The sequence below is a fragment of the Camelus ferus genome, chromosome 29, assembly GCF_009834535.1.
Source record: "Camelus ferus isolate YT-003-E chromosome 29, BCGSAC_Cfer_1.0, whole genome shotgun sequence".
NCBI lineage: Eukaryota > Metazoa > Chordata > Mammalia > Artiodactyla > Camelidae > Camelus > Camelus ferus.
Window position 1 is genome coordinate 24806998 of NC_045724.1, and position 241758 is coordinate 25048755.

The 241758-nt window shown below is 46.0% G+C and overlaps 4 protein-coding genes, 2 long non-coding RNA genes and 1 other non-coding gene across 12 annotated transcripts; 4 read left to right on the forward strand and 3 right to left on the reverse strand.

Annotated features, from left to right (window-relative positions):
• The first annotated feature begins 22680 nt into the window (after positions 1-22680).
• On the forward strand, positions 22681-34453 carry PLAG1 (PLAG1 zinc finger). Its single transcript, XM_006191052.3, is given in 5 exon segments — positions 22681-23923; positions 24145-24243; positions 26743-27101; positions 27617-28028; positions 28030-34453. Coding segments are annotated over 3 exon segments (1500 nt in total). The 5' UTR covers positions 22681-23923; positions 24145-24243; positions 26743-26859; the 3' UTR covers positions 28876-34453.
• A 3371-nt stretch (positions 34454-37824) lies between these two features.
• On the reverse strand, positions 37825-78364 carry LOC116660534. Its single transcript, XR_004316123.1, has 2 exons — positions 78319-78364; positions 37825-38192 (listed from the first exon to the last, which is right to left on the reverse strand). It is a non-coding gene; the product is annotated as an uncharacterized LOC116660534 (long non-coding RNA).
• On the forward strand, positions 63677-64953 carry MOS (MOS proto-oncogene, serine/threonine kinase). The gene has a single exon (XM_006195999.2). The coding sequence runs from the start codon at positions 63910-63912 to the stop codon at positions 64951-64953; it is 1044 nt and encodes a 347-aa protein (XP_006196061.2). The 5' UTR covers positions 63677-63909.
• A 923-nt stretch (positions 78365-79287) lies between the features above and the next one.
• RPS20 (ribosomal protein S20) lies at positions 79288-80642 on the forward strand. The gene is made up of 4 exons (XM_032470290.1): positions 79288-79449; positions 79619-79718; positions 80009-80082; positions 80426-80642. Exons 1-4 carry the CDS (start codon positions 79447-79449, stop codon positions 80606-80608), a joined length of 360 nt encoding a protein of 119 aa, XP_032326181.1. The 5' UTR covers positions 79288-79446; the 3' UTR covers positions 80609-80642.
• LOC116660561 lies at positions 79877-79941 on the forward strand. Its single transcript, XR_004316155.1, has one exon. It is a non-coding gene; the product is annotated as a small nucleolar RNA U54 (small nucleolar RNA).
• A 26265-nt stretch (positions 80643-106907) lies between the features above and the next one.
• LYN (LYN proto-oncogene, Src family tyrosine kinase) lies at positions 106908-212663 on the reverse strand. 6 transcript variants are annotated; one of them, XM_032470300.1, is made up of 13 exons: positions 212332-212455; positions 162617-162690; positions 159494-159539; positions 158557-158662; positions 156966-157064; positions 156740-156843; positions 155574-155723; positions 154115-154267; positions 141425-141607; positions 140127-140203; positions 115827-115980; positions 113316-113447; positions 106908-108312 (listed from the first exon to the last, which is right to left on the reverse strand). In XM_032470300.1, exons 2-13 carry the CDS (start codon positions 162683-162685, stop codon positions 108110-108112), a joined length of 1476 nt encoding a protein of 491 aa, XP_032326191.1. In that variant the 5' UTR covers positions 162686-162690; positions 212332-212455; the 3' UTR covers positions 106908-108109. The 6 variants fall into 6 exon arrangements, with proteins under 6 accessions (XP_032326191.1, XP_032326190.1, XP_032326189.1 ...); XM_032470299.1 differs by having other exon boundaries at positions 162554-162690; XM_032470298.1 differs by lacking the exon at positions 212332-212455 and adding an exon at positions 211856-211978.
• Positions 163479-186314, reverse strand: LOC116660537. Its single transcript, XR_004316125.1, has 3 exons — positions 186304-186314; positions 177231-177235; positions 163479-163609 (listed from the first exon to the last, which is right to left on the reverse strand). It is a non-coding gene; the product is annotated as an uncharacterized LOC116660537 (long non-coding RNA).
• Positions 212664-241758: the final 29095 nt, after the last annotated feature.

Sequence of the window (241758 nt, forward strand, 5' to 3'; positions counted from 1 at the left end):
CTTTTATCAACCAGTGCAGGAAGAGGAAGAGAAAGCAATTTGTTTTGAGAGAAGTGCAACTGATCACATTCAGAGGCTGACTCATAAGGGCTTTTCTAAAATGCATGATACCTCTGCCAGAATTAAAAGGAATTTCTTAATTAAAACCATAATGCCCGTGTGTCTAAGAAGTGTTTTCTCAATCAGATTTCAGGCACACTTGTCTGCCTGCACTGGCCACTCCAGCGTTCTGCTGTTTGCATGTGTTTTGTTCTCAGTGCTGCCACCCTGTGTATGGCTGTGCCTCTGTACTGTACGCACTGACTTTCTCTGCTTTTTTATCAAGTGATAACGTCCAAAACTACTTCTGGAAAGTAAGCATACGTATTACAGTAAATTTGAGAGATACTTTAGTGTACTCTGCTACGTGTTTAATGCTGTGCTGAATCTAGGTTTTTTAAAGGTTTCATAGTTCAGAAGTATGGCATTCAACTGCCAAAGATGAGATTTGGGAATTTTTTTTAAAGACAAATACCTTTATCTGTTTCATCGGTCACTTCACTAAAATAAGTTGGAACTGGACTAGTAACTTAAATACAGCTTGACATTAATCAAATGCAAAAGCAGAGGTTTTGATCCTTTAAAGATGAGAAATAGTTTAAGATTCCATTTTAGCCAAGTTTTAGTTAAAAGTTCTTCCTAGTAAAAGCAAAACCAAAATGAGCACAAAAGAGACTGTTTCTGTTTAAAAAGAAAAAGAAACTAAACTTGATTGGTTAAATTATCTCTGGAATCATTAGCCAACATGACTTTTAAATTATATCACCCAAAGTATTTTGAGTATTAATACTAGGCATCAACCATGAGACACATTGGCTGGATAGCAGTGTTTGTTTTCACCTGTATTATCTCATTTAATGTTTACAGCAATCTTTAACATAGGAAGTGCAAGCATAATACATGTGCAGGGGGCAATAATGAGCCCAGAAACTGGAATTCTGTTCCTTTTTATGAGTAAATCTATAGACTGGACAGGCCATAGAAGCTAATTATTATGCATTAATTCGCTAGTATAAACCTAAATTACATCCATGTTGAAGTTAAAATATTTACTTTAAACATCTATTTGTTGTAAAAATAAAATTTTCAGTCCTAAGGTTGGCACTGAGTTAGAAAGTGCTGTATATCTACTTATTTTTAAAAGCTATCCATAATGTATTGGGGGAAATTTTAAAAATTTATTAAGTTAAAGGAGTTTTTTTTAAAGATATAAACCTAAACTTTGTTTTTTTAATGATCTTAAATAGGTGTACTTTTACTGATTTTTGCTTTAAAACACATTTATAGCAAAGCCATCTGATTTCAGAATAATGAGCATCTCTTTTTGAATTTTTGAATAGTTTCTGTTCAATAAGTAATGTAATTCTATATCATGATAATTAAAAATATTTTTTGGTTGGATTAATTTTGGATGTTAAGTTTCCCAAATAGAAATATCACTGATGATCTTACCTTTAGGGGAAGTGAAAGAATTTACTGCAGCGTGTGGTATCATCTCAATTACTGCAAAATTCCAGCTGCAGCTCAGAATCCCCGTTTTGTTATCATGTACTCAGGAGTCTGTGTCAGGGCTGCTCCAGCCCCCAGCCGCCCATCCTCGTGTCTCCCCTGCTCAGTGCTCCCAGGCCTCCTTCCCTGGCAGAGACAAGTGTCACAGGAGCCCTTTGCCTTCTCCTCCCTTCTTGTGCCGTCCGGCCATCCGTCGCTGTTAGACCCCCTGGAAGAGTGGTCCCCGCTCTGTTGCCTTCACCTCCTTTCCCCGTTGGGCCGTCTCGCCCACCACTTCTGTGAGGCTGTTTGAAGGACACACCCGTTAGGAGCCCCCAGGGACCAAATCCAGTGGCATCTTCTCCTTTTTGCCCCCCTCGGCGTTTCTGCAGATGTGCCGCTTTCGTGCGCCCCCCTCTCCTCCTATTCCTCCGGCAGCTTGGGTGCTGCCCCCATCCCCCTGACATTTCGGTGGCCCCCTCTCCTCCCTCAGGGTCTGCTGCTCAGCATGGGCATCCGCCCTCTCCCAGCAGCGTGGGGAGCACAGCCTGGGCCTCCCCCTTCCTGGGACGTCCAGGCGGGCATCACCACGTCTGCCGCCTGGACGCCTTTCCTCCGCCTCCTGTTCAGTCAGCACTGCCCAGAGGGCCCGCCGCAGGCCAGGTGGTGTGCCAGGCTTGGGCCAGGTGGGAGGAAGGAGACAGTACACAGCTTTGTCACCCGCGGCAGGTGGCCGGGAGGACGAGGACATGAGGAGCAGCATACGGATGAAGGGGCCTGCGGAGGGGGCCCTGACAGACAGGGATGGGAAAGGCCTTCTGGTCAAGGGAATTCTGTGTGGGGCCCTCGTGCTGGGAAGGAGCAACCTGGGGGCGAGGAGACTCTTCCAGACGGAGACCCTGTCGGAGGAGGAGCCCAGCCAGGCACGGGAGCCAGGTGAGCGTGGCAGGAACTCCTGAGCAGGCATGGTCGCCCTTCGCAGGCTGGCTGTTCCCTCCAGCCTCATCTTCCTCCAGGTTGGCCTCCTCATGTGGCTCAAGGACCTGGGTGCAGTGAAGTCATCCCTCCCCAGGCAGGCACCCCTGCCAGTGCAGCTCCTTGGGATTCAAGACACCCCTCTCCCCCAGCCTGCCGGGCTGTCCTGCTGGTTGTCACCTCTTCCCTGGGGCACTATCCTGGCTGGTGTGCATCCAGTCCTGAGCACCCCTCTCTCTCTTGAACCAGGCACAGGAGAAATGTCTGGAAGGGGTGCCTGTCCTCAGGGGCAGACTGGAGGGCAGCCTGTGGTGGAAGGAAGCTGGAGGAGGCCTGGGACAGCAGTCAGGGGCCGTGTGACACGGAGCATCCGAGAGGGTGTCCCGGGAGAGCGTCGGGGAAGAGTGGTGCGGCCCCAGCCCCGCAGTGTCGGCGGGAAGAGGCCTGAGTCTGGCCCCAGGGAGTCGCAGCCAGCCTCTGTGGATGGGAAGTACGAGACCACAAGCTCAGGGGGCAGGGAGGTGGCTTGTCCCGTCCCTGTGCCACCCCCTAGCCCGTGCCTGGGCCCTTCTGACACGTGCAGACCCCCGTCCACCACCCGCAGGCCGACCCCACCCCAGCAAGCCTCGCAGGGGCCCTCATGCTGGGAAGGAGCGTGAGACTGGTGCGGACACACCAGGCCAGGGGGACCCAGCATCCCGGGGAGACACTGTGTTCCCCTGTGTGTATGTGTACATTCACGTACTTCCAGAGAGAGAGGGCGCAGGGGAGAGAGGGAGGGCGGAGAGCACACCCAGCTCACACCCAGGGAGGGGAGAGACGCAGAGACTGCTCTGGGGACAGCCCCACGGCCATGAGATCCATGCTTCCGCAGGATGGGCTGGGGGTGGGTGGGTGGGCGGCAAACCCTGGGTGAGGGGCAGTGACACCCAGCTAGGAGGTGGAAGGTGCGGGGGACAGACTCCAGCATGAGAAGGTGGGGACACACACTCAGAAGCGGGGCAGTGGACATTCCAGGCTGGTGGGTCACTCACCGGGAGGGACAGGAGGGACACACACACGTACAAGATGGGGGAGTTACACTAACACCGGGATGTGAAGGGAGACGAGGCACACTGGGCTGAGGAGGGAGAGACACTCGCGGACCCAGAAGGCGCTGGACACCCGCACAGGTACCAGGAGTGTGGGAGACGCGCCGTGTACGCACTGCAGAGAGAGGCGGACTCCCCGAGGGGACGAGGACACACACACAACAGGAGGGGAGAGAGGTGGTCAGAAAGGAGACGGGGGCCCCCCATGCCTCCAGAGTCATGGAGACACACAGCTTGCCCACACTTCCGGTGTCTGTGCTTCAGGTTGGGGAGCGACGTGTTCCCCGGGGGCGTCTGTGGGTGGAAGTTACACTTGACCGCTGATGGTACTGTAGCCTCCAGTCCGCCCTTGGGTCACACAGCTCCCTGCAGAAGGCCAGACCTTATTCCTTCTGCCCTAATTAAAGGACTAAGCGTCACTGACATTCACAGACAGGTGGTGGTTCTCCGAGGCTCACAGATGTGTTCATCGCAGCCGCCTCCCGAGTCCCAAGAGCAGGAAGCCTGCTGCGCTGTGGGTGTTGCCTGGAGCACGACCTGGACCCGCGAGCCCGGGCCCCTGCCTGCTCCCAGCTTCTAACTCTGGGGGCACAACGCCTGGACTTGCAGTGGGGGCGTCTCGGGCTCCCTCTCGTGGAACTAGGTCTTCTAGGTCCTCGTTTTGGGGACCCACAGCATCAGGTGGCAGTGGGAAGCGCCTGCGCTGTGCCTCCGGCCGGTGCACTCACGCCCAGCGGCATGCTCGCTTGCGTTCACAGAGGAAGCAGAGGAGGCTCCACGAAGCTAAGTAACTGAGTGCTATTCGAGGTGACGCATGAAGATTACCTGCTTCATAGAAGTGCGCGAGTGGCTTTCCTTTCCTAGCAGCCCGTCCGCTCTGTTCTGTGCAAGTCCAGCTCACGGTGGCAGCAGCGACAACAGTTCTCTCCTGGAACTTGAACCTCTAAGAGTCTCACAGTCTGTTAATAGACTAATACCAGCTTATTAAGTAATCAATGTTTTTCTTTTATGTTCTACTTTAATATTTAATAGAATACGACTATCTGATATTTTACATACTAATAATTAATACTAATCTATTAATAACTAACAGTCCAATAGAGACTCTAGTTCGAATCTGTAATAGACATTAGGTAACTTGGCCCCAAGTTCACTGAGAAAATTGAGTATCAGATGTGCCTGTTGACCTCCAGTTCCCTGACCACCAACTGCCTCTGCCCCCCAGCTCCTCCTTGTCTCGCTGCTCTCCTGCCCAGGGCTCACCGACTCTGCTCCTGTCCCCTTGAATATGGGCATGTGTTCACGCCACTGGCTCTTTTGTCTCCAGCCAGTGGAGATGTTCAAGATCTCCAGGTGGAAACGTTTTGAAGCTTGACTCCACCTCCATCCATCCATCCGGCCATCCTTTCTCCTGCAGAACTGCATGTCTTCAACTCCTGTCCCAGACCTCGCCGATTTGGGCCTCCACGCGTGTGAGCATGTGTGTGCACACGCACCACACACCTCCCCCCCCCACACCCCCTTGCCAAGCCCAGCGGGGGCTGCCCCCAGTGCCGAGTCTGTCTGCTCAGTGACTCCAGGCCCCTCCCCAGTACTGAGCCCGCTGCCTCCAGGCCACCATGTTCAGCCACCTCCCCGCTGGCACAGTGCCTCCATCCTGCTACCCTGACTCGGTCTCCACCCTTATGACAGTTAAAAGTGGTGGTCATTGTCCACTGAGTGATTGTTAGAAAGCCTGATTGTTGAAAACCCTCTCCCAGAGTATTTATTTCTAGAAAATAATTTATGTAATTGAAAGGCCGTGACTAACGAAGCGATTTTACATCCGCTCAGAGCAGTACTTCCTTGGCTTCAGCAGAGTGTGCCTGCAGCTGGACTGAGCGGCCGGGGACCTGTGGCGGTGACGGTCAGGGCTTCAGACACGCTCAGGCACACTCCTTCCTTCACAGGACTTGCAGGGGTCGTAAGCGGCATGTGAACAATTTCTGACTTTGCCGTCATCAGCCAAGTTTTATTGAGCACCCACACAGCGTGTAGTTCATCACTTACTCTGGAGGTTAAGTGTGGTGCTGCATTTAGAGATTTTCTTTGAAAAACTTCTTATTATAGAATATTTCAAAAATACACACAAGTGGCAAGAACAGTTGAATGCCTTGTTACCCCCCATAACCAGTTTCAACGGTTGTCACCTCCGTGACCAGTCTCGGTCCATCAGTACCCCACCCACCCCCATCCCTTCTCCTGCCGGCTGTTTTAATAGAAAACTATTTCATATCTTTTGTATGTTTTTGGTATGTGTTTCCAAAACGTATAGACTCTTTTGAGAGGTACAACTGTCACACCCCAAAAGAACAATAATGCCTTAATATCATCAAATGTTTACTGTTCACATCTCCACTGTCACCTCTTAACTTTTTAAAATGATTTTCATGATTCAAATCCAACAAGGCCTGTGTCTACTCTGAGTCAGCCTATCTCTTAAATCCATCCAGACCTTCCATTTTTCTCCCCTTAAAACTTACTTGTTGAAGAAGCTGGTCTTTGGTTTGGTTTGGTTTGCTTTGCTTTTGGCTGCGTCCTGTAGAGTTTCCCGTAAGTCTGCGTTTTCGCTCATCGCATCCCTGTTGGATGGTCTGACGTGCTTCCGTGGCCCCTCATTTTATGTAGGAATCAGGTTCTGCTTTTTGCCTCCAAACATGTTAAAGTTGCCTAGAAAGACAAGTTGGGAAGATTGAATGTGAAGGAAGTGAATTCTGAATGAAGTCCTATAAGCAATAAGAATGACATTGAGATATGTGTGTGTGTGTGTGTGTGTGTGTGTGTGTGTGTGTGTCTAAATATAAAATAAATCAAAATGGTCATCAAAAATGACGTTTGGTACTAACAGGGATTTCCTCCTGGTATTTTTTTTCTTTAAACCTGCGTAATGCTTTTGTAAACTGAATTGGGATCCTCTTGATTTCGTGTCCTGCTTTTTGTGTGAAGGTTATTTCCCGTGTACTTTTACGTTCTTTGTACACACTCCTGGGAAGCCGGGCTGCTCTGAGCGAGCACCGCGTTTACTGAGCCTTCCCCGTGGTTGGCCAGGCAGCATGTTTCCAGTCTTCACATAACACAGTGGTGGGTGGCCTTGTGTGTAAATCTTTGTGTGCATCTCGTGTTATTTTCTTCAGATAAATTCTTGTGAGAAGTAAGTGGAGAAGATGATAAAAAGCCTTCTTTTACTTGGCAGTTGCTCGGCCAGGGTGACTTCTGGAAGTCGCCGATGGTTCGTGGGCGCATTTCCTCTACCCTCCCCAGCGTGGCCAGGACCCCATCTCTGCTTTTTGACTTCTCTTGTTATGTATTTCTCTTTCCTGTGTTTTTCCCGCGCAGCCATCGCCTCCTGCTTGTCTTTGACACTGGAGGCTGCCTGTCGCCCCTGTGCCCAGAGTCTCAGTCAGCCACCTGTTACCGTTTGCCTGAGAGACCAGCACTGAATGAGCGAGGGCAGGGCACTCACCTCCGCGATAAAGTGTCTGATGTGCGTGGATTCGTAGCATCAGCTTTGGCTGTTCCCACCCTGTGTTCTCCTATCTGTTTCTCCCCCTTTGTTTTAGGTCGTGGACGTTGCAGTGTGAGAGAAGGATCACTGTTTTATTAATACTGCAAGTTCACGTTAAGGTGAAGGCGGAGAAACTCACCAGCCAAATTGTAAATTAGTTGGAAACTGCAAAACGGATAAATTAAGGGAGTGATTATTCACACAGCCTGTTAACTCAGCACATCAGTCCAGGTTCACAGGCCTTCCTCACGGTTGCCGGTCTTTTGTGCTGTCACGAAGGGACTGGTCAGTTCCAGACTGACATACACCCCGTGGGGCTCTTTCATGGTGAAGGATTTGATGAGCGCAGAGAGATCCTTAAACCCTGAAACAGAAGCAGATAGGGAAAGTGAGGGACGAAGTATAATCTTCAGAAACAACTCTTAAAACCCGGATGGGAATGTATTAGAAAGCCATTCCTCTGCTGGCATGCCGTCACCTCTGCACGGCTGGTGCCCGCTCGCCCTTGCACCTGTCCCCAGCGTCGCCTCCTCTGTGGCTCAGCATCAGTGGCTGCCCGTCGGTCCTCCGCCTGTGGCAGTGTGCTCCCTGGTTCGGCTCTGCCGGCGCCCCGTCCTCCTGGGTTTGTTCCCCTGCTCCAGGGGCCAGCCCTACTCGTCCCTTCTTGTTTGCCTCTCAGCCTTTCCTTCTCCACCTGGTCCTCCCCGTCCGCAGGGTACCCCGCCCAGCCTCTGCTGTTGGGGAGGGAGACAACACGTGGTGATGGAACGCTCTCCCTTCTGTACTTCGCCCTCCAGCAGCTGCTCCTTCCCCGTGGGGACGTGTCCCGGAGCCGCAGAGCCTCGGGTGGTGCTGACTCTTCACCCGCTGGTTCCAGCCCGGTTTCTCCACCCGGGATTACTGAAAGCCTCTGTGTCACTAAATCCAAAGCGAGGAGGGTTTGCCACTAGTCTTGACCACAGCCCCCTGGAACGTCTCCTCCTGGCCGCGGGCGTTCCGCCTTCGCTGTCCTGCGCGTGGAAGGAAGAGATCCTCCTGTTGCATCTCCCCATGCTCCCTCCCCAGACCGTGCCTCCTGTGTCCCCCTCGGGCCGCCTGCCCGCTGTCCGCCCCTGCCCCTCAGATCTTCGGAGGTTCTCCCTGGTCTGTCAAATTAGCTGCCGTTTAGGGGCTTCCGGTTGTTGGCTGTTTCTTAACATTTATAGTGAAGCCCTTACCGAGTGCTGATCCCTGTGCTGCGTGCTTGACACGGGGCGCCATTTGTCCCTCCTAACAGCCCTGAGGGGTTGAAGCATCTCTCTTCAGCTGAGGGAACCCAAGCTGGAAAAGGCAGGCCACTCACCCAAGGCCTCACAGCCGGTGCCCTGGACCCGTAACCGCCAGACAGCACTGCTTCTGCACACCCGCTGCCCCCCCGCCTGCTCGGCCTCCCTTTCACAGCCTCCTCGTCAGCACCGGCCCTGCCTTCCTGCAGCCTCCTTGCCCGCTCCTCTGCCTGAGTCCAGGAAGCAGTGACGACCCCCACCCCCGCCATTGCCCCGCTCTCCCCAGGCTGGCCTGGCCACACTGCCCCGCCTCTGGGCTGCGTTCCCCTACTCCCCAGCCACGCCCAACAGGTCCACACCTTACTGTCTCCACTGCCAGTTGGGTTGGCTCTCCCTTCCCCAAATGCTCGTCTGCAAAGTTTGGAAGAACCTTCTCTTCCCGAGATTCCCACTGTTCTTCCTCTCTCCTTGTTTGACGGTATTTTCCACCTCCTGTTTTGTGTCATCAGTGATTATTCATCTTTGGGGGACCCCCCAGCTGCTGAGTGTACCGGCTTATCAGTGGTGGACCTCGTGCCTGATTCATCTTTGTATCTTCCGTGGAGCCTTGATAGTTAAATAATAGAGATGCATTTACCCAACAGCTTATTCACATGTCCCATCCCAGGGGCCTCTGTGCAGGTAGGGGACTGTCTCGGGTGTTGAGGAGGACGAACTTTCCAGGCATGACCACCAGATGGCACAGTGATGCAGCGTCCTGGTATCTGCTGAGGGTGGGCCAAGCCAAGAAAGAGGACAAGGTGTTCTTGATGGCTGGACACCGAGGGAAATCAAGGAGAGTTTTCCAGTGAAAGGTGTTCGGCCAGTTCCTAACCATTCACAGAGGTAACCAGGGAGGCCGGGCGGGCGTTTTTGTCCACAGATCCATTTGGCTGAGAGGAGGGAGAGCGTCCGTCCTTCCCTGCTTCTCTTCCTCCTTGTGTTCCTTCAGCGGGTATCTGAGCACCTCCTTTGCGCATCCACTGTCCTAGGTGTTAGGGGTATGGAACCGGACAACAAAGGGCAAGATCTTGGCTCTCACGGTGCTTCCTCTGCAGCCTTTGCTGGGACTCAGCTGAAGAGACAGGAGACAGACCCAGAGTGTCTTTGCTGTTTTTGTTACCCCTGAAGTCACTTCCCTCCACCCACCCCCAGTGCGGACTGACCCCTAGTTTTATTGTCGAAATAGGTTTCAGGGTAAAAAGCCAAAGGACCACCAGTCAGTGTATTGCAGTGACTAATTTGCCGTAACCGTGATGTTCTGTCTGTGACCTCACTTCCCAGTTATCCCACTTAATCAAGAATTGACTGTGTTCTCCTCAAGGTTAAAGATGCCGAGGTTCAGAAAGGCCGCGAAGCATGATAATGTTGCCCAGGCAGAGGTGTGGAGAAACGCACGCACGGGTCTCTGTCTCATCATTATGTTACGACCAAGATCCATGCCAGGAAGGTTTTTAAAAACGAAAGAAAACAAGCAAGTCCAGTACTGTAGCAGGAGCCTGTAGATAAATTCGGCAAACACCGCGTTGTTGCTGGAGGTCACTGTTTGACAGGGCGGACCTACCTAACAGAAACTCACTTAGTTACAGTCACATCTCCCCTGCAGGGGGGTGCGCAGGAGTGTGAGAATAACGCAAGTACAATCACTTGGAAACCTCAGAAGTCCCACGTGGCTTGTGGGATGTCCCTGTCGATGAGAACAGCCCCCTTCCTGGGGTAAGGCTCGGCTGAGGCGTGTTGGGCCGCTGTCTCCTCCCCGCTCCTCCCTCCACGCCTCATCCCCCCAGCAGCCTGGCTCTGCAAGACAGCATCTGGTTCCACGAAGCCCTGCCAACCCTGGTTCAGCTTCAGGAGGATGAGGGCAGGGCGTTAGTTTGAGATGCTGTGTGGCAGGGACACTCCCACGTGGTAGCGCTGAGTGTGGAGCTCTGCTTTACTGTGGACTTCGATAAAGTACGTTTTTTCCTAACATGTAGCTGTTTCCTCTGATTTTGAGTAATCTTAGTACTTTCACAGGCACATTGTAACCTGTGACCACACTTAAGCCACAAGCCGGGATCAGTCTGTCCCCAGCTTGTCAGCAGTCACGCGGTACCCACATTACCATTCATCTCAACACGCAAAGTGGCCGCTGGCTCCGCAGGGATGGGTTTTATCGTAGCTGTGATTTGGGGTCACCTGTGACCGTGACCACCACGAAGTGTCGGCTGCCGCTCACCTCTGTCGCAGAGAAGGTAGGATACTCCCTGCCCCGTGAACTGCTTTTATGTGAATCTCACTAGATGCGAGGAAATTGTCTTCTTCACGTGGAACACTGCCTTTGCCTGTCCTTCAGCGGCTCTGTTGACTGTGATTCCACTCAGGAGCCTGCGCCACAAAAGCGAAAAAAAAAAGCAAAAAAAAAAAAAAAAGAAGACTTATTTTTAAGTGCACGTCTGCCCATCTAGGGGCAGCGCGTATTTGGGTGACCCACTGACTAGAACAGTTCCGCACTGTGAGCTCTCGGAACCAGGTCGGGGCCTGGCACACATCCCCAGGCGAACTCTTGGTCTGCAGGGTGCATGTCCCCATCCTGCACAGGGAGGTGCAGGGACCACACTGCCCTGCGACGCATGGGGGCAAGGGTCGGGCAGGGCTCAGGCCTGGCTCTGGTTCCCAGCCGGCCAGCACCTCGCCCCGCGCCGCTGCTCCCCCCGCCATAGGCTCTGAGTCGCTGTAAGGATTGTGATTTGAGGCCCTCTGTCCGACTCAGCATTTTAAAGGAGCTGCGTGAAGATGATCGTCAGCCGGCTCCGGTTACAATTTTGGGACGAGCTTCTCTCTGTAACACATCTCCTTATCAAAGCAGGGTGGGGAGCAACCCCGGGGGTCGTGCCCTGCAGTGGAGAAGGGGCCGCCCAGGTCCTGGCTGAGGCCTCACGCTGATGGGTGTAAACCCTTTTTTGTTAATTTTCTGTCAGCAAATACTGCACAGACATAAGTGAATTTGTAATTGAGGAAGGTCAAGTTTCTTTAAAAAAAAAAAGAAAAGCCACCCTGAAAAAAAAAAGATTGGAAAACCACCACTAGGTTCTGTTTCAGAAAGCAGCAGAAACACACAGAGGCTGGCTGTTTGCTGAATTATCTGACAACAGATGGGAGTCGGGGGAGCAAAGTGTACAGGCCCCTCCGCTGAGGATCATTTGCAAATTATCAGAATAATTCAAACTGTTCAGCCCTTGGTAGCGTGGGTCATACAGGACCCCCACCCACCTCCAGTCTGGTACCTCCATGCTGTTTCTCACTTTTGGCTCCAGAAACAAATTGCCTGAGGTTGCCAGACCCACCGTACAGTTTCTGACTCCGTATCTGGAGTACCTGCCTGTGCTCGGCCAATACTTACCCCTTCTTTTGTCATCTTGGCTCAGCCGTTATTTGGGGGTTTGGGGGGGGGGTTGTGTGTTTGTTTTTTTTAACTAATCCAAGGCAGGCCTTCCAGTTAGCACGACACTTCCTTCTTTTTAAGGCCGCTGCTAGCTAAGGAGCATGCTGGAGAGATGTATACAGAGGCTGGATCGAAGCTCTTCAGTGAGCACGTCCTCTGGTATTTGATAGATGGAACTTGTCCCAGAACTGTTTGCTGTTGGTGGGTCTCAGCTCCAGCTCGGGTGTATTCCTGGAGCCTTTCAATCGTGCAGTCTGATGTGCCAGTGCGTGAGGCGGCAGGTGACCTGTGCCGGATTCCTCCAAGGGCAACAGCTGAGAATGTGGCTCTAAAAACTGCCTCGACCCTGTCCTGTCTAGTAAGGAGGGACTGTGACTCTTACATTTAAGCCAGTCTTCCTCTCATCTTTTTTTTCTCCCCTCCGAAAGGGAAGGAAAGACTTTAGTCATTCTGAGTCACAGCCCTTACAAAGGATTTAGTACACCAGTTTATCAGTTCCCAGAAAGTGGGTTTGGGGGCAAACTTCAGCAAATTCATGCAAAGATTCGCTTCTCATCTTCTCATCCTCATTCGTTTTAAGTTTTTCCCAGTATGAAAACGTGGCCGTTCTTACAGCTGTGTTGAAGTATACCTGATAATTAAATAAAGTGCATGCATTTCAAGTGCTCAGTTTGCCAGGTTGTGACCGACGTCTCGCTCTCGGAAACCATCACCACAACCACAGTGGACATAATCCCCATTCCCAAAAGTTTGCTCGTGTCCTTCTGTGAGTGATGACCACCAAGCTGTTTCCTGTCACTGTAGGTTAGTTTGCATTTCCTACAGTGGTGAATAAATGGACTCATGTAATATGTCCTCTTTTTTCTGCCTGACTTCCTTCATTCAGCATGATTCTTTTGAGGCTCATTCATGTTACTGTGTGTATCAGTCGGACATCCCCTTTCACTGCTGGTTAGTACTGGTTAGTAGTCCGTTATGTGAACCTACTACAGCTTGTTTATCCATTCACACACTGGTTGGGTCATATCTGGTTTTTTACTATTGCAAATAAAGCTGCTATGAATATACACGTACCAGTCTTTGTATGTTTTCACGTTTCTTGGGTAAATACATAGGTGTGAAATGGTCAGGTGCTGGGCACATAGTTAACTTTTTAAGAAACTGCCAAACTCTTTTTTTTTTCAATTGAAGTGCAGTCAGTTAATTACAGTGTGTCAGTTTCCAGTGCACAGCACAATGTCCCAGTGTTGCATACACATACATACATTTGTTTTCATATTCCAGACTTTTAAAAAGTGATTGTACCATTTTGACCTTCTTGCCAGTAGTATAAGCTCCATTTGTCTCACATCCTCACCAGCACCTGATGGTCAGATAGTCAGTTTTGGGTTGGTTTTTTTTTTTAACTTTAATCACTCTAGTGGGTGGACAGTGGTATCTGATTATGGTATTATTTGCATTTTCCTAATGATCAGGGATGGTGAGCATCTTTTAATGTGCTTACTTGTCATCAATGTATCTTTACTGGTGGAGTGTTGATTCAGATATTCTACCCTTTAATTGGGTTGTCTTACTATTGCTGCGTTCTGGAGGTTCTTATGGCAGATACATGCTTGGCAGAGGTTCTTCTTGCCTTCTTGTGGCTTGTCTTCCCATTCTCAGCATTGTCTTTGGAAGAGCAGTTTTAAAGTTGGATGAAAGCTAATTTATCAAGTTATCTTATGGGTCGCGCTTTTAGTGTTGTAGCCAAGGATTTTTGACTGAATGTCACAAGATTTTTATCTGTGTTTCCTTCTAGAATTTTTATGGTTTGGGTTTTACATTGGTGTCCATGATCCGTTTAGGGTTAAGTTTGTATATAGTGTGAGGTATGGATCCAAGTTCTTTTTTTTTTTTCTTTTTTTCCCAGAACCATTAATTTGAAAAAACTTTGTTTTTTGGTAAAAAGATTTTTTTTCTAATTATAAAAGTAAGACATTTGTAAAATACAGGAAAGTATAAAGTCGGTATCTTGCTAATTTTTTTTAACTTACCAAGGTATGTTTAAGGATACTGTGGGGAATTGGGGAGGAGAAGTTCTGAGTGTGAACTTTACAAAACTGGAATCATAGTATATTTTGTGTCCTTTTAAAATTTTTCACGTGACATCAGTGTTTAATCATGTGATGTAATGTTCTTTAAATGCATGATTTTTAATGCCTGCATGGCTATTCTATCAGATAGACATATACTTTACCCCTCTTATTAGACGTTATCAACTTTTTTCTCAAAATTTGCTTTGTGCTTATCCTTAAATCTTTGTTCCTTGTTTTTTTTCCTACATTTTTAGAAATGAATTATCAAGTCACCACACACATACAAATAAAAGGCTTTGATTACCCATTTCCGCAGAGCGTTCCAGAAAAATTTCAACACTTTACAGTCCCAACAGCAGTGACTGAGAAATTCAGTTCTTTAATTAATTTTTTTATTTTCTGAAGTATAGTTGATCTGCAGTTTTATATTGGTTTCACGTGTACAACACAGTGGTTCGGTATTTTTATAGATTATAATTGTTTCAAGTTATTATAAAATATTGGTTATATTCCCTGTGCTGTATGTTACATCTTTGTATCTTATTGAAGAAATTTAATTTTTTATGGCAAGTGTTGTTTGTCTTTGCAAAACTCTCAAGAGTGCCCCGGACACCCCTCTCTTGTCCTCGGGGGTGTCTCTAACCTTGGCCGTTGTCTCCCAGCTTCTCCCGCATCCTTAGCAGACATACCGCCCTCTGCTTGGCACCATCGGCACTGACGAAGTTAAGCAGACTCCTTGCCCCCTTTCACCAAAAACTTGCCAGGACGAGTATACCTCCCTCCCAGGTTGGTAATTGTCTAAGACAGAAACCTGCCCCTCTTCTCAGACATGGTCCCTCCTTGTCTCCCAGAGTGCTCTGTTTCTCCCCTGCTGTTTACCCTCAGCACCTCCGCTTTCTCCCCCACCAGGCGCCCCGACTCCCCCTTTCTCTTCTCTCTGGGCACAAGGTTCTTGGAAAGGAAGCCTTCCCTTGCTGGAAGCCATCTCCTCCTCACTCCTGCAGCAGTCACGTCGGTGTTTCTGCCTTCTGCTGGCTTGCCCCCGCCCCGCCCCGCCCCGCCCCACTCTCTTTCTTGCTGAAGTTTGGTGTCTTCTTCATTCCTAAGTAGTGAATCCTGTGCGCGAATTGCAGGGTGGTTCTGGGACTCTGAGCAGCCTGTCTTTTGCCCCCTTTTCCTTCCTTCTCGCAGCTCAGCCTGTTCAGCTCGGCCTGTGCCACTCCCCCTCCAGGTGGCCTGGCTTCGTCCTGCACTGGCGTCCACTGGGCTCGGTCATGAGTCGCGCAGGGGCTCGGTTTGACTCTGTCTGGGTGAGGAGCTCCTCAGCCGGCTTCGTGCCCGTCCCCGCCCCTCCCTGCTCACAGGCCAGGCCCACGTTCTTGGGGAAGCGGTTGCGCTGGCTTGCAGGTCTCGCTGCTCCTCCAGCCCTGTCTCCAGCATCCCTCTGGACGGGCGCCCCCTTCTCCCCGGTCCACCTCTCCGCTGCCCGGCGCTCCCTGTGCGTCGAGCTCGGCACCTGTCTGTCCTAGGGGTTCTCGTGGCCCGCGCGCCGGCTCCCCACACCCCTCTCCCCGTTCTTTATTGTACATTCTTCAAGGCGAAAGTCCAGTATTCTTGTCCTTTGCTGACCCTCTGTGTTACTTGTTTACGCCACAGAATATTGTTTCTACCACTGATTCGTCACTCTGATCCCTCCTCGTGGCAGCTTTTACTTTATAATCAGTCACACTGCTCACCCTGACATAAGGCGTCTTTTCTGCAGCTGCAGCTCATGGGCGCCTAGACAACGGGGTCCCCATCTGCACCCCCAGCGACTCGGTTGGCGCCACGTGACAGGTGCTGGTAGTGTCTCTCACGTTGGCATCACTGTGGATCTGAATAGAGTGGCGGGCACGTGTGCCTGCGTGCAGGCGCTCCACAAGGGACCCCGGCTCCCCCTCTCTTGGTGGGGCCCCTGGAGGTAGGTGGCCGTCACCCGCACAACATAACCACGCCGACCACCCGCCACTCCCTAGGTTCTTCCCAGTCCCTTTTGGTTTTCCTCTGTGTGTTGTTGAAGATGGACTTGCCACCTGCAAATTCACTGTAAAACCTGCAGGTTCACTGTGAAATAGCCTCCTGCTGAAGACCAGCTCAGCAGCTGGGCCTCTCCTGGTTCTGCCTCCACTTTGGGGCATGCGGTTTGCATCATCTCAGCCTGTGAACACACGGCCTGAGGGAGACACTTCTGTTGTTCAGAACAAGACACACGTCGCAAAAGGTTTTTCCGAAACCTGTGTTAGAAAGAAAATCGTGGGTGTGTTTAGAAAATAAATGAAGAAAATTAGCAGCAACTTTGAGAAATGGCAGTAAACTTGGGATGATATTTCACCTAATAAAAATACGGACAGTCTAGATGATTTCATTGTGATTCAGGGGAAGATGCATAAAGCGAGGCGTGCTGATTTGATTACTTTACATTCTTCAGTGTACTGTAAATATTTTCTTTGTTTGTTCCTAACAGAATTTGAGATGGATTTTCCAATAAAGTATAAAGAATATGAATAAGTGATAATGAATTTAAAAAAATTTGGTTCATATGCCATTAACCAAATTGAGTCTGACTTTTGGAATTCCAAACTAACTCTTCTTTTCTTTTTAGGTCGCCTCTTGGTGCTGCCTTGGCCGTATTTGGCACCCAGAATGCTTCATTCTGTGATGGTCTATTAATAAGGTTACCTTGCTAGAGTTTGGAGCAGGGCCTCAGGTAGGTGGCTTTTATCATTATATGGCATGGCTTTCAAAGTGATCGCTTATTCCTGTTTCTAAATAATATAAGATACGATGTTAAAAGCTTTGAAAAGCCTGCCACATAATAAGCATGCCACTTACTATTTTAAGTCTATCAAAATGTATTGTGTCCAGCAGGACTTCATTAGTAGTTTTGGTCTAATGGAAGGATTGGAATCCTGGCCACAAGCAATTTCTCCTCACTTTGTGCACAAAACGCGTAACAGCTGTAAAAGCTATTTGTCCCTGCTCCCCAAACAGCCCGCACGCGAGCTCTTAGGCTCTTCCCACAGTAATGGGCTCCCTCGTGTCACCACTGTATCTCTCTCTGCCTACTGGGCAGGATCTGGCTCACCTCGGGCAGTGGAGAGGGAGGCCAGCTCTGCGGGCTGGGACGGGGCAGGTGCCAGAATAAGGAAGTCAGTGGGACAGCCGCAGTTTGCACGTAGATTCCCCAACCTGTGGGCGCGGTGCAGGGGCACAGAACTGAGGTGTAGCGATCCCGGGAAACCCAGGCACCCGTGGATTTGGTACCAGGTAAGTCTGTCAACAAGACCTCAAATACAGGATTGAGGTTTAGGGGCTAGGACCCTCGGCCCTAGGATGGGAAGACTGGTGAAAACAAAGATGTGCAGGCGGGGCCACGCTCTGGGGAGGGAGGATGTGTCGGGGAGACTGAGAGCCAGGCGGGGTCTCACAGGAAACGTGAGCAGGGCCACGGTCAGATAAAAGGCCCGCAGACTGCTCTGGCTGAAATTCTGTGACCACAGCAGTCTGTGAAGAGTAAGCATGAAAGTCGGTGCAGATGAGCTTTTCATCATTTCTATGCTATAAAGGTTTTTTAAATATGTAAAAATATGTTAATGAGTTTTTAGCCTTACGGGTTACAGATTTTTTTCTGTTTCGCTGTAGTTTTTAACACTTGTCTTTGATGAAGCTTTTCGTTTTAACAGTTAGGAAAAAAAATTTTCATTACTTTCACTTAGCCAACTCCATTTATGCCAGTTTTCTCCTTTTCACTTGTCTCATGTCTGTAATCAGTCAAAAATCATCTCTGAGCCTTTCAGCATCACCCCCCCCCATTTTAGTATCATGTGAGGAACATCTTCTTTAAAGGTTTTGGTTTTTACTTTGTTCCTTTTTCTTTCCCATAAAACTTCGTTTCCAAACAATAAATCATGATGAATACTGGTTACATGTGCTTAAGGAGCTTTGGGTAGAACATTTGACAGCAGAAATGTTCTGAAAATCCAGGCCAACTGAGTACCGCCCAGGTGTGTCTCCCTGGCTTTTGACACGCACTGACAGAGACAGCACGGATCCCAGGTGACCGTGGTCCCCCTAGGTGTCCACCCCTCCGCCAGAACTAACTTCCTTCTATAGGGTGTGTCTTTTGAGCTTGCTGTTAATCTCATGTGAGATTTCAGCACCCCCCTCCAAGCATGTTTAACTACTTGTCCTGATTCCCCTGAAATTCCTTAAAGGGACTGTAGTTATGTTCAGCAAATATACATCCAGTGTCTGCTACATCCAGGGCACTGCCCAGCTGCCGGGGATGTGAGGGTCACAGATGTCTCCCTCTAGACGGGTTTACAGTCTCGGGGGAGAGACAGGTAATTTCAAGAAGAGTTTTTTACCATCCAAATTAGGGGTCAAAAGCTCAGAGAGGTAAAGTTCTGAAAAACTTTAGTCTGAAAAACTTCTCACTCAAGGAAAATCAGTCAAGGAATGTAATTGTCAAATCTCTTCTAACTGTGACAGCTGGGGGAGGGCACGGGGCCTCGGGGGAGTGGCCACCCCGACTGGACAGTTTTGTCTAGGGCCGATCCTCCTTGCCTTCAACTCTGTAGGAGTAAGTCAGAGTGGTTTTGTCCTGGACAGCCCCACCTGGGGAACCTTCCGGGTCGTGGGTCCGGGGGTCCGGGGGTCCTGATGTTGCTGGGTGCCCCGAAGGTTTCACGCACACACGCTTAGCCGTGTTCATGCTTCGCGGTGCCGCACGCACAAGCCAATGTTTAAAGTGCGCTTTACTTTGAGATGGCCTAAAACTAATTCTCTGCATGAGCTTTGGTAACTAAGTGAAACTGTCTTCCCTCATCACTTTCGTTGTCACGTGTACTATTTCTGCCTCCCATCTGAATTTACAGACAGTCTGTCTGAGTGCTCTGTGTGGGGTTCAGACTTGCAACCTGGATTACGCTGTATCTGCAACTTTAATAGCATTAGGCGGTTAACCATAAATGAATGGAGACACACCCTCCAAAATGGTCGGGGTCCTTCAGGGTGAATATTTTTATAGTTGGTGTCAAGCATTTTTCAGGGAGCCCCAGGAATTTGAGGGGCCAGGGGTAACAAAAACATAAACAAATCATGACAGTTTGGGACAAATTGGGACAGTTTTCAGATTGAGCTGAGCTGTGAGCCACCTACTTTATAATCCTAGCCTGAGCACCAGTATTTGGAAAATGCTTTATACAAAAAAAAAAAAAAAAAAAGAAAAAAGAAGAAGAAGAAAGAAAGGAAGAAAGAAAGAAACAAACAAACAAAACACAGGAAAACCTCTAAAAATAAGTTTTGATTAAGCAATCTCACATTGTATCCAGATATAATTGCCGTTCTCTGCTCTCTCTCTCTCTCAGGCATCACTGCTTCTCTTTTGCACAATTCTGCTCTCATTTCCTGTTTGCAAATACTGGTTGCCCATGTGAAGAAAACGAAAATACCCCAATATACCACCCATCTGTAGTTTTTAGGGTTTTTTTTTTTTTTTTTGATACGAATATACAACCATAGCAGGAAAAATCTCCCACATAGCAGTTAAAATGAAATGCTAACTTCTAAGTTACAGATCTTTATAAACAAGAGCTTTTAAAAGACAGGAAAAACTTTTTAACCTAACACAACATTTTTGCTCCATAAAAGAATTAACTAAGGAAAATATTTCTGAATTGAAAGATAAAATTTGTTTGAATATTCCATCTTCATCAGATTGTCTATTCATTCTCTGTGGAGACTCTAGAAAACCAAATAAACAGTCATGCCCAGATTCAAGGTGGCCCCAAAAGGAACATCCTAATTGTGCAGATAAGAGAACTGATGTTGGAATTTGTTGGTTCCTCTTTGGAATTCGATGACTTTTTCCTCTTGGTTCTTAAAAACAAACAGGTCTGCTACGTTCTTTCCCTTCTCTGTTGGCTTTTATTATCTATTAAATACAAGCCTTTCTAAATATCTGTAAGGCTAAGTTGACAGTAAACCTCAAAAGGGTTGTCCTAGGACTGCATTTTAACGAATTGCTCAAAAGTTGAAAATACCAAATACAGCCATTCAAAAAGGCATCCTTATAGTTAATTGCTATTAGTTAAGTATGACGTCTACTGTAGGAAAATGAGTTCTGTGATTCCCAGTATCAAGATATAAAATGAGTTATCTGGGTACCTACTTACAGGTCAGGCGCAGCCCTGCTCTTGGCCATGTCTCCTGATTCTGGGTGGGCACCATACTCCCCCTGCCTCCTTGCTCTCTTGCGGCATCAGCGGCCCTCCAACCCTCTGACCATCCAGTCTTCCCTCCTGCTCCATGCCAGGCACGGATGCGGGTTCCAGGCATGTTTTCACTTTAGCAATTTTTGTTAGGAATAAGGACCAAACGGGTATTATCCACTGGTACTAGTTGATCCCTTCACAGTAAGACCAATCAGAGAATGCTTGTTTTCTGAAACAAAACAAGTATGTTAGACAGCTTTGATTACAGTTACTCTTGTTTTAATCTGAGACTTTACAGACAGCTGGTAAATTTCAAACATCCCTTTCTAGTGGCTTATTTAGTCTGTTGGAGCCAGTTGTATCCACACCATATTGCTTTTTACTTGAACATAGATCTGTCTGCTCTGTCCTGTGTCTGCTGTGGCGGTCGGGCGAGTCTACACTTCACTTCCCTGCTGGAAAGCACTTGTCCTGTTTTAATTATTTTCATTCACCCAGCAAAAATTTTGCTTCCTTTATGGGAAACAACAGTGAATAAACCTAGCCCATCTCCTGCCCCAATGCTGCCTACAGTCTATTTTTAATTCTGTCTTAGATTTTTTACAAGGTATTTTTTCTCTTGTATTATTCCTAATAAGTGATTTTGCAGACCTACAAAAATTGAATGCTGTAAAAATTTCCACATTATCATACAGGGTCAAAAAAGTGTTCTAAGTGTATTGCTGCCTTTACTTCAAAATTGACTTCAATTATGTTATTTTGTTAATAATTTCCTTCACATTATTCAAAGCTCTGTTGTGTTTTATGCACATAAATTAAAGTATTAACTACTGGTAAGTTCCCTTTTGCAACCTACCTGTTTATATGAAAAACATGTTTGAAACAAATGTTGACATTTTCTGAATTGTTTTCTAATGGTGTTTTATGATCAGCATAAAGGAGGAAAAAAAAGCTTTGATTCTGATGGCTTTTGCCCTTAATTAGCAAAATATATGTTTGACTCTTAAATATGAAAGAATTATCGATGCAGGTAAGTGTTGTAAAAATTCACAGCTCTTAGAGAAATGACTGTCACAACTGTGGAATTTAAAGCATAGAAAGCTTCAACACAAGCCTGTGCTTTTGCCGGCATCCTCGTAGGAATTCGTTTTAGCAGACCCTCTGATGTATGATTCATTTTTGCTTGTTATTTTTCTGTGTGAGTCACTGTTTTAGAATGTAAAATGCAGGGAGATAATAAACCCGTGTGTGTGCATGCACACATAATATTCCCTTTAATTATTGTTTTTGTGTATGCAAAGTTGCCCTAGGAAAAAAAAGGTCTGTTCTGGTACTAGCAGAAGCCGGGCAGGTATTCTGAGGTGTTATTTCATCTGAGGGCAGTTTGAAATGGGTATATGTGCGTTTTCTACCTTGCTTCGCAATTCTTTAGATCAAGACAAAAAAGAGGTTCAGTCATTTGAAAAACACAGTAACCAATCTTTGATATGTAAAAAAGAAAAACCAGAGTACAAATGTTGCAGACTCTTCAGGAGAGTAGTCACAAGGCTTTTAAAAAGTTGTTCTTACTACTGTAAAAGAGAATATACACAGGTAATTTTAGTTAGGATAACATGAATGGAAACTGTCTCTGTGTTATGTTTATTATACCAAGCCACATAATAATGCACGCCAAACAGCTTCTGGTCTCCTTTGTTTGGGGAAGTAATTAGCAGTCCTTTGAAATTATTTGGCCACTCATAAGAACTCAAAATAAGTAGGCTGAATTTAGGGTGAAATTAACTGTGACTTTGGAATTATGTTTTGTGATAAAATGAATGAAAATGATGTCTATTTTTTATTTTATTTCAGACTGAAATATGTAACCGGGGTAACTTGTAGACTTGTAATATTTCAAATCGAGATATATGTAATTTTAAACTGTGCTGGAATACTTTGAATCTATAAAGGATTTATATCATAAATGCCATTGAACAGGAAGCATAGATTAAAATGTTATGGATGTATTTGAGATGCAATAAAATTTATATTGGTCAGGAAAAAAATATAAATTTATTGTTTACTAGTCAACTTTGGTTTTAGATTTCTTTCTACTCAAATCACTATCCACTCAGATACAGTAGTTATTATTTTAACTGCTATTTAAATTATTTAAAATTTACTTTGCATACTGTCTGTATTTAAAGTAAGTTTTTAAAATCTTAAATGTGTTTCTGTGTGGGGATCTTGTTGGCAGCTCTGATAGAGAAACAGGCACTCTCCCCATTCTTGTCTTCTAAGTGTAATGACAGGATTCGTCCTTTCGCAAGTTGGTTTGCCAACCTGCTGGTCTCCTAGAATGCAGTGGAATAAGAGTGGAATAGGAGTTTGGGGCACTCGCCCCTCCTTGACCATGTACGCACTGTCGAGATGCTCAGCTTCTCAGGGCCTCTCACCTGAAGGTGGATGTGGTGATAAATGCATCCGCTCTCAGGTTCACTGAATTTCCGGGCGGGAACAGAAATGAAAGCACTCTCCCCTTGTAAGGTATTTATATTATCAAAATGACATAACACCCAAAATAGGCCTTCCTAGTCTTAATTACCCTACCCAAAACTCAGTATGTGCCCTGAGCAAGTAAGTATTTACAAAATTAATTTTTTTATTTTGCAGTTTTGATGTGCAGAATTCAGTTCTTCCATTTTTGCATGTCCTGTGCTTTACAAAAGATTGGAGCTTTTGCTTTAACTTTTTAAACATCCTTTATTAGTCTAAATTTTTATTTTTCTTGTCTTTTAAACTATGAGAATACTGCTGCTTTCAAGTATAGCCTTTGTATTTTTGTAATGATGCTTGAATGCCCTCTATTAAATATTTTATTTATACATTGTCAAATTCTTAAAGTATATGAAAATTTGATGTCAGGGGAAATTAATTAGATTTGTGCTTAGAATTCTAAGTAAAATTATTTTCATTTAACCTGTCATTGATAGGTCTTCTTCTATTTTAACTGTTTGATTTATATTATCCCTCCCAAGTTCTTGTAATCATGATTTCTGAACGTTCATCTTTAAAGTATTAAGGGTTTACTAGTCTCTCTGTGCCCTGTACCCTCCATAATAGATAATTCTGTTCTGCTTTTTTGACCATTATTCTTTTCACACTTACTTGTACAGCCAACAATTATTAGCAGATTTTTTTCTATACGTGTTCTTAGTCTACTGAAGATCATGCTTCTATTAGGCATTTTAAAAGATATTTTAAGTTTTTTTCAACAACGACCTCTTAAAACCAAGCGATGCTTTCTTCCTGACACCCCTTCTCTTGTAGCAAACCTGTATTTAACCTCCCTTCCATGCTTTTGAAATCTAAGGAGCACGGAGTTATTGCTACATCTCAGCAGCGCTTGCAGCATTCTGAGAAATAAACTGGCAGGCATCACAGGTAACACAAGCATAGCTAGGGAAGGCCAGGTTGCACAAGCGTGTGCAGCAGCGTGGGCCTGGGAGGTGCCCTCCTTCGGAGTCAGCCGTTCCGTGGCGAGGTTCCCGGCGTACGCTCTCCGCGAGAGAACTGAGCTTGTCTCTTCCCGAATGTCCTTTAGCTTAAGGAAAATTTGATCCGTTTGGTTTACGGATAGTAACCCTAATATTCCACTTTTCTCAGTAGGCAAGTTAGACTTAACAAATTAAATTGCATTTGGGAAAGAAGTGGGGAGTCATTCAGCATCACCAAATGTCATTTATCTAGGTAATCCTGTTTTACTTTTTGTCTCTGCATTTATTTGGTCATGTAAATGTGCTGAGAACTAATAAAAATTTGCAGTTGGTGAAAGTTAATGCATGACTCTCCAGCAGAGTACGGAATGAAAGCATGTGTCATGAAACTGCCATTCTTTCAGCCTTTATTTTCCATCGCTTACGGACTGGTTCCATCTGGAGTGTAGTCCATTCTTATTTTTTGTTTCATAGATTGGCCAAAATGGGAAGGACTGGATTCCGCTCTCTTCCACGAAGAGTCAATGGGACTGGCTAAGATCAAGGTCTGAGGCTTTTTCCATCCATCATCAGGTATGCATTGAGCAAAAATCACTATGGTTCTATGCATGTATCTTTGAGGTATTTGATTGATGTGCATATTATGAATTTGGATTTTTATTTGATGTTGAGCTCACAACCTTATATTTATCCTGTAGTTTTAAATGATGCACCTATAACTAATTTGAGCTGTGTAATATATCGAGATGAAAAGATATTGTTAGCCATGAAAAAATTTCAGCTGGTCTTAGAAAAGTGTAATATTTGAAATCTGCAATTCTCCATTGCTCAGTCTGTACATCCAAAGAGAACAGAATTCATTTGTTACTCCTTGTTGAGTATTACCAAATTTAATGTGATCAGTGTTTGTTTATTGTTTCATGGTGCACTTTTTGTACTTTTTTTCCCAATAACTTAGAAGTTATTTTCCTCAACTGGAATTCTCTGCCCATTTATGGTTGGAACTCATAACACAATAATGACAAAATATGACCAGTCTTTGAAATATTTCAGATATTAGCTATAGACAGGGATTTAGATATTTTGCATTCTGTGTTGATTTTACAGTTGAAAAACTTCTCAGCTTGTTTCCCACAATGTTCTAAATAGGTGCACAAAAGCATCATGTCAGGAAATCAGATAGTCAGAATTACTCTTTTTTTCCCTGCTTTGGCAGAATGCTTTATACCATTCTTCAGTGTCATTACTGGTTACAGCAGAATAGCTATTTAGATATTTCTGAAAGAGGCAGAGAAGCTGTCTCTTGAATGAAAATATAGCAGGAAAAGAACAAATCCTTGAGATTCAGAAAATCTAAAACCAGAGGGAACATACTGTGTGAGCATTAGTAACGTCAATTGCATTAACTGTGTTCATGTCATTTTTAAACTGCAAAGGAGACTTAGAACATTTGAACAGCATGAAGGAAGGCCTTGCCTGTATCTACCTACTGAGGAAGAAAGGGTGTGTAAGCTAGACACGCATTAGCTGCCCCATGTGCTTCACGTTTAATCAAATGAGTGGGCAACTGCTGTGTGTTGCCTGTTCAGTGACGGCCTCTACATTCAAATACAGTAGGGTCTACTCTAACGTACACTTAATTTGACAAAAACGTGGATTAAATTTGGAACCCCTGCAAAAGTATAACTGGAACCTGTGAAAGTCAGTGTCATACATCTAGCTCGTGAGGGCCAGTGTCCGATGCCAAAACACACGTGATATTAAAAAAAAAAGGTCTTCATTGTTTTCCGAATATATAATAGAATGAAAAATCTGATTAGTAATTAGTAATGGCCATTTAGCCACGTTCCAGATCTTTTTTGAAAGAAATTGCCAGTATTATCATCTCTGTGTCTCCTAAAAATCCATTGCTGAACTAGCATTCACGAACCTTGACGAATCATATAACTCTTTTGTATCAATTGGATCTTTGGGGAGTTGGTTTCTTACTCTGAGAAATACAGTTGATAATATTTACTATCTCTTGTCCACGAATTTTCAGAGGTTTCAATAAATTTTAAAAGTTTTTAAGTAGACATACTCTTTATGGTACAGGATGTACATTTCATTCTTTCTCCCAGCACCAGTAATGAACTGAAACTTTAACACACCTTTTACAACCTGCCACACCTCTGTACTGATGCCTCCTTGCACAGTATGGGGCTCTGAGCCAAAAGGTGCACTGGTGTGCTCACCGCTCACACGGGTCACAGGTGTGTCAGACAGAGACTGGTCCCCCAGCCCCGGCTCATCCACTCACCCCGGTGAACAGATGATTTTGTGTGACGTGAAAAACAATGGGGAAGATTGCTTCAGCCAAATTGTGTTCCCCGCCACCAAGAGACAAGGAGCCATGATCCTCACTTAACATTGCACCAAAAGGTTTTACCATTTCAAGAATGCATATTTGTTACGAAGACAAGTCCTTTCTGCTGTTGACTCAGAAGTCTCCCTGCGTGTGATGACACTGGTATAAAGAATCCGTTTTCACTTTGGGTGGCGCGTCCAACTCTTTCAGGCCTCTGGTGCTCTTTCCATGGACCGAATGGCTCACACAAGGTGCCTGAACGAGTTCTTGGTTGCTTATCTGTATTTTCCTCTAAGGCAGAGCGTGACTAAAGCCAGCTGGCACAGATTAAAGTGATTTTTAGACATTAAAATATTTTCAGAAACATTGTTATGTTCTTAGTGAGGTTTATGCTCTCCAGTCCGTTGTAAAAAGTGACTCTCAGTGATGCCACGTTGGGGGCCGTGTCTCGATGCTCCCTGAGAGTTCCTGCAATCACTACTGCTTTTCCGAAGGACGTTTGTCAGGTGGGATTTCAGGGGCGGAGTCTGTGAACTGTCCATTCTGAGCAATGCATTAATATGTGTTTTGACAAATATAAAGAAGTCTACAGATATTACATCAGACCAGCTGAATCCATTTTATGGTTTCTTTTTTTTTTTTAATTCAAAAGCATCACATAGCAAATAAAACTTTTAAAAATTAAATCTAGTTACAAACTAGTTGTTTCTTATTTTTTTTTCCAGTCCCTTTTTGCTTTCTTTTACGACCACATGAAACTTGAGAAGCCACCTAAAGCTAAATCATTTAGTGGAGTTGGGCAGTTCCCAAGTGTCCAACAAGAAGGCCTGCTTTAGGCTGCGATGGCCACTGTCATCCCTGGTGATTTGTCAGAAGTAAGAGATACCCAGAAAGTCCCTTCAGGGAAACGTAAGCGTGGTGAAACCAAACCAAGAAAAAACTTTCCTTGCCAACTGTGTGACAAGGCCTTTAACAGTGTTGAGAAATTAAAGGTTCACTCCTACTCTCACACAGGAGAGAGGCCCTACAAGTGCATACAACAAGACTGCACGAAAGCCTTTGTTTCTAAGTACAAATTACAAAGGTATTACACTCTATTTGTCTTTCAGATTCTATTTTCTATCATGTCGGCCCTTCGAAGCCATTGTCAACGTATATATTTGTATACACCTCTTTCCGCTGAATTGCAGAGAGAATTGTTAAGTAGATTAGACGTTGGCTAGTTTTCAGTGTTCTAAGTCACAGGCTTTTTATGTGTTAGTGTTTTGCGATTTTTTTTTTTATGCAATGCTTAATGAGAGTAGAATTTCCGTCTGTACAAAGAATTTTCAAGAAAAGGGTATGGACGTTTACGTGAGTATATTCAGCCTTGCTCGTTTGCGTTTGCAATAGCTAAAACCCAGCGAAAACGAAAGCGGCACGTTAGACGCTGCGGTTGCGCGGCGCTTGGGTGCGGTAGGCGTCCTCGTGGCATGTCCGTATGACAGCGCGGCCGTGGGGCGGGGAGTGCTGTGTCCTTAGCTAGCAGTTAGCTTCCGCGAGAACAGTGAGCGCGCGCCCTCCTTGTCACGATGCTTACAGAGTATGTCTGTGTTCAAGGCACATGGCTACCCACTCTCCTGAGAAAACCCACAAGTGTAACTATTGTGAGAAAATGTTTCACCGGAAGGACCACCTGAAGAACCACCTGCACACGCACGACCCCAACAAAGAGACGTTCAAGTGCGAGGAGTGCGGCAAGAACTACAACACCAAGCTCGGGTTCAAGCGCCACCTGGCCTTGCACGCGGCCACCAGCGGCGACCTCACCTGCAAGGTGTGCCTGCAGACGTTCGAGAGCACGGGCGTGCTGCTGGAGCACCTCAAGTCGCACGCGGGCAAGTCGTCGGGCGGGGTGAAGGAGAAGAAGCACCAGTGCGAGCACTGTGACCGCCGCTTCTACACGCGCAAGGACGTGCGCAGACACATGGTGGTGCACACGGGAAGGAAGGACTTCCTCTGCCAGTACTGCTGCCCAGAGGTTCGGGCGCAAGGACCACCTGACGCGGCACATGAAGAAGAGTCACAACCAAGAGCTCCTGAAGGTCAAGACGGAGCCCGTGGACTTCCTGGATCCCTTCACCTGCAATGTCTCCGTGCCTATCAAGGACGAGCTCCTCCCGGTGATGTCCTTACCTTCCAGCGAACTGCTGTCCAAGCCATTCACAAACACACTGCAGCTAAACCTCTACAACACCCCGTTCCAGTCCATGCCCAGCTCGGGGTCCGCCCACCAGATGATCACAACTCTGCCCCTGGGCATGACGTGCCCCATCGACATGGACGCTGTGCACCCCTCCCACCACCTTTCGTTCAAGTACCCGTTCAGTTCTACCTCATACGCAATTTCTCTTCCCGAGAAGGAGCAGCCGCTAAAGGGGGAGATTGAGAGCTACCTGATGGAGCTCCAGGCTGGGGCGCCCTCCTCTTCCCAGGACTCCCAGGCGTCGTCCTCCAAACTCGGGCTGGAGCCGCAGATCGGGTCCCTGGATGACGCCGCGGGGGACCTCTCCCTGTCAAAAAGCTCCATTTCCATCAGCGACCCCCTCAACACACCGGCATTGGATTTTTCTCAGTTGTTTAATTTCATACCATTAAATGGGCCTCCCTATAACCCTCTGTCGGTGGGGAGCCTTGGGATGAGCTATTCCCAGGAAGAAGCACATTCTTCTGTGTCTCAGCTCCCGCCCCAGACCCAGGACCCCCAGGATCCTGCAAACAGCATAGGTCTCGGCTCGCTGCACTCCCTGTCAGCAGCGTTCACCAGCAGTTTAAGCACGAGCACCACCCTGCCACGTTTCCATCAGGCTTTCCAGTAGGACTCCGAGACGCGGATCTGTTACAGAAACGTATGTGTAGCCCTGCCTTAGGTGACCGTGTTTATTTTAGTGCCTACTTTAAGACAGTACGAAAGTTTCTGCTTCTGTATAGCACCAGTCTTCATTAAGCCAGCATCACGTAGACACTAGCTTTCCAAATGAGCTTGGGAACCGTTTGTGTTCAGCTTTGTTTACCTGGGTATTTTGTCCTGATTCACTGCCAATTGTTACATTTGAAGATGGTTTCTCACATAGGAAAGCCATTATGAGTAGTAAAAGTCTTACAAATCCCTTGTTCAAATTACTTTTAGATCTTAAATTTTTCTTTCTTTTTTTTTTTTTTTGTCCACTAACAGTGGCTCTAGCTTTTGACATTTGGCTCATTAAAAAATTTTGCAATAGAATGTAAATTTTCTAAAATGTATGTGAATAACCTGAGAGTTTTTAAAATTTCTACTAGCCTCTAAATGGATTAATAATCAACTGCTTCAAATAAATTAGGAATCCAGTTTGGGGATGTAACCTATGTTTCTTAGCTACACTATAATTTCAGGTCAGCATATTTTGAAGACTTGCTGTTGTCTGGCTCACGTTATTTGCCGTCTTTATTATGCATGTATGAGAGAAACGAAACCTAAACACAAAGCACCAGTATTTATAGCAAAAAAGAGACTCCTAGCAAGGTGACACGGCTTTCCGTGTTACTTCGTAGTTGGCCTTAAGTCAGTACACGGGAGATTCGCCACGTCTCATACTTCCTAGCTTGCTCTCTTCCCGTTTGATAATACTAATAGTGTGTGGCGTCAGAGTCTTCAGTCTCCAGATGGAGCTCTTTAACCTGTTCCACCTTTCGTGGCGAGGGCAGGTCAAGCACAGCCAGCAGTTTCCCTTGGGTTGTCAGTCCACAGTCGGTCCGGAGCCCAGAGCCCGCCGCTGGGGACACAGACATTAGGTGTGTCTGTCCCCGAGGGCCCGGGAGGTGGCGCTGAGAGACCCCAGGCAGGGAGATGGGTAGTTGGATGCGAGGCCCGCGGCTCCGCCTGGGAACTTGTCTGGGGATCACGTCCCCTGTCGCCAGGGTTGAAACGAGACCCTTCAGGAGTCAAGTGAAAGCGTATCACTTACATCACTTCTTGCCGAATTCGATACAGTTTTCTTTCCCTAAGAGCCAAAAGCAGAAAGCAAAACAACAGCCCTGGCCCCGTGGGATCTTTCTCATTCAGTGTGAATTCATCTTTCTTTGCTATTTCGGACAGAGACTTTAAAGTTAAATGCACTCGAAAACTATTTGAGGAATGACCACAAAGTTTTGAGCGACTAAAAATATATACAGTAAAACCCCACTTTTACACGTCTCTGGGAAACGGGAGGGCCGTTGCAGAGAAGCGGAATTCAGAGAGTGAGAAAAGTACAGCAAAGCAAGCACTAGCTTAGTTAATGTGAAAATAACAGGCAGAAACCTTGTGTTCAGTGAGTGTGGTGGCTACGCCGGCTTTCCTCATGTTACACAACCAGCGCATCTTCTCAAGGGTCAAATAACTGCTTTTTTCTAATAATCGGTTGGGACATCAACCTAAGAAACATATCTGTTAAAGCACTTGTTAACAGCTTATTCGGGGACCCTGTCTGTTGGGGCGGGTATGAGGGGGGAAGGTTTATTGAAGAGTATATATCTCTTAAAAAAAGAGAGAAATATTTCTGAGCACTCATCAGCCCTACACGGAAGCTCTTCTGTAGGGCCAGTTCTCACTGCAGATTTCGATGTTTACCAAGAATTTCTAAAAATGAGTGCAGATTACTGAATATAATACGTTATTTAAAATATTGGGGAGTAGTATAATTTGTGGAAAAATGTAAATTGTAATAATGTAAATGGGGTTTCACTATATATATTATATATATATACACACACATACTGCACTTCATAGAATCAAAGTTGCTCTCTTAAGGAGCTTTGGCTTCTGATATTTTATCATGCTCCTATTTTTTTTTTTTTTCTAAATCCTAGGAGCAGTAGTTTTTATACGTATGTATTTAAAATTTATTATTAAAAGTTACATTTTATTAAAAAAAGTGTGTTCCAAAGGCATTAAAATTATATATGTTAATAAGGAAATACATTTAAAAATTTTTCAAACTGCTCCTAAGCTTTTGATTAGGAGAATATTTGCTCTGAAAGTAGGCTTTTAGCTCTGCTTTATTACTGCTTCCTTTAGTTTCTATGAAACAGATTGCTTACTTAAATCATTAGTTGAATGATTAGTGTTCAATATTGCTTTAATCACCATTTAAAAAAAAAAGGAAAAAAATTTGGTGACAGAGCACAAATAAATAGAAAACCTATTTTTAAATAGAAATCACAAACACAAGTGTGGAAGCACTACTTTATTTTGTCTACAATTTGTTAAAAGAGAAGTCAAACTCGTAAACTGAGATGTTGGCCTCAGTAGGTTGTACTTCACTGCTAATAAAAAAAAAAATTTAAAGGGAGTCCCAGGATTTATTAAATAGAGCATTTTGGAAATGGGGAATGGCGCCACATAGGTATATGTATTTTTAACCTACTTCTCGCCCGTCACGGAGTTGACACTGGGGCGCATCTCCCAGGGCACCAGTGCTGAAATTGTGGACTTAGTTTTCATATATACACCCCTTTGCCTGTTGCTGCCCCCACAGACTTGAAATAACACTTCCAAGTAAGAGGGAATTCAGTTAATTTGTTTTTAAAATTGACTGTAGTAGTCACTAAACTCTTTTTGAGAGAATCTCTATTAAACATGAGGCAGACTCACTTACTTTAATTGCACAACGGTCTCACAAGGCTGTAACACCGAACTGGCTCTTTTTTTTTTTTTTTCCTAGAAAAAAAAATTGACATTTACTTTTATGTCAACTGGATGTGATTAAAAATAATTATTGCCAATGCTGTTTTCATGCTCCAGTGGCCAGAATCATCATCCTTGACATTTCTAGTAGTGCCTTTGCTTGGTTAAAATTAAAAAAAAAAAAAGGGATTATCATTAAGTAAAAATATTTCAGTTTAGAATTTTGACCTCAGACAAGATATTGAACCTCATTCAGTTGGCCCTTCCACGTGTTTGTGCAAATCAGATGACCAGACCTGGAAGCAAGGAGTGTGGAAGGTTCTTGGCACCGTAAGCAATATTACCCGTTGATGTGTGCAAATATCATCTTTATGGTTATCGGTCACTGTTACAGTTTGCATCCTAGAATCCTATCACCAAAACTTCATTTGTCCCGCTGATCAGGCACCACCCTTTGTGCAACTTTCTCATTTCATTTAGTGTTTCTTCCAAGCAATGTATTTTTGCCTGTTTGTGGCTTGTGCATTACTATTCGTAGTCACTTGTGGAATATAGTGATCTATTGTGTTAATTTGGACAGTAGTGGTTTTTAAAAACCATATACTGACTGAAACATGAGCCAGAGCGGATTGCTTTATTAAGCTAATAATGAATGTTAAAAGAGTACGTATTTTCAGGATCATTCATCTAGTAAGCAATACACATATATAGGCCAATATTTTTTTAACACATAGAGCTTGGTCGACCTCTATACTACACATACTGCAAGACATAGCACTTTCAAAATGAATCTAACCTTTACAGAAACTTTCTTATAGGTTATGCCTTTTATTTTAAGACTTATTATAAATTTGTTTCAAGTGCCATTAGATGATATATATGTAGGCCTTTGCTATATAATGCTTTGTGTTCAAAAATGGTAGATGGTATTTTAAACAGGTACATTTTTACAGTGTTTTCTTATCAATTTGCTATATTGCACAGAATCAGTGTGTGTCTTTTTCATAAGGTTTTACAACGGTTTATTTTTTTACAAGGTTTACGTGTCTCAAAACACACTGTCTTCCCAGTATGTAAATTAAGAAATACCAGTTCGCCCAAGTTGCTTCTAGCCTACTGAGATCCGCGTGACATTGGAGGAGCCCTTGTCAGTAGTGAGTTTTCCTACAGCGGCGGCAGGCTGTCCTCTCTGAGGAGCGAGCGCCTGCCCTGACCTCGTCTTAGTTCTGCCGCTGCGCCAGCGGCCCTGCTACAAGACGAGATGGTCTGTCGTGAGTCCCTAGATCCGCGTAAGTTGTGTTGTGCAGTTCTGTGCTGAAAAGCCACGCAGAGCTCCTTTGGGATCATAGCAATCAAAGTGATCCTCCCCGCAGCGGTCAGGGCGCGCTGAGCTCACCCCTAGGCCCTCCTACGACGTTACTGACCCGCTGAGGATGGAAGGCAGTGTCTTTTGGTGAGTTCCCTAGCTTAGAAATGACAGAACTGTTGCTAATGTATAAAACACTCCATTGTATAAGCTCCAGTGGTACAGACGAACCAGAATGAATGTGTATCTTCTCAGAAACACTCCTTCAATATTGTGTCGGATCATGCTGCTAATGTGACTTGGGATACAACTCTTCATGGTGCTACAAACTTCTCTGTCTCATTCAGTCGTATTTTTTTATCCATAGGAAAAAAAAAGGACTACATTAGGTGTCAAGGTGTACAATATATTTTTATACTGTGACTTCATTTGTCCTTAACAGACTTTTACACCACCCACCACGATGTATTCACGTGCACTTGCAAAAGGAAATCTTGGACGTGTGCAAATGTTACCAGAACAAACCCAGCTTTTGTGCACGAGGTGACTGTAACTCAGACTAGAACGTGGGCTTTCTGCTGTGGTGTGGAGTGGAGAGCGTGCTCTACGTGACTAGCAGCCCTTTGAATTTAACAAAAACTGGGAGTCCATTCGGAAACGCATTGCATCCTGCCCCCACATAAGCTGGACTGCTGGAATCGTATTTTGAGCTGATGAAAACGTGTTTGGACTAGTACTCTAAAAAAAAAAATGTTCTAATGATAAAGTTTTTGAGTCAAAATAGAAAAGAAAAACTCTGCATTCCAGGCTGAATTTTGTATATTTTTATTGCATTTAAAAATCGCTATTCTGTGATATTGGGAAATCAAGTGGCTTATCATGTATATCATGTACTTAAAATGTATTCACAAACTACTGTTGTATTTGTATAAAATATAGACAAAGATCGTATTTTTTTGTGTGTGTATAAGCTCTGTAAAATAGCAATCACAGTATGAAGCTGCAGTGAGACTACATTTTAAAAAGCATCCACATCCAAAGAAGCAGGCTATTTATTTTCCAGTTACCCAGATAGAAAATATTAACGTGCTGCTAATTAAACAGTAGTACTGCAGCTTCCGGTGGCCTACAGTGTTATGTTTGCTGTAAGAAAAAGAGATGTGAACTCCACAAAGTATATGAATAAAATTATAGAACGGCTTTAGATCATGTAGCTCTTCCTGAAATTTTAATAGATGATAAATTTCTATTTGGTATAACTTTTTTTTTTCTTTTGAATTTTAAAGATTTTCTCATTTGATAAAGATAAGATTCTAATAGCTCGCTCTAGGACAATACTTTGTTGTTGAAATGAAATGTAAAGTTCTAGGGTTTCTTTTGTTTTGTTTTAAAACTTTTGTACCTTTAAAGGAAGGACAGAAACTGTAAATAAAAAAAGTCAAAACATCATGCATCAAAACTTTAATCCAGGTGAGAATTCCAGAAAGAATTCCAAGAAGGCTATTAGAATGTGTAAATTGATCATGTGTCTTGTTCACGTGAGATAAGATTGGCATCAAGCATTCCTTTAGCACTTACGGTCTGTCAGTCCTGGAAATTATCCGTTGAGAAGTTCCCTGTGGGTGCTACTTGTTAAGAATTTTGCTGAAAACCCACCCTTGGCAATTCATCGGGACCAAAATGATGAGCACGTGTGTATCATTTCATCTAAAATTCAGCAGTTCATAACTCAGCTTCCAAAGAGAGTTAATTCTGAAAATTCAGTTAACAATCAGTCTAGGAACCCACTGAAGATACATATATATTTGTATCTCATAGCACCTCCTTCAGAGGGGTAAAGAAGATGCCTGGTGACCCCAGATGGGGTGGTTTTTCTTTTCACATGCTTAATTCCAGCAAATCTAAAAGAATTTCTTTGTTAACTCTTAGCATTAAGGCTAAGTACATTTTTATTTAAGTTCACACATATGAAATATTTCAAGGACTGTTTCTAGAAGGAAACTGCTCTTGCTTTTATCATTAGAATACTCTGAAAAAAGTACGTTTGGGATTAATTCACTTAAGGTATAATCTCTATGGACACATAATTAGAAATGCAGTTTGCCTGTTGCACCGTAGACCCATGGGGCTCAAAGACTTTTTCCTTCGTGTTATTGTTAACTGAAACATTGGTACTGATGGTTTCCCATTAAGGGGCGAAAAAAGTTCAGTCTGGCTGTAGATAGCTTGAGTTTTGCTGCCTCTTTTCCTTAATTGAGCATTTTTTAAGCAAAAGGCTTAGACACTCCTTCATGCTGAGTCCTAGGGCTGTTCCAGAGAAGTCAGCTTGATAAGCAGAAGGTTGTCTCCAGATCAAGCGTCAGAGTGAAGAAGGCAGCATCGTTGCAGCTGTGGGGAGGTGTAAATGCTGTGTTGCATTATACCCAGTTAGCCTTTTTCCCAGATCAAAAGTGGTCAAATATTGGCAGTTTCAGCCTAAATCTAAAACAAAATGACATTCTATTCAACAGAGGTCAGTAATAAATCTTTCTACTCTGAAGCTGTTTGACTCTTGGCTAGTGTGATGGTTAATTGTCTGTGTCAACTTGGCTAGACCACAATACCCAGACTAGATGCCTAGTCTAGTCAAACACAGGTCAGGATGTTGCTGTGGAGGTATTTTTTTTTTTTTAGATGTGATTCATGTTTATAATCAGTTGACTTTAAATGAAACAGACTGCCCTCCCTAATGTGGGTGGGCCTCGCCTAATCAGTTGGAGGCTTAACTCCCAAGCAAAAGCCTTCAGACTAGAGCTGCAACATCGAACTCTCCCCTGGGTCTGCAGCCTGCTGGCCTGCCCTGCAGACTGTGGACTTGTCAACCTGCACAATCATGGGAGCCAATTTCTTAAAATAAAACTCTGTCTCTATTATATATATATACCCTATTGCTTCAGTTTCTACGAAGAATGCTAACACAGCTAGTTCCAACTGCCATTCTTTAGAGGTGCTGGTGTTACCTTGAAGAAAGTGGAGACATCTTTCTCTTGGATGCATTGTTTTCAGCAGAGACATAAATCCCCAGGTCCTGACTGCTTTAGAAAAGAAGCAAAACGCACAGCGCTCAATGGAGATGGTACCTATAACGGTGTTTTCAGACTCCTTTTCTACACTCTTACGTTGGCTGCCATTAGTGCAGATGAAAATGGTTTTCTCCTAATGAACACATTTTCTTTAAAAAAAAAAAAAAGTAAACAGGCTCATCTTGCTTTACTGAATAGAGGCATACTTGACATGTAAACCAATGTTTATGATAAATGCAGAAGTGGAAACTTTTGTGAACGGAATCTTTTTTGAAAACATTGTCCATTTACGGTGATAACTCAGTCAAGGTCTTGAGCTTCTGGGGGAGATGGGAGTCAGAAATGTACTGGCTCCTCACATCAGCTGGGAAGTTTCCTGTTTAGAATTTTTGCAAAGGTTTAACTTTTGGTTTATTCTGTCTGTAGTTAGAGGACTTTAAACTTTTTCTTGGGGTCCCCTTTCAAAGTGTCATTTGTGTAATTGGTAGTCTTACTGGAATGATGTTGGTAAACTGCTCTGTTTCTAAAGATACATAATTGATCTGTTATTAGTATCCACGCACACACCTGATGACATTTCTAAGAAGGCTCCCGTAACCAGATTTTCATGCCCTAGGAATGTTCATTGCGTAAGTAGGTTAGCAGCCTAAGCCATGCCCTATTTAAGATTTTAAGCTGTGTCAGCTTTTCCCACTCCAGAGTGAGTGGCGATCAATGGCAAACAAATGTACAGCCTTAGCCGCGTCCTGAAGACCATTTTGTTCCGAGGCTCCAGGCAGGTGAGAAGAACTCAGCCCCAGTTTTCCAAGTCGCATTACCTTCTGCAGGAGTAAAACGCACTGAGTTGCATTTTCTGTCATAAATTCTGTCACAGAATGTTTCCACAGTTACTCCCAAATTGTACATTTACTAACAGAGCTTCAAGTTAGTACTCGTCAGCGATTAAAGGACCCTGAAAATCCTCTTCTGTTCTCCAGTGTCTGCCGCTTCCTCCGCTCCCTCCTTGTCATTTTCACATGGAGTCACTCACTGTTCCCTGTGCTTATCCGTCCCCGTGTCCTGCTCTGTGCCCCTGGAATGCCGGCTGTCTCTGCTCCTGCCCGCAAACTCCATGTGCCAAAACCTCTAGCCCTTTCTTGATGACGGCTCTTCCACTCACAACGCCTTCCCTCGTCTCACCCATTGAAAAGTATCTTATTTTCCCTGTGGACATTTCTTAGATCATCTCAGGGATGTGTATGTTTTTTAAATTCTTCTAAGCCCTTGAAAGGGGCAAAGACCTGTCCGCATAGCTCCCTGCACGCGGCAGATAATCAACACCTAATCGTTGCCTGAAGGCTGATGATGGCTCTTACCTTTCTCAACCATCTTAATAATTCGGACACATCGTTTAAAAGAAATACTCTTTCAAAGTACTCTTTTTGACCCTGGGAAAAAAATACGCGTATGATAATTTTAACGTGAGTTATCTTTGTTCCATAGGAAAGTATATGTGTTACAGAAAGCTTACATGACCGTCCTTAAAACGCACATTTTGCTCTGTCCTCCTGCATCAAAGTGAGCAGACTCTACAACAGAGCTCTGCGTCTCCCGAAGTAAACCGCTTGAAGTGCTTTCACGGCAGTGGACCACCAGAGACCCTTTGAGAATTCTAATTCTCGTGACTTTGTACTTCAGAAGCTCTGACCATAGAGCCTTGTGCTCTGTTTCGACTCTCTGGAAGCTGAGTGACTATGCAGACACAGGCATCAGTAGCTGGGATTGTTCAGATTTTATTTCATCAAGCACCGTGGTAAGTTCTCGTAATAGGAATCATTCTGAAATCTCCTTAGGTCTTAATTCAAATTTTAATTTGCCTTTTTTTCCTTAGCAATTAGGCCAGTGAGTAAAAAGTCACTGAAGGGGAACCTTTTTGTTTGCTTATTCTACACAGATAGTGAAAATCCATTAAAAAAAAAAAATCAAAACCAAATTTTAAAACAGGCCTTTGAAGTTATCCCCCCAGTTTTACAGGTGAGTCCAGGTGATGAAGGCTGTGTCCAGGGCCCAGGTCTCCCGACACGATCCCAGGTTCCTTCTGCTCTCAGGAGTCTGAAGTTTTCCCACCGGAGAACTTTCCCAGCCCTACTGGAAGGAGGAGGCATCATTTAATGTTCAAGGCTACTAGCAGCAACTTCTTAAAAGTCTCACGCTTTACCTTAAAATTTGAAATTCCAGGAAGAAAACGAAAACCATGTTGTCTTTGCCCCCATTGTCCGTCCTGTTACCAGCCTCATCTTAGAGATGAAGAAACTAAGGCCCAGGGAGATTGGGACTTGACAGGAAGTGAAAGGATTTAAACCAGGTTATTTGATGCCAGGGCCTGGGCCCTTCCTCACTATAGTTTCAGGAGAGCCAATATCCAGGCGTCCATGGGAGAGAAGAAAGTAGGGGCTGAGGGTCCGGGAGACAGTGCCGGACAGGATGACCAAAAGGTCTGTTCCACCTGGACCAGGAGCATATAACCGGTATTTTCACACCAAACATCCTAGCAGCGAGACACGGAACTGTATCCTAGACACACTTGGAGAATTTGGTTAAGCCACAATCTCGGTAAAGAAAACGTGGGGAGTATGAGGATAAATGAAAAAAAAATCATAATTCTTTGGAACCTACGATTTGAAAGAGAATCGGAGCTGACATGAGACTGACCTGAAATCCTGAATGACTGAAGTCAGTGGAGTCAACGTGAGTTCTGACATGTCAGGATTTAGAAAGTAAATTGTATCTTTTTATCTTAAAAAAAATACAAATAACCCAGCGAAGCACAAATGAAATCAACGTGGACGTCTCAGGAAGGTGGACGATAAACAAGGAAGTGGCGAACGTTAATGCTCATAACTTGATTAAATCTGCAGTATTGATCATTTGCTAGTGAGTACGTATTACATTACATTCATCCCTTTCCAAAATACATAATGTATTTACTTTTATTCCCTCGAGCATCCTTTTTAAATCCTCCTCTGCCAGTTCTGGCCATGTCTGCTTCCCAGGGTCAGCCTTTATCAGTCACATCTTCTCTTGTCTACAGTCCACATGTTTCTGTTTCTTTGTATTTCCAATAACTCAGTGATTTTGATATGTTTCTCTAAAGAGTATTGGTATGTTTGTTTGAGCCTTGTCCCCCTCTGGGGGGGCAGCAGCTGGTACAGAGGTGCTTGTAGCCTCGAAGGACTGCTTGGAGTCTGCCCAACACCTGGCGATTTCAGGGGTTCAAAATTTGGGCAAAGTTCAGATACAGAACTTGGCTCCTGTTCGGGGTCTCCCTCTTGTCTGTGATTCTCGCCCCCTTCACTTTCCAGCCATTTTCCCTCCAAACTCTGTTTGGCTTTTCAAGTCAACGAGACTGCAGAGTTTTATCTGAGTTTTAGTTGCCCTTGGGAGTGTAATAAACTTGGAAAGTGAATTTTATTTGCCTTGCTTTATAATACCTGTATCTGAAGAAGCTATGAACTCTGTGAAACTTTAGGAAAGGTTCCTCAATGTCTGTGGACGTGTTCCCTTGGTTTACTTTTTCTGGCCTCTCTCTACAGTATGAAGGGTCATCCTTTTTTTTTTTCTGTGTAATCTGTCTAGATAGCAAAGATGCTGTGTGATTACTAGATCATATGATAAGCCTGTGATTACCTCTGTAACAAACTTTCACACTGTCTTCCAAAATGGCTGTACGTATTTGTCATTTCCATGAATAATGAACAAGAGGTCCTGTTGCCCCACATGCTCCCCGTGTTTTGATGTTATGGGATTTGGGGGTTTTACCTGCTATCTCGTTGTCTTAACTTGCATTTCCCAGTAACAATGATGTTGGTAACCATTTTTATACATTTTTTAAAATTTTGTTTCTTAATGAAGCATAGTTGATAAGATAACCTTTTAACATGCTTATTTCCCAACTGTGTATCATCTTTAGTAAAAGACTTGTTCAGATCCTTTGCCCACTCATTAACTGGACATTTTATTTTCTATTAGATTGATTGTTTTCTTCTTCTCCCAGGCTGTGGCTTGTCTTGTAGTTGTTTTAACCGTGTCTTTCAAAGAGCAAAAGTTTTTAATTTTTGTAAAGTCCAAAACCAGTATTTTTTTATTTCATGGATTGTACTTTTTTGGGTTAAAGTTAAAAACACCATCAAACTAAAGGGCATACAGATTTTCTCCTAGATTTCTTCCTTCCTTCCTTCCTTCCTTCCTTCCTTCCTTCCTTCCTCCCTTCCTTCCTTCCTTCCTTCTCTTCCTTCCTTCCTTCCTTCCTTCCTTTCTAATGGAGCTACTGGAGATTGAACCCAGGACCTCACACGTACTCAGCTTGGGCTCTAACACTGCGCTCTGCCCACCTCCTCTCCTAGCTTCCCTCCAGAAGTCGTATACTGCTGTGCTGTGTTAAATGCAGGCCTGTGGTTTTTGTAGAAGGTGTGAGGCATGTGTTGAGGCTCTTTTTTTCTTTTGTTTATATGTAGACATCCAGTTGTTTCAGGGCCTCTTGCTTTATTTCTGGCCACTCTCTTCTGTTCTGTTGATCTACGTACCTATCTTTCTAGTGTCACGCTGTCGTAATTACTGTAGTAGTCTTGAAATCAGGGAATGTGAGTCTTCCAAGTACATCTTTTTTTTCCAGACTTGCCTTGGCTATTCCTTTTGCTTTTGCGTACATTGTATAGATTGCATACATTTTAGAATCAGCTTGTTGATATATGTTAAAAAGTGTGCTTGGATTTTGATTAAGATTCTATTGAATATAAAAATCAAATTGGGAAAAAATGACATGTTTCAAATATTGAGTCTTCTCATCCATGAGTCCAGGGTATAGATCTAATCACCTAGATCTTTGGTCTCGTTCACTGGTGCTGAGTAGTTTTCTGCACACATGTTTTGTCAGACATATTTTGTCAATACTTTTTTTGGTGTCATTATAAATGCAATTTTTAAAAATTTCGAATTTCAGTTGTTCATTGGTGGTGTGTAAGGATACAATTGACTTTTGTATATTAACCTTGTCTCCTGTGACCTTGCTAAACTCACTTGTTAGTTTCAGGAGATTGTGTGTATGTGTGTGTGTGTGTGTGTGTAGATTTGGGGAATTTCCTACATAGAAAATCGTATATTCTGTGAATAAAAACAACCTCATTTCTTGCTTTCTAGTCTGTGTGCCTTTTACTTCCTTTTCTTGCCATACTGCACACGCTAGGACGTCCAGTAGGATATTGCATAAAAGTGGTAATTGAGAACATGTTTGCCTTGTTCTAGATCTTAGGGAGACAGTACTCAGTCTCCCACTGGTAAGTATGATGTTAGTTGTAGGTTTTTAATAAATAGTTTTCATTAGGTTAAGGAAGTTCCCTTCTATTCCCAGTTTGTATGATTTTTTTTTAAATCATGACTAGATGCTGAACTTTGTTGAATGCTTGTTCTGCATTCACTGACATGATCCTATGTTTTTTTCTTATTTAATCTACTAATATAGTGACTTACAGTGGTTGATTTTGAATGTTGAACCAGCCTTGCGTTCCTGGGATGAGTCCTACGTGATTGTGAGGGATCATCCTTTTTTATATATCGTTGGATTTTATCTGCTAATATTTTGTTATGCATTTTATGTCTCTGCTCATGAGAGATACTGGCCTGAGTTTTCTTTTCCTGTGGATATGTGAGAAGAAGTATGTATGTATATCTATATACTTATATTGAAATAGATGGATAGATAGATAGGATGGATGGATAGATAGATATAGATGATAGATAGGTAGATAGGTAGATAGATAGATAATCTCCATCAGTTTACAGTTATTCTTCCAAAAATGTCAACCTAAGTACTCAGACTTCAGGCTAGCCTTCCCCCTTTTCATATACTAACTCCTTTCTCTAACAAAGAGAAACCTGACTCTCATTATCCACAATATAGTCACTTACTCAGTTATGGAATACACATAAAGAAGTTTCATAATTGCTAACCGACACTTACTAACTAGAGCACAGTACTTGTTTATAGGTCTTTGGTATTTAGCCTGAGGACAGTATTATCAAATATTGTGTCCAAAGTTACCCCTCATCCTCTTTCAGTGTTATCCATTTAAAATATATTTAAGTTCATTTGTTTCTGTGTTCTGTGATTTTTTCACTAGACATCCTTGTTAATGTTTTCTTTAAGTATGTGAAAGATTGACATGGTTCTAAAATTCAGAACACATAAAAAAAACCAAAGAAATGCTCATCTCATTACTTCTATTCCAATACCTTCATGCTTTCTACACAGTTTTCACCCGTAGCCTTAATAAACAACCTCAGTTTCTGGTCTGTTCTTCCTAAGTTACTTTACTTTCTTTCTGTTTTTCTCTGCAAGTAAGCACGCACATATACTTTCTCATTTCCTCCTTTTTACACAAAAGGTTCATTATAGATGTATGCTGTTCTTCATTTTGCTTTTCCAGTGAACAATATATTCTAGATCTCAGCCATGTCAGTTCGTAGCAACTGTCCTCATTCCCTGTTTTGCTACGTAGAGTTACTGTGTGTAGATGAGTGCAGCTTATTTAACGGCTGTTCTGGGCACTTAGATTGTTTCCCATATTTTGCAGTTACAAATAGTGCTGTAATGAATAACTTTGTGCATACACATTTTCATATTGTCAGAGGTACACCTTCAAGGTAAATTCTAGGAGTTAGACTGATGGGTCAAAAGGTAAGTGCACGTGCAGGTTTGCTGACTTCGCAAACTCCTCTCTAAAGCGGTGTACCAACGTGTGTTCCCACTGATGCTGTTTCTGAGAAGATACTTTTACCCTTTTCACCAACATCTGAAGTTGTTTTCATGGAAAGGTTGGTATGAATAAACTATTTCCTCATTTCAAAACCCCAGAAATACTGTGTGTGTCACTCTTAAATATGAAATGACAGTCAGTGACTGTCAGACATTTCAGACAACCTCCAACATGAGAAAGACAGAGACCAAAATGGCAAAAAAGGAAAAAAAAGACTCAGATGAAACAAAGGCAGTGGTGAACAGAAAACACTTTTAATCCTCTAATTAATATTCTCAGGAGTGTAAAAAATGACGTTTTGTCCACAAAGCCAAAAAAAAAAGACATTAAAAAAATGTGTATGTATGTATGTGTGATATACAGATAGATATGTGTGTGTGTGTATACACACACACACACATATATCAATCACACACACACACATGCCTGTGTTGCCTAGCTCTGCCTCCTGAGAGGGCTCAGATGCAGCGGTATCTAGCAGCAGTGAGCACAGTAATGCCCAGATTTTGGTCTCTAAGTACCATTCTCCACCAAAAAGTTCAGAGCTCCTTGGGAAAATGGCTGCTTCTAGGACCTGGGGTAAGGAAAGTACCAGACAACTCTGGGACGTCTTGTAGCAGAAAGTAAGTGTGCAAAGAATGTGTGAAAAACAACACAGGAGCTGACCTGAATGGGTACTTACTGGCCTATTTTGGGAAATTTGGGGCATTAATAAATAGTGACAGTAATAGATTATAATCTATGGAATAAGACAAGAATATATGAGTTTATGGTGATAAAAAATAAAATGAATAAATATAGATGAGAAGTAGGGTTACAAGTAATAACTGCAGAGAAGGAATAATGAAACTAGAAAACAATGAATTGACAACGATTGTGGTAACAGTTACTTCAGACGAGAAATGGTCGATGTGTGCAAAGCACTGGGTGATGCAAGGCAAGACATTTATACTGGATTAAAGTATCTTCCCACAAAATATTCATTAATTACAAAAAGAGGAACCTTGCGTTAGAGAAACCCAGGGGACACGTTTAGACGACTGATCAAAGCTAAGCTCATCAGCAGTTGGACAGAGCAGGGGACCTCCTGCTACGCTGCTGAGAAGAACCCAACAGCATTTACTTCACTGGTCTTCCTGCCGAAACCTCGTAATTTTAATTCAGTCACAAGGAAACATCAAACAACCTAAACTGAAGACTATTCTGTAAAATACCCTTTAAAACATCGCTTGGTCATGATGGACAATTGTTTTATATGTAGCTGAATTCTTTATCTATTTCATTGTTTAAATTTGGTGGGGGGTAGGGGGAGGTAATTAGGTTTGTTTATTTTTAGAGGAGGCGCTGGGGATTGAACCCAGGACCTCGAGTGTGCTAAGCACGTGCTCTACCACTGAGCTATGCTCTCCCCTCCGAGCTGAATTCTTTTTGTTCAGGATTTTTGCATTGACACTCATGAAAATTATTGGTCTCATAGTTTGCTTTTCTTGTAATGTCTTTGGTTTTCATATCAAAGTAAAACTGGCTTCATAAAATGGATTGGAGAGTGCTCCCTTCTCTTCTGCTTTTTGGAATAGACTTTGTAGAATTGGTGCTAATTTTTCTTTTTCTTTTCTTTTCTTTTTTTTTTTTTTTTGGTGCTAATTTTTCTTTAATCCTTTGGGAGAATTCTCCAGTGAAAACATTTGAGCCTCAAGATTTCTTTGGGGAGAGTTTTTTTATTTAAAATTCAATTTCCTTAATACTTATAGAGTAATTCAAATTATGTGTTTTGTATTGAGTAAATTATGGTAGTTTATGTTTTTTGAGGAATTGGTCTATTTTGCCTAATTTGTCAGATTTACACACATAGAGTTGTTTGTAGTATCTCTTGTTTTTTTATGTTTGCAGAGTCTGGAGTAATATTCCCTGTTTCAATCTTCACATTGGTAACTTGAGTCTTCTCTTTTATATGACAATCTTGCTAGAGGTTCATCAATTTTGTTGATCTTTTCAAAAAGCTAGATTTTGTTCCACTGATGTTGTTTACGTGATGTTCTTCACTGTTTTTCTTCTTACGATTGCACTGTTTTCTGATTCTATTATTCCTGCCTCCAGTTTCTTTGGGGTTTATTTTGCCCTTCTTTTTCTACATTCGTGAGGTGAGAATGTAGATCTGAGACTTCTCTTCTTTCCCAGTGTGACCATTTGGTGTTAAACATTTCCTCCTCAGCAACGCTTTAGCTGTGTCCCACACGTTGTGATCTGCTACGTGCACATCAGTTCAGTGTTGTTGTTGCTGTTGTTTTAATTTCCTTTGAGATTCCCCTTTGACACGCAGATTATTTTGAAGTGTGTAATTTAGTTGCCAAGTGTCTGGAGATCTTCCTGTTCTACCTTCCTCCTTTACTTCCACTGCGATCGGGGAATACACTCTGGTTTCAGTTCTTTTACATTTGTTGAGGGTTTTTTTTATGGATGTGGTCTTGATACATTTCATGGACACTTGAAGAGAACGTGTTAGGTGAAATATTCTATCAATGTCAATTTGATATGGTAAATAGTGGGTACAAAGAAACATGTTGGACTACACTCATGGGTATGCAATCAGTAAAACCCAGATGGGGAAAGGCTGCAGATAAACTGGCCCACATGCTTCAACAGATAAACTGTAAGGAAAAGAAAGAGATGGAGAGGCAGTCTATAGATTAAAGTGCTTAAAATATACAGTAGGGTAAAAACAATGCATGAAATTAACCATAGTGTCTAGGGATGGACATATGGGTGACAAAAAGCATTTAAAAACACATACACAAGGAAGTGATTACTATAAAGTCAGGGTAGTGGCTACTTCTGGAGAGAGGGCTGTGATGGGAAACGTGGAGGGGTTACTAGGGTGGCTGGCAGAGTTTTATTTATTAGCTTGCGGTTTTATTTCTTTCCTTGGGTGGCGGTCACAAGCAGTGGTGTGCTGGTATTTAACAACTGACTCTCCACGGGGAAAAGAAAGCCCTGACTTGTAGCAGTTCCTGATTTCCATCATGTAAATATACCACCATGGCCAATTTCAAGCTACCAACATGATGTCATTGTATGTGGAGCTGGGAAGAGATTACACAAACAGCTCTTAGGAGACTGTGTGGGCCAGCTCCAACACAACACTGGAAGGGTGTGTTCCTTAAAGTAATTCACTAAGCTGTACATTTATTATTTTTGAATATTTTAAAGTTTAAAAAGATTAAAAAATAAACAGCACTGGGTAAATAAATAGCTGATTCTAGGACTACAGAAGGAAATACATAAAATGAGCTTAGAGCATCTTTTTTAGCATCAGAAAGTAAAGAAGTGCTCAAAAAAACTGCAGAATGATGGGGGTATGTCAAAGGGACACAGTAGCCAGTTGAAGGAGTTTCCAATGGCCAAAGCTGGAACAATTTTAGCAACAAGATAAAGTAGTATTGGATGATAACCCAAAGTATAAAATAAGTACCCATGACTGCATACTACTATAAATAAATGAGTGAATAAATAAATAAATGGGGGACAACAGACATATCTCTTGTGCAGAAGAATCCAAATAATTTATGTATACACACAACTACATAATTCCCTGCCCCTTAAGGAAGGGCTTCTTTCTAATCCAGACAAATCCCCAGTGGGGCGGGGGGCACGGTGCATTTTGTTAAATACTTAACCATTACTCCTCACAACAGGCAAGGTCAATAAAAACAAGGAAAGTCTGAGGAACTGCTGTAGGCGGGAGGAGCCTTAGTGAGGACTAAATGCAACGTTTCCTGGATGGGGTCCTGGAACAGAAAAAGGAGATTCGGGTAAAAACATCTGAACCAAGTATGAACTATTGTTAGTCATGTGTCAGTACTGGTTGTTAAATGTGCTGTGCTAACGTAAGCTGTTAGTAGTAGGGGAAACGGGGTGTGGGTTCTATAGGAATTCTCTGTTCTGTCTTACAATTTTTCTGTAAATCTCAAACAGTTCTAAAATAAAGTCTATTTTAAACTCTCTACTCACGCTACATCTCTTCCTTGTGAAACCCGCACAGTCAGGCTCATGCATCTCCCCTAAAATGTGTGACCCCACACCTCAAATGGGCTCCTCGGTGTTGCCTGGCCATCCTGCTGTCTTGTCCTAGTCAGCTTACTGTGCGTTCTCCATGGCACATCTCCTCACGTCTCCTACACATTCCTCCCAGCCCAGCCTGGCTGGCGGTCTTGCTTCTTAACTTACCAAGAAAGCAAAAGCAAACAGAAGAGAATTTCCACGTCTTTTGACCCCAAACCTAACCATCTACCTGCATCTGCACCCTACTTTCCTCCCTGTTAAAATAAATGAGCCACCCACACCTGTCTAAGACCAGCTACTTCATCTCTGCACTGGATCCCTGTCCCCCACCAAACCATTACTTTTTCCCCGTTCATAAGACATTACAGGCAGCATACGGCCACACTGTGATACCTTGATCCCATCCTCCCCTCTAGCTTTCCCCCATTTTTCTGTTCCTCTTGCCAGCAAAATGCCCTAAAAGTGTTGTTTATATTCACTATCGCCATTGCTTTAAAATATAATGTAATGTATTTTTGAATTGAAGTCTAATTGATTTACAGTGATAGTTTCAGGTGTACAGCAAAGTGATTCAGTTATACATATACATGCATGTATTTTTTCTTTTCAGATTCTTTTCCATTATATGTTATTACAAGAAATTGAATATAGTCCCCTGTGCTCTACAGCAGGTCCTTGTTTATTATTTTGTGTATAGTAATGTGTGTCTGTTAATCCCTAACCCCTAATTTATCCCTCCCCACCCTTTCCCCTTCAGTAACCGTAGTTTGTTTTCTATGTTTGTGAGTCTGTTTTTGGTTTGTAAATAGAATTTGTATCATATTTTTTAGATTCCACATATAAGTGATGTCATATGATATTTATCTTTCTCTGACTTACTCCACTCAGTGTGCTCAATATGGTAATCTCTACATCCATCCATGTTGCTGCAAATGGCATTATTTCATTCCTTTTTATGGCTGAGTAATATTCTATTATATTTTTATATATATATAAAACAATCTTCTTTATCCAGTCATCTGTTGATGGGCATTAAAATATGCATTAATAGAACATCTGATATGGTAGGGCCAACAGATCAGGGAATGGTTGCTGTTGAAAGGATAGTTTATTACTCACAGTTCTCCCATCATTGGGGGACCACACAAGGAAGCACCAGGGTGGGTAAGGAGGCAGAAGGAGAGGGGAGAGTTGTGTGCATGGATCCCTGTGGTCTCTGAGAGTCCCTCTCAAGGGATCAGACCTAGATTTACCTTTTTTCACTCAGCTGATATTTACATTTATGATACAAAAGCAAAGGAGGGTGAAACTGCTGGCGCCTTAACCTGACTCAGGGCAGCGGCACCAAACTCTGCTAAGTTGGCATGGTTTTCCTCATCACCTCACACTCACACTAAAAAAAGAGACAGTTTTCTGTCACTTATGAATGCCTCCAATACTTTTATCAACCCTTGGAATGCATATCATTTTAATATCTGCGAGATTAAACAGGATGCATGCTTAAGGCACTTCTGCGGGACCCCAATGTGTGCCTGTTGTCCTGAGGAAAAGCACTTGTGCAGTTGTTCAAGTTACAAGCTGAACAAGCCTCCTGTTTCAGGGAACACCATTTTACTGGAAAGAACAATCTATAGTTATTCAGAACTGGGCATTTGGCAGACATTTTCTCAGAAACTGAATAAAGCAAGCCTGTCACGTCTAGCAAAACAATTGACAGCCTTTGTTGCTGCTGATAAAATTTGCTTTCAGGAGAAACTTAAAATTCTAGAAAACTTTTATTCACCACCTTGATTTGGTGGCTTCCCCATACTTTCTGATGAGATTAGTGGTGATATTAACAAATGTGATTTTTTTTTTTTTGGTATTGTGTAATGAAATATGTCAACATTTAGAAGGTTTGCATAACTCAGTGAACTAATATTTTTTTTCAAATGACCAATGTTACAAACTCATGCTTTGGTAAAGGATCCATTCAATGTTCAAAAGGATTGTAATGGAATAGAGTACAAAAAGTACATTGTTACGGTTTCAAATTCCACATGGCAACTCACATTTAAGAAACTGCCTCTTGCCAAGTTGGGGTACAGTATCAAAGCAGACTATCCACAGTTATTTGCAAACACGAATAAAAATGCAACTGTGCATCTCTCTGTAAGACTGGTTTTCTTCATGTATTTCATCCAAAACAACATGTCACAACAGGCTGAAATGCAGAAGCAGGTGTGACTATCTGGTTATCTTCTATTAAGCCCGACCTTTAGTTACATGTATTTGCAAAAATGTTAAACAGTGCCACTCTTCTCACTAATTTTTTTTTTTTTTGCTTTGCAAAATAGTTGTTTTTTTTAATTAAACAAATAAAAACTCCACTCCTGGAGTAGAGGGGGAAAAACAAAGCTATGTCTCTGGTTTTGCTTGGTTTTGTTTGTTTTTTGGTTTGTTTATTTGTTTGTTTGCAGGGTGGTGTTTTTTTGCAGTTAACCACAGCAAAGCCGGCAATGCCGTCGTAGCAAATGAGAGGGATGTAAGGATAACTGCCCAGCTACCTCTCAGAAAGTGCTTACTTTCCTAGTAAAATGGATAGGCATAGCTGGTTCTTCCCACACCCGCCAACATCCTGCCCCAGAAGTAGATGAATGCCTGAAGCTGGCACACTAACAGGACATTAAGTCCTCGGACAGCTCTGACCCGTCCCCTTGTATATTCCACGTGATGTGAAATAAACCAATGTTAGGTACTTATTCTGTCACCTGCAGCAGGAAGCATCCCATGCTGATGCGTTACCTCACACATCTGGGAACAGGTAGGACAGGAATTCTAAGGTGCGAGTTGCACAATTCTAATTGGGTGAATGCAATTCTCTTTCGTGTTGCAGGGCCCCTCAAAGCTGATACCCACATAGGTAATAATAAGGGCTTATAGAGTCACGGAGGCTAAATTCCAGATTTACACTCAACAAGACAGTGCCCTGAGTATCCTCATGGTCCTCTCCCCATCTTACCCCCCCCCCCGCCCCAGGGTCCAAGAGCAGGGGTGGCCCTCGGGGGTGTGCACTGATCTGTTTCCAGTGTAGCCTTCATGTGAATCCCAGTGAAGTTCTGGGTGGTTTTAAAATTGAGGAATAATCCCTTCTAAACCTCTTATAATGGCTATTAAATCATAAATTTCCTGTAATAGAGCTAAGGGCCAGTTGGTGATGGTGGCATTTTCTCAGGGTCAATCAGTGGAGCAGCACTAGCACCTCACGCATCATACAGATGTCTGACAGACTCCGCGTTCGTCTAGGCATCACCGGATACCTGCTGCCCCAACCCTCAGGGATCCAACTCCTCAATCTTCGTGCTTCTTCTGCCAAGCCAACAACTCCAGATAATGAATAGCCCCAGTTACTTTTCCATTAACTTCTAAAATTTGGCAGATGCCCCAGAAATACCTTGGGATGTTCATTCAAAACTTAAAACCATATATATATATGTGTGTATATAATATTACTTGGCCATAAAAAAGAACAGAATTCTGCCATTTGCAGCAACATGGATGGACCTAGAGAATATTATGCTTAGTGATATGACAGACACAAATACTGTATGGTATCACTTCTATATGGAATCTAAGAAATAAAACAAACAAATTATATACGCAAAACAGAAACAGACACACAGCCATAGGAAACGAACAAGTGATTACCAAAGGGGAGAGGAGGGAGGGGCAAATTAGGGGTAGAAGATTAAGACATGCAAACTACTGTGTATTAAACAGATAAGCAACAAGGATATATTGCATAGCACAGGGAATTATAGCCATTATCTCATCATAACTTTTTTTAAACCTTTTTTTTCCCAATACAATTTAATTGTAGGTTTATACAATTCAATTTTTAACAACTTTTAAAAGATAATGAGTGTATTTTACATCCAACTTGCAAAACCCCTGCATACCTGAAACAAACATAATATTATAGATAAACTATACTTCAATTTTTTTTTAATTTTATCGAAGTGTAGTTGATTTACAGTGTTAGTTTCTGGTGCACAGCACAGCGATTCAGTTATACATCTGCATATGTAGGTATTTTCATTTCAGGTTCTTTTCCATTATATGTTATCACAAGAGATTTAATATGGTTCCCTGGGCTATACAGTAAGCCCTTGTTGTTTATCTATTTTTTTATATAGTAATATGTGTCTGTTAGTCAGTTTTTAAAAATGCCATGATATTGAGACATCCTGGAAGGAGGACAGCTACCTGTGAGTCTCCTGGACTTTGCCTGAATGACAAATAAACTTTCGTTCCTTAAAAAAAAAAAAAAAAAAATTCAAACCACAGAGGACGCATAAGGGCAACTCTGGCTTTGCCCTCCTCAGCCCTATGTGTGAGTTGGTACCTAGTCATCAAGTCCAATACTGAGAACAGTTAGGTACAATGGATCCACCTGTTTTAGGTCCTGTTCTGAGCATGAGGGTCCACACACTTCACCTTCATTTCCTGATTCTTCCTCATCACCGCAGAGCAGGGCGAGGGGGATGGATAAAGTCTCTAAGTTTTATATGTTATAGTTATGTTTATAGTTAATCAATCGCTCTTTAATGAGATTTCATGAGCCCTAGGCTTAATAATCTTTCTTAGACCTCCCAGAAAGTCTACAGAAATTCAGTTCAAATGCTGTTGAGCAATGTGGAGAAAACATGCGCTCTGTCTATCGGTGAGCGGACAGTCCTCCTGGCTCAGGAATCTCACTTACAGTCGCCTACTCCTCAGACCCAGAGGCTTTCTAAAGTCAGAGTTCATGGCTTTGGGCCTCTGCTCAGCATCTTATGTCCCACAGGCATTTGCTTTCAGAATTGGAAAAGGGTGGATGGCCAGACATTTGGCCCTGCCTGCTGGCCACATTACCGAGCTGCCACTATTAAAAGTTGAGAATTGTTCCATCCGGTGCCAGCACTGTTCAAACGCCTCTTCAGCTGGATGAGCAGTTGTGGCATTATCTCCTCACTGATCCGTATGATCCCTTTGGGAAATTCCAGCCTAAGCACATAATCCAGCAGTTAAGTAACTGAGACCCAGAACTTCCAATCTCTAGCATGAGATGCTGAGATGCTTCTTATAAAATGAACACGGGGCTCTTGAGAACATTCTCTATAATCACTAGGTTCCACATTTCCTCTGCCTCCCCAGCCACCTCCCTCGAGTAACCGACAGCCACCATGAATGGACACCTGCCCAGCAACCCACCTAAGCTCCACAAGAAACCTTGGTTCTCGGACACCTGCCCATTCCTCCCTTGTTCCTAACGGCTCCATCCTTCTAAGGTGTAAGGCCGAGGGACCTCTCCACTGCTCCAACTAAACACGGAAAGGTGGAGCCCTACTCAGCAGAGCCCTGAGAACTCTGTGAGTCAGCTCTCGTTGGGGACAAGGGTGTCATGGAAGAATCTCCCCGACTCTAACTGCTGAAGACCTGGAGATCTGCTCTAACATTACTAGGGGGGAATTCACTCCAAACCACTAACGCATAAACTGTGTGTTTCGTATCTAGAGACAGGCACAGCACAGAGATGGGTAAACGCCAGTTCTCTCCCTAGGGACAATTTCAACCTGAGTACCCTAATCGGGAATTCCCATCGCAGAGTTAGAGAACCAGCACATCGAGACTACGACGGAAACACAAATCCAAAGGTTTGTTGACAGATACAAGAAAATAAATCATTAGTGAAACTGATGTCTTCAAGATACGCGCCCAGTAACGGGCTCTGTGGAGCCCGAGACACTCTGGATGAGTGAACAGGCTTCAGATAACCCAGCACTCAAGTGCTGTTGGCAGAGCTCAGAATCCCTCCGCTTCCAAGGACTCAGTGGGATGGCCAGACAACCAGGGTGGGAGAACACGCGTCTCCCACAGGGTGAACCTGTCCCGCGTGGTGTCTAGGGGACACTGCGGCGCTGCCTGCGGCCCTCCCGGACGCGGGGTGCACGGCAGGGCCCCACCACCGTCAGCCTCCCTTCAGAGCTGCCCCGCCTCGCCCACCTCGCACCCCCTCCCGCAGGGGCCCCCTTGCCCAGTAACTGGCCGGCCCCCTTGCCTCGCCTGGGGACGCTTCTGAAGGGCCAGCCCAGCTCTGGAGCAACCTCCGCCTCACGGCCCAGCTTCTCTCTGACCCACCCAGCCTCCGCCGGCCCCGACGGCTTCCCGGGACCCGGCCCGCCCCCGGTGGGGGAGCGGCGGCCCGGGCTGCGAGGCGGGGCTGCTGGCCGGGGGCAGAGAGGCAGGCGCGCTCCTGGAACAGGCGGCAGAGCCGCTGTCAAAAGCGCTGCCCGCGATGAGCCGGGAGGGCGCGGCGCTGTGCATCCTGCCGGGTGCCCTGGCAGGACGCAAGGCCCGCGGTCGCATCAGGTGACAGCGGCTAACTGTAGTGGGCTCTCTGGCAAAGGTGACGAGTCTGGGAGTGCCTAGTCAGCACCTGAATACTGCGTGAGCAGAGCGCTTCCTCTGCAGAATAAAAAAGACGCTCCTCTTCTAGAGTCAGAAGGCATCAACACATTTCCTGCAAACTTCTCCCCCGGCCCCACTCTCTGGCTTCCCCTTTTGATTTTCTTAATGGTATCTTTTGAACTGATTCATGATTTCAAGGGCCTATCTTTGTCTAGCCTGACTGTGAAGATTTTATCCTACATTTTCTTTAAAAAATTTTATAGTTTCAGTGTTTTTATACTGAGGTCTCTGTGTCATTTTCACTTAATTTTTGCGAATGGTTTAAAATAAGAATCAAAGGTAAAATGTCCCAATAAGGATCTTCAGTTGTTCCAACACCATTAAAAAAAAAAACTATTTTTTTTCACCTTTGAGTTACCTTGACTACTTTGTCAAACATAGGTGACTACCCATACGTAGATCTATCTGTAGGTTTGCTACTTTATAGTAAGTCTTGAAATTAGACAGTGTTAATTGTCTTCTCTTCCAAGGTTATGTCGCTTTTCTGGATCTTTTGCATTTCCATAGATACTTCTGAAAATCTGATGACCCCTTTCTAAGAATAACTGCTGGGAATCTGATTAGTATTGCATTGAATCAATATAAAAAATTAACAGTGACTGACATCTTAGAATTTAGTCTTCCAATCAATGAACACTGTAAATCTCTCCATTTATTTCAGTCTTCTTCAGTTTAGGGACTTTCCAGATAATTTTTTTAAAACTGATTTTTCATTTAACTTCATGGTGATGTGAGAATATACTTGATATGCTATTACTCCTTTTAAATGTACTGAGACTTTTTCTTAATAGCTTGTTTGGTGAATGATCCATCCATACTTGAAAATCCTGTGTATTTTGGCAGTATTTGGGCTCATATCTCACCAACCTTTAGGAAATTCTATCTCAATCACTACTGGGACTCCCTCACATCCACCGTTTCCCCCAGGGTGATGTATTTACTGGATCAGATAACTGATGTGTCTGAGAAGTTCCTGCTTCGTGCAGCACTAGTACTAAGGGTTCAAACATTGTTAATAGGTCTCCAGCTCTCTTTTCCCAAACCTTTGCTCGGCTTTATTCTGCATTCACTTCTCTCTCAGGTCAGCACTCTCATAAAGGTATTATTTCTTCCTTGCTCTAGAAAATTCCTGAAACTGAGAAATTACTTCTCCCACACGATTTCATGGTCTGGTTGAATCAGTACACCCAGGTGCCCGCTTACCACAAGCGAAACCAAAGAACCACGTTCTGTCTCTTCCCCGCGCTGCACCCCAGGAGGGAAGGAGAGGAACAACATGGACCTGTGGGCTGCTCCTCCCTGAGACTAAAGACATGGCTGTGGGACCGTCCGTCCAGGGCTGGCATCCCAGCCACACTTTTCTGCCCTGACTGTGACAGTGGTTCACGCTTCCTGGTTCTGTAGAAGTGCCGTGCCCACTACCGGGCACGGTTCCGCGGGCTCCCACTGGTTCTGTAATCCTGCCAGCTCTTTCCAATAAACTTCTTTTTGCTTAAGTTTGCTTAAGTTGGTCTCCATTGCTTTGGGGAACCTAAGAACCCTAACTAAGACAGTGGTTAACTGTGGGCGATAGTAAACCGAAGGAGACAATGCTGTGACAATGCTGTGCCTAACTTTGTTTCTGTATCAAAAGATTATCCTAAATCCCATAATTTTTGTAAGCTTTTACGAATTCAGCTAATGCAAGCTTCTCTCTCCCTGTAACACCACTGAAAGCGATAATAATTTGATGTATACACTCCCCAGTTTGTGTCCTAAGGTAATACAATGGAGTTTAAACTTAGGGCCTAAACTCGTTTCAGACAGTTTAATTACCTATTATATTGACAATATATTGATGGAGGAGGTACAAACATGGAAAACAGTTAATTCCACAGGAAACAAGCCAAACAGTAGAAAAGTGTAAGTTAAAAGCACTGGAAACATAGAATTGAACAAGGGACAACACAGCCTAAAACCTGAAGCCACTCAAGGTGAAGGTTTATAATAACTTCCCGTCTTCTAGGATGCTGCCCCTATCCTGCCTTTTCTGACTCTAGCTGTTGCTCAAAATTGGAGCCATGATTCTGCTTCACCTGGATCAACACTCTTGCTAATTTGCCAACGCAGCCCTTGTTCCTTTTGGTGGAAAAATGACACAAGTTACAGAATATCTGCTATCTTTTTCGGGGTCATCTGGGACAAATTATGGTGCAGCCACCCCCTTCCTTTGGTTGGGCTGAATGTGGGGACCAATATGAAGGCAAGTTATTAATAACATCTGGTCATAAAATTGGACATTGTCTGCAGGCGAGAGCTGGGTCATATGGGATTACACTCAGTTGTGGAAGAGAACACGCTGTTCATTCTTGGTAATTTGTAAATTAGTGGTCTTTGAAATACGTCAGTGTTAATTGGTATATATATATATAAACTCCAAATCAGCCTCCAGTTGGTAGGTCCACTGACATAGTTTAAAATTTTATACAGTAGTGATCTGATACATACAAAAGCCTAAAATCAAACGTTTCTGTGAATAAGTGAACTGGAACACGTGGGGTTAGGGGAACCAACCCCATGCAGTCAAAAACCCACGTCTAACTTTACAGCATATCAGCAGTTCCACAGCCTGGAATTCAACCAACTATCAATCCTGTAGTATTGTAGTATGTATTTACTGGGTAAAAAGTTCATGTATAAGTGGACTGACATATTCATAACCATGTTATTCAAGGGCCAAAGATATTTGGGATGTGTTCTCTGATATCCTGAGTTGAGACTCTGGGGACTCCTTAGATAAAAGATTCTACGCACCCCTCCCAGAAACACCCACAGCTCCCATAAGACACACACCACACCATTTGGTAGGAGACCTTTGCACACACACATAAATAATTCTCAGAGATGTTCTGAGCTGCCCATGTGAGTGGGTTGCTAAAATCACTAGGTTCCTCATAGTTCTTTCACATAAAGGTGATTAAGAGAGCAAGCAAAACTTAAAGATTCAAACCAGACCAGGGAGTTAAGCCACTGAAATGTGTACGTGTCTCTAGTTCTTCTTTCTGTTTATGGATTAGTAGTAAATGACAGAATCTTAAAGTCTGAGGCCATGGCCATGGTCTTCATTTCCACAAGAACTGGGTATGGTCAGCAGTATTTGTTGCAACAGGGAACCTGAGCTCAGCCAAGAAGCTGCCAAATTGGCATTTGTAAGCTTCTTGTCTCTCCCTGTCCACTGGCCCTTTGCTGTCCTGGGTCGCATGTTGGACCCAGCACTCAGCTCTGTTGAGTTCAGCAGCCCCTAGTCTCAGGTGGGAATCATAAACTGAACCTTTCCATCTAGCCTCTGTTTCACACACACACAAACACACACACTCCTCTTATATGTCTCCTGTAACAGCCAATAAAAGGATTTAATATCCTGTTTTCCTCTGTACTCTAGATTGACAAAACAGGGGTCCCACCAGGTCTAAGTGTCAGAAAGGACTTTCCAGCTTCCCTCAGTCACTACCGGACCATTACAAAGCGTGGGCTGTAAAATCTGCAATCGCCTACTACAGAGGACTCCAAACTTTAATTTCCGCTTTATGGATCCCGCGACTATGATATGCTGAAACATCTAAGGGAAAACCAGGGAGACACCATGACAACCGGACTGATTCCTGGTTTGCACACAGAGAGGAGATGAGACTCTGACACAAGTCACCAAGAAAGTGACCCAAAACCTCAATAAACATGTGGAGTGCAATGTTGAGGGGAAGCCTTCCAGAAGGTTTTTTTTCCATTTCCTGCCCAAATATGACCCACTGAGACTGTACCCCAGACTCCCCATCTCAATAAGCTCTAAAAACCTTCTCCTAAGTGTGTTCCTCCTCCTCCAGAATCACCTAAAAATCACCTGTGTGGAGTTCCAGCAAGTAACCCACTGTTCCGTTTCCGAAGCTGCAGACGAGCAACGCCAGAGCTTCACGACAGAGCGCGTCTGAATCTCACATCAGACTGAGCTTTACAGCTGTAGCACTGAAACCCTCCCGCTGCTAAGGAAGCAGGCCCTAGAAATACTTAGAACACTTCTTGTCTGTTAAAGACAGAACACTGAAGGACTTCGGAACAGATGAAAATGCAGCAAATCTCTCCTGAGATAAGTCCAGACTGCGGAAGGTCAGGTGAGAGAGAAACTGTATTTTCAAATTTAAAAAGTCTTCATCTGATAAGAGGCATTTAGTAGGTATAGTACACATTTTACAGAGATATAAATAGACAAAGCAGTCATAGATGTATTTTTAAAGTCTTGGTCTAATTGAAAAAGGCAATTTTTAATTATGAGAAAGAGTTGCATGTATACATACAAAGTCTACCATCTAACTATTCATGCATCCAGACACATACACATCAGACTGTAAGCAATTCTGTTCTCACCAATTCAAAAATGGTCTTACTTCCAAGAAGCACTTGGGGTGTTGTAATTGTCAAGAAAGTTCTGCATGGAAACTTCTAAGGGTTCTGTTCCTTCTATTATATATACAACTTTGTGTTTACTCCTTTGGTTTAATGTGTGTAAATATATATGTATTTGTCTAAAGCTAAAATGATAAGAATGGGGTTTAAGAAAATACATCTGATTTTCAAAGCAAAGTCTTAAGCTCAAAAATAAATATAACATCCAAAATCTTCTTAAAAATTGGAATTCTACACTGTAATAAAAATTAGGATAATAATAACTATTATGTACAAAGTGATATCAGAATTTCAAGCCCAGGTTGAGGCTCTTGGACAAAATCATTAAACTGTATAATACTGGTAATACTTGCATAGCCATGAAAACATGCCTCTGGGATCACTGGATGCAGAAAGCATTATTGGCCAATGGCCCCAGAGCAGCACTCAGAAAGCCATGGCCTCCCAGGGCTGCTCCCAGCCAGTGACTGTGTGTGCAGGGACACTAAGCCAGCCCATTCCTTGGAGACATGGATTCCTCTAATGACATCATTGACTTGGGGAATCGTCATCAGCCATATCGAACCTCCTTAGAACCACTCTACAAGCAAAGATTCTCCCACCTCAACTTGCCTTCTCCCACAGCCCCTCACCAGGGTCAGACCTGCATCACGATCAGACAGCTCTCTAGCTGCTCCCAGACCACTCCTCATCTTCCCTCAGAGATGCTTCTCTAGGAAACCTCTTGCAAGTCTAATCCTATCTTGCTATCTGGTCCTCAGAAGACCTGGACCAACACAGCATCATTTCTTTAAAATATAGAATTCTAGATACTATGTGCCTCCTTAACATCTTCCTGGGGGAAAATTAAAGATTTTGCCACTGGACTGAGATAAAACCAACTTACAGAATCATTTGGATTTAGACGTTCTAAACTTTGGTATAATGTGATAATATTAAATTGGTGGAAGAATGTTATATATTATAAAGTGAGGCTGTAAAAAGAGAATAATAAATTTTAAGAACTTTTAATAAATTAAATATTAATGAAATACATGAAACTATGTAGGCTTTAATATTATCAGAAATTGAATAGAAGACAATTGAATTGCCCAACCAGAACTCATGCAAATAAATATTATGCACAAAATACTGCATTTGGTCACTACATACAGACCAGCTGGTGGCTAAATGAAACTTTCATACAGAACTCGGGAAATTCATTTGCTTTATTTCCCCTTTACCCCCCAACTTATAAGGCTGCCTCTAAGAACTGTTTTCTACTGTCCTTCAGGGTTTGAACATCACACAGGAAAAAATCTCTTGGCCAAAAGCCACCCACCTTTTAAGAAAACTACCAACTAGTTATGCTGATAACCTCCCCAAATTGAAAACAAATTAAACTAATCATACATGATATGTGTGATCACAAAACCTCACAGAATGAGTTATTACAAATGACTCTATAAGACAATAATTTGACTGTACATCCTAGTGGCATTCAGTATCAGGATAAAAATAACTGCCAAAAAAAAATCTTAACCTTTAACAGTTTTGTTGGTTAACATGAGAAATTATATTAATTTTGCTTGGAATCAAGATTTTAAGTGAAAGAGAAGGGAAAGTGTAAAATCAGAAAGTCTTCATTAAGAACTATAATGTTAGAACTGAACTAGAAATATCTGTGTGAACCTGTGCTTTTAAAAGAGAAAAAAAGTGTATGTTTTGGGATTCTGTCAGCTAAAACGAGCTAGGAATGAGGGCTTAGGAGAAGGGACCTAATGTGCAAACTTCACTATTATCATTTCTAACACTGTCTTTCCAGGATACCCTAGACAAATGGCTGATTCTATGTCTGGTGCAGGGTAGGTTATGAGCAGGGGGCAGCTGTACCCAACAAGAACCCAGACAAGAATCAATTCAGATTAATGGGACTATGTCAATAGGACATATCTTATAGTAACCTATAACGAAAAAGAATATGAAAGTAATAAATGTATGTATATGTATGCCTGACACATTATGCTGCACACCAGAAATTGACACATTGTCAACTGACTATACTTCAATTTACAAAAAAAGTTTAAAAAAATCTAGTGTTTTAACTCCCAGGAATGTGTCAGTTTGAGCAATAAAAGACAAATTCCGGACTGGTTTCATTCCCATAAAACAAATCCCTAATAGTAAAAAATAGTTGCTCATGCTGCTATTAACTGAAGTTCCAGCCAAGATCAAATTTGATGGGATGTTTGTCATCTGAACAGGTAATAATAAAAAGAAAACCCTCAAAATGTAGGAAAAGTAATATATAGGTTAAAACATAGATATTATTCATTAATAAAATAGTTTTCCTCTGAATTTTGTGATGTCTGTTGTCAACTTTTTAAAATTTGTAATTTTTTGTGACTTCTCATCGAAAATATATTCGCTTCCATATGTAATTTTAAAATCCTTTGCTTAAAGAGGGTCCCTCAATTTGTATTAAGCTTTAGGCCCCACAAACATTGTCTCTGCCCCCGACCATATTACATATAAAAACTAAAGTAGCTCTATATATCCTGAACTGACAGAGAAACAAGTCCATGATGTATTGCTAGGTCTAAAATTCAAATTTCAGAATAACGTCAATAATGTAATCCCATTTAAGTAACAAAGTAAATAAATTAAAATGTTTTTCGAATTTGACTCTAAAATCCTCATATTTTAGTAAAGCACGTGTACTCATGTTTTACTTTTTCAGTTCTCAAAAAGGCAAAAGTGAATATTTTCGACCTTCATCCACGCCTGTAAGTCGTAACACAACACTTCAGACTCCAACACGCCAATTCCTCCACATTTTCACATCCTGAAATGAGCTTGTAACCTGAGATCCCCGGGAAACGGTCCCCCGGGGTGATGCTGGCGGGGAATGCAGGGGAGGGCTCGGTGCGCACGCGCAGACCGGGCGGTAGCCGCTCCCACGTGGTCGTCATCGGCCGGGTTTAGGGCGTTGTTAGTACGACACCGAGTTTAATGGCCTCTTAAACGTGTCTTCCAGAAGGTTACGTGCTGCTGCAGCATGGAAATGAAAGGGAAATGAAGCCCTGTGGACGCAGGAGCGCCAGGAAGCAGCGGCTTGGCGCACAGCTGAGCCGGGAGTGGCGGCCCCGGTCCCCGCGGGATGGTGCAGACTTCGGGCCCGGCCGGCCTCGGGGCGAGGGCGGCGGGCGGCGGGCGGCGGGCGGCGTCCCTGGTCCTCGGCCTGAGCGGAAGCCGCCCGACCCAGCGACTTGGGAGGCGGCCCGGGACCCGCGCGCCCGGCCCGGCCCGGAGGCACCCTTCCCGCTGCCAGTGTCCTCAGCCTCCGGGCTTGAGACTGAATTCAGTGCGCTATTCATTCTGGTACCTGTTGTCACATCTTGTGATAAGTATGCCGTCGTTGCCTGATACCAAAGGATCTCTTCCCAGCCACGCTGCCAATCAAAGAGCAGACAGTGTCCGGCCTTTATTTACTCTTGAGAACCTGAGAGCCTTACACCTGCCAGTAGGTGCACAGTCTCTCGACTTTACTGTGTTTCACCTGCAGTTCTAGGGGAGATAATGCCTCCCCTGTAATCAACGCGTTTTATTCTTTGCCTCATTTATTTGGGGATGGCAGAGTTGTTGCCACTGGATCCGATCAGTGTGAATCCTCTGCATTTTTATATCCTCTGCAGCATGCCCTTATGCCTTTAACCTCAAATAAAATTCACGTGCAGGAAAAAGTACTCAAACTTTAAACTGGTTTAACATGATAAAATAATGTTACTTCAGCGCTGGTAGGGTACATTTTAAACCAATACTGTCTAACAAATCTTATTGGTGTAAACCCATATACATTTTTATGAGTTTCATAAATAATAATTCACCTTTAGGTATTACTTATCAGGCCTGAATCTAAGTATTTAGAACTCTTAATCTTGACAACAATTCTGAGGGAGGCATATTTTCCTCATTTTGCAGATGAAACTGAGGGACAGTAAGAAACCCAGGCCATTTGGCCCCAGAGACTTTTAAAATGGGTATGTAATAAAATGCTCTTGGGCACATTGGCAGACGATGGATCTAATGAACTTGGGGTTTGTGAGTAGCCAGAGTACCACATTTTCATTAATACCTAATATTTTATGTAAATAATAAAGTCAAACTTTGAAAAATGAATTGTTTATGCTATTATCTTAAAAATAAAGATTCTATTATAATAAGTCACACCATTTTGCATTATGTGTGATACTGAGAAGGTTAAGGCATTCTATTGCTCTTACTTGGCTAATATTCACAGCATTCCTAATACTATATAACACTTTCAGAGCCCTCAATGACAATCCCAGCTATGTGCTATCTATTGAAAAGATTTTGCAATAATAGACTTATCACAGAATATAATTTTATTACTTTCTTATTTTACTCTATTCACTGTCTTCCTTTTATATTTCAGGTTTGGTACAACTGCACTTCTAATAATATATAGGTTACTAGGTATTATAGTGAACTAATGTATACCCTCTATATATTTTATATACATGTATATATATAGTTTACTATCTACTATAGTAAACTAATAGTTTACATTTTTTAGATTTTTGTTGTTATTTTTCTGGACAGGGCCCCCCAAATTTTGTTCCAAAATTTTTAAAAGTTTACTTTAATGATTATTATCTTAATTTCTTAAATGAAAAGATTGCAGCTCAAACAGGTTAAGTATTATACACCACACCACATACTAAGGCAGACGGGTGATGGAGAATATAAATCTTATCCTAGGGCTCGAAAGACATCCAATGACTAATGTAAATGGATTGTGTTTATTAGAACTTCACAAGCATTGACCTATCATCAGAAAAGCGTGGTTACACATTACCTACATGCTCTGAGTGCAGTAAGTCAGGATAGAACTTCACTATTTGATTTTTCAAAATGTAGATCCTAACATTTTCCTGCATTTTTTAATGAACAGGGTAATACTGTTAGTCTTATTTCCAAAGGTAGGGAATAAAAGTTAGTTTTTTTGATTATAAAAATTAGAATGGAAGAGCTTACGGTCAGACAGCAAGACCCTGGATTTAATTTTGACATCTGGTTTTTCACATTATATGGAGGCACTAGTGATTCTGGGCCATTTTTATTTCTTCAGATTTTTTCCTTCCCTAGGATTCTCTCATATTTGTTATTATTTGAAGGTCTGGTTGTGGCTCTGAATCATTTTTGTTCTTTTTCCTCCCCTAACTCTGCTTCAAAACTTCTGTAACTCATTTGCTGCAAAGTCTAGAATCTCTTCTGCAAGTAAGCTGACTGTGTGGACCAGAAAGATTGTTAGGACTTCGATATGTTGCTAAGAAGTCTTGCTGATTTGCTCTACAAGCTGAATGCAGTGTCAGAGAACTTTCCTTTCCCCTGATGAACTTCGGAGATTTGTGTTTTGACTTGTATCAGTGATTCTGTTTGGATCGATTATTGTAAGGTTACCATTTTTGTATCCATATATGAACGTTGCACCTAATTTTCCCTGTAATCGGTTAAACAAATGTCAGCTGTTCATATTTCAACTCTTTCTGCCAATAACTGCTGGAAGTGATTTAATGCAGCTGGAGAATAAACTGACAATCATTTTAGCCTGCAGAGTGTGAAATAATTTCATCGCACTGTTGCGATCTCTTTAGTCTGTGGACTGATAACGCTCAAAGGATGAGACTTGCGGGAAAATGCCTGTTTTATTATAATTAAAGGAATAGTGTAAACGAGGGGTGAGCCCTGGGGCAGCTCAGGGCTGTTTATCTGCTGAACTCTTCTCCCAGGCTTGTTTTTTGTAAGAATTCACTTAATGTTGAAAGGCGATGCTTTCATCTGCATGGGATTGTTGTGCTTCGTGCAGATTGCTTCCCCATCTGATAAAAACCCTCGCAGAGTAACCAGGCAGATGTGGCTCGTTTGGGGAAGATGAAGGCAGAGGAGAAAAGCGCGGGGGTGGGAGCAGAGCGGAGGTCAACCCGTTATGCCTGCAGGCTCGCGGGGTCTCCTCTTCCCTTCCCGCTCACCTGGGCCGCAGCGGGGCCCACTCGGCAGGGGCGATGCCCTCGCCTCTCCCGCGGCGCCCTTACCTGCAGGCCGACTTCTCCCCGTCGTCGCTGGACTCCCGGCCCTGCAGCAGCCCGTGCGAGCTCCCGGGGACGGCAGGGAAGCTCTTCCCGGGGGGCACCCCGCCCCGGGCCCCGCGCCTTCCGCGCCGTCTGGCCTGGTGCTCCATCGACTGGGAACAGGTGTGCCTGCAGCAGAGGCTGGGAGCCGGAGGCTTTGGCTCCGTGTACAAGGCCACCTACCACGGCGTGCCCGTGGCCATAAAGCAGGTGAGCAAGTGCACCAAGAACCGGCTGGCCTCCCAGCGCAGCTTCTGGGCTGAGCTCAACATCGCGCGGCTCCGCCACGCCAACATCGTGCGCGTGGTGGCGGCCAGCACGCGCGCGCCCGCGGGCTTCGACAGTCTGGGCACCATCATCATGGAGTTCGGGGGCGACGTCACTTTGCACCAGGTCATATACGGCGCCGGCGGCTGCGCCGAGGAGGACGAGCCTCACCGCGGTGCCGGAGAGCAGCTGACTTTGGCCAAGTGTCTGAAGTACTCCCTAGACGTTGTCAATGGCCTGCTTTTCCTCCACTCCCAAAGCATCGTGCACCTGGACCTGAAGCCGGCGAACATTCTGATCAGTGAGCAAGACGTCTGCAAAATTGGGGACTTCGGCTGCTCAGAGAGGCTGGAAGACCTGCGGTGCCTCCCGACTCCCCAGCACCTGGGCGGCACGTACACCCACCGGGCCCCAGAGCTCCTGAAAGGAGAGCCCATAACGCCCAAAGCGGACATCTATGCCTTCGCCATCACTCTCTGGCAGATGGCCACCGGGGAGGTGCCTTACTCGGGGGAGCGGCAGCACGTGCTCTATGCGGTGGTGGCCTACAACCTTCGTCCGTCCCTCTCAGCCGCGGTCTTCACCGACTCCACGCCTGGGAAGAAGCTGGAGGGCATGCTCCGGTGCTCCTGGGGGGCCAGCGCCGTGCGGCGGCCAAGTGCCAAACTTCTCCTGGGGGACCTTCGCTCCTTAAGGGCTGAACTGGGCTGACTCAAAACCTGTATCCAGATTAAGTCTTTGTCTTTGTTTCTGCTCATTTTTTAATGAAGTGAAGATGTAGGGGAAAACATATACGGAGGATGGATTTTTAGAAAATAAAGTTACTAAATACTCCTATCTCAAAGGCTTTCCCTAAGACAAATAGCAGAGCGAACTTCTCTAGCAGGCATGGTAGTATTTAGGAACTAACCTGGACCCTTCACAGGGGCCTATGTTTTACTTTCATAGTTACTGTGCTTACTTTAACAGCACTGCACTTACTCAGATTTGTTACTGATAAAACCCGTTTGTCCAAAACAGAACTGAATTGTAAAATGCCAAAATTTTCTATAAATTCAAATAATACGCTCCATACCCACCACCTAAATTCAAAACTATTAACAGTTTACTTGCTAGCCTTACACCTAAAAGAATAGAAGGTACATACCTCAACATAATAAAAGCCATATATGCCAAACACACAGCCAACAGTGTACCTTGGTGAAAAACTGAAAGCTAAGATTAAGAACTTGCCCAGGGTCACACAGCTAAGTGATTGGGTGAGAAGCCATGTCCTTAACCGTTCCACTCCCCTGCCTAGGATGGTGGTGATGTCAGGGAACAACCTACTCTTAGCTTCATTGTTTCAAACGTTTAAATGATGTATTTTATCTAACTCATAGAAATCAACCAAGAAAATTACAGTTGGAGTCATTACTTGGTACAAATATTAAACAGTGTAGTTGGAAACGATTTTTAAGGGAAAACAGAAAAGGTATCTGAAAAATATAATGTGGTGCCCAATGCTGGTAAAAGGAGAAAGTTATAGAGTGTATTTATTTATTTCTTTCACATAAACCTGATTGTAAAATAATTCTCATGTGCATATTCACAAATTCAGCACGTCTGTGTTTCATCACCCAGTACATCCTCAGCACCATGCCAGGCACCGTGGAGGAAGCAAAAGCATAGACCCAAGATTTGATATCACATTCTAGTTGAAGAGGTCATGCAAAACTAAATTTGATTTAAGATGTTGTGGAAACCAATTTCGTTGCTGGCATGTTAAATAAATTTGCAAAATTTAAAATTGCCTGACTGTCTTGGAAAATGTTGGAACTTCCAGTGAAGGATGAAAGGCAAAAATACGCATTTACCTCTCTTCTCCTTCCTAATATCCTCATATGTGACAGTAGGTAAAAATTTTTTTAAAGCATTTATTCACAAGGACAATGTGAATGAGGGAGAAAATTATAGGAACAAAAATTTGGAAGCTGGCAAGTTCAGCATGCCCTAGAAAGCTTAATCCTGAGCCAGCATTAGGAGAAACTGAGATGCCACCTGAGTTGTAACCACAGAATGCCAAAAAGTCTTGGCACTGGCTGTTTAAGTTCACATAGTCTGGCAACCAAGTTAATACCCTCTAGGCAGGGAAATATGAATAGTTGAAGAAAACAGACCTCAAGATACTGACGATGGAGGTGCCCCAGGAAAACAGCCTGAATAGCCCACAGTGAGACTTTCATTCTTAAGGTTCATCCACATATGCAGAGTTACCAATCAGCTTTTTAGTGCCCCACTGTTAAATAGGAGCAGACAGCTCAGTTTCTTTCTTTTTTTTTTTTTTTTTGAAGTGTTTAATATGAAAGAGGAAGATAAAAAAAACTTAACTATCCTCAGAGACATAGAGAAGGAGCTATTGGCTACTTGTAAAACCAAGATTCTATTTTTTTTAAACCTAGAAAACAGTACAGAGTGCTTGGAAGTTAAAACTATAATAATATAAATTAAAAATACATTAGAAAATTTGATACATAAATAATTTCTCAGAAAGTAGAAGAAAAGTAAAGTACATTGAAGATAGCAAGCCAATGCAATTGGAAGATCAATCTGGGAAATCTAATATCCAAATAACAGAAGTTCCAGGAAGAGAAAACAGGAGAAAAGTACCAACAATTTAGGAAACAAAACTTTCCATATTGAAAAGATGTAGTTTTGATTTCCCAGACAATAAATGAAAACAAACTACAAGAAGACATATCAGTATAAAATTTTAGAACAGTAGGGGCAATGGAAAGTCCTAAAAGCTTCCAGAATTTTTTTTAAAAAGCCAGATCACATACCAAAGATAAGGATCCTAAAAGTTAATGGAGGCTACTACTTAACCAAATTCTGAGGGAAAATCATTTCCAACTTAGAATTCTATACCCAGCCAAACTATCCATTGAATGGACAAGCTGATTGAAGACCTCACCAGACATACAAAATCTCACAAATTTACTCCTATGCACCCTTTCTCAGGAAACTACTTCAGGGTTTATTCTGTCAAAGCAAGAGTATTAACCATAAAAGAAGAAAACGTTTAGGATCCAGGAAATAATACAATACAGAGAAAGGGACTCTCCAGGGCTGATGGTGCATGAAGATCACAAGCTGTCAACTGTGCACTAGTGCAGATTAGAGCAGATCTGAAGACTCAAGAGAAGATACAACAAATGGATACCTGCCTTTGAATGGACCGAAAAACTACTTCCACAATTTGAGAAGAGTTTGGATTTAACTTAATGATAAATACAGAGAAAACAAAGCAAATGAAACAAAAAGTTAATCTTTAGGAGCCATGAAAAGTTGGGCAGTTCAAGAAAAGAAATAATGGTTACAACAGAACAAATGGTTCAGTTCAAAATAGCCTTGTACAGCTATAATAATGCAATGTTGTATGTTGATCTAACCAAAGCTACAACATGAAAATGATGGAAAAATGAATGGAGAGGAATTGTGACTATAGGTACTAGGGATAGGAGTGAGAAAAAACTAAATCCTCATTTTCCAAGGAGAGAAGTCACTAAATAATACTTAAAACTAAAAAAAAGAAACAAAAAAATCCCCAAAACAAACCTAGAAATATCCACATAAGCACACTATTTAGAGGTGCAGACTTAGACACAAAAACTGACAACAAAAAAACATTAAAAGCGGTTGCAGGACTCTGGTTGGTGTGGCATCCTAGAGGTATTTGGGAAGGGCAATAATTCTAGTGCCACTACTTGACTCTCTGACATTCACGTATAACTAATAAAAATCAAAGCCATATTTAAAAAAAATAAAAAGAAGAAATTGAGTGTGGGGGTGTGTCTCAGGAGAAGGTGGGTGATGGGAACATACTTTAATGTGTTTTTTTCTATGAAAAAAATTTTAAGAAACAAACAATACCAAAGTAATTGAACTAAATATTCCTTTTGATTGCTCTGATACATGTGAATCAACTCCCTACGTGAAATCCATACTTCCCTTATAATGGAGCCATAAAACAGTACGGGCTCCCTCAAAAGCCTAAGAGGAAAAACAAGCCACCCATTCAGCTACGGGAAGTGGAAGCAGCCCAGGAGGACTGAACTAAAGCAAGACCGCTTCCTGAACACTGCTGAATAGGGCATCGAATTACAAAGAGGGAAAACCTAAAGGTCTATGGAATAATAGAGTGCAGCCAGAAGAAATTTAAAGGGAAAGGAGAAAAAAAGCTTGACAGAATGATGGCAACCGATGCCAGAAGCAAGTCCCCTTACAGAGGAGTCAAGTTACAGAATTTCCCTGACTTCAGAACGGGAAGGCGATTTTCCCCCTCTCAGGAACGGCGAATCATATTAGAACATGTTGCACAGTCAGTCTGACCAAAGGTTTGTCAAACACTGAGTAATCTTTAAGCCCTTAAGAAATTTCAGTTCTGCCTCAATCTGAAGAATAAACCGGCTTTGTAAAGACAGGAAAATAACTTGTTTTCCCCCTTATTTCTCAAATGAGTACCCTGACAAGGGTCACGCCAGTCTACTATGAGTAGACTGTAGTAACTGTCTTGAATTGTCTACTGGAGTGTATCTTTCCACAATTATTTCAGAATTTCCTGCAATTGTAACTTGAGCTAGAATAACCTATCACCAGGACCATTTTGTTCCTGTGACAGGGTCGATTAAATTCAGGCTTGAGTATGTAATCAGTGGCTGGTTTAGGATCCTCCCTTTGGGCTTTCTCGCTGTCCATATTTTGGCCATGTGGGTACTCATTAGCCCCTGCCCTAGGGTCCTAGGAGAGAAAATGATGGCGAGACATTCAACAGTTTATTTTTCTATTTTCTAACAGGTCCGCTGTCCAGTATTGGCTGTAATTAGATTTGAGGACATTTAGATTTCATGTATCTACACTGTCCCCACTCCTCTTATTTTACAGATTCCTCCTTAGGCAATGAATATCCGATTTTAAAGAGTCCCCCCCCCCATCCTAATTCTTTAATGAGGGTCCCAGGGTCAGACCTGTAATTGCAACTCACAACATCAGGCATCAGTGAGAGTAGGAGGAGCCCCAGCCTGGTATTTTATTCGTACAAAGGCTCACAGAACTCACGCAAGAGATCACTAGGAAGTCGGGGCAAAAGGTTGGCCCCCAATCGCAATCCCTCCGCTGCTCCCTGTCCAAAACACAAAAAGGCAACCAGGAAATGATGGCTCCTCCTTAACCGAATGGAAAATAATTTTACCCTAAAGAGGTAAGTTAGCCTAGGCTGTCCTGGAGACTGAAGGAGACTTCTGAGGCGCCTGCCAGGAAACACCAGTGGAGAGGGTGGAGGGTTGCAGAAGAGCTGAAACGGGAACACTTGGAGCGAAAGCGGCGCCAGGGGGCGCTGCTGGCTAAGGCTGGGGCAGTCTCCCCGCGGGCAGCTGTGGCAGGTGTCCGCCGGGGACAGGACCAGGAGGACAGGCAGCAGAGGCCAGGAGGGGGAGCCCTCTCTTGAGGAAACAAGAGGCTGCGCGTGGTGATTCTTCTGTCTGGGCGAGGCAAGGAAACCCCAGACCGACTGTCATGCTTCCTGTTTTCAAGGAGCTCTTAGCCTGCAACCAACAGTTTTACTAAAACTATGTATATATTTTTAAATAAATACTTTACATACCACATACAAAAATCATTTCCAGATGGATAAGAGAGCATCTGTAAAACTGGAAGAAAATAGAATTGAATGGTTAATACACACTTGAAGGAGGAGGGGATTTCTAAGCTTTTACAAACAGCAGTGAAAAAAAACGTATAAAGATTGCCGGATCTAATGATACAAAAATTATGGCCTCTGGATATTAAAATATGAATAAATAAAATATGGACGATGGGCTGAGAAAAATATTTGGCTAAAATGCGACTGAAATACGATTAATATTTTTTCCTATAAAGAATACATACAAGTAAAAATGAAAAATTATCATGCCATAAATGGAAAAAAGTCTTGAAAAGTCAATTCACAATGAAGAAAATGCATTTAGGAGACAAATATGAAAAAGAAGAAAGTGTTATCTCACAAGTACTTGAAGAATTGCACATTTAAAATAGAGTGTCTTAAAAATAAATACATGCACAAAATCTTTAATGCTAATGAAGTTGTGGTGAAACAGAAACTTCCATATTTTGCTGGTGACAGATTAGAATACAACTTTTCGGAAAGCAATTACAGTTTGGCAACGTGTATCAAGAACCTCAAAAACATTTATATTCACGGACTCAATAATTACGTTTGTAGAAATCCATCTTACAAAATACCACAAAATAAGCATTTTAATTAACAGAATGTTCGCTAAGGGCCATTTATTCTGGAGAAAAATTCAAAACAAAGTAAATGTCCCAAATAATTAAATAATTTACAATACAACAGTTGTTTCAAAATGTTATGATGGTGGTAATAACACAGAAATACATATACTACATTTTTAAGCATATGGGGCAGAGTACAAAACTTTATATCAGTTTGATTATTACCTTTTTAAAGTCAACAAATTTTTCTTAAAATATAGAGAGGGAAAGATGGAAAATAAAGTTTTATTTGGGGCTGGTTGTCTGGGGGACTGTGGATGTCTCTTTTCTTCAGTTTTTAAAACTTTTCTTGTTTTCCAATTTCTTAATAATATAAACATTTACTTAAAAATGAATAGCCACACAAATCACTTGTATTTCTATACATTAACAGTGAATAATCTGAAAAGTAAATTAAGAAAATAGTTCCATTTATAAAACCTCAAAGAGAATAAAATACTTAGAATAAATCTAATCAAGAGTGTGGAAGACCTGTATGCTGAAAATTACAAAACATTGCTGAAAGAAATTAAAGAAGACACAAGTAAATGGAAAGACGTCTCATGTTCATGGATTGGAAGACTTTAATATTGTTAAGGATGTCCAAAACACCCAAAGCACTCTACAAATTCAACACTGTCCCTATTAAAATCCAAATGGCAATTTTATTGAAATATAAAAACTCATCCTAAAATTCACATAGAATTTCACGGTCTCCTGAATAGCCAAAACAATTTTGTAAAAGAACAAAGTTGAAAGCTTCAAACTCCCTGTTTCAAAACATATTATAAAGCCACAGTAAGGAAAACAGTGTGGTACTACTATAAATACGTAGAAATAGATAATTGGAATAGAAAAAAAAAACAGAAATAAATCCTCACTTACATAATCAAATGATTTTTGACAAGGGTGCCAAAACCACTCAATGGGGAAAGGACAGTCTCTTCAACAAATGGTTCTGGGAAAACTGAGTATCCTCACGCAAAAGAATGAAGTTGGACCCTTATCTTATACTAAAAACAAAAATTAACTCAAAATGGATTAAAGATCTAAGCAAAAGACCTACAACTATAAAATTCCTACAAGAAAACATAGGAGAAAACCTTCATGATATTGGACTTGGCAATAATTTCTTGGATATGACACCAAAGGCACAGACAACAGAAGCAGAAATGAACAAAGGGGAGGGGCTACATCAAACTTAAAAACATCTGCCGTTAAAGGAAACAAAGCGAAAAGGCAACCTAGGGAGTGGGAGAAAATACCTGCAAATCACATACCTGATAATGGGTTAATATCTAGAATATATAACATACTCTTACAACTCAACAACTACAATCAAAGGACTTGAATTTTAAAAATGGGCAAAGAACTGAATAGACATTTTCCCCAGAGAAGCTACACAAAGCATATGAAAAGATGCTCAACATCACTCATCATCACAGAAATGCAAATCAAAACCAAAATGAGATATCACTTCACACCCATTAGGATGACTATTATCAAAAAACCCACACAATATCATGTGTTGAGAATGTGGAGAAACTGAAACCCTTGTGTGCTATTGGTGGGACTGTAAAATTGCATGCAGTATGGAGATTCCTCAAAAATTTAAAAAAGGAACCACCATGTGACCCAGCAATCCTACTTCTAGTATATATTCAAAAGAATTGAAAGGAGGATCTTGAAGACATATTTGTCACAATAGCCAAGAAGTGGAAACAGCCCAAATGTCTGAAGACAGATGAATGAATGATATGTACAATGGAATATTATTCAGCCTTAAAAAGGAAGGACATGCTGCAATACGCTACTACATGAATAAAGCTTGAGGACATTATGTCAAGTGAAATACGCCAGTCACAAAAAGTCATAAAAATAAAAATGTTGTATGAAGTATCTAACACTGTCAAATTCACAGAAACAGTAAGAATGGAGATTAATGGGGACTGGGGAAGGAGCAAAAGAGGAGTTATTGTTTAGTTGGTGTAAAGTTTCATATTTAAAGATGGAAACGTTGTTTTACAACAATGTGAATATATGCAACACTACCGAGTCGTACAATTAACAATGGTTATTGTGGTAAATTTTGTTATTTTTTATTGCAATAAAAAATTAAGAAGTAAAAAAAAGTGAAATAAATGGCATATTGAGTATGTGCCCACAGGCTCCCAATTAAAGTAAACGTTTTTCAAAGAGCGGTCTCCACTTGAAACAATCCTATGTTGAGACATCTCACGTCCAGGTTCTCCACCACTTCCATTTTTATGAAATCAATGATCAGTTCACTTCCTTAATTGTTGTTTTTTTAAGAACAACTTCATTAAGATATAATTCACCTATGATACAATTGACCTATTTAAAATGTACAAGTAAATGGTTTTAGTACATTCACAGAGTTGTGCAGCTATCACCACAAATAATGTTAGAATATTTTCATCATCCCTTCAAAATCTCTGTCCCCTTCGGCAGTCGCTGCATTTTCCCTCCCCTCCCCAGCCCTCAGGTAACCACTCACCTGTTTTCTGCCTCTATGACTTGCTTCGTCTTCATGTTTCACATTGAACAGAATCATACACTATGCGGTCTGTTGTGGCTGGCTTCTTTCACTTAGCCTCACGTTTTCAAGATTCATTTCTTTGTTAACGTGTGTCAGTTTCAGTACTTAATTCCATTTTATCTATTTTATTACTAAGTAACATTGCGTTGTAGACACACCACATTGCATTTACATGTTCACAGTTAACGGACATTCGGGTTATGTTGGCTGTTACGAATAACCCTGCTATAAACATTCAGATACAAGTTCTGTGTGGATATATATTTTCATTTCTCTAGGGTATACACCTAGAAATGGAATTGCCAGGTCATATGGTAACTATTTTTAACCTTTTAAGGAACTGACGCACTTTTCTCCAAAGCAGCTGAACCATTTTACATTCCACCAACAGAGCATGAGGGTTCCCAGTTTCTCCACGTCATCACCAATCCTCAGTATTAACTGTCGTTTTCATTGTAGCCATCCTAGTGGGTGTGTAGTGGTATCTCATGGTTTTGATTTTCATTTCCTTGATGACTAAGTATGTTGAAAATCTTTTTATATGCTCACTGGCTATTTAAATACCATCCTTTAAGAAATTTCTATTCAGATTTTTGCTCATATTTTAATTGGGTTGTCTTTTATTATAGAATTGTAAGAGTTCTTTATGTATTCTGTATACATGCCCCTTATGAGGTATATGATTTGAGAATATTTTCTCCCATTCTGTGGGTTGTCTTTCTGGTAGTGGCCTTTGCTGCACAACAGTGTTTAATTTTGATGAAGTCCAAATTCAAAGTCACAAAGATTTATGTTTTCTTCTAAGAGTTTTAAAGTTTTAGCTCTTACATTAGGTCTTAGATCCATTTTTAATTCATTTTTGTATGTGCAGTGAGGTAGGGGTGCAACCTTATTGTGTGGATGGAGCCAGGAAATGTGCATTTGTGAAATTTTAAAGTAAAATAATTTAGTAAACATATGCAGTTTACTGTATGTTGCTGTATCTCAAGAAAACTGTTAAAAATGAAAACAAAAATAGTGTACATAAATAGGCTCTATTCAATCCCTATTTTAAGTCTCATCATCTGTAGGATAAAGATAACCATGTTTTTAATATAAAGGTACAGAGCACACAGCCCACAGCTATCCACTACTCAGAATTCAACAAGCAACTGCTGACCAATTATTTTCCACGCAAGACGTCTACAGGAGAGGTCAAGAAATTCTAAGGGTTTTTTTGTTGTTTTGTTTTGTTTTGTTTTGTTTTACATAAAGCAACAAGGTACATCTGGAAGAAATAATTTAAATACACCTAGTGTCTTATACCAGAATAAGTCTCAGAAGGGCCAACAAAATAAACTGAAACCATGGAACCTCAGAAGCACCATAACAAAACCACAGAGATTTTTTTAAACAGAAGTTGTAAGAGACAAGTATGACCCAAAACCCAAAGCAATAAAAGAAAAGATAACTAAATTGACAACAAAAATGACATATTTCCACAGTAAGAACCATGATGAGCAAAATTAAAAGACGACTGACAAACTGAAACAAAATCCCTGCAGCTCAGATCACAGCCTGAGCGCACCTGCATCACAGAGCGTTCCCACCAGGTCACCGAGTGAAAGGCCGGCGGTAACCCAACAGAAAAACGGGTACGGGGTCCGGACAGAAAATTCACAGAAAAGGAAATACAAGTGGCTCGAAAACAGGTGAAGTTAAAAAAGAAACAGATGAATTATTATTATCACTCATAGTAATAGAAACACACTTTTAGATGAATGCTAAAATGGGCGGGCGAGCAGTGAAGCTGATCAGTGTTCCTAATTCTTGCTCCTTGTCCACTCAACATTCTGTGTGATCACGCGGGCCTCCCAGCTCTTTTGAGGAAAGGCCCGGGTGCGACTGAGCCGCACAGTGAACAGCCTCTTTTTTCATAGAACATCATTTTTACTGGGGAAAAAAAAAAAACTCGAAAGACAAACTGTGATTATTCAGACACGAGTAACTGGCAGACACTTCCTCGGGAATGAATGAAGTGAGCTTATCCCTTCAAGGAAAAGGATTTGTACCCATCACCAGTGACAAAATCCGGTCAACCAGCAAAAATGAGAACTTGGGAAAACTTCCATCTGCCACTGTGAACCTTCACAGCGTCCCAATAGGTAACGCCTTCTCTGACAAGATGATGTTAAGAAATGTGATTTTTATATGTTATTTAACGAAATACGTCAATGTTTTAGAAGGTCCGCGTAAGTCAGTGAAGCGATATTTTCCAAATGACCAATGCATGACGTTACAAAATTAGGCATGAATAAAGGTATGAGCACCATTCAAGGTGTGGGACTCAATGTTTTTTAACGTAAGAAGATATAAAGACGCCCATGATATGCTTTCAGATTCCCACCGTAACTAATCTGTGAGGAACTGCTACTTACCCAGCTTGGGTGTATCAAACAATATCCCCAAACGCCTGAAAAGGATACTGAAATCCTCTTTTACCAACTACGTATCTGTGCTCACACAGATTTTCCACCCATACTTCAAACAGAACAACATATTGTGACAAACTGAACGCAGAAGCAGATATGAAAACTGAGCTTTCTTCCTCAATTAAGCCAGACATTAAAGAGATTTGCAAAAATATAAAAACAATGCCACTTTTCTCACTCATTTTTTTTTGTTGTGGAAAATAGAGTTATGTTGGCCTTGGGTATGGATGGGACGTCAAACTAAAAATCAAAAGAGCTAAAACATGGGGACGGTCCCTTAAAATGGACACATATTCATAACTCAGTGAAACTTCTGACCTCAACTAAAGTGAAATATATGAAGTCCTTCTATGTCATGTTATTTCACAGAGTAGGATTTTAACCTCTCAGTACACTAACGCTAATGATGACACAGATGAGAGCTAGCGGATGCTGAGAAACACGATCGCACGGGGCCGAGCGTGCAGACTCTGCCGTTAGACTGCGTGGGTACAATTCCTGGCTCTTCCCGTGACCCTGGGCAGGTCACCTAACCTCAGCTTCCTCGTATGTAAAGTAGAGAAAATATGAATCCAGGGTAGGTGTGAGGGTCAAACGAACTGCTATTAAGACACCATTTCCAGCAGTGCGGGCTGCTCTCCTAGGCTCTGCACCCCCTTCCATGTGAGCCCAGTAAAGCACAGGAATTGGCACCACATTTCACCCCCGACCCCTACCACATGGGTAAGCACTCTCGAGAGAAAGTTTTTATTCTCTCTCTTTCTGGTTTTTGGTCTTAAATATCAGACGGAAAAGTCTGAACATAAATTGTATTTGCATCAAAAATTCTACACACAAAATCATGTCTAAACAGACTCACCCATGCTCCTTTGACAACCTGCCTGCATTGTTTTCTTCACGAGTGTGCCCCTGGGCACCCTGAATGAAGCGGTTTTAAACTGCCGTTAATTTCCCTTCGGAACTAGTTTGACGACGCTGTCATTGCAGCGAAAGACCAGCAGATGGCTGTCCGCAGAAAGACACCGATACCTGCAGTGAAAGTCTTTACAAGACAATTTTTAAAGAACTACAAAAATTCATTAAGAAAGGCTATGGATACGGATACTGAAAACACTGAATTTGTACTGGTCTTAAAAGTATCTTTAAATTTTACAATGAAATGGATATTGAATTCCGTTTTTCACACTAAAATCTTCATCGCGCTGCTGGAAGAAGTATCTTATCCAGGCATAACTCTCCCAGAGGGCAATTTACTTAACACCAAAGTATTTAAAACATGCTTCTCCTTTGATGAAGTGTATCTAGGCGTCGATCTCAGGCAGTAAGGCTGAGCTGAAAGATTTATCTACAGCAGTGATTCTCAACTGGGGGTGACCTTGCCTCACAGGGGACATTTGACAATGTCTAGGGACATGTTTGACTGTCACCCCCGGAGGGGAGGGGTTGGTACAGGCATCGGGTGGGTGGAGGCCAGAGATACTGTGAGACACCCTACAAGGTGGGGGACTGCCTCCTTGACAAAGGAGCATCTGGCCCCAAATGTCAACTGTGCTGAGACTGAGAAACCCCGGTCTAGAAGCAAGTCCCTCAAGGTGCTGTTCATGAGAGTGAAGAAGGGAAAAACACCCTTTTTCCTAAGTCTAAAAAATAGAGGACTAGTTCAATAAATTATGAATGACCCTTCCATAAATACCATCTTTAGAAGGAATGTTGCAGAAGTATATTTATTGTGACAAAATATTCTGTGGATAAACAACAGAGTATGAACCCACGTTCTAAAAGGATGCATACATACCCGAGGGCGTAAACAGGTGATTTATCTCTGAATACGGCATTCTATATTTGACTCTTGCGCTGTTAAATTTTACTGAAATGAATATCTTACATCTAATTTTAGAGTATTACGTTTTAATTGATATTTGGGGACTACTGTCATTGATAACTTTCAGGAGAAAAATAAAACAAAATGTTTAAAAGTAAACCGTCTACACTTTAGTGATGGTTTTCATTGCGTTTGTTAAGTATCTCAACCAGCTGTTTCCTTAGCTCCAGTCACATCAACAATTTTTCCCATAAATGCTGGGCCATATTTTGCCTTTTTCTACACTGAAATTCTTTTTCTATGGTCAAAGGAGCCTAGGAATAGATGTACCAGATTTGTTACTGAAAAAAAAAATTAACAAAAGTACTTGTCAAGCACTCCACGACTGAATGCCTGGTTGTCTTTGAGCATCAGGAAAGTCTGAGTGCTGCTACAAGCTTTCTCTGAAGATGCACACTCAGTACTAGTGCAGTGGTGGTTGTCACCGTCCTCGGAGCTCAGGCAATTGTATTTTTGTCTGTTTGTAGCTGGTGACCACGCCCATACGTTAAAGCCCCAAGTTATGAAGTCTCATTTAGGTTACAACCAGTAAAACAAGAATGCAGGTTTTCAGATGTTCTGCTGCAAATTCTACTCATAAGGTATTTACAGCCAATGGACGACATTTTTTAATAACTGAACTGGAAAATATCCGAATTTTAATATTTAAGTTAATTATTAAATGGAAGCAAAACCTAGTAGACATCTTTTGTGAGCCAAAGAAAGCCAGGTATTAGTCATGCACAGTTATCACCAAAGAAGTAAGTCAATGCTATTATTTGATATAAGTTTCAAGTATAATATCCTTTCAAGGAACAGAAAAGAAAGGCTCCAGAAGGGCCCCTCGTTGGAGCGGTCAGAGCTCTGTCACTCACAGTTCTGTGGGTCTGGGCCAATACCTCGTCTGCACTCAGGGTCACCTGTAAAATGATACGAGGTTATTTATTGTTGCTTCTGCCCTGTATCAAAACCCAACTCACCTGTCTCGTTCTATGTAACCACTCCGTCATCTTTAAGTGTACGTGACCCCACCATCTGTCCTGGCTACCCGGGGCACTTGCCCACTCCTGGTTTTCTGCGCGTCCTTTGTCCCTTATCTGATTGTGCATAGACGCTTAGTATCAGGGAGGTCCTCACAGGCCTCATCCAATGTTACTTTATCCAGACTGGGAGGAGATGACACGTTTCAGAAGCGGGTGGACAGCCCAGGCCTCGGATGCACAGCACGGCCCAGGGTAACCGGGCGGCCTGGCTTTGCGCCCTCCCTTTCCGGAGGGAAAACCCATGTTCAGGTGCTTTCCAGAAACAGACTGCAGATGCTTCTGCTGGTCTGGGACGCCAGAAGATGAACTATCACGAAAGGATGTTTCAGGCTATGAAAAATAACTGTTAATGTAAAAATCGCACGCCCGGGTTATCAATTTTTCCTAATATATCTACGTGAGTTGAACTCAGAAAAGTTAGCCGCTTGCTCAGAGCACGGGCGATTCGGTTTGTACGGGAAGCCAGCTTTGCAGAGTAGAAGCACCAGAGTCGCTCCGACCTGGCGGAGGCCGGCGGTCGGCGAGCCAGGCAGGGGAGTTTCTGGGGTTTGGGGTCGGGGCACCTTCTCCCCATCATTCCCGCCAGGTGCCCCGAGGACCGCGGCGACGACGGGGCGGGCCGGTCCCCACCTCACGCGGCTCTGACTCCGCCGGGCCGACAGGGGGCGCGCGCAGCCGCGCCCGGCCCCACACCTCCGAGGGCGCCCCACTCCGGCTCGCGCAGCCGCCTCTAGAGCCCGCCGGGCGATTCCTCTTCCGGGGCAGCGCGGAGGCGCGTGCGGGACCCGGATGCAGACGCCGGCGCAGCTATATAAGCGCCGCGCAGGCCTCACGCCTTCCTCTTTGAAGAAGACGCGGTCGCTGCAGCCAGCGGAGCCCCGGCGCGCCCGCTCCTGCTCCTGACTCACCGCTGTTCGCTCTCGCCGAGGGACAAGTCGGTCAGGAAGCCGCGCCGCAGCCATGGTGAGGCGGGGGCGGCGGGGCGCGGGCGGCGGGCTCGGTCCCGGGCCGCTGTCGGGCCGGCGTGGGGAGCCCGGACTCGCCCACCCGGGAGGGGGGGCCTGGGCGGCTCGCCTCCAGGAGTGACGGACGCTCTGCAGGTCCGCTGATTTCCTCCCCTGTGTGGCAACAGGCGTTTAAAGACACTGGCAAGACTCCCGTGGAGCCGGAGGTGGCCATTCACCGCATTAGGATCACCCTGACCAGCCGCAACGTGAAGTCCCTGGAGAAGGGTCAGTACGGTCGCCGCGGGGTGACAGCCTGGGCGGGAAGAGCGCCGCCTTGCTGCTGTGCGAGGTTGACTGGGACACGGGCGGTGACAGGTTGCTCCGCCCAAGCCGACCGGGGCCAAGTGTCCACGCTCGGCTTTTACTGTGTCTCAGCCCGCGGGTGGCGATGAGGAGAGACTGTCGTGCTGAACTCGGTGATGGTCGTATACGCTATTCTGAGCCCGCCGCCGTCGGGGTTCTCTTAGCCGGCTGTGGTTTTGAGTGAACTGAAAGACGCTTTCGTTTCCCCGTAGTCTGTGCTGACCTGATCAGAGGCGCCAAGGAGAAGAACCTCAAAGTGAAGGGGCCGGTCCGGATGCCCACCAAGGTGAAAAGGGGGGCGGCAGGAAGGGGGCCTGATTGTGGGTTTACATCTGATGTTCTGCTTTTCGGGGTGAGGGGTTTGGCTGCCAAAAAAGCTGTATACTGATGTCAGCAGCACACACTCGTTACAATGCTGGTAGAATTCGGTTTTCTCGAGGTGACCGTTGCGGTTTCCTGGCGGTGTACCTCACAGAGTGACCGTGGACCTGCCGTTGTCGGTTGGTAGCCTCAGAACTCATGTCAAGGGGAACGCAGCTCTGGAAAGTCTTCAAACGGAGTAACTTTCCTTCAGATGTCCCAGGGATGTGCGTAAAACCATAATCTCTTGGTTTCCTCTTTCGTTGCAGACTCTGAGAATAACTACAAGGAAGACTCCTTGTGGTGAAGGTTCTAAGACTTGGGACCGTTTTCAGATGAGGATCCACAAGCGGCTCATTGACTTGCACAGCCCTTCTGAGATCGTTAAGCAGATCACTTCCATCAGCATTGAGCCCGGAGTCGAGGTTGAGGTTACCATTGCAGATGCTTAAATCAGCCTTTTTAATAAATTGATACTGTTGTTAATTTTTGTTGACTTTTTATTCTTGGTACTAGAGTTGGGTTAAGAAATACATTTGTTAGAGGCCACTAAACTGGTTCACAACTGACATCGTTTGAGAACTGAACTGTGTTACCTCACCAGTGATGAACATACACAGTCCTAGCTGCGTGTGGGATCTTTTCCAAAGAGCGTGTGTCTGGGTTTTACTGCAGAAAGTGGTTTAATTGATGTGGGTGCTACAGTCTTCTAACGGGTTTCTGGGGTGGTTCTAAGGTTGAAAGCGTAGTATGTGGTAGAGGGCAAGTGACTCAAGGAAAAGGCCTAACGTTCCAGCCCTGGGCCTGCCAGTTTGTCTTTACTCTTAAACTTGGTTCATTTCGAAATGTTTTGGAAACATTACCAACGTTACTAAGTTTCACCAACACTGATGCTTTGATTATATTTTAGACTAAAAAGAAACAGTTCTTGTGATACGTTAACGTTTAAGTTCTATCTGTAGCCATGTAGGGACTCTGGAATTACTTCTAATGTATTATTTGTAGGTCACTCAATATGAAGCTAGATTAACATGTAGTTTACACATAGTTTAATGTATTTATGTTAACTTGTGGTCTGAAAAGCATGTTGTAGATCAAATTCATTTGCCAAACCCCAACTGGGAACATTTAACCACCAGGCTCCGCTTGTGCCTTGTATTTTGATTGTTCCTACTGTGTAGATCTAGAAACACTTCATTTGCTCAGTACTCTAGAGCTTGGTAAGAGCTGAGATTTAAATGGGTTCGTGGGTGAGAATCCGTCTTGCCGTCCGTTAACGTATTGCGTGTATTAAAATGTATAGTTGGGGTGTCCTAAGTTCATATATTTCCAGAAGTACTTCTCACATGCATGTAAGTATTTTACAAATTAAAGTTCAAGACATAATGTTCTCACATTTGTTGCCCTTAATGGGCTCACAGTCATGAAATCCCTGCTTTTCCCGTGGGTTGGGGCCTAGTCCGCTGGACTCTGCAGACTCTTGTCCATTAGCTTCAGTTGCCATCTAAGTTTGAGTTGTTTGGCTTTTTCTGTCCAGTTGTGTGACAGACTATCTCAGCTCAAAGCGAAGCCCCTCAAACTTCCTCCTCCTGGGCTTTCATTCAATCCAAGGTCCCACATGGTGCTACACAGACAAACACGAATTCTCGTCTTTCAACCCCTTCTGTCAGCAGCACCCAAGTCCTTCTGATGATTCTGCCTCTTTGGTCTCCAAAACCCCGGATTTTGAACAGGGATTTCAGTGGAGCTTATCCTGGAAAGAACCATGCTAAGGTTAACCGTTTGTGACAGTATTAAATCAACTTTTTCACTAGTTAGCTTGGGAAAACAGTAAAAATGAAAGATTTCACTGTAACAGTTCTATAAACATTGGGCCATAGAAATTTCAATAAGAATTGTACAACATGAGTAGTTCAGTTCCTGAGGCCAGCAGGGATCCGGTCTTTGGTAAAGACGGTGGAGAAATCAGCCCAGTAGTAAACTGCAAGTCTGTCCTCTCGTCCAGTTTTCAGCATTCTCTGCACTGGAGAGTGCAATGAGAGCTGTTAATGGTACAGTTAAGGTCATTTTAAAACCTAAGTACCTGGTGATGTGTGGTCCAGGTAGAAGTACCTACAAGCTTGTTTTAATGCTCTATTGCAAAAAAGAGAAGTCTTTGAAATACACTGTCAGTATCCTGAGAACTGGTTGAAAAGGATGCTGATTTTGTGAAAGCTAAGCCGCCTAAGACAAGAGTAGATGACTGTGAAAAATGTGCCTCCGTCAATCAGAAGGGATTGACGACATCTGTATGGCTTTTACACGGTTCTGTGTTTTAGCCGATGCCTGCGCAAGTGATGGATGCGCCAGCAAGTGTAGTATTTTAGTCACAGTTGGAATTGTATTTACGCTCGAGGCAATACCTAAAGCCTGTAATACAGCTAAAATACAGCACTTCAAACTTTGAGAACTGCTATTACCTTTAATTCCTTAGCATTCAAAAATACCTACTTGGAAATAAAATACCTGCAGGGCATTTGAATATTATTAGCAATGAACTGAAGATAATTTACACTGGTAACGATGCCAGCGATTCTGAGAGTCCCGGGCCAGCTTGTATGGATTAGGGAGGTAACAGAAAGTGGAGGCCTCTCCAGTCCCTATTCCCTTCAGGGTCACAGAGTACTTCTGTTTTAGGTCGTAGCTAAACATAAGGCAACAGAAACCACTATGGCTCTGCACTGTTCGATCAGATTTTTCACCCGACATCCCTAAGTGTCTGTGTGCAGGGTCTGGGATGTAAAGCACACAGACAGGAGGGCGGAGAAGCAGGGATTCTCGGCCACGCCGTCAGGTCTTAGCTACCTGGGTGCGAGGGCTTGATGATGATATTTCGCTGAGCCTCAGTTCTTAAGTGCAAAATGAGGATACTTGTAGTATCTGCCGCAAGGGCATTTGGAGTTTTCCTTTGTCTCTCAGGGAGATGTTTTCAGCAAAACCAAGACTGGCTTGCTGAGGGCATAGATTTCTCCCAGGGGACCTTGGTTCCCACAGGGGATGGTACACTGCTGACCAACAGAATTAGGTCAGATTACTTATAAGGACATTTGGAGAAGTATATTTGAATCCCCTGGAGTGTGGCTTTTCTAACTGCGTCCTCCACAAGAAAATTGACTGAGCAGGTCTAGCTGTACTGGAGAACCTGGCAAAGCCGAAGTTTTAGCTTTTGAAAGTAAGAGGAACTAGATTAATTTTTACTCCCTTCATTCTAGGAACAGTATATTTCACTTTCATGGCAAATTAAATTAGAACGAGAGAGCTCCATCCTGTACATTTTTTGTCTAAACTACTTTTTCTTCCCTTTACACAGAACCCGCCCCCAAAGGGATTATTCATACTGTATTCAGAACTTTTCTTGTAAATGTTAAGTGATTTTTAATCTATCTTCTCTTTATCTAGCTATGTAGAATCTGTATCTCTTTTTAAAAAAATGCTGATGAGGTAACACTAAACATATTGTTCTTAATTATATTTCGTGGAGCTGTTTCTGTATCTGCACGTACATCGTTCCTTTCAGTGAGTATTGCATTGTATGAACGCACCTTAATTTGTTAACTAGACTCTTTTTAATAGACTCGATGGACATTTCCCATTTTTTACTATTAAAAGTGCCACTTCAGAAACTATGCTTTTCATATTTTCTTTGTTCACTTGTACAACTATGTAAGATACATTCCTGGAAGCTGAATTTCTGAATTTTGGTTGAATTGTAGATATTTATATGTAGTGGCTGATATAAAAAAAATCAGAAAGTCATTTATTCAAGAACATTTACTGTGGGTGTGTGTATGAATGTTTTTCTAGGGTAGATACAAGAAATTTTAAGAGACTACGAAACTAATGTCCTCAGATGCCTGTGCTCATTCATGTTCCTAACAGTAGTGGACAGACAGTGACATCCATCTGATGGACAAAAAGCCTCTCGCTGTTTGAGCTCTGCCCTCCTTCTGGGATGCCTGGAGAGTAGACGGCCCTCTGGAGGTCCTGTGTGTGTCTTACCTTTCTTTCATATGCTCTTATAGCCTTTTTTAAAAAAAAATTATTTGGGATATTTCTTTGACTTTCTCGCCTAACATTTTTATTGATTTATTCATTTTATTAATTTTTTTTAGCTCCCTTATCCTGGAAAATTTCAAACATGCACAGAAATAGAGGAAATGTTATCATCAACCCACTCAACTTTAAAAGTAAATTGTCGACTGATGCCAGTCTTACGTATAACCCCACCCTCTCCCCCAGCCAACCCTCAGATTATTTTGAAGTTAATCTCAAACATATTTTTATATATATTTTTGAGTGTCTAAATCAAAAAGGTTAGGACTCATTGACTTTTTGACGGTTCGATAGTGTCAAATATAGCTAAGAGTTTGTCAATTTTGTTGATCTTTTTAACAATCCAGCTCTTAGTTTTGTTAATTCCTCTGTTGTTTTTCTATTCTCTATTTTGTTTATCTCTGCTCTAATATTTATTATTTCCTTCCTCCTGCTAACTTTGAGTTTAGTTTGTTCTTTTTTTTAGTTCTTTGAGATGTAAAAATAGATTTTTCAAGAGTGTGATGTTTAATTTCCACATATTTGTGAATAGTCCAGTTTCTGTTTTGCTGTTGATTTCTAGTTTCTTTCCACTGCAGTAGTTTTGTATGTACCTTCCTTTCCTCAAACATAGAAATTTTGGGCCATTATTTCTTCAAATAAGCTCTCTGCCCCTTTCTCTCTCTCCTCCTGGAACCCCCATAATTATTACATTGATCAGCTTGATGGTGACCCAAAGTCCCCTGGGCTATTTTTATTTTTCTTCTTTCTCCTTTTTGCTCCTCTGACTCAATAATTTCAAATAACCTGTCTTCAAGTTTGCTGATCTTTCTTCTGCTTAATCAAGACTGCCACTAACTCCCTTCAGTGAATCTGTCACACCGGTTATTGTAGGCTTCAGTTCCAGGATTTCTGTTTGCCTCTTTTTTATAGTTTCTCTCCCTTTGTGGATATTCCCCTTTTGTTCATGTGCTGTTTTCCTGATTTTCGTAATAGTTGCTTCTGTGCACTCTCTGAGCACCTTTAAGATGGTTATTTTCACTTCTTTGGTGACTCATAAATCTCTGTTTCTTTAGGGTTTGTTTCTGGAGGTTTATTTTGATGAGCTGATGGGGCCATGGCTCTTTTTCCTCTGTGTGCTCGTGATCTTTTACTGGGACTGGCATTTGGAAAAACAGCCACCTGTCCCAGTCTGTATGGACTGGTCTCATACAGGGGAAGTCAGCTCAGCTAGAGATTGTGGGGGGGAGGTTCTCAAACCTGTTCTGGGGCTGCGTCTTCCCTGGGCTAGTGTGTGTGGCCTCTTAGGTAAAGAGGCCCGTTTTCTTTGCTGGAGCCTCTAATTTCTTCCTCCATCTAGTGTCTGTCTCTGGTACTGCAGCCGCCCTGTGTAACTCAAGCAAACGGGCCTTTGTTCTCAATGGCCCCCAACCTGGCATCCAGATTATGCTGCTTTCCCATCAGTCACCCTGACTCAGAGTCAGAAACCAGTCCCATAGGCAGCCCCTCAGAAAGCCAGAACTTCGGCCTCATGTCCCACTCTCTTCTCTCCCTCCCAAGAGAGAAGCTGGGAGTTCCCTTCTGGTCACTCTGTCTTACAATGGGGAATGGGACAGACTAGGGCAAGCAAAATGCAAGGAGCTTTCTGACCCACTAAGATGTGACTCTTCTTGGCTTTGCTCTTACCCGGTGCTGCCACCTCTTGACTGGTTTCTGGAAATCTCACAAAGGCACGCACATGGACACTGAGGTCTGTATGTTGCTGTTCAGTTGGTGTCTCTGTTGGAATGAGGGTCTGGGGCTTCCTGTTCCTCTGTCTTGCTGACAGCACCCTAAGGACTCTTTGAAATATAGTCAGATATGATTGTCGCCACCAAAAATGACAATAATGTCATAATATCCTTCAATATCCAGTAGTGTTCCAATTTCCTTCACTGATTTTTCTGCTTATTTGTTTGAATAAGAATCTGACTGGTGGATGTGTTTCTTAAATCTCTTTTAATCTAGTGGTTCCTCCTGCATCTAAGAAATCATCTAAGTTCATACAGGCCTCACTCTGCCCTGTAGTATGAGACCAGAGACAATAAACATGCAGGCTGAAGACATGCAAAATGGCCCTAAGAGCCAACGGGAAAAATCATGTTCTTCTGTGACCAAGTTTCAGAAAACATTAAACTATCTTTTTACTTATAAATGTAAAGGGAAATCCTAATATCTAGAGAAGTCATCTAAAACATTAGTAACATTGAGAATTTAAGTATTCTGTGTGTTAAAAAAAAAAAAGAACAAAAAGTAAAACCCCAAACTTACCAATAGTAGTTTGAACAATGCTTGCCTTCTTCTCATTATATTACGTAAAAGGATTTTTTTCCACACCCTGGTGAGCTTTCATACTTCTAACTTTGGTCATGAAGTGTTTCTAGACTCTTTTTGATGGATCTCTCCTCTGGGACCTCGTCATCCTTCTGTCACAGCCGCTTTCCTTATCCATCTCAATAGCCTGTCTTCACAAAGTTGCTTTGTCTGCGGGTCTCAGTCTCTCCATGTTGGCGCTGTCCACACGCCCGTGGTCCACTCTTGTTCCGTAACCCTGTTTCCATTTGATTCAGATTTCACTTCCAGTGTTACCACTCTTTGTTTCTTTGCTCTGCTTTTGTCTTTGTTGGCCAGTTTCCTGTTCTAACTCCTTTTTTTAAACATCATATGGGTTCATCGCTGGGAGACACAGCGGCAACACAGCCACGTGCTCTGTGGCCTTTGCTGCCTCCGTGAGAGCTGAGTAACAGACACATGGTGACTGACCTCCAGACTCTGAAGGAAATGACGTGGCTGATCAGTGATCATTTACTTGGTGATTTGTGGACTGAAGCGCTGGCCGTGGAGTTTACCCCGTTACCGGTCATACACAGTTAACACACTGTGGTGACGGGTACTTGAGCCGGGTTGTTGGGGGCTGGTGGCGTCTGCCTCCCCTGTGGCAGCTGAAGCCTGTGTTCACCGGGACCCTGCGAATCAGAGACGGCTGTACTCGTCCTGGGGTCGCCTCCGGTTTCCCAGGGGCGGTTCTCTCTTTACTTTGGCTTTTCCTTTTGAAGCTACTGTTCTCACTGTATCTCTGGGAATCTCTGGTTTCTTTCATTCATAATTAAGATTTATCATTAAGCGTTTCTTTCTGTTCCTGGTCTGGATTTTCCCTCTTGCGTAGGTAGACCTGGCTCTCTGACCCGCCCTTCTTCACCACTACAAAGGTATCCATGGACGGATGTCCCTTCAGGGTGCGCCTGTAGGAGCCAGCTGCTGCACCGGGCGCCCTCTACAACACACAGCGCTTCAATGAAGAGCGACAGTTGGTCACTTGGTACTGTGTCTCTTTCCAGGGTTACTCAGTTTACGGACAGGGACAAGCTCCCTCTTGCCCTTGGTGAGGCTGGGGCTGTGGGCAGGCCGACTGGCACAGGCGTTTCAGCAACACACGCTCGTTTTCAAATTAAGCCCTGGTTTGTGGCCTTCTTCTAACTCCTGCAGTCTGCACCCAGACTGCTCCCCTCCCCAGAGCCCCAGGAGGGGCAGCGCCACCAGCACACCCCGCCAGGGGGCATGTTCTGGGTCGTGTTTCCTCCAGTCTGTCTCTTCCTGAACCAGGCCTCCAACAACTGTCTGAATTCCAGAAAGCTGTCAAACCCACAGGTCTGTTCCCTTCTTCCTCGTTACTGATTTAATCCTTGGTTTCCCGCTATGGTAGTTTCATTGCGGCCTCTGGGCAGAGATGGAGCACCTGTCCTGCTCAGTCTGCAGCGCTGAGAGAGCCGTAGCTGGTTCTTCCCCGGCAGGGACGTGGGGAGGCGGAGCAGTGCCGGGAGGAGCGCGGGGGCTCCCCGGCCAGGCTGTCCGGGCTCAGAACCTGGCTCCGCTCCTTCCTAGCAGACACTCTGAGCTGCTGATTCTCTCATGCCTTACTTTTCTCGTCAATCAAATAACAGTAATAGAAAATGCCTCGTGGAATTTTTTGGAAATGAAATGAGTTAATATTTTTAACGTACTTAGGACAGTGGTTGGCATAAAGTAAGCTATTTAAGTATTTGAAAATGAATGCATTTGAATTTCAAGAAATGAAATGCACCTGAAAATGTGGCCCCTTGACTTTCTTGCCTCAGTCACACCTGGTACAGAGTTCCCTGAATACAGGAGGTTTAAGAAAATTTTTTTCTGCTTAAAATTCAACTAAGTTCAGTGGTGACTGCTTTTGCAGTTAAGTAGGTAATTAATAAAAAAACAAATGTATAATTTGAAGGACTATGTGTGCCGCTGACAAGACACACAGGCGTCATAGTAGCAACTGAATGAATTCACCTCCCAGCCAACTAACAGAGGGAGAGACTCAGCCTGGAAAACAGAAGGCGGTGACAAGGATTCCAAACATCTCTTGCTTCCATATTTGTTAATCGTTGCATTCTCACAATACCTCAGCCAAACCTAGAGGAGAGTGATACCGTGACCTATGTAAAAACCCAATAAAAAGACCTTAATGAATACTTGGCAAAAGATAAAGTTCTAACAAAACTACAGGTTTTTTTTTTTAAAGAACTGTTGACATTGTTTTCCTATAAGCATTTTTCAGGTGTTTTTAATCATATATCTGTTATTCGTTTACTTGTGATTTAGCACTTTGTAGGTTATCAAGTCTCACGTGTTTTCAAAAGTCAACACTGAGCTGGAATCTTTCCCCAAGACAAATCCCATTAAAATTTGCTTTAAAGAAAATGAGGGAATAGGAAAAAAAAAAGGGGAAAATCCACAGGAGCAAAAAGTATATTGTCTCTTAAGACAGGAAAGAGGGATGAACCAGTACGCTGGAAACAGTAAGCCTGATCTGTCACATCAGTCAGTTGTTACCACAATGTCCGAAAATGATGCTGACAAACGTGTTCCTTAAAGATTCTTCTTTTTATTTTTCCTTTGAAACAATCTCAAACTTACATAAACTCTGCAAAGAACAGTACAGAAAACATTCTTCAGCCATTCGGGTAACAGTTATCAACATGACACTCCATCATCTAAACACGTCACCATCTATTTCCCACACAAACAACCACAATACAGCCAGCAAAGCTGCACATCAATTGGTGCCATCTGGCCCTCACGTCTCATTCAGGTTTTGCCGGCTGTCCTAATTTTGCCTGCGGAGCACAGCATCCAGAGCAGGTTCAGGCGTCACACTGAGGTAAAGGCCTCTTTCGTCTCCTGGAGCCGGAACAGCTCCTCGGTCTTCCTTCGGCTTTCACGACCTGGGCACTTTGGAAGGTTACGGGCGCTGTAATTTGGGTGCCTTCCTTACCTGACTCAGGCTGCAGCACCCGCACAGGGCTGCCTCCTCCTGCAAGTCCGTCCTCCTCCTCCACTGAGACCATCCCGCTTGGGTGGGATGCCCGGTGCTGGACTGCCGTGCCCGCTGCCACCGCAGGGACACCACCGCACCCTGCTCAGGTGACAACACCCTGCAGTGGGGTCACTGCAGCTCCCACTCCCTGTGTGGGTGGTCACGTCCAACGGCTGAGTTGCTCAGGGAGAGAGGGGTAAAGGGAAAACAAGAAGTGCCCTAAATAGCCTAAAGAAATACACTTCAGTATCTGGTGTGTGAATTGTAGCAGACAAGTCTTTGAGCCAGTTGATAATACAAAGTCATTCTAAGCAGAATCACAAATTTTAAACAAAATACCATTCCACTTATGTCATGAATCTCAGAGGAATATTTTGAGGGGTTGAAATGCATGGTCATATTTGACTACGATTATTAAAAACACACAGAATTCACTCAGCCTTAAACATTTTATGTGTGTACACAAAATCAATATTCAATCTTTTCTCAAACTGAAAAATGGTATCAGTAAATTGTTGTATAAAACTCTTAAAGTAGTTAGAGATTATTATGAAATTTGGACTCATATACTGTAACAATGTGTTGGGATTCTCCAGAGAAACGGAACCAATAATACATATTTTTTTAATTTTTCCATATACATATATATGAAATGTATTGAACTATATGAAATGTATAAAAATATATGAAATTGATTGAAATGTATTAAATTTATTGAAATATATGAAATTTATTGAAATACGTGAAATTTATTATAAGGAATTGGCTCTTGTGAGTATGGATGCTGGCAAGTGCCAAGCAGGAGAACGAGAGAGACAATGTTGCAGTCCCAGTCTGAGTCCCAAGGCCTGAGAACCAGGAGAGTCGCTGGTGTCATTTCAGTCTGAAGATCAGCAGGCTGGAGACCAGGAAGAGCCAGGCTTTCCGTTTGAGTCAAGGCGGGAAAAAGCCAACGTCCCAGCTCAAAGGCAGCTAGGCAGGAGGAGGTCCCAGAGGGTCAGCCTTTTGTCCTGTTCAGGCCCCCAACTGACTAGATGACGCCCACGCACACAAGGGAGGGGAATCTGCTTTACTCAGTTTAGAGATTTAAATATTCATCTCATCCAAAAACAACTTCGCAGAGACACCCAGAACAACGTTTGGCCAAATGCCTGGGCGAGTTGACACATGAAATTAAGCATCGCAAATAGCAAATGGTACATCCCCCCGGGAAGCCCCCCTGGGATTACCGTAACTGCTAGTCCACGCACCATCACTGTTCTTGTGTGTTTGGTTTTTACACCTGCGACATAAAATTTAACATCTTAGCTGTTTTTAAGTGTGTAGTTCGGTAGTGTTAAATATATTCACGTCGTAGTGAAGCAAATCTCCAGAATGTTTTCATCTGCAAAACTGAAACACTACACCCACTAAACAACAGCTTCCCTCCCCTTCCCCACTACCCCCCAGCCCCTCCACCACCGTTCTGCTTTCTGGTTCTCAGGATTTGACCGCGTCAGATGCCTCATACAAGTGAAATACAGTATTTGCCATTTTGTGACTGAATTATTTCGCTTTATATAATGTCCTCAAGGTTCATCCATGTTGTAGCATTTGCCTGGATGTTACTCAACCTTAAAACCTTAAAATACATTCCATTGTATCTGTACCACATTTTTCTTTATCTGTTCCTCTATTAGTGGACATTTAGGTTGTTTCCACCTCTCGGCTATTGTAAGTAGTGCTGCAATGAACACGGGGGTGCAAATCTCTTCAAGACCCAACTTTCAATTCTTCGGGATAAACTTCCAGAGGTGGGATTGCTGGATCACATGGTCCACCATCACTTTTTACCTGGGCTATTGCAGTAGCCTCCTTGCTGGTCTCTGCTTTCACTTTTGTCCCCACCCCCAGACTCATTTCTTTTTTCATGAGTGCTAAAGTTGTTTTTTAAATATTTACATCACATCATGTCATTTTTCTGTTTAAACTTCTCCAATAGAGACTTCGAGTTTCTGCTTGGGATGTACAGACCTAGAAAGAGAGTCACTTCCCAGCCTTACAACAATGACAAAAGTGAAACAGACCTCAAGTTCATGACTGTTCTCAAACTCATCAGGGAACTGAAGTCTTAAGGCAACCGACTAAGTAAATCTAAGGAGAGTCAGGTGCCTTCAGAGAGAGACAAGATTCAAGCACTCGCTGGCCTGGGGCAGATACAGCTGCCAAGAAGAATCAAACATTTTTCATCCTTTATAATGTCTTACAATACCCCAATTAGGGAATGTTGCATTTTGAAAAATGACTTTACAGATAACTAAAGTTTAATCCTCGAATTTTCAGAGCTTTTCTTTTATCCATTCTCGGTGGAATTCTTGTAAAACAGGCTCTGCTTTCCCAGCTTTGTTAAAAACGTGTACCAATTCCTTCGGCTTTATAGGCTGGAGGACCACTTTATAGACTGGAAGACTGTCTGTCCTCAGGGCTGTCGACCCAGGGGGGCCCTGGAGTTCACGCGCAGGGATGTGCCGCCCTGGCAGCCGTCTTCCTGCGGGACAGCTCCGCGGGGCTCGTTCCGAGCAGCACAACACCTGCTGGAAAAGCTTCCCTTCGGAAAAAGCAAGGCCAAAGTTCAATCACCCTGGCTCTCAGACGGAAGGTGCCAGTAGGCCAAGTAGGGGTGGGGTGGAGCCCATCTGGGCCCCTGGTCAGTCCTGTGCCCGTATGCTTGCATCACCTTTCCTTCCAAGGCTTTGAGAGCACGCGTGAGGGGCCACACACCCACCAGACCCCAGACAGCGTGCGCGCCCGCCCGGGTCTTAGCTACAACGCCTCCCTAGGATTCTGCGCCGCGCCGCGCCGCGCCGTGACCTGTTACCTGACGAAGAGCTCTTTGCTTAGGATCTTTGGATCTCCGGACACCTGTGGGTGGACCCCAGTGAATTCGCTTTGAAATTAGAGGCAAAATTTTGCACGTGCTTATGCCTGAGTTTTCGGGAAAGAAGATCCAACAGTTTCATCAGATTCTCAGAGGGAATGAGATGGGCTGAGTGAGCTGTTAGCCCTCTTACTCCTAAAAGAAGCGATGAAAAGAGGTGCATTAGCCCCCGGACCGGCTCAGTCTGCGCCGAGCATCAGATGTGAATAAACCCACAGCGTAAACTGCAGGGCTGCGCTCAGGCTGTGGTGCCGTCAGTACAAGGGCCGGCGCCTCGCTGACCTCGCTGATAGCTCATGGACATCGTCTTATTTTTGTGTTTGTAGGACCAGTCTAAGATTTTTTTAATGATTCCATGGGGTTCCATGGCGTGGCGGTACCGCTGTTCATCTGGCCCCCCACTGACAGACAGCAGACTTTCTCTTCTGGTTATTTTTGGTCACAGTGCCGCACTGTGTATTCCTGTGCATATGACTTTGCACGACATGTGGCTTTCTTGCTCATTTCCTTCCAGCACAGGAAATTATGATTATCTTTCGGATATTTTCCTGAATGATAAGTGAAAGCTATGTCTTTGACTTTGGGTTTTTAATTTATTCTCTTACAGACGCTCATATATGTACGGGTTATCTGTATTTGCTTTTCCATGAAATGTACGTTAACATTTGCCCCAATTAATATGATCTCTCTAGAGTGCTAAGTGTTACGAGTGAGAAGCCAGAGTGTTAGGGGGAGCAGCCCCGCTCACCGGTGGATATGTGACTCGATCCAGCTCTCGGACAAATTTTCCATGTCTCCGTTTTCTCTTTTCAATTAGTTTTTGCAGGATCTGTTAAGGACAGCTGGAAATCTGATAGAAGAGTTAACTGCCAAAAGAGCAATGATGCGTGGACGCACTAAGTGAAGATTTATTAATAGCAAAAGTGATATTTCTGGAAATAATAGGAGCATAGCCGATCAGGAGGTAAAAACGTTCTACACCGTGACCCCAGCTTGAGTTGACTATGAACCTACTTAAGGAAATGCTCATAGCGATTGCCATATTTCTGTGTTTTTTTAAGGGAAAGAATGCTTTGTTGTAACCATAGACCTCACTATGATCTACAGAAAAATAATTTTATGTCCTGTAATGAAAACTTATAAAACTTCAAAAGGGTTGTGATTTTTAAATGCAAACTTTGAAGTTTTATTCCTTGAGTAATTTCCCTGCAGGTTTTTGGAAGTTGGTCTATTTCTTTTAATATTTACTTGATTCTTTCATAGTATATTAAGCATTTGGTTCCATATGAAGAAGAGGGCTGAGCTCTGTTTTGAAGGCAATATGCTTTTCTGTACATTTCAGCATGGTTAGGGGAAAACCATGGTTTCAATTCAACAAGTATTTGTTTTATTACCTGCACAACTCAAAGCTAGATGTTTGACTTAACTCAGATTTTGGAGTTTGCCAAGAGTCCATTAGCATGTGAAGTATCAGGAATAAATTAGACTGTGATGGAGGATGGGAGGTGGGGAGTTCTGTGACTACACATGAAGAGAAGCAGTTTTCCCCTGAGCCTAAATGGATGTGCAAACTCGCCTCTCTGGCTGTACAGCGTAACTAGGAGGAGAGAAGTTATACCCATCATTACCAGAGGACATTCTGTTGTTTTAATTCTGACTAAAGGTCTGAGAAGACTGGCACTGACAAGCTTGGAGAAGTGTCGGCATTTTTGTGTTCAGGTGACCACGGCAAAGACTCTAGGAACACTCACTAAAACACGTTTTCTGTTAGAAAGGAGTTCTAGTAAATAACAGATGCTAACTTGTTTTTCATTTTATAATAAACATGCACAGCACTGAAAATCCAAGGAGATGCACAGATTCTCCCTGCTGAACTCACGAAGCCCCTCCCTTACACCCTCAAAAGCGCCTGAGCTCCGACACTAGGCACACCGTCACCCGGCTGTTAGCAGGCTGCTATCTGCTTCGCTTAATTCCAAGCCCACTTCAAAGATACTCTTCATCTGGTTCTCAAATGTTTCTTCGGATGGGCCTTATGAAAATCAACTGCAGCCAGAAGGATGGGTTCCCTTCTGTCTTTATTTTTCATTTCCTAGTTGCGGCATTCCTGAGAGCCGAATTTCTTGTGGTGATCCAAAACGCTGGTGTGAGAGCGGTTTCTGCTGTGACAGGTCAAGAGCTCAGAAGTCGTTACCTGGCGGGGTAAGATGTAGCTCAGGGGAAGAGCACATGCTTAGCAAGCACAGAGGTGCTGAGTTCAACCCCTCGTACCTCCATTAAAAAAGAAAAAAAGTCGTTACTCCCAACAAAAAGCTGGACAAACTGAAAATCAAAGAATTTCCTGGTACCCATCTGAGAACTGCAGCCACAGGGCGACCCCCTCCCCCACCCAAATCTGGCGAGCTGATCACAACCAGAAGGATGCCTGGAGCAGAAGCTGCTAGAAGCCACGCTGGCAGGAATATTTAAAAATTAATTTTGAGAAGTTCCTGGGGGCTGAGTGCAGACCAGCACGAGCATGAGAAACTCCCAGTGTTGGGGGGGGGGGGGCTCCAGAACGGGGGTGGGGCCTGCACTTTCACAGGCTTTTCCTTGAGGAACCCCACCAGCTTCTCACAAGGAGGAGTCCAAAAATTTCCCCAAGCGAATCCCCGTGACTCCTGAGAATGACGGGGACCCAGACCGGTGAGCCCCCAGGGGATTCATCCTCTGACAACAAAGCAGAAAGTGTGTGTGCATGTGACTCCGTTTATGTGAGATTTCAGAGAAGGCAACACCACGGTGACAGGACGGGGTCAGCGGTGGTCTGGGGCAGGGTGGGCGCAGAGGCACGAAGGAGCCGAGGGCGGTTTGGGGGTGACGGAGATGCTCCACATCGTGGCTGTGCTGGCGGTTAGATGCTGGCAGAGACACGTCAGAACTCACTGAACCATAAGTTTAGGCTCACATTTCAGTCATTAGCGATTTTTTTAAAAAACTAGGACACCTCACGTAAAGCAGGTGGGGGACCAGCTCCCGCCCTGCCTGCGTCCCCACCTCTCCTGGGGGCTCCTCCACGAGAGATCCACGGGCCACGTCCTGGGCGTGGGCCACACGGAAGGAGCCACTGAGCGGGATCAAGGACTCCGCTGTTGTCTCTCTGTCTCACTCTTTTTGAGGCTCCAGGGTGCTGTGAGAGGGACAGTAGTACATTGTCACAGTGAAATAGGTCTGGAATCATGTTCCCCTCTCTCTCCTCCTGGCACTGCCTCTTTTCCCCATTGTGCTGGGACTGGGGACATGATGGCCACCCTGGCACTGCCTGGCCCCTGTAGGGAGAGGTGCCGTCAGACCAGCCCGCGGGACCCCCTCTGCCCTCCCACCCGCCCTGCTTCCTTGAGAAGGTCTCTTCCATTCTCCAGGAGGTTCCAGAACTTACAGCACAATCTATCTTTATGTGTTTTTATTAACCCCGGGGACTCAGGATTGGCATGAAATTTATTAGAGCAAATTTAAATCATTGCACAATTTAATTGCAACTTTGAAGAGATTCCTGAGGGCTTTTTTTTAACTTGAAAATTTAATAAAATAAAATAACCCCTTGGTCATGAATCTGCCTGGCCAGTCGGTGGGGAATTGCGTTCACACCTGCAGTGACGTGCACCCCAGAGTTGGTTCGATTATAAATCTCTGCGGCCTCAGTGCACCTACAGATGGCACTGAAAGGCATGAAAATGTTTTCAGTCTACTCTTTGTAGTAACAGTGACGTATAAAATTCTGCAAAATCAGTGAACAATGCCTGACGTTGCTGTACCACAAAATGGTGAGGAGCTGTGTTAAAACTGGAATCCTACTTCATTCAGTCAACAGGGAAATGGTTTTCTTGTCCCTAATTTTCATTTGATTTTAAATCAAATTATAACCCCTAACTCCCAATGTCAAAAGAGATGGTGAGTTTAGTCAGATTATCTCTGAGAAACGTCCATTCACAATGGTGTATCTGTTGAAACCTCACTCTCAGGAGAACATGGAGGGATAAATTCTGTCTTCCGCTCCCAGGACCCACTTTTCTTGGAGACAACGTCTTAGAACAGTGAAAGGCCATTCCTTCCCGGTACCGTGAAGACTCCAGCCCTCTCCTCTCTCAAAGTCCCAGCCAAGGCTTTTCTGTTTTTGTTTTTGTTGGAGGTGATGGTGGAGGTAGCTGCTCCCCGTGGTGCTTTGTTCGGGGGAAGCCATCTCTCCTCTGCATGTTTAGGGGCTTGTTTCCTATCCTCATGCGGTACCGGGACCCTAATGCTAGTGATCCTTGAATCTGTGAAAATCATCCCAGTGCAGAGCGTTTACGACAGACTCAAAAAGGAACACACACCGCTTCCCACACTTTTACTATTATCCTGATTAACTGCGGCTCCAGTGCTTTCTTTGTAGTGGCATAGAACTTGAGAAAACAAAAACAAAACCTTCATAAAATAAACGTCTGTCCGTCTTTGATCATCACAAAGCCCTGTTCCTATTCTTATTCCTCCGGGGCCTGGAGGGATCGCAGAGGTGTTTCCCGACTCGACCTTGGTCTGTGTCAGCCACGTGATCACATGGGCTGGCCGTTCTAATCAGTTCACACTGTGAAAGGAAAACCTTTCGGAAGGGCTAGTTGTGTCTTAGTGAAATCGAAAAAACAAAAGCAGAAACTAGTCTTATCTAGAAGACGACTTTTTAATCCAAGGACACGCCCCTTAATCAAAGGTATGATGGAAATCATTGCTTCAGGGGACTATCCTAACACGTCTTTGTGGTCAGAAGAAGGCAAACAGCATCAATCAAATCAATAATTGAAGTGGAGTTTCCCCCCCATTCTGTATGCCAAGTGTGTAAGAAATTAGAGGAGGCATAATTTTTGCCACTTTTATTCTGGGCAAACTGCTACTTTGGTTATTCGTGATTGGAAGGTTCCAGTTATTTCAGCTGTGTTTCTTTTTTAATGGCACATTTTGAAAAAGTATTCAGATTTAAAACCAATATATATTAACTAATCATTTGAGTTTTTCCCCTGGAGACATTTTAGACCATAAATGGCCCATTTGGTCCTCTTTTACTGTTTATTCTTAATAAAGGTGCAACTTTATGAATAACAACCTGACATTGAAATAAGCATTGGCTTATTAAACAAGGGAAATTTATGTAAGCATTGGGTATTGAAGGTAAATAACACAATATTAACTTACAGCTTTGTAGTTTCTAGAACTGACACTTGGAATTGAGAGCTGCTGTCTTATAAGGCGTAAGTAATTTTGTAACTTTTAAAAACTGGCTATATGATTACACTTTACGTCAGTTTGTACTTCTGATAAGATCTCTTTCATACTCATTTTTGGACTGAATTTTTGAAAATAGAGGTAGGCATTTTATAAGCAGAAAGCTTCTAGGCTGAAGTTGTAAATGAAACCAAATTACTTCAGTTTTATTATTCGAGTTATTTGGTATTAAAAGGACCTGTTGGGGGGTGGGGGAAAATATGCTTCCATGTCACTGTTCTTTTCAGGTTTGAGTTCGGATTTAAGGTCATCCACTGCGGAACCACCGCTGGGTCATTTACGTAACAGAACACTAGGTGGCGCTGTCTCCCGCGGGATTGACTAGAATTGACCTGGTGTCTTTTTAAGCTTGTCAGGGATTCATTCGTTATTTTGCGTTTTGCAGAAGTCAGATAAAAATATTCCCTTCACTTTCTGTTCTTATTGAAGCGTTAACTTTATGAATAAGCATCTACACTTGAAACAAACATGGACTTCTTGAATAATGTAACTGAGTAAATGACATAACTATGGCTTCCCAGTACCAAGAACGGACCCGTGGAACCTGTTTACCTGTTCGTTGTTGTGATTGTTAATAAACTTTGTTTTAGAACAGTTTTAGATTCACAGAAAAATTTCAAAGCTAGTGCAGGGAATTCCCCTGTGCCCTGCCTCCCGTCCTCCCATCATTAGCATCCGGTCCACTTGTCATAACTGAACTGACAGGGATAAGTTACTATTAACTAAATCCAGATTTTCTTATTTTCCCCTAATGTCCTTTTTCTGTCCCAGGATTCCATCCAGATGACCGCAGTACATGTAGCCGTCTGCAGGCTCCTCTTGGGGACCTTGATGGTTGGGGGATTACTGGCTGGGAAGATGCCCCCTCCCCCGCCATCACATGTCTGATGTTCTGAGGATGCAGCTGGGTTATGGATTTGGGGGAGCAGGACCACAGAGGTGACGGGCTGTTTCATCACACCGTGTCGGGAGTGCACTGTTGACGTGACCAGTCACTGGGGGGGGGGGTCTGTTTGGCTTCCCCGGTGTCAAGGTACCTTTTCCCTCCCTGTCTCTACTTTCCTCCTTGGAAGGAAGTCAGTATGTGCAGTGAGCAATTAAGGAGGCGCGTGACTGCTTTCATTCTTTGAAGGCAAAGTATCTACGTTAATCGTCTGGAATTCTGCGTGGGAAACACTTCTCCTCCATTTATTGATTGAATTACTTACTGATACCAGCGTGGACTCATGAGTATTTATTTTACCCTCTGGGTTATAACCCAATACTAATTTATTTTGCTACTCAAATTGTTCCAGCTTTGGCCCTTGGAAGATCTGTCCATTGGCTTCTGTGTCCTTTGATGTACTTCCATCAATGTGGGGTTTTTTTGGAGCAACTTTTAAACTTTTTAATAGATTTGGTTCCGTCTACAAACAGGATTTAGCTCCATTATTCTGCGAGGATGTCTCTTTCTCATTATTAAAGTAATGTACGAAGAATGAAAACTGAAAGACAGATGAAAGTAGAAAGGAAGAAAATGCCCCATTCAATCTTTGTAATTATTTGAGTGTGTTCTCTTGAAGCGTTTTATCTTTTTCCTTTTCTTTCCTCATTTCTATTATTTTGCAGACTTTTTGACATTTCGTTTTTTAAAAAAACGGGTCTACACATTCTTTGTAAATAATTTTACATTCTGATTACTTCTATTTAACAATTTAACAGTCATGGACACTCTCCCATTTTATTACATATGTATCACTTAACATGTCCTCCATAGTTCAGTTAACCCTCCCCTTGGCAGTGACTGGAATTGTCTCCTGCGTATCTTCAGTGTTTTGCGTAATTCTGGATACTGAGCCGGCCTTTAATACACAGGGACTGAATACCCGATCTATTGCCAGAGCTTCAATATTTTGGAATTGTAAATAGTGATGGAATGACAGCATTCACGCGGACAAGTCATTTAAGCATTTTTGCATTATTCTGCATATTTAAGATTTCTAGAAGCTGAGCTGGGTCCTCTTACAACAGCAGTATTTTTAAAGCTCTTGACCCATAATTAGGTTTTACTAATTATGCAAATTGAGCAGATGGTATGAGGCTCAACCCTGGAAAGAAAGGGAAAGATATTGTCCCGACTCTGCAAATAAGCAGGGGGTCATTGGTAGAGAAGCAAAGCAAAATGAGCCGATTATTAAGAAATAAGACTTTGCAGAGAAATGATGGCTGATTGAGAGCCTCGGTGCCGCCCTTTCTCAGCACGAATGCTCCCTGCTCGGCTGAGACTTGGGGAAGTTATACAACTGACTTAATTCAACTTAGTTCAGGAAAGGACATTCTTAGCTCAAGAAACCCACGTTCTGAGAGGTAACTAGTCGCCTCAGCTCTTAAGCGCGCTCATAAGCGGGCAGAAGAGTGAGGATAATTCCTATTTCTCCCTAAGATCTCTGCTGCGTCACACTGCTGTGCTGGCCACAGGTCACCCGAAAGCTAACCCAGACTCCTGGAAACACCAGAAAACACAGGAAGCTAGACACCTACATTGGAAAGGAGGTGGTATATGAAAAGAGATTTTTTTTTCTGTCATTTTTAAAAAAGTTTTAAAATTATTGTCTCTCAAAGGAGAGAGTCCAGCCCCTGGCTTGCATCACGTGGTGCAGGAACCCGAGGGATTCACGCTCAGATGTTAAGCTGCACGCATGTTGTCGAGCGCTGGTCTGGGGCCGCGTGGCTGGTGCGGGCTCCTCACCCTGACGCTCCTGTGGGGAACTGCGGGGTCTCACTTCTTCCTGCCTCACATGTGTCTCCTCCCCGGAAGGACCCCTGTTTTCTCATGCCCGGCTCCTGTCCCAGCGGCCTGTCCACGTGTGAATTCCCTTCTCAAAGGTCGTCTTTGTTACCCTGTTGATTAAGAGACAGGAAAATATTTATTCTTATTTGATTCTTTGGAGTTGAGAGATTTGATCTGATTTCTGAGGTTTTCACACTTTCTGTTTCTTTATTTCCCGCCACAGGCTGGGCAGCGCTCTGGAATATGGCTGGGATATTTCTAAAGCTTTTGACAGACGAGGAGCTGCCCTGCAGAGGGCGGAGCGGTGACGCGACTGCCGCTGGGACGCGTGCGGCGGGGCTGCGGGTGCCGTCCGCGGCCGCCTGCTCCGCAGAACCAAGCGCACTGCAGCTGGGCCGGCACCAGCGCGGTGCCGGCTCCCGGCAGGTGACCCGCAGCGATCAGCTGCTTGAATAAATGAGTGAACAGCTGATACTTTATTGTCACACGTTTCCTGAGATGAATTCACTCCTATCTCCCATCCGTGAGTTCTGGCTCCTTTAGGACGAGGAACTCATTTTAAATGACGACACCGACAACGCAATACTACAAGTGTGTGAGGAGGGTGACGGGACGCAACAGGGAACCACCCTGTCTCCCTGAATAGCTTTATGTTGGGGAAAAGAGCTTGGCACACCTGCCTGCCTCCTGGAATAGTGATGCGGTGGAAGGTGATGGCTCCTGACAATGCTTGCTACCCATGCGTGTGTGTGCGCGCGAGCGTGTGCATGTGCGCGCGAGCATGTGTGTGTGTGTGTGTGCGCGCGAGCGTGTGTACGCGAGCATGTGAGTGCAAGTGTGTGTGCGCGCACAAGCGTGTGCATGTGTGTGTGCGCGCACGTGCGTGTTTGTGCACGACTGTGGCTGGAAACCCACGTGTTCATTGTGTTCCCATCACAGTAACAAGCCATCCTCTCAGTGACAGCAGTCTCCTGACCTGTTGGCCTCACTATACCTAAGAAATAATAATAAAACCTGTATTTTAAGCCCCACCGCTGCCAGCTTGTCCTCTGGGCCCTGGCTGGCGCCCGCTCTTCACTTCCTTTCTGCCTCGGCAGCTGCTCTTTGTCTTTCCCGCTGGCCCAGCCCTGCCTTCCTCTCTGCAGATTCTCCCTATTTTTTCTGTTTTCCGCAGCTTTCCCTTTTGTCAGCCACCCCATCATCTCACGAGTCTGCTGTGTGAACTTGCTTTGGATGCCGTGACACACAGGGCCCCATGCACGCGATGCTGCGAAGAACACAGCTGCATCGTGCCCCAGTTCTGGAGGCTGGGAGCCCGAGACCAAGGTGTCGGCGGGGCTGGTTCCTCCTGAGGCTGCGAGGAAGGGTCGGCTCAGGCCCCTGTCCTTGGCTCACAGGTGCCGTCTTCCCCCGGATCTCTTTGCTGAGTCTTCCCTGCACGTGCGTTTCTCCCATAATGTTCTTTTGCTAGGGACCCACCCATGACATTATCTTAGCTTAATGACGCCCGTAATGGCCCTATTCCAAGTAAGGTCACTTTGGGAGGTCCTGGAGTAAGGACCTCAGTGTGCCGTTTTGGGGAGGGCGCAGTTCAGCCCCTGCCTGTGGACAGCTCCCAGATCCAGGTCCCTACTGAGTTTCTCAGGGTTATCATTTGAATGCTTCTGTCAATGTCACAGATGGGGGGTTGTTAAAAATTTTTAAAAACACCCCAAATCTAGAGAAACCCTATCTCTGTGTGCTGGGTGAAGCCCTGGGAGAGTCCGCGTCCACAGTGGCCCCCAGCACAGGCCTGGTGGGTCTGGGAGCTCAGTCTCCCTCCACTCTCCTGCCACGACAGCCGCCCCGGTGGCTTCGTGTCCGTCCCTCCCTCACCCTGCTGGCCGACTGGACGTCATTGTGTGCTTTTCTGACATTGCATGTCATTCAACATCTTGATTAACCAATGTCTTGACTTCACAAACACGTTGACTTGACTATGGGCCTGGCTTGTAAGGAAACGTTACCGTATTTACTCCTTAAAGCAACCCTATGAGGTGAGATCTACTCTTACACCTCCGTTTGGCATCTGAGCCCCGTGCGCAGGGCTGGGCCGGGAGGCAGGTGGTGTGACCCTGTGATCCTCGGGCATCTGCTCCGAGCCGGACTCCTGTCTGAGGCTCTCAGACGCCCAGTGCTGCCCAGCACGGCCTCACCTGGGACGTCACCTTCTCTCCACGGTGTGGCCTCATCTTGGTTGACCAGGTTCCCCCACTGCTGAGCAAAGGGTGGTCCAGGACCAGGAGTGTCAGTGGCCGTTCCCGGGTTCCTCCCCAGATCTCCATCCCAGAACCTGAAGCCCTAGGGGGCCCAGGGATCTGTGATGACTCTCAAGTTTGAGAATGACGCCCTAACTCCGCCGTCCAGGGGCTCTGTCCTCGATGCCGCCACACTTCTCTGCCTGGCTCCCCCTCCCTGCCTTTCTCTGAAACTTCCTGCAGTCTCCCCTCCACGGCCAGTGCCCTGTCCCTCTTCAAAGCCACTCCTGAATGTCACTAATTGGTGAAGTCTTTCCCTCCATCTCCACGCCTGTTCTTGTAACCAGCCCTGTGATCTCTCCTCAGAATAATCTTCACATTTTGTACCTAGCTTTTCCCTTGTAATACTTTTCTCGCTCTACCTACAGCATCCCTGCTCAGGTCCCCTGAGACTAAACGCCGGCATCCCCCACACGTCCGCGACGGTTCCTGTGTGCAGGGACGTCTTTGGTAAAGCTCTGCACTGAATGACTCCTGTTCACCCGCAGAACGCCTTCTTTAAAAGTTAAGCACATGGGCAAAAAAGAGATGAGGAGTGATGACCCACTCTGGCAAAAAAAAAAAGTCTTACAGAGAAAGACTGAAAATGTCATCCATTGGCAGGGCAAGTGAAATGATCTCATTCACGTCTCCCATCGAAGCATCTATGCTGTGGCTCCCACCGACGGCTTCCGCATCTGGTTGGGTCGCACGCACCGCCTCGCCCACATCACAGTGCCTTTTCCAGAGCAGGTAGAGTTGAGAGTCTGCCGCCAAGTGCTCAGAGTTGAGTGTGTTGCTCCCGCACAGTCTGACTTCACATTATGATGGCGCATCTATTTTTGCTGGTGGACTACGCGTTCCTTAACTGCATTTCAGCAACCACAGCTCACTGGGTGACCAGAACCACTAGACAGGTCTCCCCTCCTTGAACTGCTAAGTATCAGACCTCCCTGAAGTGCTTGTGATCGGAGAACATTTCAATGACTGGCTATGTTGTTCCAAAAAGATGCATAAACATTTTGCGTCTTGGAACATGGCTACGTTAATTGGGTTTTGAGTAACCACGACTCCCACATCCTCCACTGGAACTGGATGCACTGCTGGACACTAAAAGGTCCCGCGTGCCCTTCAGGCTCTCTGGTCCATCCTCATAGCCACAAACATCAAAGAAAACCCTCCAAATCAAGCTTTTTAAGAACTCATTTGGTGGCAAATCTGATCTGAAGCTATTTATAGGCTGTATTCACCCTACTCACTAGGAGTTCAGGTTTTTTTTTTTTTCCTGCAGAAATGTTTTTTGATTAAAGGTTTCTTCTCCAGTGCTCACTGAGGGTTTACCACCAAACATTCAGTGTAGTCATTGTACTGACATTTTAAGAAAACACAAAAACAAAAACAAAGCCTTAAATCAAAACCACAGCTGACCCTGAGGGTAGCAGATAAGGGCTTAAGGCCTCGTGGAAGCCCCAGCATGAGAGTAATTTAAAAAATTCACAGGCTCTTTCCTTGCTTTGTGACATGCATGGCCTTCGGGTGCTATAAATAAAGCCACCTTTGATTCCGAAAGTCCAGTGTTGACCCTGCACATTGGCCAACACCCGACACGTCTTTCCAACGGCCTGGAGACGGAGGCCACCAGGACGGCCCCTGTCACTTCCAGATGTCAGGGAAACACTCAGGGCCACACGGTGACCGTCCTGGGACCCTGGGACGTGCTGGGCACTCACTCCTACTGGGAGCATTTAGAGTCATAAGAACACAGGAAATTAAACGGGAAGGCTTCCTTCCTACACGTCTATCAGGTTAGAGCTTTCTGGGATAAACTTCTATCAGTTTAATACAACTTCATGTATGAAATGGAGCGCACATGTTATGACAGCATTTTATTCAGAATCGTAGTCTCTGTGAGTTGTCCTTTTAAGAAGGGTGAGTGGTGAGATGAATTCTTGCGTGGCTTTTCTCCCCAAATTAAAGTTACTCAGAAGAAGCTTCCCCCCCACACCCGTGTGGACACCAGTGGAGCATTTTGTAAGTAATTCCTCTGCCCACTTAAAACATCCAGCTGCGTCAGAAGATTCCACTGTAGAGGTGTTTCATTTGTGTAGTTTTGTGAGGAAACGTGAAGAGAAGCCAGCCTATTCCTTGCGTGGCCTTGAACACATCGGGTGTTCCAGCTGTCCGGACCTTCAAGGCTTGTCGTGTGAGTTCAAGGTAGTTTTTTAAAAAGTGCCGAAGCACAGAAGCGAGCGCTGAGAGAATGGTGGGCGTGTTTACAGTTGTCATTCTCATCAGGAAGAATGCCAGGCCATCCTCGCGTTTTCTGGGAACTTCAGGTAGTCAAAATGTAGACACAGCGCTGACGTCTCACTCAGCCGGCAGAAGCAGACAGTGAAGGCCCTGAGGGGACGGGGGGGTGGTGTGAGGTCGCCTGAGAGATGCTCTGCGCTGAGAACACAGGAAACTTGGGTGTGGAACGTGGCAGGTAAAGTCATCGGGGCCGGGGGCCGAGCCTTCGGGTGAGCGTTTTTGAACTCAGTCGAACGTGTCAGATGCTGGTGGTTCATTACTGAGAGGCTCTGAGCAGCTACTGTCTGGGTCTGTAGTTTGAGCAAAGGGAAAGCCAGCACCACAGGCAAAGTCAGAAATGAGCTTACGCTTGCGTTCCAGTGCCCTGGATCCATCCCGCTGTGCAAACAAATAAATACGGTCCCTCCTTTGATCAACCCTCCTATGCTCTTGGGACAGAAGCCAAGGCTTCGGTGGCGTAGGGCATCCTCTGCAAGAAAGCGGGCGTGCGTTCCCGGTGGGGTTCCCACAGCACCCAGGGAGGCCAGCTTGGAAGGGATACAGGAGCTCCAAGCGTCCCCTCCTCCTGGGGACCCGTGTCAGGCCTGTGAGCTCTCCTTCCTGATCCTGAGAAAGGAAAAGGCACCTTTTCTCCTCCTTCCTCCTCGACTCCCACGTCCTCTTTGGGAAAAGGGTTAAAGAGAAGGTCTCGCTTTGAGCAAATCTCAGGGGCAGCTCTGCAGCCCGGGCGTGCATCGCACTCCCCCTAAATTCACAAGGAGCTTCTCCAGCACACTGGCAGCTCCCCCACCGCCCAGCACCCCTAGCTGCAGAGCAAAAGGCAGGGTCTCGGGGGCGGGGTGGGGGTGAGCATTCTGATTTTCAAGTTCCCGATCATGTCCTAGATGTGAAGCTGGGAGCCATCCTGCAGACCACCGGGGACCCCAAGGTTACACAAACCCCTCCCCAGCGCGTCAGGAGCCCTAACGGTGCAGGCTGCCCGCTGAGCACCACGTGGCCGGGCACACGCCCAGAGGGAGCCAGGAGGCCCAGCGTGATGGGCGGAGGGGACGCTCGAAGCCAAGGAGCACAGACGTGATCTGAGGGGGTAAGTTGAATGTAAAATGGCAAAAGGAAGCAGAACTGAGATGAAAAACGATGCATTTAGTGATTTTCCAGAGGCTTCTTTTTGCTTTAGGGACTCTTCATGCCTTCTCCCCATGTAAGGTGTCGGGTCACAGGTGTGACTCTGAAGTAGAGTGTGAGCGGGTGGGTGTGTGTGGAAGATGTACCCTCGTGAATCAGGACTGAGCGCAGACGTCCCATGATGACCTAACCGTCTGCCTTTGTGAAGATGGCTCTTGTGCGTCGAAAACTTTAGGATATTTTTTAAAGGATTTTTTTTTTTCAAAAAAGGTCATACAGGAAAAGAAGATAAAATTTAGGGAAAAGCAGAATATTTTATGCCTTTGTCCAGGCACCCAACACCTAGCCAACACATGCACAATGAAGCTGTAACGGTGCTGGCTAAGCCTATTTGAAACCAAATCCTGTTTGCCTCCCGTGAAGGGAAGATCTGGTGTCCAGGCCATCAACTCCTCAGTTCTCCGATCTGGAAACCCTCAAAGGATGGCGGGAGAACTTGCCCACATGTTTTTAAGCGATGTAACAAATGGAATCCCCTCTCGTTCCACCCCCGGTTGGTACTCATGTTTACACTGACAACAGTCGGAAACATTAAAAACCAGCAAAAAGCTTGAGGTGTGATTGGGCCAGGTGTATTAAAATAAAATCAAATAGAAATATTAGGTATATACACAACAGCGTAAGTGACACGTGATGTGATAAAGCATTTTCCATTCAAAGCCTAGAGGAGAAGAATCTAACAAACGCAGCATCTTGTACCCCCAGCACCCGGCGGAGTCGAGCCTCCTTGTTACTTCTCTTCCTTTGTCTGCTTGTATAAATAGTCTCACACACACCTCACGCAATTTGGAAAAGATCGCTGAATCACGAAAATAAGCCTCAATTCTGGCATTTCTATTTTCTAGAGAAGGCTACAATTAACATTTGTTCATGAAAATAATGTTCAGAATCACTGGAAGCAATAAAGAAAATTCTTGAGTTCTGTAAGGCCCTAGAAGGTTCTGCAAAGATTAGAATCTTTTTGTTCTCCCAAACGACGTTATCCAGAAAAGTCTGTATCTAGGAAATGGTGAACTTGAAAAGCTGGACTGTTAAGAATACTCCGTCTTAAGGCAGGGCACGTTCCTGAGGCTCCCGCCCTGGGCGGCCCGGGCGGGCCGGGCCTCGGGTCCCCGGCACTCAGCAGGGCAGGCCTGCGAGCCTGAGAGGGCCACCCCAGCCCCCCAGCGGGGCTCTGGGCGGTCTCCCCCGAAGGAAGGGAAGCGTTTAAGTCTCGGATTTCAGGGAGGTCACTGAGGTCTGGGAAAGACACTGAAGCTTCTGACTTCACCTGCAAAATCTAACAGGTTGGATTAGTAATTAAAAAAAAAATTAGCTGAAGCATAAAGAAAAATTCAAAGAAGTGTCACAGCAAATATCTGGTTATTGTACTTTTATAAATGAGGTTAGTTCTGCTCCTGGTTGGGAATTACTGAAACGGCCTATGAACCTCTGAGTCACCCATCCCCGTGTAAACAAAGGCAGACGTGGGTGCATTCTGGTGGCCCGGGGTGTTTTCTTCTCGGAAGCCTGTGCCCAGATGTTGGTCTCACAAAGCCAGATGGCCGCGGGGAGCGGTCCAAGCTGCACGCCAGTGGCAATGGCTCCTGAGGAGGGGAGGCAGCCTTCCCCGGGGGGAGAGCTCTTCCTGAGTAACTTAGCCTCCTGCACGGGAAGCAGGGGTGGCAGGTGACCCCAGCACGGGAGATAACTGGTCCACCGGGGGCTGCTCCTTGCCCCGCCGTCCCCGCGGGGCTGAGGGTCTCCTGCGCTCTAAGGCTGCTGCTGGTACTGGCCCTCCGTGGCTGTGTAGAAGTCGTCCAGGACGCTCTGCAGGTAGTCGAACGTCGGCCTCTCCTCTGCCTTTTCTTTCCAGCACATCTTCATGATGTCATAGAGCTCGTCTGGGCAGTTCTCCATGCGGGGCATCCTGTAGCCCTGCGACAGGGCGGTCATCACGTCGGCGTTAGTTCTGCCTGAGAAAAAGAAAAACCACGTACCATTTAGAAACCTGACCGAGGCTCACGCGTTGCAGCGGTGCCCACATCCTGAGTCCTCGGCTGAAAGCAAGCTTTGGAGGCTGTCGTGGGATGAACTGTGTTCCCACCCTGCAGATTCCTATGCTGAAGGCCTAGCCCCAGGACTTCCGCTTGTGACTGTATTTAGAGGTAGGGCTTTTCCAGGGGTGATCCAGGTAAAAGGAGGCCTTTAGGGTGGGCCCTAACCCCACCTGACTGCCATCCTTATAAGAAGAGGAGATTAAGACACAAAGAGACACCAGGGGATGCCTGTGCACAGAGGAAGGGCCAGGGAGACACATGGACAAGGCAGCTGTCTCAAGCCAAGGACAAGCCTGAGGAGAAGGCCACCCTGCCGACACCTGGATCCTGGACTGTGAGAAAATACATTTCTGTTGTTTGAGCCCCTCGGTTTGTGGCATTTTGTTACGGCAGCTCTAGAAAACTGGTCCAGAGGCTAAGGACATTTCCGTAAGCAACTAAATACTATAAACGTTAGCACAGAGGGGCTCATGACGGCATGCAGTTGCCAACGTGAAAACAGGCGAACATGGCAGGTAGAGCGCAAAGCAGGTTCTCCTTAACGACACGACGACACTGGACTTGGCAGACCTCTTGAATGAACTACTCAAGCGTGATCCTAACACTTAATCTCAATGTCTTTTCTTAGCTTTTTTCCAGCTTCATCGTGTAATGCATATACCAAAAAAAAAATCACTTGCACAAACATTATCTCATACCGATGCTGTTTAAAAATCAGCTTTTCATTGTAAGTTTACTTTAAAGGAGTCAGGATCCTTAGGGCAGCTAGACTGATTCCTTAATAATTTTCAAACTGTCCTAGGCTTCAGTTCAGGCAGGGCCAGAGCTCGCCACGCTGCGGGAAAGTGTGCAGCCTCAACCGCGCGCACAAGGGACCAAGGTGCCCGCTACCAGGAATCTACAGGGCTCAGCAAGAGCGCTGATCCTGGAGGATGGATTTACTAGGTCTCAGGGCAGCTCAGAAGCTGAACTGTTGATCATCGATACTGAGAGTAGCTTTAAGGAAAAAAAGATCATTTTAAGAATGGTTTCCCCCATTATTAAAGTGGGTACTGAAATTGGCTCACTGAGCAGTTTTACCAGTGCTTCCCCGCATCTGGGTGTCTTGCCTGTTTTTGTGGACACCTCATTCTGCAGGGTCATGCGCTCCTCTCGGAAGGAGCTGTATCTCATGCAGAATATTTTCACGTTGAATGTGTATAACGTCTGGGGCATGAGGAACTCTGTTCATCACAACCGTTTCCTCCCCACTGCCCTCTCCTTCCCACCGCCGTCCACTTTACCCTGGTGGTCACTGGACATTTTCAGAAAGAGCTGGAAGCTTTACAGAATGTCTCTTACTAGGTTGGGAACAGAACCTTCTTTTGAATTTATTCTCCAATCCGTGTTTTTCAAATCATGAGTCACTATCTATTTGAGATCAACAAATCGATTTTTAGGGAGCTACTGGTAATTTAAAATAGAAATGAGAATAAAACAGAAGAGATCAGAACGCACGGCAGGTAGTAAAAGTCAGTGTAGGTTTTGTGAAACTTCTGTTTTATACATGGAGTGGGTGTCTGTCTGTTTCTTACCATGGGTCACGATCAATGACCTCTGAATTCCTCTGCCCTTAAACTAACCTTTCTTCTTCTAAAGACACAGTGACTGAAGGTTCCTGCCTGGATTTAAACCCCTGAAAAAAAGACACATTTATTTCTGTCTTGGAAGAGCCCTTGTTTTTACAATGGAAAGATCCAAGCAGATCTTACCATCCTTAAGATCTCTTGAAAGTTGTTTACATGGTTCATTCATTTTGCTCAAGTCTACTTCTGAAACATCACCTTCGTATTTGTGGAGCTGGAATGTTCTAACTGGAACACTTCACTTGATTCTCATTGCTTGGAGCCAAGGATTCGATGTGCATCACTTTTTTAGCTCGGGTTCTGGTCTCCATAAATGACGTGGCCACCGCGTTGCCCTGGCTCCTGAACCAGCCAAGCTCACTTGGATAAACTGGCTTACCTTCTGTGGGCACGTTCTGACCTTTTATGCAACATGGGGTTGTCCAGGAAGGAGGCGAAAGACATTCCTAACCAGGTTGGCCTTTGGCCTTTCTCGGGCTTCCTTGGCCACACTGCAGACTTTTTTCTTCCTTGTTCTTAAACGGTCTCCTAATCTGAAGAACTCTCTCAGTGATGCAGATAAAGACCAGGCGTGCTCCCCTGCCTGTGGAATCTGACTGACTAAGAGGCCTAAAAAGAAGGAAATGTGACGTCTGTCTTTTTACATTCAAGTCAACCAGGCAAATAAATAAGGCTATCAGCTGACAAATCTGATGGAAGAAAGAAAAAGAGGAGGAGAGAGACCCTGACCAGATCCCTGAGGTTAACCCGGTACCAGCCTGTTGCTGAAGAAAGCAAAAACGCCCACCGCTGGGGATCAGATTTAAAGAGAAGCGAGCTCATATTCCGTCCTTGCTTCTTGCAACAAGCGTTTAGTGAGCACCTACTATGGGCCACGTGCTGGCACTGAACTCAGAGAGACAAAGAGCATTAAGACGGAGCCTTGTCCTCAAATGGCGCGCAGCCCAGCGGGAGGAGCCCCAGGAGGGGAGGGGCAGGAAGTGACAGCTAGAGTTGGGAGGGATGGGCAGTGGCTTGAAGTTGGTGGAAGAGCCCAGGAAGGAGAAGAATGCAGTAGAGCAGGGACTAGAAAAGGGAAGAGATCAGAAAAGCCTCAGCAGCCGGGCACACGGGCGCTCCAGGGACAAAGGGAGCCTGTGTGTGCGCGGGAGGGAGAACCGGCCACCACGGACCAGTCTCCCACCCACTGGGACTTCCAAAAGGGCGAATTATTTTTATTCAAGCATTTGCAGCAGGATGTGTTTCCGGGTTCTGATTCACACATAGCTTAAGAAGCCGGCTGTATCTGGCAAGGAGCAGCCAGAAAAGACATGGTGCTTCAGAAACTTTTGTCATTTTCCAACTTCCTTTTTCTCTCTGTAAGAGCAAAGCAAAACAAAACCCCAACCGCAGAGACCCCTCTATCTTCTTTAGCAAAGTTCTCTATCATTACAATTTTGCTTTTAAGGTAGTGCAGTAAGGGTCTTTGGTCCCACCTCCCTTGTCCCCTTGAATTCATCCCCAAACCAAAAGAGAACAAGAAGCAGAAACTTGAACAGCATCTTTGATGTAAGCAGAAGATGCCTGCCAGCCAGAGGCAGAAGTGGCCAAGCCTGAAGAAGGGACGTGAAACCAAGTGCCGGCCAGGGAGGAGCTGATGGCGGGACGTTTCATCACCGCACACGGGGCCGAGGTCCGCGCCACAAACAGGACTGGGCCCAGGGCCCACCTGGCGGGAGCCCCAGGGTGACACTGGAGTATTTTCTCATCCTGGGCACTGAGCACAGTGGGCGAGGTCTTGGGAGGCGCACGAGTCCAGGGTTCAGGAGCAGCTCCGCCGGGAGCTAGGGATGCGGTTCTGGGCAAGAGTCCCCTTCCTGGAGCCTTGGGACCTCACCTGTGTGCCACCGTGGGCATGTCATGCATCGCACAGCACAGCAGGTATCGTAGTGTATATGTGTATCATCTGAGTATATAAGCTTTCTCAATAGACAGCTACACGTACAGATTACAGACATGGATACATGATGCCAGACATCCGGGCTGATCAAGAAATATTTCCCCTATTTTACAGTAGTGCTACTCATTAACTTCAGAGTCCAGAGCAGAGCGGCAGTCAGACTATGAAATCCTGGCACCAGAGGGGTTTCAGGGGATGGTCCGCCCACTGTGCAGGGGTCCCTCCCGCTGCCCCGCCCCGGGGCCCTGGCGTCTCCACGGCTCACCCGCAGACCGCGTCCCTGCTCCGTCCAAATGCCTCCCGCTTCCTGCCGAGTCAGGTGAGAGGCTCCCGCGTGGCCTCTGAGGCTCTCATCCGCTCCACCCAGCTCCGTGCCTCCTGCCCTGCTCTGGGCTCCAGGCACTGGCGGTCTCCCCTGGGCGTCACCAGCCCCCGACAGCCCCCAGGCTCCCTGTGTCAAGTCCCTGCTGCTGGGACCACTGCTTAGAACCAGCAACCCTCCCCTTCCCCGCTCCGACCACCAGGCTCCCTCAAGGCGTGCTCCCCCCAGACTGTCCGCGTTGTCGGTGATTACTGCCCGGGATGATTGTCCGTCTCGCCCTGCTCGAATATTAGCTCCCAGGGCGGGAGCTGTGACCACAGCATCCGGGCACCTCCGGAGGGCCTGGCACCGTCAGGGATCTTCTCAGTGAGGAAACGATTTAAACATGAAAGATTTAATGTTAAATTGGCTGTATCCATTGACTTTGTTAAAAGCCAAACATTACCAGGAACATGAAGGCTTTGGGGAAATCCCTCTCCTTACACGCGTGGATCCTGGAAAAAGGGAGGGCTGGCGGAATCTGGCCCCAAGGGTGTTGGGGATCTGGAAATACTGAATGATGTCCCCACATCAAGGAGGTTAAAGACCTGAAGAATCTTCCGCTCATAAACACAGGTGGTTATTTCCTGAAGAGGCAGGGACTCCAAGGTCCTCTGTACAAACCTCTGCTTCAAAACTAACCAAAGAGCATTAGAAATCCTCACTTCTAGGTCTGCTTCCTCCTCCGTGAGGGGCCCTGCTTGGGGGTAACACCTGTGTCTAATCCTCTACCCCGTCCTCATTCCGCAGCACCTGTGACGACTCAGTGGTGGAGTTAATTAGTGAAGAAAAGAACGCGCACTCAATCGGACAGGAGGGCAGGGAAGTATCTGAGCACGTTTTAGAACCACGTCCACTGGAGACAATCAGAACAAAGCTCCGGCACCAGCCTCATCCTGAGCTTCTGGATGTGGGCTTGTCTTTTTCTGCCTCCCACCACTCAGCTTCTTTTGCACACGTACCGCATGACTGGAAACAGGTGAGGAGACCATACCTGGGTAGGGAATCTTCCCGTAGGTGACGATCTCGTACAGGAGAATTCCAAAGGACCACACGTCAGACTTGATGGTGAAGCACCCGAAGTTGATGGCTTCTGGCGCCGTCCACTTAATGGGGAATTTAGCACCTGGGGAGACGACACGAGGGTCTTACTCGGGTCTCTGAGCAGAAACAAAAAAGCCATGGGCACGTGGCCCTCACACTTTCCCTCTTTTTGGGAAAATTTTAATGCTTTATTTTGATTAGGTCACAAAGACACACAGTACAAAATAGAGACGAGACAAAAAGTTATACTCAGAATGTCTGGCTCCCTCCTCGTGGGCACTTCCCTCTTAAGAAGCAAAGTTTCCCGTGCGCCCTCCCAGAGACACCACTACGAGCCCACCTGAAACATGAAGGACACGACACAGACTTAGCCTGTCCATCTGTCCCTCAGCACCAGCCCCAAAGTGTGTACCCTTAGTGTTCAAATCTTCTCTAACAACCCACAGCATGTTTACATGGAATATATGTGTTTCTTGATGTGTATATTCTTGTGGATAAGTCTCTTGAAGCCAATACCAATGGGGATTTACTCCAAACTGTACTGTCTCAGGCTTACACTTGTAGGACCAAACATTATTCCACAGTTAGGGATCCGGCAGGGTGATGATCTGCCAGAATGAGACATCGATGAAACTAGGTTTCACATGAGAAGCTGGCACGGCTAAGGGTAACAGAGCCATGGGTCACATCGAGGGGCACACCTGACCGGGGAAATTCGCGGGGTCACCTGGAGAGAAGCAGGGACTCGGCACAGGCTGTCACTCCTACACCTTGGAAAGGCTACGGGCGTCCACTAAAGACTTTTAAATTTTCAAATATATGTGCCTTTATGATGCCTTTGTTTCAGACATTTTTGCAGAGTCAAACCATGAGTATGTGACCCTCACACAGGGTCACCTAAGCACAGGGTGGTGCCTGGAGAGGGCGGGGCCAGGAGAGGGCGGGGCCTGCTTGGGGCGGGGCCGGGAGGATCAGGGCCTTGGTTGGGGGCGGGGCCGCCGCTGAGGACCTAGGGGCCCCCACAGCGCTGCAGGGGTTTGAATCCCCGTTCTGCTGTTTCCAGCTGGGTGTGACCCCGGCAAGTCACTTGCTGTCTTTGTGCCTTCCTGGCACCTCCATCCACAAGATGAGGAAACAGCAGGATGGCCAGGGTTGCTGTCAGGGGTAAGGGGGCGGACCTGCATGCTGCGCACAGTGCGAACACCGAGGAGGTAAGTACCAGCGCCTTCGCCCGGAGGTGGCCCACTGTTCCCGAACCCGAGTTGTCTGCACTAGGCCGCCCGACTCGCGTGAGAACAGTTACCTTTGTGAGGCTCTAGGCTTGTGAAGTTCTACAAAAAAGGTGATAAATTCCCAAGCATGCACTCAGAGGCCAACCTCCTGGGGGCGAGGCCTGGCTCCCCCACTTGCTGACGGAGCTCAGAGGCGGCTGAGCCTTTCCTTCTCCTCACCTCTAAGGTGTGGAAGAATAATAACAGTACTGATCACGTGGGGGGGCTGCACGGACGGTGAGACAAGGACTCAGGACAGCAGCTGCCAGGCTCACTGCGGCTGCTTCTCCCCACACTGCTCTCCTCCACCTGCCCTTTTGCTGGAGGTGACCAAGGCCAAGGATGGATTATAATTCACCTGCAAGAACCTACGCTTGAGGCAGAAGAAGAACCACCTTAAACACAACGAACGCAGAGGATGCTAGACAAATCAAAACGGGGATTTTAATCTCCGTCCCCTCTACAAGTCCTGTGGACACCTTCCGGAAATAACACATTGGGGTTAAAATAATCCTTGCTTAACAGTTCTTAAGAAAGTGCTTGGCTCTTTCGGAAGAGAGAAAGCACTGTGAAAAAATTCACTCAGTGTTCATGGGGGTGACCATCAGAATCCTCAGATCATGAGCAGCACGAGCGGACTGTCCACAGGAGAGGCCGGGGCAGCCCCAGGCAGGACCGGCAGCAGAACGCAGGGGGCCGGCAAATGGATGCCTCCGGAACATGGGGAAATACAGGAGCGTGTTTTCTGCAGCGTTACACTTACTTCTGCGTGTATGGTAATTTCCACGTTTTAATCTGTGGTTAAAAGCCCAGGATATCGAGTACAGAATCACCGCTACCAGCACTGTCTCTATAGCTAAGCAAAGTGCACGTCATCGTGTGGGTGAAAGGCACTAACGCGCTACATAAGCAAAGAATCGTGATCTCGCCAAATCTCTTTCTGTTTTGCCTTGCTTAACTGAAATACGAATGAGAGCATTTGCGGATTTTATAAAAGTATCACGTAGAGTTCATCAGGCGAGTAATTTTTAAAAACAATTATTAGAATAAACCACAAACAGCAACCATGGTACATTTTGAATACTGGACCAAAGGCGTTCTTTTTTAAGTGATGACTATAGTAATTGCTTTGCTGAAAACAAAATAAAACTAAATGACAACCAAACACGTCAGGGTGGGTGGGGACGCACCTTCCCTGGCCGTGTACTCGTTGTCCTCGATGACCCGGGCCAGGCCGAAGTCCGCGATCTTGCACATGAGGGCCTCGGAGACCAGGACGTTGGCGGCGCGGAGGTCGCGGTGGATGTAGTTCTTCCTCTCGATGTACGCCATTCCCTCTGCGATCTGGAAATGAAGACGAAAGCCAGACGCCTCTGAGTCCCTGAAACCCTTCCAGCTGTGTTATCCTGATTGTTCAAGTTTTAAACACGGGGGGAGGGTACAGCTCAGTGGTAGAGCAGGTGCTTAGCATGCACGAGGTCCCTGGTTCAATCCCCAGTCCCTCCACTAAAATAAAAACAAACACCTAATTGCCACCACCCCCAAAAAAGAAACACAAGAAAAGAAATTTTTTAGGTTTTTCAAACAATGGGTAAATTATCACCTTTTTGAGTTCTTTCTGAAATAACTGTCCCCCAAGTTTCCTAGGATGGTAATCACGTCTCAACATGATCATTTAAACAGCAGCCCATCTCAGCCTTTCTCAATGCGTGCAGTCTTTTTAAGACTCTACTAAATTCCTGCACGTAGACGTGAGGACCCCAGCGTTTCAAACGAAGAAACAGCTGGGGAGAGTGACGCGGTAACACAAGTAACATTACGGGGTGTCAGGAACAGGATGTCTGTGGTCAGCAGCAGCACCCTGGCTGTCAGGTCAGCCCACCACCCACAGGACCGGCTCTCCGCACTCGCTCTGCACAGTCCCTCCAGGATGTCCCGAAAGCGTCCCCCAGACACGGCACGACAGCAGGAGAGAATCAATGGTTCAAACTAAACAATGAAACAGGGAGGGTGAAACGACTGCTCATTGCTCACTAGCAAGTCCGGCCTTTAAGGAGTCAAAATAGGATCCTTAAGGAAGACAGTACCACATTATAAAGATAAGAATCAAGAAGGAAGGAAGGGAGGGAGGGAGGGAGGGAGGGAGGAGGGAAAAACCAAGTAGTGCATCTGGCGAGCAGGAAGAGGGAACACGGATTAGGATTATGTCACACAGGAATGAACGTCTTCTGCAGGGTCGGCCTGGATCCCAGGTGGCCCGCGTGGAGGACCTGACCTCCCCCCAACCTTCTTACTGCTCAGTTCTAGGCTGGTTTCGGCCAGGCTGTGTCGCTTAGCAAAGGCTTAACTACACAGCCTGGAACACCGTTCCTCCCCTCTTCTGCCGAGAGGGCCTTCCCTGAGCTCCTCTGGGATAATTTCTCTCTAGACCCACCCCCAGCAGTCAGTTTGTACAAAAACCATTCGCACCTACTGACCACAGCTTTGCTGTGACCTTGATGCTGCTCAGTGTGCTTACAGCTGCCCTGCCGTCCAGAAGCCACAGCTCACGTCTTTTCTGACCTCACTTGGCTCTACTGGAAACTTCAACCATGTCACCACACCTCTTTTCAGAGCCTGAGAAAGTTCTTTGGTAAATGTGCCGGGTTTTCCTATCACCAGGATGCTCTGTGGTTGGCCGTCTGATGCAGGAGTTTGACAGATGATGATTCTGTGGCCAGAGAGTCTGGCGGATAATAATCAGTCTACACCGGGTCAGGGTCAAAGTCCCGGCAGCCCAGAGGTTCGCGTGTGACCAGCAGCAAGGGTGCCGTCTTGAACGGAGAAAACCAAGACTCCGGAAAAACAAAGAGTTCTGAGTGTTTTCTTTAGCAGAAATGACAATCTGATCACGGACGCCTTTTGTGACCCGGAGGTGTGGCACTCAAGCGGGGCAGGTAAAGTGGAGAAGACCTGGCTGTGTGACGCCCACCTGGTGGACTCAACAGTCTCTGCCTGGACGGCCGGGCTGGGCCAGCCCTCACGCCCATAACCTACTACTCGAATCCTTTCTGCAAGTCCAACCAGGTCACTCTCTGCATAAAACTAGCCTCCGGACAACGTCTGAACCCCTTAACAATGCGTCTAAGCCCCTGCGTGGCCGGCCCCATCAGCCCTCCACCTCCAGCCATGACTACCTCCTCCCGGACCCCTGGCTTCCACACCTGCCCCCTTCGCCTGGCTGTTCACCCTGCAGGTCTCAGGGGAGATGGCCCTTCCTCCGAGAGTCCTCGCCTGCCCCTCTTTCTCCTCTGACGTGTGCGATCTCAGGGCCCCGGCTCCTCACCTGTTCACCTGTCTATGGTCATCACAGGAATGTAAATCCTCCGGGCACATTCCTGTCCTCGGCTCGTCTGTAACATTCCAGTGACTGTCTACAAACTGGGCCAGGAGCCTGGAGAGCTGCAGTTGGCTGCAGTCCCAACACAGGCTTGCGCCTGCAGCAGACGGTGGCGGTCAGGGACCCGCTGGACCAGCCTCTAGGGTGTGACCGACCACTCGGATGAGCACTGGGGGCCCCAGGGACTCACATCTTTTTCACCCTTGGTGTTGGATTTGAGTGATCAGCTCATTAAAAGTGTTCTGGGCGCTTGTCGGTAAGGCGTTTATCATGCTCGCCCGAGTTCTGCATTTACACGCATCCAAATGCATTTTTTCACATGATTCTCTGAAATAACAACAGACCTGCAACCAGCCCCGTTTACTCTGGCTTCCTTTCCCACGTCAGAGTGCTTTAAGGAGCTTATACTCCAAATTGTAACACTAGCATTCACCAAGACCAAGATTCGGAACCCCGGCATCCACCCGGGTGACAAACAGACGTAGAGCAAAATCAAAGCTTTCAGATAAGGGCTTGATTTGAGACCGCGAAAGACTACAATTCTCTTCTTATATAAAAACTATTATTTCCCTGGTCTACGTGTATTGTTCTTTCTTGGTTTCTTTTTCTTTCTTTTTAAACCTTAATCCTTTTTTGGGGGGTTGTATTTACTTTGGGTAAAGAGAATCCGGCTCTATTTCGCAACAGCAGGAAGAAATCAGAGTGGCCGATGGAATCTAGTATCAACTTTTCTCGCACAGAATACATTCTCTCTCCCGCAGGCCACTCAGCCAACAGTTGTCAGCTCAGCAGGAAGAGCTGTCGCATAAACACGTCACCCCCAGGCTCAGCCGTCCACGGGGACCCGGAGGAGAGGAGCGCCCGCCCCCCACTTTCTAATGCTCCGTTAGCTCAGAAAGGTGGATTGGAGAAGGAGTTCTGTGGAGTTGCTCCGGTCTGGTGAGGACAGAATCTGATTCAGGAGATCGCTCTGTGCCACAGGCATTTTATGTCAATGGTGATGATAAAAGGCAGGTGGCTGATGGACAGGTAGGTAGATACATAGATGGATGGGTAGACAGACATTAATAAGCGCTGTGTCTCCTGCCACTGATTGAGCACTTTTAGGTACCAGACACTGTTGTACGTCCTTTACACCCAATTCATGTTTCATCTGAGCAACAAATCTATCAGGCTAGGTTGTATTTCCATTGTACATGTGCAAATGAGACTTAGAGAGGTGCGAGAAGACGCAGAAAGCCAGAGTGGAGGAGACAGCCAGGCCTTACACCGGACTGTCTGACCGCCACACCACATCCCACAATGTTCCATCTGCAAGAGAGCTCAGTATGGGACAGGTGCTCCTGGAACTCACATTTCTCCCCGAGAAAGAATATTGTCTTACTGAGGAGAAAGAAAAATGCTTTTGACGCTTCCTCCCAGAATTCACTGTTGTTAAGCCCAAATTTCACCCCTCAGAAAAGCTATCACAAACTCTCCTCGGGTCAAGCTCGGGGTACCCGTCTCAGGAAGGACACGCAAGCTTCGTGTGGGTTCTCTTTGTCTAGAACAGTGTTCCTCAACCTTTTTTCACTATCACCCCTGCAAAGGAGAAAAATTTAATTAAATTAGAAATTTTAAATTAAATACAAAGAAATAAGATTCTGTCCGGTAGGTCTGAGCTTTGGAGGGCCACAAACCATTGTAATAGCCAAGATTTTCTCATCCGCCAAGAACCACTTTCCATTCCCTTGGGGGCAATCTTGCCCCATTTTGAAATCTTAGTCTAGATGCTAAATTGAGCAAAGAAGGTATAAAACCAATTTTTCTCTGTGACTCAAAAGAGGGGAGATGGATGGTGATATATTCTTGGCTTGAATGAAGTTAACACTCAGAATGAAAATAACCAGGCTAAAATTAAGTAGGGAAATATTCTTTCATTCAAATAGCCCTCTATATCGCGGAAAAAAGCAATAACTGTCTTTCTTTTTGGAAATTTGATGGGGCCGAGATGAGATTACTTTCCTAGAGTCAAACCACAGGTTTAGTGCAATGGTTCGGAAGTGACTTCAATTTTCCTTCTATGCATTTAATGGGTAAATTGGGTTTTAACCCTTATGATGGTATTTCTTACCTCTGGCTGTGTACCCGGGCACCTTGTCTTAACTCGGGCCTCGTCCTGAATCACCCAAACCTCCATCTCTAGGAGTGGGCCTCCCAGGCCTCTGTCACCTTCTGGGAGCTTGACTCTGACCCTGACTTATTCAATCAGACCCTGAACTTTAACAAGCTCTCTGGGCGACCTGCAGGCACACTGAACTCGGACAAGCCCTGCGTTAGATCCAGCACTTTCCAACTCTAGCTGTTCTAGGGTTTAAGGCTCTAGATGGATTGGAACAAAACCTCAGTCTCGGCCTCAGGAGCGGATGCATGGTTGTCCTCAATGCAGGGAAAAAGAAGTCCTGATACAACTCAGCTGAAGAAAAAGAGAAGGAATCAGATGCCCCCAGGCAGCAGGAACGAGTCCGGGGTTGGCGGGGCGCGGGGTGGAGGACACACGGGGGCTGGGGGGGTGAAGGGCCAGGTGACAGTGGTACAGACTAGTCCGAGTCCATCGGGGGCTCGGAACCTGTGTCGAGCCTCTGGTTTTCCTGTAACTTAGGGAGAAGGACCTCAGCCTCACAGCTCGGAGGTAGGGGACCTGGTGCCTCTCCCTCCCTCTCACGGCTCTGGGGCGGGGCCATTACTTAGGGGGGCTGAGAAACTGATTTCACTTTTCAGTTTTAAATCATCTGAGGGATCCTCTACCTCTCAGGCCACGCCAGCATCACGATGCCACACTCAGTGATGTATGCACACGTGAAAAGCCTGACTTTCTAAACCACCTGCCAACGCTAAAGAAGAACCGAAAATGTCTTCTGTCTCCACGTGCTCTTTCCAGCTCTGTTACAGAGTCTGTGTGTGAAGCTGCCGGAAATTTGAAGTAACAGGCACCTCTATTACCTAAAATGAGAATAATAATTATACAAGGAGACAGTGCCGGCGGGTTAGTCTTCTGGGCTGAAAGCTGACTGATTCAGATGCGCTGCTCGTTCTCTTCAGCGCAAACAGCGTGGCCAGCGCGCACGGCCCAGTTCCTCTTTTTGTACCTTCAGTGGAAATACACGGTGACCTGTCCCCCCTTTGATGCTTCTGGGTGCATCTGTGCACGCGTGTGTGCATGTGCGTGTGTGACGCTATCCTGGGAGGACAGAGAGGAACCACTCGGTAAGTGAGTTGAACCACCGGGATCCCAATCAGAGCCAGTTACCCCACTGGGTTCTGGTGAAGCTCCAGGCATCTAGCACCCAGTGAAAGTTCTCGGCACAGAGAAGATATTAAAAGTGATGTCTCCCTGGAGAGAGGTCAGTCTTCTCTCCCTAGGTGCTAACTAAGCAGACCCCAGCCTGGGGGCATCGTCCAGGGAAGCCTTTCAACCTGCCAGTCAGCTTCCCAGCCCGGGACCCGACAGGGCTGGAAACACACGTGTGACCAAACAGACAGCTCTGACCCCAGATACGGGGGACCTGCCACTCTCACTGCCGGTGCGGAGGGGAAGTGCTAACCTGCCCATGGACGTGCCCTTAGGGACCCACAGGCACTGTTTCCTCCAAGTTGAGGTGACCCCGGCTGATGGGTGAGCTGCCTCGGGGTGGACCTCCTCAGACCCTGCTAGCATCCCAGAGGATGATCACGGACACACCCTCTACCTGGCAGTGCTGCCAGTGTGGGCTTGTTTTGGGTATATCAGTATCTGCATACATGACATTACACACACACACGTGAGCACACAGCACACAAATACACACAAACCTATGAGAAGCCTCAGAACCCCAACATTTCATAAAGCATTACAGCGTCTGCTCCTTCCACTCGCCATTCGCCACACGCACACGCACGCACCCACACACGCACCCACACACAGCACACGCACTCGCGAGCATGCACGTGCACGCACACACACACGCACGCACACGCACACACACGCATACACATTTACACAGGCACTTGCTTATGATGGGCAGGGTGGCGACAGAACACAAACCCACAGTCCTATTGCTTTGCAGATACATTTTTTTCCCAGGGTATGAGGTCAGAAATGTTAAATCAGAGCAAAGGTGGGCAGTGGGTATAGCTCAGTGGTAGGGCACGTGCTTAGCACGCATGAGGTCCTGGGTTCAATCTCCAGTACCTCCATTAAATAAATAAATAAACCAATATATGTATGTTCATGTATAGCTGAAAAATTGTGCTCTACACTGCAAATTGACACATTGTAAACTGACTATAACTCAATAAAAAATTTAAATAAATAAATAAACCAAATAAATAAACCTACCTTCCCCTCCAAAAAAAAAAAGTTCCCAGAAGCATCTGAGTTGAGCATTTAAATTCCCTCTCCAATATCTGTGTGTAAGTAAAAAGTCTGCTCCTCTTCCCCAAGTGAGGAGGAGACACTGGGAGTGGTCTCCACTGATGTGCTCACGCACCCCTGCCAGGACCGCTCTGCAGAAGGCAACTCAGGACTCTCCTCGTTCGTCATCAGATACATTTACTGAGGAGGGAGTTTCCAGTGACCCTCCAGAGAGTCACAGGATGCTATACTTGGGGCAGGAGATCCCTAACACCACACCCTGTGGGTGTATATAAGACAGACTTATTTTATGTGGAATACAATTCTAGAGAAAATAATCTCAGTTACGCTGTACACACCAAGGCAGAGCTCAAATAACCCCCCTTATACATGAGCTTTCCTGCCGGCAGCGACCACAGAGGTCAACGCGGGAAGAGAAGGGAAATACCACATGATACCACTTACACGTGGATCAAAAAAAATGACACAAATGAACTTATTTACAAAACAGAAACAGACTCACAGACATACAAAACAAACTTATGTCTGGGAAGGGATAAATTGGGAGTTCGAGATTTGCAGATACTAACTACTGTACATAAAATAGATAAACAACAAGGTCCTACTGCACAGCACAGGGAACTATATCCAAAATCTTGTAATAACCTATATTGGAAAACAATATGAAAAGGAATATGTACGTATAACCGAGTCACTGTGCTGTACACCAGAAACTAAAACCACACTGTAAATCGACTACATTTCAATTAAAAACAAAAAACAAAAAAAGAAGCCCCACCAGGAGCTGTGGCCACCGCATCCCACACAGCCTGCCCCAGCCTCCCGCCAGGAGCTGGGGCTCTGAGCCGCCAGCAGCGTGCCCACGCACGTGCTCCACAGACGCCTGCTCAGCGCCCGGACGCGACAGTGTCACCATGGGACCCTGTGGGACGTTCTGACACACAGCAGGAGGTCTGCTGCGCACGTGTTGCTTTAGAGTTCTGTGTACACCGGCATTCCTACCACTATTCTGAGAAACGGGCAAGGAACAGGCTATCTTGCCCAGTGAGGGGTTTTCTATCTTAATGAGAAGAACCCACATTTGAGTCAGATGATGGAAGGAATAAAAGAATGAAGGAACCTAACTGAGGGACTCGATGTGATCTCTCAAGCAAAGCTAAAATCTCCCCCGGGAAGAGAAAATCTCTCCCCCTGAATGAGAAACTAGAACTGAAAACCCAACCTGTCTTCAAACTGGCTGGTTGGAAAACATTTGTCATCGAGACAAGCAGTGAGGGAGATCGCACGGTGAAACCTGCCAGAAAGTGGGAAGGCGTAAGAACCTGCGGCTCTACCCGTTCTAACAGGCATTGTTTGCCTCACTCTCTAGATGTGTATTTTCTTCCTACACGTGGGAGAAGCAGACTTCAAATAACTAATCATTTTCAAAAGCTCTAGGAAGCCTGCACAGTAATAATAATGCTAACATCAGTAAGTTGGAAGCAAACAAATGGGTAAAACCTGCAGTCACCCTGATGGGTTCTCAGGTCTCTCTGAAGCTCCTCTGTACCAGGCAGCCCCTGGGGTCATTCCCAAACTGACCTGAAAAGACCGCTTAAAGGCAACAGGAAAATAAAATGTAACGATAACAGGGAGCTTTCAAAAAGAAAGTTTAAGTGAGAACACATCCTCCTCGGCACCCCAAAAACGACAGCATTTGTTTAATAGCACTTGATACTGTTTATAGAAGCACTTTTCTGTCTCTTTATAGTCATTGACTCTCCATCCTGGATCCCTAACTTACTAACTCATAATTTGGATAGAGGAAGATATGGACTAGAGAGCTCATTCATTCCTTGTTATGTTTTGGGGTCAAATAAAATGTTTTAGCTTTGTTGGGTTATTAACATATTCTTCTATATTCCTCTTTTCCAAGAAAAATTTCTAAGAAATAATGAAGTCTGTTGCTATAATGGTGATGATGATGGTGGTGATGGTGGTGATGGTGGTGATGATGATGGTGATGGTAATGGAGATAATGATGGTGATGATGATGGTAATAATAGTGGTGATGGTGATGATGATAATGGTGGTGATGGTGATGATGGTGGTGATGATGATAGTGATGATGGTGGTGATGATGATAATTGTGATGATGGTGATGATGATGATGATGGTAATGATGATGGTGATAATGATAACAGCTGCCATGTATGGGCTGCTTACTCTGCCCAGGCACCTTGCCAGGCACCTATAATCCTTAAAACAAGTCTATGAAGTAGCCAATATTCATAGTAAAGATGAGAAAGCTGAGCCTTGGAGAAGTTAACATTCTTCCTAAAAGGACTAGATTTGAATCCAAATGTGGCCAGTCCCACCACCTGTGCTCTTAACTATTTATCCATACTAGCTTCTTCCTTTAAAAAGAGCTACAAACAGTAGAATGCTCACAAGTTAACAGCAGGAAAAAGGAAAGAAAGGAGAAATAATAACTAGATCACCTCAAAAGTGGCCAAGTTAAAGTTTGCAGTCTGCAGTACCTTCATAGCTCAAAGATGGGGGCAGATTTTGACATACACAAACTTAGGGCTGGGGAGATTTCTGTGACTGGTCAAATTTTAATCAATCCAACAGCATGCAAGGATCCACCATGCCTAAGGGAGACACGATTTCCACAAAGACAACTTCACTGAACAGTCATGTTTAAATCAGTAAGTTTCCCTGAAAGAGATTCACCTTCAGTTAGCAAAAAATGAAGAAAAATTAGTCAACTAATTCCCATAGACTTTCTCTCACAAAAACTTATTGGACCAGTTCACATCCATTAGGATGGCTATTATAAAAACAAACAAAACAAAACCCCCAAAACAGAAAATAAAAAGTGCTGTTGAGGATGGGGAGAAATCGGCACTCTTGTGCACTGCTGCTGGGGATGAAAAATGCTGCAACCATCATGGAAGTCAGAATGCATGTTCCTCAAAAAATTCAACATAGGATTACCGTATGATCCAACCATCCATCCACTCCTGGGTATATATACCCAAAGCAACTAGAAGTAGAGATTTGTAAAATATCTAACAGATATTATTAGTAAACACCTGTTCGTAGGAGCAATATTCACAACAGCCATAAGGTGGAAACAGCTCAAGTGTCCCATCAACAGATGAATGAAAACACAAAATGTGGTCTATACAAACAATGGAATATTATTCAGCCATAAAAAGGAAGGAAATTCTGGCACGTGCTACAATATGGACGAACCTTGAGGACAATATGCTAAGAGAAATCAGCCCATCACAAAAGGGCAAATACTGTATGATTCCAGGTACTTAAGAGTATGAAATTCACAGAGGCAGAAAGGAGAATGGTGGTTGCCATGGGCTGGTGGGAGAGAGGATACGGAGTTCACGTGCAATGGATACAGAGTGTCAGTTCTGCAAGATGGAGATAGTTCTGGAGAAGGATGGTGGTGATGGCCACACAACAAAGTGAATGTCACTGAACTGTGCACTTAAAAATGGATGAAATGGTAAACTTTATGTTATGTGTATTTTACCACAATTGAAAAATAAAATTACCCTGGGAACTTCCAGCTGGAGCAAAGCAGTAACAGAAAGTGGCAAAGGCTGCTCGCTGCAGGGGGGGTGGCCAGCGCCCATCACACACACCTGCGCACTGTGCTTGAGACCAAGGAGACGGTTTGGCAGCTCGCCGCGGGATCCTGGATGGGGACGCCCATGCACACCTGGGGGGACCAAACCAAACTGGGCGGCGGTCAGGGCTCCTCCCGTATCAATTCCTCCCAGGGGCAGCTCCTCAGTGTAACCTCAGATAGACCTGGCCGCGTTGTGAATGCACAACTGGAGATGAGCAGGAAGTAGGGCGATGACTAGCGACGCCTTCGAAGATAGTCAGACAGTTGTGGCTTCAATCAGAGCCTTAGAATGAGTCATCTTGGGTTTTATACAAAAAGGGGGCAAATTTCTTCTCAAAAATCTCAACTTTTCCACTTTCCAAAATGGCGATAATGGCAGCGAGCTGGGAGAGCCCCAGATGAGACGGAAGAGGAGACCGCGAGGCTGCACAGTGCAGGACAGATGTTAGTGATAACTATTACCGATCATAATGCTGCTGCTATTAATAGTCGCGATCTGGTCCATCCTGGTGAAATGACAGGCAGGACAGCTGATCTCAGAGCCGAGGGGTGGTCGGTGGGGAGCTGCCCCGGCCTCTGTGTCCCTTCTGTTGAGTGGCTGCCATCACCCCTGGGATGTGAGGGGGCCCGGACCCCATGTCCGCTGATGAGGCTCCCTTAGACCAGCTGCCTGAGGCTGTGAAGGTGTGACCTGTTGACAATCACCACCCCCCCAGTGGATCAGGAAAGGGACCCCCCACTCAGCACACCGGGACAGGGCAGTGAATAAATGACACCGCGGGTAGCAGTCTCCTTTGCTCACCATGTGCTCTTCCACATCAGTTTCACTGCTATCATCTACGTGACCCACCCTGATCTGCGGCTAAGGAGCCACGCTTATCACCCTGAAAGGAGAAGAAGGAAGCAAAACGTTCTTAACTTATCCCAGGGATGGAGAAACAAGACAAGAGCCGTTGATTCTTCTGTCTGGGCTTTTGCGAGACAGAGGAGGTATGACGCTGAGGAGGACGGCGACCTGACAGCCGAGGGACAGTTCCTCGGACCACACGCGCAACTGTGCTCAGTGAAAACAGGCTGTGACCGTCCAGAGACTCGAACGTTCCTGCTCCGATCCTGTTACCTGGCTACGGGGGGATGAGGAAGCAGACGCAGGAAGTCAAGCTTTGCGCACAGAAACGTTTTGCACTGGTATTTATATTAGTGGAAAAGTGGAGATTCCCTGAATGTTCATCTACAAGGGACTGTTAGGGAAATCACGACACAGTCGTAGGAGCCGCATGTTACACTGTAACAGGTACACACGCGTTTGTGGAGAGTTTTCAGTACAATGAAAAACTATAACACTCAGCTTGAGACATACAGAACAGCACGTATGGCACAGGCACAACGAGTAATGAAAAGAACAATTAAAAAGGATGAATGATGATGAACTAATGCACAAAATGGGCGAAGAGCTTAATGAAATAGGTTCCAGAAAAATAAACGGCAAACAAAGAAGAAACATAGGAAAAGATGCTCGATCCCACCCATATTAAATGAGCACAGATTACACTACGGAAATACTAAATCTGACCTATCAGACTGGGTTAGAGAGTGTTAACAACACCCAGTCTGGGCAAGAGGATAAAACAAAAGGCACTCTCATTTTCTGGCAAGACTCTGAGGAATAGCCATCACAATTTAAAATGTATACACACTTCTGGAAATGTAGATCTGCAACGTAGAATTCACCCTTCGAACACACTTGCACACGTGTACAAACACATACAGGGAAGGATCCTCACCGTACACTGTTTGTTACAGTAAAACCCAAACCAAACCAACAAAACCCCAGAAAACAACAGAAATGCCCATCAACAAGGGAGCAGTTAAACCACAGGACATCTACACAGGAGAATATTAAAAGGCTTTAAAAGAATGAGGAGGAACATTCTATACCAATAAGAGAAGACAACCAAGATAAATTAAGCTATAAAACTGCAACATACTACAAATTGGATAATTTCATCTGTGGTGGGGGGGAGCCAGAATCTACACTGGTATCTGTAAGGATGCATTAGAATTGTTAAAATTGGGACCAAGGAGTCGGGGTTAAACGTTTTAAATTTATAAGCTATGGTACAGTATGACTTTTCTTCTTTTTTAATCCATTATCAATACTACTGCTTTAAAAATCTCTAGGAAAATGAAATAAGACTGAAATATAGCACAAGAACGCACAAAATGCCTGTATCAGTCTGCCTTTGGAATCACAGAATTTGAGGGCTATTTTTTTCAATAATTTTATAATGAACACTCATTGATTTCTGGTAAGGAAAAAAAAATCTATTTTAAAAAATGAGATCTGATCTAGATTCACATCTTCCCAGAATTTCCCTGGGCGTGAATACTTGTTCTGTGCTATGTTTACCTGGAAAGACTTCCAGGATCATTCATGAAGTACATGCTCACATCTATAAAGTCGTAGCAGTACTGTCACAGTGAGTTAACAGAAGACAGCTGGGGGTGAGATTTAGGGTTCCGGTTACCTGTAGCTTGACGAGATTTGCTACGACCCGAGGACACTGCGATGCACTACAAGACCGCAGGCCAGTGTCCCTCTGAGGCAGGGTCTTCCATCAGCCTACGAGGACTGTCATTCACTCATCATCCATGTGCAGAAAGTACCCCCCGCCTGCGAGGAGCCTGCTCCCCGTGCACTGGGCAGCGACACACAGCCCGCCCTGCCCCGTGTGCTTACTTTCTGGGGGGGAAGATGGATAAATACACAACAGCAAATAGACAGACCTCGTGCCAGACAGCTAAGAAGTGAGGAAAATACACAGCAGGCACACGCACCATGTGCCAGCTCCGACAGAACACCCGCAAGAGCTTGAGTTCTGTTTGGGGGGAACAGTTCCCATGCAGAGCCTGAACTCCAGATCTGGAAATAATCTCCGACTCAGTCGTCCTGTGACAGCTGAGGAGGTCTGTAACGAGCTCTGGTCGAGCCCAAATATGCCGGAAACAGCCCTGCTACTACTTTTATTTGCACTTGAACCCTTTGGAAATGAGTTTGCAGAACAGCGAGTGTTTCCGAAGGGAGCCGGGAGGGGCAGGGTTGTTCTCTGTGGCTGTTCAGGTATTTCCTTGTCCTGAGGATGAGGGAGGGTGGTCCTTCGAGGACATCTGTTGCAGGGGCGGGGTGGGGGGGAATGGAGGCAGAGGTAGCTGGAGAGGGATGTGGAAGAAACGGGGGGGCTTTATTACAATTCCCATGGGGATGGCACAGAAATGAGCGGGAAACGTCAGTGCAGAATTTCTAGAACGGTGTCTTGAGAGGCAAGACGGGACAGGACCTGATGCGTAATGCAGGTGGCTGTCACATCAGGAAGGAGGATGTGTGACGGCTTCTCCTTCTCAGCGAGAGAGACAGCAGGTCATCCTCTGAGAGAGGGAAGGGGGAGGCAGGGCTTAGGTCTGGGGACAGAGGAGAAGGACAGAAACGGCTGTGCAGGAGTGTGTGTGTGGGGTCACTAGGCGCTCGGACACTGGTCTTGAAGAAGAGCCGGTACACCCCCTCAGCAGCAGCCACAGCTGGTGTGTGCATGTGGGGATGAAGCAGGTGAAGAGCTGATCTTGAGTAAGGTCCGTGCGACAGAGGGGACACAGAAGCCAGGTCAGCAGAGAAGAGAAACATGAGGGAGTGGAGGCGGGGGGGCAGGTGGGAGGTGGATGGACGGGAAATGCTGGGAAGGGGCAGGGACTGTTGGAGCCGGAGGAGTGGAGGGTGAGCCAGTCAGATGGGAGGCAATGGGCCGGGACGGGGATGGGGGCCAGCGATTACTGGTCATAACCACGGAGTGGCTCCGGGGGCGAGGACGGAATCCTGGGGGAGAGGAAGTCAAGAGACAGAGAGCCTGAGTTTGAAGGTCTGCCTGGATGCCCATCAACCATGGCAGGAGCATCAGGGGCTGGAGAGAGAGGGAGGTTGGGCAGAGGGCAACAATCAGAGGTGCCCAGGGACCCGAGGACCCTGCGGCCAGAGGGACGATGAGCTGACGGGCCTCAGAGCTGGGGTCGAGGGAGGGGGAGATGGAAGGGCCGGAAACAGTGAAGAGGATGGGCTAACACACGCCGCTGGGGCTGCCTGCTGGCGTGAGTGCAGATACAATCTTCACTCGTCAACGTGCAGGTAGGTCTGCCCCGCCAAGCACCACCCAGACAGCTACGTCACAGACCCAAGGAGATGTGGGGAGCACAGCGAACCAGAGCTGGAAACCCTGAGTTCTCCCAGCACAGCCCGCCAGCCCCGTCACCACTTGAATTCCAGCCCCATCACCTCCGTAGCTGGGGCAGCGCAGACAAAGGGCCCTCCCGGCGTCACAGGGAAGCCCACCCAGGAACCGGAATGACCCTACGAGAGGAGAACTTGCTCATTTTTAAATGTTCCCCAAATTAAATGCATCCGCCACCGGCTTCAGGGTTAAACACTTCGTTTATAATTTCTCCTCCCTCCTGGCCTTCCTTATCCCACAGGGAGCACACAACAAGGCAGCTTTGTCTTTTCACAAAGACCCAGACATTCTACTTCCTTCTTCCTTTCTCACTTTTATTTCAACCAATAACGTAAGTTTTGTGCAGAAAAGCAAACAGCTGGGGGTGAGGGGAAGAAGGAAAGTATCAGGAGAACATCTTATGGTTAAATACACCCGAATCGTGACCCAGAAAAACACGAAAAACACATGCTCTTCTAATGGCTTGTTCAGAGCTGTGTGAAGCAGAGAATAAAGGATCTGTTGTTTGAAACTGAACGTAGGCTGTCCCGGCTCGGGTCAACAGTCATTCAGCAAATATTTATAGAGCACCTACTGCATACAAGGGAGAACTCACCCCAACATTCACGCTGCAGCGCACGCGCTGAGAAAGGGACGGGAGGCAGAGAGAGACAGAGAGAGAGAGAGACTGAGGACCCGGGTGAGCGGCACAGAGGGGTGGTCTCCAGGAGTGGGCTTGGGAGAAACTCTACGACAGAAGCCTGGCGGGCGCCAGGCCCAAGGAAGGCAGAGGCTGGGGACCTGCGCGCACATGCCATCCGGAGTTTTGACAAGTGTGATGGAATCCACAGAAGGTGCTCATCAGCAGGGCTGCAGAATCTTCCAGCTGGAGAGAGACCTGGAGCAGTTAAATGCTTAGAGACAGGAGAGAGCAGTGGTTGCCAAGGGCCGGGGAGACCCAGGAACAGGCGTGAGCATTTAATTGTCCGGGAAGATGAAAACGTTCTGGAGGTGGATGGCGGGGGTGGTGGCCCAACAATGTGAACGCAGTTAACACCACTGAGCTGTACACTTAAAAATGGTCAAAGTGGAAGATTTTATGCTATGCGCATCTGACCACAATAAAAAATGCAAAACTGCATTTGCCCAGTTGGCCCCGCCTGCTTCATGGAGCTTGGAAAGAGGAAGCGAAAGAGGCCGGCGGCAGACCCAGTGTGTGCAGGGCTGCCAGGTAAAACACAAAGGGGTGTTTCTACTCACGGATTATTCGCGGTGTATCGAAAAGTCACATTTAACTGGACGCCCCGAGTGTCTGAAGCTGGCAGCACCAGGCAAGAGGCGCCGGCAAAGGCCAGAGGAGAGACGAAGGTGGGCGGAGGCGGGAGACACATTTAGGAAGACTATGGAGAGGGGTTGGTCCAGGAGCTGCCTGCTGCCCTGGGGGCTGGGAAGCCTGCGGGAGGGCTGCACCCTCGCCCTCTGGCCACTGCAGGGCTCTGGGAGCTGGAGGCTGGGCACCTCCTAGGAAGGGGCTGGGGGAAGGGGCAAGGCCATGGGGTGGCTCCCATGGCAGGGCTCCATGCGGCCTTGGGCACTGCCTAGCTATCCTCTGGTGGCCCCGTGCTCACCGTGGTGGCCCTCAGGCCCTCAGGCAGGACCCTAAGTTGACCACTGGGGCAGAGATCAGAGGTGAAATGCCAGAGAGGCCAGAAGCACAGCTGCCTGGAGGGTCACTGAGACTCAGCCCTGCTGTGCCGTGTGGGGGCTGCAAACCTGCCCGTGGAGCCGGGAACCAACCTGGCCCCGGAATCAACTCTGAAGACACCAAGGCTGCTCTGAAATTGGGCCAGGGGCTGCTTCTGGCGACTCAGTTTAAGACAAGCATTATATTGGAATTTATGTGTGCGCTGTAACACAAACATCTTGAAGCTCATGATCCGAGGTCAGGGGAAGAAACCTTCTTATACGGAAGGCTACAAAACCATGGTTTTTAAAAGACGGATCATTTAAAGGTCACTCAGAGTCATTTTATTTCATTTTTTTCCCCTGTGTAGAAAAAAATCAGTATAAACCTGCTTTTAAAAATTAGGACCACGGGGGAGGGTATAGCTCAGGGGCAGAGTGCGTGCTTAGCATGCAGGAGGTCCTGGGTTCAATCCCCAGTCCCTCCATTAAATAAAACTAAAATTACAAAAAAGGACCATGCAGATACACACCACTATCTATAAAATAGATAAACAACAAGGTCCTACCGTGCAGCACAGGGAACTACCTTGTAACAGCCTATAATGAAAAAGAACACGAAAAGGCATCTAGGTGTATAACTGACTCACTGTGCTGTGCACCAAAATTAACACAACACAACACTGTAAATCGACTATACTTCAAGTAAAAAAAAATAAGGACCAAGCAATTTCATTCAAATAATAACAGAAATCAGTTGTCGCCAGAGTGTGGCTGGGGGTGGGGTTGGGGGTAGGAACATGGTGGTTGGGGGGAGGGAGAAGGCCGAGGAGGGGATGGAGGAGGAAGAGGAGCCGGGTTTGGAGAGCGGGCTCTGGAGACAGGACAGGATACCAGGGTTGCGGAGCAGAGGAGGGGAGCCTGGAGCAGGGATGGGCCCAGCGCCTGGCTTCCACCTAAATCATGGCTGGAAACCGTCCAGCCAAGTTCTCCCAGGGAGTTCTTGTTGCAAAATCCAGAGCAAGTTTCTCCGTTCCAATCAGCCCTGCCTCCTCCTTGAGGACCACGTCCCTCGTCCCCAGGCTGGCCTCCCACCTGTCCCCTTTGGCCCTCTTCTGGGGGGCTCTGTGCCCCCACATCCCCTTAGGGACCTTGTCAACCGCTCCCCCTGCAAAGGGACCATCCACAGAGCAGCACCTAGAACTCCCTCCAGCTCACGCCCGCTTCCAAACCCCGGACCCTGCACTCAAGCACGTGACCACCTCGGACCTCTCGCCCCGGGCGTCCTACGACACTTCAACCCACACAGCAAAATCTATTTCCCTTGGTCAATGCCTGGCTCCCTGCAAACCCGGTGCTTACAGGGCCAACAGCTCAGCTGCCCGCCCAGACATCGGGTGTCCGGTTGGCTTCCTGCTTCTGCAGCCCGTGATGTGGCTGCTCCCTCTGCTGGGACCACGACCTCCAGCCCCTCTCCCTCCTCAACACATGGGCACACTGCCCAGGGCGACGTCCCACGTACAGAGCTCATCATACTCCTTCCTGCTTAGATCGTCGCCTTGAAGGAGCAAACTGCCACCAAGCAACCCGCCCCAGGTTCACGGCCAGGCTCTCACACCTGCCTCCCGCGGAGCACCAAGAAGCCACTGGGGGGAGGCATAACTCCCAGACTCAGCACAAACTCCCTCAGGTTTCAGGCCCCCAGACCAAGCTGCTCTTAGGTTTCGGGGGCCGGGTGCTGAGACATCTAACTCTGATGGAAACACTTCAGGATGACCCCTGTCCATGTCAGGGTGCCCCCTTTAAAAAGGGAGCTGGGACTGGAACACAGACATCCCCTCCCTCTTCCACCCACCTTTCCTAGTCTTGGGTTTAGAAAACAAAACAAACCAAATGACAACAAAAAACAGGGACAAAACAGAATCCTAGGCGCAGAGGAGCGCAGCGTCCCTGTGGTTCCTGCAGAGGTGGGCTGGAGACACAAGCGCGTGTCGCAGTAAATACAAACAGCACCTGCAGAGTCCTCAGAGGTAAATAAACACAAAAGCATAAAACCGTAACTCTCGAGAGACCGCTGGCTGAGTATAACCACCTTTCTGCTTTTCTCAAATACATTTTTCCGTTATCTACAGGAGTTTGCGCCTCCTGCATAACTCAGGCGTTGACAATACCTCCAATTTTCCTTAACGTCCACGTCTAGCTCTCAGTGTCCCTGCTCCCACTTTCTCAACACACCCCACCTGTAAATCCCCCACACCCCTTTTTTCTGCCCTTATGGACCAAGTCCACTCAGCCAGACTCCTCCCTACCTCCACCCCCCCGCCCCAGCTAGCAGGGCTAGCCTTGCCTCTCAGTGTTGCCTCCTCCAGGAAGCCTCCCCTCTCGCTGCTCCCTGCCCCACTGGGTTCCACCCTGCCTCCTCTGAAGACAGCCTGGGGCGCCCGTCCCACACAGCCCTTGCCTGGTCCCCAGCGTGCCGACCCCGGCCCGCCTGTTACTTTTCTGCCTCCCACACCAGGCCGTAAGCACCTTGAGGCGGATGCATCTGCCTCCTCCCACCCCTGGCACGTGCCTGGTTGTGCTCAGCACACGTGGCAGGGGTGGGGGACGAAGGGGCACACCAAGAGCGGGTGGACACACAGGGCAAGCGAACTGCGAGCTCAAGACAAAGATCAGTTGGGCTGACGCTCTGCAGTCCCCTTCAAGCGTGTCCACGTCCACTGTGAGCTCTGAGCCGCTGGTGATGAGCCCTGCCCGCTCCTACACTGCTTCAATTAGATTCTCGCCTTGCAGGTTCCCTGATGGGTATCTGAAGAGGAAGTTACTTTGTGACTTACAGTAATGCTGACCAGAAGTGGCCGCCCCTGGAAAAAAATCATACCCAGAAAAGGGGCAGGGCTGGCACGCAAACCCTAAGTCCCAGCAGCCGCCTCCATGAGCTGAAAGCTTCTTACTGGTGCTAGAAAGTTTTCCAATCAAAATTAAAACAAGAAGGGGGATAGCTCAGTAGTAGAGTGCGTGCTTAGCATGCATGAGGTCCTGGGTTCAATCCCCAGTCCCTCTGTTGAAAAATAAATAATTAAAAAAAATAGATGAATGAATGAATAAGCAAATGAATGTAATTGCTCCCCCCCCAAAACAAAAACAAAAACAAAAATTAAAACAAGAAGAACTTCCTCTTTATTTGCTGTTAAACAACCAGTCATGGTTCCTCTGCTTAAACATTTAAACACCCCCACCGCCCAACAGCCAAAAAAAAAAAGAGTTCCTGTTTTACACTATTTTTAAATGACAGTTTCCTATTCTTTCAAATTTTTCAGAAGGAAACTGCATATGATCCAGTTTTGCAATTCTGCCAGTAACTCTGCTTTCATTTGTCCATTTTGTAAGTTTTCAGGGCTGAACTTTAAGCCTCAGACAAAATTCACTGTTCCAGGAAGATAACAGCGCGTTTACATGCCTGACACTGGGTACTACATGTATGTGATGCATTCATTTCCCCTTATGAAGAGCAATGTCAAAGTCTTATACCCCTTCATCTGGATACACTTAAAAGCATTAATTGTAACTCTGGGGTGATAATTCACGTAGATACTCTAAGTAGGAGGAGATTTTCGAGGTCACGGAACAGTAGCGCCAAGGCTATGGGAAAGCTAACCTGTGGCCCCTCCTTTCACAGATGAGGACACAGGGTCTACAGGATGATTTTCCCCAGGCTGGTCCAGGTTTTCTGACTCCTGGCTTAATGCTTTCCCCACCATTAACATCATCAATAGCTCCATTCACAAAATGACACTGATGTTTCTCATATTCTGGAGAAAGAGAAAACACTATGTCTGTAAGATATTTTATATTGGGGAAGGCTTCCAAGCTGTGGTTCCCCCATGATGCGCACTGGGGACCTCATATCCTGATGGCCATGTGACCTTTTCAGCCAGGGTGGTACCCAGCTCAGATGATTTTGTGGAATTAACTGTCTCTGCAGTGCTGGCCGTTTCCCTCTGGAGGAGGCTCTTGGGCTTCAAAGAAGAACTGGGAACGCGGTCATGCGTGAAGAGCTGAGATTAAATACGAAGTGGGGAGGGGACCTGGCCTCCAGGATGAAATGCAAATCAAGTCTGTCCCCTGAGGTTTCCACTCGTCGCTGCCTCTGACTCAAAATCTTGATGTAATTCTCCTTCCAGTTTAGGTAAATTAAATGCGATGACACCATCACTGAAGGGTTAATGTTAATAAAGCTTTTGAAAAATAAAGTACTTGCTTCACCCTGATGTTTTGGGGAGTGGGATGTGGAGGAGCGCCTTGAGCTGGACAACGAGGCCCTGGCTTGTCTTTTAGATTCTTTACAGGGAGACAGAATGAGACCCATGTCTGATGGTAGTGGCAAATACTCTAGAAACTTCAGCAGAACAGCCAGCTCCAGACACCTCAGATCCCATTTACCTCCAACAGACTGGTGGGTTCCAACTGAGAGTTATTATAAGGGAGCCCTAGTCTATATGACATTTTCTCAGCCAAAGGCCTTCCTACTAAACAGGCTGATCATCAAATGACCACAGACTGAGGTTTCCTACCAGCCTTATTTTTCCAATTTCCAATTAAATGTGGCTTAAACTTCAACACTAGGGGGCAAAATATAATCACTGTGTGATGGAAAGATCTACATCTTGGCAACAGAGAATGTTTTTGGAAAAAAACCACACAAAATATATCATTAATTCTGATAATCATAATCACAAAAGAGGGAAATGCTATCAGCATAGTGTTGGGTGTGAAATGATTGCAGGGCAACTGTGATCATGGGATGACTGTGGGGTACAGGGGAAAGAACCAGTTACCTGGAGTCAGAAGACCCAGGGTGGAGCCCAGCAACTCTCCCCACTGGTCTGTAACCTTGGACAGGTCCCAGGTCACCTCCTCATTTGTAAAAAGCATTAAATAACAATATAAATGCACCCAAGGTCATTGGGCTCAACTTAAATGATGGAGACCGAAGTGCTTTATCAGCTAGAAGGGGCGAAAGAAATGCACTTGTTGCCAAGATTATTATAACACCTTTGTCTTCCCCGTTTTCCACGGCAGTTTTACCCACACGTAAATGTCCATTTCATTTTTCGGTCCCTTTTGCACTTGAGGGACGCAGCCTCCAAAGACTGAAAAAGGCTTTGGTTCCCTTGACCTGAATTACAGGATGATTCCTCTGACCTCCACAATGCAACTGTGACTTCCCCACTTCTTTCTCTTCTCCATTTGTCAAGTCTACAATTCTATTTCCGCTTCTGCTGAAGGAAATTCCCACAGATTTCACCCCTTCCTCCTCCAAGTTCACTTTTCTTCTCTCACATGAGGCAAAGGCTGGAAGGGAATCAGGCCAAGTCACTCTGCTTTGAAAGTATCCAACTTCCTTTGCAAAGAGGTCACTTTCCTATTTCAGCACAAAAAGCACAAATGGCTTCATTTAACACAAGAAGAAAAGCACCGCACAGAGCTGACAGCCTCATTCTCCATTAAAAGGGGAGGAAGGCGGTGGGGCGGTGGGGGGGGGTGCTAAGAGATGGGCTGGGGAGTGAGGCTCACACTTGGGCTCCAAAGAGCCTTTTAGGACTAACTCATCCTGAGACAGGAAGTGATGAAATGAAGCCCCCACATGAACCGAGAGGCCATCACGTGCCCTCACCCACTTCCTGTCTCGACTGGCACTGGGAGAATCGGGAGGGGGAAGTGGAGGGGAGGGCAGGGGGTCAGTGGTAAGGAGAGGGAAGAAGAGGCCATGTGAGAGCCTGGGAAAAGTCCCAAGGCTGCCCCTCACACCTCCCCCACCACGTCCCTACTCTTCCGGGGCTGCGAGTAAGTAAACGGGTTTATTTCTAATCTGTCTCCCACTGCAAAAAACTGCTGAGTTTAACTATGTCCTCTTGTGAACACTCAAGTTCCCGAATCTCTGATGCTACCGCCGATGCCAGTGAAAGGAAGAAAGTGTAAACACGTTGCACAGACTACTCATTGTTCGACTTCAAATACCACCAGGACCCACACAGTTCTGCTGCTTTCCCGTTTCCACTGTCACGGTCACGAGCAGGAGAAGCGTGGGAAAGCCTGGACTATCAGGCACCAAATTGCCCTCTACCGCCTCGGGCCGGCTTTGTTAGTATTCACCATCCGGAGTCATTCACTGCGGGAAAGCGGCAACGTTAGCCACTGGCGCACGATGGGGAGGAAAAGGAGAAAAACATCCAGAGATGCCTTTCTTTGTCTGGAGATCATTTCAGAAAGGTACCCGGAGGAGGCGCGCGGGGTAGCACCCGAGGGAAGGGATGGCGTCGCAGTGGGACGGGCAGCGGGTGTGGTTAGCGGGGAGGATGTGTGAGGTAAGCGGTCTTGGGCTGAGGCGGAGGCGTCAAGGCCCCACCCTTGTTGCCAAGGTTCAGGCCCCTCCTCATGTTGTCAGTAGTTTAATAAGAAAAGCCACCAGCAGATGAAACGGGATAATTAAGGGGCAGCAGGAGGTCTCACGAGCGCCCCCTTGAGGGATGGGCTGGGGAAGGGTCGGGGTGAGGTTTGCTCCCTGAACAAAGATGGAGCCAAAAGGAGATGGAATTCTCTTGTAAAGACGGTGAGTTTTGTGCTGCTTAGGGACTTCGTGGGTGCTGCTGACCTGGTGGCCCTCCCGCAGACGCTCAGCACTCCATGCACTGAAACTAGATGTTGCACCTTTACTGCAATGACGGGGGCCGTCGTCCCCAAGTTTTCCCAGGCGTCCAGCAGCAGCCTCTGAAGTGCCGTGTCCACGCCAGCTCGTGTGACTTAATCCCCACAACAGCTTCCTTGAAGCAGCAAGGACCATTCCCAGTTGACAGGAGAGAAAACTAACCCACGGAGGCGAAGGCCCTGCTGACAGTGGCGTGGCCACCGAGCGGCAGGGCCGCGGGGCAGACCCGGTCCAGGGCGCTGGACTCCAGTTCCGCCCACACACTCTCCTGCACAGCGCGGGTTCTATCCCTGCTTCCTCCACGCGCTCCACCTGTGGGCTAAATCATTCCTTTGGCCTCATCTTCCTGGGAAGGACTTACCAATTCCCCAACTTTTAAAAGACGGTCTGAGGAAGGAATGGGTAAGGAACGAGGACCATTAAGACCTGCCTGTTCCAGAACTTCCAGAAATCTCCTGTGCTACTTTGGGCTATCAAAGCCTTCCCAACAGAAACCACCCGTGACCCATACTGAGAAACAAGCAAGGAGCCGAACGTGACTGACTAAGGGACACAATGAAACCACTGAACGTCAGTAGCGGGGCACCCTTCACGTGAGCATTTCCTTGGGACCCCAGGCACGGTCCTGGGTTTCCGGATAACTTCCCTCTCCTGTGAAGTACACTTCAGAGAACACGATTCCAAAGTAAACACATTGGCAACAAATGCTATGAATGAATGTTTCCCAGAATCCCAAAGACACACCCAACAAGGAGGAGTGAAAGCGGGACAGAGCAGGGAAGGAAGACAGTTCTCTGTTTTCAGGAACACCGAGGGCTTAAAGCGTCAGTACTTTAGATCAGGAACTCAGCTGCACACGCGCATCACTTAGAAGGTGCTGGGCTTCATTACTATATATAAAATAGAGACACAACAAGGACCTCCCGTAGAGCACAGGGAACTATACTCAACTTCTTGTAATGAGCTGTGATGGAAGACAATCTGAAAAAATCTATGTGTAGGTATGTGTATGACTGAATCATTTTGCTGTACACCTGAAACTAACATTGTAAATCGACTACACTTCATTAAAAAAAGAAGAATGAAAAAAAAGATGCTATGCCTACACCGCGTGGAACTGCTCCTCCAAAACGCAGTGCACAGTGATTGGTTCAGGGGCGCTGTTTCTTACCTCTTGTGCGGAAATGGATACAAGTCTAAGGAGGCGGACCTGGGTCAGAGACGAAGGCACCCGGGTCAAACCTCGCCATGGGCACACTCGCTCCAAGTGAAGCCCCCATCACTGCCTCCAAGGACACGTCCTTTGGAAGGCCTTTCTGTCGCCACCACCACTGGGAAACCCTCAGCGCCAACGCCTTCTCCCCAGACAATGTCACCCTGAGTCAGAAGCAGGGAGGTTTGCAACCTGACCCCAGGCCGGCGTTTTCATACGTCACCTGAGCAGAGAAGTCGATCAGCTTCGGAAGCAGCACTTTGCCCCCCTCATCGCTCTTCAGGAAATCCAGCAAACTGCCTGTTGGTAGAGTAAGAGCGCGTTAGTGCAGTTCAAACACACAAGAGAAAATTCCAAACAAAATTCAAGTGATCCTTTGTGATTAAGAACACTATTAGTGGGGGACAGGTAATAGCTCAGTGGTACAGTGCATGCTTAGCACACACAAGGTCCTGGGTTCAATCCCCAGTGCTTCCATCAGAAAATAATAAAATAAATAAAATTAAATTATTAAAAAAAGAATACCATTAGTTAATTAATCCAAGAAATATTTATGGAATTCCTGCTTCAGCGTCTGGTCCTGAGTCTGGTTTCTGGGCTAAAACAACCTAAATGATGCGGCTTTTTTTTTTTTTTTTTAACAATGTCCTTGTTTGGAAGAACTCTGAGTGATTAATATTCTGAAATAGTAACATATTAAATAAGAAAATGTAATAATCCTCTTTCTAACCTATTCAGCTATGACATCACACTACTCTCCATTCTGCATGAGATGATTACTAAATCTGGGCTACGGCTTATGATTCTTTCCTTCCTTCATTCCTTCTGAAAATTCTGATTCTCTAGAAGTCATGAGGTGGTTTGTTAGTATCTCTACCGACCCGAAGGGAGAAGGACGGTGAGTCAAACTCCTTCATCTGAAGGTGACCACAAATGTTGCTTAAAACCTCTTCTTCAGTGACTCTGTGATTACACGGGAATTCCACCTTGACAAGTTTTTAAATTATGAACATTTCTCAGTCACACCCTGAACACTTAGATAGTGCTAAGCGGAAAATGAACTGGCTGTGGAATGCTGAGAACTCACATTTTGAACACATTACAATAATACCTTATTTGAAATGCATATTTATTTATTTGACGACCATTTACTGGGGGCCTACTAGGTGTGGGGTACTACTCTCGGGGCTGTTCTGTGTGTAAATGGAGACAAGTGCAGAGAAACGAGGACGAGGATACATCACTTTGACAACAGATGCCGTCCAATGAGGTGGTTTGTGAAAATGCTTAGTGTTCCTGTATTTTCTGATTTTTTTGGGGTGGTGAGCATGCTGGTTTACGATTTATAATTTAAATATAAATATAATTTATAGTCATTGTATTCTAAACATGAATATAATTTTTAATTTGAGTATTCTCTGGACATTAGAGGTCTTCCTTTGCAAGCCTGGGGCGGGTGGGGCGGGGGGCTCACCCTCGGCCATGTACTCGGTGATGGGGGCGGGTGGGGCGGGGGCTCACCCTTGGCCATGTACTCGGTGATGATGTAGATGGGCTCCTCCTTGGTGACCACGGCGTACAGCCGCACCAGTTTGTCGTGCTGCAGGGTCTTCATGAGGTTTGCTTCCTCCAGGAAAGCCTGCACAGACATAGTGCCTGGTTTCAAGGTTTTTACGGCCACCTTGGTACTATTGTTGTAGTAACCTAGGAAGGGAAAAGAAAAGAGGCCACGCTTTATCAAACCAAAACACCAAAAACATCCTGCAGAGTTTGAGGAAAATTTAGTTATAGGTAGAAAAAACTTCTAAACTCTCTAGAATGTTCAACAGTATCTAAAACTCTGTATATGTGACATTAAGGGGGGCTGAGTAAAGGGTGTATGCTCTTCCCCCCAAACCTAAAATTATTCTAAAATCAAAAGGTTTTTTAAATAAAACAATAGTAAAATCCCATATGCACTCCACCATTTTCTCTAATTAGTTAGATTTCCTCTAATTAATAAAATGTTCTTTACCCAAGACCAAAAAAAAAAAAAAAACCACCCCACACCATAATTCTACATACTCTTACACACCCGCACACACTGACAATGATCTGGAAGAAAACACACTAAAATACACAGGGCACCAGCTATCTCCAGTCGTGCAATTATGAGTGATTTTAATTTTGATCACCCTACCTTGGTGATTATGATTACATACTATTCTATAATCAGAAAAGAAACTTTGCACTTGAAAAAAATTATTTACTCTAACTTTGACGTACAAACAATACTCTAGGATCAAATAAGCATTCTCCAAAGTTTTCTAAGAGACGTGGATGCGGGTGATGCTGGGGGAAGGAAGGGCTCAGGGCTGAACCTGCCGGGGACCACTGCCCACGGCGCCCGCGCCACCCCGGAGACACTGCAGAAGCACAGAGAGCCCGTCAGTGAAGATGCCTGTCCCACTCGGTCAACCTCAGCATTTCCCATGCTTCCTTGACCACAGAAGACTTCTTCATGTACCTTTTCAAGCCCCACGGAATCGCACCTGGGGAAATACTGCCCCCTTAATGCAGTTCCCCCAAGGCACCGCTTTTCTGGGAAGTTTGAGCTTGATTTTCTCCTGGGAAAGCCTTTTCTCAGTGGTTTGCAAAGCAGAACTACAGAAAAATCACACGCCCCTTTCCTTTCCTTTCTGTTTCCACAGTTCTCTAGCGAGTGCAGAAGCAGGTGAGGAGGGAGTGGCAGCCGGTCACCACCGCGAGTCACCCTGCTGGCTACCTCGACCTGGTGTGTTACAGCTCGGCAGCACCTGCCCCAAGAAACACACAGTCTAAGAAATGGTGATGTGAACGTGTTCAGTCCCTTCTCCAGGTCACATGTTACCTGCTACGCACAGCATATACTCAGGGAAACTGAGAATGATGCTCTCGGGTGGCAGGATCTGGGCCGCTTTTACTTTCTTTTGTTCCTTTCTCTTTTGATTAAATTTGTGAATAAGTATGTATCTTTTTTTTACAAAAGGAATTTTTTTTCTTATTTTTTATTGTAGTGTAGTTGATTTACAATGTTAGTTTCAGGTGTACAGCAAAGCGATTCAGTTAGACACATACAGACATATGTATTTTTAGTTTCTTTTCCATTACGGCTCATTGCAAGAAATTGAATATAGTTCCCTGTGCTCTATAATATGTCCTTGTTGTTTGTCTATTTTATATACAGTAATGTGCATCTATTAATCGCAAACTCCTAATCTATCCTTCCTGTCACCTTTCCTCCTGGTAACCACAGTTTGTTTTCTATGTCCATGGGTCTGTTTCTAGTTTGTAAATATAATTTGTATTTTTTTTTGATTCCATATAAAAGTGACATCATATAATATTTGTCTTTCTCTGTCAGACTTAGTATGATAATCTCTAGGTCCATCCTTGTTGCTGCAGAGGGCATTATTTCATTCTTTTTAATAGCTGAGTAATATTCCACTACATACATACATATATATGTATGTATATATATGCCACAACTTCTGTATCCATTCAGCAGTGTAGGAGGGTTCCAAAAGGAATTATTTTTACAAAGAAAAGGGAGTATGTTTCTACTTCTACACTTTCAAATGAGCAAGAAAAAGTGTTAGTATACAGCTAACAAGCAACTTAATTTTTCTTCTGATCCTTAATACTGATTTTTCAGCTAAAATTTTTCCTTTTATATTCCCCTTTGATTTGTACCTAGTAGCAGTGTCCTACAGAAAAATGAAGAATGAGGTACATAAAATAAAGTAACTGTTACAACATATGGCTAAGACAGTAATGGAAAGCTTACAAAACACTGCCCTAGGTCATTTTCAAAAGCCACAACCTACCTGAAACAATGGAATCAAGAATATATTAAACTGATTTTCCATCTAAGTGCGCAATTACAAACAATAGGATCTTTCCTATGCCTCTTAAAAGTAAATTTAAGGTAAATTCCACCAACAAAAGTCCTTTAATATTATCTGACTCAAGAAGTTTCCATTGTAAATTTATTTAAAAGTTCAGAAATGTACCCATGGCAGCACATAGCAAGATGTAACAAGAAAATACATCTTCTCTGGAGAAAAGGGAACCCTCCTGCACTGTGGGAATGTAAATGGCTGCAGCCACTACAGAGGACAGTATGGAGGTTCCTTAACATTAAAAATAGAGTTACCATATGATCCAGCAACCCCACTCCTGGGCATGTATCTGGAGAAAACTCTAATTCAAAAAGACACATGCACCCCAATGTTCATAGCAGCACTATCTACAGTAGCCAAACATGGAAACAACCTAAATGTCCACTGACAGATGACTGGATAAAGAAGATGAATGGATCAGCCATAAAAACCGACACCATAACGCCATTTTCAGCAACATGGATGCTCCTGGAGAATGTCATTCTAAGTGAAGTAAGCCAGAAAGAGAAAGAAAAATACCGTATGAGATTGCTCATGTGTGGAATCTAAAAAAAAAAAAAACACAAAACAAAACAAAAAAACAAACAAAGCATAAGTACAAAACAGAAATAGACTCACAGACATAGAATACAAACTTGTGGTTGCCAAGGGGGCAGGGGGTGGGAAGAGATAGACTGGGATTTCAAAATTGTAGAATAGATAAACAAGATTATACTGTATAGCACAGGGAAATATATACAAGATCTTATGGTAGCTCACAGAGAAAAAAATGTGACAATGAATATGTATATATTCATGTATGATTGAAAAGTTGTGCTCTACACTGGAATTGGACACAACATTGTAAAATGATTATAAATCAATAAAAAATGTTAAAAAATCCTAAAAAAAGATGAATGGATAAAGATATATAAATATATATAAAATGGAATATTTCTCAGACATGAAAAAGAATGAAATAATGCCATTTGCAGCAACATGGATGGACCTAGAGATTATCAGATAAGTGAAGTAACTCAGACAGAGAGAGAAAAACAGCATATGGTATCACTTATATGTGGAATCTAAAAAAATTGATACAAATGAATTTATCTACAAACCAGAAACAGACTTACAGACATAGAAAACAAACTTAAGGTTACCAAAGGGGAAGGCAGGGGGAAGGATAAATTAGGAGTTTGGGATTAACAGATACAAACTACTATATGTAAAATAGATAAATAACAAGGACCTACTGTACAGCACAGGGAACTACATTCAATATCTTGTAATAACCTATAATGAAAAAGAATATATACATGTATAACTGAATCACTGTGCTATACACCAGAAACTAACATTGTATATCAACTAGACTTCAACAACAACAACAAAAACACCCTCTTTGATACATATAACTGACAAAGTACTAGTGTCCAGGATATATAAAGAATTCCTACAAATCAATAAGAAAAGTAGAAAGATAGGCAAAGGCTTGGATGGGCATTTTAGAAAGGAGAAATCGTAATGACTAACATGCTTGTGAGATCTTATTAGTAATCAGGGAACTGCAAGTAAACCCGTAGGGAGAGACCAGCATCCAGCAAGACCAGGATTACAAAGTGTGACAATCTTGAGTGCAGGTAGCGCCAGCCCCTCGGCAGGGGAACAGGGGCAGCTCCTGCAGGCCCTTTCCTGGGCTCTTTTCTGAGCATCACTGAAATTCAGTTGTAAAGCTTCTGCCTTCAAAAGCATCCTCAAGGGATGTTGACAGAGCAGCCTCCTTGCAAGTGCAATTATCTTGAGTGACCATCCCCATGGGCTGTGCCAACATGGGGACCACATCCACCCAGGCACCACTCTGGTGTCAGGAAATGGAACACTGCGACCCCTTGTGCATCACTGGTGAGAGTCTAGCCCAGACAAGCGCCCTGGAAACTAAGCTAGCAGCATTTAGTAGAGTTGAAGATTCATACACCTGTGGTCCAGCAAATCCACTCCTGGTCATCTAGAGGAACTCACATACCCCTGCACCAAGCAGCTCAGAGATGCTCACAGCAGCATCGTTCATAGCCGCCAAAACCATCAATGCCAACTCCATTGATAAAGAGTGAGAAACAGGTAGGATTCATTTATATAGAGTTCAGAAACAAGCAAAATGAACCTACATTGTGTAGGGACGCACACACATCCCCACATACAAGGGTAGGAGAACTACAAAGAGACATCAGGAAATTGTCACAAAGGTTAGAATAGCAGCTGCCTTCGGGGCAGGTGGGGTTATGGTTGGGGAGGGGTAGGTGGGGGCTTCTGGGTGTGATCGCAGGAGTCACCACACAGGCTTTCATGCTGTCATTAGCTGTGAACTTGAATTATGTAACTTGGTGTGGTATGCACTTTTCTGTCCGCTTGTTACAGTACATAGCAACAAAGGAGAAAGAAACAAAATGAGTCTCCTTCTGTCATCATAAGAGCCTGGGGACCTGCTGAGACTTCCACGTAACATAAAATTATGGGAGGGGGCAGGGTATAGCTCAGTGGTAGAGTGCGTACTTAGCATGCACGAGGTCCTGGGTTCAATCCCCAGTAAAATAAAATAAAATTATGGATAAAGGATGAAGGAAAAAAAAATGCTTTCCAAGTGTAGGGGAAAAAATGATCCGGAAATACTGCAGCTGCTAAAGATATTTAAAATGCTGATAAGGAGCCGGAGATCACAGTGAATAAAACAGCTGTGTCACACAGCGCCAGAATGGCAGCAGCTTCCGTTCGATGGTCCCCGAGGGCTGGGGTTTTTGAACAACAGGGCAGGTTTCCATTTGCGTTAAAGGCACGGTTTTTATTCAGCGCTAAGGATCGACTGGTCCTTTACCAAGCTATTCCCCAGCAGTGTGCAGGCTCAGCGAACGCAGCCACAGAGACTGGGGTTGGCACTACAGATGGAAACGTGATCTTTCAAAAAATCTTTTGAAGGTGGTAAGTAATTCCTCCTGGGATGCCACCCTGCCACAGGTAAAGAAAGCCGATGTGACAATTTAGGAAAGTCCAACTCCAGCTGTGACCGGCTTGTTAAGAAGTGCCTAACTTACTATCGCAAAATGGAGAGTGGTTTTACAGAAAAGATGCGTGTACTTGATTTTCAAAGTCGGCTGGTGGTTAATCTCAGTGCAGTTGGCTCCAGTGAAAATTTATCACGCAAAATCAATTCAGAATAAGTTTACTTTCTTTGACAAAGTCTCTTTAGAGACCGACTGGTAACAGGAAACATTATCCCCTCACGTCACGGATGGGTCAGTTCCCTTGGAATCCAACAACCCGTGGAGGAAAACGTGTCACCAAGCCAGATGCCAAAGGATCACAGGGACAAGAGGAAACAGCTTGAGGGAGACACTCCTCTCTGTTATCCCTAACCCCCTGCTCCCCCCGAACAGGCCACTTCCTAGTATTTGTCCACTGTGCTTCAGGCCAAAAGAATCCAGACCACAACATGCGACTGGTAGTCAAAGAACCATTTCTCACGCTTGTGAAAATCTTCTCTCGCTTGGTTAACAGGGACACAATTTCTAATTTGTTGTCCGTTTTCTATCGATGAGAAAAGCTAGCCCACTTATCCCTTGAGACGTTGTGCAGACCTGGCTATACACCTGGTCCTCAGTCAGGATGAGATGTCCAGACACACGGGGAGGGGGGCATCCTTAGACCCCTGGTTCGCGGCATCATCACCCATCACTGTTCTTCTGGTTGGATTCCCCAGACACACGGGGAGGCGGGCATCCTTAGACCCCTGGTTCAGTGGCACATCACCCATCACTGTTCTTCTAGTTGGATTCCCCATCTTCCTCTGCTTGATGCATGTGACATATTGACATGATTTCAACAGCTAAGGAGGAGGTCCCTGGCTGGCACCAAATCACAGAACCATATCCACAAAAGATCCCAGGGCAAAATCTCCTACTTCTTTCCTTTTCTCCTCTTTATTTTCCTTCCTTGCTATCTTCCTTCTTTCTTTCCTTTCTTCCCTCCCTCCCCTCCCTTTCTTCTTTTCCGTCTTTAACACAAAACTAAAAGGAGAAAAGCACAACTGAAAAAACAACTATAGGGGGAGGATGCAGCTCAGTGGTAGACTGTGTATGTAGCACGCACGAGGCCCTGGGTTCAGTCCCTGGCACTCCACTAAAAAGCAAAAAATAAATAAACCTAATTACCTCCCCTCCAAGGAAAAAATTTTTTAAATTATATGGAAATTCAAATGACATAAAGTAGCCAAAACAATTAAAAACAAAATTAAAAAACTGTCAATATTAATATCCTAGCAGTGATATTACACTATAGTTTGGCAAGATGCTACTGTTGGGGGAAACTGAATAAAGACTACACAGGGTTTCTCTGTATTATCTCTTCTATATATGTGATAGCTTTATTAAAGCATAATTCAGATAGCATATCATTTCCCCATTTATAGTACACAATTCATCAGATTCTGTATCTTCAGATTGGTGGGACCAGCACCACAATCCACCACTGAACTTCTTCATGGCCCCCAAAGAAATTCCGTACCCAACAAGCAGTCACACCCCATCCTCCCAACCCCCTACCTGAGGCAACCGCTCATCTACTTCGTCTCTACAGACCTGCCCATTCCAGCCTTTTCACATAAATGGAGTCATGTCATACATGGTCCTTTGTGTCTGGTTTCTTTCATTTATCATCGTGGTTTCAAGGGCCATCCATGTTGTAGCATGTGTCTTTTTACTGCTAAGTAATATTCCATTGCATGGATATACCACATTTTGTTTATCCATTCACCAGCTGATGGATATCTTGGTTATTTACATTCTTTGGCTATTGTGAATAATGCTCTTATGAACATCTGTGTAAAAGTGTGTGAGCACACGTTTTCATTTCTGTTTTGTTTCTGACAACTGCATGTGAATCTTTAATGATCTCAAAATAAAAAGTTTAATTAAAAAAAAAAACAAGACACAGCTTATGCTGAGTGGGGAAATCCCGGGTAATTTCTCTCTTCTGTTTCATAAGTCTTTGCTCTAATTTACCAGACTATCTTTATAATAATATTAAAAATTTAATAATAACAATAGTTCTTAAATGCTGTCAGCTGGATTAAGTGTTTACCTGTACCACCTCATTCAGTTTCTACACCGCCCCTAAAAGCTAGGTTCTATTACAACCCCCATTTCAGATGAGCTTCTGCTGTCTCTCTTTTAAAACATTATTAGCAAATCAAACAAATGACCTAATTTTAAAAATGACCAAAGAACTTGAACAGACATTTCTCCAAAGAAGACACAGAAATTGCCAATAAATGCATGAAAAGATGCTCCACATTACCAACCATTAGGAAACGCAAATCAAAACCACAATGAGACACTACCTGACATCCAGTAGGATGGTGACTATAGACAAAAAACCCACCAGAAAATGAGAAGTGCTGGTGATGTGGAGAAACTGGAGCCTTTATGCACTGCTGGTGGGAATGTAAACTGGTGCGGCCACTATGGAGGACAGTGTGGAGGTTCCTCAAGAAATTAAACACAGATCTGCCATATTATGCAGCAATTCCACTCCTGGGTATATACCCAAAGGAACTGGGAGCAAGGTCTCAGAGACCGCTGTGTGCGCATGTTCACGGCAGTGTCATTCACAACAGACAAAAGGCGGAAGCTGCCCAAGTGTCCATCAGTGGATGAACGGATAAACAAAATCCATTGTTTATGAATCACTATGCGGTAATCTATACACTGTGTAGTTCACATTCAATGGAATAACGTTCAGCCTTAAAATGGAAGGAAATTCTGACACATGGACGAGCCTGGAGGACATCATGCGAAATGAAACAAGCCAGTCACACACACACACAAAGACATACACGGTATGATTTCACTTATTTGAGATTCCTAGAGGAGTCACATTCATAGAGAAAGACAGTAGAATGGTGGTTACCTGGGGCTGGGGGCGGGGGGAGGGGAGTTGTTCACAGTTTAGAGACCCAGTTCCGCAAGATGGAAGTTCTGGAAATTGGTTTTACAATGTAAAAATCTACACCAGAGCTGAACTATACATTTAAAAATGGTGAAGGTGGTAAATTTTACGTTATATGTATTTTAACACACACACACACACACACACACACTCAACAAATCTATACAAATGATGAATTTGTACGAGATTTTCACCCTCTTTCAAATACTCTAAATAAGAAGTGACACTCTGGATGGACCAGCTGCATGTTTTCCAACGTCCCATCCTCCTCTCCTCTAAGCCTCAGGTTCTCCCGGGCAGAACCTGGGGCCACGGTAAATACAAATTGTTGAAAATCAGTGTCAGCATCCCACACGTGGCGCAGCGGAAGGCCGGGGAAGGGTGGAGGTGGGCAGGAGGACGTCGCGTATCTGGAACCGGAAGCAAAGAGGTTTCCTCAGTCCCAGGATGGACCGAGGTGCTTGAGCTCCAGGTGACAATTCAGCACAGGGTTGAGCCACTGAAACTGGCTCTGAGGCTCAAGGCTGAGCAGCAGTTCTTCTGGCTGTCCCCTCCGCCCCAGCACCCCAGCTGCCTCTCCCTGAGCGCCCACGAGCTCACACCCGCAGCTCCTTTGGACTGGACAGGCTGGGCGGGCAAATGGCACCTGGGGCACCACCATCGTGGGGCTGGTAAAGAGGTCACCAATCTACTTGCTAGGGGCCCTCAAGGAACTATTAAGAAAACACAGCGGGCTATCACAGTCTCTTTTCCCTCAGAGCGGTGACCTCCCAGACCAGCAGGTGCAGACAGCACGCAGTTCAATGCCTTTACCCTGGCTTCTCAGCCGACCACTAGGAGGTGGGACCAGGGCTCCACACCCCACTTTCCAGGTAGGGTTACTGCTTTAGAGCAGACAAGGACGCCCAGGAAGCTTCCTCTAATTTCTCCGCAAGACAGATATGCAACTCCTTTGCCAACAAATGTCCACAGGAAGGTCTAAGTGGATTATTTATAGTTTGGACTCATGATTAAAATTGGGGGAAAATCCCCCACTGAAATGGAGCTTCCGGTGACTACAGTCAAACATGGTGAGATGAAAATAATAATAAAAATCGACTGCACAGAGCCAGACTCCATGGGAAACGCTTCAGCTACATAATCTCATTCTTCCCTTCAGCAACTGATGGCATAGTTGTTTGCCCATTTTACTGATGAGGAAACTGAGGGCAGGGAGGTCAAATCAACTTGTAGATAACTTAGCAAGTGAGAGAGTTCAGGTCTCCGAAAGGCAGGAGCAGCTGGCTTCTCCACTGCCTTGAATGACTCCGGGAAGCTGCTTCTCTGATCAAATAGTGACAACCGCACTGTCTGACAAGTGCGGGAGATAATGGATGAAAATGTACCTCGATGGTGTAGCTGGGACATTCTTTTCTCTCCTCCTCCCCCTCCTCTCTCATCCCCTCACACACATGCAGGGAGGCAAGGTGGGCTTGGAGACCCAGAGGACAGTGAGATGTCACTGTGAACCCGCATCTTCCTGCCAGTAGGCTCAATGAAGAGACAAGGCTGGAAAGGGGAGGCCAGGGAGGCAAGGCAGAGTCCCCGGGTCCCAGAGTGAGCCAGGGGGTTGGAGCAGACGCGTGTTGGGGAGCGAGGTCAGAGCACAGACACCTGCAGCTTTTAGAGGAGTCGTGGCCTCTAAGAGGGCAGAGAATTCCAGTCCCAGGGAGTGCTGAAACCATCTGGGGAAACCGCTTTTGGATATTTACACAATTTTAAAGAATCTCCACACAGATTATTCATAAGCTACAACAGGGAATTGAAAAGTAACATTTATAAGAAAGAAATCTGGTGGATCTCCTTCAAATCAAACAGAACATAGGCAACAATGGGACCGACTAACACTCGGTGCCCTGGACGGGCGCGGGCAGACACAGCATTGCTTAGTACTCAGAGGCTACTCGTGCCCGCGGGCATGACCTGAGCGAGTCACCGCGAACTACGGAAAATGCAAATGAGGGATGTTCTACAAAACGACTGACCCGCCATGAAAGATGAAGACATGCCGGTCCAGATTCAAGGAGACTAAAGACAGGTCAGCTGAAGGCAGCCACGTGGTCCCAACAGCCTGCGGGACGTCGTAGGGACAAGAGGGGCAATTCGGATGCAGATTCTCTACTGGATGGGATGGATCAATGCGGAACTTCCTGACAGTGAGCCCTGTGTGTGGACGGCGGCCCTGCTCTCAGGAGATACCTGCCTAAGTATTTAGGGGTGAAGGGTCACCACACCTGCAACTTACTCGCAAGTGGTTCCACACCAACAATAAAATACGCTGTGTGTGTGTACGTATGAAAACGAGAAAGTAAATACAGCAAAATGGGACTGGTGACTCTAAATGAAGGGTATACAATTTTTTCTTTAATGGAGGTGCTGGGGATCGAACCCAGGACCTCGTGCATGCTAAGCACGCACTCTACCACTGAGCTATGCAACGCTTATTATACTGTTCCTGTCTCTGTTCTATGGATTTGGGAAAAAGTATATTAAAAAAGAAATGAAAATACCTCAGGAGGAAAAGGTGGCAATTTTAAAAAAACGAGCAGAGAACAGTTTGACAGTTCCTTGAAAAGTTAAACAGAAATACCGTGTGACCCAGCAATTCCATGCCTACGAGGATGTCTGTACCCAAGAGAAATGAAAACATCTGTCCACACGAATGCTCAAAGGAGCCTTATTCACAATAGCCCGAAGGTGGAAATAACCCAAATGTCCATCGATGGATGAACAGGTAAACCGTGGTACAGCCGCACAATGGAATACTGTTCACCTGCAGAAGAGGAAGAAATTCTGACCCACACTGCAACATGGGTGAACCTTGAGGATGTTATGCGGAGTGAGACAAGCCAGACACAAAGGGACAAATGTCTGCATGATGCCACTTACACATGAGGTCCCTAGAGAACCACATTCACAGAGCTGGAAAGTGTGTCCAGACAGAACGGTGTCCAGGGGCCAGGAGAGGGGAGCAGGGAGTGTCTGCTTAACAGGTGCAGCGTTTCCTCCCGGAGTGATGGAAATATTCCGGAACTGGATAGAGACGATGGTTGCACAGGAACATGAATGCAGTAAATGCCACCGAACTGTTCACGTTAAAATGACTGATCTTACATTACATGAATGTTACTTCAATAAAACAGAACAGGGTGGACAGAGAAAGGAGAGGGAGGCTGTGAGGGTTTGGGCAGCAGAGTGTGGACGGAGACACAGCCAGAGAGGGCACTCACGCCTGTGCGTCCGCTGACCGGACCGGAAACAGTGCCAGGGACGCACGCGGACCCCCGTGGAGAATGTGACTTGTGTAATTGTGAGTCGCCTGAAATCTGCTCACAAGTTCACAAAGACACAGCGCAGTCAGAATTAATTACGTGCTGAGTCATATTTAAACGATACTTTGGCTAAAGCAGCGACAACAGGAGAAAAACGGGCAAAGCTGTGATCCCAGGGGCCCAAGATTTTAGAAGGAAAAAACCCTCCCCTTCACAGACCCCTGGGCGTGAAGTGACCGCGTGGCGGCAGCAGGCTGAAGAGTCTCATCTCTGCTGGGCTGGCGCGGGACAGGTTTTAAAAGCCGCCTGCCCCGTCTCCTTAGAAATCAAGTTTGCTCTCACTGACACGAAGCTGGCGCAGAAAACACGATCCACTGAAAAATAGTTCTCTTATTACAAAAGAAAAGGGAATTCACATTCACTATAAAAACTTTAGAAAAGACAGGGGGGCGGAAAGAATTGCCCCAGAGAAAGATACCGCTAGAATTTCGGTGGCCCTCTCGCCAGCCTGAGAAGGTGATACTTAACAGGGAGCAACGACTCGTTAATGGTGGAACTTTGAGCATCTTCAGAAACTTCCTTGGTGAGAAACTGCAATAAATCTGAGGTTTCCTATTAAACCCACTAGCAAGGACGGTCCTCGCCCAGGTGTACCTTTCCCTGCGATGCACGCCCATTTCCTGCCCTCATCACGTGTATCCAGAGAATCTGGTGCTGAGAGGATCACCAAAGAGCAGGCCGAGCAACCAGGATAAACGTCCACCGCCCCCTTCCTTATAAACATCCTTCCTTAAAGAGAAACCAAGTCACAAGGAAGGGGAGCGTCTCATCATGTAGATTCTGTAGGCTAGTTCTTGGTACCAGCTGGACAGAGAGAAACAGAACTAGCGATGCCTCTGAGAAAACTTTAGCATCAGGCTGAGAAAACTGACAGAAACTGGCTGGAGCCCTTGTTGCCGCCGCCTCCAGAGTGGACCCTGGCTCCTGAGGCGCACACTCACCCATCCAGACTTCCCCGAACTGCCCGGCGCCAAGCCTTTTCACCAGTTTAATGGACTCCCGGGGGATCTCCCAGGCATCTTTGTCCCATGGCTTCTGTGGTTTGGGACTGATGCAGGCCTTCTCCAATCTTCTGCACAAGCCATCTGATTGCTCTAATTTGAAAGAGAAAAGAAAGGTGGAAAAAGTCACCCTTTGTGTTTTACCAGCATCTGTAGAGAAGTCTGAACTATTAGTCTTATCATTTCCAACTTGCTGAGGTCTACGAATCTAAAATGCTTATGAAGGTTATCGTCGGTGTAATTGTGACTTTTGAAATTCTTAAATGAAAGACAAGTTTAAGACATACTTGATTTTATTTATTAGTAATGCTAATCTATAAAAATAAAAACATCAACATGAACAGAAATACAAAGGCCGACAGGTTGTCACACTTAATAAAATACGATTTTAATTACTGAGCCCACGTAAGCTCTTCAGGGCACATTGGTGGGGACGTGGTCATGTCACCAGGGGTCCCCAGTCCCAGTACAGGGCCAGGCTTCCGCAAGCACTCAGCACACAGGCCAGACGAATAGTGGATGAGGTAACAGAGCAGGAGTGGGGACTCCGCAAAATCTGGGGTCCCTGCACCCTTCATATTTGAGGTCCTAAGCAAATTTTATAATGTGTGTTCCCTTCCAGCAGGTTGAAGAACTAAGCAGTAACAACAGCTGCCCATCACAACTGACCTCACACAGCGAATGAACCAAAAGGCTGGTCACGAATTCAGCTTAGCAGGGCCGGAGAGCTTGGAGACGGAGGACCACTGACCAGATACTTCCAAATATTTTGCTGTTATTGTTGTTGTTTCTGTTTTCTTTTACTGAGAGTATGCACTACTTTTACACGCACATACACGTCTATACACTGGGACACAGATCTACAAAGCTGCATTCCTAGTCCAAATATTTAAAGATGCGTTATAAAACTATTCACTATGTGAAAATAATGTTCACTTTTCTCTTTGTAATTTTGGGATATTAACTGTCACACAGCACGAACTAGCTAGGAAGGACTGGGATAATTATTCACAAAGATCAAACCTGCCTTTGGATGTATACTTATAGATCAATTTAGAACCAATTCTAGAATATGATCCTCCAACTTTATCCAAAGGAAATATGATGCATAAAAATTTTATTCAGCATAGTGTTGGAAGTTCTAGCCACAGCAATCAGACAAGAAAAAGAAATAAAAGGAATCCAAATTGGAAAAGAAGAAGTAAAGCTGTCACTGTCACTGCAGACGACATCATCCTATACACACAAAACCCTGAAGACGCCACCAGAAAACTACCAGAGCTCGTCAGTGAATTCGGTAAAGCCGCGGGACACAAGCAATTTTAATATAAAAAAGTGACACCATGTATTTATCACAGTACACGTACTTTTTCTTGTCCAGCCTCGCATGTTTACTTACTTTGGTAATGCTTAATCATGTCACTGATACAAGGAAAAGTGATTCGTGGGGAGATGTAATAACCCCCATTGTCCAGACTTCTAATTTTGTAGTGCTTAATAACGTCACCGTGCATGGGGTCATAATCTCTGACGGACAGAGAGAAACTGCCTGTGAGGGAAGAAGTGCAAGCAAAGATTACCCTTATATTTTATAAATCAGATTGGGATTACACACACCATGGTACACATTGTGCCATAAAGATACGCAAACTATAAATTAAGCATGTATATAGTGCATAAAGTCCTATAAAAATTCTACTTGATAAACAAAGCTAGCGTTTTGTTTGCCGTGAAGCTTACCAACACTTCTCTGTGATGGGTTTTTTTTTTTTTTTCATTTCACTGAATTGGAAAGTTATTCTGATTTTTCTTTCTCTTAAAATTTCAAGATTTACTCTAAATAATAATGTAAGAGGCTCAGTAAACATAAAGCACAGTAAAAAATGACCATAATTATGCCCGCTTTTATGTTACTTTTAGCAGCAAAACTAATCATCTGAGTTTGTTATTTGTTATATCAAACTATAAAACGTTCACTACCAGAACACAGTACAGGCATATCTCGGAGATATTGCGGATTCTGCTCCAGACCATCTTAACAAATACCTTAATAAAGTAAGTCACACAAAGTTTTTGGTTTCCAGGTGCATATAAAAGTTTACACCATATTGTAGTCTATTGAGCGCACAACTGTCTATGTCTAAAAAACAATGTATTTACTTTAATTGAAAAACACTTTACTGCCAAACATAGCTAACCATCATCTGATCCTTCAGTGAGTCACAGTAGTAACATCAAAGATTGCTGATCACGGGTCATCATCACAAATACAGTAATAATGAAAAAGTGTGAAATAGCATGAGAATTACCAAAATGTGACACAGACATGAAGTGAGCAAAGGCTGTTGGAAAAATGGCACCAATAGACTTTTCTGATGCAGTGCTGTCACAAACGTTCAATTTGTAAAGAAATGCAGTATCTGGGAAGCTTAATAAAGCGGAGCCCAGTCAAACCACGTCTGCCTGGAACTCTTTTTTTTTTGGGAGGGGGGAGGAATTCTAGAACGGTTTCTAAGGGTGATTTCCTAGACAGTGTTTTATCAGAGGCCTTATGTGACTTCCTACCTTTTAATGTTTCACTTTCTCTGATAAGAAAAGCTCCAGCACTGTTCCCCGGGGCCAGAAGCTGCCTTTCTGCATCTTTCCTGGTTATATCCTTGAAAAACCACCTAAAAAGACATGCGAACATTTCACAGGTGTTACAATCCAGCGAAAGACAAAGATGGAGAAGAGACAAGAAACCCAACGCGACACACACGGCCTCCCCAGACCACACCAGGCTGGGACTCACTCTTCCGTTTCCAAGGTGTTGACTTTGGCTACGTAGTTGCTGGGGATGAAGCCCTCTCTCTTGGTTGAAAGGGACTTCGCTTTCCACCATTCTCCTTGCCTGGAACAGAAACGCACACCAGAAGGGCTCGTATCCAATGACTCAAGAACTACATTGCAACTGTCTTCATGTGTTTGTTTTTGGGGGGTGAGGGAGGGTGGGGAGGATCCCTGGAACCCCAGAATCCAGGGACAAGGTACCCTCCTCTTGCTGAAATAAAGCTATGTTCAGTGACGGAAGCAAAGGGAAGCAGCCTCCCAGCTGAAGCGTGGGTCGCTGTGGTCAGAGTTGCCAAACAGGAGTTGGTGAAAATGGTTTCCATCCTGCAGTAGCAAAACATTCGCAACTTCCCCTGGGATACCTGAGAAGATGCTTGTGGTTCCTTTCGGCCAAACAAGGGGGTCAGAAATGGCTATCAGGGAATTAAGGACCACAGTTTCCACAATATAAACTCCTTTGCTAAAACATTTAGTTTCCATAGACAGACACCATGGAAAAATGAAATAGAAAACCGTAAAATAACCCCAAGCAGGCAGGCCTCGCCACCAGGCTCTCATCTTCTGCAAGAGACATGGGGTCAGAGCTGGGGAGGGAGGGATGGAGAGGTCCCCGAGAGCCTCAACTATGGTCCCCAGCAGATTCCCACACGCAGATGGGGGCCTCGTCTGCAAGACATGGACAGGCGCGGCTGACGCTAGGCTGTGGTCCTCTACGTGTCTGTGCCACATCTGTATATAAGCGCCATGCCGCCCTCACATCAACCCCATGACGGGGGTACCGCCGCTCCTGGTTCAGGAGAGAAGACATCAAGGCATAGAGCTCAAGTGGTTTGCCAAGGGCACACGGCTCCCGAGTGGCAAGGCCAGGACCGGGCTCACGTTCACGCCCAGCCAGGAACTGATAGCTGCGCTCGGCCACTCAACAGCTTATACTCATAAGGGTGTTCCTCCTCTGAACAGCCAAGGGTCCCCTGGTTGGCAGGCCAAGGAGACGACACATACAAGATTGGTAGGGAAGGAAGCTAGGATGAAGACACTGGAGTTCCTTATTCTCAGCGTGGTCCTGAGCCCTGCGGTCTGAGCGGGAACACAGGCTGTGAGTCAGCACGGAGGAGTCAAGGAAATGATGTCCTAGCGTCTTCACAGGGGTGAAAACTGCTGAGCAGGGACCTTCTCAAGATGACCGCTGGTTCAGCCAGGCACCCTGCTGAGTCACACCCAGCTGGACCCAACCACGTGGTCTGACTTTGAGTAAAATAGCCAAATAAAAATGGCACTAAAATAACATGCAGACTCCACATGGACTCAGAGTTCTTAAGGCAGCACAGATGGGTGAGGAAAGAAACCAGCACCTGTCTTCAAAGGGGAAAGTCTTGGGAAGGGCCCACAGCAAAGCATACAAGGAGAATCCCTCTGCCTGCTCCCCCGGGGCAGCAAGGAGGCTGGAGGCCTGGTGCCGCCACAGAGGGGCCGGAGGCCAAGCGAGGGGCCCAGGCTGCAGGACCCGGCGCCCAAGCGAGGGGGCAGCAGGCGCGGTGTGCCTGGGCACTTACTCCTCCAGGACTTTCATCTTCTCTCCTTTCTTGAAGGACAGGTCGTCTGGGTGGATGCCATCGTAGGGATACAATGCAACCACGATGTCTCCTTGCTCCTCGGGGTCTAAAAACCAAGAACGCAAGCAAAGACCTTTAAGAATCCATCTGTGGAAACATTTTAACAAATCGTCAACAACACAAAGGATGAGATGAGGTGCTGAGGGGAGGGGCAGCTGGAACGGACACGTGTTTCCTTCCTAGTGGGGCTCGGGGCTGGCGTGGTCCACAGTCAGCAAGGCACTGCACACACCGGGACAGGGCTTGTCACTGCAAAGCATGCAGACCTACGACCACAATTGTGTCCAACGTTATGTCTAAGAAATGAGGCACCTATGCTCAAAAGCTAAAAGGAGGAAACAATCCAAACACCCTCTGACGAAGGAAGGGATCGACAAAACGTGGTCTACACTGACAACGGAATATTACTCAGCCCCAAAAAGGAAGAAAGCTCTGACACATGTTACAATGTGGATGAACCCTGCAGACACTGTGCTAAGTGAAATAAGCCAGCCACAAAAAGACAAATCGTGTTTGATTCCACTTACGCGAGATCTTCAGAGTAGTCGAGATCACAGAGACAGAAAGTAGAAGGGTGGGAACCAGGGGTGGGAGGAGGAGGGGTGGGAGGAGGAGGGGTGGGAGTCAGTGTTTAATGGGGACAGAGTTTCAGTTTGGGAAGATGAAACCGCTCTGGAGGACGGAGGTGATGGCTCACAACACAGTGAAGGTGCTTTGTGCTAATGAACTGAACACTTAGACATGGTTACGATGGTAAATGCTATGTCACGTGTATTTTTCCACAATTAAAAATGTCAGCAAGTACCCCCAGGACAACTACTTTATCGAGGCTCTAACAGTAAAGGAAAGAAGCGACCAGGTTGTCATAAAAACGTACCTTTATTCTGAAACCTCTGTCCTGGTAAAAGCTGGGATTCCGCAACCTGCAAGAGAGTATTTGTTAGAAAAACCCTTGTCACCTTTAGCTTTTTATGCTGACGCTCATGTTGTAGGTGACACCATTTTCTAACAGTAGCACATGAGGTTTAGACTGGCTAACTTACGAAGCCGGAAAGGAGAGGAGGACAGAGGAGGGACCCTGCAGGGCTGCATCCCCACCTGCACGGCCCAGGGACCGGCTCTTCCTTCTCAAGCAGCCATTGGCTGGGGCGGCAGGAAACAAACGGGGCTCTGGGCAGAGGACTGCGAGCTGCTGACCCAACCATCTCCCTCCCTCTTATTTGCCAACAGAACCCTAATGCTATTCAGGGAGGCAACGTGCCCAGCTACGTGCCTTTGCTTCCCGGTTCTCCAGCCTCCTACGCAGATGGGGGCGGGCGTGCAGCCACAAGCAGGTCCTTGTGGGGCTTCGGGGCCACCTCTCCTGCCCCCGCCCTCCTCTTTCTGCTTAGAAACAGGTGACGGCAGGGGTCTCTGCAACCAGGGAAACCAGTCACAGGCAACAGCAGAGCCAAAGATGGCGTGGCCTGCGGCCCTGGTGACTTCGTGGAAATGCCACCTAGCCCAGGACTGCTGATCTCCACGCCTCCCAGACTTGTTTTAAAAAACTGCAATCAGGGCTCGGGGCCTAGCAGCTGAGGCCAAGTCCTGACGGACCCAGCTTCCTGTGGCTGACCCGAGTCCACCACGGGGACAGACGGCACCCCTGTTACTTCAGTCGGGAGTGAGTTATCAGGAAGGGTCTGGTGGCACAAAAGGTCACCTCATTACCTTTTAAATAAGAGTACTTCTTCCTTCGGTGACCACGGGGGGCCGTATGAGACCTCTCGGGTCTCTTGTAAGGAAGGTACTGTCGGAGGCTTTTGCCCACAAATCGTGTTTCTCTTCGATTAAATTGATTTAATGCAATAGGACCAAGACAGTTTGTACTGACATTTAAATTTCTGATGAACATCAGCCCATAAAATCTCCAGCTGTGTGTGAAACGGGGGAAGGGGGATCACATTTTTTTGGTATCAGAAAGTCTTGGGTCCGTCTTATCCTTATTTCAAGAAGTTTTATACTGATTTTTAAGCTCATTTGGGTTTGTATAATCAGGATGTATGATCGACTGTAAATGAGTTAGAGGAGATAAGGTGAAAATGAGACACTAATGAGATCACTGCAAAAGCAGCAAGCTGATTTTCAAAGATCAAAGAGTCCTTAGATTACAAACGCTCTAAGACGCTTTTCGTAAGACCAGAACACGCGGGTGCACTCGGCTGCTGTCACTACTCTTGCTCTTTAAAATGTCTTTTCCGTAAAGTGCCGTTGAATTTGCATCAGTGCAGCAGCACCATCACGTCGTATCTCCTGGAATCAATCCAGGGGTGCATTCTGGGCACACCTGGCGGGAGCCGAGCGTTACCTGCGGCCGTGGGATGAGGCCCAGCTCACCGGTTCATAAACATAAGCAAGGGCGCCTGTGACCACAGGAGGCACAACTCAACCCTCCCGCGCACACGAGGGGGCTGAGATTCCAACATGCTTACGACATCTGCTTTCTAACTTAAGTTTTAACCTCCTTTACCCTTAATAAGAGGAAAAATGGTGTGTACGTTTGTACATGTTTCCTACGCTTTTCGGAATAAAGGACGTCTTCTTTCATCACTTAAAAAAAACACGACACTAGGGGTTTTAAAGCATGTAAAATCTATAGCACAGGACACCAGAAAAAGCCAGATCGTTTTTACGAGCTCTTTCGAAGTCTATAATAAGAAAACTATTTGTGACTCCAATTCCTTGTATCATTTCATTTCCTATGAACCATATTTACACAGTACAGCTCCACGTCTATACCTGTTTGTGTGATGTGTTTTTAAATATTATACATATTTGTGATCACTAAATTATTAAAGTTATTCATAATCTTATACATTTTGAGTTTCTATGTATAAAATTACAGTGTCAGTTTATCTAGAAATATCTCGTATGATAATTAATAGCATAATATATTCTACCCTCCAGCTCTACTTCTTTTTAAGAAGGCCAACAGTGACTTACTAGAATCAACAATGACCTGCGACTCCGACAAAGGTCATACCTGCAGGATACTGGGGAGGTGGGGGAGAGGGCTGGCAGAGGGCCTGACAACAACGCACTTCTAGAACGCAAGGCATTTAAAAACACGTGAGATCAGAGAAATTATGAAACCTCTGAATGAAGGCATTTGGGCCAACCTGGGATAAGCCCTTTCAGCTTAAACGCTGAGGAATTCCGTAAAACCCAGGCAATGGGGGGCGCGCACATATACTGTGAGCGAGCAGATGGAAAGGACGTGAGGTCTGAAATAAAGCGCATTTAAGGTTGTAATTATCCAAAGTTCGGTTCCCCTTTTGCGTGGAATGTGATACTGGTTCTTCCTTTGGCAAGCATTTCTCAAATGCATCAAAAAGACACATCATTCATATAAAAATGTTGGTACAGGTGTCTGTCCAAGGTTAGGGGGCAGAATTAGGTGTGGTGTTTTTAATCTTTTAATTCTCTATGATAAGTCATGAAGCTTCAGTGCTTCCACTATTTTGAATTAACCACAGAATGACGAGGTGGGATAATGCTGGCCCACCAAAGGACACAGCGGCACCTGTTTGGGCTTCTGACTTGCATCCAGCATTTTCGTCTGCTTCCAGGCGACTGCCCTAACCTCACTACCTGCCCTGACTCACACAAGCTCAGGTATGTCTTTACGGAGAAAGAGTGGGTCTTCCCACCAGGTGACTATCTCCACACATAAGAAGGCAACCAAAGGCCCCTTTATTGGACAATAGGTGGCCTGGTTATTCCTAAAACACTTATAAGCTCTTTAAAGGGTTAAATTACAAAGCATACTAAAAATTATTTGAGGCCCAGGTAACTGACACGATCTTTTTGCATGCACATAGTACAGATTTGGCGTTAAAATTATGCAGCTGTGCTCTGATCCTGCTGTGGGAATACTCCCCTGAGACTATCTACTTACTGGCCTTTGCTGTTTATTGGACGTTGGATCTCTCACATAAATAGTTCGGTCAGTATTACGTACTGATTGAGTCTTCAAATCTATTCCGTCGCCATTCAGATTGTCTTTCCTTTTTGATTTTATACATCCCATAGTTCCTGTTGGAATAGAAAAGCAACAGCATTGTTTTACCATTCTAGAACCGGCTTCAAGCCACCAAAATCTCTCCATTAATGAAGGGTTAAAAGAATACACTTTTATTCTTCATCACAGGTGGTTTAACAAACTCAAAGGTTGACACTGCTCACAAACTGGCTGCTCGTTCATTCAGCTATTCATTCACTCAACAACTGTTTATTAAGCATGAGTTTTATGTTGGCAAGACATACTGCCTGCTCTAAAGACATTCATATTCTTGTGGCAAAGATGCATGAATTAAAATGACAATCCAATGTGGCAAGTCAGTGACAGAGGATGCACAGGACATAGGAGACACATGAACTCCAGCAAGAGGAAAAACATGTGGTCAGGGAGGGGGTGTCCAGAGGCAAACGCTGTGAATCAAAACGGGAGTGATGTCAGCCAGGTGGCAAAGTCAGCAAAGGGATTTTCCAGGAAGAAGGAACCTCACATGCAAAGCACTGGCCCCGAGACGGCATTGCCTGTTCAGGGAACTGCTTCAAGCTGACCCCTTCCGGGAACTAGTTCAGTCTCATCTCTTCAGGGAACTAGCTGGAGCTGATCCCTTCAGGGAGCAAGAAGGGAAAGTCCAGGAGTGGGGCTGGAGGGAGGCACAGCTTGGGTGCAATGTGAGGAGCTGTTACTTTTCCTTGAAGACGAATGACCTTTTGCAAAGCAAAGTGAGGGCGCCTAGGGCTTCAAAGGCAAGGATGATTAAGAGCCAGAATGCACAGAACCTGGTTCCAGAGGAATGTGGCTCGGGGTCTGGGGAAACGGTGGCCTTCACCACAGACGGAAACAAAGGAGGAGATACTGGTGTGGTTTGGTCTAGGAAGGAGGAAATGAGGGGTGCCTCCTGAAGGAGAAATTGTTCTAGGACACTTCAGGGGCTCTTCTCTGACTGTCATCCTCCCTGCATTGTCGCCCCAGCTCACCCTGCGTTTGGTCCTGAGGGCTTCCACGAGGTCCGCGCCCTTCACCTTGTTTATCATTTCATTGGTTGCCTAGGAAGCCTCTAAGGACGGGCACACCTCTTTCAGAAACTAGCGAGCTGTAGTTCCCAAAATAAAGGGGAAGCAAGTGCTTCTTTGACTCAAAACAGCACTTTTTTTTCCCCCCGCATGCTAAAGTTTCTGAAATGGAGATGAGTTTTCTTGTTGATCTGTGAATAAACAGGCGAGTTCTTTTTGACCAATTCTAACCCCACCCTCCAAAAAAGCTGTACTTAACTCACCGACATTAAAACGGTGCTGCACGACCGGCGGAACGCGGCAGGGGGAAGGGCGGCCCCGAGCCCCAGGGGAGGGCCCCGCAGGGTCCCCGGGACGCGCGCGCCAGGCCTGCGAGAGCGCCCTTCCCCACCGCGCACGCGCGCCGGCCCTGGGCAGACCCCGTACCCCGCGGGCTCTGGCACTTTCCAGCTCTGCCTGTTTTCCAGATCTGGACAACAATGTTGCCTCCCAGACAGGTCTTCGCTAACCATGCTATGGAAAAGGTCATCCCTCTGCCCAATCCTCACACTTTAGGCCCATCCTTCTTATTATGGCCGGCATTCTGCTACACGAGTTTATTTAAGGTCGGCTCCCCAGCGGAACCGAAGCCGACCCGCCCGGCGCACAGCCGGCTTCCTCCCTGCGATGTGCCCAGCGCCGCAAACAGCGCCTGCTCGGAGCAGGTGCTCCGAGAGTGCTCATGCGGAGGATGAATGGACCGAGCGCTCTGGCTGCTGCACTGGGGGCTGCTACAAGCTCATCCGGACCCCTCTCCGGCTGGGCGAGGAAAAGGAAAAGAGACGCCCCCTGCCCCAGCCGTTGTTGTTCTAGAAGAGACGGAGAGACAGAGACCTCCAGAACTAACTTCTAGTTTCTAGAAAACACAGAGGCTAGGGGAACAAAAGGATCAGACAAATCCAGGATGTGCCTAAAGCCTGGACACTTCAAAAAGTACAGGGCAGGGGAAAGAGGCAGAATCATTCTTTACTGAGAGACAGACGGTGTGTGAACCTTGAATGAATCCTCGGTGGGGCCGGGAGGGGGAGCGGGGAGGACACGAGGCTGGGATCACTGGGGGAAATCTGAACATGTGTGAACATGGGGGTTGTGTGTTTTACAGGCATGACAATGGTTTTGCGGCCACGCCGGAGAATGTCCACATCTAAGGAGTTGCACGTGAGGTGTGCAGGGACGCAGGCTCATGGTGTCTGCAGCTTGCAACACTTCCACCAAGATGAAAAAGAGAAGGGGGGGAGGTGAGGACAAATGTGGCAAAATACTTTTAAAATGAGTGAATCTAGATGAAGATACTCTTTTTTTCTTGTAGATTTGAAATTTTCAAAATAAAAAGTTGGAGGGGAGAGTAAGAGGATAGTATGTACAACTTTATGCAAAAATTTTTTCAAAATATTAGAAACCCCTTTGGAGTGTGTGTGTGTGTGTGTGTGTGCGCGCGTAGGCAGGAGATGAGATCAGAAAGGCACTTTGTGGGTGTTAGTTAACAGGCATAAAGCAAGGAATCGGTGACCCAGACCTCTGAAGGGGTGATGGCGACCGTCTGAGGGCAGTGGCCGTGGGAAAGAAGACAGAGGATGAAAATACAAAGCAGGTGGATGTGTTGAGGGGTGGTATAATCCGCAGATTATCATTTATTCGTATTTCATGATTTCCCCTCCTGCATCACCATGGATAATTGAGAACCAAATGTACACACTGTAGAGAAAAACGGAGGCGCCCCATATGGAGTTACCGTGGCTCTGGTGGAGCCGCCCTGCCTGATGACACCCACTGGCACTGAGCTTTGAGTTTGGGGCCCTGCAGTTCAGACACCCCAGCAAGGAAGCTCAGAGAGCATCTCCTTGTGTCATGGGATAAACAACAGCAGCTCACACCGGGTCCTCAATTTTTTACGTGGTGCGAAGGTACCAGAAAAGCACAAAACACAAGGCACCCTCAACAAACACTGAGAACATGGTCACAAGTTTGCCAGTGGTAGGAGCAAGGCTTTACCATGATTTACACCTTAGTATTTTTCAATTAAACGTATGTAATTTTCTGATCATTTCATTTAATCCTCAAAGAAACCTCACTTTACAGAGGCACAAACTGAGGCTGGGAGAGATTAAATGACTGGCCGTGGTCACAGTGGGCACTGGATTTGCTGCAGCGGGCTTCCTGCCAGGAAGAGCCAGAGGGCAGCCTGCGTCACAGCACACTCACCAGGGGAAGCGGAAGCTGGCCTGGGTCCTCACTGGAAAGGGCAGCCCCGGCGTAAGAATTCTAGTTTCTTATGATGGGATTTACATGAAGTGCCATCGATGACGTAGATGGCAATGCCTTCCTTTTTTTTTTTACAGTAAATGAAGGCACATTCTACTTTGGGTTAATCATAATGATACCTGAGGGTCTCCCATGCAAATACAACTCTGGGGTGTTCATCACATAAGCTCAACCAGACGGACTAAGACACGCAGACAGCTCGGCAACCCAAAGGGGCATCCACCAGCATATCCAGAAAATGGGAGCAGGTGACTTTTCTGTCCAAAAGTTTCCTTCACTGGGACAGATACCATTAGGGATGGCTCATCCTCATTTAAGGGCCTTAGAAACTAAAATCCTTAAAAACAACAACAACAACAGCAAACAGACTCTGGAATAAAAGCCCCCTCGTTTATCTCCCTGCTGTCTCTGGTGAGACCAAACAGCGCCCTCCAGTTATCCATCTGCTCGGCAAAGAGGCAGCTGTTCACCTGGAATTCCCCTTCTGGGGATGTTTTCTCTTCTTCCCCTCCAGCTTTGCTGAGATATGACTGACATATACCACTGCATAAGTTTAAGGTGCACAGCGCGATGATTTGATATACGCATGTATTGTGACACGATTACCTCCACACAGTTAGCTAACACATCCATCACCTCACATAGTTAGGGGGGTTTGGGGTTGTTTTTATGCTGAGAACTTGTAGAGGATTTGTTTTCTAAATACCCTGGCACCGGGCACAAGAGTGTTCACGTTAGAGTACATTACAGACAAGGACATTCTAGATGTCCATCAACAGGGGTAGTCCCTCACATTAGGAGAGAAAGGTGGGTGAAAAAAGAGATGTTTATAATTTGGATGTTCCTGACCATTAATCACTACTGATTGAAAAAATTTATATATATATATATGTCAATTAATTTATATAATCACACATGTATCCATATATATTTAATGTGCACAGAAAAGAGTCTAAAAGGATACCCACCACCATGTTGGTCAGGTTCTAAAATCCACTTGTAAGGGGCAAGATCCTATATAGATGCACTTTGTTTTTGAAGTTTCAGAGTTTCCAGAATGGGAGCTTTACTTAGCCTGCAAATTCATTTCTTATTTCTTAATTTTTTTGGTGTGGGGAAGTAACTAGGTTTATTTATTTATTTTAGTGTGATTACTGGGGATTTAACCCAGGAATTTGTGCATGCTAAACACACACTCTACCACCAAACTATATCCTCCCCTTTTGCAAGATCCTATATAGAAATTTTCTTTTAAAATTTCTAAAGGAAGATATTACAATTTGCAAAATATCCCAGAGTAAGAACTGTGGAGTTGAATTATAAAACTCAAATCCTGGGTCCCGTCCCTCAATTATTTAACTGTGTGATCCTGAACAAGTTGCCTAATCTCTCTGTGCTTCAGTTTCCTTCTGAACAATGGAGACAAATCCATCTAGCTCCTTAGGTTGTTACGAGGGTTAGGTGCATTAAATTAGTTAACACTTATAAAGTACTTACAAGTATACTTAAAACGGGACCCCGGGAGAGCCAGATACATGTTTGTTAAATACATAAATCAGCGTGGCCCGAATACCAGATTTCCTTCCAACACTGGGAGAGAAACATTCCCATGATGAGATGCACAAGGAAACCCCAGCTCACCCCAAAGAGCGAGCGGCAGGGGTACTTCTCCATCTCACCTTGGCTGTCATGGGCCACTTGGATGGTCTAAATGGACATAGTGTCCCCTCTCCCCTCTTTCGGTCAAGGCACCTTAGATGGCATGTCGCTCTGCTGTGCACTTGCATTAACATGATGACCTGAAGGTAAACGCACGCAGTACTCTGTGATGAAGGAAGAGAAGACACTGTGCGATGAAAGTGATGAAAAAGTTCCTGAGTTCGCATTTGTATGACATAAATTTGGTTAATATTTTGTTTGCTGTCATAAGTTGCACAAGCTTAAAAAATATTCCATCATATCTATTTCAATCTAAAGTCTTACAAATTCACCTCCTTCTGGGCTACATAAAGACTTTAAAATCACCAATTTAAGATCTTCTCAGAGTTTAAAGAAAACAAAAACAGGAAATTGGATGCCACTTCCCCCTAGGGAATCTTAATCCATGTTTTAGCAGTGACTTCACACACTCCTAGATCTTAACAGTTTAAAACACGGTTACTAGAATTTAAACCCTAAATTTCTTGCCTTTACATAGCGCTACAAAAGAACTGTTGCTACCGCATTTTGTTTTTATGACAATTTATGCATTTTCTGCCTTTATCCCGGCAGCCAAAAAGAAGCTAAAAACATTTTTTCCACTTCACCACAACTTCCCAAGCTGAGTGCATACATCTGCACTGAGTTTCCCCAGCAACAAGGGCGTTTCTCGTCCACAGGCTCACCGGGAGCTCTGAGGTCTTCCTCCTGGCTCTGCCCTTCCCTTGCCTGACCTCGCAACGTCACGCAACATCACGCGTCATTCTGGAGTAGCCAGAAACGTCTCTGGGGTGGGAGAGGGATGGAGCGTGGGAGAAAAAAGAACATGGAATTGCCCGCTTTGTGCCTGGCTCGGTACAGACGCGGTCAACACCCCCTGAAAAGGACCTGTGCCCAGTGATCAAAGTTCCTGTCAAAGTAGAACTTGGCCCTTTGGCCTCAAAGCTGCAATTCTATCCACCCAAGGCCTTGTGTCTGTGCTGTGAGCTCATCTCCAAAAGTTTTCTGAATTAGGGAGCCATAGAAAGAGAAAGGGCGCCCCAAGGACATGGAGAGGGTGGTAAGGATCCCAAACAAAAGTGGTCTCGACCTTCAAAAGTAGGCTGTTTGGTTCAAGGGTCAATTCATAGGATGTGTCCCTAAAACAGTGTCCTGTGTGCAGTCTGGGCCCAGTTATGTATCTCAAGAGATGGACTTGGCCCCCCCAAACAGAAGCCTTTCAGACATCCTTCGAGCGTTCTCCTTCTTGCTTTACTTTCTAGAACGAGACTTTAGAGACTTTTCCAGAGAAGCAGAATCTACAGAGGAGTCGCGATGTCTCCTCCAAACTACCTTCCAGAGAGAAGAGGAGTGGGAAAAGCTTCACTAGCATCCTCGGGACGGCAGCAGAGGAGACAACACCAGGGCCACACTCCACCACCAGCGCCACCAGTTCCAACTTGTTGTCTTGTCTTTGGTCAATTTTCCTAAATTCCTTTTGCAAGAGAGAGAATTGAAAAAACCCTCTTTCCTTAGGCAGCTTAGATTTTTTTCCTTACACACAATGGTAATCATTTTCAATCATTCTCGATACGTTTCCTCAATAAAATCACCCGAAAGCCACTGTTGTCATGGTTGGAAAGCCGGTGACCCTGGTCCGTCTGGCTCCAGAGCCTGGCTTTCTTACTTGACCAGCTTCTGATATAAGGTCCGCCCAAGGTCAAAACACCATATGACCCAGCAACGGTGCCTGTCACTGTGGTACCTGGCAATCCCTGGCTCCCAGGTTTCCTCTGGGTTCCAGATCAAGTGCAAGTCGTGGACGACTTGGACCACGAGGCTGCTCCCTGGGTGTGGGTGTCACCGCCAGTCTGTGACTAAGGTCACATTGGGCTCCCCCCAGAAGGAAGGGGCATGCGATTTTAAAGAAGTACTTTAGAAAAAGGTTTTTTATTGAAGTATAATTGATTTACAGTGCTGTGTTAGTGTCAGGTGTACAGCAAAGGGATTCAGATATATAAATATATATATTCTTTTTCAGGTTTTTTTTTCATTATAGGTCATTACAAAATATTGGATATAGCTCCCTGTGCTCTACAGTAGGTCTTTGTTGTGTATATATTTATATACAGTAGAGTATGTACGTGTTAAGCCCAGACTCCTAATTTACCCCTCCCTCCTTTCCCCTTTGGTAACCATAGTTTGTTTTCTATGTCTGTGCATCTATTTCTGGTTTGTAAATAAGTTCATTTGTGCCATTTTTTTAGATTCTGCATGTAAGTGATAGCACATATTTGTCTTTCTCTGTCTGACTTACTTCACTTGGTATGATCATCTCTGGGTCCCTCCATGTTGCTGCAAAGGCATTACTTCACTCTTTTTTATGGCTGAGTAGTATTCCATTGTGTGTATATGTGTGTGTGTGTGTATACACATCTTCTTTACCCAGTCACCTATTCATGGGCATTTAGGTTGCTTCCATATCTTGGCTATTGTAAATAGTGCTGCTGTGAACATTGGGGTACCTGTATCTAAAAGAAGTACTTTCTGGTTTACAAGAAGTGAGAGAGAGGAGCCTGAAGGCTCCTTAGAAAGACTAAGGCTGGGACAGAACCAGTGTCCACAGGGCCTGCCACCCTCTACCCTCTTTTCCTATGAAGAACCAACTGGGTGGGAGGTGGGGTGGGAAGTGGCTTCAAGAACATGTTTATCATTACAGGGCCTCGTCCCCTCCCCCCGCCTGAAGGAGGCTCCCCTCTGCTCTGGGTCTCACACGGGCTGGAGCAGGAAGGGAAGTGGGTGTCAACACCCAATGCCGGAGGCTCCGCTCACTCCGTCTGCAGAAGGTTTTAAGGGGATCCAGACGTTTCTGAGAGTCCCGATGTGATCCATTTGCTCTCGGGGTGGGCAGAGGGCTAGTATAGAACCCCTGACATCAGCCAGCGCCAGCCCTGCGTCAGCAGGACTTTCTAAGAACGTGGAAAGAGTCTGTGGCTTCTTTCTCCCCAAGCAGCACAGGAGAAACCCTGTATCTACCTACAGCTTGGAAAGGAGCAGGAGAAACGTGAAGGACCAAGCTCTTACCGTAAAGAAATGGAATCAGGATGGAAAAGAGACTATTTAAGCTGGAAAAGACTTGAACCCTGTTGGCAGACGGAAGGCTGTTTTCCCACCTGCTGCTATTCAGAGCTCTGAAGAGAGAAGATGTAGAGAATGCGAAGTCTTCTTTTTCTTGTTTTCTTTTTTGTTGTTGTTGTTGCACAGCTGAATTGCAGTGTGTAAATTCTACAGGCCTACTATGCACAAAATGCGTTGGCTCCCGAATTAGACAGTGGTGATGGCTTTACAGCCTCGTGAACAGACTAAAACCCACCAAACTGTACCCCTTAAAAGGGTGAACTTATGGTACGTACATGAAGTGGACCATAAAAAATTAATTAAGAAAAATGACCCCCCCCTAAAGAGACAGATGCCATGCAGTATGGCTTTTTCCCTCTTCGTTACTTTTTCTTTATGCCTTTATGATCAAAATCTGATACGTTTTAATTGACCTTGTGTTTGCTGATGTCTTTATCTGATTTGAAACCGTTTCTTTATTTTGTGCTTTGAGACAAAGGCACAGCTGCGGGAAGACCCAGGGGTTAGCCAGTGAGCATAAAAACGTGGTGCAAACCTGATAAAGAGATGCTCTGAGACAGCGATGCGTAAACGCAGCGGACCGACTGCGCATATCGGAACTTTAACAAACCAGTACAGTTTCAGTCACTACATTTATTCGAGTGAGTCCAGAAAAGAAGCACAAGAGGATTTCAGAGGAGATGAGGTTCAAACACCTGGAGGTTTGGCGTCCAGCACAGAGAAAGTGGAGGAGACATCTGGTTCTTGCCTCAAGAGAGCAGAGAAGTTAGGAAGAAGGACGCCTGGCTGCTGGGTCCAGCGCGGACAGTCCTGTGATTACGGACAAACGCACTCTCGTTTCTGCCCTCTGATGTCCTCACCATCGAATGAAATCACCGGACTTGGCCTGAGAGAGTACGTGATACGGTCTTTACCTTGATGACACCTGTCAAGGTCCTTTCAAGTGTATCCACTTCTTAACACAACATCACCAGTCCCAGCTATAAACGCTGAAAATAACTGAGCAGTTACACAAAGCTCCTCAGAAAAGGATTCTCGCTGTGAGACCGTAATACCGAACAATCAGAAACAGACTTGCTTGCCAAATAATAGGCCACTGGTTAAATAAATGTAGACCAGCTCTCAAAATCCATTTCACCCAACGCCGGTTCTCTGGGGATTTTCATTTTACAAGATGATCAATTTACCAAATGTGCATCTTTTAACTATTTGTGAGGTTTATACAATTGCGTACTAGACGGGATGCTCCAGCAGCTTCAGCTTATGATATATTAGTATCAGTTAGAGTAGCTTTTAACAGCTTAAAGCTGTGACACTTCTTACCAGAGGTAATTGCTTTAAAAAGCTTTTGAAGATTTCTGTGATACTTTGTAAGGAACGTTCTATTTTCAGAAGCTAAGAATTGTTGTGTCTTCTTAGGACTATGTTAGCCTTAGTTAACAGTAATTAGTAGCCTAATTATTAAGAATATGAGATAATTGGAGAAATTTGATAATTTATTGAATATTTGATGATGCTAAGGACTTATTTTTGTTTAATAACGGTATTAAATTTATGTCGAAAACAAGATTCTTTACCTTTTAGAGACTAAAATTAAAATATTTATGAATGTAATTTTAAAAACAGTAATTAGTAGCTTAAGTGCAATGAGACATGGTAGTTTCTTAGTTTCCTAGTTCATTTCCTAACTTCATTCATCCTTATGTTTTTAGGATTTCAAGCTATTTTCTAAAAATTCTTTGACCTTAGTGACGTAGTGTTTTGGGTTACGTGTGAGGCTCCAGTCTTCTGCTTCTTTCTAGAAATTCCTCTATACACCCTCACTTCCCTTCCACATCTCAGGGCTGTTCTATCCTTTCATGTCAAATGATTTTGCAAACAGCTGACAGGTCGACACCCCCTGATTTCTCCCTAGAATCAGAGTTTTAGCGTGGCGTATGTGTGGGGAATGTTTTATCATTTCCAACTTCTTTCTGATGCCTCGAAACTTACATGTAAACTTAATTTTTAAGTTTTTTCACTGCAGGACCCTCAGAGTTGATATGCCATTTGATGAACTAGCAGGAGAACATTAAAAACGCACAAAGTTCTTTAAAAACAGAAATAAAAAAAAAAGAAAAAACAAGATTCAAGTACTTAAAAGAAACACATCTTATGGTAAATTGGAACATTTGAAAAATTCATCAAATTAGCCTTCAGGCAGCTGACTTTTGTAAAATTGATCTAGAATGGGATACCTCAACACAAAAAAATCCTAGTTGTCATTAAAATGTTGCACATGTGTATTTATTGATATGAAAAGATATTCACAATATATTTAAGTTTAAAAACAATACATACAGCCTGACACCACTTTTCTGAGGGGAAAAGATACAGACAGGAAGGAAAAAATCCAGGAAGAAATGCCCTAAAATGTCACAGTGCTCGTCCGCAGGGGGCGGGACTGCAGGTGTTTCTGGTTTTGCCTTTTTCATCTTCTTATCGTATACATATATATGTAATTTCTTATTCACAGATGTATATATATGTACGTGTACACACACCCACACACCCCACCCAAAGTTCAAAGGATCTTAGGTCAGGTGTTTAATCACCCTCACTCTAAAATTTTAAAAGATGTTTTTCATTTTGCCTAAATTATACATAAGTTTATACACCCACACATATACAGTGTGTCTCTACGATATATATATAAATGTAAAACACACACATATATAAACTTGTACAAAAATGGATGAAAATTTTAAAACAAGAGAACTTGAACCCATGGCCAAAGGCCCTTCAAACCCAGATCACCCGTGGGAGTAAATAATATGGAGAGGATGCAGCTGGAGGCTGTAGTCTTTGCTAAGATTAATAGGAAATGAAATAGAACATGAAAACGAATATATGTATGTATACGTGTGACTGAAACATGATGCTGTGCACCAGAAACTGACACAGCATTGTAAACTGACTCTACTTCAATAAAAAAAGAATGCAAACTAAACAAGATAGGAAATGAAGTGTCAATCACAAAGATTTTTATCAGACATCAGGAGAAAGGCTCAAGGTGCAGGAGAGGCACCCGAGTGCGCGCTGGAGGGACGGCAAGGGCCTGCTGGCTGCCCCAGGAGGCGACAAGCACTCAGGTCCCCATGTAAACACAAGAGGCGGGGTCAGCTGATACCTACAGGCCCCCTTCTCCTCAACTCCAAGCAAGCTGGACGGCCGTGCCCGGATCCAAGGCAGGCATGGGGTGAGCGGCAGGGAAGGGGCTGGTGAGGCTGGAGTGAAGCTGGGGCTAGGCTGTAAGAGAGAAGGCCAGGGTCCTGACCGTCTGAGGACAGCAGGTACACCGAAGACATGTGACCTTCCCGGGGACAATTTATGCCCGGAGCAGAGCTGATCCCCATTTGCATAACTCTTAGTTGAGCAATTTCTCACAGAGGAAGACATGGGGCATTGCTGAGACAACTGGGGGTTTTTTGGTTTTGTTTCTCTTGCCAATAAAAGGGAACACTGTGAAAACAAGATGAGCTCATGGAAACCTACGTGTCATGGGGGAACGTGTCACTGAAAGGACCAGAAGGGTTAAGTCAAAGCAGAGTCTGAATTCTGTACGTACAACCGGCCAGGAAGTGTATGAAACATCCACTTTGTTTCTAGCCTCGAATTTTTAGGATCCACGAACCAGCCACCTTGACTTAGAAACACGTAAAGTTACATATTTATATTCTACTCTAAGAGTTAAGTCAGGTTTACATCAATAGATTAACGGACTAAAAGTTATGATGAAATCGAGAAAAATGGAACTTCTCCCAAGACAGCTGAGAAGCTAAAGGTTATATATCCCACCAGACATTTCTGCACAATTCTTGGACGTAGACGACAAGTCGCCAAAAGTTTAGGTTTTCCAGAGGCTAAAGCAAAGGGGAAAAATGCCCATGGATGTAAATCAACCTGCTTCGCTACAGCGGGCTTTCTCAGCCTCAGCACTCTTGACATTTTGAGCCATAAAACATTATTTGTCATGGGGCCTGTCTGGTGCACTGTGGGTAGCTGGCATAATCCTTGCCTTCTACCTACAAGATGCTAGGAACATCCGCCGCCCCTTTCCCCATCGCCAGGTGTGACGACCAGAATGTCTCCAGACGTTGCCAAGTGTCTCCTGATGAACGCTGCATGGTAGGAAATGATCTTAAGTATCGATATTTTCTGTTACATGCTTTGTTACTCATCAGGGAGGAGGGGTTTACTATTCCATTATAAAATGTGAAGGGCACAGCCAGAAACCTTGTCCCGCTGATGCCTGCGCTTGGGTTGTACACACAGACACAGGCTCCCAAAGACACACACAGACCTGGTGTTTGCTGGACGAGACTCAGAAAATTTCCTTTTAATTTTTTTTTTTTAAAACTGAAGTATGGCTGATGTATAATACTGTGTTAGTTTCTGGTGTACAGCAGAGTGATTCAGTTATGCATACACATATGTATACATTCTTTTTCAGATTCTTTTCCATTATAGGTTATTACAAATGATTGAATCTAGTTCCCTGTGCTCTACAGTAGGACCTTGTTTATCTATTTTATATATAGTGGTATATATCTTTTAATCCCAAACTCCTAATTTATCCCTTCCCTCCCACCTTTTTCCCCTTTGGTAACCATAGTTTCTTTTCTATGCAATTCTATTCTGGAGACCCAGAAACTTTTTATGAGAAAGCTATCGCCCTGATTCTATACTTAAATACATAATAAGCTAGTCTCATGAGATAAAGCTAGAAGAAACAGTAAGAATGATCTAATCGACCTGCCCCCTCTTATGAGGAGGCTCAAAGAAGTCAAACCAAGATTAGTTACTAATAGATTTTATTTGCATTGACGGTAACAAAAAAACACATTTAAAAGTATAGTGAACAGAACAAGAGCGCCCAGAAGTAGTCAGCTGATCTTTCACAAAGGAGCAAAAGCAATTCAATGGAGAAATGACAGTCGTGTCAACAAGAGGTACTGGAACAACTAGACATCGAAATGCAAAAAAAAAAAGAAAAAAAAAAAGTAATCTAGACCCAGATCTTCCATCTTTTACAAAAATTGTGTCATCAATGATACCTCAATTTTAAAAAAATTAACTCAAAATGGGTAAATGCAAAAATATAAAAAAAAAAAAAACCCAGAAGGTAATACAGGAGAAACTTTAGATGACCTTGGCTTTGGGCGATGATTTTTAGATACAAAACCCAAAGCATGATCCATGAAGGAAAAAACTGACCAACTGGATTTCACTAAAATTAAAAACTTCTGCTCTGCGAAAGTCACTGTTAAGAAAATGAAAACAGAAGCCACAGCCTGGGAGAAAATCTTTTCAAAACATAAATAAAGGACTGGCATCCCAGATACACAAAGAACTCTTAAAGATCAATAATTCAAAGACAAACAACCCAATCAAAAACTGAGCATGAGCTCTGAACAGACTCGTCACCAGAGAAGAGAAGAGACAGCAGGGGAGCCCGTGGAAGAGGCTCCACGTCACAGGTAGTGAGGGAACTGCAGGTGAAAACACCGCTCAGAGTGATGGAAATCCAGCACACTGACGTCGCCAAACGCTGCCGACGTAGGACACGAGGCACTTTCATTCACAGCTGGGGATTGAATGAAAGAAAAACGGCACGGCCACTTTGCAAGACAGCTTGGTGATTTCTCACAAAACTAAATCCACTCTTAACATAGGAGTCTGTCTTTCTACTACCTGGTATTTACCCAAATGAACTGAAAACTTAAGCTCACACCAAAACCTGCTCATGGATGTGGATCGCAGCTCTATTCATAACTGCCGCAACTTGGAAGCAACCAAGACATCCTACAGGAGGTGACTGGAGAAACAAACTGCGGTCCATCCTGTTTACCAATAAAAAGAAACAAGCTATCACGCCAGAGAAAGAAGGAGAAACTTAAATGCACGTTGCTAAATGAAAGAAGCCAGTATGGAAAAGCCACATACTGTATGACTCCAACTAAATGACATTCTGGGAAAAGCAAAACTAGGGAAACAGTTAAAAGGTCAGTGGTGGAGCACAGGGGACTTTCAGGGCTGTGAACTACTCTGGATGACACCGTCATGGTGGATACAGGTCATCAGACATTTGTCAAAACCCACAGAATGTACAGCACCAAGAGTGACCCCCGATGGAAACTGTGGACTTTCGTTAATAATAATGTATTAATACAATTGTCACCAATTGTCACAAATGTACCACAATATGTAAGATGCTAATAATTAGGGGAAACCAAGGGGGTGGTGAGCGCTGCATGGGAAACCCTCCGTACTTTCCCCTCACTTTTTCTGTAAGCCTAAAACTGCCCTAAAAAATAAAATCTATTTTTTTAAGTATATTGTGTCAGAACAGGCCTCGAGTCACATACTTTTGAGTCAGTATTTCAGAAAACGGATCCTCAGTTTGGGGAAGACCGTTGCCTTAAAAGGTTCCTGCTGAGAAAAGTTGCGTATGTCCCCGTAACATGCTCCTTCTTAACACCCAATGTTCTTTACGATTATCAAGGGTAGACTGTTACCTGCTCTGCCTTAATCATCGTGATCAGCAGCACTATTTACAATAGCCAAAACATGGAAACAGCCTAAATGTCCATCAACAGGTGACTGGATAAAGAAGATGCGGTATATTTATACAATGGAATACTACTCAGCCATAAAAACCGACAACATAATGCCATTTGCAGCAACATGGATGTTCCTGGAGAATGTCATTCTAAGTGAAGTAAGCCAGAAAGAGAAAGAAAAATACCATATGAGATCGCTCATATGTGGAATCTAAAAAACAAAAACAAAAACAAACAAACACAAAAACAAACAAACAAACAAAAACAAAGCGTAAATAAAGGACAGAAATAGACTCACAGACAGAGAATACAGACTTGTGGTTACCAAGGGGGTGGAGGGTGGGAAGGAATAGACTGGGATTTCAAAATTGTAGAATAGACTACACTGTATAGCACAGGGAAATATACACAAAATGTTATGATCACTCACAGAGAAAAAAACGTGACAATGAGTGTGTATATGTCCATGAATAACTGAAAAATTGTGCTGAACACTGGAATTTGACACAACATTGTAAAATGATTATAAATCAATAAAAAATGTTAAAAAAAATCATCGTGATGTAAAATACAACAGAATTTCATGAAATCTTCTTGGCTGAGTTCCCAAACGTCTACATTTTTAGCTGGGGAAGATAACTGGTAAGAGGTGGAAGCTCCGTGAATGTTTAATAATAAAGTTGTATTCCTAACAACATGCCTGCAGTTATTTACAATAAATGAAAGATACGACTGAGTTAGACGCGGAAATGGCAAAAGGCAAAGACCATCTGATAAGGCAGCCCTGAGTACACACAGATAGTTGCACAGCGAACAGCATTTTATCAGAAATTAGTAATCCTACAAAATCACCACTGTCGACCAATAGTTCGGTAAGTCAATTAAGTAAAAGGAGGACTATCTGGTACCCTTCAAGGGACGACTGTGGAGCGTCGAAATTGACGATAAGAAAGAGGCTGGATCTCATGAGCGAAACTGGACGGGGCATGTGAGGAAGGAGGGTAGGAGTCTGATGTCTTATGTTAAAGCTTTTCAGTTGTTTTGGTTTTGAAATTATGTGCAAGTGTCACCTGGAAAGGGAGAATTAATTTTCAAGATGGCTGAAAGAACTCTGACTAAATAAAAAATGTTTATAATGTAATTTTCGAGCAAAGTAAGACACAAATTTTATCTACATTACGATGACAGATGTAGAAAAAAGTTTGGAAAGGATTATTCAAATCAAATTGCATCAAAATGAAAATAAAGACACTTTCATCCTTCTCTGGTTTTAATTTTCCTCCCTCTCCACTGCCAAAATACCCACAACAAGCTACCTTGTTTTACTTTTATAAAAAATACAGTCGTTAAATTAAAAATCAAACACAGTGAACCACTTATGGACACTGGTCACCCCCACGCAGCTCAGCCTCATCGAGGCCCCATGAACTGGGAGACAAGCAGCCTGGAGGTGCTGTTCCTGTCCGGCTGCCCTGACGTCAGAGGCAGCCTCAGTTTCCTCCAATGCAGTGGGATAAGCATTGCACTCCTCCCCACGGGGTGCGCTGGAGTTGACTGTATTCAAGGACACAAAGGCAGAGAAAGCACTCCTTCCCCAGGCCCGGCCCCCCACCAGCTTGCGGTGAAGCATGTCGGTCAAAAGCCAGGTAATAACTCCGCCCTGGAAGACCACACATCACAGGGCCAAGACTTCCAACACAAAAGAAGAGTGAGAACTGGAAACCATTCTTTGGACCAAGCTTGAAGACAAAGTTGTGGCTTCTCCAGTGGGATGGAAGACACTGGATGTGGATGGAGGAGGCTGTCCCTTTAAACTGATTCCAGGCGTTTAAAAGTGAAGAGGAGACTGGAGGCCATGGCTGGGTCCCAAGCCACTTTCTTAAGACACAAGTGGCTAAGAGGTGTCTTAAGCTGCAGGAGGAGAGCAAGAGATGGCAGAGACCCATCAAGCACCATGGTCCCCAAACTGTGTGCCAAGGCACCCCAGGGCGCCAACAGCGAACTCACAGGGGGACCTGGGGAGACCTCACATTTTCACGGGAGGCACAATGACATTTGTATGACACTGTGAGGACTGCTGGCTCGAGGCAGCCTCATATCTACATCAGCTGGTGCTGGATTCCTTGCACCAACCTCACATCCGTGGGAAATCAGGCCTTCCGTGGTTGCTTTGATTAAAGAACAACTAGCACATGAAGGTCAACATCGAACAGAAAGTGAGGAGGGTGGTGTCCAAATCCGATCCCAAGAGCTGAGGAGCCACGTGGCACAGGTGTAGACATCCCATTAGCGCATACTTGTGTTCCTCTGAGAACAACAGAAAAGTGTTATTTTTTGCTTTCCAAGTATTATTATTTCACATGGTACTCAGTTGTTGCAACAAATGCCTAAAAGTTGTTTGGACCTAACTCCCGGGTCAATGGTGCTGCTTCTGCTGTAGGATTGCCGTGAAAAAATGACCAAGACAGTCAGGGGGCTGTGAAGCAAGAATGTTTGGGAACCGGTGAGCCGGTAACTTTGAAGAGCAAGCAGCAGCGGACAGCGGGGAGGACAGAGCAGGTGGGTGCTGTCAGCTGGAGCGGAGGGTGGGGCCCCCGAGGGGCGCGCAGGAGGTGGGGGCGTGCGGGAGGGTGCGGGGCTGCGGCCTGGGACCCACGGGTCCGCCTCCCACGCAGCTGGCACTGCCATCAGGGGAAACCTCGATTCTCAGGAAGGACTGATGCCCTGGAGGAGGTCCCCAATCCGTTTAGGAAAATGGTAAATCACTTAAACAGTGTGACGGATATTCTGTTGAATTGCCGTTTCTCTGGGTAAAAATTTCTCATTTTCTTTCCCCTCCCCATCCTAGTCACCCAGGCTCAAAAGCTCTGTCCTCTTGGTGACCTGCATGTCACACTCCATTCTTTGGGCAGCTCTCGGTCAAGCCCTGCTGTGTTCACAGCAGAGCCATGCTGGGTTTCTAGGTGGAAGGCGGGGTGGAGGGGAGCTGGACCACACGAACAGTGTATTCTGATGGTTTTCTCCTGTTGAGAACTCTCTACTGAACTCTCCAGGATAGTAATTACTGAAAGATCCGCTTTGGGTATAACTATTCTGGGGGGTTGTGGTCGCCTCTGACCCTCTGGCATCAGTCTTTCTCATCACATCATCATCTCACCACAGCATGCATCCAGGACAGACATCTGTGTGTGTTGCCATGGTGACACCATCCTGCCTTCCCCATTTGGGCAAATCCCACCAACCCTCCAAAGCGAGATTCGGTGTGAATCAGGCTGACTTCTCTCCACCATCAATTCGGAACAGTTTCAGAAGGATAGGTGTTAACTCTTCTCTAAATGTCTGGTGGAATTCACCTGTGAAGCATCTGGTCCTGGGCTTTTGTTTGTTGGGAGTTTTAAAATTACTGATTCAATTTCAGTTTGGTAATTGGCCTGTTCATATTGTCTACTTCTTCCTGGCTTCCTGGTTCCGTCTTGGCAAATTGTACCTTTCTAAGAAATTGTCCATCTCTTCTAGGTTGTCCTTTTTGCTGGCGTACAGTTGCTCATAGTGGTCTCTCACAATCCTTGTATTTCTGTGATGTCAGTTGTCACTTCTCCTTTTTCATTTCTAATTTTATTAATTTGGGCCCTCTCCCTTTTTTTCTTGTTGTGTCTGCTAAAGGTTTATCAACTTTGTTTATCTTTTCCAAGAACCAGCTTTTAGTTTTACTGATCTTTTCTATTGTTTTTTTTTTAATTCTCTCCTGTAATCGATGTAGGACTTAACCACAATTCCCAGGACCTCTCTGATAGTCCTGCTTTATGTCATTCTGTAACTCTGCACCACCTCTTGTGAATGTGGGTGGCTCGCTCCTCGACTAGACTGTAAACTTCTTGAGGGCAGATACTGTTTGTTCTGCCTCTTTGTATGGCCACCGCTTCCACCACGGAGACACACACAGGCCCACTGCCTGGTGACCAAGTCACCGCAACATGCCATCACTGAATTAAAGTGGAACTTGGAAACCCCATGAACTGCAGTCTGCAGTCAGAAACAATTGTGTACACATATCCCACTGCATTTATTAACCACAGTCTATCTGGTTTATAATAGATAATCAATAAATGTTAGTTCCCCAATTAATTTCATCTCAGGTCTGTCTAGACCGTGACAACTAGCATGAGGTCCCCCTTCCCTGAGAGCCTGTGATCAAAGAATTGGGGCTGAAATCTCTACTTACAAATAATTTCCCCGAAATGAAGCAGCCAAGGGCTTCAGGATGAGGAGATTTGGGTCCAGCCTGGTTCCTGTGTGTATTAATAGCCATACAGACATCAGCAAGTTACTGGCTTAAATTTTTCTACTCATCGGTAAAATGTGGATAGAACTCCTCCTTCAAGGGTTATGGGGAGGGTTAAGTGAAATAGCGTATGTTAAAGGCTCCACCCCCGAAAAAGTGAACAATACATTGCTCCCCATTTTCCCTCCCTGGCCTCCCAAAACAGGGAGCTTCAGATCACAGTGACATTATCGTGCGCAAGTGAGGAGAGGCTCCTGTGACCTCTGCACAAACAAAACTGTTCAGGAAGAGTCGCTGCGGAGCCGCTGAGAGCGTGGAGCCCCGCACAGCCGCGCAGGCCCCTCGGGCGCCCGGCCCCGGCGCCGCCGTCGCCCCCCGCCCGCCTCCCCGGGACGGACGCGCCAGGCTCCGGGCCCTTCCCCAGCTCACGCTGATCCGCTCGGTCCTGTCGCTGTATTTCCAGCCCCCACCCACACATCTGGCAGGAAAATGAGTTCTGGATTTGCAGCCACCTCTTGCTCAGCTGGCTTTGGGTTTTTTCTCTGATTTGGCCACCAAGAGAGTAAAGGCGTGAAGAACTCTATCTCGGGCCTCAAGGCTCGTCAGAGTGAAGGACAAAGGAGAAGAAGGAGGAAGGGGGCAGCACACAGGACGGGTCTGCCGCCCGGGTTCGCACGCGAGGCGAAGCTGCCTCCACGCAGCGGAGGGAGCGACGCGAACCGGCCGGTCCCTCCCGCGCCCCCTGCGCCTCGGGGACGCGCCTCCGCCAGCCCCACGCAGGCCCGAGAGGGACTCCGGGTGGACACCGTCGGCCTTTCAAGCAGCCGCGGGAGGAGGAAGTTCCTCGTTCTCCCGGGCCCGGGGTTTTTCTCTTTTGGGTGTGTTTTCTCTTTCTGAAACCAGGAAGCTCAATTTGCCTAATGGTCCAACCCCAGCAGGATGACGGACTCTTCCCTCAAGCGCCCGCAGTACCGTGGTCCGTCCCCCCGGGGGGAAGGCGCCTCGTTTCCCAATCACCCCGACACAGGAGCCTTCCTCGTCTCCTTGGGGAAGCCTGTCCTGCTGCTATTTTTATGAAAAGTACTATGTTCGCCGATCATTCATATTTCTGTCTCCTCTTCTCACCAAAAACGCCGAAAGTGCGAACACTGCGTTCGATCTCCATTCCCTAAAAACACAAAGATCAAAGTGTCTTTCCTCCCGGCCTCTATTTCTTTCTCCACTTCCCGCTGAACTGCTTTTGGGTTCAGAAGCTCACACCCTGGCCCTCTTCTCAGTTCCGTCTTTAGCCCGTAACGCCCAGCAAGTTCTGCTTTGCTCACAGCCACTGACATCCTCTTTTCTCACTTACTATTTTTGCTAAAAACGTGCTCTCCCTTTGTAACACATGCAGACACGCCAGGCCCTCCCTGTCAGGGATGTATGCCCTCCCCATGCCATCACCTCCCCTGGCCTTCACCTCCAGATGGGCGGGGGGCCTCGCCCCCGCCCCCGTGCGGCCCCACAAGGGAACGGGGGGGGGGGTCCCCTCAGAACCAGAGGACGGTAGGCACGGGCTGAGCTGGAATCCCAAGCTGCTGGTTGACCTTGGGAAGTAACACTTAATCCCTTCATCCTCAGGTGGCTCACCTGGAAAATGAGGCCACTGCACGCTCCCCACAGGACCACTGTAGGGGCGTCCTGCGCTCATCCACCCAGGGCACCATGCAAGCCCCACCCTGGGGGGCTCGCGTCAGCATCACTGCAGTGACCCACCACTGCCTGGTGGTCCCTGCATAAGCCTTCCTGCATCCTTCCCACACCTTAATTCAGCTGCGCCAGTTGGAGCAGCACATCCTGTATGTGTTCTAGCCACGGATCAGGCCCCAGTTCTCAGCCTCCGCTGCACATGGAAACAACGTGGAGCTTCTGAGGGAACGACGTGGGCCCGGCTCTACCCCAGGCCAGCTGCGCGGCGGCCCCTGGGGTGAAGCCTGGTGCCCGCAGTTAAAACTCTCTACAGGTAAACAAGTAGCGATAGGAACTCCAGGTGGTGGATGGGTGAAGACAAGCAGGGTAACGGGGTGGGGGCGGGCTGGGGGGCAGCAAGGCCTGTGCGGGGATGTGCCCGGGGAACGGCCCCGTGGAGGGGACAGCCTTGCGGATCAGGGACGGAGTGGACAGGGGACTGGGCCGGCACGGCAACGCCTGCAGGAGACACGGGGCCACCGCTGTCCCCAGAGCACCCCAGCTCTCCCCTCTGCTGTCCTGCTTGCTCCGCCCTGCCTTCAACCGGGCAATTTGGTGCTTACCTCAGCTTCCTTCCAACAATCCCCCATTTTCTGCTTACGCTAGCCTGAGGAGGTTTCCATGGAAACCCAAAGAACTTCTACTAATACAGTAAGTTATTTAGTTTATATGTAGAGATATAAATATATATGTGTGTGTTTAAAACTTCTTTTTAATGGAGGTACTGGGCATTGAACCCAGGAGCTCGTGCATGCTAAGCAGGCGCTCTACCACTGAGCTCGACCCTCCCCCAGGTTATTTAGTTTAAATTTGTCTTATTTCTGTAGTCATATCTGACAAACATGGAACTTCAAATCAGGAAACAGGGGGGAATTTATTATAGCCTCGGCCACTGAGTATCCCAAACATACTCCTTAACCTTTTCCGGACCTCCCGTCTTCTCCTCACTTGTGTAACAGGCGGGGTGAAATAAATATCCATCTCTTCCAGCTCAAATTCTGTGCATCTGGGCTCATTTTCACGTGCTGAATATACTGTAAGAGGGACACTGGAGGTGCAAATATATGGCGTGGGCCTCCCCTCGGGGAGCCGAGTGGCTCAGCCTTCGGGTTAATGGAAGTTAATTTCACGTATTTGGGGAACTCTTTTCTTTCCTTCCTTCCTCAGTTCATGTCACCAGCTCGTCACTGTCCCTTCCCTCACTCCCTCAACTTCATGAGCTTGACAAAGTATTATTGGTGCATTCAGCATGTAAAAATGTTTACCTGTTGATGGGAATGTAAATTGGTGCAGTCACTATGGAAAACAGTATGGAGATTCCTTAAAACACTAAAAATAGACCTACCATATGATCCAGCAGTCCCACTCCTGGGCATATGTCCAGAGAAAATTATAACTCAAAAAGATACATGCACCCCAGTGCTCACGACAGTACTGTTTACAATAACGTGGAAGCAACCTACATGCCCACCGACAGGTGAATGGGTAAAGAAGTCGTGTTGTGTGTATACATACACACACGCACTACTCAGCCATGGAAAAGAATGAAATAATGCCATGTGCAGCAACATGGGTAGACTTGGAGATCATCATTTTAAGTGAAGTAAGTCAAACAGAGAAAGATAAATATCATATGATGTCACTTATATGTGGAATCTAAAAAAAAACAAATTTTATTTACAAATCAGAAATAGACTCACGGACATAGAAAACAAACTGCGGTTACCAGGGAGGAAAGGGGGTGGGGAGGGATAGGTTAGGAGTTTGGGATTAATAGATACAAACTACTATATATAAAATAGTTAAACAACAAGGACCTGCTGTACACAGCACAGGGAACTATATCCAATTTCTTGTAATGAGCTGTAATGGAAAAGAATCTGAGAAAATATATATATGTATGTATGTGTATAACGGAATCACTTTGCTATACACATGAAACTAACATTGTAAATCTACTACACTTTAATAAAAAATAAGAATTTTTTAAAAAATGACAATCTAGATTTTAAGAAAAACATTTAAAGAGCAATTTCAAAAGAATAACCCTCCCTGACCTCAATCATCACCTCAAATTAACAGAAACCTCATTTTTTATTTTTCTGTCTGATGTCTCACACACACACACACATCCCACCTAAGGCAGCGCTGAATTATTCTGCACAATCTAAAGCAGTGTTGCTATCCCCAGGTCCCCGGTTTAGAGCCAGAGGTCAGTCCCCGCTCTCCGCTCAGGCGTGGGGCATTGTGACTCTCAGTACATGACGAGGGATTTATATCTTCCTTCACATCTGGTGCTCAGGCAGCATCGCAGATAGGACACCCGCCCAGAACAACTGTTCCAGTGTAACCGTCTACACCCGCTGCCCTCTGATGTAAACCCATGTCTGCACTGCTCTGGGATCTACACTTTGCACACACCCTTCCAGAGTGGTATCATGTTTGAAAATCAGGCATGAATCTCCCAAAATCACTCAAAGTAATCTGACAAAGTCCAGAAGAAATAGAAAATTTAGCCCGAGAAGCACTGTTTTTAAATGAGAAAACAGGACTGTTTAACAGCTTGCTCTTGGAGAAGTACCCTTGGCCGAGAAACCCCTAGAGTCCTGGCTTCAGACCGTGCAGTGAAAGTGAGGACCCCATGCCCCGCCCGCCCAGAACGGCACCCGCTGTGCGTGGGCGTGACCGGCCCCTGGAGATGCTGACAGGCTGATGGTTTCTTAAGTGAGTGAGGTGAGCTGTTGGAGCAGAGGAGCAGGACCCTGGGTGGGGAGACTGGCAGAGGCTGCAGCTGCAGTAATGAGTGATGACAGAATTTGTCTGTAAGCGTTCAGAGCAGAGGTCGGCGGTGACAACATCTACTAATGGTACAAGTCCCATCTGACGCTGGACGGAAGAGCCCAGCATCAAAAAGGCTAAACTGCAGCAGACTTAACAGGTCATTTAGATCAGCAGCCTCAGCCTCTCCTGGGAAGCGGGTAGAAACGCCAGTTCCCAGATCCCCCCGCCCCAGATCTACTGAATCAGACCCTCTGGGGCCAGCGATCTGGGTTCCAGCCAACCCGCCATCGGATTCTTACCCCTGCTGAGTTCCTACCAGTTCACTAGTCCAACTTCCTTACTTTACAGACAAGACAGTGACGCCCAGTGACGCCCGAGGGCCAGCCCCGTGCACGTGGCCAAGTGAGAAACCAGAATCCCAGCCTTCAGGGTCTCCGCCCAGAACCTCAGATATCTCCGTGCCTGGTTTTGCTTGCACCAAAGTATCCACTTTCAAAGAATCTAAATTTAATAAAGTACATTTAAGCAAACTATAGTTAAGATCAGTAAGCCTGGGTATCAGAGGCTTGAGGGTGTCCAGAACCTCAGAACAGGCAGAGGACAAGGAGAGTCAGCGGAAAGCAGGCAGCACCCTTCTAGAACTCAGAGAGCTCGGGCAGTCGCAGCCCAGTGTGATGGAAACTCAGATGAGAAGACACATTTTCAAAAGGAAGAGCAGACAACAGATTAGGCTTTAAGACAAAGCACAGCCTCAGTTGTCGACCCACGGATAATACACTGTTATAAATGGAACTTTTTCAACTGATTAACAAACGCATCCGCACTCTCCGTCTAACTGGATGTCATTCAATTATCCTAATTCAAAGCAGGGGAAACCCCAGGTGCAGGAGCAGAGGGCTGAGCCCCTTCCAAGTCCAGCCGGACCTGGACCCCCGACACGAACGCACCTCCTCATTCATCTTCCCTGTGTGGGTTTGAAACCTGGCTCCCCTGTCACCATCAAAACGAACGAGGCCAGGGAGTGAAAATACAGCAACTTCCTTGATCTCTCTTCCTTTACCAAGAGGGTAAATCTGTGGGGTCTTGTTCGGAAACAGTGCTTTCTCACGGCTGGGAGGGGAGAGCGAGGCTTGTGGGGAAAAGGTACAAGGCCACCCCCACCGCCGCGGGACGCGGTTGTCCGGATTCCCACCAGGTTCCTGGACGTGAGGCTTGGGCTGGCGGCTGGAGAGCATGCAGATGGTCCGACCAGGACCCCATCAGGGCAGCTGGTCATCCTGACCCACCCACGTGGTCCCTCCCTGAGCCCCAAAGGGACACAACACTTCTCATACCAGGAAATAGGGACATTCTGACTTTTTCTTCTCTGCTCGAACTGGAAGGAACATCTGACCCTAATGTGTGGGGTCATCGCAGCATAATTCATGTTAATGCACAGAATGCTTCTGGGGAGCAGAGGGCTGGCCTCCTGAGGACAGCTTCAGTTGCCATGCTGGGTCTTATAGTTGGAGCGTTAGGTCTAATTGCAGTGCTAGATTTTATAAATGTTGTGACCAAGACACTTCTACACCTGTTTATCTTGTCCGTCCTTGGCGGCCCACGTAACCACTTCTTTGCAAAAACCATCTTGTTTCACTATGCCTCTCAATACAGCCTTCAAGACACATTGCAAAAGAGGAGCACAGAAATCCACTGCACAGTGAAATGGAAAGGGTCTTCAGTCCAAGTCCTAGGAAGTACATTGAGTTTTCCCACCATTTCTCTTAGCAGCTGCTTAGCTGGGGTTTAAATGACCATTTACAAAATAGCTAGTCCCAGTTGCGCTGTGTTCTGAACTGCTTTTCTCTCTTCTACTTGAGCAGAAGACACTAGATCGGGGAGGGGGAGGGGAGACGGCTGGAAGGGGTGGGCATGGACGGTGGGATGCGCCATGAAACGTCCCAGTCTCAACGTCAGGTTTACATGCCCTGAAATAAGACTTGTCCAGGGGGGACAGTATAGCTCAAATGGTAGAGCTTAGCATGCACAGGGTCCTGGGTTCAATCCCCGGTACCTTCTCTAAAAAGAGATAAATAAACCTAATTACCTGCACCCCAAAAAAAAACATTAAAAAAAAAAAGACTTGTCTACAACACACACATCACCCCTCCCCTCATCTGAGGTTGGAAACTGCAAAGTTATCCCAGATTACTCTTATTTCTCACTCCCCAGATCTGACTCTTCGGCAAGGTCTTTCCATGGACACCCACAACCTGTCCCCAGTCTTTCCATGGACACCCACAGCCTGTCCCCAGTCTGAGCACCCCCAGCTCCACCCCCATGGCCTCCCACTGCCAGAGAAAATGCAGGACACCCAGTGACACCGGCATTTCACAGAAACAGCAAATCCTTTTTTGGTATAAGTATGTTCCGAATATTGCATGAGACATACTAACTAAAAAAAGTATTCACTGCCTACCTGAAATGTACAGTTCATCTGGCAGTCTGTATTTTTATTTGCTAAAGCTGGCTACCCTGTGTGCCCCTGCACTCCCCACATAGCCAGATCTTTATCTGTTGATGAGAGCGCTTCCACAGCTCTGTTCGGAAGGAAGATTTAAGATCTTTACCAGGGGCTGCAGGGCCCGTGGCTGGAAAAGACAAAGAGGTGGGAGAGGCCCTCTGCTGGCCTCCACCATCTCTAGTCCTCATGCTTGAGCCCTAGGAGACCTTTCTTCCCTGCAGACACCCAAGCGCATCCCCGCCTCAGGACCTTTGCACCTGCTATCTCTGCAGCCTAGAGCCCTCTCCCGCTCCGTAGCTTCCGCACCTTTCAGATCAGAGCTCAGAAACCCCGGCCCCGGCCAGCCTTGCCCGTCTGCCCTCCATCTCATCACTCAGCCCACCCTTCCTCAGAGCCCCTCACCCAACCCGAAAGCAGTTACTGACGTGCCGCCTCTTTGCCCCGACTGGCAACACCTGCACTGGAGAACAGAGCCTGACTCTTGCTCACTGTCCCCAGAGCACCGAGAGCTGACCCTGGCAACGAATGGTCCCTCAACACGCATCTGCTGATGAACGAGTGAGTTTCCCACCCGTAAAATGAGATTTCCTTAAATTCGAAGCAGTCTTCACTTTTGCATGTTCGACTTTTATGACAGAATGTTGACATCCCTAAACAGCCTTTCCTGCACCAGACTCAGACTTCTCCCCATGAAACAGTGAATGCTCATTTCTGCCCGCTGTGCAGTGCTGCCGCCGCCCCTCCAAGTTCAGAGTCCCCAGGAGCCATGTCTTAGCAGTGGCGATAGTTGGTACAGTTAGTTACTTGAGTGTCTCAGTGTCTTTCACCGTAAACTGGTCATTTAAACATTTTAGTAGGCAGCCAAAAGACCAAGGTGTGGGCAGGGAATGCCATTAAAAGCAGGGGTGCCGTAAGCCCAATTCAACGGCAGCAAGTTGAAAACTACAAGGCAGGCTGAACACAGGGACACTACAGCTCGAAGCAGAGCACTCTTCGCGGTGTCTGCCGCTCACCTGATGGTGAAGGAAACGCGTGCGGTTAGAGACCAAGGACGGAAGGCTGAACACACTGAAAACTGTGTCTGAACGGGGCGCGCAGTTTTGAAGTGGTCCATGTTGTCCGGCTGGTGGGGAACGGAAGCCCTTGTCACGCCGGACTCCCTTCTGGTCTGCAGGCTTCGGAGAGGGAGAAACGGCTGCTGCGGGCCGTCTGCTGCGCAGCTGAGAAGCACGGCGGCCAGGTCCCCACCAGCAGCCTCTGGTCACCCTCCCCGTTATTTTGTCTTCCTCCTTATTCCTGGGAACGGCTGGAGTTTCTGAAGAATAAAAGCCTGCAGCTTTCGTTTCAAATCTTCTGAGCTGCTGGGAGAAGAAAGTATTCGCAGTGGCTGGTTGTCCAGGCCCTATCGTGCTGTTTAGATGGGCAACTCGAAGGCGGGATGGGAAACCGCAGGGCACGGGAGGAAGGGAAGTGCCTAAGGCCCCGGGCTGGGCGGGCTAGCCCGTGGGCAGACCCGGCGAGAAGGAGGAGAGAGACAGACACAGACTGAGGAGAAGGACTAGATTCAAACAATTGCAATAACCTACGCTGAAAATCTGACAAAATACGTATATGTAGAACTGAATCACTGTGCTGCACACCAGAAACTAACCCAACACTGGAAATCGACTAGGCTTCAATTAAAAAAAAAAAAAGCAACAGTTCCAGGAAGTCAGATGAAGTGTTCCCCATTTCAAGACTCTAAATTCTCACATGGTTTCTTCAGCCACTTTACAGATACAGCTGTGAAAAACACGGGCACAGATTTCCTTGGAGAAAGGAAACGGGCCCAGTCAGCCCTGCCGTGGGGACCACTTGGCGCTCAGCAGGCGCCCGTGGAAGCCTTCCTGACACGGATGCCAGGCAAGGGCCGTGAGCAGGACCGTCTCCACCCACGGGAGCTCGGGGTCAGAGAGAGAAACAGGCAAACCAGGGCTGACGCTGATGAGATCCGACAGGTGCCACAGCTCCGGGGACACAGGGAAGCAGATGGCCCCGAGTGTCGGGGCCGGCTTCCCGTACACAGGAGGCCAGCCCCTCGGTTACAGCCTGACTGGACCTCGCCATATGACAGTGTTTTCAGTTTGCTTTTCTTATGTCCTGGAGATGGATGGTGATACTAGCTGCAGGGCAGTGTGAATGTACTTATTCACCTCCCAAAATGTAGACACAGGGAAATGCACAGATCTTAAATGCCATATGACATGGGTTCTGATATATGTCCCCACCCACATTCACCTTTCGAAACAAGACACAGAACATTCCTATCAGACAGTCCCCGTGTGTCCTCTTCTAAGGCACCCCTCCTGGTGATCCTTGTTCTTGAACTCTGGAGAAGGGAAATCACACAGCATGTATTTTTCTGTCTGACTTAACTCACTTAATAGAATGCTTCTGAGATTCAAGGAGTTGTTTGTTTGAATAGCCCCATTTTATGATTCTATCATCCAAACTGACTGAACCACTCTTCCGACGGTGAATATCTGAGACACTTCCAGGGTTTTTCTTTCTAAATGCCTATTAAGGAAAGCACTGCGATATACATCACTGTATAATCTCTTTGTGGACACGTGTTTTCACTTCTCTGGTGTAAATGCCAAGGAGCAGAACGGCTTGGCTGTGAAGCATTTGTAGGTTGAGTTTCATAAGAAGTTGCGGAAGGGCTTCCCGTACTGGCTGCACCGTTTTCCACCCGTCTCCCTGCATCCTCACCAGCATGCTGGGATTGTCCCTGTCTTTTTTAACCAGCATGAGTGATGCAGAAAGGGCATCAACCCTCTGCCGGGGCTCCTGGTCTCCCGGGGGGCTGCTCCTTCCCTCGCAGGCAGGAGGCTACCACCGCCGGCTCAGCTGGGGCTTAAACGAGGCTCATTTCACTTCTTTCCTTTTCTTTCTTAGCACTTTCACGCACCCCTTCACAACCAACCCTGGTGAGGAATTCTAACAGATGGCGGAAGAGCAGCTCAGACGTGGGGCGATTTGCCCAGAGCTCACCAGGCGGGCCTCACCATCCCAGCACTCTAATTGGGCAGGTGCCTCATTTCTGAGCCTGCAGCTGATCGGTGCGCGTGTGAAAAGAGGGAAAACAACAACTGCTCAAAGAGTCAAGACGGCGCTACGCGACTTCCTGCTTTCCCGCCACGTGCTCCCTGCTCGCTCACGGGTGGCTTTGATAGAGCCTGGCTCTGCGGAAGTCTGGAGGGACGGGCGACCCTCAGAACCTCTGTGTCCCAGGGAGAGGGGAGCAGTCCCCTTGAGCAGGGGAGATACTCCAGGCCTGAGTGTGAAGTCCCCGGAACGGGAGGGGCCCTGTGTACCCCACGCAGCTCACAACACAGCCAAGACGTGCTGCTTCGGACAGTGAGGCTCGCCCAGCAGGTGGGGTGTCATGCCCAGATACTTCTCAAATGTATGGGGAGACTGGGTGGGGCAGACACTCTAAACCCAGGGGACTCTCTGCCCTTCTCGCTGGTGCCCATTGCAGTTGCCTCTCTTCAAGAGGGCCTGGAGGTAGCTTTCTAGCTGGGTAGCTATTCTGAGCACATCTTGGCACTCAGGACAGCGGATGTTCAGGTGGGAACTGACCTGATATTAACAGGACCATCCAAATTCACTGATCTGGGGCTTCCTCTTGAAGCCCAGAGATTCCGTGATGGCTGGATCTGGTGAAATGGTTCAACCTCGGTACACAAGCAGAGTCTCAAGGAGAGCTCTACAAAGCATGGATGCCTGGGTTCCCCACGATCCCCGTTTCATGGCTGGGGTGCAGCTTGGGCTTGAGGAGCTATAAATGCTCCCCATCAACTCTAGTGAGCAACCAGGGTTAAGAATAACCAGAAAAACCCTACACTGCAACCTCACCTGCTTTTGAAAAAGAATTCACAGTCCAATAGCATTGGGAACCTTTTATCAAATAACTGAACTCCACGTCAGAACTGAAATCAGAGCCATGCACGCGCATAGATGGCTTGACTTCAGGCGCCCTGTTGGCTAACTGCCACGGCCCCCCCCGCCCCCGCACGGCACTACAACGCCGTGCCTTATTCAAGGGCAGGGGCTGGAATTTACCCACCGACAACCTAACCCCATACCTGAACTCAAGCCAGAAAAGATGCTCAGGGGGGAAAAAAAGCTCTGACAAATAGAGCCCACTATTGAAAATGTGCTGATACACAGCAAAGTTGACTTTCATATCATATTTCGGCTTCTGTGAACTTTATTTCTGTTCTATAAACCTGATTGCCCCAAATGAAGAGTTACTTAGTCCTAGATTTGGTTATACTATGATCGTAGAGAAAATGGTAGTATTTACACAGTATTAGCTTTGGGGTATATTTTATAAAAAATATAATTCACTTATATTCATCCAGATTTATCTATTATAAAAACATCAGCATCATTTTCCTTTATTTCAAGAGTCACTCGACCTTGTTTACAATCAACGCTCAGAGAACAAAGGTTTACGACTGATGGAAGCAACGCTCCTTCTCATTTCAAACCTCAAGATTTACATCGAGGATAAAACACTTTAAACTCCACATAAACAAACAGTGATCATAAATAGATAACAAATCACTCACAAATGAGAAAGTCTCAATAAACCCAATGAATTCAGATGAGACTATCAACATAGAAACAGAAACAACCTGAAGTGAAGCAGGAAACAAATCATGCCCTGATCTTAAAGTAAAACTTAAGAACCGCAGACAGTTCTCAACCTGTTCATTTCATGAAACCCTGGCAATCAAAAACATTAGAAGCACCTTGAACAAGATGGGGGCTAGGGGTGCTGACCCCCTTGTAGTGAAAAATCCACGTATAACTTTACAGTCAGCCCGCGGATCCGTGTTTCCACATCCACAGACTCAACCAACGCTGATCACATGGTCCTGCTTCAGCCAGTATTGAGAGAAACCCAGGTCTGAGCGGACCCGCGCAGGTCAACCCCGGGTTGTTCAAGGATCCACTGTAATTCAACTCATTATACTCCTCTTGTTGAGATTTGGTTCATCTTTTTCAAACTTTATCCGACAAGTCTGGCCTACAGGAGCCCTAATAATTGTCACTGTTCCCTGCAAACTCATGCTAATCTCCTGCAGACTTTAAAGAAACAGTCAAAGAGGGGCTCCACGCGAACATTCACCCTACTGCTTGTAGGAACGTGAGACATTTTTTAAATGATGACACAGCATCACTCACTCCTTCAGCTTTGCTCACCCGAGATTCATTCTTGTGTCTGCCCAGGCATGAGCCCGTTATGTCCCCGGGGTGGTATATTACCCAAACCATGATCTTAATGCCCTTTTTGGCTTAGAGTCTTCTCTTCTGTTTATCTTCAGTTGATCCAAGAAGTGCAATTAGATAATGACTTCGTGCAAGCAAGCTGCCCAGCTAGGAGATGTCCCTGGCTGCACCCACCTCTGCCTCCAGAGGGTCTCCAGTGAGTGGCTGGTCCAGGATGGAGCAGCGGTTCTATGGCCCGAAGGATTCTGACAGGCCCAGGCAATGGGTCCAAACTGTCAGTCAACAGGAAACTGTCAGTCAACGGGGTTTATTGAAGCGTATGACCCATGTACCTCTGGATCACCATGAAAAGTATGGATCTGAGGCTCCTCCAGCTCCACCCTCATCCCCACAGAAAGCAAGAATGACACACCACCTCTGCCAATGCCCAGCCTTAAGCTGCCATCTTTGGGGGATATTAGTCCAGGGAAATCACCAGAAGTGGTTCTGGTGGGGCCACAAGTGTCCCAAAAGACGGTCCCGCTAGAGCCCAAGAACGAACACACAGACTAACGTTGAGATTAAAAAGCTCCTTCTACGTTAGAGTCAACGTCAAACACTTCTGTTTACACCAACTTCACCAAGCAAGACAAAATCGGGGTTTTACTTGAAGAGTCACCTGACACTCCAGAATGAAAGGAAGCAGAGGGGTCCTAAGACATTTTCCCTTTTAAAGAAAAACTTAATCTTATCTACTTTTCTTTCTTCAAAAAATTTTTTAATGAAGTGTAGTTGATTTACAATGTTAGTTTCAGGTGTACAGCAAAGCAATTCAGTTATACATGTAAATACATATGTATTTTCTTTTCAGATTCTTTTCCATTATATGTTATTACAAGAAATTGAATATAGTTCCCTGCACTATATAGCAGGTCCTTGTTGTTTATTATTTTATATATAGTAATGTGTGTTAATTTTTTCTTTTAACTTCTTTTCAGGGAGCTATTGTTCAGAAATGGAAATAGACATTTATGAACCCTCCAGGAGACATCCTCTTATGGGGTGCCCCAGATCTGGGAGAAGCCCTGGCCGGAGAGTTGACACGCTTCCCAGGGAATAAACTGGCTCAGCTCAGGCTTAACCACCGACAATCTTAATACACTTCACTGCAAATGCCACAAAGAACAGCAGAGGGGAACAGACCAAGGACAGCTGTGTGACTCACCTGGCCTGTGTATTCTCTGCCTATTACCTGACCCTTTGCCATGAGTAACCTATTAACTACAATCTTAATAACTTTCCAAAGTCCAAGGTGTTGTGGCTGCATTTTAAGGTAAAGACTTATGAGGATGTCACATAATGCTTAGTGGGGAGAAAAACACAAACTGGATAAGTCTTTAGCAAAAAGAAAGATGTGAGGCGCCTACTGGAGAAATGGCTAATTTAGTCACGATTCAACCTCAGCCCTGAAACAAATGATTGCTTTGCTTTCCTTTGCCAGCAGAGGAAAATCGTTCTTTGCCAACAAATGGTGACCCCAAAAATGGAGATCAATGGAGCTGCCCCACTGAAGTTAACGCAGATAAGTTCAGCCGGCTTGTCCTGACCATGCTTTAACCTCTTGGTTTCACGTTTAAATTTTCAGTGCAACATCCATGCATTTTTTTTCTCCTTGTCTTTGCAAGCTGTGATGACAGGAATTGTGACAAATTGTCAAAACTGGGGCTCGCTCTTGCTTTGGCTATACTACTGGTTTTAAGCATCTGGGTTTTTTTCTCCCCCAAGTCAGAGGCTGCACCTTGGATTCATGTGGAGCCGGGCTTGAGTTGGACTTCCTGGGTTCGAGTTCGAGCTTCACCTCGCAGGAACAAGATACTGAGCAAGCTAACTAACCTTTACCCGATAAAAGGGGATGATAACTGTACAGAGTTCCTACGGTTGTTGTGAGGATTAAGTGAATAAAAACTTAACAAGTCTTTAGAATAAGGAACCGCCCACAGTGTGTGCTTAGTAGGTGTTTGCTTGTTCGCTGCTCCGTATTTATTATTAGTTTCCCAGAAACAATCACATTCCTGTATTTACATTTACGTTAATGTATAAAGTCAACATGGTAATCTCTCAAGGATATTACCCTTCACATAGTATAATCGTGATTTTTTTAAATAACCTTTCGAAATTAAGTAAAACACATCAACTTGGGAGTCAAACTGGCTCACATTCCACTGACTTAGTAGCTAAAGGACAAACTGTTTAGTATCTGAGCCCTGGTTTCCTTATCAACACCAACAATATCAGTAACACACCTAGTAAGGAACTGGCCACCTAACGGGACACGCACTCGGTAAGTGATTGATGTTTTCATTATATTTTCTGTAAAAGGTAATTGTCGCCTGATACAAAAGTAAAACACGGTAACTGTGCTGGCATCATTATAAGACACTTTCAACTCTTCCAATGTTTGTGTTGGTTTTTTGAGGGGGGTAATTAGGTTTATTTCTTTAAGTGGCAGTACTGGGGATTGAACTCAGGACCTCGGACCTGCTAAGCGTGCGCTCTACCCCTGGAGCTACGCCCTCCCCCCAAGATGCTTCCCTTTAAGAAAGAACTTTGCTTTCCCTTCTGTGCCCAACCTAACCATCCCCAGCTCCTCTCCCCCTTGGTCCTCGTACGTCAATTAGTCTTCCGCCTGCAGGAAGTGAGTTCAGACTGGATTCTGAGGCGTGTCGTTATCCAGTCTTCAGTAAGACTGTCTGGCTTTGGGGGCCTAAAAGCCAGAAAGGTCCCTCAGGTCCCTTCAGACCTTAAGCAGCATGGAAAGCCTAAGTCATCCAGGTATGGCTCCTCCTCTGCCCATCGTCCATCCAAACATTCTTTCCCTTTCAGCGACACACTGTGCTTCTGAGATTTAACAAACATTTCAAAACACACTTCGCGCTCAAGTCCAGATGTGCATCCAAGTTCAGACTACCCCAGCCTTTGCAAACTCTTCTCAGTCATTTCCATATCGTTGTGCAGAATGAGCCCCCTAAAGACTCTGATGGCCAAACATGATTATGTGGGCAAAAAGAAAAGCAAATAGCAAATATGTGTCACACCTCTATTATGTTTCAAGTCCATCCACATGAATAATCACAGCTGAACTTGAAAACCCTTCTATTACAAGTCTCCACGTAACAGATGGTCACCAGGTGTTCGTCGAGAGGTCAAGTGACTTGCCCAAGATTATACCTCCCACAGCGAGAATTCAGACCTTGGAAGGTGGAGTCAGGTCACGTGACCAGGTCCTCTGTCATCCCTCCAGGACGTTCCTCACACAAAGAGGAGGAAAGGTACAGGCTCAAATGATCCCATCTCACTTGATGCCTGTGAGAGCCCGTGAGAGGCTGTGGTCATGTCCCTTCTCTAGGTGGGGGACCTGGAGCTCACAGACACCGCTCCCCAAAGTAACCCTGAAGGTCAATGTCCTGCCATCACTCCCGGCAGCCAGCAGGGACATGGGCAACAGAATACAGCAGAATTTACAACTGAGCTTCCCAGGACTCTCTCCCTAATAATGTCCATTCCAGGTGTCATAACACTGCCCTTTACTGTCTCAGAGGACTCTCATGGAGAGGATTTTTTTTAAGTAGAAGATCTAAAAGAGAAAAACTACTATGAGTATCTTTCTTGATAAAATACATAAGAAAGTTCCCTCCCCCAGCAACATTCAGCTTTATAGACGCTGTATGATAAACGACATTGCAAAATTCTGCAAAGTCAAATTAATAAACTTGGAAGCAGTTCAGTCTGGGAAATACCAAAAGTCATGCACAAAATACCATTAAAAACAGGTGCCTGGAATCTACAGACACAGAAAGTGGATCCCTGGCTGCCTAGGGCAAGGCTTGGGGGGAGGGGTTGGGGGATGGAGAGTGACTGCTAATGGGTACAGGATCTTGGATTTTGGGGGAGTGGGGGTGATGAAATGTTCTCAAATTGACCATAGTGATGGTTGCACAACTCTGTGAACATACTAAAAACCAACGAATTGGACACTTTAAGTGGGTGAATTCTATGGTGGGTGAATTGTATGTCAATAAAGCCATAATGTGAAAAAGGTCCCATACAATATAATTCTATGTAAATGACATTCTGGAAAAGGCAAAACTATAGTGACAGAACAGGTCAGCAGGTGCCTGTCGGGGTGGGGATGGCACATGGGAGTTTTGGGGGGAGGGTTCATAGAACTTTTCCTTATCATGATGGTGGTTAAATGAATATATACATCTATCTAAAATCAAAGAATTGCATGACAAAATTTTAGAAATCAATTAAAAACTTCAAAACCCAGTTGTTTCAACAAGGTCCTACTGTACAGCAAGGGAAACCGTACTCAGTGACTTGTAACCTTATAGTAAAAAGAATATGAAAAAGATTATGCATGTATGTATGTATAACTGAATCACTACACTGTACACCAGAAACTAACACAACACTGTAAATTTTAAAAAAAAGTTGTTTGTTAAAATCAAATCTACTTTCACTTAAATTTTTGTTACTCTTTTTAAAAGAACAAATAATTTACTAACCTTAAAAAGTAATTCTGGTGGCTTAGAATCCTACATCCCATCCCTAAAGGGATTTTGAAATATTTCAGAGTACCTGTTAAGCAGTAGGCTTTCCACTAAGCTAGGGGGGTAAATCGAGAGAGAAAAGGCAAATTTAAAAGTGAAACAGACGGACCACCAGCCAAACTGTTGTTAGAACTCGGGTCCTATGCAGTCAACCCCTCGGAAACAGCACAGGTGAAGTCACAGTCTGAAAGGCGGGGTCCTGCCCTTCAAGGTGTCTTCAATCTAAGGCCTCGAGCATCGTGTAATGTATTGTGGGTCAGTGGTGGGGGGTGGGGAGTACCTTTTAAGATACAGCAGAGACAATTTTACTTTCCTTAATCTAAAATCTGAATTTTCATTCATCTGGCATGAGGAGTCACACAAATCCAAGCTCTCAAGTACTAATGTTCGCTTATCGCCTAGTCGGGAGAAGACAGGCCAAGATCGCTCCGAGGTGGATCCGAGGATGTGGGTGGACAAGAGCATCCCGTTGCTCTGGCCAGGGGCTCCGACCTCCATCCAACTAATCACCGGAGTGTGGAAATCCAGGCGAGGGGGCCTGGGGCCCACCTCCACCAGATCAGGTGAGGTCTTTATCCCCTCTGTTTCTTTTCCTACGAAATTAGCGCTGTTGTTAACTGCTTAAGGACCACCCAATAATAAAAGCAAATGTTTTCTCTTTGCCTTCTGCCTGAACATTTTAAGAAGAATGAACTTGTGTCTAGTGTGTCCACCCCAGGATGGGTGGGAAGGTCTGAGTGAACCCAGTCAGATCAGGCCAGGGGTATGATGAATGGGGTTGGGGGAGACCCTACCAGGGGGACCCTCCCAAACCAAGAAAAGGCTGGAGGTGCTAAAGTTTAACCCAGAGCAATAGCCCAAAGTGTGTAATGTGTTAGATTTCTCCGAAACCTCTCACGTGTGACTTCACTTACTCCTTGCAACAATGGGATGTTACTCCCATCCTGTGAATCAGGAAAAGAGTTTAAGGGGCTTCCTCTAACACCCCAAGACTAGTGCATAACCAAGCATGCATTAGAACCCCATTCCAGACTCTCGGTTTGAAGATGACATTATGCTGCTCCTCAGACACCTCAGCCCGTCACACGGAAACACAGCTCTCCCCAGACGGGTACCAGTGCTCACCCCTCTTCTCCAGTGGGTAAGTAAGGAAGCCGCTAAGTTGTTTCTGCATATTTCTTTTTTTATTCTCAACTCAGGAATGCACTTCCTCCCTGGAAAACCCCTCCCCCCTTGCTAATCTGCCCTTCCCTTGGTTACCAGCTTCCCCCCTGGTCCCAGTCTTTGGCGCATCCAGCGGTGAAAACTCAAACACCAAGCATCAGACACTGCGGCCAGAGGAAGGTGAACCTGGGGCCGGGGCTGCGGGCAGTCACATCGCGGGCTCAGCGACCCCTCTGCGGTGCGGGTCACTCCCAGCCTTGACCTCTGAACCACAACGGGCTCCCCCGTGCTCTGCGGCCTGCGTGTGTTCCTCGTGTTTCATGTGAAATAGAAAGTACCCTCTTCATCCTCCTTGAAGAAGTATTCTAACTTCCTCAGCCCGGAGGGGACGGTGCTGCCGCCCGAGGGCTGTGGACGGGACGGCCAGTCACGCGCGGGCACGTTCACGGCCAGCGCGAAGCCAGGAGATGTTTCCTGGACGAACAGCTGAAGCATTGCCTGAGGGGTCAAGGCGCTCCGCAGGCCAAGCTACGGCGCACTCTCACCCCCAGCGAAAGGAACAGTCAAAACTGCAAGAAGCGGAACAAACCGTCCCACAGCGGGGCCGTGTTCCTTCGCACCAGAAAAATGAGTCCCCTTACGTGAAGACTAACCGACCTGAATTCACAAAGCCAGTGAGGACGTTCAGATGGCTGCATGCACACTGGCTGTGTCACCCAGCAGGGTGTTTGATGACTGGCGGGTCACTGGAAACCACCCTTATCACACCCACTTCGATAAATTTGCATTTATACATGTACTCAGCTATGCAGAGATGGGTAGAAAAACAAGCTATAAATGGCCAGTGCCATCTAATTTTACTAACTAATGGTTGGCTAAACAGGTATTTAAATGAGGCTCTGATCAAATTCACAGTGTGAGAATTTTAGCAACTGAACCCAACCTGGGCAAGGACTCACCCTCCCTCCAACTGAATTGCAGTAATTCAACACAGAGATGCGGGTACTAGCCAAACCCACAGCTTGAAAATCTGTTTATCTGCTAAACCAAATGGCTTTGCACTGCTTTTCAGGTGCTTATACTTTATTGTGAAAAAGCTGACATTGGAAACTAAACAAAAACTCGGAGCAGGATGGTAGACGCCTTTGAGAGCCAGTACTGGGGGACGGGGAGGTGTGCACCAGGAGGCGCTGGGTGTGAGCACCGTTCTGCTTTTTGATCCAGGGGAGTTCATAAGAGGGTCCGCTTTGAGCTAGGTTTGTCTGTTTTTTCATATTTTGTGATATGCACGTTACACTTAAATTAAAAGAAAAAACCATCCCTACGCTGGGAAAGCTTAAAAAAAACTCTCCTTCAAACAAATATTCTTTCCTATCGTAATCTGGATCGCTGGGTTAGTGGCCAGAAACAAGAGAATTATCAAATCAGAAAGCGCCTCGTAGAGCCATCTGGTCCACTTTTTCTAAAAGGTCCTGCAAGAGATTCCCTTAGCCTGCGCTTATAAGCTTTTAACTTCTACAGGAGAGGGGCTTCACACCCCAGCCGGTGGGCAGCAGCCAGCTTTGATTGTGAGAAAGCTCCTCCTTCATCTCCAATCCACAGTCTCTGCCTTTGTAAAAATTCTCCATCACCAAACTCACAGCACAGCCATTTCAATACCCTATTAGCCATCAATCCACATGGCCCTGGATTAACAGAGTTAGACACCCTGTCCCCTCAACCCCCACCCCGTGCAAACAACTGAACATCAGTCAGCTAGGTGAGCAAATCCCCAGTCAGAATAAGGGCAATTCATCAAACTCAAGGAAATATCCTCTTGACTCCCCCTCCCATTTATTTGTACACACTTCTGCTTTTTAAAAATAATTTTTAATTGTAATAAAATACACATACAAAAATTTACATCATAACAATTTTAAGTGTACCGTTCAGTGGCATTAAGTACATCTATATTCTTGTACAGCTATCACCTCCATTTCATTTCCCGAGCTCTTCATCTTGCAAAACTGAAACTCCAGACCCTTAAACAATACCTACCACCCCCCCTCCCCCAGCCCATGGCAGCCACCATTCTACTTTCTGTCTCTATGAGTTTGACTTCTCTAAGTACCTCATATAAGTGGAAACATACAGTATTTGTCCTTTTGTGGACAAATACTTATTTCTCTTAACAGTCTGTTCTCAAGATTCATCCATGTTGTAGCCTGTGCCAGAATTCCCTTCCTTTTTAAGGCTGAATAATATTCCATTGTGTGTACAGACCACCATTTTGTTTTTCCATTCATTTGTTGATGGACACTTGAGTTGCTTCCACTCCTGAGCTCCTGTGAATAAGGCTGCTATGAACATGGGTGTACAACTATCTCTTTGAGACCCCACTTTCAGTTTGGGGGGTTATATCCCCAGAAAAGGACCTGCTGGATCACATGGTAATTACTAGGGTCAATTTTGGGAGGAACTGCCACACTGTTTTCTGCAGTGTCTGCACCATTTTATAATCCCACCAACAGTGCAGAAGGGTTCCAGTTTCTCCACATCCTCACCAACATTTGTTATTTTGCAGTTTTTGTTGGTGGTGGTGTTTGGTTTTTGGCTAGCAGCTATCCTAAGCAAATTTCTATTGGTGATAACAGTGACTACCATTGGCTTTGTGCGTCTGTGGCTGGCTCGGGATCCATAATGTCTGAGGTTTAAATACCAGGACTCTGATCCAGCAAAGCCAGCACCATGTGCCTAGGAAGGGTCAGGCCTGGACGCTGAGCCCAAGTGTGGTTAACTCCATATCCTGTGCTCCAACCACCTCCCACACTGCCTGCCTTCTCACCAGAATGACTGGTTTCTGTGCACTGATTCAGATGTCCAGGGATTCCCTGAGCAATGCTACTGGCCCACCCACGACCACAGCAGATTAATGTGTCAGCCTCTGGTGTGTGAACAGCCCAGAGAGAATGGAGCACAATAAACTCTTTAGGACAGGAACCTGCACACTTATTAAGGTTTATGCTCCCCCCAGGACCCCATGACAATGCCTAACACACAATACTCAATAAATATACATTCAAGAAAATAAATTGTGATTACAGAAGCCCAATTATCAGCGTGAATGCCACACCAGTCAGGGTGACTAGAAGACAACAACACGCCATCTAGATTACAAGTTAGTAATCAAGATAATTTACAGCGTTTTCCTTCCAATTTTTTGCCTTTCACATAAGGCTCCGTATTTCTTTCTCCTTGATCCATGTCTCACTTTCCTTCTCTCCCGCACCCCACTCCTTTTCGACTTGTATCTTAGACCATCTAGGAGCTTTACTTTTTTCACTGATCACTGTACCAGCCCCAAAGTAGACTCATTTATGCATCACTCATTAACAAGAATAGGTGCCTTTGACCAGTCAGGGCCACCCTGTAGATGGGGATGTGGAAGATTTGTGCAGGAAACTTCAGTAGAGAAGACGGATCTTACAAAATCCGGTTTCTGTTAGGAGGAGAGGCAGAGTAGAAGCACTGGCGGACAGGTTATCAGTAACGTCCCTACACATCCTGCACTTAAAGCCCCAGTGAACGGATGTTCAATCAGTCCAACAGTGGCCGCTGGCTTGAGCTGCATGAGAACAGCAACGTGCCAGAACCAGCAAGCAGAAGCTATGGAAATAAAAGACATTAGAGAGAAAAGGCTCTCTAACATCCACAGCTGAACAGAAGTGAGATGGGCCACTTTGAGCAACAGGAATATCCCTGTCACCGTGCTTCTCACAACGTTACCCCCTTTACCTGCGTGAGAATCACTGGGACAGACCCTAAATTTTGAGACTCCCTGTTCAAGGGACAGTGACTCCCTGCCAGGGCCTGTGTGTGTGGGACATACCACCCAAATCCCCTCCTTCTCTCAGGTTCTGTGGTTCTCAGGCCGGGCACCAAGGTAGGCAGGTGACACTATCCATGAGCCCGGTGGCTGACACACGACACCAGAGGGGACAAGGCCTCTGTTAATCCGGCTGGACAGTTGCCTTAGTTGAAGACATGACTGCAGCAATCACGTAACCATTCACCAAAACTTTCAGAAATTTTCTTCTACTGAAATCTTGAAAGGTTATCTGCTGGTAAAGGAATGGACGGAAAATGACACTTAAACCCTCCTTTAGTAGCGATCTTAATTTATTTAAAACTTTTTAAATAGATGAAAACCATGAAGTAAAAGAGACACATGCAGTTATGAAATTTAACTTGTGGAATTTTCTTTTTTTATATACATTTGGCATCCATTAAATTGAAAATAACTGGAGAAGCCAATGTGGTCCAGACAGACAGAAACCAACTCTTATGGTGTGTGTTGGATTATACTGATGACCATAAACTCTGTAGTAGAAATTTATTTGGATGGGAAGAGGGTACAGCTCAGAGGTTGAGCGCATGCTTTGAATGCATGAGGTCCTGGGTTCAATCCCTAGTACCTTCGTTTAAAAAAAGAGAAAGCAAGGAAGGAAGGAAGGAAGGAAGGAAGGGAGGGAGGAAATTCTTCTGAAGCAGGGACCATGTCCACTACTGTCTTGTCTGCCACTCCCTGGATGACAAAGCATCTTGTTGTTTCAGGACCCCTCCCTCTAAGCTGGTGAATTCCTCTCCCCCCACCAGGCCCAAGCATCGTGCCCTCCCTGCCATCAAGAGCCCTGCCCTCCTGTTTGCAGAGCACTCTGTACACACGTCTAGGACAGCCGTGGTCAGACTCTGAAAACCAGGTTTATGTCCCCACGTCCCACCACCGAGGGCATCTTTGAATGCAGAGACCATCCTGCTCACCCCGTGGCCTCTGGCAAGCAATTCCTGGTACCTCACAGGCAGATCAGAAGTTCAGCTGACCAACACCCGAGCCTCCAGCCCACGGCAAACGCTGTCCTGGGAAGGATGGGTTATGGCCGCCGCCCCCCCCCTCCCCCCGCCAGGCTCTGAGACAGCACAGAAGAACCTACTCGGGATGTCCGCCGATGGAGGGAACAGTCAGGGTCCCTCTCCTCCAAGACGAAAGCACCTCGCCTAGTGGTAAAAGCAGCTCCCTTTGACTCTGTGTGCCAGAAACAAGGTAAGAGACTACAAGTTAGCTCCGCTCATCACCGCCCCGCACCTGAGAAGCGGGCACGGGGCCGTGAGCATCACGTAAATGAGGAAATGCTGAGAATAAGTCATCTGCCTGAAGCCACAAGTGCTGGAACCGACGCTGGAGCTGAGATCTGTCTAACTTAGAGGCCTGTTTTCTTTCCACCACATTACACTGCCTCCCCTCAAGCTTAAAACGGACAATCCCCGTGGGCACTGGACACAGCAGATCTTCAACCTGCCACGTCCGGTTCTACAGGCGCGTTACTCACGTAATCGCCAAAGGATGCCACTCTCCCCATTCCTAGTTGTGGGGGTGCTTTTATTTTTTTCCATTTAAAATTTATTGCATTAAAAGAAAAAGAAACTCTTACAAAACAAAAGTCTAAAACCTAAACCAACTCAAAGACAGAAGATTATTCTCCAGGTAAAACTAAACACCTCCCTGCAAAAAAGAAAAAAAATCTTACATTAAAAAAATCCAAAAGAAACAGAAATGCCAGCTTCAAAAATATTTATCCAAAAAAGTGAGGCATCCTGGTGCTGCTCTGAATACACCAGTTTGCACGTGATGAGAACACTGCCAACACCAAGCTGCTGCTGGACAACGCAGGCTCCAGTTAAACCCAGCAGAAAACTCTGACAAGCCCAGAGACTGAGACCTCCGCTCCCAGCTGCTTGTTCTTCAGCAGCGGTGTCTCCTCAAGGAGACTCAGATAAACGTCTGCGCAAGAAAGTCACATTCAGGGCGGTTACCAAGTACCTGCTGGCCAGCGAGGAGAAGGCTGCGGTCTGACGTCATGTAAAGCAGCCGTCCACGTTATTTCCTGGCCCCTCGTGAGTCACCGTGGAAGCCCCTGTTCCTCCCCGGGTTCGCCGCCCACTCAGTCAGAGCAGTAAATGAGTAAGTGTCTCAGTGTCTCCCCATTTTTGGGCTACATCATAAATACTTTATTACAAAAAGGTCCAGGCAAGAAGTTGATTGTGACGGGAAAAAATGGCTTCCCCTTAAAAGGTTCCAATGATGGACCTTCGTTTACACAGAGAAATCCAACACCTGAGTCCTCGGGACCAGGGGCCTGTAGGCCTGTGCGGCCAGCGATGGGCGGGCGGGTGGGTCTGCTCCCCCCAGGGCTCCATCGCCCCCCTACCCCCGGAGTTTCCTTGTGAGGCTGTGTCTGAGTCCCAGAAGGCTCTCAGGAAGCTCACTGCTAAAGGTAAGTATAAGAAGTGGACACTTCTTTGAGAAAATATTATCTCTGCTTACAACATTTGCTGCTCATGAGTTCCTCCAGGGGCAGGTCTGCCTACAGTTATAACTACTCAACTGTCAAAGGGCCACTTTTGCCCCAAAGTTTCCTGATGGCTCTACCCTCCCCTGCAGTCACACTGGTTTATTACATGTCATTGGCCATGACACTGCTGTTCTAAAACTATGTAAGCCACGCCCTTTTTAACAAAATATAAATGCACCGAAGGAAGAAAGAATTCCACACTCACCCAGCACCTGGAAATAATCAGTATTAATAACTTTAGAAATGAAGACAGAGAAAAACCAATATCACATGATATTAATTATATGTGGAATCTAAAAAAATTTTACAAATGAGCTCATTTACAAAACAGAAACAGACTCTCAGAAAAATTCCTTCGGGTTACCAAAAGGGGAGGGATAAATTAGGAGTTTGGGACGAGCAGTTACAAACTACTGTCTATACAAAAGATAAACACCAAGATCTTACTGTAGAGCACAGGGAACTATATTCGATAGCTTATAATAATCTATAATGAAAAAGAATATGAAAAAACCCGTATGCATGTATACCTGAAGCACCATGCTGTACCCCAGAAACTAACACAACATTGTAAATCGACTACACTACCATAGAAAAACCCTTCACTGTAAAAAAGTATTCGTATGCATAACTTACAGGCCTACGTGTCACATACTAGTATTTTATGTCAGATATGGTGACATATTACTTTTCAGCTTGTGTTCAGCATTTTAAAACACCTTGCATATCAGTAAGTATAATTTAATTCTCTTTTTAAAGATATTTACAAGGTATACCATGCACTGTATGGATGTATCTTACTTTGTGTTTGTTTTAATAAGCCTCCCTACTGGACTGGAGCTTGTGAAACTGCTGGGCCCACCTCTGCACATGTTAAACTCTGCCAGCTCTCAGCGAGCCAGCCTCAGGGGACAGCGTGGGGTCAGGCTCCCCAGCAAGTTGGGTGGAAAGGCTCTTGCACCAAATTTCGTTTCTTTCTTTCTTCTTCTCTCTTTTCTTTTCTTTTTTGGACATGGATCCTGGTCCCAGAAGTTTAAAAGTCTCTGCTCTATCCTCTGTCCCCGAAATTTAACAAGATGCTTCAGCCTAAGTGATTTTTTAAATAGCCCTGAAGCACTGAAGTCAGGATTAAGAAATTATTATGATGCCTGCATATGAAAAGATTGCAAAACACCTGCTCCGAGTTTTGCAACGGTTTCCATGATGGAGAATTTCAAAACATCCATCTTCCTGTGGCTTAAACATCCAGCTTGGCTGCCCTGGGCTCCACGAGAAAACACTCCACCCTGATCACTAGATTCGGCCTTTCCCCTCCCCCCCCGACCCCAAGGACAAACTGAAAACAGAACAGAGCTGAAGGTGGTAGAAAGAACCCGGAGGTAAAAGCAGGGTTGGGCGGTGAGGAAGGTGGAGCTGCAGGCAAATGACGAGCCTGGGGCCTTCGAAGCAGGAGGAAGTATCACTTCCTCGCCAGCCTCCTCCTCTCTCCGGCCTCCGCGCTCCGCGACCCAGCTTCCCCGCGGAAAGCAGAAGTGGGCCTCACTCTCCAGACGGGCTCCTGCGGCAAGCCTCTGTACCGGCCTCGCCCCCGCGGGGGTTAACATGTACCAGAAGGCACCCAGGAGGCCAGACACCCATCAGACCTCCCAGCTGCGGCCGGAGGCAGCGTGAATCCAGACCCAGCTCTCCAACCCCTCCCGTGCTCTCACCAGAGGCTGGACCAGTGGCCAGAGGACGGGGAACTGGGCAGGACGGACAAGGAGCCAACCACCAGCGTGAATCGGGGTCCGTCAGGAGGGTGATGGCAGAGGCCCACAGAAAGCGGGGCGTGCGGGCCGGCCCAGCAGTATTTGACTTTGCCTGAAGTGTGAACTGTGAAAAAGGTAATAAGACACACTTAGAGGCCCCCCGAGCCCCACGAATGAGGACATCTTCCCTGTGCTCTACGACCCATCAAGAGCAGAGCGCTGAGAAACACACGCTCAAACGGACTCTGGGAAGGTCGCCCCCGCCTGTGTAACTTTACAGAACCTCATGTGTGCATCTTAGCATCGGGAAGAACGAACACAGTTACAGTGAGACTAACCAACAAGGGTCGGCTCCGATCACACCCGCTCGTGGCCTGAAGGCTCTGGGATAGAGGGGAAGACAGATTCAAATATGTGATGGTAACAAAGCACAGTTAGATAGCCAGCACTTTGGAAGAGTTCGACACAAACGAACTCTTCCGTCCTGATTGTCTGGGTAACTTTCAAGAAGTAGCTTTGCATTGAGCTCAGAACAAGAGTGAGGAAGAAGCCCAAGAAGAAAGGACGAAGGCCAGTGGAGGCCCCTGCAACTTGCCCACGTGGACGAGCCTTTCAAACACACCATCTCAAGTAAGCCCTCAACTTGCTATTCCAAATTACAAGAGACCCCTTCCAGCCAACCAGAGCCAAAGACACCTAAAAGAAGGCCCAAGTCTTTATAAACAAGTCTTTCCCCAAAATTCGAATCCCTCAATTGGCAGATTTCCATACTATTTTCTACACTTGGGCTTCTCCCCCCAGTGGGAACTTACTCAAAATAAATGTTAGAAATGATGAGAGAATGAACTCAGAGTTTCACAACTTAAGTATCAGGAAACTGGGCAGCTGTAAGAAATCTTTCAGTATTTCTGATCAACTTCCTCTTCCCTGTCCTCCCCATTACCAATCTTAAAACCCGGCAGGCCACGTCTGCGTAGCGTAGGCTGGGCTCCAGATGACCGGGCCTCGCGTGCAGCAGGGAATGGGCCACGTGTTTCCACGTCTCCTTATTTTATATTTTCGCCTCGAATGACACCTCTCACTGTTTCAACAACCACACAAGGAGGCTGGGAGGCCTGATCAAGACACACTTCTAGCAGAGGCTGGAGGGCATCCCTTTGTAAAGTATTATTGGGGCACGTCTGTCCCAACCAATGAACACCAGAGAGCCCTCCAGGCAGTCACTGGAGCTGCTCAGACAGCAGCCAGGAAGGTGTCACCTTGGCAGTCATCAGAGCTCCCCTCCCCGAGCAGGAAGCAGAGCTGAAGGCATAGAAACTCAGCTGCCCAGTCCCGCCCCCGTGCCCCTGCTCCACGGTTCATCTGGCTCTCGTCAGCCACTAAGCTCAGGCAACTTCCAAGTGACAGAAGAAAACCACCTGTGATTCTCCGCCTTAAAAATGTGTATTAAATGATACATTCATTTCTTTACTTTTAAGTAACTGAGTACCAGCCACAGGTCCAAAGGCAGACAACTGGGGAAGCTCTAAAGTTGGGGCCAGGAAACACACCTACTGTGCCCAACAGTGCCACTGCACTACTCATGCGACCTTGGACATGCCACAAACCTCTTTTTTGGCATCTGTCCCTGCCTACTTGGGAAGTTCATGAGAGGAGCAAATGAAATCAGAGTTCAGAAGGCTTCAGAGTCCTGGATAAGCAAAAGGTGTCAGCACCATCCTGGCCAGATGAGCCCAAGAAAGGTCTCAGGCCATCTCTGCATTCAATGTCCCAACTAAGGGCTGCAAAGACCTTTCAATGTCAACACTATCTACGCCTGAGGACGTGGAGGTCATTGCCACCAGCAGTGTAAGTGAGCTGCAACAGTGTCCCATGCAAGGGACAGATACATACTATACTCCTATTTATATAGATTTAAAATTAATCTTGGCTTGTTTATGGAAAATAGGGTTTAATTTTGTTAAATTACAGCTCTATACATTCACTTGAACCAACCGGCATCTCAAATGTTTCGGTGACTTTTTTTTTTTTTTTTTGGTGGGGGCAGGCAATTAGGTTCATTTTTACTTATTTATTTAACAGAGGTACTGGGGAGTGAACCCAGGATCGTGCACACGCTAAGTACACTCTCTACCACTGAGCTGTACCCTCCCCCGGGGATTTATCTCTGAATACAAATATAATGGGACTAAAAGGCTTCGAAAGACATGAAATCACAAAACTGCTGAGACACTTTTCTGCTAAGAGAATGCCATGGTCAGGGGTGGGACACAGCTATTACAAGTTCTCTACCAACCATCCCAACACCAGTGAATCTCAGATGAAGCACGTCTTTTTGATGAAGGCTTTGCAGGCCCCATCCCACCACTCCAGATGAAGACTCCTCTCCCAGTGGCACAGCACAGTAACCAGTCCTGAGCAGAGATGATCACTTACAACACGAGCGCAGGGATAACCTGACAGTCAGGACAGGCCCTCCAACTTCCTTTTTCAGAAACCAGATAGAGAGGCCCGTGGACTGCAGATGCCTTAGGGGCCAGCCCTGTGCCTGGGCCTTGCCTAGGGCCAGGCTCAGGGCACACTCTGCTTCCTTCTTCCCAGCCATCTCGACCATGTGACAAGCACCAGAGCTCGAGTTTCGGGCAAGCCAGACAACGCTTTTTCACGTCCATTCGTTGTAGTGGTGAATACAGACCATACTTGTGTGGACAAATCATAATATAACTCTAGTTACTGCTGTGATGGAAATGTTGGTAGAATTAATGGCCCAAGTAATTTATCCAAAATCACAGCTCTGGTAAATGGTGGAGGAACCCCAAACTCAGGTTTTCTGGCTCCTCTTTTCTCCTTCTTTACATCCACTGCCCTCTTCCCTGAAGGGAACTCAGGAAGAGGATTACCCAACTCCGCACCCAAAGAGGCCCAGTCACCAAAAGCCTCTTGTGATCAAAATAAATTTCTTCAAGCCTCAAAATACTGACCTCCTTACTTCCAAATCAGAGCCAGGAACTACCAGCATCCCACTCTTCCAGCAGAGCTTACCTTATCAGGAAGGACTCTGAGTACTCAGTAAATTCCTGTCTTCTTTCAGTGCCTGTTCCCCCTGCACTGCCTTAGGTGATGCTGGAGCGAGAACACCCTGCCCTCCTGAACCCTACGGACAGAGGGCGGCCAAGAAATCAGAATCATCCTCATTGGCTGGTACTTCGGGTGAGTCAGACTCCTGGGTCCTGCTCTGGGACAGCAAATCTCTGGTATATTTATTATGCAGATTTACCAGTAAGGTCAGGTGGCCAAATTGGACATGCAGCCTTGGGTTTAAAACCATCAAATTGCAAAGAAGCAGGGAGCCTCGTTTTCATGGAAACAATTATTTATGGAATGCCCAGTATGTGCTTGGGGCTTCATAAGCAACACATATCTCAGAAGGTAGATACGTTCGCTTAAAAATGAGGAAAGTCCAACCCAGAGTTTCAGAGGCCCAAGTTCACACTTAGCTAGGGATAGGCGAAGCCTGGATTCAACCCGAGTTTCTGAGATGGCAAAGAAGGTGGGTGGACTGGGGGTAATTAAGAGAGGCAGGCAGACACACACACACACACACACACACACACACACACACACACACACACAACACACACACACACACCCGCACCCACGCCCGCACTTAAAAGGAGTATGTCAAACGCTCTGCTCCCAGAAGACTCCACAGTCGGTCAAGATAATGCAGGCAAGTGGGAACTGACGCTTACTCCCTTCCCCCAAGGCGAAGGAACGGCAACCCCTGAATTCTTAAAATAACTCTCGCTTCCTCTCGGCCGGGCAGCCGAAGGCTCGGGACCACTGCTCTGCAGGCCGGGAGGCGCCGGGCTCAGCGGGAGGGTGCGCGCCGCCCCGCCGCAGCCCCTGGGCGTCCCGCTCCCTCCGGCCGGGCGACCCGGGCGGGCGGCTGTCCCCGGGCCCGGGCCGAGCCGCCGCGCTCACCTCGGGGGCCGGGGTTCGGAGGGGAGGCCAGACCGCGCCGGCGAGCAGCGCCCCCGGGATCCCCGCCGCGCGTCCGCTCCGCGTGGAAAGGGGCTTCCCCGCCGCGCGCCGGGAGCGGCCCGAGCGGAATCGGCATCCGGCCCTCGGGGCGGCGCCGGAGGGACCCGCGGGGCGCCCGCCCCCGCGCCACGCCCCTGCGCGGCCGGGCGGAGAAGACACCTGCGGAGCCGCCCGCCCCCGTGGCCTCGCTTCCCCGGGCCGGGTCACCCGGGGCCGAAGGCAGCTGGGTGGCCTCACCGCCCGGCCCGGCGCCGGTCGGCCAGGCAGCCGCGCGCGCCGCCCGCCCCGCCACCCGTGCCGCCCCCCAGCTCCCGGCTCCGGGTCCCCCGCCCCAGACTCCGGCGGGAGGCACAGTCGTGCCCCTGCCCGGCCCTCCCGGTCCCGCGCTCACCCCCCGACTGGCGCCTAAAACTCACCAGCTCCGGGTGCAAGTCGCGGAGCGGCGGCGGCGGAGCTCCACGGTGGCCGGGGGTCAGAGCGGGGGTCGCGACGGGGTGGCCCGGCGGGGCCGGCGACGGAAGGCACGCGGCTCGGGGTGCGGGCTCGGGGCCAGGGGTGGCGCGGCCGCCCCGCCTGCCGCGGGCTGGAGGCTGCAGCGCGTCCGGCCCGGAGGCGCCACGGCCGGGAGCGAGCGGCGACGGCCCGGAGCGGCGGCGGAGGAACTGGCCGTCGCCGAGCGCGGCCGAGAGGTCCCAGCTACTTCCTGGTGCTCGGATTTGCATACCCCTCCTGGAGGGCGGGGAAGTGACCGCCTGGCCCCTGCCCAAGGTTTGGGTCTTCGGTGTGGCTGTCGCGCGGAGCTTTGGAGGCAAAGAACCTGCGTCCCGGCGCGCAGCGTGGGAGAGTGGAGCCGCCTGGGGCCCCGCATTCTCCTGCAGGGACGGACGCAACAATCTTCCAGGAGATCTTCTGGCGCCTGGAGTCCTGGCCCAGCGACGAAACCTCTCGTGTCTTCTTTCCTTCCCTTCCCACCTACTCCCTGGAGTGTTAGGAAGCGGGGTGCCCCTGGCGGCAGAGGAGGCGCACTTTGATCCCCCCAACACTTGGAGTTCTCTAGAGAGAGGATGGGCTGTGCTCAGCCGAGGCTCAGGGTCTCCTGGAGTTCTTAATCACCAGTAGAGTAGCTCCTTAAGGGTGTACACAGGCTCAAGGTATTGATAGAGGCGGTGGCGGGGTGGGGGTCGGGGGCGCTGTGGAGTTATATGGCCTGGCAATTTCTCAGCCCCTCGAAACTTCGGTATCGTCCCGGAAAAATGGGGACAGGATGCTGCTGGGAGGAGGAACTGCCGTCTGGGCAGGGCTTGCACTGTCCAGTGCACAGTAATGGTCGCCATTACTCTTTGGTTCCTGCCATCTCTGTATCCCCGCCTGTAGAGCTTGGCACACAGAAGGTCCCTGACTAGTGTTTGCTGAACGAATGACTTCATCTTCGAGCTCATGTTTCAACTCAGTAAATGCCCGTATAAATCCAAGACAGAGTATCAGTCTCAGGCACCTTGGATGCCTGCCTGTTCTAAGCAAGATTGCGCTCGCTGGGATTCCAGCCTAGAATTTACAAGGAAACAGCCCTCCAGGGAGGAGATTTGGACTCTGTGTTTATAATAGGTAATAGCAGACATCTACCTAGGGTCTACTGGGGGCCAGACGAGCCCTAAGCTCGTCAGACCCATGACCTTTTATTAACAATTCTGGCCCCCTTACGAGGCTGCACCCAGTCCAGAGGACAAGTCAGCCACCCTGTATCATGATCCATAGAGCAGTCATTTGTTACTAGTAACAGAGGACAAAGGTTTGCAAACTACTTCCTTAACAACAGACAAGTCGGAAGGTCTGTACCTAGATGCTCACTGGTCTGCGGCTGGTTGGTCTCCTGCTGGAGAGGAAGGGTTGGGTTACCTGTTGGAAGGTGTTGCGTGTGTGAGTGAAATCTGTCATGGTCCTGCGGAGTTATTCACTGCCCGAGGGCCATTTTCTGGACTTCCCTGCAGAATGTGCTCTGAAATATCTTGACCCTAATTGGAAATACATACTATTTACCAACGGAGCCTTGAGGCATCTGGCAAGTAAGCATGGGACACCAAATGTCTGGTGTTGCCTAGGCTGTCTGGAAGGTCCTGTCAGTGTTGTTTTGGTGAAGTGGCTCTTGGAGTAAGAAACAAAACCTCGCCAGGCAGAGCTGGGCTTACAGCAAGCTCCCCCACTTCTAACTCCTCACACACACGAACATCCTAACCAAGTTCCCCTCTAGTCGTCGAGAGCACATACAGTGTGTGTCATTCATCTCACACTAGACCGGGCTCTTGTAAGCATTGCTTGCTTGTGTTTCACATGTTAACTTGCTCTCCTCGACTCCTGGTGAACAGCCCTCTTGGGAAGGCATTGCTTTGGTGTTTATCTCTTTCTTACAGTCACTCTCCACAGTTCACGTAGGTGCTCTGAAATACTTCATTAGCATCGATCGGCTCATTGCTCGATGGACTGCGTTGTCTCGACAGTATTCTCTACTGAGAACTGAGCACAGGATGGAACGGTCAGAGGCAGGCTGCACATCAACGAAGACCCCATTGATGGGGTAAGCGGGCTTCTGAAGGAGGGGAGGGCTGTGACTGAGGGCGCCACAGGAGAAGTAGTGGAAATGGCCTCACTATGTGTAGACGAGCCTCATTTTCTCAGATTCTGTGCAAATTCACCTGCTCACTAACAGTTATTAGTAACCCCAGAATCAGTCTGCTCACAGCGCTTTCCCAGTCACCGGTGGATGTGAGCGTGGCCGGGAAAGCTGGAGGCGCCGGACGCACTTGTCCCCGGCTGAGGCCAGCAAGGCGCCTCTCTGCCTTCTAGTTTCAGCTCGTTCTACAAACATGAGCCCTTGTGCGATCTGTTTAGTGCCATGTATTTGCATTTTTGTGGGTGATTTCACCATTTAAAATGACCCCGAGTGTAGCGCTGTCTGGCGCCCTAAGACAACAAGGCTGGGATGTGCCTTACAGAGGAGACACGTGTCCAAACAGAAAAGCACACAATACAAGGTTCTCTTTCAATCGATGGAAATGTGGTGGCCAAAGGCATGCAGCCACCTTACCCCAAAGTCCTCCTGGCCACAGTGGCTCAGTATTCACTGACTCAGTTGTATGTGGTGACTGTCGAGACCAGGACTCCTGTGATTAACGAGAATTGACTGTGTAGAAACAGCCCATCATCCAGTGAGAGGAAGAGGAAAGTCCTGACCGCAAGGAGGTTCTCCTCCCACGCGGACCTTCAGCTTCACCTGCCTGATTGTGGCCCTCACGGCTGAGATTGGTCATCTCTGCATACAGTGTCACGTCCACCCGCCCACCTCACCAGCCGGAGTGCAGCTCACCCACTGCCACAGTGTGGACTGTCCCCAGTGCCCTCCCACTCCTCTGGGAGCCAGCCTCCAGGGGGTCAGACTCCTCAGCGCAGCTCAAGGACTCTCGCGGGTTATCTGCAGAAGCCCCCTGATTGGCTTTAGGGGAAGGAAAAAAGTCAAGGCCGAGACTCTCCATCTGACCCTTGCAAACATGGCCACAGACCTGAGCAAATAATGCAGAGTTCTCACCTGCCTGCACCTGAGGGTCCCTTGTCCCGGCCTTTTCCAGACCTTTAAACCGACCTCTGGAGGGTGGGATGTGGGGGGACCCCAACCATCAGGGATTCCAAAGCTCCCCAGATCATTCTAGTGAGCAGCCAAGATTAGGGGCCACTGGGAAACAGCCCCAACCAAACCTGGGAGAATTTGGGGCAAATCTCCCAAACAGATGGGCTTCTACTCATCGCCAGCGTTCACAGTAGAAGACAGTAGAAGGCCTTCATCTGACGCACTTGGGAATGATGAATCAAACAAGTTATTTGAAGTGAGGGAATTATAAAAATGATGTAAATGTGCCTTCCACATTCTCCTTGAACTTCAGGCTGAGGTGCGTTCGTTCACCCCCTTGTCTGGTGACACGCCAGGGCGTTTCCAGATTCCCCTTGCTGAGGTGGTGGGCGCTGGAATCAAACCCCTGACGTGAAAGCACAGCTCCACCCCTCAGACGACAAGAAGCTCAGACTTCTCCACCTGAAACACCACAGACACAGCACAGAGCCCAGGAGCAAACAGTGACATCCAGGCCGAGTCGTCCTCAATTCCTTTACATTTATGAAGGAACGCCTGAGCTCCCTGAGCAAGAAATTATTAAAACCAAGCTAAACGGAAATAGTCGTAACACCAGTAACTCAACTGGGATTGAAATCTGGTCAAACGTACAAAGTTAATCTTCTCCTCAGGGAGACACGAGGTGGTTCTACATGGTAACGAGACCAAAGTCATAAACGATGCATAAGAAATTGTCTCCTGTGGTCCCACTGGGGGCTCCTGGGGTCCATCGGGGGGGATTGCTTCTGACCTCATTTTGGTTTCCTCTCTGAGGGAGGAGGCCCCAGGCCACATCTCCTGCCGCCCGACCTTCAGTGAGGAGGCCCAGCCCTCAAACAGAGGTGGTCTCGGGACCCTATATCTGCCCTGTCCCAGCTCTCATTTCTAGAGATGCCAAACCTGTTTTCTGGGGGCTCCAATGGCACCTAGGAGCCCATGTATTTAGCTTTTCATAATTTCAGACTCAGCGAAAAGTTTTCAAAATAGCACAAAGACTCTCCAGATAGCCTTCAGCCAAATTCTTCAGCTGTCCGCATGTAACCGTCTTTGTGCTCCATCTGTCTCTCCTGTAAATTTCCTGTCCTCCGTCAAACTCTTACCCACTGGCATGAGTGTCCACTGACCGTTCTTGCCTGGGTCGATTATAACTGTGGTGGTTGCCAAAGGCTGTGTCTTATGACTTTTGAACAAAAAGAACTTTCTGGAATTGGTTGCATCAGTCAAAGGAGGTAGGAAGGACTTGGAAAAACACGAGACACTGATAAAACAGAAGGGCATAAAACCACTTAATTTTCAGAGCAGTTTCATGATGTAGTTTAATCAGGGAGCTTTCTTAAGTTCCATTGGCATTAAGACTCGGGCAGTTTGGATGGAGACAGGGTGAGAAGGGTCACGTGGTACCCAGGACATCATGAAGGGAGGTGGGCTTTGGGGGGAGTAAGTCAGTGCTCTCCAGGCAGTGAGGTTGGAGCCTGAGGGAGGTGTTGGGTGGGAAAGAGACCCCTCCCAGGGGGGCAAACGGCCTGCTGCTCTGGGAGTCCAGGGGTGCGTCATGAAGACACTGGTCTTGAAAGCTGGCTGTGCAGCTTAATTCCTTCTGGAAGACGCAGCTCCACTGATCACTGGTAATGATCACAGCAACAAATGAGTCAGTTAACAAAGGGGCGCTAGAGATAAAAGCAAAAGTAAACAGATGGAAACTAGTTAAACTTATAAGCTTTTATGTAGCAGAGGAAATCATAAAAAAATAAAAAGACAACCTAAGGAATGGGAGAAAGTATTTGCAAACAATGCAACCGACAGGGGCTTACCTTCCAGAATATACAAACAGCTCCTACAACTCAATAACAACAACAAAAAAATGAACAACCCAATCAAAAATGGGCAGAAGACCTAAACACACATTTCTCCAATGAAGACCTAAGGTGGCCAATAGTCACAGGAAAAGATGCTCAATATCGATAATTATCAGAGAAGTGCAAATAAAAGCACAGTGAGGTATGACCTCACACCGGTCAGGCTGGCCATCATCAAAAAGTCCACAAAGGCATGGGGGAGGGTATAGCTCAGTGGTAGAGTGTATGCTCAGCATGCACGGGGTCCTCCAGGACCTCCATCAAAAAAAAAAAAGTAAATAAATAAACCGAATTACCTCCCCCCAAAAAACAAAAAGTTCACAAACAATAAGTGTTGGAGAGGGCATGGAGAAAAGGGAACCCTCTTACTCTGTTGGTGGGAATGTAGCAATGCAGCCATTACAGAAAACAATATGAAGGTTTCTTAAAAAACTAAAAATAGACTTACCGTATGATCCAGTAATCCATGCCTGGGCATATATCTAGAGAAAACTCCAGTACGAAAAATACAGGACCCCAATGTTCATAGCCGCACTATCTACAATAGCCAAGGCATGGAAGCAACAATGCTGTGTTAATTTTTGGTGTACAGCATAGTGATTCAGTTATATATAGTCTTTTTCATATTGTTTTCCATTATAGGCGATTACGAGTTACTGAATATAGTTCCCCGGGCCATACAGTACGAACTTGTTTATCTATTTTACAGAACAGACAGACTCACAGACACAGAAAACAAACCTATGGTTACTGGTTGGGAGAGCGGGGAAGGGGGTAGAGAAGGATTAATTGGGAGTTTGGGATTTGCAGATACACTGCCTTTGACTGAATTCGGATTCAAACGAATTCAGCTTCTGCTGCTGGCCTTGGTTGGCGGCATCAACAGAAACCCCCAGATCTCAACACGGTTTGGTGATTACGCGTCTGCACACGTGGCCACCATTGCTGTCAGACAAGCATTTCACCAGACTCCAGGATTCCAGTTACGTGTGAAGGGGCGTCGCTGAGCTTCCTTCTGGGCCCCACTGGCTCATCTTCGCAGAGCAGGTCAGACCGACAGGCTGGTGCTGCCTGGTGCCCGGTGCAGGGGTGGGTGAGGGCTGGGTGAGGGCCCTGCGGCTGCCTCGGAGGCACCTCCCTTCCCCTCCCCCACCTCCAGGCAAGCCCGGGAAGGGCAGGGTGCTCCTCCAGGCCTCTCAGTGAGGTCCAGCCACCCTCTAAAGGTTCCCTCCAGGCTGGGTTTCTGCTTTTCTCCAACCCCCGGGTGTGCCTTTTTGTCGCTCTAAATAGTTTACATACGTCTGTTCCTCGGAAGTCCTGTTTGTTTGGATTAGTTTTTGTTAAGCGCTAAGAGTACCTCTGCCCTAAAAACACAACCTGTCCGGAGATCGGGTGTCTGGCTCTTCCTTAGGGAATTCTTCAGATTCCCAGTTACAAGAGGAAGAAAGCCACGTTAGTAAAGTTAGAATTTAAGGCTGTGTTTATTTACCTCACTGACCAGCAGGAGAGTTCTGATGGACCGGATGTGACTTTGGATCTGAATTGTTCAGCTCCGTGACCCAAGGATGTCAGAAGAGGCTCTTCTGTGGCTCCCTGGGTAAACTGCACTTAATCTGACTCTTTGCTCTTCTGTAGAGCAGGTCACGTGGGGCTCACACAGGCGCTGTGGGGGCGTAAAGTGGCCGGTTTTCCTAATCTCTGCAGATGGTAGTGCTGGCCTGAGGCGGTGGGGGCGGGGAGGGAGAGGAAGAAGGAGGAAGAGAAACGCAGCAAATGCTCTGAGGACAGAGGATACGCAGGGTGTTTCTCTGTAGCTTAGGCCTTTGTGTTCACACGTTCCCCTTCCCCCTCATCCTCCCACAGCCAGCTCCTACCCACCCTTGGGGGCCAGGTCAGGTGCCACATCAGCAGAGAAGCTTCTTTAGAGCCATTGCCTCTCGTCCTCCCTTGAAATCCCACGGAAAGTCACCTCTGGTTCTCGTGGACACTTTACGCCTTTATTCTAGTGCTGTTATTTAGCGACGTGGCGCTCCTGCATGGGACGGTGACCTGAGGGAGCATCCAGGCTGCCTCTCCTGCTCTGTTTTTGCTGGTGGCTGTTACTCTAAGCGCTAAGCACAGTGCACCCCTCAGGGGCTCAGGGGGGTTTGCCTAACGAAGAAGAGTGAGTGTGCGATGAGCCTGCCACCACCCACCATTAGTCGTTTTGGGTTGAATTGTGTTGCTCCCAAAGATATTAAAGCCCCGATCTCCATCCCTGTGAAGGCGACCTGATTTGGAAACAGGGTCGGTGCAGATTATCAAGTCCAGAGAGGCCATTAGGGTGGGCCCAACTCCACGGGACTCTGTCCTTATTAAATAGGAAAATTTGAACAGGGATAGACATGCCTGCACACACACAGAATGCAGATAAAGACGGAGACCGAGGTCACAGGCGATGTACCTACCGGCCAGGGAGCACCAGGCGTGGCTAGGAAACCACCAGATGCTGGCACAGAGGCTGGCTGCAGGGTTCTTCCTCACAGCCTCAGAAGGAACCAGAGTCCTCAGCTCCCTGATCTTGGACTCCTGGCCGCCAGGACTATGGGACAATAGGTTCACATGAGCTGCAGCACTTTGTTATGGCAGCCATCATAAACTAATGCAGCTCTCGTGTCCCCAGTCGGCCCGGGAGCCGGGGACTCACACACACCATGGACGTGAGCCTTACCTTGATGACTGACACACACGCTGCTGGCTCTGTCTTACACCCAAGGAGACCGAGTCACTGCGGGGTTAGGGAGTTCTCCGGGAGCACACAGATTGCTAACAGCTGGTGAGTGATGGAGTCAGGGTTTGACTCTCAGTCTGGCTGAACAAGACTGTGGCCCTTCCGCTGTCTCTCCCTGTCTCCTTCCGTCGCTGACCCCTCCATGGCTTCATTGTCGAGACCTGACCATCCTATTGCAAAAAGCACCAAGTGTGGTACTAGCTACACTGTAGCACCACACTGAGGATCTGTCCCCCACGAAGTGGGAGGCGCAGACACATTCAGGCTCAGCCCTCGGGTTTGTGGGACCAGTGGTGAGAGTACAGAGGCCCAAACAATATATGCCTATTGTATCTAGTCTGCAGAAACCAATGACAGTTCAGTAAAACACGCTGTACCCTCCTACCTTGGAAAACCAGCCTTTGTAATTGTCAGCGTTCTCCAGAGAAACAGGAGAGAGACTGATTTCAAGGAATTGGCCCATGTGACTCCAGAGGTTGACAAGTCCAAAATCTGTAGGGCAGGCCAGAGACCCTGGGAAAGGTTGCAGTTGCAGTTGCAGCTGAAGTCCAAAGGCAGTGTGCTGGCAGAATTCCTCCTTATCTGGGGGACCTCAGTCTTTTCAGTTAAGGCCTTCAACTGATTGGATGTGGCCCACCCACCTTATGGAGGAGAATATGTTTTACTCAAAGTCTACTGATTTAAATGCTAATCTCAGCTAAAAATATACTTTTACAGCAATATCTGCATTGATGTTTGAACAGATATCTGGGTACCATGGCCTAGCCAGGTTGAGACACAAAACTAACCATAACTAACCTGGGAAGTCAGAATTCTCAGCCCTTGGAGTTGCACATCGGACTGGAGCAACACCAGGAGGGCTGGCTGAAGGCCCCTGCCTGTGCTCTGCCGCTGCTCCCCCTGCCCCCGCCCCTCCCTCTGAGCAGCCTTGCCTGTAGGAGAGCGGCCTTCCTAACCTGCACAAACAAATGCCAGCTGCATCCCCACAGACAGCTGCCAGCTGGCCACCCCTCAGCCCAGGGGTGCCTGCTGCTGGGCTGTCTTCCCCAGGAGAGGAGACCTGAGCATCTGGTCTGCCCAGGGACAGTGGGCAGGGTCTCCGTGGTGCTTGGAGCAGGGTCTGGAGGGGGCGTGGGCTCTAGGCGGTTGTGAACTCACAGACTCCTCTCTGGAGGAGCAGGCATGGCAGGAGCAGGGCCTGGACCACATGGGGAACGGGGCCGGCTCTTCTTGCTGGACCCCAAGGACCGGGCAGAGTCGGGCCCTCCCGGCTGCTTCGGCGGGGCGAGGGCCTGAGGTTCAGAGCCTCAGTGATGTGCCCAGGGATGCAGCTCATCCAGCGCGGGGCAGGCACCACCAGCTCTGTCTTCATCTTCTTTTTTTTTTTTTTCCCCTTAATTAAAGTTTAGTTGATTTACGACGTTGTGTTAGTTTCTGGTGTACAGCATAGTGATCCAGTTATCCATACGTGTATATATATTCTTTCTCTTACTCTTTTTCGCTATAGTTTCCTGCCAGCTACACCCTCTAGCCTCAGCCAGCAGCCTCCGCCGCCCCGCGCAGCGCCGCCCCAGGCCGGCTTAGTTTCACCGCCAGCAGGTTGCTTGGGCGGCTTTGCTGTAAGCTGCGCTCAGGTGCGTGTTAGGAAACCACCTCACGGCTGAGCGTGTCTCACGAGAGGATCTTTCTAATATTCCCGTAACCACTGCTCTCAGAGAAAGTGTTAGGTTTAATCGTATGAAATTGCCATTTTCACAGGTCAAAACTAGTTGAGTATTGGCAATTTTAACAGTTCAACGTAGTACGAAAGTATTATCCTTAATTTTCACTCTGTCTTTATTGCAAATACAGGCTAGTCTTTCAATACGGTCCACAGGAGAGGAAACAAGCAACAAATGAAAAACAAACAAACTTGATAAAATGAAAGACTGAAGATCAGATGGAGTTACCACCTAACCTCTCACGGAGCTTAGTGAATGAAAAAGTAACCTTGAATGGATAAAGGTGGAGTCAGGCCCACAGAAACACAGCCTCTTTCTTGGTTTAAACACCCACTCCTCCTTATCCTGGTCTCTGTGTTTGCTGGAAGGTGGCTGGGGCCACACAGATGGATTTTGTCCAAGTGGCTGGGATGCTTGAGCTGGAAAGAAACGAGGGGTAAGATGGTAGCTGTGACAATGTCGTGGTAAAGGAAATACTGTGACGACATTAACAAAGATTGTGGAATGCATCACTTCATTCCATCTTGCGGGTCTTTGAGGGGCAGAGAGCGCAGGTGTGGTGTCCATTCCTGCTTCTCAACAGTGGGGCAGGTCGGTAATGTCTACTGAATGCTAGACCTCGTTCAAGGTACATACTTATGTACATCATTTAGCCCTAAAAGCACACTGTCGGGGCTCCTCAGACCTTCCTTCTACACAGGAGGAAAGTTGGACTCAGTGAAATGAGGAGACTTGGCTCACGGTCACGTGACTGGTGAGTGGAGAACAGGGTCCCCTCCGGTCTTCTCCGCCAGAAGCAGGCTGCATCCCACTGGTCTCCGTGCCTTCTCACGTGATGACCCGCCTTCACCCATCTATCCATCCATAAAATGTTATGCTTTTTTGGAGGGAGGGAGGGCATTAGGTTTATTTATTTATTTTCACAGAGGGACTGGGGATTGAACCCTGGACTTTGTGTGTACTAAGCACTCACTCTACCACTGAGCTACGCCCTCCCCCACAAAAAAGATATACTTTTATGCATCCATAAAGCCGAATTTCTCTGGAATGTCAGCTGGCAATAAAAATAACCTTGCTTTAGAGGGGAGGGTATAGCTCAGTGATAGAGCACATGCTTAGCATGCACAAGGTCCTGGGTTCAATCCCCAGTATCGCCTCCAAATATAAATAAATAAACCTAATTACCGCCCCCCCCAAAAGAAACACAAACTTTCTTTGATAGATGTAACATTATCTTGAAATTAAAGAATCTCAGTTTGAGTCCTTGCTTTTAAACTTATCTGCCTGTCATCTCTAGTAACTTCCATGTTTCAAATTCTATGCTTCTGACAGTGAGACTTACTGCAAGGACTTTCATGGCCAGTTCAGGACATTTAACCCAAGAAAATAGTTCATTGTGACCCGGAGCAGTTAGCTGAGCAGCATAAAGCAGCACTTCTGTTTAGGCCAATCAGAAGCAGCTTTTGGTTCAATCAGGAAAATTATTCGAGGGCATCTCCATACAAAAGGAGCGGTAAGAAGATCGCTGGTGTTAAGGAGCTTAAGTCTTCGCCAGCTACTGTGAGCTTTCATAAACCAGTCCAACTAGATGCTTCTGTTAAACAGAAAGAAAAAAAAAGCTTACAGTGGCTGGAAAACCAGCACCAAATCTTCTAAAGCCCCTTCACGTGTGGATATTTGGTCATCTGAACCTGGAAGTTGAGAGGCCACTGACGATGCGGCTGAATAAAGCATACTTGGGCGGAGTGAGAATGGTCGTGAAAGGTCATTGTCCGTTTTTACTTACTCCTTTGGCGGCATCTGGGTTTCAACCTGAAGAAGAAAGGGCTCAAAAAAATGTGTGTTTCGGGGGTGGGCTCAGGAAATGATCGAGAACTAATTAAGCTATATGAATCCAGCACAAGCTCCCCCAGGCCCCCACTGCACCCACTGTGAGCCCTTCCTCTGTTACAGGACTGTAACCAGGCCCTCTCTAAACTCTGAGTTGCCCCACTGTGTCTTTTTCATTAAAAAAAAAAAAAAAGGATGCAATATACTTTCTGAAACTGGATTCTGTTTCTGGCTGTTCCATCAATTTATCCGCCTTTCACGCCTTGCCTTGCTATGATCAGGAAACAGTGGTCCGGCCGGCATACATGATGTTGAACTGGTTAATAAGCTGCTGTAGGATTAATGATAAAGTTGACATGAGCGCTGTCGTGTCGTCGACCCTTTCTGTGCGTGACTGTCCTGTTTTTTTTTTTTTTTCCAATTAGGAAAAAAAATTTATTTTTTTTCTCTTCCTTTTTTTTAATTTTTTTTTATTGATTTATAATCATTTTACAATGTTGTGCAGGACAACTCTTAGACGCTCCTATTTTTAATACATGCTTCATGTGTGTGGGACGACGACCAGCCTTGGGGAACACTGCCACTCTTCCTGTCGGCTGAAATCATGTCTATGGTGGTAACACTGCTTATTTTCTCTCTCCAATAAGAATCTGTCAAATTTTGCTATTTTTCATTTTAATGTCACAGTAAAGAATCAGAGAGATTCTTTCCCCAGAAGATGGAGAAAGGAATTTACTAGCAGCTGCCAACGGCCCGGGGGCCCCAGGGCTCTTCGCAGGCTGATGTTTGCTATATCTCACTGTAAGGAGCTGCAGGGGCAGAAAAGAGAAGCCCCCTGTCTGATACCCCACTAGTAAATCGCTGTTTCCGGGCGGGACACGGGCTCTTTGACTTCAGGGCTTGTGGTCCTTCTCCCACCTCACATTGGCTTCATTTCCATGATGTGCTAAGCTGGGCACACGCCATGCGTTGTTTTTTAAAAAAAAAAATTTTTAATGGAAGGCCTGGGGATCAAACCCAGGACTTTGTACATGCTGGGCACGTGCTCTACCACGGAGCTATACCCACCCCATCCTAAAAAAAAACTTTTTTTAATGAATGAGTTGTTTTATTTACTTACATGACAGTGGTTTGCCGTTGGTATTGTGGATCCCTAGGTTGCCGATGAGGAAAGCAAGGCTCAGAGAAGACAAGTAACTTATCCAATATCACACAGCTAGTAAATGGCAGGAAAGAATAATTACCAAAGCCAGGCACTAAGTTTGTTTGACTATATTAATACTTACAATTAAATATCTGATCAAGTTCAACTGATTACATGCTTTTCCTTTGGTTTGGAACTTGAGTTCTGCAATATCTTGAGCTGGGCTTTACCTCCTTGGCATGAAATACAATGCTTAAGAAATTTAAGTGTATTTGTGAAAACCAAATACAACTTTGTTCGCTAATATTTACTAAGGGTCACTCTTATCATTCTTAGCTGAAGAAACCACAAGTTTTAGTCTTCAAGTAAAACCTAAATAATAATTGATCAATTTCTGAATTGTCCGTCCTTTTCATACACACGAGCTGACGTGTGTTCTAGTCTTACCAGTCCTCAGCCATTGTAACTGGCGGCCCACGCTGCTGCTGTCTACCTGATCTGGTGGTGTGTCCTCCCTCCATTGGGAAGAAACACAAAATCATTGCAAAGCAGGTATGGGAGCCCTGTATAAAGACACGTCACCAAAACAAAGTTATATATCCTCTAAATTCCAGAGAAGTTCCTTATTTCCCAGGAAAAGCAAAAAATAACAGCCAAAACCAAGCCCGTGACAAAAGTGGGGGTGAGGGCAGAGGGGAGCAGACATGGAACAGGAGTCAACGGGCAGGGGATTTGCGTTCCCAAAGGAAGATGCGTTTGCAGGGATGTTATCAGACACAGTACCGCCAATAGTCTTTCACATCCTCTTCCTTTTTGCACACCCTTGCAGCTGCAATTATAACAGGTTTTGGTGTTGGATTAAAATTTGGTTGCCTTGCATCTCCTGCAGAGCTGAGAGAGAGAGAGAGAGAGAAGAAAAAAAATTCGAAGCATTGGAAAAACTGCAGAGCGACTACAGGATGTCCTGTTACATTTATCTGGTTAGGCAGACCCATGACTCACTATAAAAGTTGACACAGCGGAAATGGTGTTGCTGTGCGTGGTGCTTTACCCCTCATCAGCGTGAAGCGCACAGATCGGGGATGCCGAGCCGCGTGTGTCCCAAGGTAAAGGTGTCTGCTACGGTTCTTTCTGAAGTGCAGGAACTTTTACTTCAGACACGTGGGTGATGATAACCGAGGACGTACAGGCAGCGTTGAGCCCAGTCTCCCCTCCGCGCCCCTGACAGCTCTGGTGCTTACTTCCCTCTTCTTGAGTTAAATTGATAATACATGGCATGAGAAAGCTCTCTCTTGACGGAATCTCTGTGTTTTACCATCGTTTTGCAAAGCTAGGAAAGCATTTGCTCAACTAAACTTAACTGCATTAGACCTTGAACCATACGAAGGTGATGTACTGCCCAAATTTGCTGGTTATCAAATAATAATAATAATAATAATAATAATAATAATAATAGTAATAATAATAATAGTAATAATAATACTAATAATAACAGCAGCTTCACATGAAAAGGGATGACAACGCCCCCTCGTTTTGATGGAGCCGAATTCTGTGCTTTCAGTTCCATAATCCTTTGCAAAGAAAAACGACAGACAAAATGAAGACACGCAAAGGAGTCTTTTCCCTCTTTTTTTGTTTGCAGTCACTTACCCCGGCTCATGCAGGAGGCCCGAAACGCCTCCCCAGCGCGCACTTCTTGACCACGTCACCTCGGTTGATCTTCTCCTCCGTATACATTTATCCCCAAGTTGTGCTATTCAAAGAAAAAAAAAAATTAACAAAGGAAGAAAATTTCCCTCAGTCCCCTCATTGGAATTTAAAAAAATTGTATTTTGTATTGAAGTGTAGGTGGTTTACAGCAAGTTTCAGGTGCACAGCAAAATGAGCCAGTAACTCACATACATACATATATATTTTTTCTTTGCAGATTTTTTTTCCATTACAGGTTTTTCAAGAAGTTGGATATAGTTCCCTGGGCTCCACAGGATGTCCTTGTAGTTTGTGTATCTGTGTTATGTACAGTAATGTGTGTCTGTTAACTGTTAAATGGCAGAACACCCTAGTTTTTTCCCCCACTTTTCATTCATGTTCAGATACCATCCTAGCTGGGTGTGTGTGGGCATCAAGTGTGTACTTAGGGGCGTGTGTAGGGGTGTGTGGTACACAGGTGTGTGTGTCGCGGCATGTGAGCCTGTGTAGAGATGTCTGTGTGTGTGTGTAGGTTGTGCATTTGTGCTCTGCGGTGTGTGTGGGTAAAGACGTGTGTGTAGGAGGGTGCTGTGTATAAGCGTGTCTGTGTGTTGATGCAGGGGTGTGCGTGGGCTGTTGTGCACATATGTAGAGTTTTGTGTACGTGCAGATACTGTCTATATGTGTAGGGATGTGTGCGTGTGCGTGCGCGGGGAGAATGGCTGAGGAAGAAGGTTTGAAAAGTGGGTCAGCCATGGGAGGGGTGGAGGGGAGTTTAGGAAATAAGGGACAGGTGGGTTGAGGCCAGATGGTGTGGCTTGAATACCGGGGCAGGAGTTGCGACCTCACCGAATGCGCAGGACAGAATCACTGACCACTGGTGCAGGGACGGGGACGGGATGGAGTGACCCTGCTTTAGGTAATGCTGACTGCTTCTCGCCGGCAGAGGGGCTGGCATTTGAGGGAGGGGCTCGGGAGGTGTGGGGAGGAGGCAGGGTGACACTGATCGTCTGCATCTGAGGGGTCATATCTGGGGGGACGGGGGCCCAGCCATCCCCCAGCTAGAATCCAAGCTTGGGAAAGTCACTGAGCCTCCTAGACCTCGGTCTCTGAGCAAGACTTCATGGGACTGACGTCAGGATTAAACGAGACACAGCTCGTCAAGGATTCAGCATGGAGTGGCTCCTGGGAAATTCTCAGTAGCTATTATGAAGGGAGAGAGAAAAAGAGGATAAAGAAGAACATTTAGGGGGATGCAGGGAACACTTCCTTCTGGTAGAGAAAGAGGAACTATTGTGTTTTCAACATTTCAGACCCTTTCTCCGATGTCACATGCGGAGTCACAGTCTGAGTGTCTCCAGGCTGTGTGGAGGAAACCTAACAGCCAGCTCACCCGGAGGAGCCGGAGAAGGAAGGGAGCTATGCCGGGATGGGGGACACGGGGCATTTCTGTTCCCCTGGGCAGGCGCCTGCTGGCCATGGTCGTGGTGGTGGGAGGGGGCATCCCCCGAGCCTGCTTCTCACTGCTGAGGCCAGGAAGGGGTGACTCACACAGGAGATTTGGGAGGAGTTGAAATGCGTCTCCAGGATGAAGAGCTGGGTTTGAAGAGGAGATGTCAGTCCAGGGTGCAAACGCAATGAAAGGGAAGGACGATAGTTTGTGGAATTAATCTACCATATTAGTTTATCGACATAGAGGTGCAAGCTGGTCTGTCCACCGGAAGTGGGTGGCAGTTCCTCAAATTTTTAACTTAGGCTCTTATACCAGTCCCCCAGTCCTTCACCCTCTCTGGCTATAAATAGGAATAATAAAACTTGCCGTTTATTTCTCTTTTCCTGCTGCCTTTTTCTTGGCTCCACTCCTGAGCTAATAAGTACCTTTGCAGAAGTTTTTGCATCCTTCAGGCAATGTGCTAAAGAATTTGCACAATTAACTCTAGTAAGTTCCACATTTATTCAACACTCATTTATTCTTTTATCAAAATAGAGTTGACGTACAATGTGGTGTTAGTTTCAGGTGCACAGCAGAGTGATTCACTTATACACAGATGTATTCTTCTTTTTCATTATAATTTATTACAAGCTATTGAATAGTTCCCTGCGCTAGATAATAAGACCTCGTTGTTCATCTATTTTATATGCAGTAGTTTGTATCTGCTAATCCCAAACTCCCAATTTATCCCTCCCCACTCCTTTCCCCTTTGGGAACCATAAGTTTGTTTCCTATGCCTGTGAGTCTGTTTCTGTTTTGAAATAAGTTCATTTGTGTCATTTTTTTAGATTCCACATGTAAGTGATATCATATATTTGTCTTTCTCTGTCTGACTTACTTCACTTAGTATGATAATCTCTCAGTCTATCCGTGTTGTTGCAAATGGCATTATTTCATTCTTTTTATGACTGAGTAGTATTTCATTCTAGATAGATAGATAGATAGATAGATAGATAGATAGATAGATAGATACCAAAGCTTTTTTCTCCAGTCATCTGTTGACAGACATTTAGGTTGCTTCCATGTCTTGGCTTCTGTAAACAGTGCTGCTATGAATATTGGGGTACCTGTATCTTTTCTAATTAGAGTTTCCTCCAGATATATGCCCAGGAGTGGGACTGCTGGATCACATGGTAAGTCTATTTTTGGTGTTTTAAGGAATCTGCATACTGTTTTGTATAGTGGCTGCACCAAACTGCATTCCCACCAACAGCAACACCAAATTCTTGTTAAATGTTTATTTACCATGTGTTGGGAGTTCTCAGAGTGTCGACTGTCCCCTTTCACAGCAGAGGAATCGGAATCTCAGCAAGGTCCAGAGTCTTGCCCCACATGGCACAGCTGGAAGGTGATAGGGCCCAGGTCTGCCCATGCCCACCTCCCTCCCAGGGCTTGTTTGCTGGAGCCCAACGGGAGAGGCTTCGTGAGAAGCCCTCACGATACAAATGTAAATTGCCCTCGGCCAGAGAAGTCCAAATGATGTATTTATGTCACCCAGTGCAAAAGGCGAGTGACCTCATGACAGTAAACCTCCTCAGCTGCCTTACAGAACATTCTCTACCCAAAAAGCTGCCCTGTTAGAACCCTGAAACCAAAGTGGGAGGGTGTATTCTCTGGTCTTTTTCAAAGATGATCCCACATGAAGGAGAAAAGAGAGACTAAGAAGAAAAGGAACACAGCGTCTGGTTAACCGTGAAACTAAGCTTTAAATTCTTTATAAGATGAAATCACTTTTCTTTTTCCTAAAAATAACTTCCTGGTTGATTCTGAGGTTGGTGGCAAGTTTCGGTCCAATGAATACTAAATTTGTAAAAAAAAAAAAAAAAAAAAAAGTGAAGTGGAAATAAATGAAGGAGAAATTTGTTGCTGCACCAATCCAGTTTAGATGTTAAGACAAAAAGCGAAACTTCTGCTTTAATGCAGAACTGATAATACCGTGAAACAGAGAATGAAATTTTTGAGAAATAGAAATTTCTCAAACTGCTTTTGCTTAGCTTGAGGACCAACTTTAAAGAACTAATTTTTAATAAATTAACAAGTTCTATAAGAGCACTTTTCAGGACATTAAAAGTAAAATTAAAATGATCACTTGAGTGTAACTGCATTACAGATATTATGAAGAAAAGAGGCCCCAAGGCCTGGGAAGGCAGAGACAGGACGGAGGTGGTGAACTGAGGCACGCGTGGCTCACTGCAGTGTAGACGGGGCTTCCCCACCAAAGAGGGGGCTTATGAACTGGTTTCTTTTTAAAAATCTTTCTTATTATTCATTTGTTCTGTTAAAGCCTGACTCCTCTTGATTTAGAACATGTGGACCTTTGCCGAATTGCTTGCTGATTTTTCTGGTATATTAACTGTTTGGGGCTGAATTGTATTCCACCCCTCTCTGCCCCCATTTGTATACTGAAGTCCTAACTCTCAGTAGTTCAGAATGTGACTGTATTTGAAGACAGGGCCTTTAGAAAGGTATTTAAGTTAAAATGAAGTCATATGGGTGGGCCCTAATCTGATATGCCTGGTGTCCTTATAAGAAGAGATTAGGACAAGGCACAGAGACCAAGGGAGGACCATGTGTGGACACAAGCGAAGGAGAGAAATCTTAGGAGAAGATGACCCAGCCAACACCTTGCTCTCGACAGACTTTGAGCCTCCACAATGATGGGAAAATAAATTTTTGTTACTTAAGCCATCCAGTCTGGCCCATTTCGTTATGGTAGCCCTGGCAGACTAACACACCAACCAGCCAATAAATACAAATCCAGGAAAGAACCACATCCTCAGGATCCCAAACCCAGTGTCAGCCTCCCCCTGTTGTCTCCTTCTCCAAAGACAGAATCACGTGTTAGGGAGGTACCGAGAGGAGTGCCTATACATGCAGCATGTGCGTGTGCTTGCGTGTGTGTGTGTGTGTGTGTGTGTGCATGCATTCACACGTGTGGAAGCACATACCAGCATCTTCTCATTCTGCTTAGAGGGCCTGGGAGCAGGGACACCCCCATAAACATGAACACACCCAGTGCCGAGATCTTTACTTCTAAACACCATGCCCCTCTGAGAAGATACAGGACTCCCTGCAGAAACGGCCAGTTTCAGGGCTGGGGCAAGGGAAATACAAGGTGAGGCTAGAACATCTGGTTGAGACAGAAGGCAAGAAAGTACTCAAACGATAATGGAAGCATGTCAAAAAGACACTGCAGCCACTTGAAAGGAGGTGCCACCGGCCAGCTCTGGGTCAACTGGAGGGTAAAATAAATACTGAGCCTCACAGATTAAAATGGATTTTAGGTAACAGATTATAATCTATCGAACAAAATGCAATGACTTTATGCTGATACATAAATTGAAATGCTGATGAGGAACAGGGTATTTCCATAGTTTCAAAATTTCTCCCCACAAAATATTTATTAATGATACACGGATGCAGCATAACAGTTTGGTGGAAAAGTCTGGAAGACACCGATTTCGTCAAGTGACCAAAAAAATGAGGTGAGTCGGCCTCATCACGTCTTGCTCGACGCCCCTGAGGAAAACGCAGCATTCTGCGCTGAGGAGGAAGCACCGGAAGGCGAAGTTGTTCAAGTTCAAGAAGCTGGTAAATGAGGCAGCCAGGACTTGAATCCAGGAGATCTGTCGCAGGAATTGCTGTACTCTTCTGCCCAAACAAGACTTTACAGACCGGGACCTCCACGCCTGAGACCTAGAGGACACAGATGGGTCTAGAAATGGAGCTTCCCCTCTGTGCCTTGGTTTCTCCACCTGAAAAACAGAGATAATAATGACCCTTGTCTCACAGGCCACAACGATGACATGAGTTAATGTTTGTAGGGGGTTCCGTGTGTCTGGCCTGTGACAGGGACTCACTAGTGTTAGTCATTATTATTCTTAAGGAAAAATGAGAAATTAAAGATGATTGTCATGATAAAAACTCTCAACAAACTGGCTAGAGAAGAAATGTACCTCAGTATAACACAGGCCATAAATGACAAGCCCACAGCGAATATCAAAATGAACAATGAGAAGCAGATAGCCTTTCCTCTAAGATCAGGAACAAGACAAGGTTGCCCACTCTCGCCACTTTTACTCAGCATGGTATTGGAAGTCCTAGCCAGGGCACCTAGGCAAGAAGACGAAATAAAAGGCATCCAAATCAGGAAGGAAGAAGTGAAACTGTCTCTATTTGCAGATGTCATGGTATTAAATATAGAAAACCCAGAAGACTCCACCAAAAAAAGTGTTAGAACCAATAAATGAATTCAGTAAAGTCACAGGATACAAAATCAATATACAAAAATCAGTTGCATCTCTATACACTAATAATAAACTATCAGAAAAAGAAATCAAGAAAATAATCCCGTTTATAATTGCATCAAAAAGAATAAAATGCCTCAAAATAAATTTAACCAAGGAGGTGAAAAACCTGTACACTGACAACTGTGAGACGTTGAAGAAAGAAACTGAAGAAGACACACTTCAAGGGAAAGACAGTCTGTGCTCATGGACTGGAAGGATTGTTAACATGTCCTTACTACCCAAGGCCATCTGAAGACTCAGCGCAACCCCTAACAAAATTCCAACGTCATTGTTCACAGGAATAGAGCAAACAATCTTGAAATTTGTATGGAGCCACCAAAGACCCCATATCACTAAAACAATCTTGAGAAAGGAAAACAAAGCCAGTGGTATCACATTTCCTGATTTCAAACAATATCGCAAAGCATACTAATCAAAACAGTGTGGTCTTGGCATTCAAAACAGACACAGAGATCAATGGAACAGAATAAGGGCCCAGAAATAAGCCCACACATGCATGGTCACCAACTTATGACAAAGGAGCCAAGATTATACAGCAGGAAAAAGACAGTCTTGTCGGCAAATGGTGCTAGGAAAATGGACAGCCACATGCAAAGCAATGAAACCGGACCCCTGTCGCACACCGTACACAGACGTGATCTCAGAATGGATTACAGACTTGAACATGAGATCTGAAACTGTAAGCTTTTAGGAGGAAACGGGTAAATGTCTTGACATTCATTTTTTGGATTTGAGAGCAGAAGCAAAAATAAACAAGTGGGATTCCATCAAACTGTTAAGCTTCTGTACAGCAAAGGAAATCATCAACAGAACGAAAAGGCCGTCTACAAAATGGGAGAGAATATTTGCAAATCACATATCTGATAAGGGGTGAACATCCAAATATACAAAGAACTCATGCGGCTCAGGAGAACACAAAATCAACCCGACTCAAACGCAGATGAAGGTAGGTGAGATGAGCGAAGAGGGCCGAGCGGTACAGACTTCCAGGTGGAAGATAAATAAGCCTGGGTGTGGGATGCGCAGCCTGGTGACTGTAGTTAATAATCCTGCACTGCATGTTTCAGAGTTGCTAGGAGAGCAGATCGTGAAAGTTCCCATCACAAGGGAAAAGGTCTGAATCTCTGAGGTGATGGAAGTGACTGTGGTAATCATTTCACAATATACACACACAACAAACCGCCAGGTGGGGCACCGAACACTAATACAATGTTCTATGTCCATTATGTCAATTAAAAAAAAAGATGATTGTCAAGGTGTTAATGAGAAACTTCTAATTTTTGTCACGTAAAAATTGCCTTCTTACGAATTTTGTGATTTTTCTTCTTTTTGCAAATGAGTTAAGTTAGAGGCGTGAATGGTAGAGTTTTTGTCAATTCGTTTTTAATCCTAAGATCCTTACCTTCCTGATCACTTTGTTTTAATTGTCAAGAAGTGTCCACCTCAGGCTCGAGGTCATAAGATGGTAATTTGGGCAAGTCACTCAGTGCCTCTGGCATTTTGCTCATTAAAATGGAAATAACAATTTCAGCTTCACAAAAATGTGACAAGGAATATATGCATGTTCATGTATAACTGAAAAATTGTGCTCTATACTGGAATTTGACACATTGTAAGATGACTATAACTCAATAAAAAAAAGTTAAAAAAAATTTTAAAAAAATTCCGGCTTCACAAAATAATTGGGCGGATAAATTAAGAGACAGCGCAGGTAGGCCGGGGGCTAATAGCCAAGGCCCTAGAGCCCCTCGCGCTGCGGCCGCAGCCCAGGGTCTTGCTGAGCCTCTGGGCCTTAACTGTAAAATGGGCGTGAGCGGATCCGGGTGTTGGAAGGCTGCATACCCTTGGCCCAGTTCCAGGCACCGCGCTGCCCCGGAACACGAGACCTGGTATGAGGATGCTGACGGTAATGACACGGCAGTGCTGGGGAAACGCTGGGAAAATTCAGGTGTTACTTCCTGTTTTTAAACAAAATTTTGGGGGGAGGAGTAATTAGGTATTGACTGATTTATTTACTGGCGGCCCTGGGGACTGAACCCAGGACCTCGTGGGTTCTAAGCACAGGCTCTATCACTGAGCTATATACTCCCCTCATCAGGCTGTTTCGTCTGTTACTTCTTAAACAACTCTTCAAATAAGGACTTAAACTCCTCGGCTCCTTCAGCATTAAAGGCAGTGTAGTTCTGGGGGTGCTCAGGAAACACCCACGAGCCGGTGTCCCTGCTCGCGGGTTCCCCCTCGCAGCACCGGGAGCCAGGTGCCCCCAGGTGTGGCCCCCTTGTCGTGACCTCAAGTACAAATGTGAAAACAGATTCATCGGGACGTGCGGCTGCTTTTTGAGTTTCACTACCGGAAAAGCCTGCTGGGATGGCAAGATTGCATTTGCTATGCTTTCTGCCTTTGAGTCTGGCTCGCATCGTAAGCAGGTGTTTTTTCATTCAAAACATGCTGTGGCCCTTGCTGCCGGCCGCCCTGTGCCAGGCAAGCAGGGTGGAGGTGGGCGCGCAGGCTGGGTTGAGGGTGAGGGACGCGGCAAGGCTGGACTTCCTGGCCAGAGCCGGTCTTGGGCGACCCGTTAAGGGGGAATGCCCCCCGCCCTGGCTGCTGTCCTCATCCCCCTTGCCTGGCCCCCACTGCCCCTCAGCTTCCTGTAACTAACCGAACTGGAAATTTCTCAGTTCTAGGTCAGGGGTCAGCAAACTCTGGCCCCGGGACCAAATCTGGCTCAGTGCCTTTTTTTGGAAGGCCTGTCAGATAAGAACAGTGTGGACACTTACAAACAGTTTTTAAAAAGAAGAAAAGCATTTTATTTTGACACACAAAAATGAAATTCAAATTCCTGCGTCTGTAGATACAGTTTTATCGCAAGGCAGGGGCACCCACTCTCCGGCTGGGAGGGCGGAGCTGCACTGTTATTGGGACTTCCCATTCCACTCCTGTTTAACAAACATGAATGAATAAACAAAACAAGAAATCCTTTTGTTTTGCTATGACAAATTCTGATTTTCCAGTAGTGCTGCATGTCAGAATTTAGTCTGTAAATATTTAGGAACTGACCCAAACAAAGGGAAAAACCAGGATGCGAAGTACAACCTTGGAGGGAGGGGGCGGAGCGTAGCCCAGGGGTAGCGCGTGCTGAGCACGCAGGGTTCCTGGGTTCAGCGCCCAGTGCTTCCGTTAATAAATAAATAAACCTGATTACCCCCTGTCCCCCCAATTTTTTTTAAAGTTTACACAAAAAAACAGGAAAGTATAATCTTTATTCTGTAAACCAAGTGCCTATGACTGTCTCTAAAATCCTCATCCTAAAAAGAAGGAAAGAAACAATTGTTCTAGGATAGGCGTTACGTGGAAATTGATATAGAAAATGAAATGAAAGTCTACGGCTAAATTATTCAGGATCTTAGCAGGAGCTGTTGAGAGAATGCCCATAATTCTCTATTTTACTTTGGCGGCCAGGCGGGCAGGCGAGATTACGGAGACTAGATTAAATCCTGCCTAGAATTTCAAAGGCTTTTCTTTTTAACCCTTGAGGCTCCCTGAATGCTCCAGGCTCCACAGGTGCTTTAGCCTCTGATTTTGCTGCTCATTCCTTCTGCCTCGTGTCCCCGGAGGAGGAAACCAGTCACTGAAGTGTGCGTGTGGTGGGGCGGGGGGCACGCATGTGCTGGGAGAGAAAGGGAGGACAGAGCAGCCACCCAGCTCTGACCAAGAGCAAGGAGCAAACCACGGATGCCATCAAAGGTCCAGAGATACTAACACCACTAACAAAAGCCAGGCTTCAGGAAAAAGAATTTAAATGCAAAATAAGACTCACAGTGTAGATGTTCTGTTTGTTGTAGTGCTCTTGTGAGTCAAGACTGAACACAGCCTAGATGTCCCAAAACAGCAATTGTGAAACAGTTGTGGTCCCTGCAGCAGAGGAAACTATCTCATTAGACCACATGGAGCTCAGGAGAAAGGGCTGGGCGGCCATTGTGACAAGGGGCAGGTCTGGATCTGTCCATCTGCTGATCCGGTCAGCGCCCCAGCTCGAGGGCCACCCCATCTATGGAGAGGCTTCCGGTCTCCAGCCCTCCGTCCACACTTCCACCATCCACCTCTGTTGTTACCATGGCCCCCCGACCCTCAGATGTCTCCACAGCCTGGACCCTCCCCACGCCAAAGGAAAAAGGGAGGGAGACAGGAGAGGGGAGAAATAAAAACAATTAAACTGCTATAAACTGACTGTTTTCAGCAAGCAGAGCTGCTTATTCAAATGAGTACTTAACAACACCCTGTAGACAGAAAAATAAACCAGGAATTGTTGAACTTATTTAACTAGAAGATAACTGTTTATTTATTTATGTATTTATTTACTTTCCTGGACAAAAGTAGAGCACTTTTTTTAAATTGAAATATAGTCGATTTACAATGTTGTGTTAATTTCAGGTGTACAGCAAAGTGATTCAGTTATACATACATATATTCTTTTTTATCCCCTTTTTCATTATAGGCCATTACAAGGTATTGAATATATTTCTCTGTGCTATATAGTAGGACCTTGTTGTTTATCTAATTTATACATAATAGTATCTGCAAATCCCAAACTCCCAATTTATCCCCGTCCCTTCCCCCGCCATAACAAGTTTGTTCTCTACGTCTGTGAGTCTGTTTCTGTTTTGTAAATAAGTTCATTTGTTTTTTTTTTTTTTTTTTTTAAGATTCCACATGTAAGTGATATCATATGGTATTTTTCTTTCTCTTTTTGGCTTCCTTCACTCAGTGTGACGATCTCCAGGTCCATCCACGGATAACAAATTATTTAAATAGTACATACTTCCAGGCAGCTCACCACCACAAGAACCAAAGAAAGACCTGCATGTTGGGATGGGCCTGAGCCTCTGTAAGGAGTCCCTCTGCGGCCCATCGGGGACTTGTCTGCAGCACCTGAACCGCTCTTTCTTCAATAACTGAACGCTGTTTTAGCAATTGTTTTGGGTTGAGTTGTGATCCCCCGAATCTGTATGCTGGAGCCCTCGTTCCCACAACCTCAGAATGTGACTGTGTTTGGAGAGAGGTCTGTAAAGAGTTGACTGAGGTAAAAAGAGGTCGTGAGGGTGGGTCAGAATCCAAACAGCCTGGTGTCCTTGTAAGAAGAGACAAAGACACAGACACACAGGGAGGGAAGACCATGTGCGGATGCAGGGAGAAGACGGCTGCCCTCAAGCCCAGGAGAGAGGCCTCAGGAGAAGCTGCCCACGGCGCCTGAACGTGGACTTCTGGTCTCCATTGCTGCGAGAAAAGTAATTTATGGGGCGTAAGCCTCCTGGTCTCTGGTTCTTGTGGTGACAGCCGTAGCCAACTGTTAGTAACGCACCGTGCACCAGGGAGGGAGGTCCCGTACAAGTTCTGCCATTTGACCTGAGTGCCACTGAAAAGCTTCTAACGTGTTTATGTGTTTTTTCCGGAACTAGATGGTGAGGTTCTTGAGGGCACTTCAGCCCAAGCCTGTGTAGAGGCCACCAGATGTTTATTGACTTAACCTAATAACAAAATGTGTAACTCGATTCTATGAAAAAAGAAGAAGTGAGAGAAGAGAGGGGGAAAGTCGGCATGGGGTTGACATGGCATTTCTACGTGAGTGCTTCTCTTTCTTTCCTTTTGGTGAGTGGTCCTTTCAGTTACCAGTTAAGCCAAGATTGAAACAGGGCTTTAAGGCTTTATGGAGTGATTTTCTTGGGCTTAATCGTATTTGCTCTTCACAAAGGCTGGGAGAGAAACGCCGCCATTGGCTGCACGTTGCTGATAAGGGCACGGAGCTCAGAACTGTCACGCAGCTTGGGTCGCACAGAACCAGGGCGGCAGCCCCGGCTGCAGGGCCCAGGCTGACGGACTCGGGGTCCCAGTTCCCACCTCGCCTAGACTGTACTCACCAAACTCACCTTCCTTGCAACTCCGGCCGAAGACGACCTGTCAGTCTTGCCTTTCTCAGCCCAGCCCTTTGCGAGATTCAGAACCTGGGAGCTGCGCGGGAGAGGGCCTCTGCAATGAGCAAGAAAAGTGTTTGTTTGTTTGTTTGAATTCGGGCAAGGAAACCAAGCTGTGGGGCGGGCATAGGGCCTGACTGCAAGTTCTCAAAGGCTTCACAGAGCAGTTTTTTTCTTTTTCCATTTGCGGTTTTCCGGCCACCGTCAGGGTGGCTGTGCGCTTAGTTACGAGGCTGAAATGTTCTCACTTCTCCATTCCCGGGGCTTCCTCCTGGCTGACCAGCTGGCTCACAGCTGGCCCGTCCCCTGCGGACTTGATAAGGCGCTCCGGCCAGCCGCGATGTTACCCGGTTTCACTCCGCTCCACGATGGGGAGACCGGAGGGTGCAGCTCTCCTGGGTCTGACCAGCCTTTAGTCGAGGCTGCAAGCCCTCTTCTCTCTCCTCACAAATTCAGTAATTGCTGTGGTAACAGTGCTGAACACAGGAGCTGCTAGGAAGCAAGGAAGGATTTGGGTGCTAATGAAGGGATTTTTTTTTTCCTCTCTCCAGTAAATTAGTTAAGTGTTTGGGAAAATGAATGAAAACTGCATCCCTGGAGCAGGTCCTGCAATGGGACCACGGGACCCCCCAGAGCACTGGGAAGACCTAGCACCACGCCCTCTGCTGGTGACGCGAGATGCTGGACCACAGGGAGCCAGGACTGGGTGGCTGTGACTCCCAAGCTTTCAGAGCATGTAAAGTTCATCGCCCCTCCTCCAGTTTGGTTTGGTTCGGTTTGTTTCCTCATTTGAATGAGGCCATTTAGGTTGTCATTAAAGTCCCTTCTGGATTCCAGGCTTCAGCTCTAGGATCTGATGTTACGGACCTTGCAAGTTCCTTAAAAACCAAACTCCAAACTGTTCTTCAATTTCTAGCTAAAAGCTTCCACTCTGTTTCCTAAGCAGTGTTCTGTCCTGATTTTCCAAAGTACTCACTCACCAAAAATGCCCTGCACACCTCCCTAGCGGTAGGGGGTATGTGTAATGTGGCGGCTTTCCAACCTTATTTTTTCCTTATCTAACATGCACATTTAAGCCTATAACTCCTGGGGACCTCATTTTGATGAAGAGCTGGCTTCCTTCAAGGTAGAGTGGATGGGGAAGGCTGGTGGCCTTTGTGTCCCCAGTGCCCAGCTCAGCACCGCCAGCAAAGCTGGTCTCATGGAAGGCTGTGGGATGAATGAGGTCCTCCAAGCAAGACGTCTGTGCGGCTGTGTGGCTGTGAAGACTGATGCCCGCTGTTCCTCACCCAGCTCTGTCCCTCACCCACCTCTGTCCCCGTGGTCTGCGTGTGAAGCTGCAGATGCTCTGCAGAGAGAAGTGGGAGCTACCTTGCGTGCAGTCGGAGTGAGCTCTCTGGATGCGCAAGTATCTGAAATGTGCAGAAACGCACCTTCAGGAGGGGTAACTGAGCAGGCTGCGTCTTCACCGCCTGGGCCCAGGCTGAGTCATGAGGAATCCAGGGCAGGGTTGGAGATTGTGAGGGCGAGATGGTGGCTCCAACCACCACCCACACGCTCTTCTCCAGGAGCCCCGATGGCTTCAGGGGAGGGGTGGAGACCAGGGAGATAAGGTTTCTGAATGCCTTTTGTGCCTCAACCCCTGCTCCCAGCCATCAGTCTCAGACCCCAGGAGGCTTCCAAAGGGAATCCCCACTAGGGTGTCACGGTACCCAGGTCACCCCTACAAGCTCCTCACTGTGATTTGCTGAACAAAGGCTCTGCTGTTCCTGGTGGATGTGGACGGGCACTCCGGAGGCTTCTACAGAACCCGGGCAGGAGAAACCTTCATCTGCTGGGACACTCCTGGGGCGGAATGTGGGCCCTTCCATTCAAATGCCTGACCTGCAACCCGGTGTGGACCTAAAGGATTTTCTTTCTCAACAGGGTTATGTTTTGTCCTTGTTTGTTTTTACACATGCAGTCACCTACAATACTACTTTTGATCACCAGAGGAGTGTCCCAACTTTCGCCCAAACCTGCGGACGAGGGTCATTATTTCCTTTGCTGCCGGTGGTGTCAGTCCTGAGGGTTTCCATCAGGTCCATTCGCCCCCTGCGCAGGGGGTTCTTCTGTAGCAATCGTTGATCTACTTGTCTCTTTTCTTTCTCTTGATTTGCAACACATTGTGTCTTATCTGGACCACGCGAAGGGCAGCCCCTCGAGTGGCTCCTGTAGGCTCTGAATTCCCAGCAGCAGCTTGAGGTTTCTTATCTGTGTCTCCCGTCTGTTACCTTTTATTTCATTCCCTCTTTCCTCCGTCTCCATCGATTTGCAGGCCCCACTTCTCTGAGCCCCTGTGAGGGCACTGCTTCTGCTGCCCTCCGGGCCACAGCACAGAAACGCTGGAAGGCAGAGCTCGGAGTGGACGGGGGCTGCGGGCCCCCCGGGCAGCCTCCTTGCCTTGCATCTCTCTGTGATTCCCTGTCACCCACAGTTCCGACCCCAGCCCGGGGCTGCTTCTCTTTACATTACGCCAGGTATACTGATGAAGGGCTCAGAGAGGTGAACCCCAGGACTGACTTAGTGCACAGGACACAGCGGCCTGGCATCTACAGCAAAGTGATGGGTGACCAAAGCAGGAAATACTTAGAGTCTAACTGCAGTCACCGTGTGAAAGGAACAGGGTTCTGACGGTGCTGATCTGACCTCTGCTTCCAGTGGGTGAGCTCACGGCCCCGGGACCACCCCCTCAGCTCCCTGCCAGTCTGCAGGCTTCTCCATCCAGGAGGTGGCCTGTGGCTCGGGAGAACTAGAAATGCAGGCAGGTCCGATGTGAGATGCTCTCCAAAGTGGAAAACACGCTCCTGTTTTCAAAGACTTGGTACCAAAAGAAGATGCAAAATGTATTAATTATATGTCAATTTCATGATACTATTTTGGATACTTGGGATTAAATAAAATATATGGTTAAGATTAATTTCACCTGCTTCTTTTCTCCTAATTTAATGCGGCTATGAGAACGTTAACAATCTTATGTGTGACTGGGGTCACACTTCCATTTGACGCTGCTGCTCCAACAGTGGCCTTGTCTCTGGCCTTGCAGGAGCCTTCTCCAGGGCACTGGCCTACTTCTCTGTAACCGTCAGGGACAAAAGCGTTCTGACTGGGTCCTCACCTCCCACAGCCTTCCCACTCACTCTCCTCTTCTGTCTGAGACGTAACCAAATGCCAAGGAACCAAATGGACCATCGTGACGGGACCCCTTCAGGTAGGATGGTCTCTGCACATGGGAGGAATGGCCTTGTCCCTTACAGTCATCCCTAGGCCCCATCACGAGAATTATAATATCTCCCACCATAACCCCACGTCCATCTCAGGTCTTCCCCAAAGGAGACGTAGCATCCCGGCTGACTGTTTATTGC

Excerpts from the sequence above, each read along its gene's own strand:
- LYN (XM_032470296.1), bottom strand. The coding sequence starts at position 212,637 with ATGCAAATCCGAGCACCAGGAAGTAGCTGGGACCTCTCGGCCGCGCTC. Across the intron at positions 154,268-155,573 it reads CATGATTAAGCATTACCAAA|AGCAATCAGATGGCTTGTGC; the intron begins GTAAGTAAACAT and ends CTTTCAAATTAG. Across the intron at positions 115,981-140,126 it reads TGATCGACTTCTCTGCTCAG|ATCGCAGAGGGAATGGCGTA; the intron begins GTGACGTATGAA and ends CTTCATTTCCAG.
- MOS (XM_006195999.2), top strand. The coding sequence starts at position 63,910 with ATGCCCTCGCCTCTCCCGCGGCGCCCTTACCTGCAGGCCGACTTCTCC.
- RPS20 (XM_032470290.1), top strand. Across the intron at positions 79,719-80,008 it reads CGTGAAGTCCCTGGAGAAGG|TCTGTGCTGACCTGATCAGA; the intron begins GTCAGTACGGTC and ends GTTTCCCCGTAG. Across the intron at positions 80,083-80,425 it reads CGGTCCGGATGCCCACCAAG|ACTCTGAGAATAACTACAAG; the intron begins GTGAAAAGGGGG and ends CTTTCGTTGCAG.